This window comes from Neofelis nebulosa, chromosome 14 (genome assembly GCF_028018385.1).
Source record: "Neofelis nebulosa isolate mNeoNeb1 chromosome 14, mNeoNeb1.pri, whole genome shotgun sequence".
NCBI classification, from domain to species: Eukaryota; Metazoa; Chordata; class Mammalia; order Carnivora; family Felidae; genus Neofelis; species Neofelis nebulosa.
The window spans coordinates 44216642-44492226 of NC_080795.1; the positions used below are offsets into that span (position 1 = coordinate 44216642).

General features: G+C 44.3%; 5 protein-coding genes, 2 long non-coding RNA genes, 2 other non-coding genes and 1 pseudogene across 13 annotated transcripts; 6 read left to right on the forward strand and 4 right to left on the reverse strand.

Moving 5' to 3' along the window:
* The first annotated feature begins 10689 nt into the window (after positions 1 to 10689).
* MATN2 (matrilin 2) lies at positions 10690 to 146968 on the forward strand. 3 transcript variants are annotated; one of them, XM_058698671.1, is made up of 19 exons: positions 10690 to 10946; positions 24876 to 25046; positions 58108 to 58677; positions 67774 to 67896; positions 85099 to 85221; positions 98498 to 98620; positions 107871 to 107993; positions 114427 to 114549; positions 118095 to 118217; positions 118472 to 118594; positions 130307 to 130429; positions 131883 to 132005; positions 134971 to 135093; positions 138533 to 138946; positions 142059 to 142211; positions 143466 to 143537; positions 143940 to 144017; positions 144398 to 144496; positions 146413 to 146968. In XM_058698671.1, the coding sequence occupies exons 2-19, from the start codon at positions 24902 to 24904 to the stop codon at positions 146466 to 146468; spliced, it is 2817 nt and encodes a 938-aa protein (XP_058554654.1). In that variant the 5' UTR covers positions 10690 to 10946; positions 24876 to 24901; the 3' UTR covers positions 146469 to 146968. The 3 variants fall into 3 exon arrangements, with proteins under 3 accessions (XP_058554654.1, XP_058554656.1, XP_058554653.1); XM_058698670.1 differs by having other exon boundaries at positions 10691 to 10946; positions 143883 to 144017; XM_058698673.1 differs by lacking the exon at positions 85099 to 85221 and having other exon boundaries at positions 143883 to 144017.
* LOC131494355 (uncharacterized) lies at positions 17414 to 24956 on the reverse strand. The gene is made up of 3 exons (XR_009253341.1): positions 24844 to 24956; positions 22765 to 22852; positions 17414 to 17526 (listed from the first exon to the last, which is right to left on the reverse strand). It is a non-coding gene; the product is annotated as an uncharacterized LOC131494355 (long non-coding RNA).
* TRNAR-UCG (transfer RNA arginine (anticodon UCG)) lies at positions 48812 to 48896 on the forward strand. The gene has a single exon. It is a non-coding gene; the product is annotated as a tRNA-Arg (tRNA).
* Positions 67916 to 72781, forward strand: LOC131494353 (NADH dehydrogenase [ubiquinone] 1 alpha subcomplex subunit 1-like; annotated as a pseudogene).
* A 4839-nt stretch (positions 146969 to 151807) lies between the features above and the next one.
* On the reverse strand, positions 151808 to 155981 carry RPL30 (ribosomal protein L30). 2 transcript variants are annotated; one of them, XM_058698674.1, is made up of 5 exons: positions 155880 to 155963; positions 155721 to 155772; positions 155313 to 155458; positions 152646 to 152776; positions 151808 to 151912 (listed from the first exon to the last, which is right to left on the reverse strand). In XM_058698674.1, exons 2-5 carry the CDS (start codon positions 155739 to 155741, stop codon positions 151863 to 151865), a joined length of 348 nt encoding a protein of 115 aa, XP_058554657.1. In that variant the 5' UTR covers positions 155742 to 155772; positions 155880 to 155963; the 3' UTR covers positions 151808 to 151862. The 2 variants fall into 2 exon arrangements, with proteins under 2 accessions (XP_058554657.1, XP_058554658.1); XM_058698675.1 differs by lacking the exons at positions 151808 to 151912; positions 152646 to 152776 and adding an exon at positions 155023 to 155185 and having other exon boundaries at positions 155880 to 155981.
* On the reverse strand, positions 152088 to 152219 carry LOC131495164 (small nucleolar RNA SNORA72). Its single transcript, XR_009253804.1, has one exon. It is a non-coding gene; the product is annotated as a small nucleolar RNA SNORA72 (small nucleolar RNA).
* Positions 155982 to 156086: 105 nt separating the features above from the next.
* On the forward strand, positions 156087 to 160902 carry LOC131494354 (uncharacterized). Of its 2 annotated transcripts, none has more exons than XR_009253340.1 (2): positions 156087 to 156610; positions 156779 to 160902. It is a non-coding gene; the product is annotated as an uncharacterized LOC131494354 (long non-coding RNA). The 2 variants fall into 2 exon arrangements; XR_009253339.1 differs by having other exon boundaries at positions 156087 to 156445.
* Positions 160903 to 164588: 3686 nt separating this feature from the next.
* On the forward strand, positions 164589 to 191453 carry ERICH5 (glutamate rich 5). Its single transcript, XM_058698678.1, has 3 exons — positions 164589 to 165049; positions 185974 to 186999; positions 189680 to 191453. The coding sequence occupies exons 1-3, from the start codon at positions 164992 to 164994 to the stop codon at positions 189790 to 189792; spliced, it is 1197 nt and encodes a 398-aa protein (XP_058554661.1). The 5' UTR covers positions 164589 to 164991; the 3' UTR covers positions 189793 to 191453.
* Positions 191454 to 198983: 7530 nt separating this feature from the next.
* On the reverse strand, positions 198984 to 213117 carry RIDA (reactive intermediate imine deaminase A homolog). The gene is made up of 6 exons (XM_058698680.1): positions 212936 to 213117; positions 204598 to 204703; positions 201986 to 202040; positions 201667 to 201735; positions 200858 to 200913; positions 198984 to 199558 (listed from the first exon to the last, which is right to left on the reverse strand). The coding sequence occupies exons 1-6, from the start codon at positions 212998 to 213000 to the stop codon at positions 199496 to 199498; spliced, it is 414 nt and encodes a 137-aa protein (XP_058554663.1). The 5' UTR covers positions 213001 to 213117; the 3' UTR covers positions 198984 to 199495.
* A 70-nt stretch (positions 213118 to 213187) lies between these two features.
* Positions 213188 to 246039, forward strand: POP1 (POP1 homolog, ribonuclease P/MRP subunit). Its single transcript, XM_058698679.1, has 16 exons — positions 213188 to 213305; positions 214257 to 214400; positions 216087 to 216254; positions 217711 to 217886; positions 219185 to 219433; positions 223768 to 223855; positions 224281 to 224468; positions 225349 to 225605; positions 225729 to 225822; positions 228125 to 228236; positions 228809 to 228928; positions 234657 to 234772; positions 236862 to 237053; positions 238472 to 238626; positions 243748 to 244089; positions 245241 to 246039. Exons 2-16 carry the CDS (start codon positions 214259 to 214261, stop codon positions 245893 to 245895), a joined length of 3054 nt encoding a protein of 1017 aa, XP_058554662.1. The 5' UTR covers positions 213188 to 213305; positions 214257 to 214258; the 3' UTR covers positions 245896 to 246039.
* Positions 246040 to 275585: the final 29546 nt, after the last annotated feature.

A 275585-nucleotide genomic window follows, 5' to 3' on the forward strand; every position in this document is an offset into this window, starting at 1 on the left:
TATGCAGAAACACTGCCAGCATAAAGTACAAGCTAGGCCACTGTAGCACTCCCCACCTTCACATCTAACATGCACCAAACAGTGTGCCTGTAGCTGTGTAAAATGGGTTTTTTGGCAGCTCAGACACATGTACTAAAAGGGAAGGAAAAAGGAGACATTGCAAGGATGTCTCCACACCCATGGAATTCGCTTAAAAGTGTCTCTGCTCACTGGCCAAGTTTTCTGCCAAATGACTCTGGACTATGGAAGCCAGCCAGATCTGTGACCTGCCCAGAAGCCCAAGCATGCCTTTTGCTGACTGGAGTACCCAGACATCAGAAGAGAGAAGCTGCCGTTGGCCAACCCAGAAAAAATTACATCAAGGCAAGAGTCTTAGCACTATCCACCCATCAATGTGATCCCAATTAGCAGGAACAGCTGCTGCTTCAGGATGAGGAGTTGGGCTCAAAACAGTGTAATGGACTCCAGTTTGGTTTGTTTTATCCTGTCTAAAACTTACACATGCTTTTTAAAAGTCATTTACGGTACACACACGGTTTTTGTGTATTAAGTAAGCTTATTATGGGAACCTCTTTAACTCAGCAAATGCAAGCGTAACATCTATTCCTTGCTGTGTGCCAGGACGTCCAAGGGCATTGCTGCAACAGAGCAAAGAGAGCTTGGAAGAGAACTGTGTGAGCCCGGGGGATTGGGCGTGATTAGCCAGCATTGAAGGTTTGAGCCACATTTCTCTCAGGAAAGGTTCAGATTGAATGGGTCTTCATCTTGTCTGCTACTCACTGCTCCCACCTCCGATGCTGTGAAATCTCAACTCCCACTCTGCCTGCTCAGACCTGGAGAAGTCCTAAGTTCCCAGATTCTGGGATCCTAGATTTGGGACATCCAGCCTAAAGAGCTGCTTTCCTCTGTGGTGTCCACCTGAAGAAGACAAGGGAACAATGGCTCTGCCCTCTGGGCCACCAGCAACAGTACGAAGGACCCTGTGTCCTGTGTGGCGGAGATGCCCCTCTGACCTGTGTGGTGGCCTTTGTGTGATGTCACTTTTCACCCGATACTCATTTTGGCTAAAGGAATGTGTTTGTAATGATGCTTTGTCATTAATATACTTTCACAGGATGTTCCTTTAGTTCTTTTTAACTTCAGGCTTTTTAAAATTACGTAGATCTGGGGCGCCTGGGTGGCTCAGTCGGTGGAGTGTCCGACTTCAGCTCAGGTCACGATCTCACGGTCTGTGAGTTCGAGCTCCGCGTCGGGCTCTGGGCTGATGGCCCAGAGCCTGGAGCCTGCTTCCGATTCTGTGTCTCCCTCTCTCTGCTCCTCCCCCGTTCATGCTCTGTCTCTCTCTGTCTCAAAAATAAATAAACGTTAAAAAAAAAATTACGTAGATCTTCTGGGGGCGCCTGGGTGGCTCAGTGGGTTAAAAGTGATCGGCTCTTGATATCGGCTGAGGTCATGACCTCGCTGTCATGAGATTGAGCCCCATGTCAGGCTCTGAGCGCTGAGTGCACAGCCTGCTTGGGATTCTCTCTCTCCCTCTCTTTCTGCCCCTCCCCTGCTAACACACACACACTCATGCTCTCTCAAAGTAAATAAACATTTTAAAAAATGACACTTTTCTACATAGAGCTCCCTTCCATAGCAGCTCTAACCCTGCTTTTATCAATGCTCAGTCTTCTCTATCTTGATGACTTATTTCATATTCACTGTGCCCCAAGTGGAAAACTGGCCTCCATTTCCTCAGATCTGCGTCTGTTGACTCGTGTGTCAGCTGGTGGCCTCCCCATCCCAGTCTTCCTTCCCTCCTTGAGATGTAGGTCCTCTGCTTTGTCCCTCTTTGTTTCCTCATATCCGATCAGTCTCCAGCCCTGTGGCTTCTATCTTTTGATCAGGTGGAATGACATTTACCATTTACTGAGCCCTTCCTATGTGCCAGCCAGTCTGCTAAGCACTTTACGTATCCTAACTCTTCATCTTTTTTGTACGGATGTGGAAATGAGACTTTTCTTTTAAAGGAAAAGGACTGGGGCACTGGATGGCTCAGTCGGTTAAGCATCCGACTTCGGCTCAGGTCGTGATCTCGCAGTTTGTGGGTTCGAGCTCCACGTCGGGCTCTGCTGACAGCTCAGAGCCTGGAGCCTGCTTCGGATTCTGTGTCTTCCTTTTTTTTATTTCTGCCCCTCCCCCTGCTCATGCTCTGTTTTTCTCTGCCTCTCAAAAATAAATGTTAAAAAATAAAGGAAAACTGATCCCAGGTTAGTGTTAGCTGCAGAGACAGGATTTAAGTGCCAGTTGAGTCCATGTATGTGGGTGCTGTGTACCTTTGAGACCTCTAGAAGCTCAGAATTCTGTAATACCTTTCACTTACAACAGTTGATTTCCACAAACTGAAATGAATACGTCCCAAGAAGGAAAGCACATCATGCAAAGCCATGTGAACGCTGTAAACTTGGGTGGATCTTTTAACCTTGAGGTTTGCATTACACAAGGAAAGCTGTCAATTTCCTATTTAGTTAGGCTGGAAGATGTTCTGCAAATATCAGCTTTTAATTCTTATTTTAAAGAATGTATTCAGGCAGGAAGAAAGATCAAATGCAGTGGGCCTTTCAGAGTGGATAATTGTCTTAAGTGAGCAATTGCTTTTGAGGAAATTAGGCACCATTTTAAACTGCACGGATTTATCCTTGTTGAGGAAAATATGCATATTAAGATTTCAGGCATCGTAACTCAGACTAGTATGTAAGTAAAACAGTGGTGTAATTGGTTTGTACTATCTTGGAGGAATAGTTGGAGGCCTTGAGACTCACCTTCCTTCCCTGCCCCTGCCCCAGGAAGCTTGTGTCCGTGTGTCTATTTTCACGCCTATCGAAGGAGACAGAAGAGAGCAGTCCTTTCCCTTGGGGGGCTGTCGGCTTTCTTCTGCCCCGTGAAGTTAATGCACTCTATCACCTGCATCCCCGAGAGCCTCCTTCCTTAGACATCTCTATAGTGAATCCAGGTATGATTTGGGCACCGGGGAACATTGTAAACTTGTGGGTTTTTAAGAAAGTAATGTAAGTAATGTAAGGGAAAAAAAGAAGCCAATAATTCAGTAATTTGGATTCAATAATTTGGATCTCACCTTGAAAATCACTTTCTTGTGGAAGCCTTTATGACCCACTGGTCTGGAAGGTATTATTCCGTAGCATATCCAGTGACCCAGTCAAGGCACATCTTACACTCCATGGTTCCTGGCGCTTTTCTTGTCTGTAATCCTCCAGTATATAAGAAGCTCATAGAGAGTTTGTGTCTGTCCTCCTTAGTGTTCTGTCTTCACTGCCTGGCACTTGTCTGGCAGATAGAAGGAACAAGTAGCTGTTAGAACAAGAATAAGATAAGCATACCAGAGAGGTGAAAACCACCTGTAATCCCACCCATGTCTGTTGTGGCAAATTCTGAAGAACAACTCAGTGGGGCTGAAGCATCACACAGATCAATTCTCACAGAGGAGCCCATTGGGAAAAAATCATTCCTATCGACTGTGCAAGGAGAGAGACAGTCACTCCTCCAGAAAACCCTACCAACATGCCAGCTGTTGTAATGTGTAATTTTGGGGGGTGGGCATCCTGACTTCTAGAAAAAAAGTTGTAAAGGTGATAGGTAAAAAACAGCAACACGGTAATGAAAGGATTGATTTCTGAAGAAAGATTAAAGAGCAGCTAAGATGAGAGGCTAGCTAATCCTCTGCTTCAATTTGAAATCCAAAGAAAAATGGCATTCTTAGCTCGTACTATTCTTGTGATCAAGTTCCTTTTATGTGAGCTTAATTCACTAGGGCTGTGAATGAAAAGTGAAATTACTATGTCTCCCCCTCGGAACTTTCTTGTCCCTTCCCAGTAGATCAGTGTACTGTTAAAGCACTCAGTGACCAAATCTGGGGCCCCACAGAATTTTGACACCTTGGGTATAGGGGGCAGAATTCTGAACAGCCACCGTGACCCCAAAGGGCAGTTGTGCTCGCCCACTTCTGGGGCACTTTAGATTGAAAAAGGCCCCCGGAAAGACTGTGTGATGAAGCATGTTTGCCTTTCATCCTTTACAAGAATATCACAAGACTCTTGACAGTAAAGCCGTGTGAATTTCCCTGTGGCAGGGACCACAGACACTAGTACAGAAGTACCACCAGCAGGAGTCCTACAGTGTAGAACAATAACTAGAGAATAATCAGAAAAGGTATGGGAACGCACAGGCAAGGACGGTGAAGAGGGGCAAGAAGCCGTTCCTGCCTACGTGTGAGAGACCTGGTTCCAGGAAAAAGCGTTCAAAACAGAGTGCAGAGGAGGAAACGCAGCAGTCTGGTTCACAAAGAGACCAACATGTTTGCATGAGGACTCAGAATTTAAATGTACCCTCTGGGTGGCTCAGTCGGTTGAGCACCTGACTCAGGGTTTCAGCTGAGGTCATGATCTCGCGGTTTGTGGGTTCAAGCCCCGCTGTTAGCAGGGCCTGCTTGGGATTCTCTCTCTCTTGCTCTCTCTCTGCCCTTCCCCAGCTCATTCTCCCTCTCTCTTAAAAACGAAAACACAAAAACTCTTTAAAATGTGCCCTCTTCCCATAAACCAAAACTTTATTAATATGTAATTTCACATGCCATACAATTCACCAATCTAACGTCTGCAACTTGGGGTGCCTGGGTATCTCGGTTGTGCTTCTGACTTCAGCTCAGGTCATGATCTCATGGTTTGGGGTTCGAGCCCTCTGTTGGGCTCACTGCTGTCAGCCTATCAGCACACAGCCCACTTGGGATCCTCTGGCCCCCTCTCTCTGCCCCTCCCCTGCTTATAAATTAAAAAAAAAACATTAAAAAATGTTTTAAATAAAGTCTGCAATATTATGGTGGTTAATATTATTCAGAGGTGTACAACCTTCTCCACAATCAATTTTAGAACACTTTCATTGCCCCGAAAAGAAACTCCACCCCCAGAAAAGGTCACTCTCTGTCTCCATCCCCAACCTCCCCAGCTCAAGGCGACCACTAACTATGAACATTCGTGTGTAAGATTTTGTGTGGCAGAAGTTCAGTGATTGTATTCTGCTGCTGTATGACTTCGGTTTGGTACTTTCTTATACTTTCTCTTTGCTGAAGTTCTCACTGTGTTCATCCAGCCTTCTCCCAAGCTTGGTGAGCATGTTTATGACCATTACTTTGAACTCTTTGAATCAGGTAAATTACTTATTTCTGTTTCATTAAGGTTTCTTCCTGAAGTTGTATCTTGTTCTTTCGTTTGGAACACATTCCTGTTTCCTCATTGTGCTTGACTCTTGTGTTTGTTTTTGTGTATTAGATGAACCGGCCACCTCTCTATCTTGAAGGAGTGGTCTTGTGTAGATGAAACTTATTGTTGAAACTTGCCCTAGCTTTTGGTTGTCTCTTGAACCTTTGTGATTGTCTAAGCAGCCTGATTTGTTCTTGATGGGTCCCAGTTGGTGAGCAAATGCCAAGACCTGTGTGTTCCCCAGGGAGGGACCTCTGTCAGCACCTAGTTTCAGATTGATTGGGAGCTGGTCCCTCAGGCAGCAGCTTTTAAGGTATGCAAATGTATACAGACTTACAAGACCACAACTGTAAATCCTACTGGCCTCCAGACCAGGTGATCTGGAGGTGCCCTCTTGGTGACATTGCAAAAACTGGGGTTCCAGACAAGTGTATAAGCTGTTTGCTGGATGGTACTACCAAGCCGTAGTAAGGCCAAGGGAGAGTGCATATATGGCATCCCCCAAGCCCACATTGCTTGAGAGCACTTCCATAGCCTCTGGATGCGTAGTAAACCTGAAGCCTGTCCCTTGGAGCAGTTCCAGGACAAGTAAATAGGCCTTTTTCACAGGAAGAATGGGGTGTGTTTCAGTCTGCTGTCTGTGCAGTGCCCTGGGAGCGGTCGCCTGCCAGGAACCATCTCTCCCATTGTTTCATGGCAGGGCCATGGGAACGGGGTGGGTGCAGGGGCGGGTGCTGGCCCGCAGGTTTTGGTACAACCGCTGGCCAGTCTTTTTTATTGCAGTCATTCTAGTGGGTGCGAAGTGATGTCTTGTGGCTTTGATTTGCATTTCTCTAATGGCAAACTATGTTGAGCATCTCCTCACTTGCATATTGACCATTTGAATATCTTCTTTGCAGAAATGTTTATTCAGAAACTTTGATCATTTATTAACTGGGCTGCATTTTTATTATTCTAAGAATTCTTCACATATTCTAGATACAAATCTCTTATCAGTCGATGATTTGTGAAAGGTTTTCTCCATTCAGTGGGTTGTCTTTTCTTGATGGTGTCCGTTGAAGCACAAAAGCTTTTGATTTCTATGAATTCCAATTTATCTATGTTTCCTGTGTCATTTGTGCTTTTGGAGTCCTGTGGTCAGTGATTACAACTCACTGAAAGTTCAGATGATGTTAGCAGTTTTTAGTAATAAAATCTTTTTAAGTTAAGGCATGTACATTTTTTAGACATAGTGCTTTGCACACCTAATAGACTCTGGTATAGTGTGAACATAATTTTTTACATGCACTGGGAAACCAAAACATTCACTTGACTCACTTTACTGTGATACTTGCTTTATTGGGGTGATCTGGAATCAAACCCACATATTTCTGAGGTATGCCTGTCATTGATTTTCAGAAATGGTTCTGACCTACTGTTCTGCCCCCAAGCGTAGGCTGGAGCTGAAGGTGAAACAGTGCTGGTCAGCGCTGTCTCATTCGGCCTGGCCAGGGACGCTGAGCGGTCTTAGACATTTTGCTCTAACTAAAATTAAAGACATTTTCAACTCTTTAAAACTTTGGTTATTGCATCCTCTTCTGAACTTCTTTTTGTTCACATGTAGTACAACATGCAGCCAGTAATGTTCTGGAGCTTTCTGTGCTTGGGAATTGCTTTGTCAGTTCTCGTTTTAAATGCATCGAGACATTTGCCGTTGCTTCTTTTCAGAGACTGCTCTCCCAACAAAATTGTTCTCTGTACTGCACTGCCTCCTATTTTTCTCCATCATATGATTTATTGTGGCTCTCAGCAGCGTGTCTGTTGCCTTATTCTTTCCACTGGGCTGTCTGTAGTGTTTCCCCTCCTGTTGAACCCCAGTTCTAACCGTGCCCCAGTTATTTTCTTCAGCAAGAGAGAACATGGAAAAGTCCCGATTTCTGATATTTTTGTTGTATTTGTCACTCTTGAGTCGCCATTTTTGAGCCCTGCCAGCATCCTGGAGGGTTTTGTAGGATAGATACACACAGCCATTGCTCAAGTATCTTGTAATCTGATTCAACACCGGGCGGCCAGTGTAGACATAGACTTATTAATGGCATTGACAGAAGGTAGGTAGTTGAGTGTCACAGGGATGAGGCTGTTGGCTTCTAACAGCAGACCACTTTGTGCCAATTCCTGGGTTTAGGGATGAAAGAGGCAGCAGTCTGTGTTGCTGAGTGATGCTTTCACGCCTAGGGGTCCATCCTCCACTCAAAAGGGGAGACTAGTCTCCAGTGTTTTAGCCTTGCCAATATCCAAGAAAACAAGTCAGATTTTAACTCACTCTTGCCTAGCCATTAAAACTCCTCACTCCATGCTATAATCTCATTTTTGAAAGGTAGCCTCATCAACCCGATTTCACAGACATTACAAGGCTCTAAACTCCAGGTTAAGGCCATAGAAGCCCAGTCCCTTCCACTGCATGGCATAGGGCAATATCAGGAAACAAGCAGAATGCCAGGTTCAAGTTCAAGATCACATGAAAACATTTGCGTCCTCTTTGAAATGTGTGTTGTTTTCTTAAATAAAATTTTGACTTGCTATAGTTTTTTTTTTTTTTTCCTTTTCAGTTTCATCTTATTTTTCCAAGGTGGGATAGTATGTCTTTTTAGAAATCATTTCATCTGGGACAACAGTACCTTCAGCCAGCCTGTCCTCAAGGAAGATCCTCTGGACATGGAACTGGTTGTCCGTGTTGATGGGGCATCCAGAAGGAAGCACTGCCCGGGGCTGGAGTTCAAACCCAGCCCCTGCCTCGCAATGCTCCCCTTTTAACCCCCCATCCCAACCAATTGGCAGCTGGCCCAAAGAGGCAATGTCTCTTCTCCCAGATGAGACATCTTGCCCTTCTCCTTGATGAGAGAATGGGGACCTCCAACAGTTTACATGGGACTCAAACGTCATCGACCACCTTGAGAGACACAGTGTAAGTGAGGTAACACTGCAGTTTTACATTTCTCCTCACCCATTCGGTACAAGATTAATTTTAGGCTATGGGTCTGTGAACCAACCTGTCTGCTCTTTGGTTTCTGGTCCCCTTCCATTTAATAGTCCCATTTCAATCTGCCCTCTAGGAAGCAAAACAAAACAAAACAGTAAGTTTTAATGTTTACAAGGAACAAATGAATTCGTATGTCAAAAGTCTATATGTGAGGTTAGTCATGATCGGGAGGTCTGGGTCAAACGACGCCCCTCCCCACCTCAATCCTTACTCCACAATAGACCACATGTGCAGAGAGAACCGATTTGAACCTGATATAGCTTCCAGGTATAAGGAGTTTAAAGTTATCCATTACAACTAACTCTTTAAAAAAAATTTTTTTTAACATTTATTCGTTTTTAAGAGACAGAAAGAAACAGAGCATGAGTGGGGGAAGTGCAGAGAGAGGAAGACAGAATTTGAAGCAGGCTCCAGGCTCTGAGCTACCAGTACAGAGCCCAACGCGGGATACGAACCCACAGACCGCCGAAGTCAGACTCTTAACCAACTGAGCCACCCAGGCACCCTGATTCCAACTGGCTCTTGAGCTTTCAGATACTATATGCCCTCATTCTGTCCACTTGTACGATTGCCCGTGTGAGAACTGAAAATCTTAACCTCACACTTCTGAATAAGATTCTCTGTACACTAAGCTGGTAGCTAGGCCTCTGGCAGAAAAGGCAAATTTGGGCTTTCCCCCAAAGCCTCTATTGTTATCAACTTGCATTCACCTCCAAGGTAACTGGGAAATAAAGGCATTGTTTTTTTCTGACTTGATATTTCAGGATGTTGAGCTCACTTTTGCTTCATTTTTTCTGGCAGACCTGAAGATCATTCCACAAGGTAGAACAACTCATTGGCCTGTTTGACTTGGCCCCAGGAGTGCTTCATACAGAGATTTCCTGTGTGGAAGAATTCTGATAGAACTCCCTGGAGAAAACACCCATTTGAGTTGGCATATACTAGAGTCCCTGGAATCAGTTACTTAGTTACAATCCCTTAAAATTTGGAGGGATTTTGGAATTGCTGTTGTTTTCTTGGTAAATTACTGGATCATACTGGTGTCTTGGAATAAGGCAACACATTTTAAATGCAATTTTCCATAAACTGCAACTCAACTTCCCCAGCTCCTAGGGGATTTTCACTGGCCCAGACTCAGGAAGAATTTTCTTCTGTGGGATCCAAGACTTAAGAGACCAAACATTTCCTGAAGACTCTCCTCTGCTTTCTGACCTCTACCTACCTCCTTCCAAAGACATACAAAGAAACGATTTCTTATCTGTGCAGGCATCCAGGAGTGCCCAGTGGGCCTAAGGTGCAGGGTAGGGGAATAGGGAACACGAACCCAGGATTCTTTCTCTGCATTATGGCACCACGGAGTTGCCTGATAGCTTGAATATGTTAACCCCTTGCTTTATGACTGGAATTTTTACTTCCCACTCCTGGAGCTTTTTGAAGGAATTGATTTTGTACATGGTGTTCATTAATATTCTGGAAACTAACTCTATCATAAAATAGGAGTGATGGTTTAGGAGTAAAGGCAGCCAAGATCACTTAAATTATCAGACTCTGGCACCTCCAAAGGTTTTGAAACTGGTTAGTTCTGCTGCCTCTGCTCCACAGCTTGTTACAACCTGACCTGGGTGTGTTGGGTTAGTGGTTTGGGGATAGAATTTTGGATCCATTATTAGGAGATGGTGCTGGTGGGCACTCCCACTCACCCCTGCTGGTGGGCATGTAGCCTGTGGAGTGGCATACCAGGCCCTTTCCCTGCCACTGACCAATCCAGAACCTCCAAAGTTCTGCAGGGACCTGGAAGGTCATGTTCTCCCACTTCACAAAGTTGCAAACGTCTTCGCCCATAATTGCAAAAGTCTTGTTTGAACTAGACTCTCTCTGCTCCTCCAGGGTAGGATCTTTGTTCCTCTCTGTCCTGGCGTCCTTACTGCCCTCTCCACCCCCCGGCCTGGTCTGGCCCCTGGCCAGTGGACGCTCTGTTAATATGAACTGGCACTGGTGGGGTGTTCCGGGCACTGCCAAGACAGGTCCTGGCACTTGTCACCAATTATCCCAATTCTCACCATCTTTTCTTCATCCCTGTCATCGGTGGACGCCTCTTGGAGATCATGACCCCAAGTTCAGGATACGGTCCCCCTGCCATGCCTGCCTTCCCTCGGGAGATGCTCTCCCCCCAATCCCACCCCGCCAAGCCCCTTCAAAGGGTGTGGTCCAGACCCCTGGAGTCCGAATCCCATCTGGGCTTGCGGAGGCACGGAGCGGAGCCGGGTGGCAGCGAGCAGGGCGTCCGGCCAGGGTGCCCAGCGCCGGGGCTGCCTGCAGGGTGGGGCCGCGCTCGCGGCCGCTCCCTGTCCGCGCCTTCCCCATCCCCAAAGACGACACCCCTCCTTCCGCCCGGCCCGCTCCCCACCCTCGCCGCGGCGCCGCCTCCCGCCGCCCTCCCGCGCTGGCCCCGAGCCTCGCAGGCAGCCAGCGAGCGAGGGGAGCGCTCTGGGATGGGACTTGGAGCAAGCGGCGAAGGAGGAGACAGCGGCCGCGGCTCCGGCTTCTTCCGCGGCTCCCACGAGCGACCCCCGAGGAGAACCGCGCCTCTCCGAGCGGCGAGGGGGCCGACGCCGAAGACCCGGGGGGCTGCACCCGTCTCGCTGCCCAGGCGTCCGAGGCGGCAGCGGCTGCAGGTGAGCGGGGCGCGCTTTCCCCGGGGCTCTGCACGGCCCCGCCGCCCCGAGGCGCAGACACGCCGACCGCAGACCGCCGACCCGCAGAGCTCGGGCGCACGGGCGCTCACGGGCGCACGCGGGTGCTGCCCCCAGGCCTGCGCGCCCGCCTCGCCCCGGGCCCCTGCGGCTCCGCGCGGCCCCTCCGGCCAGGCGCCCCCTCCGGCCCGGGGCCCGTCGCCCCGACCCCGCTGGGCGGGCGCGAGCGGAGGGCGGCGCTGCCCGGACCCCCGGCGCGGGGAGAAGTCCGGCCACCTCCGGGCGAGCGGGACTCGCTCCCCGCGCGGGGCGCACCGCGCGGCCGCCAGTCCGCAGTGCCCCGTGGGGGCGCTGTCAGCCGCCGCGGGGACTCCGGACTTGGGCTCCAGCGACCTGGGGAAAGGGAGACTTGTTGAGCGGGCATCGGTGTGGTTCGTGTAATACTGGCAGGCCAGATGCAGTCGGATTCCTCCCCTCGGTCGGCTGGTATTTTAATGCCCTTCATCTGGATTTTGTTCTTGGTCCTCCCTCTTGTGTCTCTCCATTGTGGAGAAAGGAGGGAAAGGGGAGGGCATTTTGTGGTAGTTGCTAGAAACCCCGAGGACAATTTGGGGAGGGGGGACCCTCTCTCTTTAAGATCTCCAGGGCTGGATGCGCAGGAAGGTACCTCCTCGGGAACAGACCCTCACCCTGAACTAACCCAATTGACAAAGTTCCAAATTGTCAGAAAGCAGGGAGCCGGGTGCTTCTGCACCAAGTGCATTGAACCTGCCTTCCAGGAGATGGGAGGCTGTAGGGCTTACCACCAAGGGCATGGAGTCTGGGATTAGCCTGCCTAAGTTCACATTATGGCTGTGAGGCTCACAGGTTAGTAACCTTAGACTTACCCAGCTATGCTATGCCTCAGTTTCCTCATCTGTCTAATGGGGATGATAATACCTACAGGGCTGTGAGGATTAAAGTCCTTAGAACAGTTCCAGGCACAACCTAAAGTGAGTTTCACCACCTCTCTTTCCAGAAAGAGCAAGGCGTTCCTATGACCAGTCACCTCCTCCTCAACTCAGGAAGATAGCCTCTCCACAGATACATGAAGGTGGCAGATAATCCACATGTATTTAACCGGAGTTTTCCATTCAGGAGTCACTCCAACATAGTTCTCCCTGCCTGCTTTCCAAGGGACAGGTTCATAAAACCATGTCAAGATCCCAAAATGGGCTTATGGCCTGCCCCAAACAGTCCAGCATGGCTCAATAACCCCCCAAGGGCTTCTGAGCACAGCAGGGTGATTGATGTTCTCAAGGATGACCCTCAGACCTGAGTTCCTTGCTGTGGTAATGGCCTCTCCATCCACTGGGCTGCCTGAGCCAGGAAAATCAGCCCCGTCCTCAGCATCTGCTTTTCTCTTTTCTCCTCGATCTGCTCAGGCACCAAGTCCTATGAATTCCCTCTCAGCCCCTGAAGCTTGGTCCCTTAGAATCCCCTGTTGAGAATGCGGGTATCTGTGGCTCTTCACTACCTGTCCAAACTTTTATTCCTGACGGTAGGATTCAGCCCCAGGCCCCCCAGTTGCCAGGACTCTTATAAACCAGAGCTCCTAGGTTCCTTGCTCCTAGCATCCAGGCCCAGGCAAGCCGGAGCCACTGTGGCCTGGGCTCACGCGCTGGGGGTGCCATAGCAGGATCTACCTCTGAGATCTCCTGAGCTGGTTGTCATGCCCTAAGCTCTTACCAGCAAACACCATGTATCTCTCTGTTCCGCAAGAGGTATTTGGAGGGAAGCCCAAGATTTACAGAAAAGGAAATGGATGATTGAGCCTTGAAAAATCCAAAAGAAATAAGAGGGTCTTTGGAGGTTCTAGAAGGAAATCCCACAGTTTCCTAGAAACAGCTCTGGCTGGTGCCTAAGAGAAGGCAAGGGATGAGGCAGAGGTGTGTCTGGAGAAAGAGGCAGAGACAGGCTCAGGCCTCAGGAAAAGCAGACCAAAGAGGGTGTGATGGATGTAAACGCCGGCGGGCACCGGTGTTGGGCGTGCAGCTGGGCAGGCAGTGACAGAAGACATGCTAAGACTCGGGGATGAGTGGTTGGGTTTAAGACCAGTCAAGGGGGTGAGGGAGCCTCTGGTGCTTTCCCCAGGACTCGCTGTCCTCTGGCCTGCAGCACCCGTGTTCAAGAGAGCCCTTACCTGGGACTCCCCACCTTTAGGGAAGCTCAGGAGGGCTGCCCTGTTTAGCATTCATGTGAGAATAGGTCAGGAGGGTCAGGGGAAGAGGGAGGCTGAAGCCCCATACAGAGCGGAGCCTGTCATCACTGTTGCTAGTAAATAGTGCCAGACAGGCCTTTCCAAGGAACCAGTTGCCACTTGGAGCTCCAGACTGTGAGGTCATCTTTGAAGCCTGCCATGTGGCTCGGCAGACAGCCACGACTGCCTTACCTGGCAGGACCCTGAGACTCAGGACTCGGGACTCGGGACTCTCAGGACTCAGAGGGAAAGGCAGGGCTGGGCTTGATTCCGGAGGTTTCAGCTGTTGTCAGAAATGGGTTGTCGTGACGATGACAGTGATGACAGGTAGTGCGGGTACAACCCACAGCACATCGATCTTGGCACCTGAAGGAGCTGAGTTCCAGTCTCAGCCCCATGTGTGTGTTTGTATATGTGTTGGGGCGGGGCGGGGGGAGATGCTTGGAGTTGTTGAGGTTGGCACTGTAACACAGAGCCGGGTCATGGGGCTTTGAGTGCCACAAAAGAGGGAGGCAGCACAATTATTTTTTCGTGAATGTGTAACCAGCATTCTGCTTAATCAGTAGAACGTTTTCAGCACTCCAGAACCCCCCCACATGCCTCCTTCTGTGCACTGACGCCTATCCTGATTCCTATGATAGAGATTAGTTTTGTCCTTTTTGAATTCTGTCTTGTTCAGTATTATGTTTGTAAATTTACTATGTTAATGCATGAAGTGGGAATTCATTCTTTTCTCTTGCTGTGTAATATCCACACTCCGCCACAGTGTGTCTGTTCTACTGTTAAGGGTCATTCGCGTTCTTTCCATTCACAGTTCCTTTTGAAAGGGAGCGACCACCTACCCATGTATCAGTTGTCATAAACTCAATCCAACCAGCAAAGAGACATTGTATGAGGTTATGGGACTGGATGAAGGGTTAATGAGAGAGAGAAAGAGAGAAAGAAAGAGTGTGTGTGTGTGTGTGTGTGTGTGTGTGTGTGTGTACTGGTGGGGTAGGTGGGGGGAGTAGTTGAGGTTAGCATTTACAACATAGGGCCAGATAACAGGGCTTTGAATGCTAAGCTAAGAAATCTAGATTTTATCCTATTGGTATGTGGAAATCTCAGGCAGTTTTTTAGCAAGAGCATGATAAGCATGATATTGTGTTGGGAAGATTGAATTCAGCAGTGGCGCTAGATGGATTCAATAGGAGAGGCTTGGAAACAGTTTGTTAATTAGGAGTATGATCAATTCCAAGTTACAGAAAAAACTGAAATAACAGTGGCTTAAAGGAGGAAGTTTATTTCTGTCTTGCGTTCTAGAAGCCTGGAGGCGGTGAGTTCAAAGTGAGAGTAAAGTCAGGGACCCACACTCCTGCGCTTCGTTATTTTTACCACGCAGCACGGCTTCCGTTTCCGTGGTGGGTCAGGGTTCAAAATGAGTGCTAGGTATCTAGCCGGGATGTTCTCATTCCAGCCAGCAGGAAGGAAAAAGGAAAGGAGGTCATTCCCTCATCCCTCCTTAAGGAGTCCTTTCAGAAGTTGTACGTACCATATCCACTGGAATCCACTGGCCAGCAGGCAGTCACGTAGGCAAGAAGCAAGGACTAGGAGCTGTGGTCTTTGTTCCAGCCAATCACGTGTCCACTTAAAAGTGGGGTTTCTATTACTAAGGAAGGAGAGGAAGGAAGGTATTGGGGGTTAATTGGCAGTGTCTGCCAAGACCTTTGTGGTCTCTCTGATGGGAATAAGGTCTGCGACCTTGGTATGGACTGGGGAGGAAAGAAGACATGAGGGACATCACTGAGAAAAAATGGCAGGACTTGGTGCTTGAGTGCATGAAAGGGAAAAAAGATATGGAAGGAATATATATATATATATATATATATATATATATATATATATATGACCATATATACCATAAGATGAAGAGAGTTCCCCCCCCAAAAAAATGATTCCTTGCTTAAAAATGTTTAGTTTTGAGGGGGAGGGGTAGCGAGAGAGAGGGGGGACAGAGGATCTGAAGCAGGCTCCATGCTGACAGCAGAGAGCCTGATGTGGGGCTCAAACCCATGAGTCATGAGATCATGACCTGAGCTGAAGTTGGACGCTCAACCGATTGAGCCATCCAGGCACCCCCCCAAAAATTTTTCCTCAGAAAAGAAGAACTTGCCCTATATTTGAGTCCCTGCAAAGTGTCTCAAAGTACAAGGAATCTATCAAATATTTTGAACAAACCGTTGTTTGGGGAATACACATAAGTTCAAAATGTCTTCAGTCAATGTGCTGGTTTGGGTTCATGTAGAAGTCAATTGACCAAAACAATAAAAAAAGCAACTCAGATTTTGTAATTATTATTGAGAGCACAATTTCACAATTGCAAGGATTGGATGATGCTGGATATAATCCATTAAACAGCAACACAATGAATGAGCAAGTTGCAGAGATGGTGAATTTATGCCTCTGGAACATACACGGTCCTCATGGTATATGAGTGGGAATTGCTGGCCTGAGGTAAAACTTCCAGTGACAGCATCCTATATGGATTTGGAAAGTGCTGAATCTCAGACAACTTAGACACAAGTGAAGATGTTAGAAGACTCAAAAAGTATCTTTAGTGGTGACAAAATATTGACGTTAGGCAAGCATTTGAAAACATTGTCTTAGGAAACAAGACAAAACATTGTTCTATGAAACATTTTTTAATGTTTTATCTTTATTTTTGAGAAAGAGAGAGAGAGAGAGAGAGAGAGAGACAGAGCAGGGGAGGGGCAGAGGGAGAGGGAGACACAGAATCCGAAGCAGGCTCCAGGCTCTGAGCTGTCAGTCTAGAGCCCGACGCGGGGCTCAAGCTCACAAACTTCAAGATCCTGACCTGAGCCAAAGTTGGATGCTTAACTGACTGAGCCACCCAGGTGCCTCTATGAAACATTTTTAATGAAAAGAGCATTATTTGTAAAGTGATGTATTATTTTGTAATTTAAAATGTTTTGAATATGCGTTTGTGACTAAATTGATACATGAGTTGTTATAACTAGATATTTGATATTTTATCTATATCTTTTAAAAATTATATATTTAACTTTTCTCACCCAGACTCTTCCCGGAGCTTCGGAACTGCACTTTCTGCCTGGCGTCCTTCACCCAGGCAGAGAAACTTGGCTGAGAAATTTGAGGGAGGGGATCCTCCCATCATAAGAGATAGCCATTGGAGTCACCTGTAGTTAGGCAAATGTAGTATGTATACCAAGACATGAGTTAGGGCATGGCACTTGTCAGCTACAGAACTAGGGCCAGTTTGAGTCAACATTTATCGATCTTTCATTCGTCGACAAATGTGCTTATTCAACATTTGTCTATTTTCTAAAAATGTTATCTATAAAATTCAGCACCCAGCATGTGAGTGATACAGCGATGACGATGTATGGTCCCAGGGAACAGCTCACAGACTAGGCTGGGAGACAGATATGGCAGCAAGAAAACTCAAGTGCTGGAGCAGACAACAAACCCATTGTCAGGGGTGTATAGGAAAGTCGATCCTCATTGGGAAAATTGAGAACGTGTTAGAGAGTGGGTGACACAATGAGCTGAGCCTCGAGGAATGAATGCACTTTTGACTAACGTAGAGCTTCCAGGCCAAGGGACCAGCATGGATGGAGGCACTCAGCTATGACAAGAATCTCAGTTCTTCAGGCCCCAGTGGGAGGTCCGGGGTGGCTGTGGGATTGCCATTGTTGGAGGGGTGGGCAGCGGTCAGTCAAGGAGAGCCTTGACCACTAATGTGATGTAGTAAGGCCATAGATGGGTTCTGAACAGAGGAGGGCCAGAACCAGTGGGTGAAGGACGCCAGGCAGAAAGAGCAGTTCTGAAGCTCCGGGAAGAGTCTGGGCAAGAAAAGGAGAGCACAGAGCCTTGCTGTGGCAATAGGACAGTCAGTAGGGTGGGACGGGGAGAGGTGGGAAACCAGGGTTTGCCCACTTGTGAATGTGATGGTGATACGAGGAAGACATGGAGGCTGGCTGCAAGTTTCCTGGCTGGTGGCTGAGCACATGGGCTACCCTGACCGTGAAAGGGCTTGAGTGGAAGAAGATGAGCTTGAACTTTGGAAAGGCTGAGCTGACAAGCAGGCCTTTTGCACTGGGTGAAAAAAATCACAGACAGGCAATGTCAGGGCGACTTGAATGCAAAGGGCAGTCTAACATTTAAAGCCACGTGCAAGCCATGGCCTTGAGTCTGAGCAGTGGTTGGGTTCCGATGGCCAGACAGGCAGGAAGGAGGTGGGGATTCCGGTCTCAGGTGGAAGATGAGCCTCGGATCTTGCTGTGGCTCCAGTCCTGGGGGACTCTGTGAACACAGAGAGTTGTTAGCGTGCTGACAGGGGAGGTCTTTGAGGAGCAAAACAATAGAATCTGAGGTCCAAGAATTTTCAACATTAGGGAGGCTATTCCAGATCTTTTTTCTAACAAGTAGGCTGCCTGCGAGATGGCAGGGATAGGCTTTGTCACTTAGCTAAGCTCTCAGGCCTTGAAGCGTATCTTCCCATCTGTGAATCCTAGTGTCCCATTCATAAAATTGGAAACTCATCCACCTCGCAGAATGATTGTAGGGGTTAAATGAGATGACAATATACAAAATGGCCAGTTCACGGTGTGGCCCTCCCCCCTTTCTCTTCTTGTCCAGAAGGCAGAGTTTCCCACGTTGGTAGGAGGTCATATCAGCCTTAGGATCGCAGGGTTGTACTGGCCTGTGGTCCCGTTTAGGTTGAGAAACACTGTTTCCAGGTCACGCCTCTCATTTTACGGCTAATTAATTAAAGCCCAGAAAGGTGAGTCACCTAACTGAGGTCACACAGGGTATTGTAATAGGGCCAGGCCTCTCCTTTTAAGGCCCATAGTACATCCTATTGGCTCTGATGCGATTCTACTCGCCTGACCATTTACTTGGAATGGTGTTGCCTAGAAGAACCCAGAGTTAGAACAATCTCCTCTCTCTCTTCCCCATCCCCTTGCTAAAGCTAAATGAAAAGATTCATTGTCCCACGGAGAGGAGAAAAATTGTTCAAACAAAAGTCAAAGCTGATGTATTTTTTAAAAAAATATTCTTTCCATGACCCTAAATGCTTCATGGAATCTGTTCAGATTGAATTAACCTCTGTTTCCCAGCACAACAATCCTCCTATGCCCATACATGAAGGGACTGTTTCTCAAGCATCAGTCCATTTTCCAGCTAGAACTGGCTCCTGTTCTTCAAATACTAGCAGCTGTAAGTGTCCAACTGAGAAACATTATGAATATGGATTCCATGCACTCATTTATTTTTGCTTGTTTCAAAATGCTTGTTCCATTGCATTTATTTATTTATTTTTTTACGTTTTATTTATTTTTTGATAAAGAGAGACAGCGTGAGTGGGGGAGGGGCAGAGAGAGAGGGAGACACAGAATCCCAAGCAGGCTCCAGGCTCTAAGCTGTCAGCACAGAGCCCGACAGCGGGCTCGAGCTCACAAACTGTGAGATCATGACCTGAGCTGAAGCCGGATGCTCAACCAACTGAGCCACCCAGGTGCCCCCACTGCCATTGCATTTCTTTTTTAACTTGAGAGTGAGAGAGAGAGAGAGAGAAAGAGAGAGAATCCCAAGCAGGCTCCATGCTCAGCATGGAGCCCAACACAGGGCTCGATCCCACAACCCTTGGATTGTGACCTGAGCTAAAATCAAGAGTCAGATGCTCAACCGACTGAGCCACCCAGGCACCCCTCACTGCCATTGCATTTTTAAAAAAATCTGTCTTGCCTATATTGTCATTACTGGTTTTATGTCGACATGCATCCAGTATTCTTTCCCCTATTCACTTTAGTTTCTTATAAACAGCTTTTTTGAAATATAACTTCATGCGATAAAATTCATCACTTTTAAGTGGACAGTTTGATGAATCTGACAAATGCATAAAGCCATGTAACCTCCACCATAATCATGCTATTAACCACTCTGTCACCCCCCCCAAACTTCCCTCATGCCCCTTTGTAGCTGATCTTTTGCCACCCACAGGCCCTTGGAACCACCGATCTGCTGTCATACAATGTTGCTCTTTATTGAATGTTACATAAATAGAACCATTCAGTATATAATTTTTTTGTATCTGCCTGCTTTCACTCAGCATAATTATTTTAAGATTCATCCAGTACCTCATCACTTTAATTGCCAAGTAGTATTCCACTGTATGGAGACACCACAATTTATTTATCCATTTGCTATTATGTGGACATTTGGGTTGTCTCCAATTTTTAGCATTTATAAATAAAGTTTCTGGGAGCATCTGAGTAGAAGTCTTTATGTAGCTGTGTTTTCGTATCTTTTTGGTGAATTCCAAGGATTGGGGCTGCTGGTAGGGAGGTGAAACATCTCAGTCTCTCCAGGACTGAGGAGTTTTCTGGGATGCAGGACTTTCAGTGCTAAACCATGGACAATTATGGGCAAACCAAGACAATTGGTCATCCTGTGCTATGTCATTTGGCAAGTGTGTTTTAAACTTTAAGAGAAACTGGAAATTTGATTTCCAAAGTGGCTGCACCATTTTGTATTCTTACCAGCAATATATTAGGGTTTTAGTGTCTTCATATCTTCACCAGTATTTGGTTATATCAGTCTTTTTAATTTTAGTTTTTCTAGTGGACTTGTCATGGAATCTCACTCTGTTTTTGTTTTTGTTTTTGTTTTTTAATGTTTAATTATTTTTTGAGATAGAGAGAGACAGAGCACATGTGGGGGAGAGGCAGAGAGAGGGAGACACAGAATCCCAAACAGGCTCCAGGCTCTGAGCTGTCTGCACAGAGCCTGATGTGGGGCTCAAACCCACAAACCGTGAGATTATGACCTGAGCCGAAGTTGGACCCTTAACTGACTGAGCCACCCAGGTGCTCCGTCAGTCTGGTTTTTTTTCTTCTGTTTTATTTATCTTTTATCATTTATTATTCATGTTTTACTTATTTTTTAAACTTATATCCAAGTTAGTTAGCATATAGTGCAACAATGATTTCAGGAGTAGATTCCTTAGTGCCCCTTCCCCATTTAGCCCATCCCCCCTCCCCCCTCCTCCAGTAACCCTATTTGTTCTCCATATTTAAGAGTCTTATGTTTTGTCTCCCTCCCTGTTTTCATATTATTTTTGCTTCCCTTCCCTTATGTTCATCTGTTTTGTATCTTAAAGTCCTCATATGAGTGAAGTCAGATGATATTTGTCTTTCTCTGACTGACTAATTTCGCTTAGCACAATACCTCTAGTTCCATCCACGTAGTTGTGAGTGGTCGTCAGTCTGGTTTTAATTTGCATTTTTCTAATGACTAAGAATGTTGAACATCTTTTCATACAGTTATTTGTCATTAGACAACCATCTTTGCTGATGTGACCACTCAAATATTTCACATATTTGCAGGTGGGTTGTTTGTCTTCTTCTTACTGAGTTATTAGAATTTCTTATTGAGTTATAAGAGCTTATATAGTCTGGCTATCAGTAATAGATCAGATATGTTGTGCAAATCTTTTCTACCAGCCTGTGACTTGCCATGCCATTGCATAGTAAGAATGGAAAGGTTTAAATTCTTTCAGATACTAGCGTGTATTTTTAAGTTATATATTTTTGTGTCATTTTATTATAATAGTCATAAAAAAGCACAGAGGTTAATTTCATGTTCATTAAATGGCTTAATATGACAACATGAATAACTTGTACTTTATATTAATTGTTTTGATTGCATAATGATAACAAGTAGCTAACCTTACTGAGCACTGACTGTGTGCCACTCAGTGTTCTGTGTGCTTTATATATATGGACTGATTTGATCAATGTAGCAACCAGCTCTATTTGTTATCTCCAGTTTAAAGATGAGGAAACTGAGGCACAGTGTTGTCTGCTCAGTGTTAGACAGCTAGAAGTACTTAGTGCTGTTTATTTTATTTTGTTATTATTATTTTTTTAATGTTTATTTATTTTTGAGAGAGAGAGTGTGAGCAGGGGAGGGATAGAGAGAGAGGGAGACACAGAATCCAAAGCAGGTTCCAGGCTCTGAGCTGTCAGCACAGAGCCTGACACGGGGCTTGAGCCCACGGACCATGATCAGATCATGACCTGAGCTGAAGTCGGACGCTTATCCGACTGAGCCACCCAGGTGCCCCTTGTGCTGTTTATTTTATTTCCTTTTTAATTTTTTTTTTTTTTTAATGTAGGCTCCATGCACAACTTGGGGCTTGAACTCATGACTCTGAGATCAAGAGTCATATGCTCTACTGACTGAGCCAGCCGGGCACCCCAAGTTCTACTGATTTTTAACTCCCTACCCTTCACCTACTCTTAGTGCCTTTGGTTAATAATGGGGACCTGAAAACACAAACACTTCTTGAAATCAGCAGTAAACTCGACCACGTGAAATGGTATTGTTTTCTTGAAAATGATAATTATTCATCACATCTTGGATGTGTGCAAATGTTTGGATTTGAGAACAAATATGTCAGGTTGGAAGTGGGCTTTGAGAACTTGTTGTATATATTTTGAAATAAATGAAGGTGGACTTTGTATTTGGTCAGTTTGGAGGAAGGAAAGAACATTAAAATAACAAATCACATATAAATAACATAACACACTAATAATGTCATATAAAATATGATAAGTATCCAGGAACCTTGAAAGTAAATAGTAGGTTTAAGACCAGAGAAAGAGGCAAAATCTAGGTTTTCTTCTTTTTCTCAGAAGGAATCTCACAGTTAAAGTTATGAAAAGGGAGGGGCACCTGGGTGGCTCAGTCGGTTGAGTGTCCGAATTTGGCTCAGGTCATGATCTCACAATTTGTGGGTCTGAGCCCTGCATCGGGCTCTGTGCAGACAGCTCAGAGCCTGGAGCCTGGAGCCTGCTTTGAATTCTGTGTCTCCCTCTCTCTCTGCCCCTTCCCTACTCATGCTCTCTCTCTGTCTCTCAAAAATAAATAAACATTGAAAAAAAATGTTTTTTTTTTAAGTTATGAAAAGGGACCAATCTAGTAAAGAGTTTAATTTATTTAAAAAGTTGGGGGTAGTAGTTATCAGTAATGAGCCAGTATTCTCTGAAGCTTCACTGCTTTATCAGCTGTATAACCTTGGGCAAATTACTTAACTTCTCTGAGTTACTGTAAGGATTAATGACTTAATACATTTAAAGCATTTGGCCCAGTGCCTGGCAAATAGTAAGCACTGAATAAACATTTGCTATTTTTAAAATAAATTTAATGCGTAGTGAAAAGTGAGCTAGCTCTATACAGCAAGTGTGAAAAACTGTGGATTTTGAAGGTTCACAGGCTTGGGTTTATCTCCAGGTCAGTTCCTGAAAGCAATTCACTAAATTACTGGGTATTTTTTTTTTTTTTTTTTTTAAGTTTTGGGAAATGGTCCTTGCCCTGGCCCTGCCCTCTTCCTGCCTCTGACGAGAAGATAGCTATGCCCTTTCATGAATTGACTTCTGGGGACTTGACTTGCAGCAGCTAATTGAGTTTTCTGTTAATCAGAGAATTGGTAATTGGCCTTCTTACCCTGGGTTTGAATCTCTGCTTGCCACTTACTTTAGCTGCATGACCTTGATCAAATTGCTGAGCTTCTCTGAGCCTCAGTTTCCTCATCTCCAAAAAGCAGAAGTAATAATCCTGATTTCTGCAAGACAGGTGTGAGAATTAAATGAAGTCAGTTGGGTGAAATCGCCAAGCACAAGATGAGGACTTAGTAAAGATTTTACATGCAGATGATATTACTGAATTATTGTTCCTCCTTAAATATTCCCTCCTCCCCACCTAATTTATATAAATTAATAAATTGCTATGATACTTACTCTACACATAGAAAATGGGAGGATAAATTTAAACATAGTTCCAGGACACTGCCTTCTCCATGAGGTTTTTCCAGGCTGAACAGTCTTGACATCATTCACCATGTGGCCAAGTACCTTTCTCATCTCATGTGAAGCACTGAGATTGGCCATCCTGTGAAAACCTGGTTGTGACCCTCTCACTGTCCTGCTTAGAATCCTTCTAAGCCTTTATACCAGCTGGCCTCCGGCACCAATACAGAAAATGGGTAAAGGCAGTGCTATTTTGGTAGAGACAGTGCCCCTCTGGTTTGAAGGACCCCTTGCTCCTGTGGCTACCTGAAACTCAACTCAGGGTTAAAATTCCTTATGCATCTGAGAGATTCATGATCAAATTGGGTTTGATCCTATTTTTCTCTGGTCCCCCAGCCCCTTTGCTCCTTTGCTTGTCCGCACCTCTCCATGGGTGCCAGGCACTATTCTCAGTGCTTTAGTTATGTGTATCAACTCACTCAGTTAACTAGTATTACCGCATCTTCGCATAAAGCTTGGGAGGTTAAGTAGCTTGCCCAAGGTCATACACAGTTAGTGAGCGTCAGAGTCAAGGCATAAAGCCAGGAAGTTCTATGCCAGAGTCCAAGCCTTTAAGCACTACACCATGCTGCCTCTTAATAGATGTGTGTGGGAGGCAGGGAGGCTAGGAAGCTCACTCTGCAGTGCTATGTGAGGCCAGCCATATATGATTTCCTTGGGAAATTTATATATATTAATTTGTGCCATCCACTGTTATTAGACTGAAGGAATAATGTTACTTGTAATGTTCAGATATAATTTTTCCTTTTTCTTAAAACTTTTTTTAGTTTATTTGAGAGAGAGAGAAAGAGAGAAAGTGTGTGTGTGCCCATGGGAGTGAGGGAGGGACAGAGAGAGAAGGAGAGAGAGAATCCCAAGCAGACTCTGAGCTGCCCAGTGTCTGACGTGGGGCTCAGTCCCATGAACCATGAGATCGTGACCTGAGCTGCAACCGAGAGGTGGATGCCTAACAGACTAAGCCACTCAGGCACCCCTAGTTTTTCCTTTTTCAAATCCAAGATATAGAATGTGATTATAAATAATTGATAATAAACTTAATTGAGGAGAAACTTCAGTAGATATATGTATTTTTCCCCTCAAGTTTTCCATTCGGTCTTACAGATACAAAAGTGATGAAAAATTTTAGTATGCATGCCATCAGAGTATCCAAGGACCTACTAATGGAAGTTGCTAGAGTTCTTAAGGATCAAACACATAAATGGCATTGTTAAAATTTATTTATTTATTTTGAAAGAGCAAGAGCGGGGGAGGGACAGAGAGAGAGGGAGAGAGAGAGAATCCCAAGCAGGCTCCACACTGTCAGCGCAGAGCCCGACTCGGGGCTCAGTCTTACAAACCATGAGATCATGACCTAAGCTGAAATCAAGAGTCGGATGCTTAACTGACTGAGCCACCCAGGTGCCCCACAAATGGCATTTTATTTTTTTAATTTTTTTATTTTTTAAATTTTTAATGCTTATTTATTTTTGAGACAGAGAAGAGCACAAGGGGTAGGGTCAGAGAGAGAGAGGGAGACACAGACTCTGAAACAGGCTCCAGGCTCTGAGCTGTCAGCATAGAGCATGACGCGGGGCTCGAACTCACAGACCGTGAGATCATGACCTGAGCTGAAGTCGGAAGCTCAACCGACTGAGCCACCCAGGCGCCCCACAAATGGCATTTTAAAGACAAGTGGCATGTCTGACACTGAAAAGGTGAAACAGCGGGTCTATAGCACCTAGAATTCAAGGATTTCTGGAAATCTCACCCTGCTCTCTCCTCTTCTTGTATTTGTCACAGCCTTGCCCCTCTTCCTCTTCTTGAAGATGGAGAAGATGCTGGTGGGCTGCTTTCTGCTGGTCCTCGGACAGATCCTCCTTCTCCTCCCTGTTGAGGCCAGGGAGTGGCCTCCCTCGAGGTCCATGTCCAGAGGGAGACACGCTCGGACTCACCCCCAGACGGCCCTCCTGGGTGAGTGTCGATGCCTCTGTCGCTGAAGCAGGAGGGAAGAGGTGGTTGAGGGCAGACGTCCAGGCTAGGAGGTGGACACACGTCAGTCGGGAAGCTCCTCCCTGGGACTCCTGTTGGGTGTGTGGGGAGGGGTGGGGAGCAGATCTCATAGGCAACGGGTGCATGGGGTTTTCCAAATGAAATCACACCCTTCTATTTCAAGGCCTTCCGTTTAATCTGAGGTTCACGACTTTTCTCCAATACACAAGGAAAAGATCTGAAAAGGTCCTGGTGTACTTATCTGGACAGGGCTGTGATAGGAGTTTTTTATTGGATCTGTTCAGCTTATCTGCATGGCAGCATGGGGAAAAGAGCAGGCCGGCTTGTGGGAGGTGGGAGCGGCCACAGAAGAGAGGTGAGGGCACTGTGAGCCAGATCAAGATATTAGGAATAGAAAATGTCGGGCTTCTGTTGCAAACACGTTTTCTTCAGGTGAATCTTCCTCTTTCTCCAAGAGAAGGAAAAGGTCATGAAAACACATAGATATGGATAAATGAATCTGGTTGTAAACATGGGCTCTGGGAAGCCCAGGGTGTGGAAGCAATAGGAAGGTTGGCCGGTGGAAAGGGAGTGGGTTTTGGCATAGACTTGGGTTCAAGTCCTGGCTCTGGTACTTACCAGATGTGTATACTTAGCCAGTGTTGTCTCTCTGAGGTTCAGTTTCCTCATCCATAGAATGGGAATATTAATGCTGACCTCGGAATATTTTTGTGAGGAGAAAATAAGGTAATACATGTAAATTGTAGGTATGCCATGAATGGTAGTTTAACCACAACTGTCATTTTATGAAGTCGTTCTCTGAAACTGTGTTTTATAGCTTGTGGGCCAGCTGACAGAATCAGACTCCCTACGAAGTCCATTGAGAGAACTACCCTATTGACTGGTAGCCTCAGCATTCAAAATTATAATCAGAGACCAGGGGGAACCCAAAAAAACTTTGTTTTGAGAGGTTGGAATCCTCACTCATGTTAACTGAATGATGGCTCCCTGATTCTGGGCCTTCCATGTCTTTAGTCTTCTGAGAATCTCCATCTCCATAGTGACTTAAACGTAAGACTTTTGCAAAAATGGCAAGGACTGGAGGATGTTTACTACACTGAAGGGCTTTTTAAAAACAATTTCAAGATGACAAATATACCTGTCCATCTGTCTATCTATATAGATATCTGTATCTAGATATCCATATATCCATATATATACACACACTCACACACACACACATGGAGGAAGAGAGAGAGAGAGAGTGGAAAATGCCTGACCCCTAGATCACCAGCAGTTAGGTTTCTGACGGGGCTTTCAGTATGAGCCACCACACACTTAGCTGGAAAAGCATCTTCCTCTCAGCCCTAAATACCTCCTCCCCCTCCCCAGCCACACACACACTGGGTCTTCCCTAGTTGTCAGCACTCACTGTCCTCTCCTTCACCCCAAGTTCAGGCTCTGACGTAGAAACCCCTTGTCTTCTGACACAAGAGACGGCGTCCTGTTTTGCCAAAGGCATCAACCCCACATCCAGTTTTGCCTCCTGTTTCTCATTTTGCCGGAGACTGTGCCAGGGACACGGAGGAGGATGGAGCATGGCACATGTCCCCACCCCAGAGAGTGGCCAGTGGCTACTCCCAGACGCTCCAGAGGGCTGCTTGACTCGTGAACGTGGTTCAGTGAGAGTCATGAAGCCGGAAGGGCAAACACCACAACTTTGGCCTGCGTCCTCGTGTGTCACCTGCTTTTGGTCTCCTTTGACAGGGAACGAAGATACAGAAGCCACATTCGTTGTAGTCCTTGCCCTGGTCATGTGACCTTCTCTTCATTCTTAAAATATGATGTCTGACATTTAAAAAAAATTTTTTTTGATTTTATTTATTTATTTTTGGGAGAGAGAGAGAGCATGAGCAAGGGAGGGGCAGAGAGGGAGACAAAGAACCCGAAACAGGCTCCAGGCCCTGAGCTGTCAGCACAGAACCCGACGCGGGGCTCAAACCCACAAACGGTGAGATCATGACCTGAGCCGAAGTCGGTCGCTTATCCAACTGAGCCACCCAGGCACCCCATATGGTGTCTGACATTTTATGGGCGTTTGCTTTTCTCGATTTTTTGTTTTTTATGTTCTAAACATTGCCCAGGCACATTTCACTTCTGTGGCAAATCATTTTGGCTGTAGTTATGGTATGCACTATGTGCTGTATTTCACTAGCTGCTTACTTGCAAGGGTGGTCCGTGCAAGTTTAACAGAGAAACAGAATTGTTTCTTAGGGTAAATTCTTCATTTGGGCTTTCTGATTTTTTTAAAGAGAAGTTTATATTTTATGGCTAAATTCAAGTCAGGGTTCCAGTAACAGCTTGAGCCAATTAAAAAAAATAATAATGCAGTATTTATCTGCCCCTCCTGTGCATGTTTCCAGGCTGCTCAGGTGGTAATCAGTGGTGATGTGTGTCCATGTAGGCTCCTCCCGTACTTCATTCATCCATCTGGAGTTTCTGCTGCTTGGCAGATGTGGGGGCTTTAGAAAGAACAACTGCCATTAAGAAGTAGTGGGGCAGACAGACATGTAATAAACACTTAAAAATAAACACTTAAAAAATATTTTACTTAGTTAATTCATTAATTAAAAAAAAAATAAACCCCCAACATAAGCCATAACATAAAATACTAGTATAAAAAAATGACATTTTCTAAATTAAAAAAAATAGTGAGAAGAACAGCACTGTTCTACATTTTTATAAACCAATTCAATGTCTGGCTTTTAAAAAAAAAATTTAATGTTTATTTATTTTTGAGAGAGAGAGAAAAAGCATGAGCAGGGGAGGGGCAGAGAGAGAGAGGGAGACACAGAATCTGAAGCAGGCTCCAGGCTCTGAGCTGTCAGCACAGAGCCCAATGCGGGGCTTGAACCCACGAGCAGTGAGATCATGACCTGGGCCGAAGTTGGATGCTTAACTGACTGAGCCACCCAAGCACCCCTAATGTCTGGCTTAATCAAAGGCAGCTGGATTCTCACCTCATCTAGTCTGTCATGAAATGTTGTCTTGGTTGGACTACATGAAGAAAATATGGCCTCACACAGATATGTAGTCTGACAAAGGAAAAGCATTCTTTTTTTTTTTTTAATATAATTTATTGTCAAATTGGCTAACATACAGTGTGTAAAGTGTGCTCTTGGTTTCTAGGGTAGACTCCCATGGTTCATCGCCTACATACAACACTCAGTGCTCATCCCAACCATCCCTTCTCAATGCCCATCACCCATTTTCCCCTCTCTTCCGTTCCCCCACCAACCCTCAGATTGTTCTCTGTGTTCAAGAGTCTCTTATGGTTTGCCTCCCTATTTTTCCCCCTTCCCTTTCCCCCTGGTCTTCTGTTAAGTTTCTCAAGATCCACACATGAGTGAAAACATGATACCTGTCTTTCTCCGACTGACTTATTTCACTCAGCACAATACCTTCTAGTTTTGTCCATGTTAGGAAAAGCATTCTAATAGCCTTTTCAGATAATCGTGGATATTCTTCTTTGATATGACACCAAAACTTGACAAATGATGGTTTCTTAAAGGTTAGTTGCAGAACCTAAAACCACATCAGTAAACTTTTTGCACTCTATATAATCATGAGAGAATAAGAATATAAAAGGCAAACATTAGTGCTATTATGGATATAGTTCTGACCTCATGGACCCTTTGAAGTGCTCTCAGGGACCCTTACGGGTCCCCAGACCACACTTTGCAAACAGCTGGTTCAGGGCTGCATTCCTAGTGAAGGTGGAGATCCTCCCTGAGGATCTGAGCGGGCAGTGGGGAGGAGTGAGGCTGGAGCGTGGAGGTGGGACCTGGTCAGGCACTGGAGACCGCCATGCTTGTGAGGTGGGTGGTCTGAGCTGGAGACAGCCTGGGGGAGGGAACCAAATCACTTAGGGCAGGGGTGGGAATGCCTGGGAGACTTTAACCAGGCAACAGTGGTGATCACTGCTGACTCCCTGTCCGTTCACTGTGCCATCTGGACAGTCTCAGTCCTCATGGGCTGTGGCAAAGGGCAGGGAGAGCCTATACTTGCCGAGGCCACCAGAAAATGACAGAATGCATTCTCTAGCCCCAAGTCCCCTCCAGGCAACAAATGCTAGCAGGTGGAATTGGAGCTGCAGGATGGGCCGTACCCAGAGAATAAGCCGGCGGAAGCCTCCAGAATCTTCCCCTCTGTACTCCTCCTTTATCAGTGGCCCACATCCCCTCCCAAACTCCCCACCTCCTCCTTAGGCCCCCTTCAAGGAGGGGCTAACCAGAGGTCATGTTGCCTCCACCCGAACTACCTCTGTCTTGCATGTGCACATTTTTTCTCTTTATTACTTGGGGGAGGGGGGTGGACCTGTTGCCAGGACAACCACTGGATTCATATCAGCCTTTTTGGAAACCTTAACCCACTGTACTCTTGACTCTCCTTACTCCTAGAGCAAGAGTACACAAACTGTCTACACTTCCGCCAGCTGGCTCTCCCTCTTTTGTCTTTTACAAGGTCTTGTTGACACGTGCATTCTTTTCTCAGTTTACCAATGTAGCCCATTTTATTTCTGCTAACTAACCTCGAAACCTTTTCCTTTCCTTGTGATAGATTCCCCTTCACGTCAGTAGTACACACGGAATTCACGTTTATGTTTTAAGAGACAAGTGGGAGGCAGAGCCTCTAAAGGAGGCTAGCCCCATAGTACGGTTAACAGGTGGTGGGAGCTGAACCACCACTCCCCCAGCGAATGCACACACGTGCACACACATGCACACGCTCTGCTAGGGAAAATTCCAGGGGTCAGAGGTGTTCAGGGGTACAGGCTACAGAATTCAGTGAAATTTAACAACAGTTACCTTACCAGTTAAAAATAAAGCTAATGAAGACAGTCTAAGAACTCATAGCATACAGCCCCAAGTTCTGTTCCTTGGCAATCACAGTACTTATAAGGGACTTACTTCCATCTTTGCACACATTTCCAATTAAATCTGACATCAAAATATTAGTAAAAATGCAATGTGTTTCATATAAGGACCCGAAACCTCCTAAATTAGCCGCATGACCGAAGGAATTGGCTGGCCAAGAGAATTAAGTGTAAGAATGTCCTACTCTCTGTTGCCAATGGCAGTTTTTGCCTACGTTGATAATTATTCACATTTTCAAGTGTTGGCTGCCAGTAAATGAATTTCCACATCCTAAAACAATCCTCCTAATTGACAAGTGTTGGCACTCTCAGTGAGGGAGGAAAAGCACATGCCAGAGGCCATCAGAGCTTTTGGCTCCTCAAGTGACAGACCCATTGAGGCCACAAATCCTACATGCCCTGAAGCCACCTTATCGCGATTTGAACTTGTGTCTCATTCCCTGTGCTTTCAGGGGCTTTGTACACTCTCTTTCTTCTACCTGGAATATCTTCCCTTAGCGGAGGCCTGTGCATCATCCAGGGCCAGCTCTTCCCTCTCCCAACCAGGTGGGACCCTCTTGGCCTCGGCCACAGACACCGCAGGTCCTCTCCCAAGGTGTCAACCCCATCTGCCTTGTATTTCCGGGGGTAATAGTGGCACCCACTCAAGATGGATTCCTATTCTAGTTATTTTTGTACTTGTTTTTACCGCTAGACTACAAACCTTTGAAGATAAAGACTGTTTCTCACGTCTCACAGCACCTCTGGAGGCTACTCTCATTTACTGAGCCCCTGCTGTGAGTTGGGACCTGCTAGCTCATTTAATCCGAGAGAAAAGAGATAAAACACTGCAAGGTGGTTACTGGCTTATCTCATTTGCAGAAGAGGAAGCCCAGGCTCAGAGAAGTTAAGCGATTTGGCAAACTTGTCAAGGCTTCTGCAAACCCAGAAAGAAAAGGTGCCCACTGCCACCCCTCTTAGGGAGAAGATGCGCGGCTCAGGGGAAGATATGTGTTTGAACAAAGAAGAGGGCACCTCACCCTCGAGCTTGCTCACTGACCAGGAGTTTTTGAGCAGGCCATGAAATGCCCATCTGCATTTGGAGGTGCTGCTGCTTCTCCCAGTTACCCCGAGGTCTGCGGACCTCAAGGCCTGGCACTGGTCCGTCCTGTCCTCGGGAAAGCTCAGTGCTTGTTGAACGACTGAGAGGATGAGATGCACAGATGGCTGATTTCATCCCCATTTGGATGCTTCTGGTCTTGGTTCCACTTCTACTTAGCAAGTGACACTGGGCAAGTCGCTCTGTCCTGCAGTCTGTTCATCTACAAAGGGAGGTGGTTGAAGTCTGTGATCTTCATGTCTCATCTAAGGTGTGGTGACATCACTGATTCTGGGCCTCCCAGACGCTCCTTCTCTGGCTCTTGTGGTGAACCGCCCACTTCGATCCTTGGCTTTCTTCCACTTTCTCCAGGGGGGAGAGCCAAGGCGGAGCCATATTCTGGAGACTGAGGGGGCAGAAGTTTGGAGACAGAAGAGGTGGGGCAGTAGAATCAGGTAGGGGGGTGGGAGAGGGGATGAAACAGCAGTATTAGGCAGAGGGGTGGGATAGAGTAGTAGGGTCAGGCAGAGAGGTAGAGGGGACAGTAGGATTGAGCTGGGAGCAGAGATGGGGAGGTAGGATCAGGCAGGGGTGTTGGGGGCAATAGGAGCAGGCAAGGGGGTCGGGTGAGGCAATGAGATCAGGCAGGGGGTGGGGGGTGGGGGCAGTGAGATCAGGCAGTAGGATCAGGCAAGGGGGTAAGGGGGCACTGGGATCAGGCAGCAGAACAGTGGTTCTCAAACTTCATTGCGCATCAGAAGCTCCTGAAAGGCTTGTTAGAACACAGACTACTGGTCCCTGAGCCCAGAGTATTTGATTCAGTAGGTCTGAGTTGGGCGCATTTCTGGAGATCTCCATTTGAGAACCACTGTAGAACAGAAATCTAGAAGGTGGGGTGGGGTGGGGGGATGGGCAGGAGGCAAAGATCTTAAGGAGGAGATGCTGTGGGGCATGAGCCAGAAACATTGCAGGATGAGTAACCTCTGCTAAGAAACTGCAGTTGGAGAGAATAAACTGTGGGCTGGGCCCACCCCTTCTGAAGCTTTGAAAATAAGCTGCTGGCGATTTTCTACCCCGGGGTGGGGAGTTGGCAAAGGTGGGCCCCCAGCCTGCATTGGGAGCCGGCCTCTTACAGCAGAGTGATTAGCACACATCTGAACCATCAAGTGGCTGGTGTGTGTCTTTGTCATCAGAACTAATTATACTGAAGGTTAATGCATAGAGCTAATCAAATTGTTTTAACTATAGCAAAGGCTTTTCAAAAATAAAATCCTTTGAAGTAAAATCACACCCCCCTCTTCAGCCCTCCACAGCATCCTCTGCTTTACAACTGCAGCTGGAATCAAGGACTCAGTGGAGGGGCTGTCATGGCTGCTGCTCAGCCCAGAGGCATAAAATGCATCGCTTGGGGCGCCTGGGTGATTCAGCATCCGACTTTGGCTCAGGTCACGATCTCACGGTTCGTGAGTTCCAGCCCCACATCAGGCTCCGTGCTGACAGCTCAGAGCCCAGAGCCTGCTTCAGATTCTGTGTCTCCCTCGCTCTCTGCCCCTCCTCCTCTAGCACTCTGTCTCTCTCTACCAAAAATGAATAAACGTTTAAAAAAAGATCTTTAAATGCATCTCTTCATGCCTCTGCTCTGTTTTATATATAAACTAATGTCTCTGTTATCACTCGTGTTTAATAAACTGCATAAACTGAATTCCTCATTCCTATCTTGTAATTAACATTGGAAGAATTTTTTTTTTAATTTTTTTTTTTAACGTTTATTTATTTTTGAGACAGAGAGAGACAGAGCATGAACAGGGGAGGGGCAGAGAGAGGGAGACACGGAATCTGAAACGGGCTCCAGGCTCTGAGCTGTCAGCACAGAGCCTGACGCGGGGCTTGAACTCACAGACCGTGAGATCATGACCTGAGCCGAAGTCGGACGCTCAACCGACTGAGCCACCCAGGCGCCCCAGAATTTTTTTTTTTTAAGCATAGTATGTGACTTCCAATAAGCTACAAAGTTAAAAGCTTTCCTAGCCAATGGGGAAAACAATGATTTTTTTTTTTCTCCTACAGATTCTCTCTCTCTCCTTCTTTCTTCCTTTCTCTTCACTTAGATTCTTTATCCCCTTCTTCTTCCGTAACTCTCCTTTATCTCTCCCTCTTAAATCTTTCCCACCCTCCCTCATTTCCTTCTTCAGTTCCAGGATGTTCTATCCTCAGCTTGCCCATCTGTTTGGCAGCTGCAGTGTGCGCGCATGGGGATCACGGCGGGGAACATCCCTCTCTGTGACTGACATAGCCACTCTTCTTTTCTCTTTGATGGCTTGTCCTCTTGGAAAGGCAAGCCATACAGTCTTACCCCTCTGGCCAATCACGTCCCAGGTCTCCCTCACTGACGATAATAAAGTAATGATAATGAGGTCTATCTTTTTTTGGGTGGGGGGGTCATCTACTATGTGTCAGGCACTGTACTAGGTAGTTCCCAGTTTATTCTGCATGGTATTATTATTCCCATTTTACAGATGAAGACACTGAAGCTTACAGAGGCTAAATGGCTTGCTCAAAGTCATGTAACCATTGAGCGGCAGAGGTAGAATATGAGAATACAATTTACCTTTTCCTCTGCTCAAACCCTTTTCTGCAACCCTGCCTCTTCTCTTTTATCCAACCGAATTGGACTCATCTTTCAGGACTCACTGGAAGCATTCCCAGTCTTTTAGGTTGGCATTTAATACCCCAACAATGCATTCCCCCAGCATCCCATATGTCTCAGCACAGCACTTAGTACAGCGATTGCCTGCTTCATTGTCTATGTTGTATTGGCAGTGATTAGTAACGTGCCAGGAACACAACAGGCACTCGGTAGATACCTAGAGAAGAGTAAATGAACTAACAAATGAGCAAAGAGGCATTTTTAGAGAGGAGCCACAGGGCTGGTGAAGGTTTCTGAAGCTAGGGCATGTGGAAAACATTTGAAAGACTGGAGAAAGTTTAGCTTGAACAAATAGAAGATGCAGAAGGGCTCTCTGAAGGCTGTTATGGATGAGTCCAGACTTGTTATTAAGACCTTGAAGAGGAGATGCAGAACCAAACACTTGTGCTTTCAAGGACACGGATTTTTCTTTCATATGAAGTTTTGTAGCCACCAGATTGTTCCAGGAAGGAAACAACTTGCCTCCTCAGGCTTCAGGGATGTTGGAAGCCTTGGGTGTAGAAGCTTAAATAAACCTCTCCTCGGCAAACCCTCACATTCCAAGATTCTATGGAGTTGCCTGTGGAATTAGGAAATGAACTGGAAGATAAGGACTTTCTTCCCTATTTAAAAAAAAAAAAAAAAAGCTAAATATTTGCTTTCCAAGAACAATCTGCCTTAGGAGCCTTTCCAAGCACATAGTTTAAACAAGGGAGAAACTGAGAAATTTTTAGTGACTGGCAACATATAATTTGTTGAATCCCTGAGTTTCACTTCTGGCAATGGTAACTGAATGAATGAAAAGAATGATTACAGGTTAATATTGTTCGCTTTTTTGGTTAATTCACGGAGGGCTTGTAGTCAGTTATTAGGACTAGACCTTTAGTACACTTGGCTTAGTAGCTGACATATAGCAGGTGTTTTTAACATAAGTGGGATACTTCGCTTTTTTTGTGCTAAATTTTATCTTCTTCATTTCAGTTCCTCATTTTTGAGTCATATCTTTTTCTTTCTTAACGTAGCAATTTAGAGTCATTTGCATATTTGATAACATGCTTTATATATCTTCCTGTCCCCACTGAAAATATTAAAAGAATGTTTTATATTCTTTTGAATGATTATAAACAATAATCATCTTTACTTAAAAAAATTCACACTTAAATATTTAATGACCACTAGGTACTGAAAATAGCAAGAGGAGCTGTTTCAAAAAGTTGCCTTGAATGATCAACCTATAAACATTTCATTTATTCTGGAGAGGAAATATTATGGAGACTTGAGTTGTGTATTAGTTTGTTAGGTCTGCCATAACAAAGTCCCATACACTGGGTGGCTTAAATGCCAGACATTTATTTTCTCACCTTTCTGGAGGCTAGAAGTCCAAGATCAAGGTTGGCAAGGTGTCGGTTTTTTCTAAGGCTTCCTTCCTAGGCTTGCAGCTAGCTGCCATTTCCTGGTGTCCTCACCTGCTCTTCCCTCTGTACCTGTCTACACCTACATTTCCTCTTCTTTTTTTTTCATTTTTATTTTTTATTTTAGAGAGAGAGAGAACAGGCACACTCGAGCAGGGAAGAAGGGCGGAGGGGGAGAGAATCCCAAGTAGCCTCCATGCTCCGCGCCAAGCCTGACTTGGGGTTCAATTCTGCAAACTGCGAGATCATAAGCCAAAATCAAGAGTCAGATGCTTAATTGACTGAGCCACCCAGGTGCCCCCAAATCTCCTCTTCTTATAAGGATGCCAGTCGTATTAGATTAGAGCCCAGCCTAAGACCTCACTTTAATTACCTCTTTAAAGATCCCATCTCCAAATACAGTGACATTCTGAGGTACTAGGGTTAAGACTTCAACTAGTGAATTGTGGGGGGATGCAGTTCAGCTCACAGCCAGTTGCTTTGCTTTTCACTTTCATTTGTGGAGGACAGCATGTCTTCTCTGACATGTTCCTGTGATAAAACTGTTGCTGAGTTACACCGGAGAAGCACACTCAAAGACTTCAGAGATGTGGATATTTCTGAGTCCTTAAAGCGGGTTGGACAAACATGGTGGGTTGGACAGCCAACGTCCTAGGGCTGCAGATGGGAAATGAATGCAGCATAGCCAGGATGGGAAGCCAAGTCCGAATAAGATTTTTCAAAAGCCAAGAATTAGAACCACTAGCTCAGAAAAGCCTTCTTTCAATATATCCAGAATAGGCTGATTTACAGGGGAAGATGAAAGGAGGGCAACATGTGTATTTTGGCTGCTCGGAGGATGGTGGGGCTGGGAAGGGAGGAGGAGGGAGAAGTTATCATAAGGCTGCAGCCAGCCAAGGAGGGAGAACATCAAAGAGGAAGCTGATGGCCAGATGTACAAAGAGCTGATGCAGGGGAAGGGTCTGGGGGGAGAAACCAGAGGAATGTAGGCATCTGACGACATGGGTTCAGAGCCAGGAGGGGCCTTCAGAAAGGCACGATGGGTGACGTACACTGTGGGGCGTTTGGCTTTGAGAAACCTAGGGAGAATGAGCCTCAGGGGCCTTTAAAGTCAGGTTGGACCATAACGTAAACTGGAGGAATCTCGTCCAGAGGGCTCAGACCTGGCAAAGGCTGCTAGAAGCTGCTTTCCATCTCTAGCTCTTAATTCCCCAGCCTGACATCAGGACTTGTTCCAGTCTACGGGATCCATTGACTGAATGAATATGTCCTGAGAATCCCCACATTACAAGCTATGTTGGGCCAAGTGAAAGATGCAGAATCCTTAAAAGTTTGGGACTCATTGCTGGGGTAGCCAGGGAAGTGTTCCCTTCTCCTAGAGGTACCATTTGTCCATACTGTGCTCAGATGCCTGTCTCCCTGTGGCTGTCCTGTGTGATTGTCCCATCTACTGAAGGAAGCAGGCTCCTCCACTCCCCTAGTCCAGTCAAACTTGAATTTGTCTCCAAAATGCAGAGGAATAGGAAAGCCATTGATTTTACCTAGTTATGTTTCTGTACCCAAATCATTTAGTTCTACTATGTTATTTTTTGTTTCATGATTTGCCTCAGTTTTATCACCTATTCCATTTGTTAAACAGGTGTGCATTGAGTATCTATAGTGTGCCAGGATGGCGTGGTTTTGGATGCCGATGATACTGCAGAGTCAAGAGGGTCTACCTGTCGTGCTTTAGGGTCGCATGGGTCTTTGGGAAGGAATTCATATAGGATCCATGAGAGAAGAAGTCCTCAAGAGCTAGTAGAATGTACTCGTAAGCCATCCGGGGTGGTGCCTTCTGTAGAGAGGATATATTTTGCAACAAATTCAATTTCTTTAACAGTCACTAGTCTGTTTGGGCTTTCTATTTCTTCTTGAGTCTATTTTGATAATTGGTGTTTTCCTTAGTTCATCTCTATTTTCAAATCTATTGGCATACATTATAGGTCATAACACTATCTTTTAATATGGAGCATGGTACTCTTTAACAAAAGTGCTCAGTGTTTTGTTCCCATAGTTCACAAAGCTCATACCAAAATTCTGAAGGAATATTGAGACTGGAGGATGGTGTGCAGGGGGTGGGGTCGGGGGGAAGATGTCTCTATTGACTCTTAGGTTTCCCTGATAACACCTAGAACTTATAAGAGGGCTTTACAGTTTTGGAAAGCACCTTTTGCTTGCCTTCTCTCTCTTTCCCTCGCATAGCCCTTGAGAGGTAGACTTTACCACAGTTCCCAGCTACAGATAAGGACAAATCTGGTCAGAGATATTAACTTATTTATGACATGTAGATGAAGCTGAAGTCACTCGTAGATCATGCCAGTTTACCTAGGAGAGAGTTTAGAGATCATGTAGTTGACAGGTGTTTAATGGGTGGGCAGGTGGGGCATGGACCACCACAGAGCCTTTGGATAGACTTCAATGGGTCCCTACTTTGGATGGGGAAAAAAATTACATGCTTTCTCACTAACCTCTTAACTGCAGTTGAGCATTTCCTTCTATTATGATTGTAAAACCACAAACCACAGGAATAGTAGCATTACTGTATCACCAACAGAGACCACAGATATTTTCATGACACATTATAGTTGTCAGAGATAATTCAAAATATGGTTGATATGAATTGCTACTTTGAGATATATGAGTTAGTGGGCCCACCTTTTGTCCTTGTTATTTAATTGTTTTAAAGTACATTTGTATGGTAAAGGACCTGAATGTGAGACAGGAAACCATCAAAACCCTAGAGGAGAAAGCAGGAAAAGACCTCTCTGACCTCAGCCGTAGCAATTTCTTACTCGACACATCCCCAAAGGCAAGGGAATTAAAAGCAAAAATGAACTACTGGGACCTTATGAAGATAAAAAGCTTCTGCACAGCAAAGGAAACAACCAACAAAACTAAAAGGCAACCAACGGAATGGGAAAAGATATTTGCAAATGACATATCGGACAAAGGGCTAGTATCCAAAATCTATAAAGAGCTCACCAAACTCCACACCCGAAAAACAAATAACCCAGTGAAGAAATGGGCAGAAAACATGAATAGACACTTCTCCAAAGAAGACAACCAGATGGCCAACAGGCACATGAAAAGATGCTCAACGTCGCTCCTCATCAGGGAAATACAAATCAAAACCACACTCAGCTATCACCTCACGCCAGTCAGAGTGGCCAAAGTGAACAAATCAGGAGACTATAGATGCTGGAGAGGATGTGGAGAAACGGGAACCCTCTTGCACTGTTGGTGGGAATGCAAATTGGTGCAGCTGCTCTGGAAAACAGTGTGGAGGTTCCTCAGAAAATTAAAAATAGACCTACCCTATGACCCAGCAATAGCACTGCTAGGAATTTACCCAAGGGATACAGGAGTACTGATGCATAGGGGCACTTGTACCCCAATGTTTATAGCAGCACTCTCAACAATAGCCAAATTATGGAAAGAGCCTAAATGTCCATCAACTGATGAATGGATAAAGAAATTGTGGTTTATATACACAATGGAGTACTACGTGGCAATGAGAAAGAATGAAATATGGCCCTTTGTAGCAACGTGGATGGAGCTGGAGAGTGTGATGCTAAGTGAAATAAGCCATACAGAGAAAGACAGATACCATATGTGTTCACTCTTAGGTGGATCCTGAGAAACTTAACAGAAACCCATGGGGGAGGGGAAGGAAGAAAAAAAAAAAGGAGGTTAGAGTGGGAGAGAGCCAAAGCATAAGAGACTCTTAAAAACTGAGAACAAACTGAGGGGTGATGGGGGGCGGGAGGGAGGGGAGGGTGGGTGATGGGTACTGAGAGGGGCACCTTTTGGGATGAGCACTGGGTGTTGTATGGAAACCAATTTGACAATAAACTTCATATATTGGGAAAAAAAAGAAAAAGAAATGTCAATAGCAATAGTACCCTATTAAGTGCACCATATAAATAAATAAATATTTCTGATTTTAAAAAAAAGTACATTTGTTACTATATCTCCAGCTTTTAAAATATCTTGATAACTGTAGTTCAAATACTTGACCTCTTTCTTAGCCGTTACATTTATTCATCCGTTTGTTTATTGTGGTAATAGGTATATATAAGATTAAACATCTTAAACCATTTTGAAGTGTACAATTCAGTGAGTATATTCCCCTTGTTATGCAACCAGCATCACTGTCCAGAACTTTTCATCATCCCAATCAGAAAGTACCCATTAAGAAGTGACTCCCTTTCCCAAGTGACTTCTTTTTTACTTCCTGTCTCTATGAACTTGCTTATTCTAGATACCTCATAGAAGTGGAGTGATATAATTTTCATGCTTTTGTGTCTGACTTTTTTCACTAAGTATAATGTTTTTAAGTTCATCCGTGTTGTAGCGTGTATCCGAACATTTTTATGGCTCAATAGTATTCCGTTATATATATAGATAGATAGATATCCATTATATAGATATAGATATAGATATAGATATAGATATAGATATAGATATAGATATAGATACCTATTTTGTTTATCCATTCGTCTGTTGATGGACGTGGGTTGTTTCTACCTTTTGGTTACTATGAGTAATGCTGCTATGATCATTGGCATGTGAGTATCCATTTGAGCCTCTGCTTTCAATTTTTCTTGGATATATACCAAGGATGACATTGCTGAGAAATATGGTAATTCTCTGTTTAACTTTTTGAAGAACTGCCAAACTGTATTCCACAGTGGCTGCACCATTTTACGTTCCCACCAGCAATGCACAAGGGTTCCAAGTTTTCTGTATTTTTACCAACGCTTGGTATACTGCGTTTTTAAAATAGTAGCCATCCTAGTGGGTGTTGCATTTTATGTTAGGCATTTAACAAGTTTATTCTGAGAAGGGATCATGGGCTTCACCAGACTGCCATGGAAGTTCTTGGTACAAATAAAGGTTAAGAACTAGGATGAGGGAACCAAAGCCCAGAGATGAAGTGATTCACCGGCAGCACCTATGACTTAAGACCAAGTCTCCCAGGGCTCAGGGGAGCTCTTTTCTCCTCCTGCCACATGGTCTCTTCTCATGTAGACATTTGCCCCAGCCAGTGGTCAGACTGAGTCAGGGCTGGAACCAAGCCATAAACCAACCAGCCACTGAAGCTGAGGCCAGCCCCAGGCACAGACGAGACAGACATAATCCCTGAATGCGAACCGCTGTAACCTAAAACTACCACACACAACCACAGCAACTAACTTTTTATTCACTCAACAAACATTGAGTACCTTGTGTGAGATCAAATTCCATGTTCAGTTGGAGTGTCTAAGGGGCATCCAAAGGGACATCCCTTGGAGATGCTCAACTGCTAGTTTGGTTTACAGGTTAAAGCTCAGGAGGGAGAAATAACCCTGCCTATGTTTCCTTTAAATACAGAATGGTGTCCTGAACTGTCACTCCTGGATCAGGAGCCTCTAGCTCTGCAGAGACAGCTTAAGATGGCTTCCTTTTTCCTGATAATCTCCTTGTGCCATTTTCTTATGAGCTTGCAGTCAACTGTGGCTCTTGAATCTTCCCACACCTGCCACCACGCTTGTCAGTTGGTGTTAAAAATAACAGTAGCTAACTTTTATTAAATGTGAATTCTGGCTTTCCACTGTGTGACCATGAATAAGTAACAAACCCACCCTAACCTCCAGTTGTCTCACTTGTTTTTTTTTTTTTTTTTTTTTTTTTAATTTTTTTTTTCAACGTTTTTTATTTATTTTTGGGACAGAGAGAGACAGAGCATGAATGGGGGAGGGGCAGAGAGAGAGGGAGACACAGAATCGGAAACAGGCTCCAGGCTCCGAGCCATCAGCCCAGAGCCTGACGCGGGGCTCGAACTCACGGACCGCGAGATCGTGACCTGGCTGAAGTCGGACGCTTAACCGACTGCGCCACCCAGGCGCCCCCAGTTGTCTCACTTGTAAAATGGGGATGATAAGGAGTGGGAATGACCATGCAGACAAAGGGCTAGCACGGAGACTGGCACAGAGGAAACATTCAGTAAATGCTCGTTGCTGTTATTGTCAATTTTAAAATTTATTATTAAAAAACACTTTGTGCATTGCAAAATGGAATTAACAGATCCCACTCTATGGTCACATCTTTAAATCTAGGAATTAGGTCTTTTCATCTCTGGGTCTAAGGCATCTGGCCTAGTAGCCTCCCACTAAACGTGTACTGAATGAATGAATGTATGAATGAGAGATGACATTTATTAATATTATTAGCATTGCTAATTTCTATTTATTTACTTGAGCATCTACTGACATATAAAATAGCATTTTTAACCATTTTAAACCTTAAATCAGATATTGGTCTTAGAGAAGAATCTCTATTGAATTGACTACATGAGTATTTTAGAAAATATGCATACTTAGCAAAATAGTCTAATAAATTTATTTTTTCAAATGGCAAAATCTGTACCATCAGATCCATCCCTTCATACATAGAATACATTTTTATTGAGCAGCTATTCTGTAGCAGGCTCGGTATCAGTAGTGAATTCTCTGGGTAGTAGGTAAATTGCAGTTGGCTTAAGCTAACAGTGGTTTTATGAAAAGAGATTTAAATATCTCACAAGAAGTTTGGAGGTCAGTGATTCCCAGCTGGTGGCAGCAGCTGGTGGCAGCTGTTTTGTCATTGAGGCCAGAGTTCTTTCTAGCTTTTAGATGTGTTGTCCCAGGAGATTGGCTTTCCTTCCTTGGGCTTTTGCCTTGTAGTCACAAGGTGATTGCCGTAGCTCCAAACATCACTTTTTTCCATGATCATGGTCAAGTCAGGAAGAGAATAAAGAGGACTTTTACATTCCTCGGTTCATGCCTTTTGTCAGAGACTAGAACCTTTTCTGGAAATTTCAGTAGAGTTTCCCTTACTCCTCACTGGCTCAAACTGGATTGAATGCCCACTCCAACGACCTAGTCTGGAGAGTAAGATAACCATGACTGACTTGGTTCAGTAAGGAATCCTTCCTGGTGGGGTGGGATCTGCCCTCATGGAGCTCATGGGCACCTCTTTTCTGCTTGAAATCTTAGGCAAGGGAGTAGGAAGGGGTCAAGGAGAGGAATGAATTTTAAGTCGTCAACCTCTAGTGTTGTCTACTCTATTGTGGTAAGCCATTTTCTTGAAAGCACACAAAATGGAAGGAAGGAAGGAATAATTAAGGTGACAGATGAGAGAGAGCACAAGAAAAAAAATTACCCAAATGGTTGGTGCATGTTAAAAAAAAACTAAAAAAGAATGTCAAAGCCTTAAATATTATTACTGGTTTTTTTTTGCAAATTTAAGGCTTGTATGATAAATGGAAATGTATTAAATGCAATTTAAATGTGTTTAATGCAATTTAAAACTTGTATAGTAAATGCTTTATGAATTTTTCTAGGAATCTTGAAACATAGCTGGCTGAAATCCATACATATTGTCCGTATCCTATAGCATGCCGAGATTGATCCTATAACTTCCATTCTCTGGTACTGGTTTTGCCTCAAGAGCTAGAGTAAATGTGCATCTCCAACCTTTAAACACTTTTTAAAACATTTTTTGTTATGGAAGTAATATGTGCTTATTTTTGCCCTTGTTATCTATTGGATTCTTAGAGGTTCTCTCATGCAAGAGTAGATTTAATCTTGTTTCTGTAGAAGTTTAGAAATGTAAATGTCCAGGCATGCTGCTTCGAGTCTTTTTTTCCAGGACTAACCTTTGAGAGGTGAGAAGAAAGTTATAAGAAACCTTCTTCAAGTCACGGTCTGATGCTGTTTTCTCGTGTCACAGGACCCCAGATATGTGCCTGTTCCTTCATTCATCTAACAAATAGCTATTGAGTCACTTAGTGATGGGGGTGTTGGGAACACTGCTGGGAACAAAATAGGCAAAAATCCTTGATCTCATGGATCATGCATTCTAATAGAAGAAACAGACAATCAAAAATAAATAAGTAAAATATATTTGAGAGAAGTTGATAAATGCTATGGAGGAAAATAAAGCCAGAAAGAGGGTTAGGAGTGCTGGCTGGGATGGGGGTGGGGAATTTTAGATCATGAAAGGGAAGGCTTCACTGAGAGGGGGCGCTTTCTACACTCCCCCAAAGGTGGTGGGGGGGTGGCAAGTCACTGAATCCAGAATGTTCAGACTGAGGGAACAGCAGGTAAAAGCATGCCTGAAGTGTTTAGAATAGCAATGCCAGTGTAGTGTGGCTTAGAGAAGTAACATGTGGGCCTTTGGGAGCCATGGTTAGACTTTGGCTTTTCTCTCAAAAAGATGGGAACCGTAGAAGGGTTTTAAACAAAGGAGTGAGGTGATTTCCCTTGTGTTTAAAGGATCACTCTGGCTGCTGGATTGAGAACAGTCTGTAGAGGGGCAAAGGGAAATGCCAGTTGGGAAGTTAATGCCATCATCCAGGTGAGGGATGTTGGTGGAGGTGATCATCTCTGGAGTGTAATGAAGAATGAAGAATTATTTTATTTTGTGGCAAGTTTCCCAAAACCTTCTTGAACAGTGCCAGTTGCTGGGAATTTATGGATACAGCCCTACAGTTACAACTAGGGAACATTCATGTAATATAAAGTCATGCAGATCGCACCCTTGTCTAGCTGTGTGTGGAAGTTTGTCGTTTCTTGTAGGTTAATCCTGAAGAGTATGAGTTGTAGACTCAGTTTCCCGGATTTGAATCCTGGCTTGACCACTTACTACCAGTGTGACCTTACTCTAAACTCTCTGTGTCTCAGTTTCCCACCTGTTAAATGCGGACAACAGGTTGTTGCAAAAAGTGAGGAGTTAATACATGTACACCATTTAGCATTGTGTTGATATATAACCATTGCTCAGTAAACATTAGCTATCATTGTAGATATGGATATAACCATTTATAAAGGTCAAGGAACAGCCCTACCTAACTTAATTTCTTTCACACTGTGGTGTACTAGAACTGGAAAGGAACTGAGACATCATTTAGTCCAACCCTAGCAATCAAAGTGACATGCCCCACCCCCCTCCCCAAAAGAAGGAGGTTATGTAGCTAATGTGGCAGAGTAGGGATCAGAACATGGACCACTGGACTCCCAGTCTGCTGTTTTTTGTGCTATGCCATATTGCCTCCCTATAGCCTTCAATATAATACCAGGTGGGGATAATAATAATCGTAATAACCACAATAAGTGATTTTTTTTGACTCTCACTTTGTGCCAGGCACCATTCTACATGTTTTACACACATTCACTTACTTAATCCTCATGACAACCCTATGAGGTAGGTAAAGTCATTGTCCCCATCTTATAGAAGAGGAGACTGAAGTTAGAGCAACTTGCCCAGGATGGGGAATGTGTGTTAGGTGGGGCACATGGGTGGCCTGAGAGTCAGGAGGCTGCCCTACCATTACACCGCATGATCTACATTCGCTGCTTGTAAAATAGGGACAGTGAATCCTGTCTTGAAGGTCCCTTTCGGTTTTAAAGTTTGCACATCCTAAGTACTTTGTGATTATCAGGTCGGTAACAAATACCACGTTAGTTCATTAAACGTGCTGTCTTATTAGCTGATCTTCATTTTAATGATCAGCTGCAAGAAAGACTATTTGTAGAACAGCCTAGAAACCAAAGTCACCAAGGCTGTGAGGGATGCTTGAAATGTTATTTCTGGCTTCCATGGCAACCCCAACATAGGGCGTTAAGCTTAATGGAGTCAAGTACAGCAGCTGGAGCCGAGCACTCGCCCAAGCGTTATGAGTGACGAGGAAGCAAATAGCAGGCTCAGTAGTTGTCCTTTTGTGTAACCCACGGTCTCGGTATATTTTAGGGAGCGGAGACCTACGCCAAGATGAGTAAGGATGGAGGAAATGAAGCATCGTATCAAAGTGGAGAGAGGACAGTTTCCAAATGAGTTGGAGAATGAGAACGACCTAAGTGCCTGGGGAAGTCACTGTGGAGAGAAGGGTGGGGGAGGCGTGCAGAGGTTTCAGGGAGGGGAGGAGAGTTGGCCCCACTTTCACCAAGCTTGGAGGCACTAGGCCTTCAGGTGAGCTTTGTGAAGAGGACTGAACATGCCCAGTAGTATTTTTGTTTGTTTGTTTCAGTGTGTTTGGAGCTCTCAGTAGGAACCCACTGCGGATGAGCGTGGTGGCAAAATGCAGATACGTTGAGGAGTTGAGGGGACCACCAGGGCCAGTGCGGGAAACAAAGCTCTCTAGGTATTGTAAGCAGAAAGGGATTTCAGGGGCGCCTGGGTGGCTCAGTCGGTTAAGCATCCGACTCTAGGTTTTGCCTCAGGTCACGATGTCACGGTTTCATGAGTCCAAGCACCACATCGGGCTGTGCGCTGATGGTGTGAAGCCTGCTTGGGATTCTCTCTCTCTCTCTCTCTCTCTCTCTCTCTCTCTCTCTGTGTGTGTGTGTGTGTGTGTGTGTGTGTGTCTGCCCCTCCCCTACTCACGCTGTCTCTGTCTCTCTCAAAATAAATAAATAAACTTAAAAAAAATAAAGGGATTTCATACTGGGAATGAGGTACTTACATAATTGTTGGAAAGACTGGAGAAGTGGGAATTGGGTCTGTCACACAAGAATTCATTGCTGGGATCAGAATGCTCCTGTCACCATAACTGCATCCAAGAAGCTGGTGAGCAGATACTAGAACACCAAGCCTGTCTTTCTACAACCTTTCTTGCCAGCAGAAACAGACTCCACCTTGTTTCCTCCTTTGTGAGGATATCTAATTGGTGGTACCTGTTACCCAGAGCCCTAGCTGCCCCGGGGTCTGGGAAGTATGGTTCTTGTTGTTCTCGCTTCTGCACTATTGGAAGACTCCTGAAAGAGGTAGCACTTCGTGCTGAGTGCCAACTGACGTTCCATCAGTGGTGATTTCAGGTGACATCTGAACTAACTGGGGCGAGCAACAGAGGTACAGGAGTGGGACACGGAAGAGAGAGGCGTTGGGAGGGTCCCGTTGCCGACCTAAGCTGTCTGCTCCACCCCTGAAAGTCCTTCAGGCAGACTCGCTCCAGGGTTAGATACCAACGGGGCAGAAACTCAACTCCTAAAGATGAGAGAACTGTCTTAAAATTCTCTCTGGTGCCTTCTCCATTAGTTTATACATAGAAGATATTAATTTACATCTGACACCAGGCTGGGGTCTTGAAGGGAAAGCAAGGGGTGGGAGGGTGGGCTTGGAGAGACTGGTTCTGGGTTGGGCCAGGGATGGAGAAGAGTGATGTCTGGGCTGAGTCAGGAGCCCCTAGAATGTCCCCTAAAGGAGGATGGCACACAGTGGTTCCCCATTGGCTCTTTAGCGAAGTCCAAACTTCTTCTTCTTTTTTTTTTAAGCAACTCGATGCCCGATGTGGGACTTAAACTCATGACCCTGAGATCAAGAGTCATATGCTGTGCTGACTGAGCCAGCCAGGCACCCCGTAAAGTCCAAACTTCTTAATAGGAGGTGCACGCAGCCCTCCCTACCTGGCCCTGTCATCCCCCATGGTGCCCTTCAAGACCCAGCCATACCACACCCCCTGTGGTTACCCATGCACGTGAGCCCCCTACCCTGTTCCGACCTCCAGGCCTTTGCTCACACTGACCCTTTGCCTAAAGTGCCCACCCCAACTCTGCCTGACCAACACCTGCTCGTCCTCTACTAATAGAATAATATAACAAAATAATGTAGTACCCATCAGCTTCTCCAGCATCTCCCTTTCCGCCATCTTGGGATCAGTGCTCTCCTCCAGGCTCCAGTTGCTTGTGTTTTTCATAAATCTTATGAATCTGTCTTTCTTTAAAAGGTTGTCAGCTCCTCCCAGGCTGAGATTGGTTCTCATACTGTATCTCCAACGCCTAGCACAAAGAGGGGGGTTCTATAATGTTTGCATAACTCAGCCAAACCAGAATGATGAGAGAAGTGTCTCCAAAGACCCATTTTGCCTTTGCCGGCAAAGGGCTGTGGAAACCGCTCTCCCTTCCCTCTGTGTGTGCCTGCGCCCTCCCCTTGCAGGGAAAGGGGTGCAAGACTCCGTCAGAGTCAGAGTCAGAGTCAGAGTCAGGGCCTCTATCCCCTTCCTCCTGGCTGTTATCTGTTCGGCCTAACCCTGCACGGCTATTCCCGGGCCTCTCTGCTCTGCTCCCGAGTTCCATTTGCCAAACTCCCAGAAAGCAGATGAGGCAATTGCTCAATTTATTAAGTTAAAACGCTCCTGTGGGTTAAATGCCCACTGCTTTTTTAAAGCTGCCTACGCTGTTTTTCACTTTGCAGAGAGAAGAAATCACCTAACTGTTTCCCAGTACTTTCTGTGCTATCTCGTGGGGGGACGGGCCCCGGGTTTTGAGGGTGTGTGTGTGTGTGTGTGTGTGTGTGTAGGTTACGATGTTAAGATATGAGTCATTTCTCAATTTGGGAAAGGAAGAAAGACAGCGAGAGGGATTTTGATAGAGAATACCAAACTCACTCTGCACCTATTCAGTCACCTCGGTGAGTTTTAAAACCATCGATTATTTTAGGACTTCTTTATATTTTTCTTTATCGATTGGGAGAAAGCCTGTTTGTAAGACAAACTCTGAGAGAAGATGTGAGGGGCATTTTTTTTTTTTTTTTTTAGTGAAACTTTAACAAACTGCTTTACCTTGCAAGGAAATTCATTCAGTTCATTGGAAACTGTTTTCTCCAGGGCTAAACCGGGGCAGCTTTCTCTTTGGCTCCTTTGCAAAGAAAATTGTCCAGGGTTCTGGAAACCACAGTTGTTGAACCTCATATGATGTCTTTTCTTTCAGCTCATGTAACAGCTACTAGAGAAGACTGGTGTGATGTGGCATGTTTTTTCTTTCTTTCTTTTCCTTTTTTTTTTTTTTCTTTTCCATTTTGCTGGCTCATTGGTACACACTCCCTGAGGGCCTGAGAGAGCTGTGTTCCTAAAGGAATTTATGACAATCATCAGGGACGACTGAAATTTGAGCTGGTGTCGGTCCAGAATCCCTCACTGCTACCCAAAGATGCAAGTTCATTCACTAGAACCTTCTTTTTTTTTTTTTTTTTTTTTTTTTTTTTTTTTTTTTTAATTTTTGGGACAGAGAGAGACAGAGCATGAACGGGGGAGGGGCAGAGAGAGAGGGAGACACAGAATCGGAAACAGGCTCCAGGCTCCGAGCCATCAGCCCGGAGCCCGACGCGGGGCTCAAACTCACGGACCGCGAGATCGTGACCTGGCTGAAGTCAGACGCTTAACCGACTGCGCCACCCAGGCGCCCCTAGAACCTTCTTTAAAAAAGAACAACAGCAGCAAAATCTCGTTGTGACATTGGAGAGTATATTTTGCACAAAAGCTTCCCAGTGTGCGTCTCCACAGCCAGATAGCACCCATCACCCATCCCTCCCAGTGCACTTGTCTCCGTCTGCTCTGCAGACGTTCTCCCTGGTAACAGCCGGGGAAGGTAGAAGCGGAGCAGACGTGGCCGTAGTGAAATTCCAGCTGCTGCCCGGGACCTTTGGTTCAGCTTGTGGGTGTTGGAAAGACCTTAATAGAATAAGGATTGACGTTCTGACCGTATCTCCTGTGTCCTTGAGAGAAGCACTTGGTATGTGGTGGCTCGACTTTTTACCCAGCTCATTGGAACAAGCAGGTCTGTGATAAAGAACACAAGGGGCGCCTGGGTGGCTCAGTCGGTTAAGCGTCTGACTTCGGCTCAGGTCATGATCTCGTGGTTCGTGGGTTCGAGCCCCACGTTGGGCTCTGTGCCGACAGCTCAGAGCCTGGAGCCTGCTTCGGATTCTGTGTCTCCCTCTCTCTCTGCCCCTCTCCTGCTCTCTCTCTCTCTCTCTCTCTCTCTCAAAAATAAATACACATTTAAAAAAAGGAGAAGAAGAACACACAGAGCAGAGAAAAAAACTGGAGGGGCTCTGGCAGGATGGGGGCCTGGCCAGCCACAACATCCCTTCCCTCAGCCCTCTTCCATCTTCTTTCTTCCCCAAGCAGGCATTCAAAGCAGGACAAATGGGAGCCAAGGGGGAGTCCGTGGAAATCAACTCCATCTGGCTGTACTTGTTACTCTTCTCTTCAGTAGTTGGCCAAGAGGTAGAGCACGTATTTGCTCTGTATTTTTGCTGTTTGTGGCTCCTTGTTCAGAATTACAGTCTCTAGCGACTCTTCTTTATGGTCAAGGGTCGGGCTGTTCTGGCTGAGCCTATGCCATAATTAGGATGACCAGATAATGATTCACCTTACCCTGCATCATTCCACAGGCTTCTGTATGCTTGTCTCACCGAACCCCTGGACTGTAAGCCCCCAGAGGCCAGGGACTGCATCTTCTACCCGTCAACACCAACAACTGCAGCACTGTAGTTTGCCCATAGTGCCTTCAGTTCTCTCCCCTCTGTCTACCAGCCCTGAGCCAGGGGGTGGTGAAATACAGATGAATAAAGCCCAGTGGTGACTCCAGAGGTCTGTCCTGCTGTTTTGTGGGTTTGCAGGCCAGTAAGTCTGGTATTTGTGGGATGACATCATGGCACATTGTCACGAATGGTGCTTAGTGTCGGCACTGCCTGGTGAGGCACAAGGCACTTTTGGACGTGGATGCGTGCAGCAGGTGAATCCCTGGGGCTAAGGCACAGTGGTGCCCCCACCGCAAGGCACTGGCCCAGGGTAGAGAGTGAAGAAGACATGTGCCCTGGGGGAGTGTGTCTTGAGTTGAGCTTTAACTCCCGGGGCTCATCCAGTCTCTGCTTCCAGTCCTCCCCAGATTTCATCGAGGGAAAAATGTGTTAATTGGCAACCAGGAGTTGCAGTTAGGTAAGGCTCTTCTCTGGGACATTTTCCTGCTCATAGGAGACTCTTTACATCACATCACATACTGGGAAGTAGGGGCTAACAGTGCAGGTCCTAGCACCAGACTGGCGTGGGTTTGAAATCCTTATCCCACCACCACTCTTTTGCCCCATGCCAGTGGACTTGCTATTCAGACTCTAAGGGTCAGCACTGGGGGCAATAATGGTGCCTGCCTTATTTATTTTCTGAACCTAGTTGAAAGCCAGGACATAGCTGACACGTACATGATCCAACATCAGAAGAGAACATGGGAAAATCCAGGATGTATGGTTGCCATACTTACAAGGTCTCTCTTGGTCTTGGAAAGGGCTCCCTTGATACTGTCTTCTCCTCTGGACTCTTGGCTCAGTGGTACATGATCTTTCTGGCTCACATACCCCTTGGGATGGAGCTCTCAGATTTGTCTCAAGAATCAATGGAAAGAATTACAAGTGCAGATTCCCAGGCACTAGCCCCAGAGAGTCAGATTCACTGCCTAGGGTGAATTCACTGACTAGGTCTAGGGTGCTGCCTGGAGCTCGGCATTTTAAATACACACCCCAGGTGTTTATTCTTTTTTAAGTTTATTTATTTTTAGGGGAGAGAGAGAGAGAGAGAGAGAGAGAGAGAGAGAGAGAGAGAGAGAGAGAGAGAATAGCAAGTAGGCTCCACCTTGTCAATGCAGAGCCTGAAGCAGGGCTAGAACCCCTGAACCATGAGATCATGACCTGAGCCGAAGTCTGGAGTCAGATGCTTAACTGACTGAGCCACCCAGAGGCCCCCACACCCCAGGTGTTTCTGATGTCATCAAGACATTGAGGTTACTGCTGTGGGGGTTCTTTCTTATATCTCCACTGACCAGTGCTCCCAGTTCCTGGAGGAGTATCTGCACCTTCTCTCTTCCCTGTCCTTCCACCCCTCCCAGTCATACATGTACATCAAAAAGATGATGGAGCATCATACCTGGAACTATGTGGATACCAGGGATTCGTAGAAGATACCGCATGTGGCTGGGTAGCTCCATGCGTGAGATGCTGGTGGGAACACGTCCAAGCAGAGGTAATTGGGGGAGGTACCCGAGGACTCAGAGGAAGGCCTAATTTAGGCTGGTGGGGTGGGGGCATCAAAAAAAGGTTTTCAGAAATAGGTGCCCACAGGGTTGAGTCCTAAGCTGAGGAGGCAGCCTAGAGAGGATGTAGGAAACTACAGACTAATATTGTCAGGGGATAAGGTATAGGGTAGGGAGGGCTGGGCCAAAGCCTTTATTAGTTCATTCTCCCATGAACATGATTATTTTTTAAAGTTTATTTGTTTATTTTGAGAGAGAGAGAGAGCAGGGGAGGGACAGAGAGAGAGAGAGAAGGAGAGAAAGAATCCCAAGCAGGCTCCGTGCTGTCAGTGTGGAGCCTGATGTGGGGCTTGACCCCACAGACTGTGAGATTATGACCTGAACTGAAATCAAGACTCAGACGCTCAACCGACTGAACCATCCAGGCACCTCTCCCATGAACATGATTGATCATGCTGTCAGTGACCCTTAGGTGGTGGCTTTGGAAGAAATTGCTTTGATGAAAGAGTATCCTGAGAATTTACAGCTGCCAGGTTTAGCTATTGTGATTCTGATCAATGAAACTCACCAAAATATTCGTTTATAGGAAAGTTCTGCTGTAAAGAGAAGAGTAAGTTCCATTTGTGGGAGAGTCTCTCTATTCTCTCAGACCAGGAATGCCATTGATGAGAAGGTTGGGGCGGTGGGGAGTGGGGGGTGGCGCCTGGGTGGCTCAGTTGTTTAGGCGTCCGACTTCAGCTCAGGTCATGATCTTGCAGTTCGTGAGTTCAAGCCCTGCGTTGGGCTCTGTGCTGACAGCTCAGAGCCTGGAGCCTGCTTTGGATTCTGTGTCTTCCTGTCTCTCTGCCCCTCCCCTACTTGCATTCTGTCTCCCTCTCTCTCTCAGAAATAAATAAACATTAAAAAAAAAAAAAGAAGAAGGTTGGGGCATTATGGTTGGGTGGGATCTAAGGGCCCAGTTGCAAAGGGTCTGGTTGGCAAATCGGTTTCATTCCCCAAGCCCCCTCCAGACACCAGGTGGAGGGAACTCAGGGTGCCAAGCCGGGAGCTGTGCTGTGGCAGAGCTTTGATTCTGAGCCTGCGATTGATTAGGGGTCTCACAGGTGCCAGGTCGGGAAGCCGGGGGGATGGCGTGCAAAGCTTGGGATTTGCCATCCTGGCTTGAGATTTTATCACGTGACTGGCTGACAGGCAGATGTTCTTTCCCTATGGTTTATACCCTTGGGTTTTTGAGCCCTATGTGCAGGGCTTACCATTTATGCCAATTAGATTTCATCTTGTTAGTTTTGACTCATCATTCCAGCACTCAGAAGTCCCTTCTGGTCCTGACTCCGTAGTTTGGCTTATTCGCAGTTGCTCCCGGCATCATGTGTGGTGGTGTTGAGAGACCCGTGAGTGCCCCAGCATTTGGAAAAATGTTTGGAAAATCTTACCAAGTGGGGAATGATTTGCTAATGAGTCCAAAGTATGTTTTAGATGCCATCAAGAAGCCCAGGGTGTTTCCCTAATAGAATATAATCAAGTTTTCAGGATGTTCCCCAGGGATTCTTTAGGAGGTTGTGAGTAGACCATAATGGATTCACAGAGGGCCGTAGCTCATCAACATTTACTGTCAGATGTCTGGCAGGGGTTATACAGCAGCTGGCGACTGACTAATAAGGGAAGTGGAGACGGAGGGACTTGACCGTGGTCTTTGCAGCCCTAGCCAAGGATCACGTGCCCCAATCAAGTGCCCTAAGTACAGGGGAGTTGCAGGTTAAGTCACTTTGGGGGCATAGGATAAAAAATAGTCTAAACTGCCTCTGAAATATCCATGAAATCACCTGTAAGTCCCAAGAACTAGTCACAGTCTGGAGGAGGCACAAGGTGACAGAGCCACACAAGGTGGCCTCAGGGGCCATGTCTCAGGCATCTGTGGACATGTACTCATTGAGCATGACACTGGGTAGGGTTGTGGTGCTGTGTTACATGGTAGTCTTTTTTTTTTTTTTTTAATTAATATTTGAGAGAGAGAGAATCCCAAGCAGGCTCCGCTTTGTTAGTGCGGAGCCCGATGCGAGGCTTGAACTCACTAACCGTGAGATCATGACCTGAGCCGAAGTCGGACACTCAACTGACTGAGACACCCAGGCACCCCACATGGTAGTCTTTTCTCTTGGTCTGTCTGTCTCTCCAGCTGTCTTTCTTTGACCAACCCATATACCACAATTCACATAAACCAAACGCTTATGGGATGCAGTTTCCCTCGGCCCTCCATCACCCACATCCATCCTGCAGTTTCCCCAGGCCTTGCTCCTACTGATCTCTCAACAAGCACTTGTCAGATGAATGAGAATGGAAATGACCAGCAGCCGGATTTACTGGGCTACTGCTATTCAGGGAGGCAAGCATCTGTTTTATCATTTTATTCAATTTTTAAAAAGACAAATAGGCATGGAGCAGAGAGAAGCCCTTGGCAGGAGGCAGGCAAGTTTGAGCCATAGCTTCCAGGCTGTGATTCCAGGGAAGGAAGGGCCAGTGCAGTCCTGGTGTATCTTGAGTATGCTGAGGGTGACAGGTCTAAAAGAATAAAATCCTTCCTGAGTATTGCTTGGCGGTTAAGAGCGTGGGGTACAGAGGCAGACAAAATGGGTTCAGATCCTGGCTCCCCTCCTTCCTAAATACGAGGCCCTGAGCTAGTTATCTGGCCGTTCTAGGCTCATTGTCATCACCTGTAAAATGGGATAGTAACAGCACCTACTCCCTAAGGTGTTCATGAAGAACAAAGAAGCCAACAACTGGAAAGTATTCAGAACAAGGCCCAGTACTCATTAAGTGCTCAATAAACAGTAGCTATAAATTATTACTATATTCTTCTGAGTTTCACAACATCCCTGGCAGGTATTATTGTCACCATTTCACAGAAGAAGAGAGTGAGGGTCAGAGAGGGTAAGGAGAGGCACGAGACCACATGGACAGAAGGTGGCAGAGGCTGGACTTACACTCAGGTCATAGGACTGTCTGTTGTATCACTAAGCATTTCAGAGTTCCTTTTCAGTCTCCGGATGAAATTACTTTACCCTTATTATAGATACATATTTTCCTTCCTCAAACATGCTTTGATCTTCCCAGGCAGATGGCACCAAATATTTACTGTACAATTACATGGCCGTGATTGAATTTAGCCAGAGCAAGGGAGGCTGATTAGTCAGGGCTCTGCAACCCTGAGGAGAGGAAATCCTTCCAAGGTTGCAACTGTAATCCCGCTGGGGTAGAAATGTTGCTTAACATTGTCCTGGCTCAGGTTCAAGGGTAAGAGGCACTTGTTTCCCCAACTTTGGGGGCTTTGAAGACAAGCTGACTGTACTGAAGTGCTGGTGACAAGGTCCAGACTGTCACTTTGTGGTTCAAGGGATGACATTTTATGATGTGCCCAAAGACCCTCATCCAGTGCTGTTGAAAGTCTGTCATGAGGGGCCAGAAGGAAGATTGCACGCTCTTCTCCCAGGCTAGGGACACAGGGATGCCATTTATCAGAACCTGTATGTGAAGGGAACACACAGAGGAGAGTCTAGAAACACCTCTGAGCAGTCCCCACGTGGAAAAGCTGTGGGGTTCTTCACAGCAAATATTTCAGAATGTCCCCAGCATCTACAAAGCCCATATTGTAATGCCAGCTGTATTGAGAATTTCCAAGGTGTCCACCATGAGGTAGAGGAAGAGCCATTAGTATAGTTCCAGGTCTGACCCTAACTAGCCATAAGGCCTCACAGAGGTGGAATCACATTTCTAAGCCTCAGTTTCCCCTTCTGTAAAGTGAGTGACTTGGACTTTATTTCGATCCCTCCAGCTCTTAGAGTTTATTGGTCTATGAGTCTATGAACCAAAGTTCCAAAGTGGCTATGCTTCCTCACAAAATGGCAAGATTTGGGTCCAGAATCTATGTCTCTATTAGCAGAATCTACACCTGCTCTAGACCTTCCCGACTTTGTGGTTTTCATCCACCTCCTTGAACTGACTGCTGTGGCTCAATCCCTTTCACCTGAAGCCTTGCTCCACCACCCAGAATTCCATTTAACTCTGCAAATGTTGACCAAAGACTTACTCGGTTCCCACCTGCATGGTTAGGCAGATGAATGCGACTGTCTCCCACTTGGGGGAATTCACAGTGAGATGGTGAGGTCCAGACTTGCCAGAACTTCGTTTCTCCAGAGATCCCTCTAGTACCTAAACTAGGGGTTCTCAAAGTGTGGTCCCTGGGCCAGCAGCATCAATTTTGCCTGGGAACTATCTAGAAATGCAGATTTTCAGGTGTCACTCTAGATCTACAGAATCAGAAATTCTGGAGGTGTGGCCCACCGATCTTAGTTTTGAACAATCCTTGAGGCGATTGGGAGGCACCTCAAGTTTGAGAACCACCGGACTGGCCTTCTCAGAGACAAGCTGAAAGAGAGTGGTCCTGAGCTCCTAAGAGACCTGAGGAGTTCTCCTGAGGAGCACTTGGTCACTCGGGCTGCCAGGACTGGCTTTCAGCTCACAGCCACAGCTCCCTTGGCACCTCCCACAATATTTCGAACCTTTGTGGTGTTTTTGTAAATGCCCAGGCGTTGTGGAAACTGCACATTTGTTTTGACGGGAGCTAATCCAGTTTATCACATAATTCCCCATGGAACTTCCAGGCTTCCCTTTAAATTGACTGTGATGCTTGATGGGATGTTGACACCATGACTAAGACCCACAGCAAAGATCCCAACCCCAGAGGACCTCCTGCTTCCAAAAATCTCCCGAGGAAGAGTTCTCAGGAAGCCAGTCTGCTGTCTCCTCTCTCCCTCCCAAGAAGGCTTTCCTTAATATCTTCCTCCATGGCAGGGTCTGAGCCTGGTTGCAGTTCTCCTCAGCAGGCGGAGGTCACTGGGTCACATTCTCCCTGCAGTGAGTTCTGACATCAAGGGTGGGGTGCGGGTGGCTCCTGGAGAGGGGCCAGCCTGGGTCCTGGCCCTTGTCTTCTGTCCTGGAACCTGCGGGTCTGTCGTCCACGGCTCCAACCCAGGGCTGTATGCTAGACCATCGGCACCTTTGTGAAAATTACAAGAGGCACCCCTTCCAGCTGCTTCTCGGGGTGGACACAGCCCCTGGGGTTCAAGATTTCAGCCCCTTGCCTCATAGGGCAGGTGCCTGTGTGCAGGAACAGCGGCCTTCTCCCCAGCCTGGGCCCGGCAGGAGACAAATGGGGGGCGGTGTGGGCAGATAAGGGGGTTCCCACACACAGGACCCAAGGCTACGCTCTTCACCAGCGTCAGTTCCTTGAGTTCTAGCTACCACCTAATGCTGTGGGTGTTGGTATTGTCTCCGTATAGGTTTTTTTTCTGTATTAAAAGGGATTTTCAAACTTTCAGTGCCTCCATTTTCTTGTGTATCCAAATGGATATGACACTAGTCTTTCCCCTTAAGAGCTTGTTCTGAAAATCAAATGAGACCATAGAGAAGAATGCACTCTGGAAAATAGATTTTAAAACATCCCACAAACGTCAGGTTTTATATTGATCTTTCTCCCAGAGTCCTTGAAGGCAGTTTCTGGGGCCTCTGGTTTGAGAAACACATTTTGAATTCACACAGCCCCGGCTTTATGTGTGGGTGCAGCACAAGGTTGCTCTCCTGCCAGGAGGCTGTGGTTTGGGGGTGCTTCCTCGCCCCCAGATCGGAAGACCTGTGAGGCCACGCGGTGGACGAGGTGTGTGTGCAGGCGCTCGGGGCCAGTCACAGCCTGGCAAGCCGGCCTGGACAGGATGACCTCATGGGCCTTTCCCACTTTTCATCTGGATGACTGGGTTCACTGTTTCATATTTGGCTTCCTCTCTCTTTCTTGCAGCTGTGGTGATTGGGATTTAGGGCAAGCATTTGGGATCCCTTTTCTAATCCCTGTCAAATCTGGATTTAGCTACAGAGTCTGGGAAGGGGAGGAGGCACCCCCCCTTTGGCTGGAGAAGGTAGCTCAGAACATCGGAGAAATTCCTCCACCCTCTGAGGGAGGAGGCCTCTCATCTCATCCCCTATCAGCCTCTTCCCAGGATGTGATGAGTTTCGCCCACAGACTCAAACCTCTTCTAGCCTCCTTGTTTGAGGGTTTCTGGAACAAGTATGGTGGGGGTGAGGGAGAGACTTAACATTTGCCTTTTTCCTGTTAACTGTGTCCTTTGTCTCTCGGTCAGTCCCTTCTCCAGCTTCAGCACCTGCTCCCCTCGTTGAGGTGGAGGCCCCCTCTCAACCAGTGCGGCAATGGTCAGCATCAACCACTTGCAAACCACTGCCACCCTCATTGGCTTGTTGTTATGTAACCTCCCTACAGGTGAGCTGAGTTACATGGTGTGATGCTAATATACTGTGCTCATCACCGGTGGCATCAGGTGCACATTTCCCAGGCCTTTTGTAGCTGGCTTGGGGTTACCCTCCAACTCCGTTCCTCTCTGCACCTCCTAGCAGCCCTTCGCCGCTCACTCCATTTCCACCACCCTCGTGCCATCGTAGGCTTCTGTTCACGTGTCTGCCTCCATGTGTTCCTTCTCTGGATGCGAACGCCGCGTGAGACCAGTTCACGTCCTGTCTCCTTGACCCCAGCCCACTAACATCCCCGTTCTCTGAACATCTAGTGTCGGCACCGCGCTAATTATTCTTTCATTTGTTCCGTTAGTTAAGTTCCCAAGGTGGATCGTAAGCTCCTTGACGGTGGTCCCATCCTAGGCTTATTGCATATTCCCTGCAGTATCCAGCCAGGCTTATGTGGCATGCAGTAAATAATAAAATCATTTTGGCCCCGCTCAGGTGCGTGCCCACCTAAAAACTGTATTGATGGCTTTCTAGAAACTGAAGTGTCCGTTTATCTTGCAAAAATAAATAGTATCTTTGTAGCCAATACTCACGATCACACAGTCATGCACATTTTTTTACCCTTACAGCTTCCCCGGGCGGGGAAGAAAAGCCCGTGGAGATTGGAGGTCTGGAAGGTGACCCCCAGCCCTAGGATTTCCAACAACAGCCAGGCTGCCCTGGGCCATAGCACTCTTCTAATGGATCTGACCTCTCCTCTTTCCCCAGAGAGCTCCTGTGAGAATAAACGGGCAGACCTGGTCTTCATCATCGACAGCTCCCGCAGCGTCAACACCCACGACTATGCAAAAGTCAAGGAGTTCATCGTGGACATCTTGCAATTCTTGGACATTGGCCCTGATGTCACCCGAGTGGGCTTGCTGCAGTATGGCAGCACCGTCAAGAACGAGTTCTCCCTCAAGACCTTCAAGAGGAAGTCTGAAGTGGAGCGTGCGGTCAAGAGGATGAGGCACCTGTCAACGGGCACCATGACGGGGCTGGCCATCCAGTATGCCCTGAATATCGCATTCTCAGAAGCAGAGGGGGCCCGGCCTCTGAGGGAGAATGTGCTGCGGGTCATAATGATCGTGACCGACGGGAGGCCGCAGGACTCCGTGGCCGAGGTGGCTGCAAAGGCACGGGACACGGGCATCCTGATCTTTGCCATTGGTGTGGGCCAGGTGGACCTCAACACACTGAAGGCCATCGGGAGCGAGCCCCATGAGGACCATGTCTTTCTGGTGGCCAACTTCAGCCAGATGGAGTCACTGACCTCGGTGTTCCAGAACAAGTTGTGCAGTAAGTCCTGCTCCTCTGGGGCTCTTCCAGGGGGAATCATGAGGATTCCTTTTTTCATCTCCCCGTGTTGTTTCTGTGCTACCTTGTCCCAGGTACTGTGTTGGCAAGGGGTGTTCAGCAAAGGCCAGGATAGACATGGTATTCTCCTGGGGTTGCACTCTGGCCAAGGAGACAGATAGTGAGGATGTAATGATGCAGATAAGTAAGTAACTGCAGTTGTAACAATATCATAGAGGAAGAATTCAGGGCAGGACCCAACCTAGACCAGGGTGCCCAGGGAGAATCCTCTGGGGAAGGGACGTTTGAACTCAGACAGCAGAATGAGTACAAGTAGATGGGCAAAGCTTTTCTCCAACACATTGGACTGCCCTGGCATTCCTTAAGCTAGAATTCATGAGTTGGAGTAGACATGGGGACGGGAGGGCAAAAAAATTCCATGATGTCTCCTTGGATGGGGCCGAATACCAAGCATTATTGCCCCATGGTGGTGCTAGTGGTGGAGATTTTCTCTTCGAAGAGGCCCAGTGCACGGGGAGGGCTGAGATTTGGTCCCCTCCTTCTGTAAGGGGGATACCTGTCCACATCCTTGAGCTGCCTTCTGCTTCAGGGGTCCTCTGCCCTCTCTTGCTTTCTGATCCTCCTCTCCACAAGGCTTCTCTCTCCCTTCCTTGCCAGCCTGCGCTCAGTTACCTGAGCCCAGGGCTCCTGCCTCAGCTTTCCGCAGCAGGTCCGCTTGCCCTCTCCCCAGTTTCCTGCTTCTGCAGCTGGCTGCTTGTCCTTTCTTCCTCCAGGAGGGCAGGGGCTCAGGGGGCCACCCAGCCTCCTCTCTAGTCCTTGGAAACTGGAGACGTGCCTCCTGACCTGGTAAACAGTGTCCGGTGTTACCTTGCCCCTATCCATCTGTCCCTGTCCCCTCCAACTGTCATGCTTTTTTGATGGGAAAGCAAAAGGAAAAACCTATTTGGAAATAACTAGTGTTCCAAAGTATGAGTATGTGTGGAGAATGAGCTTAGGACCAGACTCATCTCCAGCTCCCCAAGAGCGGGGGGGCTCTGAGGACTCTTTTCTCAGACTCTTACACAGCCTTGGGACCCCCACTCCTCCCGCTGAAGCCTCAGGGAGGAAAGATGGTGTGTTTTTGATGTGTTGTTGTTTTTTTGAATCCCCTGCTGAGAACTAACCTCAAAAAGCAGAGACTCCATTGTTTCTTAACTCTCAAGTCAAAAGATGTACTTAAAAAAATCAATGCCATGAAGGAAAAAAGAACCTTTTTCTCTGCAATGTCTCTTGGAGAGTTTTCAAAAGTGCCGTTTGGCCTGGCACGCAGAAGGGCCGTGTCAATGGGGTGCCATGGCCCAGGTTGCCCGGGAAAACTTCAACCAGTAGAATGCGCTGCAAACATTTTAAGGTTTATGACTTTAAATGACTTCTGCAGAATTTATGTTCCCATTTTCCTGGAAATATTAAAAAAGAAATTGGTTCCGTGACAGTATTGATGGGTTTATTCATTTGTCTTGGAAAATGTCAATGGAGTTCTTTTATAAGCGCTCTGGATTTATCAGGAAATGGAAAGGCGATATGAGGCTAAGGATGTGGACTTGTGTGAATAAGGACCTTTTCTGTGTGCTTTATGGTCAGGCAGCAAAATTAAAAGGCAGTTTGGATCCTCCGCCCCGCACTTTGTTGTAATCTGGAAGCTTTTAAGAAAATATTGGGATTATGCCATTCGTTCGTTGGCGTGGCCCAAGAACCCAGGCCCCCTGCCTCCCCGGAGGAGACCAGTTTCTCTCCCACCACGTGGCAGGGTTCTGCTGAGCAGACCTGTCAACCGTCTTGACAGGTTGAGGAGGTCCTGAGGCCTCTTTATCAACTGTGCAGTAAAGATTTCAATAACTAATATTTATAAAGCACTTACTCTTCTGTTTTTATATTTGATCCTCACAAAAATCTGGGGGAGGCAACACAATACCATCCCTCCCCCCTTCTCACCCTAGTAACTGCTTATGTGAATTCCCCGAGAACATATAGCCAGCAGGTAGTGGGTTCTCCTTCCGAAGCTCTTGCTCATTTTACTCCTCTGCACGCCAGGGGTTATAAATTCCTCTTTTAAGGTAAACCATTTTCTGGTGGCCACCTCCACAGTCCAGCCATGCTGAGTAAACCAACTTTGAGGTTGACATTCACCCCAGAATTTATAGGAAGCTTTGTAGGGTAGGGGAAGAGCAGACTTGAGTCTCAATGTCCCCACCTGCCACCTATATGATACTTAGCAAATCCGCTTGTCCTGGGCTAGGTACTTTCCATATGTTCTTCATTTAATACTTATAACAAGCTTATGAGGCAGATGCTATTATTATTCTCATTTTACAGAAGTGGAAACTGAGGCTTAGAAAGGATAAGCAACTTCAGATAGCAGGATTGGAGATTCAGTTTGCAGTTTCTCTGGCCCAAGCTCTTACCCTACCCTTCACGTGCCAGGCCTGAGGGTTCCAGGCTGGTAGAAAGATGCTCTCATCACAGAGAAGTGGGATGTTGGCTATCCAAAATGTGCACCTCAGAGGCCTTGGAGAGTCACCAGGGAATGAGGGAACTCTGGTCAGAGAATACCTGGGTCTCCCTAGGAGCTTCTAGAGAGCTTTAAAAAGGAAATAATAATAATCATCATTGCCATTTATTTATTTATGTACTTATTTAAAAATTTTTAACTGTTTTATTTATTTGGGGGGGGGGGAGAATACGTGGGGGAGGGGCAGAGAAAGAGGGAGACAGAATCCAAAGCAGACTCCAGGCTCTAAGCTGTCAGCACAGAGCCCGATGCGGGGCTGGAACTTATGAACCATGAGATCATGACCTGAGTCAAAGTCAGACGCTTAACCAACTGAACCACCCAGGTGCCCCTAATCATTACCATTTATTGACATTAATATGTTCATGCACTGTTTTGAGCTATTAGCCTACATTAATTCATTTTATTCATACAAGAAACCTGTGAAGTAGGTACTTTTACAATTCTCATTTTACAGAAGGGAAAACTAAGACCCAGAGAGGTTCAATGACTTATCCAAGGTCACACAGCACTGTGGTAGCATTGAGATGTGAGCCCAGGCATTCTGGCTCAGTGTCCACATCTTGACCATTCGGTGCTACAAAAACTTGAAAGATGAATAGGAGTTTCCTGGCTAACTGAGGGGAGTGCGGTGGGCGACAGCAGTAAGCCAGGAAAGGAAAGATATTTTCACTTGATTTTTCCATTTCATTAAAACAACAGTAACAGCAGCAGCAGCAGCAGCAGCAGCAGCAGCAAAGAACTAGTCCAGATTCTCTCTTAGTTTTATAACCTGCTAAAGAGACATGACCCACGTTTGAAAAATGCTGACGAAGGGGAGGCAGGAAAGTGGAGGCCATGATGCAACTAGGGACAAGATTTCAGAGGGAAGAAGGGCTGGGGCTCCTGTGCTTCGAGCAGAGCTGACAAGCTCTGCTTATCTGCGGATCGGGTCAGAGGAGACAGGCAGTCTTCCTGTGTGGTCAGAGCCGGTCCTTCATTGTCAAACTAGGAAGAGATTAGGCTCTGGAGCCAGACTGCCCTTGAGCGGGAGACCTGGCCCTGGCTGTCACTGCCTGTGTGGACATGAACTTGGGCACAGCAGCGGCTTTTATCTGCGGGCGGTGAATTCCCACACCAGCCACAGCAAGGCGGAGGCTGCTGAGGTTCCATTCTCAGGCCACCCCTGAGGGCACCAGAGAAACTTGGAGACCAGGTAGCCTGTGAATTGAGGCCCTGTCTACAAGACGACCAAAACCTACACATCCTGGGCTGTGCCATTTTTGCCACCCAGGGAGAAAGGACACTGAATTTAGGCGCTGAAAAATGCAGGTCTATCCTGAGCTTTCTGATGACTCATTGTAACCTGGGCGGGGCTGATTTTAAGTAACCTCTTGCTACCTGTTGTATCAGCCAAGCCCGGTATTTGGAGCCTAGAGGCTGGCAGTTCCTACCCTAACAGCCCCACCCCGCCCAGGCCAGGCACAAATTAAGGCTCTAATAGTGTTCCTAAGACACACCTTTCATCCACCAGCCTGGGCGAAGTCTACACTTTTTATTACAGCCCTTTGGGGCTCTGGTGTTAAGCGGGAGGCCAGATGGATTTCAACAAACGCTGACTCTACGTACCCAGTAATTGTTTCTTTCTAGACCCCCAGTCAGCCCTACCATTCCTTCGATCATTTATGCATCTGTTAATAGGCATTTATGCACATTCATATTTCCTAGTTAAAAAAAAAAAAAATCCAGTCCTGGGTGGCTCAGTCGGTTAAGCGTCCAACTTTGGCTCAGGTCATGATCTCATGGTCTGTGGGTTTGAGCCCTGCGTTGGACTTTGTGCTGACAGCTCAGAGCCTGGAGCCTGCTTTGGATTCTGTGTCTCCCTCTCTCTCTGCCCTCCCCCACTCACGCTCTGTCTCTCTCTCTGCCTCTCAAAAATAAACATTAAAAAAAATTTTTTTTAAATCCAGTCTTGCCAGTGACCTAGTCTGCTGATGAGTGATTACTTCCCCAGAATACAAGGCCTTGACCCAGTTACAACCTACCAGGCCTTCTGAGAAATGCGTCCACCGCTGGCTAGTGGAGGAGGCAGGACAGTCACCTCCCCTTCAGCACACCACAGAGGCCGGTCCCACGGGATGGCAGGGGTGTGAGGACCCCATTGCTTTTGGGAACACCAATCACTCATCCGTAAAATTTTACAGACGGAAAATTTTTACTTTATCTTAGTAAAAAGATTTGAGATTCTTTTGCTTGAAAGTAACCGAAATTCAGTTTGAACTAGCTTTTAAGGGGGAGGGGTCGTATCATATTACCCCGTGGAAATAAGTGGAAGAGTAACGAATGACAGTCCCACTTTCTCTCCACCTTCTCCTTCTGCCTCCCGTTCCTCTCTGTTCCTTGGGCAGAAAGCATGTACCCTGTCAGCCCCCGACAGGTACCTGCCCTTGGTTTAAGCCTCTCTTCCCTCAGTTCTAGCTCCTGGATGCCAGGAAAGGACTCTGATGGTCACATCCTGTGCTGGTCAGTGGCATCCAGGAGCGGGGCTGCCTCATACCAACACATGGGCAGCTCCTACAGGTCCCACACATTCGAAGTGAGAAGGAAGGGCAGTTTGTTGAAAAGGTGGCATGGGGGGTGGTGCTACCCAGACAAAATAAGTGTCTGTACTAAGGGTCCCTAGACACCATTCATGACTTTATTCTACAGGTAAAGAAACAGGTCTAAAAGGGCTACCCAACTTACCTGAACTTCCCTCCCTTGCTCAAGGCAGAGCAGAACCGGAATCCAAGTCTTCTGGCTTCTTATCTGGTACGCTTTCCATTATACCAAATCACAGTCTCCTGGTTCTAATTCTTTTACGGCACATGGCCAAAACAAGCCTCTTTTAATTTCCCCATTTGACAGCTGAAGGAAGAAGTGGAGTTTAAGGAAATTAAGTAATTCCTACAAAGTCATACTAAGTTGTGAAGCTGAGCATTCAGGCAGTCTGCTTCTAGAAGCCGCCCTCTTCAACACTGTGCTGCCTGATGCCCAACAGATATTTCCTCTGTCTCACATCTCCTGCCCCCTTGTATTGTCTGCCAGGGTCCAGATGAGAAGATGGGCACCGGTCATCACGTGGGCCTCACACCAGTGGATAACTGGTGTGTGGCTGGTTTCCAAACTTGAGACTTCCTTCATTACAGAGAGGGACACACTGAAAGTTCTTCAGGAATGCCCCCCGCCCCCTGCCATGCCTGTGGGTAGTTGGGCTCCAGCAGTCTAGGAAAGAAAGAGAACAGTGCACAGCAAATGCATTTTAAAAACAGGATAATGATTTTCCACTCATAAGGCTGTCAAAACTTAACTATTTTGATAATCCCGAGCACTGAGGTTTTTTACTCTCATGCATTGCTGGTGTGAACCAGCTTGCAAGGCAATTAGGCCACGTCTCTTCAAACTAGGATCCAGTCCTAGCAAAACCACCGCACTTGTGCTCAAGGAGATGTATCTGAGAATATGCATCCCAGTGTCAATGCAAGTGAAAATCTGGGAACTGTGCAAATGACGGCTGATGGGGAAATGACTAAATACAATGAGGAAGAATCATAGGACCGATAGATAAAGCAATTGAAGGGAATAAAACAGATCTAACATATTTGATCAGATCTGAGATATACAGTCAATTCTCATTATTCTCAGTGATTATGTTCTATAAAGTCCTGGTGAATGCTGAATTTGCAAATACTGAACCACGACTCCTGGGGGAGATAGGGAGTTAGGTTCCTACAAGCCTCTAGTCTCCACATTTTTGTTAACTGATCAATACATAAACTGTTCTATGTGTCTAGAGGCACCTTATGTGATACACATGTTGATTCATTAACACTGAGCTGCTCACAGCTAGCAGCACTGTTGTTGAAGCCAGAGCCCAAAACGTACCCAGCGCACCTTTCACCTGTAAGGCGCCTGCTGCCTGCTTGCACCCAGAAGCACTAGACGCACATCACTAAGCGCTTCACATCAGCAAACGCTAGCACTTCGGCATTCTGCTCGGGGCCGTGTTAAACAGCAAAATCACCCACAGAAACAAGCCCAAAAATCAAAAAACGAGGCACCAAATAGACCTCAAAAAGGACAGTTGTGTACTGTCTGAGAACTGAAACAAGGAGGCCACCTCAGCTGGCAGTGCGCACATCAGGCGACTCAAATTTTTCATGACTGAGCCTGTCTGTGTTGATTTCACTGTGAGTATCGATTTCAGGGTTACAAATACATTTTAGTGAGTAGGCGAGTTCACAAATATGGAATCTGTGAATAATGGGGATCACCTGTTTGCAGCTTCACATCTTAACGTCTTTCACATTGGGGTGCATCTTAGATTCCCTGTAGATAGTATATACATCAGTACAGATAGAATCTGCAGTTAGTGTTGAGTGAAAATCCAAGGTGACGACCACTACGTGTAGGATGAGCTCCCACATATAAAATAAGACAATAAACCACCACACTTCCCAATGCTACCTGCAGCTGTGTATGGAGCAGTCCCTAGGACACGGTTCTAAGTATTTTACCATCTTAATTATTTTAATCCTCACAAGGCTCTTATGAAGTAGGAGCTATTTTTATCCCCATTTTTTGAGGGGGCTGCAAAGGGAGAGGGGGAGAGAGAATCTTAAGCAGGCTCCATATTCAGTGTGGAGCCCCACGTGGGGCTCGACGTGGGGCTCGATCTCATGACCATGAGATAGTGACCTGAGCCAAAATCAAGAGTCAAACGCTCAACTGACTCGGCCACCCAGGTGCCTCTTATCCCCATTTTATATAAAATGGTTAAGAAAATTGTCCATGGTCACAGAAACATATTTTTTCACACCAAAGTAAACCTGATTGATAGGATTTAACTACTAACTTTCCAAACATTGTTTGTATCTTTTTTAAAAGTTTATTTATTTATTTATTTTTATTCTTTAAGTGTAATTTATTGTCACATTGCCTTACATACAACACCCAGTGCTCATCCCAACAAGTGCCCTCCTCAATGCCCATCACCCACTTTCCCCTCTCCCCCAACCCCCATCAACCCTTAGTTTGTCCTCCTATGGTTTGGCTCCCTCCCTCTCTGTTTGTAACTATTTTTTCCCCTTTCCCTTCCCCCACCATCTTCTGTTAAGTTTCTCGAGATCCACATACAAGTGAAAACATACGATATCTGTCTTTCTCTGACCGACTTATTTCACTTAGCATAATACCCTCCAGTTCCATCAACTAATGAATGGATAAGTTTATTTATTTTGGGAGAAAGAGAGAGAGCACGTGCGTGTGTGTGCGAGCAAGGGAGGGGCAGAGAGAGAGGGAGAGAAAGAAAATCTCAAGCAGGCTCTGAACTATCAGTGCAGAGCCCGACAGAACCCGTCTCAAGGTTCATACCCCCAAAACCCTGAGATCATGACCTGAGCCGACATCAAGGGTGGGGCGCTTAACCGACTGAGCCACCCAAGTGTCCCCATTATTTGTATCTTAACAGGAGTTAAAACACAGACTATCATAAACTCACAACAATCAATCTTAATTGTATTGTTAAAAATTTTTAAAGTTTTACTGCCCTACTTTATTTATTTCCTACTGTATTTCTTACTTAGAAGTAACCAGACATATATGTTAAGATACACCATCAGTTTCACCAGTAGCTCCGTTTTCCTAAGCACGGGATTAATGAGATTGTTCTTAGCTTTTGAAAGCCTCTTTTATTTGGGCTTCATAAAAATGTATTTCTACATATGGACATCTTTTTTGTTTATGAGAACACTTGCATAACTTGTACTCTGTTTATAATGATGCTTGTTAATTTTAAATATGTTCAAGTTGAATTATATTGAATAAAATAATAAATTAAGATGTAAAAAAAAAAAAAAGAGAGAGAATTTTTATGAGCTCCAGACAGACTTATGCAAGAATTGATATATCTGAAAGCTGAGGTACTTCAGATAGTAAATTCAGTAATATTTTAAATTGACAGAAAGATTAAGGAAACATGAAACTTAGGAATGAATTTTTTACTCCAAAATATTGTGTATAACACTTTCGCATATTAAAAGATTGCTCTTGGGATTTACGGCCCCAAAAAATTGTTGACTCTTACCATATCCTCATTTAATAACTTTTCCTACAACCCCATTGCTGCCTACTGAAAATCCACATGTTAGCCAAAGCCCCCTCTGGTATCAGCAAACTTTCTGATTCCGCAATTGAGTATTATTAATTGAACCATGAAATTTCTCTTTTTTGTAGATCATTTTTGACCTATTTTAGTGGATATCGGCAATTTCATATGGCACCTTAGCGTCATTTCCCTTTAACCTTCTGTGGCCCGTTATAGATTCCTGGTGGCATTTATCTAGAACTGACTAGTCCAACGAGAGGCTCTGAATCCCCTGGAGGGTAGGGACTGCAACTTGTTTTCCTTTGGGTCCTGCTTTCTCCTTCACAGAAGGTTCTGGGTGAATGTGGGTGGATGAAGTCAGAGAAGGCGTCATCATTGCCTTAACTTGCTGTGTCTTCCCTTACAGTGGTCCACATGTGCAGCATCCTGGAGCATAACTGTGCCCACTTCTGCATCAATACCCCGGGCTCGTACGTCTGCAGATGCAGACAAGGATACATCCTCAACTCGGACCAGACTACTTGCAGAAGTAAGATGGCTTTGCTGGTGTATCTGCCCTGTCCTCCTCTGCCCTCTGCTCTCTCCTAGGGCCTATTTAATTCATATGTGGCTCCTCGCTTAACCTAGTCATCATCTCCTCAAGGAAAGAAAGGAGGTTTTATAACTCGTGTATTTTGTGTCGACCTCCATCCTCCACCCCGCCATTGTAGTGCTTGGACCAGAGCCAGCACAGCACATAGTAGGCCAGCAGGAGGAGTTTGGAAGATTGTTGGAGGCATCTCCTTAGAAACAGCCTTTTTGAATTCATGAGCTGGTGTCTTTTTCTTCCAAACTGTTCTTTAGGGGGAACCACTGGAGAGCCTTTTCATCCACTGTCTCTATTAACTATACCCTGAGGAATTGTTTCTGTATTTTATTCTCTTCTCTGAAGCATTGACTTAGGATGAGTTATTAACATTGGCTGGGAATGATTATTCCAGTTCCGTTTTAGAGGTGTGCAGTGATCTCGTAGCAGGGATCTAGTAGACCCATAAAGTCTCCTAAATGAAAAAGAAAAAAAAAAAAAAAGGTCAAACAGATTAAAAGTGCAGATAGAACTCAGATTCTCTTTTTTTTTTGGCCAAGCTCCCAAACTAGACAACATACTGACATTTGAACCAGCAAGAGGTAATCTGCCTCTTAGAGGAGAGAATTCCCTATACACTGAGTGTGGTGCCTACATATGTATGTTTTTAAGTTGTAAGTAAAGCCACTGTGTTAGCCCATAGACAGCCAGGCTACCAAACCAGGCTTACTCAAGATGTGAGGAAGGCCAGCGGGGAGACCTTGCTCCTGGCAGCCGAGGCGCAATGTGGTTCGAGATTCTGCCCGGGATCGGTGTCATGGCCGTGTGCTTGGTCATTCCCGGCATAGCCACTGCGCACATCCACAGGTTCTGTAATGGGGGCAAGGAAAAAGGGGTTGCCATTATTATCCATATCATTGGAGTTTGATGCAAAGAGATAAGCGCATCTCTGGAGTTAATCGTTACCGTGTGTCAAAGGGTTTGGAGAATATTGATTAAAGAAGCCTTTTCCCGACTGATGAAGAATAACTCAGTTATGCTCATCTGCCCTTTCTGGAAGGTTATGCAGTGTATCAATGTAGTACATAATAAAAACAAAACAAGACAAAACAACAACAACAACAACAACAACAAGATGTGAGGAAGACCGGCCCACACGGAGGCAAATAAAACTCAGCTAATCTGACACGCAGTTCATGCAACACATAATTGTTATTATACCTCATGGTAAGCAATTAAGCATTAATGGAAAGCATCTGCACAAATGGCTGTAATTAGTATCGCATATATAGAGCCAAACCACATTTTCCTGTTTTCTTCCCACTTCATTTTCGGGGTTGTAAATAGCTGGATAGAAGCCTCCTGCCCCCCAAGGTTAGGGAACATCTGCTTGACTCCTCCAGTTCTGTGGCCTCTGGAAACACAAAGCTTCCCAGTGCTATGTGTTCCTGGGCTCCTCCCAGACCTCAGGGTCCCAGATTTTTGAGTGCAGCCTGAATCATCCTGATCTTCTGCTTGAACCTCTGACCCTTCTTGAGTTTCCACAACAAAAATTGCTCACACCCACCGCTCATGGGTTTAATAGAATTCGCTGGGAAAATGGGGGAGCCCTGGCAAGGTCACCTCACACACTGCTCGGCAAACAACCTAAACATCTTTTTTAGACATCCCCCGACCCTCTTCAAGAGCTCCGCCCGCCCCCTCTCCCAGCCTCTTCGGGAGCTCCCCTCTGCAAGGTGTTGCTCTGAAGAATGCTCAGCCTTTCGCCACCTTGCTTACTCCCATCATGCCCTTCCCTTCTTAGGAACACAAGAAAGTCCTCCCCTTGTCTTCTGCCTCAATGGCCTGCTGCAATCCGGGCATCTGCTGACATCCATTTTCCATGGGCTGGCTTAGTCAAGTCAGAGGAATTTGGGGACTAGCAAATAAAGAATAAAAAGTCCTCCCCCTAGTGTCATGAGCCAGGCCTTCCCCACACCACGTTTTGTCAACCCCTGCCTGGTCCCACCTCAAGCCTGGAGACCCCTAGGCTCTCCCCAGTGTTGATCTGTCCTGGGATCCCCACTATAGGAGGAGGGCTGTGGGTGCAAAGAGCATGAAGCAGAAACTGCCTGGGCTTCAGACAGACAGGAGCAAGGCGGCCCGGGTCAGAGGTTCTCAGGTTCCAGTAACTAAGAGCCACTCAGGAAGCTGACCCCCGGGGTCTCACCCCCAGAGATTCAGAGTCAACAGGTTTAGGGTGGGGCGCAGGAGAATGCATTTTCAGTGAACTTCTGACATGGATTGCTGCCACGCTCTTGAGATCCACTGGCATCAGCAACGGGGGGACCGGAGGAAAGGGCTTCAAGTTAAGGGAGAAGAGAAGGAGCTGGAGCCAGGGGTCTGCTGTCCCATCTGACCCAGCCCTCCGGTCACCCGGAATCAGTTAACCTCCCTTCACTGTCAGCACCAGACTTAGCTGAGTAGGTACAGTCATAAAGAGCAGTTATCTCTCTCCCCGCCCCCCCTTTCTTTCTCTTTCTCAAAGATAATCACTCTTGTTTGCATGTCTGAAATTCTATCTGGGCCAGTGGTATAGTCCACAGACTTCAATTTCAATCTTGACTTTCAGGCTGTGCCTGTCTCACGCCGAGCTGATTATTTAAATTCCTTGACTCCACTTCCACAGCCATAAAATGGGAAGGGTGGTGACAAATTCATACCTGTCTCATCAATAAATCCCTGTCAGCCTGTGGTTTGGGTCTGCTGGACAGTTGAAAGTTGTGCCAAGGGAAGGCAGGGCCATACCCCGACTTCTGTTTATGAACGGCTGGCGGGGACCTTCCCCCACCAACATTGAAAGAAGCCAGTGGGCATGGAGAAGAATAAGACACAGTTCTTTCCATTTTTGAGCATGTAAGATGTGCCAGGGAGCATGCAAACTATTGGGGAAAAAAATAGTGAATAAAACAGCAGTGTTCCTGCTCACTTTCTTGCATGGGAGTAATTCAAATAAACAACCAAGGTAATTGCAACCAAAAGCAATTGTGTCCCACTCCCAGCTCAGTGTGAGAGGTCAGGCCTAACTATAGCCACTGCACTTATTAAGTGCTCACCATGTTCCAGGAGCTCTCCTGGTGCTTTATATATGTTACCTCATTTAATTCTGACAATAAGCTCTTAAAGTAGGTTTGGTCATTCTCATTTTACAGAGAAGGAAAATAAGGTACTCCCCTCAAAACTTTAGACAGTTTACTCAAGGTCATATGGCTAGTACTATGACCAAAGCAGAATCGAAACCCTGTTATGTAGGAGTCCATATTATTAGCTCTTAACCACCATTTGATACTGTCCCATGATCCTTGAGGGCCCCCAGATGGCAGTAGGGCAATCCTGCAACCAGAGAAATTCCTCCAGACCCAGGTTCACAGGCTCGCTGATCCCCAGGGAGACTCAGAACTAATTCAACAGGACTAACAATCAAATGATTGTCATTCCCCAAGTCCACTGCTGTGACACTGTCACTATACAGAATGATTTGAGAGGACCTCTTAGGCAATTGCCTTCGGACGCGCGCGCGCGCACACACACACACACACACACACACACACACACGCCCCCATAGCCACCATTTTCTATTCGTACCTGTTTGTGTGAAGAGAGGAGGCAGACACAACTAATTCGGAGATCCTTCCGGTGGAAATGGGTCCTGGATGTCAGACTTTGAGCTCCCTCTCCCACATAACCCAAGAATTCTGTTCCCTCCTGGTGATGGCACATGTTCACCCACTACCTGGGATACCAGGTTGTTGCAAAGCACCTCCATCCCACCTCCAGACAGTGTGGACTAATGCTTGAGCTAAAATCCTACTCTCTGTGATTCCCACCTTTGATCCTATTCTGCCAGCTAAAGCTATATACCAGAAAGTATATTTCCTTTTCTAAATAAAGAGAAAACCCTTTGATTATTGAAGAGTGTCATCCCCCCCACCTCTCATTAATTTTCTCTTTTTCAGGGGAAGCATAAACACATCTTTAAGTAACTGGGTTTGGAATCTCTTTGTGGTCCAAATTATCCTCTTCCGGACACTACTTGGTCAGTGTCTCAAAATATGCTCTTCCATTAAAAGACTAGACCAAGCATATTAAATAAATATTGCCTTCAAAGTTCTGCCCATCTGAGCAATTTGGAAGGTACTGGAAGTCAATGTTGTGGATTCTTCTGTCCTCCAAAATGTCTTTCCCATCTAATACCTCTGTATGAGATATATGGAAAAGTGCTTAGCAGAGTGCATAGCCATAAGGCTCAAGAGAAGTTTATGTCCTTTGCTTTCCCCATTTAAAAAAAAATGGGGGAAAAACCCTCATGAAGTATGCCTGTCTTCACGTGTCTGTTTCCCACCATTCCCCTCCTCTTGAATTCCTTTCCCACTAGTAGGAAAGAACTTTATCTTCTTTCCTTTTCTTTATTTATGTTTTTAAATAAGGAATTTCCCCTCCCTTCTCGAATATTTAATCTATCTGGAAAAATATTGAAAACACAACATTTAGAAATTTTCACTTGGCCAAAAAATGTAAACTGTCTTATCCAGCATTTTTTTTTCTCTCTCTCTCAAGAACCATATCAAATGCATTTTATTGCTTTCAGTCTTCAGATATGTTCCTGACATTATTTTTTCCAAGCTATGCAAGTGACTTAATAGCATTTATTTTAGAGTTTAATCAAGGGGCATGATCCAGAAAAACAATCATATTATTGAAAAGAGAAAAGAAAATTATAACCAACATCCTTCGTGGATTCAGATGCAAAGATTCTTGAAGACTTAGCAAATGGAATCCATATTTATATACTGTAATCAAGACCAAATGAGGTTTATCCGAAGAATGCAAGTTTGCTTTAACATTCAAAAAGCAATCAATATAATTCATCATATTTAAAAATGAAAACGTTTAAAAATGAAAATATTTAAAAATGAAAACATATATAATCATTTCAGTAGATGCAGACAAAGTGTTGGACAATATCCAACACTCATTCATGATAAAAACTCTCAGCAAACTAGCAATAAAAGGGAAATTTCTCAACCTGATAAAGGGTATCTATGAAAAAACCTATCATAAATATATCATACTCAAGAGTGAAAGACTAAATGCTTTCCTCCTGAGAGAAGGAGTAAGAGTATGTTCATTCTCACCACTTCTCCTCAACACTGTACTGGGGGTCCTAACTGATATCATAATGAAATAAAAAGAAATTAGAAAGTCATACAGAAAAAAGTAAAACTGTCTTTATTCACAGACTATGTGCTTGCTTATGTAGAGAGCTGGTGGAATCTTCAAAAAGCTACTAAAATTAACAAATGAACTTAGCAAGGTTGCAAGACACAAGTCAAGATACAAAATTATTTGATTTTGTTTTTACATACTGGCAACAAAAGTCAGAAACTGGAAATATGTAAATTAGGGATAAAGTTTACAAAATTCTGCATGATCTGTACACTGAAAAGTACAAAAGATTTCCACAATAAATTGAAGAAGACATAAATAAATGGAGAGATATACTGTATGATGGAATGGAAGACTTAATATGGCTCAGATGTCAATTCTATTGATCTATAGATTCAAAGCAATCCTTATCAAAATCCTAGCAGACTTTTTAAGGTGGAAACTGACTATCTGATTCATATATATATATATATATATATATATATATATATATGAACATGCAAAAGAACTATCATAGTCAAATACAGTCGATTCTTACTATTCATAATTATGTTTTATAAGTCTCTGTGAACATTGAACTAATGATTACTAGATCATTGTTCCTAGAAGAAATACAGGGTTAGGTTCTTGTGAGCTTCTGGTCACAGCATTTCATCAGTGAATACATAACCTTGTTTTGTGTGTGCCTCTATTTATTTTATTATTATTTTTGGAAATGTTTTATTTGTGTGTGTGTGTGTGTGTGTGTGAGAGAGAGAGAGAGAGAGAGAGAGAGAGAGAGAGAACAAGTGGGGGAGGGGCAGAGAGAGAAGGGACAAAGGATCTGAAGCAGGCTCTGTGGTGACAGCAGTTAGCCTGATGTGGGGTCAAACCTCAAGAACCTCAAGATCATGACCTGAGCTGAAGTTCGATGCTTAACCCACTGAGCCACCCAGGTGCCCCTGTGTGCCTCTTTTGAAGACTCCTTATTGAGTATATATTACTGATTGGTTAACATTGAACTCACAGCTGACAGCACTATTACTCATGCCTTAGTGGAGATCATCTAATATACATGTTTTCTTCACAAGGCATATCACAGCTTTCTTGCATTTAGGAACACTGGACAGCATTTCAGCACTATACCTGAGGGCCATTTTAAACAGTGAAATCACCAACAAAAAGCACAAAAGGCAAAAAACATGGCACTAAATAGAACACAAAAAGAAAGCTTGTGTGTAGTATGAGGGCTAAAACAAGAAGGCAGAGCATTGCCTTTTTTGACCTTAACTGGGAACATATGCATCAGATAGCTAGAATTTTTACCATTCTGTGTACATACATCAATGGTCATGAAAATGCTGCAAATATTGATTTGTATTACAAGTAAATTTTAGAAAGTATATTAATTAGCAAATATGGAATCTGCAAATAATGGGATCAATGAAAACTCTAAAAAAAAAAATAAAGTTGGGGGCTTAAATTACCTGATTTCAAGACTAATTATAAAGTAATAATAAACAAAACAGTATGTATAGGTGACATCAATGGACCAGAATATAGTTCAAGAATAGACCCATACACATATGGTGAAATGATTTTTTATAAAAGTGCCAAAGCAATTCATGAGGAAAGAATAATGTCATCAACAAATAATGCTATAACAATTGGATTGTCATGTGTGAAAAAATGGACCTCATCCCTTACCTCACATCATATATAAAAATTAATTCAAAATTGATTTTAAATTAAATGTAAGAATGGAAGCAATTAAATGTCTACATGAAAACGTAGGAAAAAGTTTTTTGATGACCCAGGGTTTGGCAAGGATCTTTTAAATAGGATATAACACGAAAAAACTCAATAAATTGCACTTCATCAAAATCAAAACATTTACTTTTCAAAATACGCTACTACCAAAATGAAAAGGTGAACGAACCATAGACTGAGATAAAATATTTGCAAAACGTATATCCAACAAAAGACCTTAGAATATATAAAGAATTCTTAGAACTCAATATTAGGGAAATAACCCAGTCAAAATGGGCAAAAGATTTGAACAGACACTAAACCAGAGAAGATAGATGGATGGCAAAGAAGCCTGTGAAGACATATTCAACATTATCAGTCATTAGAGAAATGCAAATTAAACCCACAGTGACACGCCACCATGCTTCCACTAGATTGGATAAATTTTGAAATATTGGCCCTAAAGTACGTGTTGGCAAAGTTGGCAACAGGAACCGTCATTGTTCCTGGCAGGAATGTAAAATGGTTCATCCACTTTGGAAAACAGTTTGTTTTCTACAAAGCTGAATATGTACCTACAATATGACCCAGGCATTCAATTCTTAGGTATTTACTGAGAATAAATTAAAGTTTATGTCTAAACAAAGATTTGAACACAAATGGTCACAGCAGCTTTATTTGTAAGAGTCCCAAACTGGAAACAACCCAAATGTCCATCAGTAGGTGAATGGATAACAAATTGTGATATATGCATACAATGTAATGCGACTAGGCAATGAACAGAGTGACTATTGACACATGCAGCAAGCTAGATGAATTTCAAAATAACCATGTTGCATGAAATAAACCAAACAAAAAAAGAGTACACACTGTATGATTCCATTTATAGAAAATTTTAGAAAATGGCAACTAATCTATGTGACAGAGAGTAGATTAGTGCTTGCCTGGGACCAGGGGCAGGGGGGCAGGGAGCAGGTAGAGGGATTACCAAGGGGCATGAGGAAACTTTGGGGATCTGGGGGTAATGGATATGTTCATTATCTTGATTATGATGATGATATGTTGACATGTCAAATTTATCAAATTGCATACTCTAAATTTATGCAGTTTATTGTATGTCATTTGATTCAATGAAGCTAATATATAGAGAGAAAGTCAGAACAAGGTGGTTTTGGAAGGTGAGTGGTGCTGAGACAAAGCCTGCAAGATAAGAGATTGGAGAGAGAATCATGGAACAATCAGGGGAGGCGTTTGGAGGAGGGGGTTTTTCTAACAATGCAGGGCTTGTTGTCTTTGAGGGTTCTAACTAGACCAGACGGCCTGTCTGGAAGGGTTTGTTTGGGGCATTGGTGGCGAATGAGGGAAGGAATGTAAGCTGGAACCAATTATGGAGCAATTCGATTCCCAGCAGCGGTCTTTGGTGGGTAGGGGCACTGAGCTCAGGGTGTCAGGGGTAAAACTACCTTGTAGTAAATTGAGTCTAGCAGTAATATATGCGTGGGATTCAAATTAGGTACCGAGTGGGTGGGGAAGTACCATCCATCCATCCATCCACCCTATGTCCATTCACTCATTCATTTATTCATCCAATACTTATTGGTTCCTTCTAGGGGCCAGGCACTCTTACGCGGTGGTGGGAGGAAAATGAGTGTTTCTCTTATATGTCTGAGACCCAAGAAACACTCAGATCTTGCTTTCCCTTGTGCTCCACACGTGTGGAGAAGGTGAAAGATGCCATCAGTTTACAATTCTAATCAGCTTGGTCAGTTCAGTGCACGCTTCCTTATGCCCACAGAATTAATTAGGAGACCATAGCAATAATTCCCACACCAGGGAGGAGTTTATGACATAGCGAGAGGATAAGGGGTGTGGGATGGTCGCACGATTTAGAATGACAGATCACTTCAGGGAAGAAACCTGGCTTTGAGGGAAAACTAGTGAATCTGGGAAGGAGCCCACACAAGTGGTTGGATGCAGCTGGAGAGAGGGGTTAGAGTTCAAGGAAAAAGCCCTGGCTGGATGTGCTTGGTGGTAGCAACTGACCCTGAGAATGGATAAAATCTTGGAGGGAGAGAGAGAGAGCGTGGAAAGGGAAGGTCAGGGTCTGAGCTTCGGGGCAGCCCACAAGGAGAGCAAGGAGCCAGAGTGGAGGAGCAAGCAGGCTGCGCCCACAAACAGCCAGCCCGCAGCTTCTGAACAAATGGCCTGCCTGGCCCCAGGCTCTGCTAGGACCGCCCTGAGCAGAGGAGGAGGACTGCTGAGCAGAGGGCGTGCAGTCACGGAGCTTCCTCTCCGCCCTGGCTGCTGGGCCCCGGAACTCGGGTTCCGTGCAGTCTGCTCGCCCTCTGGCTGGGCCAGGCTACAGGGTTAAAAAACAAAGAAGAAGAAAAGAAAGGAATCTGGGGTGAGTAGCGTTCTCATGGGAGAATTGAGTTGACTGCATGTGAGCAGAGAGCCGGCCATTGGGAAAGGATGACCACACGTCAGGGGAAAGCGAGTTTGAAGCTCATAGAGCTGCTTTTCTGCTTTCCTCTTTTCACAAGCACCTAGAAAAGTGGTTCTCAGAGTGGCCCCCCAGACAGCAGCTCAGCTTTGCAGGGAAACTGGTTAGAAATGCAAACTCCCAGGCCTGACCCTAGCGCTACCAGATCAGGGATTCTGGGGTGGGACCTAGGAATGTGTGTTTCGGGAGCACCTAGGTGGCTCAGTCCATTCATCGTCCGACTCTTGATTTCGGCTCAGGTCATGATCTCATGGTTCGTGGGTTCGAGCCCCGCATTGGGCTCCCTGCTGACAGTGCAGAGCCTGCTTGGGATTCTCTCTCTCTCAAAATAAATAAATAAACTTAAAACACACATTCCTTTTTTTTTTTTTTTTTAACAAGCCCTCCGGGAAATTCTGATGTAAGCTCAAGTTTAAAAACCACTGACCTACGCACTTTGAACTAAATCTCTGAGAGGCTCCACTCAGTAAGGAATTTATATTAAGAACATGATGATGTGACAGCCGTTTGGAAATTGCAAAGTGCTCTATAAGAATAGGGCATTACTTGTGCATGTTTATTTATTTTGATCAACCTCATTCGGTCAGATTTACTTACGTGTTAAGGCTTTATTTGGGGGGATATCCCTTTAAGAGAATGAAAATTCTGTGAGTGAATAGGAGGACTGATTGAAAAATAATTCAGCTCTTGGGGAGAGAAGGATTCGAGGCACAGCTGGGGTTTGCCCAAAAGGACAGGTTTGTTTTTCTCAGTGACATTGGGTTTGTTTTGTTTCTTCCAGCGTAGAAGCACAAGGCTGATGACTCACATTTACTGTTGAAAGTCTTAAAATCCGAACTGCAGCTGTCAAAATAAGATTAGTGCTTTCAGGCACCATGAAAGAAGGGGGATGGTCCTTGAAACACAGGCTTCGGTTTGTGGAGTCTTAACTCTGGAAGGGCTTCAGATTGGTGCAGGCAGAACCCCATTGTTTCCCACTTGAGTGAAGTAACAGCCCTAATAATACATTTCTCTTCTCTCTTGCTGCGAAAGGTAACTTCTGATTTCTACATCTCAGGGTAAATAACAGCAGGAGCTGTTTGAAAAGTGGAACGTGTCTTTAAAGGTGTTCATTTTGCTTTAGCTCCAAACTAGCTTAAACTGTCGTTGGTGTGAACAGCATGCAGTGTGGCTTGTCTCAAACTCTGAAAAGCCAGTAAAAACCCTTTGATTTCACCTGGCATGATGTCAGCCACAGTCTTTGTCCCGTGCTTCTCGTCCAGTGTAACGAGATGGGAGGTTTTCCAAGTTCTCCAGCCAAGGCACAGCACCAGGGTTTCGAGAGCACAAACTAAGGAAGGCACTTAAATCTAGGGTGCGTGCGTGCCTCGGGGCAAACACTAGGGTTGGATTTGAGCACAACTGTGGGGCTCTTACTTATCAAACCCTCAGTGATTTATCTCACCTGGGAAGACTGAGCAGCTGAAGTTAGCATCGCTCCCTGTAATTCACAAGGAACTAAAAGAAGCAAGTAAATTCTGTCAGCTCTGTGCTAATGATCGCCTTCTGGTAAGGCATTGCTTGCGTTTGGTGAGATCTTTTGTTACAAAACTCACAATTGTCTACTTTGCCGTATCAGATCAATTCAGCAGAGAGTTCACAAACCACAGCTTAGTCAAAGATACGTTGACATTATTTAAAGAAATCTGAATCTATGTCTGAGTGTGGAATTTTCACAGGCACCCATAAAGTGACACCATATTGCAGTTGTGATGTAGGCAAAATTCTCAGTGAGACCACCTTCTGGCCACACAATATAAAACAGAAGTTCCCTTCTTTCCACACGCCCTACTCCTTTTTCCTGCTAATTTTGTTTGGCAGCACTTAAGAGATCTAACATACGGTTTTACCTGTTTATTTTATGTCTGGCCCCTATCAGTGGTGTGCTGGCAGATGTTTAACAACCAGATCTGCAGGGGGAAAATGCTCTGGTTTCTAATGTTCACTGACTCCTGTGGTGTAAATACTGACACTGTGGCCGATTTCAAGCCACCTGCCTGGCCTTGCTGACTACAGAGTAGGGGAGAGGTTGGCACTATCTGTCATGGGGGCTAGTGGGAGCTGGCCCCATACACACCACTGGCTCCCCATTTGAATATTGGCTCTGTGGGCACAGAGATCAACTGATAGATTTTTTACCTCTTTCATTCACTGTTATTTTCCCAGTACTTTGAACAGTTTGACAAATGGATGAATCAATGCAATCCTTCAGATATTTTTTTAGTTTGTATTTATTTTTAAATTTGTTTAATGTTTATTTATTTTTGAGAGAGACAGATCTTTAACAGGGGAGAGACAGAGAGAGAGGGAGACACGGAATCCAAAGCAGGCTCCAGGCTCTGAGCTGTCAGCACAGCCCAGTGCAGGGTTCGAACCCATGAACAGTGAGATCGTGACCTGAGCTGAAGTCTGACGCTCAACCGACTGAGCCACCCAGGCACCCCTCAAATATATTTTTAAAAACTGACCATCTGCCTGACACCGTGCTAGATATTTGAGCTGGAGGGCTGAGCAAAGTAAGCCCTGCCCTCAGATGGTAGGGAAAATAGGATTCAATAATCATTGTAAGTGGAGTGTTAAATTGTGGTTGTGGAGATCATGAGGAAGAACTTGACCTCTAATGGGGAGCAGTCAAATAAGAGCCACTTGAGTACTCCAGGCTGGTGGCGGTCAAGTCCAATCAACAGATGTCCACTATGCACCTGCTGTGTGAAATGCATGGTATTATACAGACATCCGGAGGAACTCCCAGGCTAATCCTGTCCTTCTCAGAGTTTTCAGCTGAGGTAAGATTGATGAGGGAGAAAAACCTGACAACCCCATGCTTATGTAGCATGGACATGGGTTCATTCTCTCATTCGTAAGTCTTTACCGAGCCAGGCACCGTGCTAGGTACAGGGATGCAGCAGATAACAAGGCCGCCAGTACCTTAGCTGTCATGACCATACTGGCATCTGCAGGCTGGGGGCTGGCTCCCAGATGTCACTGCACTCTGGGCCCCCTTCTGGTATGGGAACACCTCTTTCTGAGGACAGGGAGAGGTAGAGGCTCAGGAGGAATTTTGTTCCCATGATACTCATCCTGCCAGGATCTGTTTCTGATGGAAGAGAGTAGGACTCTAGGAGCATCCCTGTTGGGAGGCAGGGAATGTGGGCCCTTGTCACTCTTCTTTCAGCAGATGAACACTTACGGAGCACCAAGCACACGCGCTAGGACAGTGGGCAAGGCTCTGGGAAATCAGTGAGTCAGATCAGCTCACATTCCAGCGGGGCAGGCCGACGTGATCAGGTCCTTCCAATACCATTGGATAAATGCGTACGCGCTGGAGTGGCTCCCAGAGGAAGGAGCCTTTAAGCCCAGCCAACCTGGAGAAGGCTTCTTAGAGGAGGCAACATTTGACTGAAGTCATGAGCCATGATGGGGGTCGCCAGGTAGAGAAGGCTTGGAAGGATCATGGGAACTCTGAATTCAGTGCTTCTCCCATCCCTCATGGTTTTATTACCCTTCAGTGAAACCCTCCGGCTGTGAGAAAAAGAAGCGCTGTTTTTCAAAAGCATAAGGAGTCATTCAAAGATGTCTGTGTTTGTTTCAAATGGAAGTGACCACTGCCAGAAAAACAATGTTGTTTTGTCAGAGCCTAGTCTGCATGTATTCCTTTGTCTTTGTTGAATTAAGTTAATCCCTCAAAGATTTCCCTGGGGACGGTGCAGATCACCAGTGGCCATAAATCCCCAACATTATAAAAACATTATGAAAGTACAATACACACGAAGCCAACTGGCAAGCTTGCTCTTTGTGGGGCCGGACTTCTGGAATGTGAGTGATAAGCCTCCTGTTCCTACCACACTCCGTGCCCTCACGTAGTGTCTGCGATTCCGTCAGCCACTTTGGAGAGGGAACCAAGGACAGCGGTAATTCTGAGATTGGTTTAAAAGAGGAAACTCAGCCTCACAGTCTCCGTTAATAAAGGGGGGAGACTGGCCCCTGGGTCTGGGCACCTTCCACTCGGATGATTGTAAGGGACTTTTTATCCAGTTCGATGACACTCAACCCGGCTGCACGCTGCAGTTATTTGGGGAGCTTTCGCCAACCCTGCTGCCTGCATTCCACTCTGGCCAGTCTGGTTTAAGGAGCGGGGTGCCCTGGGCATCAGGGTTTTCTTTTTTTTTTTTTCTTTTTAAAAAAAAAATTTTTTTTTTAACATTTATTTATTTTTGAGACAGAGAGAGACAGAGCATGAACGGGGGAGGGTCAGAGAGAGGGAGACACAGAATCTGAAACAGGCTCCAGGCTCTGAGCCGTCAGCACAGAGCCCGACGCGGGGCTCGAACCCACGGACAGTGAGATTGTGACCTGAGCTGAAGTCGGACGCTTAGCCGACTGAGCCACCCAGGTGCCCCAGGGTTTTCTAAAGGTCCCCAGGTGGTTCTGATGGGTAGCCAAGGTCGGACGCTGCCGCTCCTGTAGACTGGATCTTGCAGTTATTCCCAGGCCATTCTGTGGGTGTCCCAGCCCTGTCCCAAAAGGAATATGCATTGCCTCTCTACCTACCCTCTGGGGAGAGGTCTTTTGGAAAAAAAAGATGGTTGCTTCAAGCTCCTGGTTCCTTGCTTTCAAAATGCTGCTTTCAGAGGGGTTCTTTTGTAGCATGTTGGGGGTTTTTTTTTCATTATTATAAAAGCTCCTGTTAGAAACTCTTGTTAGAAAACTTGAAAGCAGATCATTATAAGAGCCTAAAAATCACCTGTACTCCCACTATTCCTTTGTAACCGCTATTAGGCGGGGTTCCTGCTAGACACCAAAGGAGGCAAAGCAGCAGCTAGAGCAGAGAAGGGAGACCCAGGTGAAGAAGCTCATGCCCCTCACTTGAGAGAGGGACTTGGGATTTGGGAGGTAGGTTGTTCCAGTGTGTTGGGGTGACATTTTCCAGTCATGAGGCTTTTGTGCAGGCACTGTCTCATCCGCACTAGGGAGCTCAGAGTCTAGCAAGGGCAACAGTAAATACATGGCTACTTAAATGCCTACGCAATTGGGGCGCCTGGGTGGCTCAGTGGTTAAGCGTCCGACTTCGGCTCAGGTCATGATCTCGCGGTCTGTGAGTTCAAGCCCCACGTCGGGCTCTGTGCTGACAGCTCAGAGCCTGGAGCCTGTTTCAGATTCTGTGTCTCCCTCTCTCTCTCTGACCCTCCCCCCTTCATGCTCTGTCTCTCTCTGTCTCAAAAATAAATAAACGTTAAAAAAAAATTTACAAAAACAAAAAACATAAATAAATAAATGCCTACGCAATTAACATTGTGATACATGCCAAGGGGAAGAGTGCAGGCCTGCACTGACAGCCGATAGGGGAGGCGGAAAACTCTGGCCCTGAAGAACAAGCGAAGGTCCTCATATCAGGAGGTTAATTTTTCCATCCGTGTGCAGACAGACCAGAGCTATTTCGGCATGGAATTAAAAAACAAACAAACAAGCAAACAAAAAAAACCTACTGCTGTTCCCAAACAAAGCAGTGATTTTATTTAACAGCTAGAAGTCCTCTAAGTTTCCCAGAGCCGAAGAAGCTGCCAGATCCCTCCTTCTAAAGGACAACCCAGGTGGCATTGCCCTCTCTCTCTTTTGATGGATTTTACCCTGACTGGTCCCCATCACCTGCTTAATCAATCACCTGCTTAACCTGAGACTTCTCAGCCTACCTTCCAGCCCTCTGCCATCTGGTGTCAGTTGTCCTTCTGATCCCCCCTCCTGCTACTTCCCTTGGAATGCTCAGCATGGGATTTAGCTACCACAACTGTCCTACTTTCCTCATTTCTGCACATTCACTCACACTGCTCCCTCGGCCCATAGTACCTTTCCCGTTTTCCATTCTCTCGCCTGTACCTGCCAGCCTTTTCCAGTCTACCCTTGACTATGGGGCTAGTTTGTTCTACCTCAGGACCTTTGCATCTGCCGTTCTTTCAGTCAGAAATGCTCTTCCCAGAGCTTCATGTTACCCTTAGAATACAAGCTGGGTGAGAGCAGGAACTCCTTCCTCTGTTTGGTTCACCACTGTATCCCCAGGGCCTGGGACACTGTAGGTGCTTCATTTATTGATAAATGAAGAGTATCCTGTGATTCAGATTTTTCTTAGGTCTCTAGCTTAGGCTTGTAACTTAACTGTAGGTTTTATCATTCTTTAATGATTCACTATGATTTTTACATGAGCTGAAGTTTTTTTCTGGTTATTGGTGTTTTCCTTCTATCTAAATCCAATGGAACTCTCGATTGGAGTTCCCAATTGGAAATCTAAGGTAAAATATACTGGTAATAGAAGAATTTGCATCTATAATTTTCTTCTTCTACTTTATTGATTTGAGAATGAAAATACTTCTTTTTAGCACTTGAAAGCCTGAGTCCTTATTTGTGGAATATTAGGCATAAGCCTTTTTTTTAATGTTAAGAAGCAGATTTTATTTTAAAAAATTACTTAATGCATTTAATAGAGGTGATGAATCAATCAGATTTTATCTTTTTATCAATTTTATATATTTATCTAAAAGCATAATAAATAATAAAACTCAGTGACACAGGTGATTACATTGAAGTGTAGCCATTGGATTGATTCAGGGATCAATCAGGCTTTCTAGTTAATTGAGTTTTTATTGTAGCTTTCATAGTGATAACTTTTAACCAGAGAAAACTCTTTTTAATATATTCAATTTCTTTAATGCTCTTTGATTTTCTTCAACTTTAATGGTAAAGTCACTGGAAGAGCTAGTTAAGAGACCAAGGCATTCTCCTAGCTGAGAAGTAATGTTTATCGGGTCAGCCTGTTTGTGCAAAGGAGAGACTGAGTCAGCGATGGATTGAAAATGCCTTGAACCTTTTCATCCTCTGATATACTTTTAGTTTCATTGCAGCAAATGCATTCCTGTGAGTGCATTCTTACATTGCATTTGTGTGAAACCCCAGGGCTCAGCACTCTGTGGACACATAATAAATACTTGACTGATGTAGGCCCACTAATAACCATACATCCATTTATCCCTAGTAATCTTTGTTACCTCTACCTAACCTCCTTTGGCTTCGCCTTTTCCTCGTGTGTTGCTGGCATGAATAAGTAAAGCTCAAGGAGGATTTCCAAAGATTGTTCTGGTAGACAAATGGAATGAGGAGAAGTACATCCAAAAAGACAGATATTGAATTGGGACCTGCCATTTTTTGGGTGGAGTGACAGGTCTTCCCACTGTGCTCTCTCTCAGCTTCCCCATCTGCAAAATGTCAAAGACAGTGCAGATTATCTCCTGTAAACCGGTGAGACTGTGATTACAAAGCATTTTCGTTCTCGAAGAACCCGAGTGGTACTTGGTGCTGACCGGTGCAGATGCCTGCTCATGATAACTTCTAGTTCTCGGGAACCATCTGAATGCTTCAGAGCACTTTCATGAACATGAGGAAAAGACAGACCTGATGTTAATTCGAAATTATTCAATGCATTTAATAGAGGCGAATGATTCCAACTTTGAAAGATCTGTTTTTATTTACACATAAAAATCCACCAAAATGTTAATCGTGGTTGCCTCTGGATGGTAGGATTACAGTTATTCAATACGTTAAAGGTTATTCCGAAGGTTATTTTAGCAAGTGCTTGTTGTCTGGCCACGCGCGGAGGGCAGAGGGTCACGGACGTGTGTTCTGATGGTGTGACTTTGCCCCAGTCCAGGATCTCTGTGCGGCAGAGGACCACGGCTGTGAGCAGCTCTGCGTGAATGTGCTGGGCTCCTTTGTCTGCCAGTGTTACAGCGGCTTCATGCTGGCCGAGGATGGGAAGAGATGTGTGGGTGAGTATTCATCTGCCTCGTTTCATGAGGAAGGGCAAGTTGAGCACCGTGAGGAGGGAAGGGGAGCCCCCCAGGGACCCAGCTGCTTTCTTTTGAGTTTCAACAAAGTGCTCAGGTGTCTGGCCCAGTTGTTGGTCAGAATGCAAACTCTGAAGACTTCATTTAGGGCTGCAGCTGGCATTTTCTCCTACTGGGTCCTCAGCAAAAGGCATATTTATGGTAATCTACGTAAATAGAATTGTCCCTTTATATACTACATCGCTTGAAAAAGACTGTGCTGGTCTTCAGCCAATGCGGAGGCTGTTTGAGATGGCCTGACTTCAGGACAGCTCATGTGTTGCACACTCACTTGCCGGTGGGCAAGCTTGCTGAGTGGCCCCTCAGGGACGTAGGCAGCCTTCCTCCTAAGTATAGATCTGCAGTTCGGTGACAGTCCCAAGTGGCTGCCAGGTGTAAAGCCCAGCTGTATGCAGGAAGACACCATTGTCAGAGGCAAGGAACAGTGGCCTCAAATGCGGACCCCAGGGAAGAAGTTTCAGGGGCAGTGCTTAGAATTTCAGGCACCAACTTGCCATCGGGTGAGTGACTTCCCACTTGAGCAACTCCACATTGTGTGACCTGGTGGGAGGTAGGAAAGGTGGGGTGGCATCTGATTTCTGCAGTGAAGGATGATGGTTCTCCTCAGCACCTGGAGAGCGGGCCAGCACATCCCTTACGCCCCCGACCAGTGGGTCTGCAAAACACCTAAAACTTGCATGGTCTCTTTCATCCTTCCTCCAACAAACAGTGCCCAGCAAACAGTAGGTGTTCCATTAACTGAACTCAGTACTTAGAAGGCAAAAAATCTGGAGGCAAAGGAAGGGAAAGGGCTCGACTCACACCAGACCTGGAACCTGCATTTTTCTGACTCTAAATCCTGTGTTTTCTCTTCTGCCCACACCCCATGGTTTTCAGGGGCCTTGTATGTCTTCCTTCCCATAGTGAATGATTATTATTTTGCACATAGAATTGACATTTTCCAGCACACTTTGATACTTAGCTAAGGATGTGGAAGGAAAAAGCAACAAAGCAAAAGCATGGGTGTCCTGCTCATCGCAGGTGAGGATAGAATGGGTTTGCTTGCTTGTTTGTACACACTGATGGGAATGAAAACTCCACTTGTCACAAATGGAATTGGTCTCCAAAGCGGTTCTGTTTATTTTTTTCTTTTTTCTTTTCATTTTTTTTTAAATGTTTATTTATTTTTGACAGAGAGACAGAGCATGAGCAAGGGAGGTACAGAGAGAGAGGGAGACACAGAATCCGAAGCAGGCTTCAGGCTCTGAGCTGTCAGCACAGAGCCCGATGCAGGGCTCGAACTCATAGACCGCAAGATCATGACCTGAGCCAAAGTCGGATGCTCAACCGACTGAGCCACCCAGGCGCCCCTGTTTATTTTTTTCTTAATCTGCTAGTGGTGACAGCGATAGGTGGCAAGTCACCACATCCGCTAGCACGGGCAACAAAGAAGCCGACATATAAACACCAACTCTTACTATTTTTGCTTCATTCATTTGTATTCTGCAAGCAACATACTTTCGTTGAGGATGAGGATTAAACACATGAGAAAATCCCTATTAATCGTTTGTTATATTATCTGCTGGACTTTCCCCCATACAAATATCTAATTCAAAACATTTTGTTAATGTTTAACAAAATGAAGTCATACTATTTATTTTGTTTAACCTATATTTTTTCCCTCACCAGTTGTTAAATGGGTAGAACTTTGGGTGCTATTGGGTCAGAAGGAAATCAGGCCATTGGGAATAAGGCCAGGGGATAAGCTTCAGGAAAAGGGGTGAGGGTGACTGCTTAATTGGGTGAGGGAAGGAGCAGGGAAGGCCCAGAACATGTGTGGGTGACAGGGGGTGGAAGCGGGGGATGGGGGCGGGCAGTAGGGGCCATGGCTGGGGCAGGAGGCCTGCCCTGGCCCTTGGGAAACTGGAGGGTGGTGAGGAACCCAGTTTTCTGAGTATTGCCAAATAATTGCCTAATCATCCCTGTGTATTAGAGGACCTTTGTGTCTCTAAGGGTTTTGCTGTAACTTTGGGGGTTTGACATTTGCTGAAGAGCAACAAGCCTGAGAGTAGATTCTATGGTTGCCAGGGAGCTGTTGTGGACTGTGTTTATCAGAGAAGGGCATTTCTCTGCTGCTGAGTGTATGTAGAATGCCTTTCCTTGGGGGGGCATCAAGGCAGAAGAATGGGAAAATGGGGAGAGACTGTGTGTGACCCAGGTGTCATCCACCAGATATTCCTGTCATCCTCCTCCCCAACCAAGCACCTGTTGGAGGCTGGGAGTGAGATGATTACGTGCTGGTGGACCATTGTTGCCAGTTTCCTTGGTTAGGGATACATTACAAATTTTCAGAAGGTCAAGTGCTTTTGATGGGTTTATGCTGAGTGCATAACAAGTGGTGATGGTTAATAGGCTACAGAAGGTCAGAGAAGAGGGTCGTTATGACGGCTAGCGTGGGGGGACATCTGGGCAATGCAGGAAGGGTAGCCATTGGACAAGTGTCCAGGGCAAGGGGAGATATTGAGGGCAGTAATGGTGTGGGGACAGCAGTGGTCATTGGGAGGGGCAGGCCTTGCTCCTGGGAGCTGGTGGAGGAGGGGGAGACTGTCACAGGAATGCCACACTGAAAACTTAACAGGAAACCTGACCTGAAGATATCAGTCTGAAGGGGCTTGTCAAAGATGAAGACCCCGGGTGTCAGACATAGACAGGAAATTTAGAGAAGCAAAGGCTGGTAAGGACTATGGAAGCATTCCATCAGGTGCTAGTTTGGGTGGCCCGTATATAGATGGGAACGTTTAAGAATATGGGGACCATAAATCCCAGTTAATCCAGGACGATCCCAGTTTATGCCTTGTTGGCTCAATTCTCAATAGCCCTCCCTTTCGCTTTCAAAGGGGTTCTATTTTGGGTGATAAATGATAGGATCACCCTGGTTAAAACCTGTCTGACTTAAACAATGGAAGAGACCAGCTCTGCGGAAGCAGAGAATTCCTATAGGTGTGAAGTAGAAGACGGAGATACCAGGTGGAACCATAGTGTTCAGGGCTTTGAAAATCAGGCTGAAGAGTCTGGGCTTCATCTCTGGAAAGGAGACACTGACGGGTTTCTAATTGGGAATGGCAAATGCAAAGCCTCATTTTAGGAAACTTAATCTCCTTGTGGTGCACTGCAGGATAGATTCCAGAAGGAAGATGGTGAGGGATGGAAAGACCAGTTAGGAGACTCTGGCAGCCTTCAGGGGAGAGGTGACAAGGGCCAGAGTTTGAGTGGTGACTGAAGAAATGGAGAGGGAAGGAGTAGAGATGAAGAGAGGCTGTAAATAAAGGGGAGGAGGAAAAGTCAAAAGTGCTTTCACTTGAGTTTGAGCTTCCATGACTCTGAAAGAGAATGAGTAGTTTTAGACCAGGTGAGTATGAAGTTGTGGTGGGACCCCGACAAGGATGTGTCAAGAGGGAGGAGAAAGGAGCACCATGTGAAGAGAGATGGGTAGAGCCATCGATGTAGCCGGGAAGCAGCTCAGTCCATTTCTTTCTGAATTTTAATTTCTACTTATTTTTTACTTTAAACATTTATTTGTGTGTGTGTGTTTGTTTTGTCTGTCAATACAGTAAGACCTGGGCTCAAACCCCAGTTCTGCTGCTGGCTGGGCATGGGTCATTGCATTTCTGAGCCTCGGTTTTCTCACCCATATCGTAGAGTAATAATACCTACATCATAGTGTTTTGCGGGATTAAATAAGGTAATGAGTAAAGTCTCTCATACACGCGAGACAGTTATTACTATGATAGCATATATCATCATCATCATCATTTCCTGGCCGTCACGAAGTATGGAATGAGGAGAGAATGAAGGCCTGAACTTTGCTGGCCTGAGCCACATGTAGGGAGCAGGGGGGACAAGTAGGGCAGGAAAAATATCCCTGAAGGAACAGCCTAAGGTTGGGGGCAGGGGTGGGAGTGGGAGAGGTGGGTAAGAAAATCAAAAGTCATGGGATAAGATGAGAAAGAGAATTTCTAGGCCACGGCAATATTAATGTCATGCTCCAGCGAGGCCAAAGGGAACAGAACTTAGGGGAAAAGCCGTTGAGTTGAGTCACTGATTCATCTCAGCAAATATTTCCTAACTCTCTGCCAGGCCTTCTTCTGGGCGTTAGGGACACAAAGATGACCAGGAGCCCACTGATGATGATCAAGAGGGGCGGGATAAAGGGCAGATTTCAGGAGAAGGGGTAGGTGGTAAGACAGTGGGGGCAGTAAGCCTAAACTATTTATTTAAAGATGTGCTAGAAATTCACCACATCCAGCTATGGGTGAATGGATGCAATTGTTTTCGGTTTCAGCATCTTCAAAGCTGAGGTTCTAGTACTTTGACTCATCCCAGAAGTATGACTATGACCTGCATGAAAATTCAATTCGTAGCCAGACTCAGGACTTTTTAGGCAGCATTTCCACACTTTGGAGTTAGTAGAACATTAAATTCCAGTGTCGAAGTCCCATTTCCCTAACTGCTCATTTCACTCTGGACAGGACTGAATTTATTTCCACATTCAGGTGATTGAGAGTAGATTCCCAACTAAGGTCCTTTTTTGTATTGAGTTCCCTGTATTTGTAATCCATCAGCTACCACTAAAGCTGTGTTAATTTCCACCCAAAACAGCATTTTTCAGAGACCATTTATCTCTATCTTTAAGGGTGAATTTCCTGCTGTGCTTGTTTACCTCTGGTGTTTACCCACTGCCTTGTCTTTGGGGATAACTTTGGTCCTGTTTGCATCTTATCTGCCTAAACAGATTGTAAACCCTTGGGGATAGAAGTCAATGATCGTACTTTTCATCTTTCAGAGTAGACTTGTGGTATGTCTCAGTGCATTGACTGAGGCTGAGTGATTGATCACAATCTCAAGCACTCGTGTATTTTAAAAAAAAATCTTGTCCCCTTGATTGATTTTTAAATTACAAAATCAATTTTTGCGTATTAAAAAAATTGTCAGAGTATAGATGTGTGTAAAGTCAAAACCTGAAAGTCATTCCTCCCCACTTTTACTTTCTGGAAGTAATCACTGCTAAAAGCTTGGCTTCTCCTTTCTGCCTTCCTTCTAAGATGTCTTATGTAGAGTATTTGCTTGTCGTCACCATCCAGGGTTTAGCGTAATGCCTGATTGTATAGTAATTAATAAATGGTTGTGGAACAAATGAATGGCATTAAAGTATCCTATAACCCCCAAATTCAATGGTATCTGAATAAAGATGCAGGGCAATAAAAATATAATCTACATTTATTGAATGTTACTAAGTCATTGAAATACTTTATGTAGAATTGCAACAACCCTATGAAGTAGGTACTGTTGTTACCACATTTTATAAATCTCTTAAGACCTGTCTCTGACTTTATCTGTAAATTGAGGATAACAATAATACCTATTTCAAAGGATTGTTGTGAGGGCTGAGTTAATATGTGTAAGGCATTGGGACAGTGCTGTGTTTGTTAATATTATTACTATCATTATATTGTCTGCTACGTGGGCAACTGATAAACATTAGCTAAGTCTGAATTTCTATATCCTTTATAAATTTTTGTCTTATGAATGCTTGCATTTAATAGTACATCAGGTGTATGCCATTTGCAATGACACGAACAGAACTAGAGTGTATCATGCTAAGCGAAGTAAGTCAGAGAAAGACAAATACCATATGATTTCACTAATATGTGGAATTTAAGAAACAAAACAGGTGAACATAGGGGAAGGGAAAGAAAAATAAAACAAGATAAAAACAGAGAGGGAAGCAAACCATAAGAAACTCTCTCTCTCTTTTTTTAAAGAATTTGTGCTTTTTAATTTATTTTTAATGTTTATTTATTTTGGAGAGAGAGAGAGAGACAGGGTGTGAGCGGGGGAGGGGCAGAGAGAGACACACACACACACACAGAATCTGAAGCAGGCTCCAGGCTCTGACCTGTCAGCACAGAGCCCGATGCGGGGCTCGAACTCATGAACCATGACAAGATTGTGACCTAAGCCTAAGTCTGACGCTTAACCTACTGAGCCACCCAGGCGCCCCAAGAGACTCTAGAGGACAAACTGAGGGGCGATGGAGGGGTGTTGGGTAGGGGGATGAGCTAAATGGGTGATGGACATTAAGGAGGCCACTCGTTGGGATGAGCCCTGGGTGATATATGTAAGTGATGAACCACTGAATTCTACTCCTAAAACCAATACTACACTATGTGTTAACTAACTTGAATGAAAATAAAATCTTGTAAGAAAAAGAAATCATACTGAGGCCCATACTCAGAACTATGGTGGCACATAGCTTGGGGATTTAGCACGGCGTTACTGCTGCCTTCAGAGATATTTTTTTCCACTAGATTCTCCTCTACCAATTGCCCTCAGTAGGAGGGGATTGTTGATAATTAAGTGGGGGACAAGTGTGGGAGGATCCATCTTTATATTGAAATGTCAGGTTTTCAGTTCATCAGATAACTGCTCATGTTTGGAGCTTGACCTCCCCCATTTCAAGACATTAAGTATTGGATTTGTCCCTATACTGGCTTCCTAAGGCTTTTGTAACAAAACCGCAGACCGAGTGGCTTTAACATTAGAGATTTCTTTTCTCACAGTTCTGGAGGCTAAGGTTCCAAAGTCAAGGTGTCAGCAGGCTTGTCTTTCTCCTTGGCTTGTAGAAGGCCACTCCCTTGCTGTCTCTGTGTGTGGTCTTTCCTCTGTGAATATGCATACCTGGGTCCTCTGTGTGTCCATATCTCCTCCTCTTATAAGGACATCAGTCAGATTGGATTAGGGCCCACCCAAATGGCCTCATCCTAGAATCACTTCTTTAAAGATCCTATCTCCAAATACAGCCACAGCCTGACTGGGAACAGGACTTAAACGTACAAATTTAGGGTGGAGAAGACAATTCAGCTCAGAATATTTCCCTGTTGTTATCAAAATGGATAAGAAACTTTCTCCAGGTTTCGAGATCCTGCATAGAGAAATCCAGTTGTGTCCTGGTGGGAGAGGTTTTGTGAATCTGACTCTATATGTGTTATCTTCTGTATACTCAGCAAGTCAACTGCTTCTCCAATTTCTCTAATGATGAATTTGGTTTTTCTTACTCTGTCATCAACAAGCTTTAAAGCCCAAACGCTCCTCTTTGAAATATCCTGTTTCTACTAATGCCATCCCCTTGCAGACTGATCCCCACTGAGGCAACTTTGGATTGTGACCACATTGTAAATCAGAGACCATTGATCTTAGGCTTCATTACCTTGCACCAAAGTATCGTTTATCCTTGGACACAGCTGAGTGATTTTGCACATATTAGGCAGAGACTGAATGTGGCATGACTGGCTTCTAACCCTGAGATTTTAACACTTTGTGATCTGGAGGGTCCAATTCCCTACAGCCAGGGAATTACCCTTTCTGCTTATAAATGAGAGCATAGATATGTCAGGCAAATAACTGAGAAAGGATTTTATTGAAGGAGATGAGGACTTGGAACAACAGAAGCATTTCTGAGTTACACACATAGAGCACATCCATACATCTGCTCCCTAAACTTGGCCTCTCTTGTTACAAGTACAGTTTTGCAACCAAGAAAGTTATGCAAAGAACCCAAAATGTGTGGCAAAGGATGTCAGAGTTGAATGGACTGGATCTCTCTTGGTCTTAAAAAGCTTTTAGGGGCGCCTGGGTGGCTCAGTCGGTTAAGCGCCCGACTTCAGCTCAGGTCACGATCTCGCGGTCCGTGAGTTCGAGCCCCGCATCAGGCTCTGGGCTGATGGCTCAGAGCCTGGAGCCCGCTTCTGATTCTGTGTCTCCCTCTCTCTCTGCCCCTCCCCCGTTCATGCTGTGTCTCTCTCTGTCTCAAAAATAAATAAACGTTAAAATAAATTTAAAAAAAAAAAAAAAAAAAAAAGCTTTTAGGTTCACGTGCCTGGAAGCAGGCTCCCCAACATGTAATGTTGTACTGATGCCCTCTGCTGCTGTGCCCAGCAGCCTGGCAGTAAGCTAGAGAGTGGCCCTCAAATCAAGGTGGGATTTGACACCTTGGGGTTTTACAGTCCAGGGTCTTAAGACCCAGGAATGCTTAAATCCTGCCCTGCCAATCTCTCCTCACCCCTTCAGTTACTGAGCACATAAAAAACAAAACCAGCAACAGAATCAAAGTCCAGGAGAAGCCTTCTTACTCTGTGAGATTGGGCCTGTGGTTGGCTGAGAGACGGAAGGTATCTTTCAAAGAGTGGAATCATTAAAAACTGCATATCCAAACTTATCTTAACCTTTTTATTTTTATTTAAAACATATGAATGTACTTTTAATAATAATCACCTTTACTTACACCTTTAAAAATTACTAATTTAAGTTCATTTGTTGAACGCATGATTTAAAATTTTTTTCTTGCATAAAACATCCCCATAATGTATGCTCCATGATTTTCAATTTTGCTTTCTTTAAATTGGAGCAAGGATTTGAAGACTTCTATAAAGCAATCTAAGAGCAGAATCCTTATACATTTTTTTAAGGTTTTTTTTTTAAGTTTATTTATTTTTGAGAGAGAAAGAGAGAGCACACATGCACATTTAGTGTGCTCTGGGCATCAGGTGCTATATTTTCAGAAGGAATGAAAAGCATTGATGGATTAGGGATTGGTTAAGTGGAGGTCAGTTAAAACAGCTCATCTGCAACTTTATTAACCCCTGACCCATCCCTGGATGTTCTAGAGCATTCTGGAAAAAGGCAAGTTTGGAGTATAAGGCTCAGATTTTAGGCCTAAGCAAAACCTCCAACCTGTCCTCAGTCTAATATGGGGCCAGCATACTCAGGAGTTCTTCTGAGGGACATAGATGGCTGGACTCAGAAATTACACCCGCATGGTACATAAAGAGGAAGTTTCAAGAGAGAGAGAGAATCTGAGCTCCTGCCTTTAGGTACAGAGACCAGCTCACTCCTCATTGTAGTATTGTCAATTTCCTGGAATTTGGAAGTCAGAACTTGGAAGTCAGATCAACATCTCTTCTCTTTGGGGGGAACACTAAAATGTAGGTGGCCTGAGATGGCATGGGCTGACTGATGGCAGATACTCATATCAGGGGTTGGGAGATTCTTAAGATGAGGCCCAACATGTGGAGGCTGGAGGTGGGAAGTGCCTACTGCCAACACAGGTCAGTACGGGCCACTGCATGGCCCGCTTCTGTGACACAGACTCGGGCACGTGCCAGGGCTTGGTGTCCTTGATGTCTGTGTCCTCCGTTTCTGCAATTCTTTGCTTAATATGACAATGGTTCTTGAATGATGAGCTATTAACTTTTAGAAGGATTTGGTGCTACGGCAGTGTTTATGCTTTGACTCAACTCCAGCCACTGGCTAACATCCCATGACATGCAGATCCTGTAACTATGTGAATGTCCTGTTCCCACAATGACTTGTGTATTAAACCCTCCATTATTAGGCGCTGTTAGAACTCTTTGGGGAGGTGAAGTCACAAAAATGATACTTTAGACAGAGAGTTAATGAAGCCTGGAAGCAAAGGAATAAACAAAACGCAGGTTATTACCCTTTAAAACTGTAGACTTTGGGGCGCCTGGGTGGCTCAGTCGGTTAAGCGTCTGACTTCAGTTCAGGTCCTGGTCTCACACTCCGTGAGTTCAAGCCCTGCGTCGGGCTCTGTGCTGACAGCTCAGAGCCTGGAGCCTGCTTCCGATTCTGTGTCTCCCTGTCTCTCTGCCCCTCCCCTGCTCATGCTCTATCTCTCTCTGTCTCAAAAATAAATAAAAACATTAAAAAAAAAAAACTGTAGATTTTCCCTTTGCATCTTTAAAAAATTTTTTAAGTTATTTATTTATTTTTAATATAATTTATTGTCAAATTGGTTTCCATAACATTTATTTATTTTTGAGAGACCGAGCATGAGCAGGGGAGGGGCAGAGAGAGAAGGAGTCACAGAATTCAAAGCAGGCTCCAGGCTCTGAGGTGTCAGCACAGAGCCCGACGTGGGGCTCGAACCCACAAACCGTGAGATCATGACCTGAACTGATGTCAGATACTCAACCCACTGAGCCACCCAGGTGCCCCTACCCTTTGCATCTTTTGATTGTTGGGTTAAGTATGTCCTTGCCCTAGCAGCGCAGGGTTTTGTTTTTCAAGGCACACATGTGTATTAATTGCAGGTTCCATTTCCTTTTTATTATTTCCAAGTTTCTGACGTCAGAATATCCTAAAAGTGATAGAGGGAAATGTTTTTTAAAGGAGAAACAAATCATCCGTAATCCCACCACCTTGACACAGCAAGAATTTTTATTTCTTTTTCTTTTTTTTTTTTTTTTTTTTTTTTTTTTTTTTTTTTTTTTTTTTCAACGTTTATTTATTTTTGGGACAGAGAGAGACAGAGCATGAACGGGGGAGGGACAGAGAGAGGGAGACACAGAATCGGAAACAGGCTCCAGGCTCCGAGCCATCAGCCCAGAGCCTGACGCGGGGCTCGAACTCACGGACCGTGAGATCGTGACCTGGCTGAAGCCGGACGCTTAACCGACTGCGCCACCCAGGCGCCCCAAGAATTTTTATTTCTAATTCCCAGGCTTCAGGCATGCCTTTAGAGCTCTGTTTTACCTGGGTGTCACCTCTGTAAATATTCAGTTTTGAGATCTACTTTTTTCACCACATTTTGTCTGTCTTCCTATTTACAATTATGTTAGGATTATAATGTTAACAACTGCCTAATGCCCGAATCTCCTCCCACAAAACCCAGTGCACCTGTGCCCCTGACCCCCCCACCCCGGCCCCGCCGTCAGTTTACAGCCACTCCGCCCTCATGCCAGATCCCCCAAGTCAGCCTCAATCCTTCTTTCTTCCTCCTGGCTCGCCTCTATTCCGGCAGGACCCCCACTGGCCCCACCTCAACTCATACCTGGTGTATTAGCTTCCTAGGGCTGCCATCACAACGACCACAAACTGGGTGACTTACGCCAACAGAAATATGGTACCTCCTAGTTCTGGGGCTAGAAGTTCAAAATTGAGGTGCTGGCAGGGCCATGTTCCCACTGGAACTTGTAGGGGAGACTCCTTCCTTGTTTCTGGAGGTGGCTGTTGACCCTTGGTGTTCCTCAGCCCGCAGCCACATCCCTCCAGCCTCTGTCCTCACCTGGTGGTCTCCCTGTATGTCTGTGTCTTCACGTGGCATTCTCCTCTTCCTATAAGGACACCAGCTGTATTGGATTAGGGCCCACCCATATGACCTCATCGCAACTTGATTGTATCAGCAAAGACCCTATTTCTAAATAAGATCACATTCACAGGTACTGGGGGTAGGACTCCTGCATTCTTTTGGGGGACACGTTTAACCAGAACACCCAGAACACCGCTCCCCTACCTTCCCCCCACCCCGCCCCCACCTCCGTCCTGCACCGCCGTGGTTGAACCCTCCACCATTCCCCACTGGGATTATTGTGCTAGGCTTCTAACTGGTTTTCTACTGTCACATTTACCCTTAATCATCTAGTCTCGATTCCTTTGTTCAGAAACTTCCAATGACTCCCTCCTCAATGAGAGTGAAAGCCAAAGTCCTTGTAGTGGCCTCAGTCCCTCCTGACGTGCACTCATTCTCCTCTCCCACCTGTCTCTGCTCCAGCCACCCTGGCCTCCCTGCTTGTCCTGCAGCATACCAGGCATATTCCCACCTGGCAGCCTTTGCATTTGCTGTTTCTTTTGCTCAGATGCTTACTCCCCATTATCTGCTTGGCTCAACCCTCAGACCCTCATTTAGGACTCTGCCTAACGGCCGCCTTCTTATGATGCCTTTCCTGACCACTTCGGCCACCCTCTATCATCCTTCTAGCCTCCCCATGGTAGCTATGGCTTTTCCCCGCTTTATTTTTCCCCAGGATACTCTCTCCACCTTCTGCAAGCCTATCTTATTTACTTATTGTATTTTTTGTCCACCACCACCACTATCCAAATGTAAGTTCCTTGAGACCCGGAATTTTTATTTGTTTTGTTATTTGCTCTATCCTTAGCACCTAAAACAGGGCCAGGCCGGCAGTAAGGTGTTCAGTAAACATTTGTAGATTTTTTTTTTTAATTTGTTAGTAATTTTTTTTTTCAATATATGAAGTTTATTGTCAAATTGGTTTCAACATTTGTAGATTTAATGACAAATAGAACAAGGCATTTTCTTATAAATTACTAAGCCATTTACCATTATTAAGTGTCCATCTTATTTTCCAGATTTTTTTGTCACTGTAAATAATGCTGCTATAAATAGCTTATTTCATATGCTTAATTTCTCCCTTTTATCAGTTACTTCTTTGGGTCACATTTCCACAGTGAACACTGTCAAACGTCCTTCCAAGAGGATTTTTTGTCAATTTATAATGTCACCAGCCCTGACTCTGTTTCCTTGTTGCCTTGCCACCATCGGGCTTTATCCCTTCTTTATTTTTGCAGTTTGATAGTTATTAGTGTCGTAGGCTTTGTGATTGTTTTGATTTGCATTTCTTAAACTTTAAGAATTTTTTTTAAATCTTTATGTATTTTTGAGAGAGACAGAGCATGAGCGGGGTAGGGGCAGAGAGAGAGAGAGACACACACAGAATCCGAAACAGGCTCCAGGCTCCGAGCTGTCAGCACAGAGCCTGACTCAGGGCTCGAACTCATGAACTGTGAGATCATGACCTGAGCTGAAGTCGGATGCTCAACCGACTGAGCCACCCAGGCACCCTGCATTTCTTTAACTTTTAAATACAATTGGTCATGTGTTCTTTAGTTTATCTTCTTTATACCTTCATTTTTAAAAATTTTTTAATGTTTATTTATTTTTGAGAGAGAGACAGAGCTCGAGTGAGGGAGGAGCAGAGAGAGAGGGAGACACAGAAGCAGAAGCAGGTTTCAGGCTTTGAGCTGTCAGCACAGAGCCCGACGCAGGGCTCGAATTCACCAACCGTGAGATCACGGCCTGAGCCGAAGTCGGACGCTCAACCGACTGAGCCACCCAGGCGCCCCTCTTTAGTTTATCTTCTGAAGTAAATTGCCAATCTGATTATGTTTTGGGTGATCGCGGGGGAAGTGCCTTGGAATCATATTTATTCATCCGCACTTTTTTGGGACAACCATCTTAATCCTCGTTGATATTTGTTATAAGTATGCTGTTATTTCCATTCCATACTATTATTCCCTTTCCTGTCTGTGTGGCTCCTTCAACTCTGTGTTTTCATATTTACAGCCGTGGACTACTGTGCCTCGGAAAACCACGGATGCGAACACGAGTGTGTGAATGCTGATGGCTCCTACTTTTGCCGGTGCCCTAAAGGATTTGCTCTTAACCCAGATAAAAAAACATGTGCAAGTAAGTTACCTACAAAAAGAGTTTGTGTGTGTGTTTGACAGTTTTTGGCTCGCACATTTTATTTACTTACTTATTGACTTACTTTTAATTCCCGTGTAGTTAACATAGTGTTACATTAGTTTCAGGTGCATAGCACAGTGATTCAACAACAAAAACTTTCTTTGCTGCTATTGCTGTGGGCACCGTGGCCGGGGAATTCTCCCAAGCATATCGTGGCACAAGATGATGTGCTGCGGAGTCTGATGACTTCTGCCCCATTCTTCCTCTGTCAGGCCTTTCGTCACTTGTCCTAGGACCGTAGCCCACCCTGTCTCAATATCACCCTTCAAGGCATTTGACAGAGGTGTCTTTCATTGGAGACCACACGTGGGAATGGTCTTCCAGCATCTGTTGAACGTGCTGCTGATCAGACCATCTGACTTCATGCTGGCTCAGCCGGGCTGTGCCCATCAGTATTAACAGAGCTTAAAAAATACTTTCACTGAAGCTCTGTGGCTTGTGGGCTTCAGCTCTGCCTCCACGCGAGCATAAGAAGATCGCTGAGCCTGAAGGAGTTGAATGTGGTTGCTTCGGGGTGGGGGAGGGGCGGGTGGAGGGTGGTTTGCAGAGAACGGCTCCTTCTTTTGTTTGATATATTTAGTTCTATTTGATTTTAACTACACGCATACAGGTCAGAATTCACTTGAGCTCCCAACATCTGACCATAAGAACTTACAAACTAAAGATGTTTTGCGAAAGGATTCCAAAAGCATTCTTTTACATGTAAAGGTATGTCAGGGCACTTAAGGGATTGTGTGTGGGCGATCATCCTGTTGAGGGGTTCACTTGAGAGAAGGTTGTTTTTAAAGGATTAGGGCCCAGCATTTTTAAAAAGTGCAGCTGAATACCAGGTCAGTGTACGTTATCTCTGAAACATACATCAAGGAGAAAATAGGATTTCAATTCGTAAAAAGTTCATGTACCCACCGCCTTTCTAAAACACATTGATTATGGAAAGCAGGATATACGTGGACAGTTTTTTAAAAAGCACCCCCACAAAACTCCTGAAACCTAAGCTTCCTCTTCAACCCTAAATATCAATAGCTTATAAACACCGGAGCTGGAGACAAGGGTGGAGCCTGGAATTGCAAGGAACACGGCCAGTCAAAATATGCATTTCTAGAGCCCTAACCATGTGCCAGTAACAATGGACAAGGTGAGGGCCTTCCTGGAGGAGGTGATATTTTGGCTGAATCTTGAAGGCAGAGCTGTCATTTATTCACCGGGCAAAGAAGGCTGAGACCAGGGTGGCCGGGAGGAGGAAAGGTGTGCCAAGATATAAGCCAGACAGGCTCAGGCCCACACCTGGCACACGACTGGCATGTGGCTTATTGAGAGAAGAAGCGGGTGATGAGTGGCCTCCTCTGGTCCTGGTCTCCCTTCCCTTCTGAACATTCTGAACCGTAAATCAGCAACTCGGGCTGTGGTAACAGCTGGGAAGGTGGTTGCCAGGTTGACGGGTTGGTCTGTTCCTCAGAGAGGAGGCCATGTGCTGCCAAGGGCAGTCTCGGCCTCAGAGCAAATTCTAGCTCTTCTGCTTTTTCACTGGCTGGCCTTGGGCAATTGATTTTTGCTTCAGTTCCCTCAACTGTAATAGGGGATCATAATACTGCCTGTTTCATAGCGTTGTCTTGAAAACTAAATGGGGTAATCCATATAAACCATTTAGCAAATTGTCTGGTGCTGAGCAAGTTCTTTTCAGGGATGATACTGCCTTCAACGACTTTAAATTGGTATTTATTGAGCATATACCACATGCCCGAGCTAAGTTTAATAGTGCATAAAAAATTCAAGACTTGGCCCCAGGCTTCCACTCGGATGAGACCTGGAGGAAAACACGCGTCCTATCCAGTCTGCCTCCTGCCTCCTCAAAACTCCTTCCCTGCCTGAGACCCCCCGATTCCCACCCCTAGTTCCCAGAGGCTCGCCATCACCCCCATCCTGTGGCTCAGTATGTCTCCTATCCCAGAATCCCTGGGGACACGGAGAATTACAGGCCCCAGGATGATGCAGGCAAGGAGACCCTCCAGTCAACACGGAAGCTCAGGCACGCTGGGAGAAGAGGTCTGGCTGGGAGGCAGGGGAGGACTGGTCCAGCTCGGGGGCCTTGCCAGTGAGGCACAGAGCCCAGCAATTTCAGCATGTCTCTGGACCCTGTCGGAGTTGAGACTCAGAAGTAGGCAGGGCTGGGTACTCAGAGGGGTCTGGGTGGGCAGCATCCAGGAGGTGTGTCCCCTAGAAAAAGGACCCCCTTCCTATCATGCTTGGGGGCAGAGTGAGAACCAGACCTGGAAAGGCTACTGCCAGGAGGAAGGAGACCCCCCCCCGCCCGGCTTTCTTGGAAAGCTGCAAGAGTGGGAAATAAAGTGAAGCCCAGCAGTAAGAATGGAGACGCTTGGGAGCACCCCACATCTGTGAGGGACAAGAACAAGAACTGTGAAATAGGGGCCAGTTAAAAAGACAGAAACAGGATGGAGGTGGAAACTCAGAATCAAGACAGTCATCCTGTTAGTAATTAATGAGGCATCACATCAGCTTCCAGCCAAGTCGGCCTGGCTGCTGCTGTGGTGTTGAGAGGTTTTTTTAAAAAATTTTTTCCACTTCTCGTAAACTTGCAAAAAAAATGAAATAAAACAAAAGATACTCAGTTCCTTAAATTTCATCTCTATTTTTAACCAAAAGTATATTTGAAGGCTAACCCAATTAGTAAGTGTAATTATTGTCTGAAAATGTAGACTGTCAATGTAATATACCAAATGTGATTAATTTATGATTAAACCAAAGTATATATAATAGAGCCTTATGTTCCTGAACAAAGAGTATGATTTAAAATACATAAGTATTCAAAAAGCACCACTTAAAAAAATTTTTTTTTAATGTTTATTTATTTTTGAGAGAGGGTGAGCAGAGGAGGGGCAGAGAGAGAGGGAGACACAGAATCCGAAGCAGGCTCCAGGCCCTGAGCTGTCAGCACAGAGCCCGACGTGGGGCTCGAACTCACGGCCCGTGAGATCATGACCTGAGCCGAAGTCAGACGCTTAACTGACTGAGACACCCAGGCGCCCCCAAAAAGCACCACTTTTTATATCAATTCTTTCCCCTAAAGCAACCTATCCAAGTCTATCTGAATATTCTGTAGAGGGGAGAAGAGTGGAAATATGCAGGTATGGTAACTTTGCAAAATATTGCCAAGACTTTTTTTCACTGTGGGAAAATAGACGTAATATAAAATTTACCACTGTAACCATTTTATTTATTTTTTTTTTTAATTTTTTTTTTCAACGTTTTTTATTTAGTTTTTGGGACAGAGAGAGACAGAGCATGAATGGGGGAGGGTCAGAGAGAGAGGGAGACACAGAATCGGAAACAGGCTCCAGGCTCCGAGCCGTCAGCCCAGAGCCCGACGCGGGGCTCGAACTCACGGACCGCGAGATCGTGACCTGGCTGAAGTCGGACGCTTAACCGACTGCGCCACCCAGGCGCCCCCCACTGTAACCATTTTAAAGTGTACAGTTCAGTGACATTAAGAACATTCGTGTTGTTATGCAACCATCACTGCCATCACTGTCAGAATTTCCTTCTTCTTTAAGGCTGAATAATATTCCATTGTATGTATACATCACATTTTGTTTACCCATTCATCTGTCAGTAGACACGTGGGTGGTTTCCACCTTTTGGCCCTAGTGAGTAATGATGCTATGAACATGAACGTACAAGTATCTGTTCAAATCCCTGCTTCCAAATTGCTAGATCATATTATGGCAAGACTTTTTAAGGTCTGATCTGAAACCACTACTACTGAGCCAGGCACGAGAACATTCTCAGATGTTCAGGGTCTTTTCCTGAGAAAGATAGAAGACTTCAGTCCACTGGACAGGGATTCATGTCTTTGGTATCAAGGAGACTGCGGGTTTCAAGTCTAATGCTTAATCATCTAATACCTGTTCTAGTGAGTAAAGGTAATTGTAGACATTCATAACATATAATAGCATGTTGCTATTTATTATTTACTGACTTTGAGATCATTATAGTCATTATTTTTTAGACTCCATTGATAACTTGGTTGGCATTTCCATCCTTTTTCAAGTAGGAATGCTTTGCATAGAGGAAAGTACTACATGAATATTTATACTTGCTTTAAAAGTGAAACCTGGAGGAAGGAAATAATTTTATACTGAATCCAAGGCATAAAATATAGAATGTATAGAATTTAGGTTCCATAGCCAACTTATGGTTAACCTACTGTAATATGCTACTTAGTTTTGTGAGATGAATTTTTGTACATGAATCAAAGATTCTCGATTGGAGGGGACCTGAAAGTTCAAACTAGTTCTAGCCCAACCACCCATCTCACAATATTCCCATCATGCTATCATCCATCCTGCACTTAAATACTCCTACTGACAGGACACTCACTACACCCCATGCAGTGCATTCCATTTTGTGCAGCTCTGACTCTTAGAAAGTGGTTCATTAAACTGAGCTGAGAATGACTTCCTTGTACTTTGAAACTAAGAACAAATTAGGCTTCTTGTATTTTCTTGGTCATTAGGACTAAGTCATATCAGAATAACTTTATTTCGCTTAGTAGACTAGCTAGGCCTGGAAAACGTGGTAGGGACTATCTGTACTTTCACAGACATTGGACCGATTTGCTGATGAAGGCCCTATGCCTCATAGACCAGATGGAGGAACGTGTGCTGGATGAAAGAATAATTAATTGTTTGCATCTATAACTGGCTGAATGTCTGTACCCAGAAGATGTTAATTGCTGAGCTGAGATCCTCACGGAGGGAGGTTTTTTAAGCAGCCTGCCAAAAGAAGCCTGAAGAACTATATAAGAGCTGTCTTATATCCTTAGTGATCCCTTGTTGGTTCCTAGTGGGTGGTGTTTACATCTAAACCCTCCAAAACACTCCATTGAGAGTAGTACTGATACTTGAGGCACCTGGGTGGCTCAGTCAGTTGAGCATCCGACTTAAGCTCAGGTCATAATCTCACAGTTCATGAGTTCAAGCTCTGCATTGGGCTCGCTACTGTCAGCATAGAGCCCACTTCAGATCCTCTGTACCGTGCCCCCATCTTCTCTGCTCCTCCCCCACTCACACACGCTCTCTCTCTTTGTGTCTCTGTCTCTCTGTCTCTCTCTCTCAAAAATGAATAAATATTTATAGGTAAAGAAGAGTGGTACTGATAACCGTTTATTCATTCAACAAATATTTGTCAAGCACCTACTATGTGCCAGATGCCATTGGAGACACTAAGCATGCAATGCTAAGTAAAACAAACCAAAAGACTTCTGTTTTTTTGGGCAATAGCTTACATTCTGTTGGAGCAGAGTAGATGAGAATACAGGGCTCACGAGAAAGTGGAATCTGAACAAACACTTGAAAGAGGTGAGGGAAGGAGGAGACTTTTGAAGCAGGGGAAATACAACACCAGTGCAAAGGCCCTGAGGCAAGAACTGTGAGACTTGGCAATGATGAGGGACAATAAGGAAGTCCATATGACTAGAACAGAGTGAGACATAGTAATGTAGTATGGTCCACAGAGCATACAGCCTGTCCTGTCTATAGTCATAGGTTTGCTCCCCCAAATTCCAGTGATACCTGTGAGCTCATGGCCACTTCCCTATACTGAAATCCTAAAATGGCTTTGTTTGTTGGCTGTATTTTATGTTTGGGTGTAGACATAAGAAGCTATACACGTTGTCCCCAGCAATTTTCCCTGATTATTTTCTTCTCCATTACTGGGCACTTCCCACACTGTTCTTTTTTCTATTTTTTAATGCTATTTTCCATGGCAACTAGTTTCACAATTATGAATGTACATACTTGTTTTTAATACCTTTCCCGACTACAAAAGTAACATATACTTACTGTAGAAAACTAGATCATATAGAAATGAAGTTGTATAAAATGAAACGATCTGTCATCACCCAGATATAACCATTAATACTGACTTGCTACATTTCCCTCCAGCCTTTTTATGCATATGAATATATTTTTATAGAGTTGAGATCATACAGTATAACATTAAATCATGAGTATTTTCACATGCCATTTTAAACTTTATCAAAAACATTTTAATGTCTTCATGATAATCTATCATACCTATGTATCACAAAGTGTTCAATAATTTTTTTGGCTACTCTGATTGTATTGTGATAAATGTCCTCATATGTAAGTCTTTGCATTTTCTGATCATTTTCTTAGGAACAAAACACAAAAGGAAACTTACTGAGTCAAAGTCTGTTAACAGTTTTAAGGCTTTTGATGTATATTGAAAGTTATTTCCAAAAAGTTTTACCAATGTATACTCTACTGTAAGAGTTTTGAGGAGGCGATTGAAAAAATTTTTGCTAACTTAAGAGAAAATTTTTTCTCATTGCTTTATTTATTATCATGTCTAATTACCTTTCTTCATAAAATTAGGTAGTAATATATAGAGATAATTGACAAATATATGTTTTTTGGTGTTATTTGATTGATGAATAGTCTGTTCTAATTAAAATTGACTGAAGAAGAATTAGATCATATGAATAAAGGCCTCTGTTTATTAAAATAAATTGAACTTGTTCTTATAAACCTTCCCACAAAGAAAACACCAGGACTAGTTGGCTTAACTGGTGAATATAGGAGGAAGAGCTAATATCAATACACAGATTCTTCCAGAAAACTGAAGAGGGAACATTTTTCAACTAATTCTATGAAGCCAGCATTCCCCTGATACAAAACCCAGGAAAATACATTACAAGAAAAGAAAACCACACACAAATATCCCTCATAAAATTCATGTAAAAGTTGTTTAAATATTTTTAGCAATCAAATCCCACAATATGTAAAAAGGATAATGCATCATGACCAAGAAAGATTTATCCCAGGAATTCAGAGTTGATTTAACATTCAAAACGTGATCAATATGGGGCGCCTGGGTGGCTCGGTCGGTTAAGCGTCTGACTTCGGCTCAGGTCATGATCTCACGGTCCGTGAGTTCGAGCCCCGCGTCGGGCTCTGTGCTGACAGCTCAGAGTCTGGAGCCTGTTTCAGATGCTGTGTCTCCCTCTCTCTCTGCTCCTCCCCTGTTCATTCTCTGTCTCTCTCTGTCTCAAAAATAAATAAACATTAAAAAAAAAAAAATTAAAAAAAAAAAACGTGATCAATGTAACTCACAATATTAACATACTAAAGAGCAGAAACCATAAAATCCAACTCAAAAGATAAAGAGCATTGGACAAGACCTGACATTCAATTTTGATTAAAAAAATTTTTTTAATCTTTATTTATTTTTGAGAGAGAGAGAGAGAGAGAGAGTGGGGGAGGAACAGAGAGAGAGGGAGACACAGAATCCAAAGCAGGCTCCAGGCTCTGAGCTGTCTGCACAGAGCGCCATGCAGGGCTCGAACTCACGAACTGCAAGATCATGACCTGAGCTGAAGTCGGACACTTAACCGATTGAGCCACCTAGGCACCCCTCAATTATGATTTTTAAAAGAAAAAAAAAACCTTTCTGCAAATTAGGAATGATAAGAATTGCCTCCATCTGATGAGGTGCATCAGTGGAGAAATCATCAGGCAACACCATACTCAATGATGAAAGACTGAATGCTTTCTTTATAGGATCAGAAACAAAACAGGATGCCCACTTTCACCACCTCCTTTTAGTATTGTACTATAGGTTCTAGCCATTGTATTAGGAGTAAAAAAAGAAGGGCAGGGGGAGAAATGAAATCTAGGTTGGAAAGGAAGAATTAAAGCATATTTATTAACAGACAACAGGGTCATCTATGTAGAAAATTCAGTGGAGTCTACAAAAAGGGGCTATTAAGTGAGTTTAGCAAAATTGCAGGATACAAGGTCTATATACAAAAAAACAACTATTTTTTACATTTTTTCAATGGAGAATCAAAAATTAAGATTAAAAAAACCATTTACCATAGCATCAAAAATATGTACTACCTATGGACAAATTTGACAAAAGATGTGAAAGACTTATACAACAAAAACTACAAAACATTGCTAAGGGAAATTAAAGAAGACTTAAATAAATAGTTATATCACATTCATGGATCAGAAGGCTTAATACTGTTAAGCTGTCTGTCCTTTCCAAATCTATGCATCAAAGCAATATCTATCATGACCCTAGTATGCTTTTTTGCAGAAACTGACAAGCTGATTCTAAAATATGTGTGAAACGCAAAGGATTAAAACATTCAAATGGATTTTGAAAAAGATGCCCAAAGTTGGAGGACTTAAACTACTTGATTTTAAAAACTACGTGTTTTTCCTTTTAAGGATATCGTGTGCCTTTCTCTTACTCATTTTGTTTCCTCTGTTACAGGCTAGGAAATTCTTCATTATTAAAATTCTTCATTCTTAAAATGATATCCATAGGTCACATATTCTGTAATATAGTAAAATCCTCATCAAAACAAAAATATTTCTTTTATGACCCCATCAGCTGCTAATTATTTCAGGCAGTTTTAAACAGTGTGTTTAATTCCATTATAGCAAAATAATCAGACCCTTCAATAGAAGTCTCTTTCCCTATCTAAAAATACTCATATTAAGTAAAATCCCATTATAAAAAATTCCATGTAACCTTTCTTTTCTCTTGGTGTTTTGATTTAAATTAACATGCACCTAGAGATCACAATCTCTGACTGTGCAACCTTGAGAAAATCTAAGTGCAAATGAGTCCCGTGATGTAACGAGGGCAGTACTTTATGCTGAGAATATCTCTGTCATTTATTCCTTCTTTTTCCCAGGATCTGACTTTGTGTCCCATTGTTTGGCTCAGTGTCTAAGGGGTTTAAGTGGTCTGGAGTTCGACTTGGGGAAGATTTCCATTGTTTTAATTGCATAAATTCCATAAAACTTTGAGCTAAGCTCTCTCTTCCCAGCTTGCGAGACAACAAACAACACTCAACCACGCTTTTATTTTAGTGGCTTTTAACGTGAACCCAGACAAGGAAAGCATCTTCACAGATTCACTTGCTGCATAAACATTTTGTAACATGTTGAGAAAGTTCTCTCTGGGAGGCCGTATCCCTAAACGTGGAGATAGCTTCACTGAGAGATCCCTTCATAGCAGGACTGTTTGAAGTTACAGGAATTTATTATTTAGGGAAAATTAAGAATGAAATCCCCTTGGTTTTTCTCTGTGATATTTATTATTTTGTTCACCATTCTTACAATTTTTCTCTTTCCAGAGATAGACTACTGTGCCTCACCTAATCATGGATGCCAGCACGAGTGTGTTAACACAGATCACTCCTATTCCTGCCGCTGCCTAAAAGGTTTTATCCTGAATCCAGATAAGAAAACCTGCAGAAGTAAGTTGCACTGGCTGTAGAAGGGCTTGTTCTGATAAATGCTCTGCTAATTTTCCTTTTCCTTGCAAAACTTCAGCAAGTATACGTGTACTCAGCATTTGTGCTCACTGATACTATTCTGCCCTTTATTTTACCTTTTGTCACTCCCAGTTCTGTGATGGAGATGATTTTTAGAGATTGACTAGACTGAGTCTGCCTATGGGATCCACTGAGCAAAGTTGAGGCCCAAACCGAAGCCCTAACCTACATGAAATGAGGGCGCACACCCTCCCTCCTCCTTAGCCCCACAGCATGTATTTGGGACCTTGTGAAAGAAAAGCCTGGGCCCGGAGACAGGAGGTAAAAGGGATTCGTTTCTTCCGGTCCTACCAGATGAGACACTTCCTGGCTGCTAAGAGGGGAAAATTGCTGCTCTATCCTCTTTGACATAAAGGAAGGAAAAAAACAGGACTCTGGGGTATTTCCGCAGCGTTCGAGAGGTACATGGCGTCAGCAGGATGAAATTAATGATGTGCTGAGTGACTCAAATGCCTGTCGGCTGGCACATCAAGGGGGATCTAGAGCATGAACCCCAAATGGGATCTCTTTACACTAGACTGTCCCTGAGAAACCACTAGAATGGGAAGTCCACAAGGACAAAGATTCTCCTGTTTTTCTCACTCTTGAATCCTCAACACCTCAAGGGTTTGGCACGTGAAAGTGCGACACAAGACGAATGAATGATTGAACGAGTGAGTAAATGGATCTCTCTGAGATTTATCATCCTGGAGAAATTGCAACTCTTATTTGAATTGCTCAATCTTGTTAGAAAGTTGGCCCTTTTGGGGTGCCTGGGTGACTCCGTTGGTTAAGTGTCTGACTTCGGCTCAGGTCACGATCTCGTGGTTCATGAGTTTGAGCCCCACATCGGGCTGTCTGCTGTCAGCACAGAGCCCACTTTGGATCCTCTGTCCCCCTCTGTCTCTGCTCCCTGCCCCCACCCCCACCGTCTCGTGTGCTCTCTCTCTCTTTCAAAAATAAACAAACATTAAAAAATAATTAAGAAAGATGGCCCTTTTAAGCCATACAGGTTGTGAACTTTTTAAAAGTATTTCCATAGTCAGTCCACACTTATGTACGCTGAATTGTTTGTGTTCTTCTGGCAGTGGTGTTTGCAGAACTTTCTGGAGCCTCCATTTAGGGGTGTATTTTCTTATGCGCTTCTTCACCACCTCTTCTTGGTGATATGTATGGCAGTGCTCTGCCTCAAAGCAGGACTGAATTTTCAAAAGTTTGACCATGTATTTCTTTTGAAAAAGCACTGTGGGCTATGTCACTGAATCCAGACAAGCCACATTCTGCTCCCAGCACGTGTGGACTTACCAACTCACTCTAACAAGTGTTTGACCTTGGATGGTGGTAGATGGTTGTAGACACCACGTTTCGAAACTGGTGCCTTACAAAAGGTAATCCCTGCTGCCTAGCCTCGATGCAAACCCTGGAACCATTTGAGCATGAAATGGGAATTTTAACCGATGGCACCATTCAACACACGAAAACAATGAAGTGGAATATTTTTCATTAGACCACACATGCATAACTATGGTGGAAAACCAACTTTTCTGGACTGGCCACGCCTCTCTGTGCTATTTACACCTTCTTCTAGGTCTAAGTGTGTTAGTGGCTGACTACACCCAGGGAAAATCAGTCGCAGGTGGACTCGTTTGTGGACCGAAAGCTCTTATGTGGGGAATAATTAGATCCGGTTCAACTCAGACACACACATTGTGGAGGAAAAGGGGAACAAGTTAGGCATGTGGCCATCAGGGCAGGAGAATATGCTTGAAAGTCTTCATCTCTTACCAGTCATCTAGGATTCCCTCGACCTCTGCCTCACATCCTGCCAGGAGAGGCACATGCACTAAGAGAAGGGTCCAAGGTGGTACATGCATGCATTGTTATCAAGAGGGGAGGGAAGTGGGGAACAGAAGGGCAAGTGGAGAACGGAAGGGCCAGTGGAGAGGCAGTGACCATTGGGAGCAGTTTGACCACCACACATGGGCCTGTTCGCAGGTCGTGGCCCTCTCCACAGTCCCCAATGCTCCTTCATATATGTTGAGCGATTATAGCTCCATTTCCTCTTTAGCCAGGTGCCCTACTTTTTCATCCAAGAAAAATGGAATTTGTGTCTAAAACCCGATGTCCTCATCAGCCCTTCTCCCAACATCCTGCCTCATCGTTACATTTTCCATTGTCTGCTGCAAACCCAGCCCTGGGCTCCTGAGGTCAGCCTCCTAGAGCTGCCCCTGACTTCATGTTTGCACTCAGTCGATTATGGCAGACAGCTGTTCACGGCAACGAGCACTCACTGTCTCTCTAGAGCATTACATGGAAGAGGGAAGCAAGAAATTAGATTTAAATCTGGAGGTTGTTATTAGGAGTTTGAGGATCTCAAGAGCATTACAGATCTCAAGCTCAGGGTACAGCCATTTACGTTTAATAGACAGTTGATGGATGTGGGCTATTTTCAAATCTAATAAGACATCTATTTTTCAGAGGAATTTGACGTTATCCAATTAAGGTAGAAAACACAGTTCAAGGCAGAATTCTACTGAAGAAAAGTCTCTCGGCCGGGATTTATTCTTCCTCCTCATCTGGGCACAATTTCTTTCTCTGGAAAGTAGTGTCATTGATTTAAGGCATAAATTATTAAGGCGGTGGTGCAAAGCACAGAAGCCAGGACTGGCCTGGCTGTCGAGGGGGGGCCCGAGGGTGGAATCATATGTGGGTGTGAGCCGGGGAGCTGGGCTCCAGGATTGCTCATGCTGGGCACCACAGCTGGCGTTCCCTGGAGCTGGAGGCATCACACTCTGAAGAGACAGGATGGAGATGGGAGGGCTGGTCTTAGCAGTGTCACTCATACTGGCTGTGTGGCCTTGAACAGGCTGCTTTTCTTCTCTGGACCTGGGTTTGCTAAACCAAAGGAACACGACGTCCCGCTTTAACGTTTTGTAGCCTAACCAATTTTTCTGAGACCTGCTAACTGTGCCACTCCATTGGCATTATAATTTACTGTCCAGGGTCACTAATCTTACATGTTTTGATGTCTTACCTTCTCAGTGAAGTCTCCAGCTTTTTACGAGTTGGCACGCATGAGCTCTGTTTAAATTGTGTTGTCGGAGGGGCAGTTGGGTGGCTCAGTCAGCTAAGCCTCCAACTTCGGCTCAGGTCATAATTTCACAATTCATGGGTTTGAGCCCCACATCGGACTCTCTGCTGTCAGATCCTCTGTCTCTCTCTCTCTCTCTCTCTCTCTCTGCCCCTACCCCATGATTCTCTCCCTCTCTCTCAAAATAAATAAATAAACTTAAGAAAAATAAAATACAATTTTTTGTCTGACCGTTCTGCCAACTGACCTCTCATGGGGCTCACTGGACACTCTGGGCTTCACCAGATAAAGCTACCTGCAAGCCTGCCCCATATGTAGTACCATACATTTAGTGAGGAGACCAGAACAGACACGGGGCACATTGTAGGTACTCCGTAAATACTAATTAAGTAACACACGCATAAAGAAATGTAACTCAAGCATGTAAAGAAAGCAGAGATCTGCAGTTACTTTGCCATAAGTAACCATTTGGAGTCAGTGCTGAATTGCTGTTTGCCAGATAGCTGAGCGAGAACATCTTTAAGAATCCAAATGTTTTTGGGGTGCCTGGGTGGCTTGGTCGGTTAGGCATCTGACTTCGGCTCAGGTCATGATCTCGCGGTTCCTGAGTTCAAGCCCTGCGTTGGGCTCTGTGCTGACAGCTCAGAGCCTGGAGCCTGTTTCAGATTCTGTGTCTCCCTCTCTCTCTGCCCCTCCCCTGTTCATGCTCTGTCTCTCTCTGTCTCAAAAATAAATAAACGTTAAAAAAAAAAATTAAAAAAAAAAAAGATTCTAAATGTTTTTCAGTTTAGGTATTTTGTAATATAAATCTTTCTTAAAGACAATGCTGGCTTTTAAAAAATTGTGAGAAAATATATATAATATAAAAATGGCCATTCTGACCATTTTTAAAAAATGCTTATTTATTTAGTTTTGAGAGTGTGAGTGCCAGTGGGGGAGGGGCAGAGAGAAAGGGAGAGAGAACCCCAAGGAGGCTCCACACTGTCAGCACAGAGCCCAGAGTGGGGTTCCATCTCACGAACCGTGAGATCAGGACCTGAGCCGAAATCAAGAGCCGGTTGCCTAACCGACTGAGCCACCCAGGCACCTCTGACTATTCTAATACACTTCAGTGACATTAAGTACGTTCACATTCTCTTTTTTTTGTTTGTTTAATGTGTATTTATTTTTGACAGAGAGAGAGAGAGAGAGAGAGAGACAGAGAGACAGAGCATGAGTGGGGGAGGGGCAGAGAGAGAGGGAGACACAGAATCCGAAGCAGGCTCCAGGCCCTGAGCTGTCAGCACAGAGCCCGACCTGGGGCTTGAACTCACTGACCGTGAGGTCATGACCTGGGCTGAAGTCGGACGCTCAACCGACTGAGCCACGCAGGCGCCCCAGTACATTCACATTCTTATTCAACCATCATTCTTATACAACCATCATCCCCTTAAACTCCAGAACTTTTGGATCTCCCCAAACTCAAACTCTGTACCCATGAAACGACAACTCCCTGTTCCTGTCTCCCCCCCAGCTCTTGGCAACCACCATTCTATTTTCTGTCTCTCTAAATTTGCCTGTTCTAGTTACCTCATATAAGTGGAATCATACAATATTTGTCCTTTTGTGTCTGACTTATTGCACTTAACATAATGTCTTCAGGCCTCCTCCATGATGTAGCATATGTCAGAATTTCCTTCCTTTTTAAGGCTGAATTCAAGTCCCTGCTTTTGATTCTTTTCGGTAAATAGCCAGAGGTGGAATTGCTGGATCATATGGTAATTCTGTATTTAATTTTTTGAGGAAACTCCGTACTGTTTTACATAGTGGCTGAATGCTGCCTTTTTAAAACTGTGTTTACTGAAAGTAACTTCACTCCTCTCTAAGGTGTTAACAAAAGGATTCCTGCAGACCCTCCCCTATGTGGCTCCAGACTGTAGCACCCTTTGTACTCTGTCTCTCTGTCTCTGTTTCTGTCTCTCTTTTTTTTTTGTCTGTTGGTATGTGGCCAGTGTTCTATTGACAGGCCCCTTTTCCTTCACTGAAGCCCCTAGTTTTGTGGCATTGTATTCTGTTCCACACAGGTAAGGTTGTTGATGAGTTCGGGGCTGATGAACTGAAACCACACACAGCTAACGATTTTCTGGCCCCCCTCATGCGGAAGGGATGAGTTACAGAAAGTTCCCAGGGGGTCGATGACCATTGTGGTGGCATCTCTTCTCCCAGGCCATTCCCTGTGTGTGGTGAGAGTTCTCTCCGTGTGCTCAGTCTGCATCCACTTCTGCTCAAACTCTGTGCACGTGGCAAGTTCCATCCGCCGGTCGCCTGGGAGGGCACATGACGGACCCTTGAAGGGATGATTGCCAGGCTGGCTGAGATCAGTCACGATTCTGGCTGTGGGGTCAGGGCGCTAGTCCCAAGAAGACAGGGTAACGGTTGTTGGCAAGGCAACCCACAGGGTCTGCCACGTCCCTACAAGAAAGAACGCAGTTAAACAGATCCGGCTCAGCCACAAGAGGGACGATCTCCTGCAGCACCAGTCTCCTAAAGGCCCCCCACAAGCTCATTTTATTTCCTTTTACAGTTCTCCGTCTCCCCCATAACCTGCTCTTTGGGGGGGGGGGGGTCTTGTGGTTTTAGCATTTTCTACCAGCAAATGAAATGCTAATTGGCTCCTGCTTATGATGACGCTCCCACCTGCTGGCAGAAACACAGCCCGGACGGGGGTGAATGTCGCCATAGGACGCAACTGCAGCAATCTGGGGGGCATCAGATGTGTCTTCAGCTGCTTGATATGGAGGCTGTCATGATCTCACCCTGAGCGAGGCTGAGCATTTGGACCCTTCTTAATGTAACTGCCGTGTCCTGCCTCTCCTAGAGAGTTAGATATCTTACACCATCAGGTTTTGTTTACTCTGCCTTGCGCTGTCCCATGTCATTGTCAGATATCGTTGAAGACAGCGGTTCCCTACATGCTTTGAGCCCTAGTGATGAGGTTAACTCGAAGGAAAGCCCAATTGGATTTTCCCAGCTTTTCCATCTTTCTCGGGAAGCGATGGGCTGGGATTTGGGGTCCTCAACCCATTTCACCAGCTCTTGGCCATCATAGGGGAAGAAGACCCATGCTGGAGAATCTAGACTTCTGATCCCAGGTTCTCCTTCCAGCCAGCTCCCTGAGAGCAGGAGCTCTCTTCTCCATCCAATAGAACACCTTATTTACTGAATATTTGCTGCAAGGGGCTAACCCCACAGCCCTGGGGGAGGTCCAGAGCCTGCAGGAGGTCTGCCCTTTCTCTCTCTCCTCAGGAATCAACTATTGTGCACTGAACAAACCGGGCTGTGAGCATGAATGCATCAACACAGAGGAAGGCTACTCCTGCCGCTGCCGTCGGGGCTACAGCCTGGACCCCAACGGCAAGACTTGCAGCCGTGAGTGTGCCGTGGCGGGGGTTCCAACGGGAGGGTGCGGTTCACACGCAGGCTCACTTCTGAAGCTGCTGGGTTTCCTGTGAGCCTGACGGTCCAACAGGCTTCGCCTTCCTCACCTCAGTTTCATCATCCATAAAATGGGACTGTTCATGCCACCTACCTCATAGGTTTGTTTGTGGGGATTAAAAGAATCAATACGTATAAAACACTTAGAAAAGTGCTGCTACGGGGCGCCTGGGTGGCTCAGTCGGTGAAGCATCCGACTTCGGCTCCGGTCATGATCTCGTGGCCCATGAGTTCGAGCCCCGCGTTGGGCTCTGTGCTGACCGCTCAGAGCGTGGAGGCTGCTTCTGTGTCTCCCCCTCTCTCTGCCCCCTCCTCGCTCATGCTCTCTCTCTGTCTCTCAAAATAAATAAATGTTAAAAAATTTAAAAAAGAAATAAAAAAAGAGAAGTGCTGCTGAATATTAATAAGCATTCAGTGAATATTAGCTAATGTTATTATTCGCTGTTGAGACACTGATTAAGTCAGACCCACCGGAATCTAAATCCAAGCTCTACTACATACTAGATGTGTGGCCCTGGGCAAGTTATTTAACTTTGCCAAGCTTTGATTTTCCCATCTGTTTTATTTATGTATTCATGTATTTATTTATATATTTAATATCATGTTTTTTTAATGCTTATTTATTTTGAGAGAGAGCGCTAGTGCAGGGGAGGGGCAGAGAGAGAGGGAGAGGGAGAGAATTCCAAGTAGGTTCTGCATATCAGTGCAGAGCCCAATTTGGGGCTCAAACTCATGAACCGCGAGTTCGTGACCTGAGCTGAAACCAAGAGTCGGATGCTTAACTAACTGAGCCACCCAGGCGCCCCGATCTGCGAGGGTTTTTAAGGGGAATAGTCAGGACCGATTTAGGCTCTTAGCCTGTGCCTGGGCCAAGGAAAGCACAATGAAAGATAACCGTTCATTATTCCCACGGAGCCTGGGAGAGTGACCAGAGAGGCTCCGGGCTGGGACAAGAGGCCAAAAGAGACAGACTTCAGAAAGTACATGGGCTACCACAGGGCTGATCTGAGGGCGGAGCTGGGAAATATGGGACTTTTTGTGAAGCCTTTCTTAACTGTCTTGTGTAAGAGGCACAGCAAACCCCCATTCGGTGATGTAAACGCACGGAAACTTGCAGGCTTTGCCAGCTGGCGGCTTCTGTCCTGTTTTATGAGGCACAGTCTCCACTGGTCCAGGCCAGCGGGGGCGGGGGCACACGAGCACTGCGGTCGATGCCTGGGACCCTGGTCTGCTGGGAGAGGGGCTCCGTGACATGGCCAGCGCAGAAGGGGCCCTTTGTGTGTGTGGCTTTCCACACGGCAGGCTTCACATCTGCTCCAGCTTTGGGGACAGAGATAGATTGTGAATGAGAACAGTGCAGCTGTTCAGCATTTGGACCTCAAACTGCCAGAAGGGGAAGTTTCACAGATGAAGTATTAGGGGCAGAGCAGTCCTCAGGAAAACTGGTTCCCTTTCAGTCGTTAGGGGGAACAAAGTACCTCGATTAGGCTTTCTAAGGACTGATCCCAGAGGTCAACTTTTGAACTAGAAAGTTGGCACTGCTATGCATTTGCCTCTGGAAGTCTCTGAGGTCTTATGAGAAGTGAGTGGGGAGCCGGAAGTCTTCCATTTGACAAGGACACACCCTGGTCAAGGTGGATCTGGGTACAGTCTGCCTTCTTTCGGGGGTACGGGGTCTGCCAGCTGACAGCCCTGGCAAGCATCCCAGGACAGGCTGGGCATGACCTGGTTGAGCCCACATAGAGCCCCGGAGGCCATAGCCTCTCCTCCCTCCCAGCATGCCTTGAAGGAGCCTAGAGGAGCTCAGGGGGAGGGGGCCAGAAGTGATTGGGCTATACTTTCTCTCTGGGGATCTCATAAGAAAGACCACCTGGGGGCGCCTGGGTGGCTCAGTCCATTCAGCATCAGACTCTTGGTTTCAGCTCAGGTCACGATCTCACCATTCGTGGGTTTGAGCCCTGCATCAGGCTCTGTGCTGACAGCTTGGAGCCTGCTTGGGGTTCTCTCTCTCTGCCTCTCTCTCTGCACCTCCCCTGCTGTCTCACTCTCTCTCTCAAAATAAATAAACAATAATAAAAAAAAAAGTTAAAGGAAAAAAGACCACCTAGTCAGCTTCAAGAAAGTGTAAACCAAGTGATCTCTTCCTAGGAGTTCCCAGAGAACCATGGTATCCTGTTCCCCTTAAGGACTCAGGGAGCCCCAGGCCATAATGACAGCCAGCCCTTATGAGGTGCACACTCTGTGAGCACTTCCCAGGCACTCACTCACTTTATCCTCACAATAGACTTTTGAGGCATCTACATTCTTGTCCCTATTTAAAGACGGGGAAACTGTGGCACAAAAAGATTAAGTCACTTTCCCACAGTCACACGACTGGTTAACGGTGGAACCAAGATGTGAATATGGGCTTCTGGCTCCTGAGGTCCTGCAAGCGTTTGCAGTAGGCACATCCACCAATGGAATGTTCCAGAAGGCACTAGCCCCAGGCCCTTCAGGAGTCCAAGAGGCCTACTTGATGGCCCTGCACAAGGTCCTCAGTGTCTCTCCAGTCCTTGGGTGTGCTTTTTCTCCATCAAGGAAATCTGGGAGGCAGCCTGCAGGGCCGTCTGTGGGAGCGGTTTGCCACAGCTGTGTGTTCACTGTCCCTCAGTGCTCGCTGCCCAGAGGGGCCAGCTGCACAGCGTTCAGGTGCCAGGATCGGCCACACATGCAGGCTGTGGCTTTGGTTTGTTTTCAGAATCTGGGTGTCCTGGGTATGGGGGATAAGAACACTTTTTCTGTGTCACTTCCAGAGAAAAATGAAACTATACAATGAGTTCTTTCCCAGCGATACTTAATAAGCATCCAGTCGGTGATTACTGTGTGCCAGCTACAGTTCTGAGGGCCTTATGTGTATCAACTCCTCTCCTTCTCGCCACGTTCCTCTAAGAAAGCGCCCATCGTCATCCCCCTTCCTCCAGCCAGGAAATGGTGACCCGGAGGCCAAGCGACTGACTACCCAGCATCTCTTGGCGAGGAAGGGGTTGGTGCAGGTGGGATTTGAGCCCAGCTGCTTCAATGCCACAGCCTTCAGTCTTAAGCACCATCAGCTGTGTGGCTTTGGGCAAGCAGCTCAGCCTTCCTGAGCCTCGCTTTCCTCCCCGAGATGGGGCTCACGCCTGCCCTTAGCCCTGAGGACTGCAGATTATGGTGCCAAGGCCCTGGCACAAAGTGCTGCTGGCATTCACACCAGCACAGAAGTCACGCACACTTTACTCTCTAAACCCAGACACGGGAAGGAAAACAAGCAAACAAGGCTGATTTTCCGGAGACCAGCTGCACCTGGTTGCACAAAACCCTCCAGCACTGCTCTTTGTGATGCCCGTGAAGTGAAAGGCCCCTTTCGGCTCCCCTCTCCAGGGAGGTTTGTGTTAATGCCCCGGTGCTGGTGAGTGTTGTTCCATCAGGTTATTTTGTGTTTTCCCGTGTGGCAAACGCAGGAGTGGATCACTGCGCAGAGCAGGACCATGGCTGTGAGCAGCTGTGTCTAAACACCGAGGAGTCCTTCGTCTGCCAGTGCTCAGAAGGCTTCCTCATCAATGAGGACCTCAAGACCTGTTCCAGTGAGTCCCCCTCTATGCTTCTCTTACATGGAAAAGGTTTGCAACACGAGTGGAAAATCTGACCGTTGCAGAGGAGGGCGCCTCGTGGTCCTCTCCTTCTCTGCTCTGGGGAGATTGTAGGGAATGTCCCCTGGGGACCGCATGCCTTGGTGGAGTGGGTGGGGGGCGGATAAGCAAGACTGTAGTCACTTGACTCCCCTCATCAGTAGCTCAGAGGCTTACTGACCACCTCAGCTGGCTGTCCGGTTTTGCAGGGGCGGATTACTGCTTGCTGAGCAACCATGGCTGCGAATACTCCTGCGTCAACACGGACACATCCTTTGCCTGTCAGTGTCCCGAGGGACACGTGCTCCGCAGTGACGGGAAGACCTGTGCCAGTGAGTGCTCTGGGTCCAGTGACCAGCGGGACTTGCCACCGGCGGTCTGTGGGTGGAGCATGTGCCAGGCTGGGCTTCGCGGGCACTGAGTGTGGGTTAAAGGCCGCTCTCAGTGATTTGAGCCCCGGTGCCGCTCCCCCTGCCTGGGAGCTTCCTCGCCCTATGCCCCAGCACAGCTTTTTCCTACTTCTGCCGTCTGCCGCGGGGCCATTTCGAAGCTGGACAGGGCCCTATGTCTTGGCCTTGTCTTCTCTACCACAATCTGGCAGAAAGTGGTAGCTGGCCTGCAATGAGCAATGATGGTGATGTGGACCCCTTGTTCAAGGCTGATTTCATGCCGGGCACTGTGCTAAGCACACACAACCCCGAGTTCCAGCAATACTGTGGGATCCCCATCATGCGGTGAAAATGCAGCTCGGGTTAAGGAAGGAGCCTAAGGTCACCCCTTTTAGAGTGGTGGGTTCCACTCTGGTCTTTGTAACTCCAGAGTCAGTTCTGGGAGAAGGGGAGACTCCTGGGAAACCTTCCCTCTCCCATCCTCATAACCTAGCAGCAGATGGAGAAGTTGGCAATGATGTTTCCTGGGTACATGTTTCCTTGCAGCTGGCCCCAACTCCTGCTCCATTAATTTAAAAAAAAAAAAAAAAGCCCTTGGACCTCCCTCTCTCCTCACTCAAGAATCTTGTGCTTTCTGCCCTCCAATCCAAGCAGACTAAGGTAAAAATTTTAAAAATGGACACTTTGACAGAAGGTGTCAGCAATGGAGGAAAAGGACTATCATTTTCTTTCCCCGTCCTGCTGGTCTTTCTGGTTACAGGGCTGGCCTCCCTAACTACTGATACAATTATGGCCACAACCTGATGTATCTACCTTTTTCTATTGTCCATTCACATGGGCAGGTGGACTGATGCAGAGCTGGGTGTGCCCCTCCATGCAGACTGTGAGAAAACATTTCCCTAGTATGAGGCAGATTCTTGAGTCTCGACAAATGGATTATCCATTTATGGCTAACTTGTGGCTGCCTGCCTGCCAGCTGCCTCCTGGACCGCTGCTGCAGCCAGCACAGAGAGGGTGTGGGCACTGGGGTGCAGAAGGAGGGTGGGTGCGTGGAATTGCATCGACATTTGACTGCATGCCGGAGCCAGCTGCGTGGGTTTTTTTATTGGTTTGCTTTAATTTTCCATCATCTTAGATTATCCATGCCCTTCCTTTGTCCCCTCCGCTCACTGTGATCGTCACGGGCTCACTATAAACTGGCTGCAGGACTTCTAAGAAATTCTCACGGCCCTTCCCAACAAGCGCTGTCCCTTTTCCTTACAATCACATGCCCCCTTCCCCTCCTTACCCGGGTCCACCGCTGATTTATGGCACTGACCCTTTTAAATGTTGCGCATTTTCCCTTTAATTGAAGTACAATCAGAAGTGAGTTTTGATGTGTATATATCTATGTACTGTTGTGACTGTATGAAAACTTGTGAGATCCTCAGATGGGTTAGAATTATCCTTTGGGAATGGTGGTACCTAAGAGACGGTGGTACCAGCAGCTGATACATAGGCGTTGAGCTATTCCCCTAATTGAAGGCTGTCTGTCTGCCCCGGGATGATTCAGTCTGGCTGCCGGGTCCTGTAATAATGGGCTCTGTTTTCAGTGTGGCCATAGTTAACTGGGGGCTACGTTTCCCAGCTCTGTGCCAGATGACAAAGAGCCTGATGACATGACTCCAACTTTTTGGAAAAGCCTGCTGAGCTGTGGAGCAGGGGGGCCTGCTGGGGGCCCACCAGGCCTGGCTCACTGTATAAGGGTGTCCTTCGCCCTTCAGAAAGGCAGCCTCCACTTAGAGCCTTGATAGCAGATGGCCTGAAGAACCCAGAGCAGACCCAGGGTCCCGGGGCCCTGGAACTAAGTGGGCATTGTTAGCCCCACACCCCTGGGCTCTCTGGCCTCTGGGATGAAACCTGTCCTCCCTTCATCCTGAACTTGGCCTCCAAGCTGTGATTGCCTAGATTCTCCCCAGGAGCCTTCCTTGCCTTGAGAGGTTGATGCACATACTAGGGGGTCAGATGGGGAGGGTAATGGGGCAATGAGGTAGTGTCTTCTGTGAGCTGCAACTGAGAGGCCTCTCCCACCCTCTAGCTCCTGGTGATTTCCCTGCAGTAGACCATTGGCAAGGGCATCCCAGCCTCAGGCAAGTCCACAGTCTGGATGTGCTCAGAGCACCCAGCCCACTGCACCTCCAGCTGCCCTGTCTCCACGCAGCACAGCCTTCCCTTCCCACTCTTGCGGGTGGAAACCAGCCTGCGGATGATGTTCCCCACGGGAACTTTCTGCTGCCAGGCCCCACCGGGAGCTCCTCTTCTGCACCCCCTGCCGGCACAGCTGGCCCTCTCCTACCCAGGATTCACCCTGTGGTATGGGACTCTTTGTACACATCTGAGAACTGATGTGGCAGAGTAGAAAGGATGCTCAACTGAAGAGCCCAAAAGCTGGGTTTGAACCTTGTTGCTTCCACCCTGGGCAAGAGAGTTGACCCTTTCTGGATCTGATCACCCAACTGTCAACTTGGAATGATTATTCCTGTTGCCAAGTGACACAGGGAGAGACAAAAACTGACGTGCTTTGGGAACTTGTAAATTGACATAAACCCCTAAGGTACCCTTGCTGTGGTCTTACCTCTCACTCTCACGGTTACGCTGCCCTGTACTGAGGACAAGACTGAGGCAGCGCCTTGCCCTGCGGCGTGGAGGTCTGCTTCCTAGGGCTGGGCCTGCTTCTGTGGGAGGGGTCCTAGAGATGGGCCACTCTGGGGAAGGTCAGACTCAGGAGCCCAAGGGCTGCCCTAGGACGGCCCTTGCTTCCTTGTGGTGAGGGGAGGGTGCTGGTCCAAAAGCTGCAGAGCGCTGGGAATTCTAGTCCAGCCACCACAGGTAGGTCTGTGGAGGCCTTGTCAAGACCTGATACTCCCCGGCTTGACTTTGAAGGGAAGCAGCTCCGAGCAAAGGTAAATGGGGTGTTGTAATCTGCTCAGGCTGCCATAGCAAAGTACCATGGGTTGGGATTTTCTCACAGTTCAGGAGGCTGTAGGTCCAAGGTCAAGGTGCCAGCGTGGTCAGGTTCTGGTAAGAACCCTCTTCTGGGCTTGTGGATGGCCGCCTTCTTGCTGTGTCTTCACATGGTGGTGGGTGAGGAGAGAATAAGCTCAAAGGGCACTAATCCCATCATGGGGTCTCCACCTCTTCTAAACATAACTACTTCCCCAAAACCCCACCTCAAATGACACCACACTGGGGGAGTAGGGCTTCAACATATGAATTTGGCAGGGAGGGTGGGGGAGGGGGCACAATTCAGTCCATAGCAGGGAATGAGGGGAGAAGACCACCCTCACCCTCAATGTATTGTAAGTTTGATGGAGCAGAAGGAAGCTTAGAGGTCTTGCATTTCTTTTGTGGTAAAGAAGCAGAGGAAGAAAACTGGTGCCTCCAAGCTGGCCCTGAGGTTCGGTGGAAGAGTCAGGAATAGAACCTGGGTCCCCTGATTCAGGACCTCTTGCCCAGATTGAGATGCCCTGTAAAAGTAGGTCTCACTTCAGCTGTTTTTTTGGTTTGTCTCAGCAAAAGCCATTGCAGAGTCAGCAAATGATTGGCTGCTCCTAGTTTTATTATAAAAAAATGCCAGAAAATGGTGTAATTCTATCTCCCGGGCCTCGTTACCCTCTTGGCAGGCCCCTGTGGCTCTCCTCCCTCTGGGGTGGGGTTGGTTCAACAACCTCCTACGTGGAACCGCAGACACAGGATTGCCATCTGTCATCACTGCAGAGGTGCGAGTCCCCGGAACACGTGACCTTATGATCGCTGTACCACAGACATCCGTGACTCATCGGATGTGGGATCCAGATGTGAGCGCTCAGCCCACATCCGGACACAGGGCTGCTAGATGTGGGTCCTAAAAACCTAAAAACCTGTGCTTTGTCCCGAAATGTGTCATCATCCTGATCACAAATTGTAGATCTCATTCACGCTGAGGGTTTAATTACACATGTGGACCTGCCTCCTGAATGTTGAAAGGTAGAGGAGGCTGCTGTTGGAGGGAAAACATTTTCTTCCCACATCCTGAGATTTCTCGAATGTCATCTCGTCCATTTCCTGTAAGTGATGGTTCCCAATAGTTTGTCCTCGCTCTCGTCTCTGGATTTGAGTCTGGGTACTTCTGTAAGCTCTTGATCCGTTTGTTCCCGTTCTCCACGGGTGTTTACCCTGTACCGTCAGTGGGCTGGGTGCATCACGCTGGGCGCTGGGCTTCTCTGGGGTTGATGCCGGTTCAGTTTCTGCCCTGACAGAGTTTAAAGTTTTTTAGGGAAGAAAGATATTAAAAACCTCTCTCGTGATGTGGAAAGAAGAGATACCACAGAAGGGTGTGCCGGGGCGGGGGGGGGGGGGGGGGCTCAGCTAGTCTAGAGAAAGTTTCTGCAGAAAGAGATGTTTGATGTGACAGCTGGAGATTGAAGGAGAGAGCAAGCCAGAGATGGGGGGTGTTATGGACCGAATGTTTGCATCCTCCTAAATTCATATGTTGAAATCTTAACCGCCAAAGGTGATGATATTAGAAGGCAGGGCTTTGGGGGTGATGAGGTCCTAAGCACGGGAGGACCTTCATGAATGGGATTAGCGCCCTAATAAACCAGATCTCACAGAGCCCCCCCAGCCCCTCCCGTTATGTGAGGATACTAGGGGAAGTCTACAGCCTGGGAGAGAGTCCTCACGCAACCACACTGGGACCCTGATCTCAGGCTTACAGCCTCCAGAACTGTGAGCTATAGATTTCTGCTGTTTCCCAGCCACCCAGTCTGTGGTGTTTTGGTTTAGCAGCTGGAACAGCCGAAGACAGAGGAGGAAGAGCATCCCAGGCACAGGAAACAGCGTGTAGAGGGCCCAGGTGCAGAGAGTGAACTGGAGGAAGTTGAGTGTTCAGAGTACTGAGTACCGAGCATTGAGTGCCAGAGGGTGGCGGGTGAGAACCGGACCTGGAAGGATAGGAGGGGACAGATCACCGGCAGCATTTAGACTTCCACTAAACTGTTTGGAGGCCTGGCCTCCCTTGAGAAAACTATTTTCTTTTGTCTTCTGCAAACCTCCCAGTCTGAGTAGACTCCACCGAGCCGGGATGACCACTGCATGTGCCACTGGAAACGCGGGGGTGGTGGATTTGTGGTCTAATCACACCTTTGCCCCCAGCCCAGCTGACACGATTCACCTCTGCAGAGGGACCCTAGGAGAGTCACTTCCCCTCTCTGGTCATCGGCTTCCTCAACTGTAAAATAAAAGGCTGGACCTGTTTATCGCCCAGGCCCCTTCCAGCCCAAAGATGAGGATAGTGCTCCAGAAACACCTGCTGAATGAATGATCTCCTTGCTGGGGTACCCACCGTTCTCCCGGGGCTGAAGGCACCCCGTGGTCATGAGTCAGGGATGGTGGCTCGCTTTGCCTGTTGCAGAACCACTGGAGTCCTTTCCTATAGGGGAGTGTCCGGCTCTGGGCAGAAGCTGACTCCAAGCTGGTTTCCAGACTTGGTTGAATAGGAAGCAGCTAGAACCCGAGCTCAGGAAGGTGACTACAGCACAACTTCGGCATTTTCTTTTTCTTTTTTAAAGTTTTATTCATTTAGGTAATCTCTACACCCAACGTGGGGCTCCAACACCAGACCCCAAGGTCAAGAGTTGGATGCTCCTCTGACAGAACCAGCCGGGTGCCCCCCACATTTGGCGTTTTCTAATTTACCACAGGTGGTTCCTTAATTTACGAGTGACCCAGAACATCCCTGACATGCAGAAACTGGACGTCTTGTTGAGGAAATGTGAAGGGTACACTTTGCAAGGCTGGTGTAGGGGAGAGAGTGAGGCCCACCAGCATCCACCCTCCGCAGGGTTCTCGTTTAAAACATCTACACCCGGGGCTCCTGGAGGGCTCAGTCAGTTGGCCTTGGACTTCGGCTCAAGTCATAATCTCACGGTTGGTGAGTTCGAACCCCACATCCGGCTCTGTGCTGACAGTGTGAAGCCCGGAGTCCACTTAGAGTTCTGTGTCTCCCTCGCTCTCTGCCCTCCCCCACTCACACTCTGTCTCTCTCTCTGTCTCTGTCTCTCAAAAATAAGTAAACATTTAAAAAATTAAAATAAAATAAAATAAAACAAAATAAAATAAAATAAAATAAAACATCTACACTAAACCCCTGGGAGGAGGGTCTGGTTACCCTTGATTTTCAGAGTAGAAAACTGAGAAAATGTCTCCTGTTACTCACCAGGTAATAACAGGGCCTGTTGTGCGTCAGGCCTTGCGCTGGGTGCTGGGAGATGGAGGGAAGGGCAGGTACAGTCTGTGGTCCCTTGATCAGAGCCCATGGGAACACAGTCCGATGAGGAGGCGGGCGAAAACCTAAACCAACATATGACTACCTGTTCAGTGACACTGGTGACGTTACCAGAGAGGCAGATGCCTGCTGCTTGGAGGCCCTGTGTGGGGAGGTCTGGGAAGACCTCCAGAGATGGTGGGGGAGGAAGGAGAGGCAGATGGCCGTGCAGACCACAGTGGTGGGAGGGCCCTGGCTTGGTACTGAGGTACGCACTGAAAGACGGCGCTCAGAGCTGGGGAGGGCGGGCAAGATGAAGCTGAAGGGAAGGTCCTGGGAACCTTGCCAAGGATCCTGTGTCTTTTCTGAAGATCCTCAGGGTCTCAGGCAGAAGGAGGGAGTGATGGGAGAAGATGTGCCTTTTAGAAAGAGGACTCAGGACGAGACCGGAGGGTGTAAAAGGTGTGTGGGAACAAGTTAGTAGATGATGCAGCAGCCCAAGAGGAAGACAGTGGTGCTTGGTTCGTGGTGGTCGAGGCGCAGAGTAATCTAGACACTTGAGAGGGTCTCTGAGCATAAGGTCTGAGTCTGCTGCCACATCCCACCCCTGGTAGTTCATTGGCATCATCTGTGGGGCTTTTAAAACAGCCAGACATCCAGGAAGCACCCTAGCCTCCCTGAAGCAGAGAGCGTCTTACGCTGATGTAACGTCATTAGAAGACAATTTGGAAATGCTCTTACCTTTTAACTAGACATTTCTGCTTCTGGATATTTATCTTTCAGATATACCTTCACATTGCATGTAAAACCATGTGCACAAGAATATCCACTGCAGTGATGTTCATAATACTAGAAGACTAGGCACCACCTAAATGCCCCTCCAATAAAACATTGATTAAATGAATTATGGTACGTGCTTTAAAAGTAATGAGGTAGGGGCACCTGAGTGAGCATCCGGCTCTTGATTTTGGTTCAGGTCATGATCCCAGGGTGGTGGGATCAAGCCCCACATCAGGCTCCACACTAGGTGTGGAGCCTGCTTAGAATTCTCTCTCTCTCTCTCTCTCTCTCTCTCTCTCTCTCTCTCTCCCCACCACCTCCTGCCCCTCTCCCCCACTTACACTCTCTCTCTCAAAAATTTTTTTGTAATTTATTTTTTATTTTTTTATTTTTAAATATTTATTTTTGAGACAGAGACAGAGCATGAGCAGTGGACGGGTAGAGAGAGAGGGAAACACAGAATCTGAGACAGTTCCAGGCTCCTTGCTGTCAACACAGAGCCCAATGCAGGGCTTGAACTCACAAACTGTGAGATCATGACCTGAGCTAAAGTAGGACCTACTGAGCCACCCGGGTGTCCCCCCACCCCCGCCCCAAGAATTTTTTTTAAAAAAGTAATGATGTAGACTATCAAGGGTGAGAGAAAGGCATGCTTTTCATTGTAAACACTTTGTTTCCCATAAGAATTTTTATTTAAATTTTAACTTATTTTTAGAATAGATCAGTGGTTTACATGGTTGAAAAGCCAAAACAATACAAAAAGACATACACTAAGAAGGTTTGCTCCCCCTCTTGCCTTTCCATCCCATTCCCTATCTCCAGTTCCTATCCATAAGTGGTGGTAGCCAGCCTCCAAGATGGCAGCCGGAGATCCCCATCTCCTGGGATTCACACACTTGTGTAGTCCCCTCCCTCACTGTTGGTCTGTGTGACCAACAGCATATGAAAAGAATGATGGCTTGTCACTTCTCAAATTAAGTTATAAAAGACACTGTGACTGCTATAGTGAGTGTTCTCTCGTTTATTGGATCATTCAGTTTGAGGGAAGCCTTGTTGTAAGCTGCCCCATGGAGAGGTCCACGTGCTGAGGAACTGAAGCCTCCAGCTAATAGCCAGTGAGAAACCTAATCCTGACAATAAAGACGTGAGTGTGCTCAGAAGCATGTCCTGTAGCTTCACTAGAGCCTTGAGATCACTGCAGCCCCAGCCAACAGCTTGACTGCAGGCTCATGAGAGGCCCTGAGTCAGAACTGCCCCGATAAGCCGCTCCTGGATTCTAGACCCCCAGGAACTATGTGAGATAAGAAATGTTATTTATTTTAAGCTGCTAGGTTTTGGGTAACTTGTTCCATAGCGACAGATAGCTAATACACCATTTTCGTTCATTTGTTCTTTATGAAGATGTTTCTTTATGTGAGTAAAAGCCAATATATTATTATTTCCTCCCTTTTCTTACACACAAAAAAAAATGGTATACTGTATATACCCCATTCTATGACTTTTTTTTTCTTCTTCACTCAACGATATATTGGACATTTCATACCATTACATAGAGAACGTTCTCATTCTTTTTGCAGCTGCTTACTAAATATTTACTCAGCTAGTCCCATATTGCTGGGTGCTTGGGTTGCTTCCCACTTGTCATTATTGCAAACAGTGCTGCCTCAAACAACTTGAAAGTATATCCCTTCATATGGTACAAGGGTATCTGCAGGAGAGAATTCCAGAAGCAAAGTTGCTAGGTCAGAGGTACATTTTGTAACTTTGACAGATATTGCCAGACACCCCTCCTTAGGGGAAGTGTGCCCTTTAATACATTTGCATTCTGAATCGTGTGTCTGTTTTGCCTTTAAAAAAAATCTCTGCCGGTGATTCTGATGGTCATGTGAGATGGAGAACTCACCACTGCTCTACGCTTAACTGATCAGATGCTCTGAAGGGGCAACTGATCAGATGCTCTGAAGGGGCACGGAGGGAAAAGGTTAAAAACCCAAACTCTGCACATGCTTTAAAAGCATGCACCCAATAAGGTTTCAAACAGCTGCTAATAGGAATACCCAGGAGAACTCAGAAGCTGGGCCGGGAGCTCCTGTGATAGTCTATAGCCAAGGGTGACGTAGACAGTGGCTTTGGGCTCAGCAGGCTCCTGATAAAGGAAAGCAGCTCCCATCTGCCGGGGGCAGGTGCAGACCACCATGGCTCAGGGGGTGTGTGGGAAGACTCAGCCACTCTTCTCAATGGCAGCCTGACATGGAGCTGAGAGGACAGGACAGGGCATGCGGGGGGGGAAGCTCCAGAAAGAAGAGGTGTGGTGGGTTGAGGGGGTATTTGTCTGGATTATGGCTTGACAAGGCTGGACTGAAAGAGTTATAACTATTTTATTATGTTGGAAGATGGAGTATTCTTGATATAAATTTACGGTGGAAAAAAATGCTCACCTCCACAGCCAGCCAGCTGTCTGTATTATGGATCACTCAATTATATTTCCACTCAACACTATGTGAGGAACTACCCCAAGCCATCGGGGAGTGTTCTGCATTAATCAAGAGTCTAGATTGTGCTCAGAGAAGTAAGTCATTTTCAGAGCAAACTGGACAGCCCAGCTCTGCTTCGACTCTCTTCTGCAGTTATCATTTTAGTTACTGTAACATTTTCCCATCGGTCAAAGGTTCTGGCAGCACTTCCGCCCAAAGGAAGACACAGGCAAATTTCCCTCCGTGTTTGAAAGCTCACTTTAGGAGACAGCAATGCAGTGTCGTTGGGGAAAACGTGCAATTTATTATCAGAAGATTACATTTTGAGTCTTGGCGGTATCACTTAGTAGCAATTGACCTTGGCAAGCCATTAACCTTCCCAAACTTCGGCTCCCAGCTGGTAAGTGAGAATAACAACAGCTGCCTTCACTACCCCACAGGGTGCTTCTCAGGACTCCCCTCCGAAAAAGAAATACTGCAAAAATGGCTTAGAAATAAATGTGTGGTCCGTGACTGATTATAGCAGTGATTATGTACTTCGGAGCCTTTATTTAACGACGTCAGTAAAATTCTTCTCGATCTGAAATGATTGGCGTCGACTCTCGGAACTGGGTGTCGTTCTTATAAAAAGTCACTTCCCACATGTCCTCAGTGTCAGACTTCTCCAGCGTCAGCTTGGTTTGCACAGATGCACTAACAGAAGCCACGCCAGCCCTGTGGACGGCAAAGCCATTCGTTCTGCTGTGTCCCACAAGCTCAGTGATCCGTGACTCTTCCGTCACATCCATATGAAGGTGGCCCCTTCATATCATCCCATCAGCAAAGCGTGTGGGCTCTACCTTCAGTAATCAGCCAACAGTCTGACCACGTGCCACCATCCTGGTCGGGGCCACCAGGCATATTGTGGGAGGTTTCTTCCAGCTTTCCGTCCTCCATCTTCGCCCACGCCGAGGGCTCCTTTTTTTTTTTTTTTTTTTTTTTTTTTAATGTTTATTTTTGAGACAGAGGGACACAGAGCGCAAGTGGGGGAGGGGCAGAGAGAGAGGGAGACACAGAATCCAAAGCGGGCTCCAGGCTCCGAGCTGTCAGCACAGAGCCCAATGCAGTGCTCGAACTCACAGACCACGAGATCATGACCCGAGCTGAAGTCGGGCGCTTCACCGACTGAGCCACCCAGGTGCCCCGGCTCCTTTTATAACAAAGCCACTCGTGTCCCTGCACTGCTTAAAATCCGCCAGCGTCCCTTTCTCACTCAGATCCCCCTGCTGCCTGCAAATCCCACATGGTCTGCCGCTTCTGGCCTCACTGGCCTTGTCCCCTGCCAGGCTTGCATTGCTGGGGTCACGCTAGTCTCTTTGCCTTTCTTAAAACATGCCACACACACTCCTACCTCTGCAGTTTGCAAATGCTGTTCTTTGCTGAGGGTGCCGTTCTCTCCAGGTACCACACACTCACTGGTCTCGTCAGGGCTCTGCTGAGTGTCACTGTATCTGACTGCAGCGGGACTTCCAGCCCGGGCATGTTCTCACTCCCTTATCCTGCTTTTCTCCATGGCGCTTTGCCCATCTGATACATAGATTTGTCTATTTGTCTCCCCCCTTCCCTTCCCACGCCTGCTGTCCAATGTAAGCTTCTCAACAGCAGGAACTTTGTTTTATTCCTTGTTAAATCCCCAGAGCCTAGGAGGGTGCCTGACTGGGACTAGGGGCTCGGGAAGTAGTTGATGACTGAATGGACAAGTGAAGAGTGGATTACCTAAGGGTGACACATACGTGCATACATGAGTAGATATGTAGATAAGTTATTGTTACAGTCATATATGATAGCCAGTGAAGTTTAACTTATTTTCTAGTATTTATAAGCCATTTATATCTCTCCTGTTATGAATGGTATTTCATGTCTTTTGTTCATTTTTCCTATGGAGACGATTTTGTCTTATTCACTATATATGAACAATTTTTGTTCGTAGACACGTTTTCTGTTTTGAAACGTGCATTGTGGGATAAGACACTGCTTTAATTTAAGGTGTCTAAAATGTCTTTTAAGATTGAATAAGTCACTGATGTATGTATGAATCATTTCCTTCTTCTGTTTTTCTTATTCCAACTGGATTCTCAGAATTGGACCCCTGTGCTCTGGGCGACCATGGTTGTGAACATTCGTGTGTGAGCAGGGGAGACTCTTTTGTGTGCCAGTGCTTTGAAGGCTATATACTCCGGGAAGATGGGAAAACCTGCAAAAGTAAGTTTCTGCTGGAGTTGCCTCACATTCCTGTGTCTGCTCTCTGCATGAATTCCGCCTTCCTGATCTCTGTTTAAATCAGTTATCCCCCGGAGCCAATGCCACACGACTACTAAATGTAATGTGGGGCCCTGGATGGAATCAGAAAAAAGGTAAAAACTAAGGATGTAAACCAACCAGGGACTTTAGTTGGTATTCATGTATCAGTATTGGTCCGTTTATTGTAACAAATGTATCACACTAATGTAAGATGCCCACACTAGTGGAACTGGATATGGAGTCTGTAGGAACTCTCTGGGTTATCTTCCCAGGTTCTCTAAATCTAAAACTGTTCTAAAAAATGAAGTCCGTTGAAAGAAAACAAACAAACACATGGACAAATGAAAAAAGTCAGTGTTAGAGCTACAAGTGAAGTTGCTTATTTATACCCTGTGGCAAAAAGCAGTGATTTAGCGGTTATGCTCTAATAGAAAGACAGTCTGAAATCCAAGAAATCCCAAGATCATTTATTAGCTGGACAAGTTGCTTAACTTCTCTGAACTTCTCTTTGCTTATCTTTTTTTTTTTTTTTAAGTTTCTGTATTTATTTTTGAGAGAGAGACAGAGAGACAGAGAATCCCAAATGGACTCCACACTGTTAACACAGAGCTGGATGAAGGGCTCAAACTCATGAACTGTGAGATCCTGACCTGAGCCAAAATCAAGATTGGATGCCTGACTGACTGAGCCACCCAAGCGCCCCTATTCATCTTTAATAATATTGTTATTGCTGGTAGCACGAATCTCTCACAGAGACTACCTTATGATGAGTCTATTCTTACATCCCAGAAAGCAAAGTCTCTTCGAGGGGCCATGATACGCCTCTGTTTAATCCAAAGGGGAGCGTGTAACTCTGAGCAAATGATTTTCATCCCTATCGGTCATTTTCTCCACAAGCTTCTCAAAGCACTTTACAAAGAGCAACTCGTGTTGATAGATTTGAAGAAAACATAGGTAACTGGAATTATTACAGGAAACATAAGGCTCCAAGAGGTTAAGTGATTCTCTAAAGTCATGTGTCAGGGACAAAGCCAAAATTAGATTTCAGTGGCACTAATCTAAATTGAGGTTTAATCTTCTAAGTAATCATGACATACCAAAGGTGTTTCCTTTTGATATCAGAAACTGCATCTGCAGAAAGCTGATGATTGAATGAATTTAATGAGACACCGAAGTAGGTGCTGGTGTATGTGTGTGTGTGTGTGTGTGGGGGGGGGGGGGTGATACTGAGGAAGTTGGAAGAAGCCAAATTAGAGCCACTGAACTTCATCCTCAATTTTATCTTCCTCCCATGGACCACTGAGCTCGAGGAGCCCCGGAGTATGTGGTGGCCGAGGTGGATGGATCCTCCAAGGTGAAGCCTGGGGGAGATTTCTGTTGGCGAAATTGTTGTAACTTGCTGTGCTGTCCCCAGGGAAAGATGTCTGCCAAGCCGTAGACCATGGCTGCGAGCACGTTTGCGTGAACAGTGATGAGTCGTACATCTGCAAGTGCCGGGAGGGGTTCCGGCTTGCCGAGGACGGGAAACGCTGCAGAAGTAAGTGGCCTCAAGGTAGAGATGAACTTTTCCATCTGTGGGACTTGGACAGTTACATAGCTTCATTTAATATTTAAAATCTTCCTTTATAATCAATGTTACAATGACAAGTTCCTGCCTTGGGTGCTCTGAAAGTGTTTGTTGGGGAGCAGACTTAATTCTTTAGGAATTTCTCGGTCAAGGTCCTGAGCTGTCAGGCTCTTGGCTTCTGTCCGTTTTCTCCCAGTTGCTGGCCCTTCCACAACCATTATGTGGATGCCCAGAGCCTCCCACAGAACCTGGCTAATCATTGGACAGTTAGAATCTCTGCCAGCAATCACTACGAGGATCCAAGGATAATTACAGTGCTTTTTCTTCTTGGAAGACCTTATAAGTAAGGGTAGAGGGTGAGAGAGGGACTAAGGGATTTTCTGTGGGTTTTAGATATTTTTTTAATGTTTATTCATTTTTGAGGTACAGAGAGAGACAGAGCATGAGCGGGGGAGGGGCAGAGAGAGAGGGAGACACAGAATCCGAAGCAGGCTCTAGGCTCTGAGCTGTCAGCACAGAGCCTGACGTGAGGCTTGAACTCACGGACCGTGAGATCATGACCTGAGCCGAAGTCAGATGCTCAACCAACTGAGCCACCCAGGCGCCCCTCTGTGGGTTTTATTTATCCATTTTCCTCTACCATTTTCTTCTGTATGTCACTCGGTACAGGTTGTGAGAGTTTACTTAGAAGGTGTATTAGGGCTTCCCCAAAGAAACAGAACCAATAGGATGTGTGTGTGTGTGTGTGTGTGTGTGTGTGTGTGTGTGTGTGTACGCATATTTACAGAGATAGAGGCAGATGGAGAGAGAGAGAGAGAAAATCTGATATCAGGGCAGGGTAGCAGACTGGAGACCTAGGAAGAACTGATGTTGCAGCTTTTATCTACAGGCAGTCTGGAAGCAGAATTCCTTCTTCCTTGGGGTACAGGTGACAGGGATTCAGTCTTCTTTCTCTCTCTCTTTTTTGTTAAAAATTATTTATTTTGAGAGAGAGAGTGTGTGAGAGAGCTGGGGAGGGGCAGACAGAGAGAGAGAGAGAGAGAGAGAGAGAGAGAGAGAGAGAGAGATTCCCAAGTAGGCTCCATGCTGTCAACACAAAGCCTGATGCGGGGCTCAAACTCACGAACCATGAGGTCATGACCTGAGCTGAAACCAAGAGTTGGATGCTTAACCGACTGAGTCACCCAGGCTCCCCCAGTCTTCTGTCTTTTAAAGCCTCCAAATGGTTGCATGAGGCCAGCTCTATGGACCGTATTCTGCTTTACTCAAAGTCTAATGATTGACATGTTAATCTCATCTAAAAAATACCTTCACAGCAACATCTAGACTGGTGTTCGACCAAATAGCTGGGCACCATAGCCTAGACAAGGGGACAAATAAAATGAGCCATCACAGCATCCAGAGAGAGACAGATGGAGACACATGCACCCAGTGGAGTGGGCATTATTAGGAGAGCACAGGGCAGGGATCTTTCTCCACTGTGAGATTCTGAGCTGCTAATCCCTATTTGGGGGACTTTTGAAGCCATCTTGCTTTTATGACACTCTGCTTCAGTGGGCAGGATGGCTCTGTTTTAGTTAAGACAAAATCAGTGCATTTGCTTTTGAAGTTGATTTGGGGGAATCTCCTCCCAGACTCCCCTTGAGACAACTGGGGGCGTCCCACATGTCAGCAAAGCCGGGTTGAGTGGAGCCCACGTTCCTCATTCCTCCACTGGGAAGAGGGGCTTCTACCTTTAGCAAGAGTTCTGTTGGAACGGCAGAGTCCAGGGATGCCCGTGGGACCCTGGCAGAAGTCTGCAGGCCTCCCTGCGCCCTCCTGTCTTGCCTTCACTCTGCACTGTGGGGGCCACGTCCACGGCTCTGCTCCTTGTGTCTGCCCGAGCTGTCGGCTCATGATTTTATTTCTGTAAACGCAGGCGTCCACACGGACACCATTTGTTCCTGCAGCGTGTTTTTTGCTTGGTAAGTTGAGCGGTTATACACTTGTACACCGGGCACGACGCCTACTTCTTGGAATTTGGTCACTAGGTCAGACACCCCCATTCCCACTTCTGGGGGGATCTGGAGTGACTAACCCCGTTCTACCAGAAGCTTTCTTTCTAGGGAGCTAACGACAGAAAAGAGCCACAGGCTTTCATGTGATGGGGGAGGAGTGCACAGGGGACAGCCGTCTCAGCCGTGCTCTCAACTTGCCGTGTTGACCTCGGGCAACTCCACGACATTTTCTGAGTTTCTTCATATATACACAGCTCTAATTGTGCCTACTTTCCTCTCCTCACAGGACGTTGTGAAGCTTGAAGGGTGTGACTACTCTGAAATGTTTCAAGTACCTCACACATTAGAAATGTTCATTAATTAAGGCTGGGGTGTTTGGGGTATCTACGGGGGAAAAATCAGTAGCTTGGGAAAATCAAAACCCAAAGCAACTTCATATGATTCTAAAAATTAATAAGAAACACAGGACACCCGCTCACCCATCTTACCATTCAGGCTTGTGGGGGCTGGGGCTTTCTGAGAGGAAACTCCTCCCTTTCCACTCCCTGTCCTGAGTATTAAAACGAAGAAGGTCTAGGAATGCCTGGGTGGCTCAGTCGGTTAAGTGTCCGACTTCGGCTCAGGTCATGATCTCACGGCTCGTGGGTTCGAGCCCCACGTCGGGCTCTGTGCTGACAGCTCAGGGCCTGGAGCCTGCTTGGGATTCTGTGTCTCCCTCTCTCTGTGCCCCTCCCCTGCTCATGCTCTCTCTCTATCTCTCTCAAAAATAAATAATAAACACTAAAAAAAATTCTTAATAAAAAAGGCTTAATTCTCCTTTATAATAAGGATGGGTTTTTTTAAAAATGGATTCCTTCTGTGACCTGTCCTGACTTGACCATTCAGTCCGGCTCATTCCTGCACGGATGGGGTTTCTCAACTCTCTGCATTTCCCTCAGGGAAGGATATCTGCAAATCGACCTACCACGGCTGTGAACACATTTGTGTTAATCGTGGCAACTCCTACATCTGCAAATGCTCAGAGGGATTTGTTCTAGCTGAGGATGGAAGACGGTGCAAGAGTAAGTGATCTGAACTTGGATTTCTGCTTTAATTTGGTTTGGGAGCAATTGCTCTTTGGAGTATTTTCAGGAAACAAATCCCTCACCTCTCTGCTTGTCTCATAATGGAGCTTAACTAAAGCACCTGTGGAAAAACTTTTGGTTTTAGTTGACAGCAAGTTCACTATCAGCCAAAAGGCTAGAGTAATCTTAGGGTGAATAAGAATATCTGGAAACAAAGAGGTAAGACTTGTCTTCTGCTCTGTGCCAGGGAATGACATTCAGTTCTGAGCATTGCATTTTAGGAAGAGAGAGATAGAGCAAAGTTTAAACATTAAAAAACAAACAAACAAAAAACCAATAAAACAAAAATCAAAAAAACCCCTCCAAGGTAGCAGAAAAAAAATCTTAAGAAAATTATTTTATGATCTCAGAATAGAGAAGACCTTTCTAAACACAACATAAAGCATAAAAACCATTTTTAAAAAAGAGCTGATGTATAGTGATAGATTAAAGCTGTGATACCTTTTTTTTTTCTTACCTATTACAGAGATCAGAAAGGTTGATGAGTCTTTATGTTGACAAAGGTCTAGTGTAATAGGCAGTCGTAAAGTTATCAACTGGGTGTCTGAATTGGTACCAACATTTAGGAGGGCAGTTGGGCAATATTTTATTTTAATTTAAAGTTAGACAGTACAAGTTGGGGAGGGCCAGAGAGAGAGGGAGAGAGAGACTCCCAAGAAGGCTCCACACTGTTAGTGCAGAGCCCACAAAGCTGTGAGATCATGACCTGAGCTGAAACCAAGAGTCGGACACTTAACCGACTGAGCCACCCAGAGGCCTCTGGCAATATTTTAAAGGCAATTCCACTTCTATTTGTATTATGTAAATATAGAGAGATATAGATATACACACACATACATATATACATATACGTATACATATACCCTTTTGTAATGTTCGACTTCAGTTCCAGTATATGTATTATTTTTTAGGAAAACATATTTAAAGAAAAAGGATAGTGACAAGCAAGATTTAGAAACCATCACAGTGACAATGTTCATTCAGTATGATGTGAAGTGAAAAATAAAGGAAGAAATGGGATCTTTATAGAAAAAGACCTAAGAGGTACCGTTCAAATGCCAAAGTGACAGTTACTTCATTCATGACCTATAACATAGCCCCAGGGAAAGGAAGAACAGTGAAGAGAAACTACAGCCCAGAAGCAGGACAGAGACACTTTCAGGGAAGCTGTGTGATTAATTAGTTAAGATCATGAGCTTTGAGTCAGGCAGACCTGGACTTCGACCCTATTCCTAGTACTCGTGTGACCTTGGACAAATTATTTAACTTCTCTGAGTGTCTGTTTCTTCAGCTATAATATGAGGATAATACCTCACAGAAATGTCATGAGAAATCAATGAGATCAGGTATTCGAAGGTTCTTAGCCCAGTGCTGGCACATACTAATTGCTTGACAAGTGGCAGCTCTTGTAATCATCAACCGCAGAGATGTCCAGAGATGGGGCTTCAATGGTGAAGTGATGACTTCTCCATCAGGAAAGGTGTTCAGGTCCGGGCTGAACTGGCTGCTGGGTAGGGATATTGTAAAGATGCAAGCAACAGGAGGGCTGCACGAGTGACTTTAACGGTCTTGTCCGACCCTGAAATTCTGGAACTCTGTGAAAATTACGTTCTGAAAGCAAATCACAGCTCCATTGCAGTCTCCGTGACTTAACTACCAAAAGAAAATGCTCAGCTGCAGTTGGAGTGACCGTCCTGCAAATGAGTAGCCAGCAAGGGAGCTATCATTCTTCCCAGGTCTGAAAGCAAAAATCTAGCACTTCTTGCCCTTGTGCTCTTCCACTCTACCTAGTGTTCTTATTTCCTGGAGAAGCCTTCTGTGCCTCTGTGCATGGAGGCTGCAGGTACTGATTTTGTTCCGTTAAGAAGAGTGTGTGGGGGAGGGGAGAAAACAGACCTACTGCTGGAAAATTATTCCAGTCTTTTTGCAATCTGCTAGAGAGCCCTGTGCATGCCTCCTGAGAGTCTTTCTTCCTTCCTTCCTTTCTTTTTTCTTCCTTCCTTCCTTCCCTTTCCTTTCCTTCCCTTCCTTTCTTTTCTTTCTTTTTTTCTTCCTTCCTTTCGATTCAAGAATAGGCTGTGAATGTAAATGAAGCTCTGAACTGACCTTTCTTCTTTTACTAATAAGCAATCAATAAGTTAAATAATAGGGACAAGAACTTAATGGGAAAGGAGAACTCAATCCCCCAACACGCACACGCGCACACACACACACGCACGCACACACTGCATATTATTTGGGCCTATGCCCAGAAATAATTTAGCTTTTGTGTGTCCGTGTTTATATTGTTTATATTGTTGTGCTCTACTTTCAAATATTAGACAACTGCTTGATATATAAAAGAGAATGTTATATCGCATACTGTAGACCGTTTGAAATGAGATCATTCATTCAGGATCTGCAAATTTGTTTTATGCGGCCCTAAATAACAAAGTCTGTCCATGGCCAGATTGCTTAAGTAGTCACGTAGAGCTTTCCTGCCAACCATCTGAGTTGCCTGAATAGCTTCCATATAGATCAAGAATTCACAGTCATGATTCATTTTTCAGCTTGAATAGGTCAGGAGGCTACTTGTAGGTGTGCTCCCCAATGGGCACCACCTCTTTCATTTAATCTGCCAACAAGCATTTATTGAACAACTGCTGCGTGCCAGGTATGGGGGTACAGAAGTGAGACCAGAGGAGGAACTTGCAGACCAGAGAGATTGACACATCCTCGGGTAGCTAGTGTGCCGTGTGGACTACTGTACCATCTACCCTGGACTGTAAGCATTTTCATGTGGGGGATTTTGCCCTGGTCCCTCTTGCAATCCTGCCTGCTGCCTTGCGTGAAGCAGGTGCTCAAGAAGCCAATTTTCGTTGAATACATTAGCCGTTATTAGGGGTACACAGAGAGAGAGTAATACAAGCTGGGTTCCTAGGGAAAACTCCCTGGAAGAGATGATGGCTGAGCTGAATTTAAGGATTTCCTTCTCTGTCGTCTGTCAGAATGCCAGCACTGGGGTGATGTCACCCTCCTGGAGGGAAGTTATAGGAATCTTTTGGAAGCTGTCAGGCCCTACAATACTCTAGACACAGTCCCTGCCAGACTTGGCTGTCAGTGACCCAGAGCATGGTGTGGACCTGATTCCTCTGATGATTTGTGCCTCTGTTGTGTGATTTTGCTTACGAAAAACACTCTTTTTATCAATTTAACAAGCCACATGGGAAGGCAAATGTGAAAATTATCGTGGCTCCTGACTCCCACACCTTCCGCCTGCCCCGTGTATTATCTGAAGAACAAAGGTAGTTCTCCAAAGTGGCTCGGCCTCCAACTGAAGCGTAGTTTTCTTCTATGTGACCCTTTAACTACCTCACCTTTCCTCTCCTTCCTGCAGGATGCACTGAAGGCCCAGTTGACCTGGTCTTCGTGATCGATGGATCCAAGAGCCTCGGAGAAGAGAATTTTGAGATTGTGAAGCAGTTTGTCACTGGCATTATAGATTCCTTGGCGATTTCCCCCAAAGCTGCTCGCGTGGGACTTCTCCAGTATTCCACGCAGGTCCGCACAGAGTTTACCCTGAGAAACTTCAGCTCGACCAAAGACATGAAGAAAGCCGTGGCCCACATAAAATACATGGGCAAGGGCTCTATGACCGGGCTGGCCCTGAAACACATGTTTGAGAGAAGTTTTACCCAAGCAGAAGGGGCCAGACCTCTCTCCGCACGGGTGCCCAGAGTGGCCATCGTGTTCACAGACGGACGGGCTCAGGATGACGTCTCAGAGTGGGCCAGTAAAGCCCAGGCCAACGGTAATAAGGGATGGAGATGTGGCTTACATCACTTCAGGTTCGGGTTTCTTAAACTCACAGGGTGGTCAAAGGGTGGTGGGTGACAGGAGTGAGAGCCTCTGAGCACTGGGAGAGGCTTCGCAGCAAGTGCTCATTCACCTGTGCTGCACTGCCACCTAGAGGCTGTAAAGGGAGCCCGCGGGGATCCAGGACTTGGGAGGTGGGCATCTTGCGAGCTTGTGCTGTTAGTCTAGACACCAAACCCACCTGAGTAGTCACCAACTGGGATTTCCCAGTGTGTGACCTCCAGGGGAGAGAAGCGAGTCTGCACGTGCTGTTTAACCACAGATAGATATATGACCGTTTCCAAACGCTGGTCTGGTGGCTTTAGAATCACCTCAAGAGTTCGGTAAAAATAGATTCCTGGTGGGAGGAACTTTTGCTGATACTTTTTTTTTTTTTTAAACCAGTGCTTCAGGTGAACTCTGAAAGCACAATAGCCTTCTGATAGCGAACATTCTTGTGTTTGTAGGAGGCAAAAGTTAGCTTCTGAGAAAATCAAAACGTTGGAAGAGATTACCACTCTAGGCTCTTATTCAGGCAAGCACAGCCGTACGAGCACAGTGCCTAAGGTGGGGGAGACAGGGGCTTGAGCTCACGTGAGCTGTGCAGAGATGTGAAGTATGGCAGAGGAATACGGCCTTCCGAAAAGGAAACCCGAAAGCTAGGATGGTCGGGAGAGGTAGTGTAAGGTGAAGTGACTGGATTCCTTGGGGAGATGAGGAAACTTGAGACTTTGCAGCAGTTTGCTTGAAAGCCACTTTCTTTAAGAACTTGTTGAGGGTGCATTGCTTTAACAAGTCCTATAAGGGGGGAAAGGGTGTACAGACCAGGCCTTCGCCCAAGACTTTATGGAGCCATTCCCTGACCAGGCACGGCATATAGGACGTGTGTGACTAATCTGAGTCAATGAACAAGGAGAGAAAGTACTAGCAATCCCGTTAGTGAACTCCATTCCTCCCCACAGAGAGGCTGGCTCACACTGACATTCAACGACACTTTGTGAAGGAGGCCATTTTATTGGTATTGTACCTCCTCTTTCTATTGTCCAAGAATAGAACATTGACTCCTTTTCCTCTAGCCCAATAGAATAGTAGCCACAAAAAGTGTCCTGTTCTGAATCATCTGAGTGGACTGTGAAACTGGCTGCTCATACACAGTTCCTCTGCTTCCAGACTAGCTTGCTAGAGCTCATGTCAAACCCATGAACCCCACTAGCCTGCATTTTTTAAGTTTATTTCTTTATTTTGAGAGAGAGAACAAGTGGGGGAAGGGGCAGAGAAAGGAGAGATAAAATCCCAAACAGTCTCTGTGCCATCAGCACAGAGCCTGATGCAGGGCTCGAACTCACGAACTGTGAGATCCTGACGCCAGCTGAGATCAAGAGTTGGATGCTGAATCTGCTGTGCGACCCAGGTGCCCCACCTCTACCTGCATTTTTACTTTTTTTTATTTTTATTTTTTTAAATGTTTATTTATTTTTGAGACAGAGAGAGACAGAGCATGAGCAGGGGAGGGGCAGAGAGAGAGGGAGACACAGAATCTGAAACAGGCTCCAGGCTCTGAACTGTCAGCACAGAGCCCGACGTGGGGCTCGAACTCACGAACTGTGAGATCATGACCTGAGCCAAAGTCGGACACTTAACCGACTGAGCCACCCAGGCGCCCCTACCCTGCATTTTTAAAGCGCACACGGGGAAGCATCTTGTTTCCAAAGACAGTGGTTAGCCCTCTTATTTGTCCCATTAAGACCCATCTACCTTACTCTTTCCCCTACTTAAATTTCCACAAATCACCCAAAGACAGGTAAGTGGTAGGTGAAATTTGGTTTTAAAATCAACAAGATATGGGGCGCCTAGGTGGCTCAGTCAGTTAAGCATCAGACTTCATCTCAGGTCCTGATTTCATGGTTCGTGGGTTTGAGCCCCGCATCGGGCTCTGTGCTGACAGCTCAGAGCCTGGAGCCTGCTTCAGATTCTGCGTCTCCCTTTCTCTCTGCCCCTCCCCAGATCACGCTATGTCTCTCTCTCTCAAAAATAAACATTAAAAAAACTTTTTAATCAACAAGATTTACCTGAAGTGACATCCTCTGATGACTTTAATTATTCCTATGCATAGCTAATATAATCTTAAAATAGTAGTTCTCCTTTTTAGGGAGTTTGATCAGGTCACTGGGCTCCTGGACAAATATCTTGAACTCGCCTGTTGACCTTATACAGACTTAGAACAAGACATAACTCTTTCCCCTTGGCTTAAAGAGCCATTTTTATGTGTATTTAAAATTAAAAAAAAAAAAAAAATCTAGCCTGATGAATTAGCCAGAGCAAGATATCAGTGCTAAAAAAATGTTGAAAATCAGGCAGAATTTAAGTTCTTACCATGTTTTACTTTCAAGTGAAGCACCTATGGAGGAAGGCAGTCTAGTGATTTCTGTTGTTTAGAAAAGCTTTTGGAGCAATTTCATGTCCCTGTTGAAATCTAAGGTTGGTACTTGGGTTTGTTCTTTCTTTCACACTTTGGGGATTTCCACTGGTCTGCAGATTTCCCTTTTCAGTTTAGCACCCCTCATAAGGCTTTGTCCTTCCAAGAGATGTGAGTGGAGAGCAGCTTCCCCTGCCCCGCCCTCCCAGCCCCTCCTTTAAGGATCCTGTCCTGTACCTTGGAGAAGTAGAATCTAGGTTAGAAGGTCATGAATTGACCTGTTTCTTAGAATTCTCCCCGAAGAGATTCCCATTTAGTAAGCCATAAGATAGTGCTCTTTTCTACTTTATCCCTAAGGCTAATTCAGGCAGAAGCTGAAGGTTTGTTAAATGACCTTGCCCTGAGCTGAGCAACAGGTTGGTGGTCTAGCTCCCAACTTCCCCCAGAGGTTTCACCTTCCTCCCTCTTGGAAACCCCTCTTTGTTTTCCGTAGGGCCAAAACAGAAATGGTGGAGAAATAAAGGGAGGGGGACATGGACCCCTCAAGTCGCACCACTTAATCCCCACCTGGCTCTGGGTGCCGTACAGACAACTTCCAGACCCCGGGAGCACAGCTCTAACTACCTTGTTCTTAATTTGCTCTGCAATTTAGGTATAACTATGTATGCTGTCGGGGTAGGAAAAGCTATTGAGGAAGAACTACAAGAGATTGCCTCTGAGCCCACGGACAAGCATCTATTCTATGCCGAAGACTTCAGTACGATGGGAGAGATAAGTGAAAAACTAAAGAAAGGCATATGTGAAGGTACTATCGCTTACCTATAAGAGAGGTCCTCACATCACACAGGACGGCATGGACCCCTGAATGAGAAATTCTCAACCTCTTCCTTCAAAGTGCTTAAAAAAGTGCCTCCCTGGTGTTCAGGGCCAGTAATGCCTGGAAACACTAAGCACAAAAAGGGGAACGGGAGAGAGAGAGGACAAAAGGAACAGCTAGAATTGATGAGTGCTTGCTGCGTGCTGAGCAGTATGATAAATCTTTTGACACACCAGTATACTTAATCCCCAGAAAACCCCCACAGAAATCATCATTTAACTAAGAAACAACCATTATACACATCAGAGAGCTGATGCGCAATTTCAGGATATGCCTATGATGGAATGGAAAGGGATTCGTATTTCAAATTTAAAGAATGCCTTCCTGCACGGAGCACTCCTATTTACAGAATGTAGATTCTGTTATGTCCAAGAGCTCCCTCTGCTTATCTCCACTGCACTCCTGGGCCAGGAAGCTTCTCTATAGCAGCTCTGCCCAGCTCCCCTACTTATGTCCCAGGTTCAGTCACCAGTAAAATCCCAAGTGAAATCATGTGTTTCACTCCTCTAAAGGAAAGAACAACGAGATGAAGGGGGACCCAGGGAGGGAAGGCCTTTCAAATTTCTTCTTTTTTAAAAAAATTTTTTTAGATGTTTATTTATTTTTGAGAGAGAGAAAGAGTGTGAGTGGGGGAGGGGCAGAGAGAGAGGCAGACATAGAATCCGAAGCAGGCTCCAGGCTCTGAGCCGTCAGCACAGAGCCCGACACAGGGCTCGAACCCACGAACCATGAGTTCATGATCTGAGCCAAAGTCGGACGCTTAACCGACTGAGCCACTCAGGCACCCCAGGCCTTTCCAATTTCTGATGCGAGTAGATTTGATTTCACCTCTAGGCTGTTTAGTTCAAACTGGAATGTCCAGTGGAGCCTTTGCCACTAGAGCTTAGTCCTTGGACAACTTTAAGTTTCTTCCCCACCCACCTTGTAGACATGACATTTTTGGAGGCATTCTTAAGGAAGATGCACTTGAGGAGTCCAGGTTTCTCTTACTAGAGAACACCCCCAGAGTGATCTTGGATTACCCTGGGAACCAATTGCTTCTTGAAACTGGCGTCACCAAATAAAACCAAAATCCCCTGGGTTACAGCTGGTAGGTAAGGAGCTGGTCTGGGACCAGTTTCCTAAAGAGCACACATGCATGCAGACAGCTGTCACTCCTGTTGGTCATCTTTTTCCTCTCAGCTCTGGAAGACTCTGACGGAAGTCAGGACTCCCCAGCAGGGGAACTGCCAAAGAAGGCCCACCAGCCAACAGGTAAAATCCTAAAAAGCCAATAGGTAAATTTTAAAAAGCAGTGTTTCTAGAACCTTTGGTGGATGCTTCCACCCTCAGACAAAAGTTGTAAAGGAGTGAAAGTAAGATTTGAATTACGTTAACTATGGCTTTTTTCCCTTGGTCAGATAGGAAACATTTACTCTCCACTTTAAGCCCTATTTGGTAATAGCCTCTCTGCTGAGTCTTTTGCCACAGTATGTCCCCAAAGTAAAGCCGTGTACTACATGCTAGGAACATCAAGTACCTTACTGAGACAGCTGATGGCTGTCTTAGAACCACAACCGTGGTAAGCAGGTTTGACTTCAGTTTTCTTTCTCTTTACAGAATCTGAGCCAGTCACCATAAATATCCGAGACCTACTTTCCTGTTCTAATTTTGCAGTGCAACACCGATATCTGTTTGAAGAAGACAGTGTTTCACGGTCCACACAAAAGCTTTTCCATTCAACAAAATCTTCAGGTAATTCCAAATACAGTATTACTAGAAGGGAACGTGAGACCAGCCTCTTAGCTTGCCAACAATCTCAGCTGAGAGGAGGAAAAGTAAGGAGGGAGGAGGAACCAGGATAGAGGATAAGAGAACAGCTTAAGTAAAATGAGAACTCAAAAAAAATTAACTGAAAAGAAACTGGGGCAGCCTTCCCTGCAATCCACATGAAAGGCAGTGTTGGAAGTGTACGCGGCCCTTTCCTGGTATTTACTGGATCTGGCTGTGCGGAAAAAGTTGAACAGTTCCTTCATTTTGGTTTCTTCCGTATGCTGATTCAGTTCTATTATTATGCATCTGGGAAGCCTGGTGGGTTATAGAGGTGAGTGAACACTTTCCGTGTGCTTTCTCAGGAAGCCCTTTGGAAGAAAAACACGATCAGTGCAAATGTGAAAACCTAATAATGTTCCAGAACCTTGCAAATGAAGAAGTGAGAAAGTTAACACAACGCTATATCCTTTTCTAGTATTATGCTTCTATGTGCAATGCAAAGAATCTTAACCAAACTTCACAAATACTATTTGTGGGTGTATATCAAATGAAACTATTTCCATGAAGTCAAGAGTAGTGAACTCCCAGAAAGGCTTTTTTACTTAAGCAACCTGATAGGTGTTTGAGAGCCAAGGGCAAGCCAAGCTTCGTGGCCAGGGTCAAGCACGTAGTTGCTATCTGCTGTTCTAGGGGTTTAGCAGGAAGGCCAGTCTGCCAGCAAAGTAAAAGTCTGCAAAGTAAAGAGAAAACAGACTGAAAATTTAACTGCCTCTCTGCTGGGAGGAAAAGGAAATGTACTGGGTCTGATGTGCATCAAAGGTACAGTAAGTACAGGCAAAGAATGTGGACTGAAGAGGTTTCAAACTCCATCTAAACTCCAGACCTTTCCTTTGGCCCCAAGCCATACTGCAGCCACAGTTGGTCAGTGTGTAGTTTCTAGAAGACTAGGGTTTTTTGTTTGTTTGTTTGGCAGCAGAGATCTTTTATATCAGCACTCTAAGATGAAACATGCTATCAAGGGAACAGCAGGGTCCAATGATTCATTAAACCAATTATTACAAATAAAAGGAATGCTTTGAGATAATGGAGAAATGAGGATTCAGTGTTTTTATACTGCCAGCTGCTCTGAACTTCAAATTACAGTAAGCTTACTAAAGCTGGCTGATGTCTATCTCCACATGCATCAATTAGCCTATAGGGAAATGGTTGAATCCTGAACTATCTCTGTGCCAATGGGTTGATATAATAAGGAACAGATGTAGCAATTCCCTTTCTGAAAGCTGGAAATATGCTCCCTCAAGTAAAACAACCTGACAGTGGTTAACGTGGGTGATGAATCCAGGCTCTCACTCTGTCACCAAGGGGACGGGTGGAGGGGATTAAGGAGCTTACGTGAAGACAAATGCTTGTTCTAATGCCCCTCTCCTCTGCCTTTTCCCACCCCACTTCTGAGGGTGTTTCAGAAGTGACTAAGGAAGTTACATATAAAAGAGCATAGGGGCCCCTGAGTGGCACAGTCGGTTAAGTGTCCATTTTGGCTCAGGTCATGATCTCGCTGTGCTTGAGCCCCACATTGGGCTCTGTGCTGACAGCTCAGAGCCTGGAGCCTGCTTCCGATTGTGTCTCCTTCTCTCTCTGCCCCTCCCCTGTTCACATTCTCTCTCTCAAAAATAAACATTAGATTAAAAAAAAAAAAAAGAGCATAGGTCTTAAGACTTCAAGGCTGCTACCTTTTCACTGTATCTGGCATCATGGGTGAAAACTCCCCAATCTCTTTTCTTTCCTGACATTATTTACTAAGGCCTCATCCTTCTCTTCACATTCCCAACATTATCACTCTGGCTCCCAAAGGTGTGCTATGGCAAACTACTTTACAAGCACACAGATGTGAGTAGAATTAAACATTTTTCTGAAAGAATTTTAACTGAACTCTCTGGCTTTGATGTTAAAGAAACATTAACCTGAAAGAGATTTATAGTGTTGATAGCATGTGTTAAATGAAAACCTTCAAGTCAGAGTTTAAAAATTCTTAACAGAGGGGCACCTGGGTGGCTCAGTTGATTAAGCATCTGACATTGGCTCAGGTCATGATCTCACGGTCCATGGGTTTGAGCCCCATGTTGGGCTCTGTGCTGTCAGTTAGAGCCTTGGAGCCTGCTTCGGATTCTGTGTCTCCCTCTCTCTTTGCCCCTCCCCCACTCATGCTCTGTCGCTCTCTAAAAATGAATGAACTTTAAAAAAATTTAAAAAAAAACTTAACAGAAGTGGAAAAATTTTTATTTTCCAGGACAAATTTTTATGTAGATAAATCAAGTTTGTATTTGAATGTAAATAAAAACAGGCAATTCAGATTCCTCTTCCTTAATTTGAGATTTACTAGAAGAAATGACACAGAGGATGGAAGCCCTGGAAAATCGCCTGAGATACAGATGAGGATTTGAAATGCTCTACATGTTTGTACATCATATCAAGGCTGACAGTGAAAGCAGTTCGGAGCCCCAAAGCTCAGGCTGTTACTTCTAGGTTGTCAAGTAAAACATAAGTAGTACTGAGAGAGCTGGTTTGCTATAGAACAAAGACAAAAAGTATACACTAACTTGTATAAATTTATTGAGAAAGAAAAATCCTTCAGAATCCTAAAATGCGATTATCAAGTGAGAACAAGTAAGCTATGCAAGATATTCTGTAACATACTGTGGACCTGATTTGCTTTTGCCTTGTCCTGCCTTAGTGTGTTGCAATCTCATTTGACTACAAAATAGTTTGCAGTCTGAATTCTGTAGAACACTGGCCATAGGAAAAGCTATTTTTTTGTATTGGACTTTTACCTTGATATATGTATATGGATGTATGCATAAAATCGTAGAACGTATGTACTTGTATTAACAAGTTGGGATTTTTTTTTTTATACAGTATTAAAGTTCACCACTTCAGAGGATGGTATTCTGTGTAAATATTCCTAGTTTAACTTTAAACACAAGGTATGTGTATATGGGAAATGGTCAATATGCATTTGAAAAAAAGTATTTGGGGCACCTGGGTGACTCAGTTGGTTAAGGGTCCGACTCTGGATTTCAGCTCAGATCATGATCCCAGGGTCGTGGGATCAAGCCCCACCTCAGGCTCTGTGCTGCATGGACCCTGCTTAGGATTCTGTCTCCGCCCCCCTCCTCCACACACTCTCCCTCTCTCTCAAAAAATATTTAAACTTGCTGACAATCAGGAAAATGCAAGTTAAAACAATCAGCTTGGCAAAAATTAGTATGTATGACAAGGATGTAAAAAATGGAGCTCTTGTACACTAGCAAGAATGCAAACGGGCATGCTCGTGCAAATGGACATTTTAGTGAAACTAAAAATGCCCACAACCCTGCACTCTAGCAACTGCACTTACCAGCATCTAACTAGAGGACTTTAGCACATACAGGCAAGGAAACCTATACAGAATGTTACTCGAATTTACAAATTAGAAATAACCTAATCATCATCACAAAGAGAACTGTCAAATTGTAGCACAGTCCATACCTCAGAACTATCCATTTAAAAGGAATGTACTAAAAAAAATAAAAATAATTTAAAATAAAAGGAGTGTACTAGGGGCACCTGGGTGGCTTATGAGGCTAAGCATCTGACTCTTGATCTCAGCTCAAGTCTTGATCTCAGGGTCATAAGTTGGAGCCCTGAATTGGGCTCCCACTGGGTGTGAAGCCTACTAAAAGAAAAAAATAAATCAGGGAACCCGGTGGCTCAGTCTGTTGAGCATCTGGCTCTTGGTTTCTGGTCATGATTGCATGATCTCACATCCCTGAGAAAATAAGAAAGTTGGAATATATGGGTCAAAGGAGACATCAAGTCTTTCAAAGCACTTAGAGCAGCAGGAAACAATACAGGTAACAACTTCATGAAGAAATGAAGACCCCCAACGTGACATCCTTCCCATGGAAGCTAGTGTATTTGAGGCCAAATGATGCTTTTTAAATGAAACACCTTTAGTATGCTTGTTTAAATATTTTAAAATGAGTGTTTTCATCAGAATGTCCTCCCAAAAGGCAGTGTGATAGAGTGAGAACATCTAAGCTTCAATCCTATCTGAAAATCACTGGAATTTAAGTATAAAAGTTGTGTGGTTCAAAGTATCAAACCTCAGTTTATATTTGTATTTGAGTCATCCAGTTGACCCTGAAAACAGGTTTTCATGAGGAAGTATTGATTTGGGTTGGCCTTACCTTCTGAGATACACTTCTAGTTCAGGCATTGCTTCCTTGGCACAGTTGTACTTCACTTTTTGTTGAGTCCCTGCTCCCCCTAGTGGCTCTAGACTGTACCTCCCCCCACTTCATTTTTAGCTATTGAATACATTTCATCATAAGGTTTTCAACTTTCTTCATATTGGGAAGGAAAATGCCTTCATAAGAAAAAAAGGTCTCCAACCAATTTATCACATATACATATTAATCCAAGATATTTAAGATTACCTAGAATCTGAAATACTTCCCTATTTTCCTTATTTTGTTATTTGTACATGTCTCAGGTGTTAAAAAGTTTTGCATTCAGGTTTCATTATTTGTGTGACTTTTCCAGGCCTTGCTTTCTTCATCTGTCAAATGGGACTAACGGTACTATCTCAATGGATTGTCAAGAGGATTAAATGGCTTAACATGTACACTACTTATGTTTTTATTCTTCAGCCTCCTAGAATTATCTGACACAAAGAAGGTAATTTAAGTATATGTTGAGCAAATGAATGCTTTGCTTACCTTACCCTGAGGAAAGTACTTTGGAAGATTCCTACTCCTAAATTACCTTTTGAAGCAAAGAGATAGGAATAGTAAATTATAGTAAATGTACAAGATGTTCAAGACCTACTATAAACAAGACAAAGATGAAATTCTGGCCTAGAAAGCCACAAGCGTATCAATGAGAATTCAATGTTTAAACCCTAAAGTCATTATTCACCCTGTTTGAACTCCTAAGTGATAACAGAGTTGAAAATGCGGAGTCTCTGTCCTCTAGGATCTTAGTTTAGTGAGAAACAAATGTGACTAATGCTATAAAAAAAGGTTCTATGGTAACTCAGAGGCACCCCATCTAGACTGGAGAGGATGTTGGAGTAGGCCTGGAAAAGGAGGGGAAGGAAACCAGATGCCTCTGCACACAGGGGGAGCACACATCTAAGGGGCAGCTGGAAGTTAAGATTTGCAACAAAGCAAAGAGAATTTTCCATGAACCAGATCTTCCAGAAGGCCCAACTCATTGCATTCATGGCCACCAGCCTTGTTTTCTTCTCTACGTACCTTTTGCCCCTGCCACCATACCACACGGATTACAATTAATACACTCCACAATGACCAACCTCTTCTTTCGGACATTTTTATCTCCAGACGTAACAACTCAGTACAAGTATGGAATAAATCCATTTGGCTGGAATTTCCCACAATCCCCTGCATAAGAGAGCTTCCTAGCAAAACACATTACTTTGATTATAATCGGAAAATTACATTTAAAAATGCCAACTAAGACCTTCCCAGATCTTCCTGACCAGTGGTATTTTCTCCAATTCTGGCAGCATTTTAATGGCACTTCATCACAGCTGTCCCAGGCCAGAATGGGTGAGATACGTTTATCTACTAGCTTTAAGCTCGTTTTCTCTGAACTGTAAATTCCTTTCTTGCTTAAAACAAGGAGTGCACGAAAAGCACATATAAAGAAAAGGCAAAAGCCGAATGACCTTAGAGCATATTATCACTACCTAGAAGCCCCTAAAAATCACCAATTATTTTCTAAAAGCCATCGCTCCAAAATGCTTGCAGCCACAAGTCCTGCAACAGAATCCTTACAAAGACATGGTACCCTGGTATTGGCAACAATGTATTCTTTTAAGTACACCCCTTAACTAAATTGTAACTGGTCAAACTGGAGGGAAAAATAATCCAAAAATAACCCAAGTAGCTGGAAGCTCAATTTGAAAGGCAAGATTTATCAAGTAGAAAATAAGCACCACAGACTTCCTTAACCAAGGGCAACCATTTTTAACTAAGGAACAGACTAATGGCATTAGAGACCAGCAGTAGTCTGACCAAGCAAGTCTTATCTGACAGATTTCAAACATTTTAAACCACCTTGGGGATACCAGTCTCTGGATGTGAAGATAGGAGCACTTAAGAACATTTACAGGGGTGCCTGGGTGTCTCAATCAGTTAAGGGTCCAACTTCAGCTCAGGTCATGATCTCACAGTTCATGAGTTTGAGCCCTGCATCAGGCTCTGTCCTGGCAGCTCAGAGCCTGGAGCCTGCTTCAGATCCTGTGTCTCCCTCACTCTCTGCCCCTCCCCCACTCACTCTCAAAAATAAAACATTAAAAAAACATTAAAAATTTTTAGATTTTCATATCTCTGTGGCTGTTGACCAGAAGATGCTACTTTGAAAACATGGGTAACATTTGGGGGTGTCATCACAATATGGAAGAAACATGAATAAGAAATATCCTGCAGTATTCAGCCCTCCACAACAAAGAATTATCCCGCTGAAATATGTCAGTAGTGCTCCCAAATTGAGAAATACTGAGTAACTGACGAACCAGTAAAACTAGTTGGTAACAGCTACTCTTCACATGGTATCCATAACATCAAATTCCAGACATAAACTAAAATTATGTAATGTTATCTTGAAAGAAACCTATTCCCCTTTCAATGAAACTGGGAATGTGACCCACCCATGGTTACCATAGCAATTAAAGCCTCAGGGGTGCCCGGTAGTTCAGTGGGTGAAATGTCAGGCTGCTCTGGTCACAATCTTGCAGTTCCTGAGATGGGAGCCCCAAGGCGCTGGATTTCAGGCAGGTGGTGTGGCGCCTGCATAAGATTCTCTGCCCCTCCCCCGCTGGCATGCTCAGCTCCCAAAAGAAACAAACAAAAAAAAGTCTTGTGACATTCCAGAGCATATTGATGGCCTCATCAAGGTCTCACTCATCTACCACCCGGTTTTGGGTAGTACGAGAGTTGGATCATCTGAAGTCCAAACGATATGATGTGGTTATTTCTGACACTTTTGCAGCCTTAGAGCACAGCATTGCATACAGTATACCCCACCAGCAACATTTGACTCTGTAAATCAAGATAAATCTACAGTATTTTTCCCTAAATTAACTGAGAATGTTCCAAGGGAAATGTGGGAAAAGGGTTCCAATGGACATACATGGAAGATGTAGTATGCAGCTTCCTAAAAATCTGAACACCAAACACTTCACGGTGCTATCTTCCAGGAATAAAATTATATAAAACAAATGTTGGGCAACCGGATTTAGCACTTATTGAAGACCTGGGATTATTCTGAGGGGCTCTAAGTACATTTCTTCTACCTGAACCACTACACACCCTTTGGAAAAATCCTTCTTCATTAAAGTTCAATAGAACTTTTCTCAGACTGAAAACATTTCGGGTGAGGATATTTCATTTAATCCTGTCTGCTACTCATTTGTAGATATAAGCTGCGTTATGAATTGCAATTCTGGTTAAATTCTGGGTATTGATCTTTGCTGCCTCTCAAACATATTCAAATAAAAAATGCCAACAATATTCCAAGATTGGAATCTCTTAAAAATCTAGTATAGGAAAGGAACTCTGCACTCCCTTTATAAAAAGGAAAATGGCAACTGGGATGTACAGCTATTAACCCAAGTCTTGCCACCATATCTAAGTGCCTCATCCTCTCAAATTCTATCTTCAGGAAAATGTATGGGAACAGAAAGATACAAAGAAAATAACAGAAATGAATATAGTTTTTAAAACAAGCTCTAGCCAATTTTATTAACGAAAAATTTTACGTGATTTACTTTTCCCCAGTCTGTTCTGGCATGCTTCGAATGATATCAGAATCACCTAGAAAATAAGACATAACAGTTTTACAATTTGTTTAATGGCAACTGGTAATCATCAAATTGGCAATGGTTATCTTCAAAAGTTGTTACACTAGCTTTGCTGTCATTTCTCAAGGATGATCAGATACCTAGAGTCACAGACATTTTCCACAGATGCATCATGTAAGTCAGAGTTGGTTTATCACCAGCATTGATAAAACCAGACCTAGGGAAAGAACTAAGTCTGGGGACACATGCATGGTCTTAATATAGCGAATGTTTAGCCTGCCCTGATTATTACAAAATCAGAACAGCGAGAATATTCGCAGTCTTTTATGAATTAATTAAAGACTCTTAATTTCTAAAATATAACATGATCTGTATTTGTAGCCACTTCTTTTTCTCAACTGAATCTTTACCCATCTGTCCTTAGGCAGCCAGTAAGGATTCCTTTCTACTATTTCATTTGATCCCTCCTTCCCCCTTTATAATTTCACCTTTACCAAGGTCCTAAATTTTAAGGGCTTCAAACAATTTTCATAATCTCAAAGTAAAAAAACTTCATTTACACCAAGACCTATCATAACGTACTTATATCCATTATCAATTTTCTGTGAAATAAAACTACAGGATATCCCTTGCTATATATCCATATTCTGAATATCTGAACCTAGTTAGCAAAGATATTTGTATACCAAAGAGTACTTGTAATTACATTATAAAGGGAAAATTCTTTTATGACTTAAAAAACATACCTGGATCAATAATAGCCAGGGTGCACACTCTGTAGTATTTCCCACACGCTGTGCCCAATTCAATATTATTGCCGCTGTAGTGATGGACACCAGTTTTGGCCAACATGGCATAGTATTCTATTTCAGATTTCCTTTGGTAAACAAAAGACAAATAAATAAATGCCATACCAAATGACTGACAGATTACATGTTACTATTTCCCTCTTAAGTTTTAACTTCCAACGGTCATCAAATCAATAATCACCCTAAAAAAAGTATCATATCCATTAGCCAATACAAACCATCCTTTCCTTTGGTCTTTCTAAGAAATGGGACACCCAGCAAATAAATATCTTCTGAATACCTATGTTTAAGACCATAACTATGCTTATGGAAAAGAGGGTAGGATGTGAAATAAAAATATTTACTTAGCATTTACTACACATCAGACACTTTACATTATATAATCCCACAATAACCTCTTAAGTAAAACATACTCATTTTTTTTTTAACTAATAAAGACATCCAGGCACAGATCAGTAAGTGGAGGTTCCAGAATCCAAACCTGTGTTATGTTTCAAAGATAAACTATTTCTGGAGGTGCCCAGGTGGCTCAGTCAGTTAAGCGTTGGACTCTTGGTTTCAGCTCAGGTCATGACCTCAAGGTTTGTGAGTTCAAGCCCTGTATTGGGCTCTGTGCTAACATCGCGGAGCCTGTTTCGGAGTCTCCCTCTCTTTGCTCCTCCCCCGCTAGTGCTCTCTCAAAAATAAATAAACTTTAAAAAATGATAAAAAAAAAAAGATAAACCACTTTTATCACTCTCTGGTGCTCTGAATCCTAGATGGGGAATGATATTACTTACATAAAGTTAACATTTCTGCGTCAATTGAGTAGACAAACATTAATGGTTTTACAAATTAGAAGAGTCCTAACGGAACCTTGCCACTACTCAAAATATGGATCCACAGGCCAGCAGTAGTGTGGGTGCTTGTTAAAACCGCCTAATGTCAGAGGCACCTGGGTGGCTCAAATGGTTAAGTGTCCACTGACTCTATTTCAGCTCAGGTCACGATCGATCTCATGGTTTCATGGTTCATGGCCCCTGGTAGGGCTCTACGCTGACAGTGGGGAGCCCGCTTGGGATTCTTGCTCTCCCTCTCTCTAGCCCATTTCCTGCTCCTGGGCACTCTCTCTCTCTCCAAATAAACATTTAAAAAATTTCAGGGGCACCTGGGTGGCTCAATCCATTAAGCGGCTGACTTTGGCTCAGGTCACAATCTCTCAGTTTGTGAGTTTGAGCCCCGCTTCGGGCTGTGCTGACAACTCAGAGCCTGGAGCCTGCTTCAGATTGTGTGTGTGTGTGTGTGTGTGTGTGTGTGTGTGTGTGTGTGTGTGTGTCTCTCTGCCCCTCCCCCATTCTCACTTGGTCTCTCAAAAATAAACATTAAAAAAAAATTAACAAAAAATGCATAATGTCAGGTCCCATCCCAAACCCATCAAATCAGAACCTGCATTTAACAAGATTACCAGTAATTGTGTGCACATTCACATTTGAGAAGCACTGATATAGAAGGTAAGCCTGAAGACCAAACCATGGGATGGGATGGAGGACAGAGCACTCCAGGCAAGCCAATTATGTACAGACACCCTATATAAAATGCCACGAGAAGGTTATGCATTACCACAGAAAAAACTCAATGCAGTGTAGCAGACTGATACATGGCTTATATTCTGTACAGTCCAAGTCTCTTTAACTTATTTTCCATGCTAAGTTCAATTTCAAAACAGTGAAGTCAAGCAAAAACTTGGGGAACTAGGAACCTGTAGCTCCACAGCCAGCCTGAGCTTTTCTTACCTTAGTTTTACTATACTGTAACAAGTTCAAAAAATAGGAGTACTTTTTTAAAAAACTTATTTATTTTTGAGAGAGAGTGAGAGAGCAGGGGAGGGGCAGAGAGAAAGGGAAAAAAATCCCAACCTGGCTCCAAACTGTCAGCACAGAGCCCTATGCTGGGCTGGAAACCACTAACCCACTAACCCTGAGACCATGACCTGAGCGAAATCAAGAGTGGACACTTAACTGATTGAACCACCCAGGCAGCCCCCAAAACGGAGTACTTAAAAAAAATTTTAATGTTTATTTATTTTTGACAGAGAGAGAGAGAGAGACAGAGCATGAGCAGGGGAGGGGCAGAGAGAGAGACACAGAATCCGAAGCAGCTCCAGGCTCTGAGCTGTCAGCACAGAGCCCGATGCGGAGCTTGAACTCACGAACCGCGAGATCGTGACCTGAGCCGAAGTCGGACGCTCAACCGACTGAGCCACCCAGGTGCCCCAAAACGGAGTACTTTTCAAGAATGACCAAAAAGGCACGACACAAAATACATGGAAAAACAAATTTCTGTGCCTCCCTCAAAGTTTGACGTTCCATGGTTTTTCCCTTTCTTGCCACACTTCTCCAAAATATAAGCTTACAAAGAGAAAACATGATTGGGGGGAGAGGGGGTTCAAGACCCAAACACCACAGAAGCATCCGTAAATTTTCTGCAGGTGCTCGCTCCTAAAACAAATTTTACATAAAGCCGAGTTAGTGCTACCCCGATTGCCCAAGCTTACACTCCTGGATATTCACTTCGATGAATATGCAGTGGACGATACACACACTCAAGGTTCCTTGGATTGATTACCTCAAGGCCGGGCAGTTGTTGGCGAGGATGACCAGTTTCGCTTTGCCATGTCTGATCATTTTCAGAGTCTGCTTGTACCCCAACACGTACTTCCCACTTTTCATAACGAGTTGGAGCCTAGAGTTGATGGACTCCAGCGACTTTTTCTACAAAGCAAACATTTAACACGGACCTGAAGGCCTTGTTTTTAACCATCTCAAAACAGAATCCAGCTTTTTGGAAGCTGACCCCTTTAAGAAAAACCTCCTAAGTCTAGGGTCCCAAGTCACTGAGAGGACCGCTCGGTTTCCTCTCGGGTCCCTCCAAGCCAGTGAGCATGCTGTCTCCCCGGTGTGCTCAGATCGGCCCACCCCGGCCTAGACATTCCTCCACGTGAATCGGCTTCCGGCCCTGCCCCGCTTCACTCACCGTCTTCTTTGCGGCCACCATCTTCCTGCCTTAGGTGCGGGGCGGACCCAACCTAGAACATACAAAGGACAGGACAGGTCGTTTAGGATCGGAACTCCAAAGAGCAACTCACTGCGCTGCCAGTACGGCCCGCACCTCGGCCCCGCAGAGCCCACTCACCAGAAGCAACCGCCAAAATGGCCGGGAGAGAGAAAGGAAAGAGTTCCCACAATGCAAAGCTCTTCACTGCAAAGCCGGGACGCCGGAACCGGAAGTAAGCCGCAAGCGGAAGGGGCAGGGCAAGAAGAGGAGGACTGCTGCAGGTCGCTGTTAGTACAGGCAGTTAGAGTGACGGTGGGGTTCTGTGCCTTCTCTTGCTGCGGGACTTAAAGCTGTGTCAGTGTGTTGCTCACAGCTGCAGACTCGAGGAACGTCGAACGGGGCGGGAGTTAGAGAAGCCGACTGAGGGTGAGGCGGGAGGGGCGGTGAGAAGAGGCGGCTGGATTCACGGGCTTGCTGCCGCTGAACTCGTCTGTACCGAAGCCGCGGCTCGTGGGGAGGCTCGAGGAAGACTTCGGTGCGCCTCGGCTCCCGGGTCTACCTTCCCGCGTCAGTTCCGCGTGGGCCGAAGCAGCTGTGTGCCCTCCCCTGTCTTCGCCCAAGTTGCCGGCCTCTCGGAGAACGGTGGCGCCCCCGCGCTGGCTTCCCCAAACTCACCTCTTAAGTGGCGGTGTTAGTGCGACCTTGTAAGCTCAATTTGCAACAGAGAGCAATAAACAGTTCTAATTTAGAAATCTTTTTGTTGTGAACGTTGGACCTTGATATAAATGTCCAGTGAAGGATTATTCAAAATAGGAAGCACAGAGCTTCCAAAATGTACCAGCACCAAAAATGTAAAATCGGACCAATAGGTAAGCTGTCATTATGTGTCAACTTTTAGGAATCAGAAACAGTCACAGTTGCTCGAAGACATGTGAACAAGGATATTTATTTTGGTATTATTTTTGATAGCAAAGGAAATCAGAAACATGCTCATCATTTTTTTTTTGTTATTTTTTTCTTTAATGTTTATTTTTGAGAGAGAGAGACCGAGACCGAACACGAGCGGGGAAGGGGCAGAGAGAGAGGAAGACACAGAATCTGAAGCAGGCTCCAGGCTCTGAGCTGTCAGCACAGAGCCTGACTCTAGGCTCGAACCCACGGACTGCAAGATCATGACCTGAGCCGAAGTGGGATGCTTAACCGATTGAGCCCCCCGGGCGCCCCAAATGCTCATCATTCTGTATGTATGTATATATGTATAATATATAATGCATATATATAAACAAACCAATACATGTGTTTGTATATGCATATAAAATTCAAGTCTGGAAAGCTAATCATCAAAACTTACCACTGGGTAAGATATGAGAAAAGTGGGTGATGAGAGGACATTTTTTACCTTAAATATTTCAGTACTACTTGAATTATTTCACAGCATGCATTATGTAAAGTTCCTTATTAATCATAAAGTGGTGATTTAAATAGATCTTGTGAAACATCAGTTATATCTGAAAAGAATATTTCTCAAAGAATGGCTCCCAGATCACGTAATTCAGAATCACCTTGAATTCTGACTCTTGGACCCCACCCAGGTATGTGGAAGAAGTGTTTGGTGGGGCTTGGGAATCGTTTTAATAAGCAGCCTCAGTGATTCTTATAAATCTAGAATTTGAGGAGTAAGGACCTAAAGAATGAGGGGCGCCGGACTGGCTCAGTAGGTAGAGCATATGACTCCTCTTGATCTTAGTGTCATGAGTTTGAGCCCCATGTTGTGGGTAAAGGTTACTTTTAAACACCCACACACAACTGAAGAATGAGATAGGCAAGTTGTTTTTGAGGCATGCCTGCTTAGGTAAAGACATAAACTAAATAATGAAGCCTTACACTTTTATACTGAGCCCTATATTTTCAAAGCTTTTTAATACTTTCTCCCAAAGTAATCAGGATAGAGATCACCCCCATTTTAGAGATTAAATGATTAAAGTACTTGATATGACTTTCCTGGGGTACTTTTCATTCTATGTTACCAAGTTTCTGGTCCTTACTATATATGTCCTCTCTATACTTTAAAGAAAGGCCTTAGTTGCTTTCTCCCAGGGATCTTATTATTATTTTGAATTGGAAGACAAGCCCAAAACACTTATTTTATGTATGAAACATGACCACAAAATATTTGAGAATTCTTCCTAGGGGATCTTAATGGATTTTGCTGTATCTCTATGGAGACAGATTTAGGTTCTTGGTTTTTGTTTTTCTTTTCCTTTTTTTTGGTTTATTTTTGAGATAGAGTGCAAGTGGGGGAGGGACAGAGAGAGAGGGAGACACAATCGGAAGTAGGCTCCAGGCTCTGAGCTGTCAGCACAGAGCAGAACAAGGGTATTGAACCCACGGACCATGAGATCATGACCTGAAGCCAAGTTGGACACTTAACCGACTGAGCCACCCAGGCACCCCAGGTTCTAGGTTATTCTATTTAATATCTGCATGACTTGGGGCAAATTGTCTAAAGGTTCTAAGCCTCAGTTTCTTCATCAGAAAAGTAGAATAATATGTCTACTTCATAGTAGTGTTGTGAGGATCACAATAAATGTAATGGTGTATAAAACATCTAGCATAGCCCATAGTACAGAATAAATGGGCAGTGAATATTAGTTCTCTTCCTCAATCCAACTCCTACCTCCCTAACCTCCCCAACCTCCCCAGCACAGCCACCCCCCCCCCCCATACCTAAAGTCATTCACAACATCATAAAACCTACACACTAGGGGAAGAAACACTTGCAATACAAAAATGACAGTCAAATCTTTTGGCTCAAGAAGATTTTATAAAATTGTGGCGCCTGGGTGGCTTAGTTGGTTATATATCCAACTCTTGATGTCAGCTCAGTTCTTGATATCAGCTAGGTCTTGATCCCAGGGTCATGGGATCCAACCCCACATTGGGGTCTGTGCTGATGGTGCGGAGTCTGCTTAAGATTCTCTCTGTCGGGGCACCTGGGTGGCTTAGTTGGTTAAGCATCCAGCTTCCGCTCAGGTCATGATCTCAAAGTTTGTGGGTTCAAGCCCTGCATCGGGCTCTGTGCTGACAGTCTGGAGCCTGCTTGGGCTTCTCTCTCTCTCCTCTCTCTGCTCCTGCCCTGTTTGTACTCTCTCTTTCTCTCAAAGAAATGAATTTAAAAAGATTCTCTCTCTCTTTCCCTCTGTCCCTCTCACCTGCTCACTTGGTCTTTCTAAAATTAAAAAAATTTTTAATTAAATTTCCCACCTTTGTATTTTATTAGAGCAGAAATTGGCAAACTTTTTCTATGGAGTCAAATAATAAATATTTTAGGACTTTGAGGCCATATGTTCTACGAGGCAACTACTCAGCTCTGCTGTTGTTTCACAAAAGCAGCCATAAGCAATATATAATGGCTGTGTTCCAGTAAAACTTTATTTACAGAATCAGGCAGCCGGCCAAATTTGGCCTGCAGGCCATACTTTGCTGACCCTTGTGTTAAAATATTACTCTTACTATTATTAAAAATGGGTGCTTTAAGTCATGTCCTCATTCTAAAGAGATGTATGTTGAAGTATTTACAGATGAAGTGTCATGATTATCTGCAACTTATTTTTGAATTGCTAAAATAAATGTAAATAAAGTCCTAAAATAAATGAAGGTAGACAGTTGGGTAGAGCAAATGCAGCAAAGTGTTAACAATTGTTGAATTTAAAGTGGAGGGTATTTAGGTATTGGGTGTATTATTCAACTTTCTTGAGTTTGAAAATCATCATACTAAAAAGTTGAGAAATATATATGCCTTAAGAAAGGACTTTGCCATCTAGATATTATTTTGTTTTTTTCTGGATGCCCATCTGTAGCATTTCAGAGTGATTTTGAAAAAATACCAACAGGTAAATGTGATAGAATAGAATTAACACAAGGCTTTGGATTTCCATTCACCAAAATCGCTGCTCCAAGATTCTGAGAACTCTGCAGGCACGTGCATTCATTGTGCTTTTGGTTTATACTTGCTATGGGAATTAAAAGTGACAGGCTGCATTCCCGGTTAGAGCAAATACTAACAAGTTCATGTGATATTCATTGGTTCAGTACACTGGCCCATCCCCTTAAGCAGTTAAAACTATCATATTCATTATCATCGCTATTACTTAGTGTCCAGATTAGGAAGTGGCCCATTAATACAGGTGACCCTTGAACAACTCAGAGGTCAGAGGCACCGACCCCCCACATTTTCAAAAGCCCATTGTATAACTTTTGACTCCTAAAAAACTTAACTACTAATAGCCTCCTGTTGACCAGAAGAGCCTTATCAATAACATAAACAGTCAGATAATGTATTTTTTATATTCTATGTATTATATACTATATACTTACAATAAAGTAAATGAGAAAAGAATATGTTCCTAAGAAAATCATAAGAGTAAATACATCACAGTTCTGTATTGGAAAAAAAAAATCCACATATAAGTGGACCCTTCCGGTTCAAATCAGTGTTGTTCAAGGGTCAGCTGTAATTTGGAACTCTATTTGTCTAACTCACCCTTCACATTCTTAAGTCACCCGGACATTAAACATGCTCAGAAATCTGGTGAGGGAGGGACAATGAATCCAAGTGAAAAGATCCTGTAAACTGAATGAATGTTGGTGACCTTTTGACTAACTAAACACACATAGACCAATATAAGAATTCTGAACCATTAGAGGACAAAGGGGAATGAATGCTACCAATTCCTCTGCACCCTTTCTGCCTCCACAATAATAAGGAATCCAGAATATTTCTTCTGTTCCCCTCTCTGTTCAGACTAGGAATGCTCCAGACTGCACTGGATTAAAAATAAGCCAGGGAAATGCTTTCTCCTTTTTTTTTTTTTTTTAAACCATTTTTCCATCCAAGGAGCATAGGTTTTTTATATTCTTGGATACAAAGAACCCAGAATACTTCACTATTTTACTATAGAGGGGTGACATTTTGGGAAAGTAGTGTCTATAAATGTCTTTGGATTATTTTATATTTCTTAGAGTCCATTTTTGAAATTTTAGTATAAGTGGGGTTACTATGTTTCTAAGTGTCCATAATAACATTTTACATATTCAGTAATTTGAAAAGCCTGCCATGTACATGTACTTTTATCCTTAATAAAGCTGTAATACACAGATTAAGACACTGATGTTTTTTGCTTTTAACTGAAACTTAATTAACTTAATACTATACATGATGTAACTATGTCATGCTGATCAGAAAATGTCACTGATTAGCTAATGGAGAAATAATAAATGCAAATTTGTGACATCAAAATATGAGTATGTCGAAGAAAAATGATAAAGGGACTCCTTGGAGGTGAAAAGACTTATGAACTATGCTTTCAAGATACAACTCAATCAAGGTACTATTAGCATTTAAAATCGCAGTATCAGGTATGTTCAGGTATTATCAAGAATAAGACAGGACAGGTAATTGCTAAGAAGGAGAATAGTCATGGAGGGGGAGGTAGGGTAATCATTGTATGTTAGTCTAGATACTTAAGTTGTGAGCAACAGAAACAAACTAGCTCAGTTAAGCATAAAAGGAAAATTATGTTGTAGTTTACCAAGTGAACAGGAAGCTTGGAGAGTAAGACCCAGATCTGTGCATACTGGTCATGGGAGAAGCAGTACCATTTATTAGTCACTGGTTCAGAACACTCTGCAAACCACAGGATAGCACTCCAACCTTCAAAGGGGTTTTATCTTGGTTGGTGCCATAAGGGAGTGTTTACTGTGCCCTTCCATCATCCTACGGGTTTAGCTGCTTCTGGCTATTGAGGTAGAAGAGAAGACCAGTAAATCACATAGAAATTAACCTATTACGTTACTTGTCTCATAGTAAAGCGAGTTATTTAATAAGATACACCGAATGTAATGTCTTGGTATGTAATGTCTTGATGATACCATCCACTAATGGATGGTGCTGCCAGGGGCCTGAAGTGCAGGAAAAGCAAACATAATCCACTGTCTATTAAAATAAAGATTTTCTAGTGCTTCAAAAGAGGTCTGATCACTCTTTCACAAGGTGGCTGATAGGTCCCCTCAAATTAGAGGTGCCATTTTGGAGGCTTACGCTTGGTTACTCTTACTGCTGCTGGCAAACTGGGCACTTACCCAGGGAAACCATGTTAAGTGGAGGAACATGGTATTGAGCGTATATATGGCTTCTCTCCCTGTTCTTAGAGCCATTTTATTCCTGAGTTCATTGAGCAAGACTTGAGGTGGCTCATGAGAAAGACTTTCTAACATCCACAGGACACCTGATTAGTATTACTCACCTGATTATAAAATGCTTCCTCTGAAGAAAAATGGAAGAGACCACGGCTTGGCTGACAAATTATCTTCAAGGAAAAGTAAGATACCCCAGCCAAAAAATAATTGATGGGGAAAAGAGGAAACTTAACTGGGCTCAGTAAGCATGAAAACATTAGGACTCAGAGAATTTCAAGTTAGTGTTCATATTTAACCAATCTTGGGGCACCTGGGTGGCTCAGTCGGTTGAGCATCCGACTCTCGAAGTCAGGTCAGGTTATGATCTCCTGGTTCATGGGATCGAGCCCCGCATCAGACTCTGTGCTGACAGCACGGAGCCTGCTTGGGATTCTCTCTCTGCCCCTCCTCCCCCTCTTTCAAAATAAATAAATAAACTCAAAACAAAATCTGTAAGTTATTGCAGCTCTTTTGAGGAAGAATGGAGTTTTGAAAAATTTCACTAGCTAAATAAAATTAAATGTGACTTTAACTTACAAAAGCGTCGGCTGAAGTGGGAACGTGCTCTGGACTGACTTGTGTCCCCTCCCTCCCCCATTCATATGTGGAACCCCTTGCCCTCAATGTGACTCAATGGGGAGGTAGGGTTTAGGAGGTAGTTAAGGTTAAATGAGGTCATAAGGGTGGGGCCCTAATCTGTTAGGGCTGTGGCCTTATAGGAGGAAGAAGATTCCACCCCATCCCCTATGTGAGGACACAGCGAGAAGGTTGCCACCTGCAAGCCAAAAAGAGTTCTCACCAGAAACCAAATTGGCCGGTACCTTGATCTTAGACTTCCCAGGCTCCAGAACCGTGAGAAATAAGTATGTTATTTAAGCCACCCAGTTTATGGCATTTTGTTAGGACAGCCCAACCTAACAGCCTTTTGATAGCATTTATATAAGACATAAATATTCCCCCAAATTTTGGTCTATTCTGCCAGGTCCATTCACATACCTCTCCCCCTAAACTTCCTTTCACTAATCCTGTCAATTTACTCAGGGACTTGGAATCCAGCCAAATCCTTAGCCAACTCGCAAAGTACTTCTCTTGGGACATGATAACCCTGGATAGAAGGCTAGAAGAGTCATAATATGTATTTGTAATATTGTAAAGTGTACTTCCTCAAAGACACCCAGTCTTCTCCTCACTGGAAGGGATTTGTGAATTGATTGCTGGGGTGGCCTAGGCTTTGTTGGGCCTGCACTGCAGGAAGGAAAGAAAGAGGGGAAAAGTGAGAAGAGAAGGGAGCAGGAAGGGGAGGAGAAGGGAGGGAGACCTCTAAATACACTGTAAAGACCATAGCTGTGTACCCCTATGGCCCGTGTAAGGAAATATGCCAAATTTCAGGCAATTTGAGCATCCAAATCAGTAATGATGGTGTTATGGTCTGAATCGTGATCCCTCATTCATATGTTGAATTCCTAAACTTTATAATATGGCTCTTTTGGCGACAGGCCCTTTAAAGAGGTAATTAAGGCAAAATGAGGTCATATGGGTGGGCCCTAATCCAACATGACTGGTATCCTTATAAGAAGAGGCAATTATAGGGTGCCTGGGTGGCTCAGTCGGTTAAGCGTCCGACTTCGGCTCAGGTCATGATCTTACAGTTGGTAAGTTCAAGCCCTGCATCGGGCTCTGTGCTGACAGCCCAGAGCCTGGAGCCTGTTTCAGATTCTGTGCCTCCCTCTCTCTCTGCCCCTCCCCCATTCATGCTCTGTCTCTCTGTCTCAAAAATAAATAAACGTTAAAAAAAGAAAATCACCATCTGATAGCCATCATAGTAATAACTGATCCCAGCAGGAATGTTAATGTATGCTAACAGTAGCAGATAAAAGTTTGATGAGATACAGGGTATGAGTCTTAAAGTCTTTCCCCATAAATTATGAAGAGTAAAATCGTAACTTTTTGGCGGCAAACCTGGCAAACACTACCCTAACTAATCAAAGTTAACATCACCAGCAAGGGGACATCATGTGCCTATGTTACGACATAACATCTTGTATTCCAGCCCAAACTGCATTGCCTGAAAACAGTCATAAGGAAACATCAGACAAATCCAAATTGAGAAATATTCTACAAAATAAATGGCCTGTTCTCTTAAAAAATGTCAAGGTCATGAAAGACAAAGACTGGGGAACTACATCAGATTAAAGCAAACTAGGGGCACCTGGGTGACTCAGCCCGTTAAGCATCTGACTTCAGCTCAGTTCATGATCTCACGGTTCATGGGTTCGAGCCCCACGTAGGCTCTGTGCTGACAGCTCAGGGCCTGGAGCCTGCTTCAGATTCTGTGTCTCCCTCTCTCCCTGCCCTTCCCCTGCTCACACTCCGTCTCTCTCTCTCAGAAGTAAATAAACATTAAAGCAAACTAAAGAGGCATGACAACTAAATGTAACGTGTGGTCCTGGATTGGACAATTGGCCAACGTTGAATATGAGGTGGATTAAATAGTATTAACAGCAAACTTCCTTGTGGTAACACAACTGCTGTTATGTAAGAACAGATCTGCCATCCAAAGCTGGTCTACCAATCAATAGCCACGGGCCACAATCGCCTCCTCCCCCCGCCCCAGCTATTTAGTGATGATTCAGATGAGCCCTCCCAGTCCTTCGTTCTTTCTCCGGGGCATCCTCCCTATGCCTCTCTGAGTCTTTTTTCCTCTCCTCCTTGACCCCACCCTCCACCTCCTGCCAACCGGGCTCCCTGTTCCTGTCTTCTGCTTCCTCGTTCCCGCCTGTCCGGCCCCCTGGCCCCTTCCACCTCCCGGCGGCAACCTTCCCTCGCAGGTGCGCCCGGCACCCCGGCGCTCCGCTGTGCGCTTGCGCTCTGCCCCCGCCAGAGCCGGGGCAGCCGCCGGAGAAGCTTCTGCGTCGCCGGTGCAGTTTGCGCGGGATCCGAGCTCCTGGCCGACGCTCGCGCCAGGCTGGGACAGGTGGCTGCGCTCACCCACAAGGCCGCCCTTCTGCCCGCAATGGGCTGCTCCAGCAGCGCCGTCAACAAGGCCGGCGACGGCAACAGGCTCCGCAGCGGTGAGCAGGGGACCCGGCTCCACCCTCGCCCGGGCCTCGGGGTCGCCTTGCTCCCTAGGGTTCCGAAAGGTGCGACCCGCCCGGCAGGGGGCGGGCTGCTCGCTGAGGACGGGAGTGGAACCCAGGGCAGAGCGCCCCTCCCTCCCGAACCCCGGAGCGCGGGTGCTGGAGCTGCGGCGTGGAGGTCCCGGTGCGCCCCAGCCGCGCGCGCTGCCGGACGCGGAAGGCCGAGGGCCGGGCCCGGGGTTATCCGCGGGGCGAGCGGGGAGGTGGCGTTAAACCCCTACTGCGCTTGGCCGGGGGTTCCCTTAAACAGATGAGTAATTTCCTGCCCTTACAAGAAGTGCTATTTAATCTCCTAAAAGTACGAACTTTCAGATCATATAAAGCTGCAAATTCCCTGGGAACCATTAGTTTCTGGTCCTAAGGAGAAACGTGATCCCCGTTTTTCTACCAAGACCTTGCCCTTCCGTCAGCATTTCAGCATCAGAGATGGTAACGGATGCGGAGAGCACAGATGGACATTCACTCCATCAAGTAGGATCCTGCACTTTTGAAGAGGTCAGATACACTTCCCCTGCCCTTCGCTTCAGTGTTTCTTGACGAATATGCGTGCCATATAAAGCGGTCATCACCGAAATTCAACAAATATATTTTGAGCGTCTATTATGTGATAGCCAGGTGCCTGGCTAGATGCTGGAGATACAAGTGACCCTACTTTTGAGGGTCAGGGATAGAAGAGACAGGCAATAAACAAGTTAAACGAATGATTAAGATACGTTTCTGACCGTGGTAAATCCTGTGAAAAGAGTAAGCAGATTAATGAACTAGAGAATGGGTTTTATAAACACTTCTTAGATTTTGAATGGCTGACATTTTGGATAAAGCTTCGAAGGTTAAGTAAATTCCTTCAAATTAGTTTGCAGTCATATTCAAGGCTAACTGTAGGGGAAATTTTGCACTCAAGTTCATTCTTTTCCACAGGTCTTCTTTTAGCATCTTGTGTTATTCCAATAACACAGAAATGTCTTTCTCCCTGATTTTGTAGTAGCACAGGGTTTTCGTGAATGCTGTTTCAGAGTTGAGACACCGTGTCCTAGTTAGAAGTATGTTGCGTTGAATTCATTTTCGTGGTATGTGATAATTTATTTTTAATTTCAGTAGATAACAGAAAGCAATAAAAAGTTTAGAAATAAGCAAAGTAATTAAAGCCATGTTTAAGTGTGATTCCAAACCCTTTGTCTCTGACAATGCAAAGTGAAGAAATATCCATTCCTTGTGTACAATAGTTGCTGACCTTTCTCCTAAAGAAAAGAAAGCCTCTGTACCCCAAATATGCTCTCAAGAGGCCAGTGCAAAAAGTTAGTTAATTGATTAATTAGAGGCTAGTACAAGGAGCAATTTCTTTAACGTTTCATTTTATTTTATGAAGTCAGGTGGATTTTGCATCCTGCTCCATGATAAATCCTTGTTGGTTTCAATATGAAAAATTGAGGAAAATTGATGCTTCAGGAAAGGTACACCATATTTGGTTTTTCTCATCCCCCTCCATGGTCCCAGATATCCTAGGAGTAACATACTGATTTAAAAAGCAGAGAACTAAATCGTCATAGATTTTTTTTTTTGATAAAAACATTACTGAGGGGAATGTTACTCTTAGGGAAGGGCAAAAGTATCCAATAGGGGGAAAGGGTTTTTAATCCTCTCAAAAAATAATGAACAAAGTTTAAAAAAAAAAAAACTTTATCACCAGTATTAATAACTGTCTACATAAGTCACACCTTTTCATTTTTTATTCATGCTTTCATCGTTCTAAGTTTTCACAGATGTTGTTCTGAAAGAAATATTTAAACGCCTGACAACCAGTTTCAGTGCATTGAAAATTAATTAATACGCTACATAAACTGCTCAATGCACGTATTAAATCAGTCAACAGGTGCATTTTGCTTTTGATGCCCAATCACACAATACTCTCTTGTAATTGGATACTATTGTGTGTTCATCAGCATTTCAGTGCTGATCCATGATCTTGGAGGCTCAATAAATAATTCATTCCTGTTTCTGCAGCTCAAAACTTCTTTAAATCCTATATATAATCCTAAGTCTGTGGGTATGAGCTTTTAGATGAAAAAATCTAAGTATATTAAATGTCCTGTATATGCATTTACTCACTGTACCCCTGGTGCCTAACAATATTTGGCGCATAGTTGTTGAATGAATTACTTCATTTAATCTTTTTTTTTTAATTTTTTTTTAATGTTTATTTATTTTTGAGACAGAGAGAGACAGAGCATGAACAGGTGAGGGTCAGAGAGAGAGGGAGACACAGAATCTGAAACAGGCTCCAGGCTCTAAGCCATCAGCACAGAGCCCGACGCGGGGCTCGAACTCATGGACTGTGAGATCATGACCTGAGCCGAAGCTGGACGCTTAACCGACTGAGCCACCCAGGCGCCATTTAATCTTTAAGACAATACTATGACTAAGTATTATGATCATCTCCATTTCACACATAAGGAGCCCTGTGACCTTGGGCAAATTATCTACTCTTAAAAGTCAGAGCTAGGCTTTGAATTCAGGTACTCTGATTCCAGAGCTTGACTTCTTTCTCTTTAAACCACCTGTGATAACTAGATTTAAATCTGATTTATTTTATTTATTTTATTTTTTTTAATGTTTATTTATTTTTGAGAGAGAGAGAGACAGACAGACAGACAGACAGCGTGTGAGCAGGGAAGGGGCAGAGAGAGAGGGAGACACAGAATCCAAAGCAGGCTCCAGGCTCCAGGCTCCTAGCTTTCCTCACAGAGCCTGAAATGGGGCTTGAACTCACCAACAGTGAGATCATGACCTGACGGAAGTCAGATACTTAACTGACTGACCCACCCGGGCACCCCGATTTAAATCTGATTTAAATTTCAGATCACCCTGGATCCCCATTAGAGGTGTGTTCATCCACTATGCAAACAACAAAAGAAATACAATAAAATGTAATAGAGCATTATAATTTAATAAATTTAATAATATAATCACAATATTATAATCCCTAAATAAGATATGTATTGTAATATATTATACAGATGTGATATATAACTTATAAATTTATTGGATATTAATATATAATATACGTATTTTAATACATATTTGTTTACCCCTAGATAAGTTGGTAAAATATGAAGCTTATATATATTACTTCCAACTATAAACTATAAATATTTGGGGGACATTTGTTTAACCCTAGAGGTTTTTTTTTTTAATGTTTATGTATTTATTTTGAGAGAGAGAGAGAGCAGGGAAGGGGCAGAGAGAGAGGGAGGAAGAGAGAATCCCAAGCAGGCTCCGTACTGCCAGCGCAGAGCCCAATGTGGGACTCAAACCCATGAACCATGAGATCATGACCTGAGCTGAACCTAAGAGCTGGACTCAGTCAGTGGACTGAGCCACCCAGGTGCCCCTAACCTTAGATGTACATAGACGTAGAGAAACTACCAGTGTCCTCCCATAGAGATACAGATAATCTTCCTATCATGCCAGAGATTCTTTAAATTTACAGTATCAACCTTTAAAAAATTTTTTTTAATGTTTATTTACTTTTTGAGAGAGAGAGAGAAGGCATGCGGGAGGAGTAGACGGGGGAAGACAGAGGATCCAAAGTGGGCTCTGCGTGGACAGCAAATAGCCAGATGTAGCGCTTGAACTCATGAACCAGGAGATCATGACCTGTGCCAAAGTCGGATGCTTAATCAACTAAGCCACCCAGGCACCCATCACAATATCAACCTTAAAACCCTATGGGTTGATGTTAAAATATATGAACTAGCCTGTAAACTGGATTTGTGTTGACAGTTCTGCCCAACTTAATTTTCTGTAACTGGCTTAAGAACTGTTGTACATGATGCAGTGTTAGCCTATAAGCAAAAGAATCATTAAATAATGGGTTGGCGTAGGTTACCTCTGAGATCTCTTATAGCTCTAAAATCCTATAGCATTAAAATATGAAGCTGTTTATTTTCTGGGCTTAAGTTTATTTTTTTTTTTTAATTTTTTTTTCAACGTTTTTTATTTATTTTTGGGACAGAGAGAGACAGAGCATGAACGGGGGAGGGGCAGAGAGAGAGGGAGACACAGAATCGGAAACAGGCTCCAGGCTCTGAGCCGTCAGCCCAGAGCCTGACGCGGGGCTCGAACTCACGGACCGCGAGATCATGACCTGGCTGAAGTCAGACGCTTAACCGACTGCGCCACCCAGGCGCCCCTGGGCTTAAGTTTAAATCAGGTAGCAGCTACTTGGTTAGGTTGCTGTTAGGCTGAATAGGAAAATCCATTCTACCGATCACACAGATGCATTTGTTCTGACCCAACAGACACCAGATGACTGACTAGGGAAAGAGGTGTGGAGGGATCAGGACAAAGGTGGATAGTCAACTAACTACCCAGTGCTACTCAAAGTGTAGAGCAGGGCCTGGTACATGGTACGCATAGATTTTTACTCAATGCCTTAAAATGTGCGAGGAAAGAGGCTTTTCTTTCCAGAAGGACTATTAGACAGATTGAGTGGAATTTCTTATGTTTGTGGAAGTAAATTCTAATTATTAGGGCAATATTCTATTCATAATTGCTGTTCTTTTCAGAGCCCCACGGATCTGATGGAGTCTGAACACAAAGGTTTTGTTGATTTTACAGACTAATGGACCCACAGGTGTCTAGGTCTTTGTATCCGAACCTTCCTCCCTGCCAGCCTTCTGTGTACATGCACAATTATTGCTTTTCTCTTTCCTAATATAAATCGCCACCCGTTTCTGGCAGACTTTCTTCCTGAGATCTTATAGCTTAAGCACCAGCATTGACAAAGTAAATAGATGGTAATTATTGACAAATTCATTGCTAGGTTAATGTGTACATTTTCACCGACAGCTATAATCATTTGTTTATTCTCACCTGAACTCTTGTTAGCTGCTTGGAGTCCATGATACCTAGGCAATAGAATGAGGCTTGAATTTCATGCTGTTATGTGAATTGTTCTTTGTTCTGTGGAGATACCTTCAGCCTTCAACCAATATTTTCACATAGTGACATTTCAGTCCTAAGCAGACATTTTTTCTTTGTAATTGAAGAATAAACATCAAGATTAAAACTCATTAAAAAATTTTTTTTAATGTTTATCTTTGAGAGAGAGAGAGAGACAGAGTGTGAGTGGGCAAGGGGTAGAAAGAGAGGGAGACACAGAATCCGAAGCAGGCTCCAGGCTCCGAGCTATCAGCACAGAGCCAGAAGCGTGGCTCGAACTCACGAACCGTGAGATCATGACCTGAGCTGAAGTCAGACGCTTAACCAACTGAGCCACTCAGGTGCCCCAAAACTCATTTTAATGGACTTTCCTTGCATGCAGATGTTATATAAATGGGGTTTCTTTCTTGAAAATGCTAGAAGTAGGAACCGAGTCTTGTATGTCTTTGTGTCCCCTCTAGAGCCTGGCATACAGAGGATGTTTGGCAAGTTTTTGTTGTAGGGTGGTTATTACATACAGCTAATTAAAATGGAACATAAGAATTGCATACATGGGGGCGCCTGGGTGGCTCAAAGGATTGGGCGTCCAGGCCTAGATTTCGGCTTAGGTCTGGATCTCACAGTTTATGGGTTCAAGCCCCATGTCAGGCTCTGCGCTGACAGTGCAGAGCCTCCTTGGGATTCCGTCTCTCTCTGCTCTGCTCTTTCTCTCTCAAAAATAAATAAATAAACTTTTTAACAAAGAGGGAATTGCTTGAGTGGTTCAAAAATTTGCAAACAGTTGAAAAATGCATGCTGTGAAAAGTATACCTCCGGTCCTGTTTGCACCAGCTACTTAGTTCCAATCACACCCATGGGTAAATACTTTTATTAGGTGGGGTTTTTTAAATTTTTCTAAAGTTTCCTTATACATTGTAAATATTGTTTCCCTCTCTAATCTTCATTATAAAATGTATCATACCCACCGTTCTTCACCTTGTTCTTTTCACCTAACAAGACGGACATCTTTCTATCTTGATATATAGAGAACGTCTTTCTCCTTTTTTATCCTTGCTTAATAATCCATCGTGTGATTTGTTTAACCAGTCCCCTATTGATAGGCTTTTGGTTTGCTTCCAATTTTTTCTAGTGCAAACAAGGCTGCAACGAATTCCTTTATATATGCATCATTTTGAATGTGTTCAAGCACAGCTGTAGAACAATTTCCCAGAAGTGGCATTATTGGATTAAAGGGTATGTGCATTTATGATTTTGACGGATATCTGCCTAAATGCCTTCCATAAGACTTGTACCAGTTTACACTCTCCTCAACAGTATAGTTCTCTCTCTCTCTCTCTCTGCCCCTCCCTTGCGCACACACACACACACACACACACACACACACACACACACACTCTGTCTCTCAAAAATAAATAAACATTTAAAGAAAACTAAAAAATAAAAGGGGCGCCTGGGTAGCTTAGTCGGTTGAGCCTCCAATTTCGGCTCAGGTCATGATCTAGCTGTTCGTGAGTCTGAGCCCCACATCAGGCTCTGTGCTGACGTCTCAGAGCCTGGAGCCTGCTTTGGATTCTGTGTCTCCTTCTCTGTCTCTGCCCCTCCCCTGCTCACACTCTTCTCTGTCTCTCTCTCTCAAAGATAACATTACAAAAAAACAATTTTTTTTGAAACATTTCAGTAAGTTTCTTATAAAATTGAAGGACTTTCGAGATTAGTGCAGCCACATCAAAACATGGGTGTGAAGAAGTCAGGAGACAAAGCAGGAGCTCCCCTTGGTTCCAGATACTTTGGACTGTGATCTCATTTAATCTCCACAAGAGCCTTCTGAAGCAAACATCTGTATCACCAAATGCAGCTAGGAAACTACAGCTTCATGGGGATAAATAGCTTGTCCGAGATCTCAGAGCTAGCAAGTGATAGGGCTGAAGCCCAGTGTGTGTGACTCAGAAGCTGCTACTCTTTTCACAGTCCAGTTCCATCTGGAGTCTAGTCCACTTCTGCGATAACTCATTGTATGGCCTTCCCTGTAGGAAAAACACAATCCATATTTGTTTGGTGGGTGGATGGGAGAATGGGTGGATTGACAGAGATGGGGACTCAGGGGAGTGAGAAGTCCTATTTAGAAAAGCACAGGGATTTCAACAACAGGCAAATGATGGAAAGAACCCAAATGTCCATCAACTGATGAATAGATAAAGAAGATGTGGTTTGTAGATACAATGGAATCCTGCTCAGCAATGAGAAAGAATTAAATCTTGCCATTTTCAACACTGTGGATGGAACTGGAGGGTATTATGTGAAGTGAAATAAGTCAGTCAGAGAAAGACCGATATCGTATGTTTTCACTCATATGTGGATCTTGAGAAACTGAACAGAAGACGTTGGGGAAAGGGAAAGGAAAAAATAGTTTCAAACAGAGAGGGAGGCAAACTATAAGAGACTCTTAAATACAGAGAACAACTGAGGGTTGATGGCAGGGGTGGGGGAGAAGGGAAAATGGGTGATGGGCATTGAGGAGGGCACTTGCTAGGATGAGCACTGGCTGTTGTGTGTAAGCGATGAATCATGGGAATCTACTCTCAAAGCCAAGGGCACACTGTATACGCTGTGTGGTTAGCTAACTTGACAGTAAATGATTTAAAAAAAAAAAGGCAGAGGGAGAGTAGGAATCAGGACCCAGGTAATAACAGAAACTGGAAGGAAACATTGGTTGAGGTGGGCTTGGGAAGAGAATAGGTTGTGAAGAGGGTCTCCTAATCAGGCAGGAGAAGGTCAACACAGCAAAACAAAGCTTTATTGTGTTCTTTTAATTCATGTTCCTGTAAGGTTGCCACATGTCCCAGGTATTATCCACAGTTTCACTTCTGTGTTAATGTTTTATAACATCAAGTTTAAAATAAAAACCTAACACTTGTGGGGGGTTACTGAAAGGCTCACCAAAACTGATAAAAGCATCAAACTTGGCCAGGCTTCAAAAGCTGGTGTGTTTAACTGCATGTAGTTCTAGGTAATTTTTTTAAGCAAAATACCAGAATATAGCTCTCCAGGTGAGTGTTAATGTCTGGGAAGTATCAAAATGACCTCAGAAGCTTCTTTACAGCCTGGGTGGCTCAGTCAGTTAACCGTCCAACTTCAGCTCAGGTCATGGTCTCGGGGTTCATGGGTTCAAGCCCTGTATACCACTCATTCATTTTCTCTCTCTCTCTCTCAAAAATAAATAAACGTTAAAAACAAAAAGAAGCTTCTTTACATTCCCAGGGATGTTGCTGTTGTTCATGTTCTTTGAACCCCTCCTTGGGAGTTTACATCAGGTTCTGGAGTTCATTCTTTTGTATATATTCAAGGGTGTCAGAGGTTTGCCCTTTAAAGATTAAGATTGAAAAGAAAAACCACATTGTGTTAAACAGCTAAACACCCATGGGAATTACTTTATGAAGGTAAACGAAATAGGCCAGGCGATGCCAGTGTGCTCAGAAACAAGGAGTGGTCATTGGAAAAAGGCAAGGAAAAGAAAGGGCAGCCTGTGTTGTAGGGGCAACTTCAGCTGACATCACTTTCTTCCCCATGGAAGGACCCAAGGATCTGTGGGTCCCCAGGATAACTGGGCTGGGCTGTGGTGACTGGGTGGCTGGAGTCCCACACCTAGGAGGGATGACCCTCTTTTCTCAAGACTACATACTCAACAGTTCCTTATGGCTGCTCCTCTGTCCTGGCTTCTCTAATGAGACAAAAGAACTCAAGACCCAATAACATGTTCTTCATTCATACTGAACACTGCTTGACATTCAAATCTGTATGGCTCTGAAAACTTGCTTGAGATGAGCACATTATATCAGGCTAGTTTAGATAAATGGAGTGTCCAAATGTACATTAAGTAGAAAAGTCAAGATGCAAGAAGATCAAGAAGCATCCGTAGACAGCAAAATGGCACCCCTGCCCTATCGATCTACTGTAGGGTCACCAAAACTCACATTTCATTTATAAACAATGTACTCTGTAGCCATGACAGTGTAGAACAGTGTAGAACATGACAAAGCAGACATCAAAACAGCACGAATTAACACCATCCAAGATAGATATAAAATGAACATGACCTCATAAGCCAAAGATGGAAATGACTCATGTTCAAGAGGCCACTCAACAAGCCTTCTCTATGACCTGAACCCCTAGTATTTCCTGGCTTCTTTGTAGCTGTTCCTTTTGCCTCGCCCCTAGGTACCCCCTTTCCCAGACCCCCTCTCTCAGTGACGGACCTGTCTCCTCTCCACTAAAAGAAGTGTCCTTGACATCCACTTCCTTGGATGTAGCATCAAACCAAGGTTTTTTTGTTTGTTTGTTTGTTTTTGACTATCAATTAATAGTCTGTTCCCCTCATCAGGATTTTCCCGTGTGGTGACAATACTTTCTCAAGCCTGTAATATATTTTTCCTTACACTGAGTGAAAATGTTTTCTTCAGAGGCTTGCCTTTAAAACTTCCTCTTAAAGGGTCCCTGCAAGATGAGAACATTCCACGCTTTGCAGACAGCCCTGATTGATCTGTCGTTGTTACGTTCTCAGCCTTGCCCACCTAAATACTCCTCTAGTTCTGTTGATGGTGACAGCAATATATTTGTCCCTGTGTTGCATGTATCAGAGTCCCCCAGCCTGTGAGAATGAGTTTCAGTGTGCCAGCATTTCTTCCAGCCCTTAAGGCAGCTGGGCAGGGAGGGACCTTGCTGTTATTGATAGTGATAAGGAACTCTTTCTCCTTTTCCCTTTAGTTGATTTTGGGGAGGGGAGCTATTCTTACCATTTCCATTTTCCTAAGACTGATAGGAACAACATAGTTTCTTTTGGCTAATTTCCTTTTCCTTTGCAGTGGAGTAGTAGCCTCTATAGACTAGATGGTTATGAGAGGATTTGAACATGAGTGTGTTTGTGTGTGTGTGTGTGTGTGTGTGTGTGTGTGTGTAAATTTCAGCATATGGGAGACCGTATAGAGTGCTGATTAAGAATGTGGGTCTGGAGTTAGACTGGCTTCAAATCCTGGTTCATGATAACTTATTAGTGGTATATATTATTAGTGGTATAACTTTGAGCCACTCAATCTCCTTGTGCCTCAATGACTTCATCTGTAAAATGGAATTAACAATAGTACCTATTTCATAGACTTGTTCTAAGGAATAAAATCAGTTAATACATACAAAGCACTTAGAGGTAGCCTAAATAGTACTTAGAATAAGGATTGACAAACTTGCCTGCTGGCCAAATCCAGCCCACCACTTGTTTTCGTAAATGAAGTTTTATAGGAACACAATTATGTCTATTCATTTACATGTCATTTGACTGCTTTCTTACCATGGTGACAGAGTTGAGTAGTTGCAATAATGACCCCAATCCAGCAAAGCTGAAAACATTTACTGTCTGTCCCTTTACAGAAAAAAAAAATTGCTGACCCCTACCTAGAATATTGCCTAGTAAGTCCTCAATAAAAATTGCCTGTCATTAACATCAATTTTAGTAAATCTCAATTTTTTTTGTATTGCTTTTCCAAGATCAAGTTTTGTTTTTTTTCCTCAAGATCAAGTTCTAAATCCTGGAGTTTGTTGATTTCCTGACATTTTCGTTTTGGTAAATTTGTAAAAGGAAAGGAACTGTTAAAAATATTAAGTTAGTAATAAGGGCACCTGGTGGCTCAGTCGGTTAAGTGTACGACTTCAGTTCAGGTCATGATCTCGCGGTTTGTGGGTTCGAGCCCTGCGTCAGGCTCTGTGCTGACAGCTCAGAGCCTGGAGCCTGCTTCAGATTCTCCCTCTCTCTCTGCCCCTCCTCGGCTCATTCTCTATCTCTTTCTCTCTCTCAAAAATAAATAAACATTTGAAAAAATCTTTAAAAAATTGTCTTTAAAAAAACTATTAAGTTAGTAGTAGCACAAGTGGTACAAAAATAGCAAAAAATCATAAAAGTGGAATGGGAATGATCCAAGTTTATGAAACGGTTTTTCTAAAGCTAGCAGATGTTATATTGCTAGGTTACATGCTCTTGTACTTTTGCTGCTATATTAAAAAAAAACTTTTATTTTAGAAAAGTTTTAGATTTACAGAAAATTCATGAAAGTAGTGCAGAGAGTTCTCATGTCCCCCCATACCCACTTTCCCTTATTACTAACATCTTGCATGAGTAGGGCAGGCTTGTCACAATGGATGAACCAATGCTGATACATTATTATTTTAAAAAATTGTTTTAAGGTTTTTATTTATTTTTGAGACAGAGAAACAGAGCACGAGTGGGGGAGGGGCAAAGAGAGAGAGAGAGACAGAATTTGAAACAGGCTTCAGGCTCTGAGCTGTCAGCACAGAACCCGATGCAGGGCTCGAACTCACAAACCATGAGATGGTGACCTGAGCTGAAGTTGGACACTTAACCGACTGAGCCACCCAGGCGCCCCACTGATACATTATTATTTACCTAAGTCCATGCTTTATTCAGATTTCCTCAGTTTTTCTCTAATGTCCTATTTCTGTTCTAGAGTCCCATTCAGGATTCCACACTACAGTTAGTTGTTGTGTTTCCTTAGACCCCTCTTGACTATGACAGTTTTTCAGACTTGTTTTCGATGACCTTGACAGTTTTGAGTACTGGTCAGGTATTTTGTAGACCATCCCTCAATTGGGATTTATCTATTGCTTTTCTTATGATGCTCCTAGGCTTGTGGGTTTTGGGAGGAAGACCACAGAGGTAAAGTGCCCTTCACATCACATCATATCAAGGGTACAAGTTCTCAGTGTGACTTATTACTGCCTTGTAAGCTTTTCTAAGATTCTGAAGCTTGAAGAAGGGCGAACGTAGATTTTTGTTTTATACTCTAGTCTTACTGAAATCTTAGAGTTAAAAATTTTTTTAATTTTTTTTTAATGTTTATTTATCTTTGAGAGAGAGAGAGGGAGAGAGCAGGGGAGGAGCAGGAAGAGAGACACAGAATCTGAAGCAGGATCCATCCAAACTCTGAGTTGTCAGCACAGAGCCTGACCTGGGGCTCGAATCCATGAACTGTGAGATCATGACCTGTGCTGAAGTCGGATGCTTAACCGACTTACCTTGTGGAGTTTTTAGGAAGATTGAGCGAGATAATCCACAAAAAGCTCTAGGCAAGATGCCTCAATAAACATCAGCCACAAGGCCTGTTCAGGTTGGTGAAGTGTCGCAACTTATGCCTGTTAGAGACATGATCTTCACTTTCTCCCTCCTCGTCCTTGCTCATCGAGAGGCCTTTGATTTCGTAGACTCGATTTCTGCCCAAATGTTGGATCCCCGTGTGCCAGTAATGACCATCAGTCAATGAAGCTGTCTTTTTTTAGTGGTGAATACTGTTGATAATTTCAAAAGTGATGTTTTCTGCAACAGCTTCTTTGAAGTAAGAGTCTATTTTCTAGGAGTCTAAAAGAAATAAAATGAAATTGGAAAATCTTTTCTGAAGGAGGTAACTATTTGTCATTACTTGGCTCTGTAGCTTTTAGATATCAGCCTTCCCCCTCTTCAGGCCCTACATCTCCATGTATGCTCATCAAGTGTTCCAGAAGTGTCTCTCCAACTACATGTTCTTGTTTCTTTATAGTTAAATTTCCACATTAGGTTTACCTTCATATTTTATCAAATTTACTTTGTGATGGTCAAAACTAAGTTTAAATGTATCAAACCAGGTAGTTCTATTAAAAAAGATGGCTTGTGGGCGCCTGGGTGGCGCAGTCGGTTAAGCGTCCGACTTCAGCCAGGTCACGATCTCGCGGTCCGTGAGTTCGAGCCCCGCGTCAGGCTCTGGGCTGATGGCTCGGAGCCTGGAGCCTGTTTCCGATTCTGTGTCTCCCTCTCTCTCTGCCCCTCCCCCGTTCATGCTCTGTCTCTCTCTGTCCCAAAAATAAATAAAAAACGTTGAAAAAAAAAAAAAAAAAAGATGGCTTGTTCAGGGTGCCTGGTGGCTCAGTCAGTTAAACATCAGACTTTAGCTCAGGTCACGATCTCACTGTTCATGGGTTCGAGCCCTGCATCAGGCTGTGTTGACAAATTCTCTGTCTCCCTCTCCCTCTGTCCCTCTGTTGCTCACGTGCTCTCTCCCTCTCTCTCTCTCTCAAATATAAATAAACATTAAAAAAAAAAAAAAGAAGCTTCATGGGTGCCTGGGTGGGGCTCAGTTGGTTAGGCATCCAACTCTTGATTTTGGCTCAGGTCATGATCTCATGGTTCGTGAGTTCGAGCCCCACGTTGGGCTCTGCACTGACAGTGCTGAGCCTGCTTGGGATTCTCTCTGCCCCTTCCCTGCCCATGCTCTTTCTCTCAAAATAAATAGATAAATAAATAACATTTAAAAAATTATTTTAAAAAAATATGGCTTTTCCGATTTTTATTTACCATCTCTAGGATTTTTTTTTGCCTGATGGTTTCACACTTCAGTTACATGGGGTATTGCTTAAGTTCATCTCTCTTCAACATGAATGCCCTGCCAACATCTACTGACTGACAGAACGCGCCCTTGGGGCTTAGCATTTGTGCCACGGCCCGTGAGGAAAGTGTTTTTACATACTTTAGTGAGGGAAGAGCACAGACACATCTAGAATAGCTCCACAAATGTTTGTTGGATAAATGATACGATGAAAGTGAGGAGAAAATGGGAAAGAAGATGAGTAGACTCTTCCCTTGGGGCTGACTCATGTGGCATCTGGGTTCCCAAAGCCCAAAAGCTGCAGGAACCTAGAAATGGTGGCAGCAAGGGAAAATACCAGGGAACCACCCCCCCCCCCCCCGCCCCCGCCATTCTCATTGATTCTCTAGAAAACCCAGCAGACAAACCAGTGAGGTCTCTGGGATGCCTGATGGGTCATAGCCATGGGATAGGAAATATTGACCTCAAGTTTTTCTCCTCGCTGGGTAGAAACTTTTCATTTCTGATTAGGGTAATGAACGGAGTTGAAAAGCTTCCATTGTAATGTGAATTTCAGGTATGTTAGCTCTAGTTCTAATCCCTTCTGTAATGTTGCCTAGTATTTAACTTCTTTGTGTGCCTATCACAACGGTGCTTACAACCAGGGTTCTGTTAGTTCAGCTGTCACAACAAATTTGTGCATGGATCAACTTACAACAGAATCAAGAGAGATAATGAGCACCAAAGGATTAGGCCCAGAGCAGTGTATGATTTGATAAAATGTAGGGTTCAGAAAACAGACACATCTTTAAACAACTTTGGATGTGGAAACAATGCATCTCTCCACAATATTTATTATATAGTAATACAGATTAGGCACAGAATGTCTTCTGTGTGTGGACCAAAAAAATCTCACTGCTTCAAGTTAGAGTGCTAGAAGAAATGATGTAGTACCTTCTTCTACCTCAAGGAGGTATATCTGGGATTCACAAAACCACACAGACAGAGCATGTGGAGATTCTTGGGTGAGAGGTAAGGCATAGGTACCAAGTCGTACTTAGTGAGGGAAGTAGCCATTATTTTAATTTCCATGCAGACAGTAAACTTTTTTTTTTCTGACAATAAACTTAAGGATGGAAGGGACCAGATCTTCCTTGTCAACTGCTGTAAACTGCTCAGCTCAGAAGAGGCATATTAGGCACTCGAATACTTGAATTCAGTGAATAAGTGAAATCAAAGCCAACAAACAGAATGAAAGAGATTTATTTATAAAAAGCTGCCGGTGGACTTTATTAATGCCAGGCAAGTCCTGCCTGACATTATGAATACTATCACATTATTGATCAATAATCACATTAAAAAAATTTTTTTTAATGTTTTTATCTTATTTTTGAGACAGAGACAGAGCATGAGCAGGGGAGGGGCAGAGAGGGAGACACAGAATCCAAAGCAGGCTCCACGCTCTGAGCTCTCAGCACAGAGCCTGACGCGGGGCTTGAACTCATGACCTGAGCTGAAGTCGGACGCCCAACCGACTGAGCCACCCAGACACCCCAATCAGTAATCACATTTTAAAACTTACCATGGTAACAACACAATTCTGTAGGTCAACATTGACAGTTTTATAGTGTTTAGGGGACTATTTATCCAAGCTCTTTAATGTTGACGTTCATTCTTTCTGTTGCTCAGTTAGCTGTAATTTATTTGACAGGGGCCACCGCTAGACCACACAGGACCTTTGTGAAATTAGAAAAAGATGCCCTCCCCACCCCTGACACATGCAGCCTTGCAGCCTGCAGGTGTACAGAGGCTGGAGTTGAGCTCTCTCTCTCTCTCTCTTTCTCTCCCTCTCAGCAGAATGCCCTGTGCAGTGAGAAACCCGTACCTGCCTAGCTGTATGCTGCTCCCCCCAGTTTACTGAGTACCTTCTCACATTACACAGTACATTGGGGAATACGCATATTATCACCTCAGTCAATTCTCCAAAGAGGCCTGAAAGGCAGCTCTCATATTCCCATTTTACAGATAAGGAAACTGAGGTCTAGAGAGGTTAGGAGCTTGTCTAGATTGTACAGTTGAATAAACGGTGAAATCAAGATTCACATCCAACATCAGAACAGTCTGGAATGCACTGTTCCAGCTGAAGAGGAGGAAGGTCAAACAGATCCAAAAATCCTACTTCCCTCAGCGGCTGGGGATAAAAACATTCTGAAGGATATGCAGTCTGGTGCCTGAGAGGAAGTGTTTGTGGCAACTGTAGACTTCATTGCTGTATTCCCTGAGAGGTGGTTTGAAATTACCATTTATTTTCCAACCTTTTCAGTTTTTTACTTCGATCTCTTTTTTTCTGAATAAGCTTACAGAAAGGTACCGATACTAGAATGAATGAAATTACCTTACGTGTCTGTTTGCCCACCATAATGTCTTCCTTTCTAGGGCCATCAAGTGAGGTATGATACCGGTGACGGCTAGCATGGACTGTCACTCAGTGGTGCTGGTCACTGTGCCGGTGCTTTCCACTAGCAATGTGATGCATGGAGTCCTCACAACGACTCTGCTGATACTGTTCCCATTTTACAGGTGGTGAAACTGAGGCACAAAAAAGGCTTAATCAGGCTAGTGAGTACAGGAATCAGGACTCGAACCCGCCACATTATGGGTGTTGTCTTCAAGGTCATACGATCTCTGCCCTGCCTTTCAAAACAGATTGTGCTCTTCTCTTGCATAGGAAAAAAGAACTTTGGGGCTATTAGGTAAGAACTATTACCTCCAGGAGCACCTGGGTGGCTCATTTGGTTAAGCATCCAACTTCACCTCAGGTCATGATCTCACAGTTCATGGGTTCAAGCCCCATGTCAGGCTCTGGCTGACAGGTCAGAGCCTGGAGCCTGCTTTGGATTCTAACTCTTTCCCTCTCTCTGCCCCTCCCTTATTCTCTCTCTCTCTCAAAAATAAGTAAATAAACATTAAAAAACAAAGGAGAAATAAAAAAAAAAAACTATTACCTCCAAAAGCATTCCTTTCAAAATTCAAGCAGAATGCAGTTAATTAATATAAATACAAAATGAATGTGGTGTCACTAAACTTTTCTCTCTTTTTTTTTTGTGATTATTTTATTTATTTTTGATTTTTTTCCTCAAGTTTTTATTTAAATTCCAGTTAGTTAACACAGAGTGCAATATTATAGTTTCAGGTGTAGAACTGAGTGATTCATCACTTTCTTTTTTTTTTTTAATTTTTTTTCAACGTTTTAAATTTATTTTTGGGACAGAGAGAGACAGAGCATGAACGGGGGAGGGGCAGAGAGAGAGGGAGACACAGAATCGGAAACAGGCTCCAGGCTCCGAGCCATCAGCCCAGAGCCTGACGCGGGGCTCGAACTCACGGACTGCGAGATCATGACCTGGCTGAAGTCGGACGCTTAACCGACTGCGCCACCCAGGCGCCCCAATTTTTTTTTTTTTTTTAATTTTTTTGATTCATCACTTTCATACAACACCCAGTGCTCATCACAAAACTGCCCTCCTTAGTACCCATCACCCATCTAGCCCATCCCCCATCCACCTCCCCTCCAGTAATCCTCAGTTTTGTTCTCTATAGTTAAGATTTGGTGATTAAAAAAAAAAAAAGTTTTGGTGATCATTTTATTTATTTATTTGTAAAAGTTTATTGACTTATTTTGAGAGAGAGCAGGGGAGGGGCAGATAGAGAATCACAAGCAGCCTCTGTGCTGCCAGCATGGAGCCTGACGCAGAGCTCGAACTCACGAACCGCGAGATCATGACCTGAACCAAAACCAAGAGTCAGATGGCTTAACCAACTGAGCCACCCAGGTGCCCCAAGATTTGGTGATCATTTTTAAGATGTTTTATCTCCTTTGAGCTACCTTAGAAATATTAGAGACAGTGACATTCTTCTGTAATATTTCCCAGTTTGGCTGACTATTTTCAGGTTATATTATAAAAATATTACACGTCAAGGACATTTGCCTACTTCAAGTATATCAATAAGATTAGGAAAAGTACCTAAGAATGAAAATTGATACTGTGATCATGGGCATAAATGTTCTAGTTATGGCAAAAATTGATAGAACACTTGAGTATTTGTGACACTATTCATGGAAAATAACTTTTTATAAAACTTTTGTTTTTGGAGAAGAAAACTTGATTTAGTCTGATAGCATAATATGTTTTTCAAAATATAGAATTGAGTGACTTTGGTTTGGGTGTGTTGACACATTCCCCCCCATGGCTTTCTGCTCTAGAAGAATGATGCCTTTAGAATGCACCCACAGCTGGCACAGTTGGATGAAAGTCGTTCATGTCATTTAACTGACAGTACTAATCACCGTAATAACTATTTTACCAGAAAATATAATTTGGCAGACATTTGTGATTAGTATACTAACACATTTCCTTGTTAATTTCCTTAGACAGTCCTCACCAGAACATCCTTCGTGTGATCTGAATGAATCATCTTGTCATAATGAATTATTTTGTAGGCCTGAGAAATCACTTTTATTAAGTTGCCTTAAGTGCTGTTAATTTGAAAACCTTCTTCATGATGAGGCCTGAGGGAGAGGCATAGGATAGCCCTTCTCCCTATTCTGACATATGACCCCTGGGGGGCCCACAGCCAGGGCCCGGAATTTCCCCACATCCTTCCCAAACTGCTTCTCCAAGCCTCAGCTTGAATTACTCTCCACCCAGGGCTTCCCACCCAACCCCAGAGGCCGGGTGGGAAATGATTTAGTGTGAACACATGTATTAAGAAGAGAAACAATTGGCAGTGAGTTGAATTAATGACAACACATAAACTGAGGAAGTGAAGACAATGACAATTATTATTTCAGGGAAATACAAAAAGAAATTTACGCAAAGTAAGAGCTTACTGTTTGGCTCAGTTCTTCCTAGCAGACATACTCATTCTATGGACATGCACTTGAATGTTGATTTACCCAAATTACAACATGATTACTATGTTAAATGATTGCTAATATATAGTTGGTGAATTGAAAGGAAATGTTAGTGTGTAATGGGAGAGGATGTGGTAATAGAGGTAGGAGGAGAAGGAACCGAAGCCTTTATTTTCCAGAGTGGGAGTTCATTAAAAACCCCAAACCGAAAAATCGTGAAGTAGCAATTTGCTTAGAGATATAGAGGAAAAATATCCCTTCAGACAGCTAAAAGAATTAAAATATTTGCCCCTAGGGAAGGGGAAATGGGAGAGGAGATCTAAGTATTGGTTGTGCATTTTACATTAGATAAGCGATATTCAGTATAAATGTATGCATATGTAACTGGGGTGAGGAGTAACTTAGGGAAAAAATATTAAAACAATTTTTTTTACATTTATTTATTTTTGAGAGACAGAGAGAGACAGAGCACAAGTGGGGGAGGGGCAGAGAAAGAATGAGACAGAATCTGAAACAGGCTCCAGGCTCTGAGCTCTCGGCACAGACCAGACATGGGGCTCGAACCCACAAATCGTGAGATCATGACCTGAACTGAAGTTCATGCTGAACGAGCAGAGCCACCCACGTGCCCCAGGGAAAAAAGATTTAAAAAAAGAAGAAAAGAAAAACAATCTTTGGGGGGAGAAAAAGGGTAGACGTATATCACCTAGAGGTCCATTTTAACATGTTGGTTTATTTTCTCTCAGTGTTTTCACCATCCATTTGTGATTTACTTTTTCTTCCTCCCCCTTTCCCTTCCAATCATTGACATTGCTATACTCATACTATATGTGAAATTGGTAGCTAACTTACTGAGCACTTAAGTGCACGCAAGACCTTGTGCCAATACACATTTTATATGCATCATTTCGTTTGATTAACCCAACTGTGCGTGCCAATATTTTAACTTATTATATCATAAATATATTTTTTAAGTTTTATATATTTATTTTGAGAGAAACAGACATAGTGTGAGAAGGGGAGGGGCAGAGAGAGAGAGAGAGAGAGGGAGAGAGAGAATCCAAGCAGGCTCCATGCTGTCAGCGCTGAGCCAGACGTGGGGCTCGAACCCACGAAACCACGAGATCGTGACCTGAGGTGAAACCAACAATTGGATGCTCAACTGACTGAGCCACCCAGGTGCCCCATAAATATTTTCTTATATTAACATATCATCTTCATAACCATCTTTTTTCATGGTGCAGTAATATTCCATCCAGCAGAATATTTATCTTTTCCCCAACTTATTAGACTTTTAAGTTGTTTTTAATTTTTGCTATTGTGAAGAATACTGAGATGATATATATATCAAAAAATATATATTTTCCTGACATTTGTGCTTTTAGGATAAATTTCCAGAAGGAGGATTACTGGGTCAAAGAGTATAATCATGTTGCCAAGTTGCTTAGCTGTCTAGGGCACTTTTGTGTTCCTCCTTTAATGTTGATGCCTCGTGCAGCCTTGAGATGGGGGGAGAGAGAGATTCACTGCTATTTTACAGATGTGACAATTAGGAGCTAAGTCCCCAAGGTCACACAGCTGGGGGAAGAGCCAGAATTACAATGCATGGTTCCCAACTCTTTCTTGATTTCTGCCCCCCAGATGAAATGAAACGCAGGTTGAACTGCCCCTGCCACTTTCCTTCCCAGACATCTTGATCTTTATCGAGTGGAGCTTCTCCGTCATGGGGCCTTTTCCTTCCACTGAGGCCCATTCTGCTTTGGGAAAAAGTAAGACCTCTGTAGCAGCCCAACACTACACACTGAAATCTTCTAAGGCTAAGGGTGAGAAGGAGAAAGACCATGAGAAAAAGCAAAGTGAAATGTGCTTATTGAGAATGTGGGAAGGTGTCTAAGGAGCAAACAAGAAAATATTGTAGTTTTGGAGGACATGTTAGAGCTGAACACAGTAAAGAAGTTTGACTTGGGGAATGTTTAGGTCATGGTATGGCCTGTCTTTACTCAACTATACACAGGACTCTCTCTTTTAAGTTTGTTTATTTATTTTGGGGGAGGGGGGAGAAGGGCAGAGAGAGAGAGAGGGAAGGAGAGAGAGAATCCAAAGCAGGCTCCACACTGTCAGTGCAGAGCCAAATGCAGGACTCAGTCTCACGCACCCTGAGACCATGACCTGAGCAGAAATCAAGAGTCGGACTCTTCAAGAGTCGGACGCTTAACCGATAGAGCTACCCAGGCGTCCCACCACCGGACTCTCTTAAATCTACTTCTTTTTTTTTTTTTTATGTTTATTTATTTTTGAGAGAGAGAGAGAGACAGAGCTCGAGCAGGGGAGGGTCAGAGAGCGAGGGAGACCCAGAATCCGAAGCAGGCTCCAGGCTCTGAGCTGTCAGCACAGAGCCCAATGTGGGGCTCAAACTCATGAATGGTGAGATCATGACCTGAGCCGAAGTGGGATGCTTAACCGACTGAGCCACCCTGGCGCCCCTTAAATCTACTACTTGATTGTGATATATTTTCTGAGGATAGAAACTAACCAAAAATTTGTATTTTTTCTTTTTCAAGTGAATATTCAAAAAGTAACTTTGCATATCTATTTTTCAACCATAGAAGAAAGTGAGTCCTGTTTTGCCCAACCCAAACCACATACTCCGGGAAAAGAATCATCTACTCTTTATGGCAAGGTACAAAAGGAAAGTCCTCCTCCATTAGAGAAGCTCAAGATTTCAGCAGCGTCTACAGCTAATGGTGTTAAATCCCTCTGGGAACAGCCCCTGGCAGATGATACTACAGACCCACCAGGACCTACAGAAGACACTCAGCCTTTAGAAGGACCCAGGGAATCTGAGCCACTTCAGCCACATGTCAAAGATGATACTCCCAGAGCAGGAGAGAAGAATGACACGGAAGCAGTGACAGAGGCTCAGTCTTTAAAAGGAAATGCTGAGACTGAATCTGTAGGAAGAGATACCAAGTATCAGCCGTCGAGGATCACAGGAGAGAGGGACTCTCCTGGAGCAGTGGAAGGTACTGAGAATCCACAAACTGCCAGAGAGATGAAACCTCTAGGAACAGCGGAGAAAGTTCCTCCTCTGGAAGCAGCTAGAGAGCCACAACCTCAAGAAGCAGTGGGAAAGGGTGAACAGACCCAGCTCCCAAAAACAGTTCCCAAGGTGAATGAATCTCCAGAAGGATTGGAAGGGGGTCAGTTTGTGGAAATGGCTGGAGAGCAGAAACTTCAAGAAACATTGGGAAAAGATGAGCAATCCCAACTTCTAGAAACAATTCCCAAAGAGAGTGAATCTCCAGAAACATTGGAAGGAAGCCAGTTTGTGGAAACAGCTGGAGAGCGGCAACTTCAAGAAACAGTGATAAAAGATGAGCAATCCCAACTTCTAGAAACAATTCCCAAGGAGAATGAAACACCAGAAGTATTGGAGGAAAGTCAGTTTGTGGAAACAGCTGTAAACAATGATTTGCTCCATAAAACTCCTGAAGGTCTAGGAAACATGGAGCAGATTCAACCTGAAGGAATAGTTGGAAGCCTGGAGCATCCAGTGGGAATTCTAGAAACAGGAGCTAATATGGAAACGGTCAGGAAAATTCACACTAATGAAGAGGACCAACACATTGAAGGTAAAAGTGATGTTGTCCAAAATTCAGGGTTGTTTAGATGTGCTACATAAGAGATCATCCCTGGGGATCTCTATTTCAGGGGTTTGAACTTCATTTTACCCAAATCAAAAAGACTTCCATACCTGAAAAACAAGCTCTTAGCTTTCTAGCAAAAATTTTCTAAACCATAGTCTGTGTCTGAAATTTTTAACCTGGAGTTTCATTGTTGAATACACTTGGATGTTGAAGGCAACATGTTAAAATTTCTGAGTTTTTCCGAGTTCGCTTTTCATCAGGCCCCATGGAGGGTACGAGGATCCAAAGTAAAGACGAATAGGTGGTTAGTGGGGGAATTAAGCTTCTAATGAAAGAATACCCACATAATGGATCTTAGACTATAGTTTTCATCTTTGCCAATCTTATCCTTAGAAAATTATGGTCAGTCTGCTTGTGTCCTCATATAGTCCTCTTGTCTTTCTGGGAAGACTGGAGAAAATGTATTATGTCTTGGTAAAATGTGTTTTTAAAATGTACCTCACCAGCATAAAACAAACGGTATCCATACTGTTCTTTATTAGAATTATAATTTAAAAATAACATTTCTTCTGGGACATGATTTACATTTTGGTAAATTTTAGCTTCATACTACAGCATAATTAAATAAAGCACACATCTGTCTGTTTCTTGATTCATTTATTATTACCCCAGCAGTTTTTTGTTTTTTTTTTTTAATTTTTTTTTCAACGTTTTTTATTTATTTTTGGGACAGAGAGAGACAGAGCATGAACGGGGGAGGGGCAGAGAGAGAGGGAGACACAGAATCGGAAACAGGCTCCAGGCTCCGAGCCATCAGCCCAGAGCCTGACGCGGGGCTCGAACTCACGGACCGCGAGATCGTGACCTGGCTGAAGTCGGACGCTTAACCGACTGCGCCACCCAGGCGCCCCTATTACCCCAGCAGTTTTTGAGTGCTAATCATATGCCAAGTTCTAGGGGTACAGGAGATAGGCCCTGTCCTCACAGTGGTCATAGGCTAGCGGGAAGAAGGCAGAATGGAAACAAGTTACCACAATCTATCGAGGTAAGTGCTTTAATGAAGGTGTAGAAAAGTGCTCCAGGAAAAACAGGGGAGATGTACTTGTTGCACTAGGGTTAGCAAACTCAAGTCATTAGGGCCTAGGATAATGACCGTGAGTGAAGCGAGGGGCACATGTTATGGCATGGGGAGCCCTGGGGACCGTGGTGAACAGGAGCACTGTTCTAGCAAAAGAGACACCGCTTCTTGGCTCCATCCATGAGCATGGGGGTCAGTGTGGCCCATTCTGATTTCTTAGGGAGACAGATTTGTATCTACAACGTCCAGACTTTTAAATATTTGCAATCTTTTTTTTTTTTAATCTCTCTTTTTTAATGTTTGTTTTTGAGAGAGAGAGAAAAAGAGAGTGCCAGCAAGGGAGAGGCAGAGAGAGAGAGGGAGACACAGAATCCGAAGCAGGCTCCAGGCTCTAAGCTGTCAGCACAGAGCCCGACGTGGGGCTCGAACTCATGAACCATAAGATCATGACCTGAGCCAAAGTTAGATGCTTACCCGACTGAACCACCTAAATGTTTGCAGTCTTTAAATGTTTAACAATTGTTTTCTTTTTTTTTTTTTTTTAATTTTTTTTTAACGTTTTTTAATTTATTTTTGGGACAGAGAGAGACATAGCATGAATGGGGGGAGGGGCAGAGAGAGAGGGAGACACAGAATCGGAAACAGGCTCCAGGCTCCGAGCCATCAGCCCAGAGCCTGACGCGGGGCTCGAACTCACGGACCGCGAGATCGTGACCTGGCTGAAGTCGGACGCTTAACCGACTGCGCCACCCAGGCGCCCCAACAATTGTTTTCTTTAAACACCATAATGGCCCTAGGTTTCTGGGCATGCCTAGACCACCTTTTCATTTAGATATAAATGGAATGTTTTTAAAACACTTTTTAAAAATGTTTATTTTTATTTGAGAGAGTGTGAGAACATGCACACAGAGGGGCAGAGAGAGAGAGACAGAGACAGAGACAGAATCTGAAGCAGGTTCCAGGCTCTGAGCTGTCAGCACAGAGCCCGACGTGGGGCTCCAACTCATGAGCCACTGAGATCATGACCTGAGCCGAAGTTGGACGCTTAACCAACTGAGCTACCCAGGCGCCCCTAAATGGAACTTTTTATTTATAGTATGTTCTGCTGTCATTTCTTGGGTAATTCTGTAGCCTGATTTTATGTAGGAGGATGCCAAGATAGGAGATGTTAAGTGACATCAGCCATTCAGAGGATCTGAGAGAATCAGGGCAATTTCCTTTCCTTTTTTTTTTTTTCTTTTTTCAAGGGTTACATTTTTAAAGATGTTTTATTTATTTTTGAGATAGAGAGAGAGAGAGAGAGAGAGCAAGGGAGGGGCAGAGAGAGAGGGAGACACAGAATCTGAAGTAGGCTCCAGGCTCAGAGCTGTCAGCACAGAGCCCGACGCAGGGCTCAAAGTCATGAACCGTGAGATCATGACCTGAGCTGAAGGTGCCCCAGGGCAGTTGCCTTTCTAGATACCATCAGAGAAATTTATTAATTTGACCTAAAGAGCAGAAACTGCCCCACTGGAAGTCAGCTGTGAGGTGCTTTATTGTCAATGATAAATGAGAGTATCTTAATATCTCCTTTGGTTACTTTTCCAGGTGAGACAGGAGAAAAAGTTGAAACAGAGATGGAGGATGAGAAAGTAAGTGAAGGGACTGGAACAAAAGAAGAAGAAACAGGGGAAGCTGTGGACCTTTCAGCAGCCATGTAGATGGATGTGGTAGCAGAAGGATGAATAGGCACAGGTGTTGTGATAGAAAATGTAGTGAAGTGTGTGACTTCGGATCTGATTGTGTCTATAAATGTCTATGTGTTTTATACAAGGAGTATGGTTATCATGTTCTTGATTACATTGTTCCATAAAACTGCTAAGCTGTAAACAGTTTTCTCAGGCACTTAGAATAGTTATACATTTAGAACTACAGTAGCCACGGCCAGTAAGGACTGGGGTATAGGATCACTGAAGAGTGTGAGGGTGTTTTCTTCACTGTGGCAACACGTCCATTCGGTTCAGAAAATGACACCCTAAAAAGAAAGTATAAACCTTAGGTGTAGGTGGCTGGAGAAAGGAGTTAAATTTTAGGGAGCATATGATAATCAAGTAACACAGTTATAATTACAATGGGATAAGAATGAACGACAACATCAGGGCAAACTATATCTAGTGGTTTTTTTTTTTTTATTTCGTTTTTTTTTTTTTTTTTTTTTTTCTGTTGCAGAATTTAAAGCTGGTAGGAACCTACTCACCTTAAGTCTGTCTACTACCATAGACTCTTATTTATGTCAAAGGAGTGCAGTCTCTGGTGCTGTTGCAAGATCAGGCATTTCCACACTGAAAGGCTACACGTTTTTCCAGGTGCCATTTTAAATCAGTTGTTGATTTTACACTTATGTGAAGGGTTTCATTGGTGTTATCCTTTTAACTGACATTAAAGGCGTTTTAAACTTATTGACTTTTAAACGTATTTCAGAGACAACAGACAGCAAGAATTAAAACCTAGATTTGCTGCCTATGTGGAATTTATTCCCTGGGTCGTGTTTTGTTTTGTTTTTCAGATTGCTGTGGCTTAATGTTAGGCTTTAGAGGTAGAAAGGAGCTAAGAAATCAAGATTTAGAAACCATTTATAATATTGCATTAATGTTAAAATGATGCACCATTGAAAGTTACTTTTCACAAATTCTTCCTAAGTTGCCAAGGGATTTTGGTAAAAGATTATACATGAATATAGTAATGACAATAGCAATCTTGTCTACCATTGGGGACCTGTGTTTATGTATACCAGGATAGAATTATATTCTGGAAACATTTTGTTTCCCTTTCTTATTTGTAAATGTGTATTTTTAAGATAACTGCTCAGATGAATTAACTAGACTCTTTTATTTTTAATTTTTTTTTAATTTAGTTAACATATCATGCAATATTGGTTTTAGGTTTAGAATTCAGTGATTCATCACTTACATACAGCACCCAGTGCTCATCACAAGTGACCTACTTACTACCCATCACCCACAGCCCATCTGCCACCCACCTCCCTCCATCAACCCTCAGTTTGTTGTTAAGGTCTCTTGTGGTTTGTTTCCCTCTCTTCTTTCTCACCCCCCCGCCCCCGTTCATCTGTTTTGTTTCTTAAATTTCACATATGGGTGGAATCATATGGCATTTGTCTTTCTTGGATTTGACTTATTTCACTTAGCAAAATACATTCTAGCTCCATCCACATCATTGCAAATGGCAAGATTTCATTCTTTTTGACGGCCGAGTAATATTCCATTGTATATAAATAATCTCTTCTTTATCCATTCATCAGTAGACTCTTACTTTGGCTTTTATATTAAAATGACTACTAAGATGACTTGTAATTAATTTCAAGAATATATTGGGGCGCCTGGGTGGCGCAGTCGGTTAAGCGTCCGACTTCAGCCAGGTCACGATCTCGCGGTCCGTGAGTTCGAGCCCCGCGTCAGGCTCTGGGCTGATGGCTCGGAGCCTGGAGCCTGTTTCCGATTCTGTGTCTCCCTCTCTCTCTGCCCCTCACCCGTTCATGCTCTGTCTCTCTCTGTCCCAAAAATAAATAATAAAAAACGTTGAAAAAAAAAAATTAAAAAAAAAAAAAAAAAGAATATAGCATACAGGGAAGAATTATCTTTATTCTGATTTTAATATTAGTTTATGTTTCTGACTTTAAAGAGTTGAAGTAGACAACAAGAGGGGGTACTTGAGTAGATGATGTCCCCCTTTCTGCAAAGTAGCTCGATTGTGATTTTATTGAGACCAAGGACTGTTTTGTGTATCTTTGCTTCAGGCATTTATCTCCTTTCATGGAACATTATAGGCACTTGATAAATATTTGTCAAATCAATACATGAATAATAAATACCCATTTATGTTTAATTCATTAGAAAAGAATATATTTAAGATATCAATTTGTGTAGCACTAACATTTTCTTGAGGGCTGCTCAAACTCAGCAATGTGCTATATATTTGGTGTAGTTTTCTGAAAACAGCAAAATTTTGAGGTCAGGAAGTGTATAAATCAGAACTGATGTAACATCTCTCAAGCTGACTTTTGTAATCCAAAGGTGTTTTTCCTGACCAAAAGGTATTTTTATACAGATATCTAGTAAGTAGGGAATGACAGAGCTCAGTGTAAAATATATCTGATCACCTTAAAAGGTGGAATTGTACTTTGTATCAAGTACTAAAATAGCAAGATTCATTTACTTAATAGACATGAAGGTCCATTCTCCGTTGTGTGAATTTTTTTTTTAATCATTAACATGTGTTAAAGAGACCTATTCAGAACTGATTCTTGAGAGAACTCGTTCTCAAAGGCATTATTATATAGTTGTAATATAAAAGTTTTCAAATTGTTTATTAATCCTACTTTTTCCACGAATTACTAAAATAATTTATTCTTAGAAAATTTTGGAAATTTGTATAAATTTCTGGTGCTTTTTACACTTTTGTCTTTCGCCTTTAGTGTGGTTATTAAGACATTTTTAGAAACCGTTCTTATTCTCTTAGATAATATTAGTAAATTTTTATTCAAAACCTATAAAGAAAATTAAAATGTTCCATATTTGAATATTCTAACATTGAAATATTTCTTCTAAATAATTATTTATTTTTAAAAATAAAATGAAAGTAATAAGTGCCTGTAGTAAAATTCAAATAATACAGAAAGCTATAAAATGGGCAGCGAAGTTCTTCCTCCCATATCTTTTAGTCCTTCTATGAAAAGATAATAAGGTTTCTTGCATATAGTTCCACAAAAAGGTAATGTACATGCCATGCTATATGCATAAACCAAAACATGAATGTATATTTTCATATCCACATTGTAAAACACAAATGAGAATTTACATAGGCTTTGTATTACGCAAAGTGCACGTGAAACCACAATTCTGTTCTTTCCCGTGTTTAAATGTTTCCCTTTTGCCTAAGACTGGTAGACAGCACAGCCAAGTGCTCTCTGCTTCTTAGTGCTCAGACTCTGAGAGATTATTAATTTTGCCCCAGATTCAAAATGCACAAGTTGGACAAAAGGCTTGAACTATTCGTGATGAATTAATAGAGAAACTACCTTTGGGGCTGGATTCTCTCATCCTGGGGGACTGTCTGGCCCCAGGATTGTAGCCCCGTTTGTGTTCTACTAAGATAATCTCAGTATTTTCTATACCTAACTGGGAGGGAAATGGTGAACAAATGATTTATCTGCTAGCATTCCCAATAGGGAGTGAACGTTTGCATTTACCAACAGAGGGTGCCAGTAGCAAAGCTAGGAAGTTCCCGGTCTGACTCAGGAACACTGGGCCAGAAGTGCTCTGTATCCAGAGTCTCCCGGGGAACCACAAGATAGGAGTGTGTGGTCAACCTGTGACCTTATTGCCTTTTCCATTTCGACTTTGGAGTAAGAGCTCCTAGCATAGCCTTGCGCAGTCAGAACACCCACCTGCCTCCTAACAAATGCTTTGTCCCACACTTCGCCTTGAATTAAGAATGGCTTTAAAAGGAAAATGTTTTTCCCACATTTAACTAATCTGATAGTGTTGGGGAGTCATCACCAAATAACCTTGATAGGGTTTACATCTGTGCTCTCTTGGAAAATACAAAAGCTTGTTAGAGCACCTAATATCACAAACATCTCATTTTTTTTTTTAACATTTATTTATTTTTGAGGGAGAGAAACAGAGCACAAGTGGGGGAGGAGCAGAGAGAGAAGGAGACACAAAATCTGAAGCAGGTTCCAGGCTCTGAGCTGTCAGCACAGAGCCCGACACAGGGCTCGAACCCACAAACCATGAGATCATGACCTGAACCAGAGCCGGACGCTCAACCGACTGAGCCACCCAGGCGCCCCACAAACATCTCATTTTTATAAAGATAATTTGGCGACCTACCTGTGAATTGTTTCACAAATGTCAGCAGTGCGAACATCATAAAGCCACCCACATTTGGAAGGGAGGAGAGAATGACCCTCTTCTTTTTCTCTCCCCACACTGCACCAAACAGCAGGGCAGAGGTGTGTCTGAGAAGTTAAAAGTATTCGTTTACAAGATATCCTTTAATCTGAAACTTTGTCAGCTCTCCTCTTTCTCAGAGTTTATAAAGTTAACGAACATTTGGTTATAATACAAGGTTTTAATTGCAGGAACAGATTCCGTGTAATTCCAGAGAGCAGATGGCAGGTATGGAATTTCTGTGTTCAGTTCTTGTTACGGTCAACAAAAGCTAGGGGAATCCCCAGCATTACTAACCCATGTAGAATCAAATCGGAGGCCATTATTAGCTTTATTCAGTAATGCCACTCAGCGCATTTATTGGGCAATATTTGAGATACTGCAAACCCGCAACCGTATTGTTATTTTTGTGCCTAATGAAAGAAGTCTCCAGACATCAAAGCCAGCCTTTTACCCCTTTGGTTTCATAATGTGCTCTTATTGACATGAATAAACATGTTACTCCTACCCATTACTGGGGACGGAGATCAGTAAGACTTACCAGTTTCCGGAAAGAGTTCTGAGAAACCAGTTAGGGATACTAATTCTTTTTTTGACACTGAAGTATACTTGACAAACATTGGTTTGAAATCTGCCTCAGTTTTTTTCCTTGTAGAACATAAATGGCTTTCAAATTTTTCTTAATAAAAGTAACTGTAGCAAAATATCATTCGTCTGATTATATCAATTGACGAAAAAAGTAATGCATATTATATTGATTTATTATTCCAAATACCTTTAAAAAATTTTTTTAACGTTTATTTTTGAGAGAGAGAGAGAGAGAGCGAGCGTCAGCGGGGGAGGGGCAGAGAGAGAGGGAGACACAGAATCCGAAGCAGGTTCCAGGCTCTGAGCTGTCATTACAGAGCCCGATGTGGGGCTCGAACTCACAAACTGGGAGATCATGATCTGAGTGGAAGGCAGAGGCGCAACCGACTGAGCCACCCAGGCACCCCCAAATACTTTTTAAAAAATTACCCGGGGCACCTGGGTGGCTCAGTCAGGTGAGCGTCTGACTTTCGCTCAGGTCATGATCTCGTGGTTCATGAGTTCAAGCCCCACATGGGACTCATTCCTGTGAGTGCAGAGCCTGCTTCAGATCCTCTGTCCCACTTCCTCTCTGCCCCTCCCCCGCTTGTGCTCTCTCAAAAATAAATAAACCATCTAAAAAATTACTCAATGACAAGAGCAGAGGCTTTCTATGGCAGCTGTACTGTGGTAGGGTGACTTTGGGTTGGCAAGAGTTCAGCCCCAGCACCAACTAGGAAGTCACAAGGTCCACAGGTGACTTTCTAACCATCACCACACTCATAGCAGTTCTGTGAGGGGACAGACAAGTAGTTTATTTCAATTACAGATATTTCTTCTTTAGTGGGTCAGTACGGATTTATTTCATGTTTTCCGGGTATCAGAGTTTTGTTTAAAAAGTGTTTTTGGCAAAAGTAACACTGGTAGTGCCTAAGTATTTGAATGTGACACAATGATTATTTAGGTAATAATTGCAAGGAAAGATTTACTATGAAATAATCACTTTTTTCTTAGTGTGAAATGAGTACATGTTCATGGTAGAAACTTCAGATAATATAAACCTTAAAAGATGAAATCTAAATATTACACATAATTGGTCAAAACTCACGTTGATGTATATGAGGGGTTCTTCTTTTTCTTCAGTATTGGAATACAAAGTTAGCTAAGCTCAGCTATGGATAGAACTTTAAGTCTATTGAAGGGTTGAGTGCAGCATTTCCAGATTTTCCTCATTGGAATCTACTGGGGATAATAGGTTTTAGAGAATGTTCCAATAATAAATATGTGCTATGTTAGTAAATACTAATTAGTGCTATATAGAGAGAAGCTATGCCCCAGTATGTTAGCACTTAGCTGGCCACAATTTATGATAAATACTTTTTTTGATATCTTAGGGAAAAACACTGAAACTTAATATTTTATTTAGAATCATTTTTAATACTAACTGCTAACCAAATGTTAAAGACTAAGCTCTTCAGAGGGCAGGGATGGTGCCCTACTGAGCCTAGTATAAATTTGGCACTCAAATATTTTTTGATGATCAATGCTCTTTAATTTTATATAATCTTGATGGTTTCCTCAGAACTGAATATAACTGGCTGTAGGGGAAAATGTGGCCAATTTTTTTAATAATTATTTTGTACCGCTGGTTCAATATTTACAATTTTGATTGAATATGTTATTAGAACTAATAAAGTGTTTGAAAATGTTTTGTGGTGTATTTTTTATCTGAAACAATTTTTTATTACAGAAACATACAAAATTACCTTTGGCTCTTTGTGTCCTTCAGAAAGAAAAGTATTCTTTAAATTACACCCTCTGTGAAAGGTAAGGAATTTGACAATAGCAGGGAAATATCTTTTTAGACATCTCATGATCATTTAGTGGTTGCACATTTCAAAAAGATTGCTATTTCTGTATGTTTAAAAGATGAACTTGAAATAAATGTTCCTTTTCACCTTTAACAAAATCTAGTGATTCTCTTTCAGTATGAAAAGAAGACTCAAAATCCCAACCCAGCCACTAACAAGTTAATTAACTTGGGTAGCAGCATTTTATTTCCAGCCTTTTCATTCTAGGGTTTGAATTGAAGCCATGACCTATTTATAATTATGCCCCTTAGACCCAGTCTGGCTTGTGTCTCTAATTTCCTGGCTACAGTGATTGGTTTAAGAATGGGCCCCTAATCTGAGCTGGACCAATCAGAGGCTTCTCTGGGACACTTGCCAGAGATACCAGGAAATGATGCCTTAATGCTGGAGTTAGGACCTTGGTGGTCTGTGTGTCTGGGCCTGCAGCTACTTCCTCTAAGAGATAGGTGGAGCCAGGAAGTTTTTGGTGTGTAGATGGGTAAATAAAACCAGCTGTACTCTGGACTTCTCTGCTACACGAGTCTAAGAATTTCTTTTTTTCCACTTATACTAGTTTGAGTTGCGTTTCTGTCATTTACCAAGAAGAGTCTTGACATTAAAAGTAGAAAGAGATGTTTTATAAAAGAGCTGGAGAAAATATTAAATATAAGAGCAGAAATTAATTATAATAAAAAGATACAATAGAAAGGATCAAGAAAGCCCCCAAAATGATTCTGTAAAAAGGTTAGGAAAGTTGATAAACTCCTGGGCAAGACTGATCTAAAAAAAAAAAAAAAAAAAAAAAAGAAGGGGTGCCTAGTTTCGCCTTTTCTAGAATGTCCTATATTTGGGATCGTGCTACGTACAGCCTCTTCAGATGGACTTCTTTCACTTAGCAACATGCATTTAAGTAAATGCTTATGCCTTTTAATGGCTTGACAGCTCATTTCTTTTTATTGCCAAATAATGGGAAGGCTTCTAGGATTATCATCATCATCATAGCTATGTGCCAGGCATTATTCTAAATGCTTTATACATATTAATTTATTTAATCCTTATAACTTTATAAGGTAGGTCCTGCTAATATCCCCATTTTATAGATGAATCAGCGCCATTTTACAGAATAGACCAGAGATCTTAAATGACTTGCCCAAAGTTACAAAGCTTATAAATGGTGGACCAGGATTTGAACTCAGGTAGTTTGGCTCTAGAGTACATGTCTTTAACCACTAAACTATACTGCTTCATGTAAAAGTGTCTAAAATAATTTTCAGTGCCTAATCTCATCAATTTACTCTGCCATACTCCCAAACTTGCCTACTTGAAGAGTTGTCATACTTATCTTTTGTTAATAAATTTAGTCATTTAAATTGCAGAAACTTTTGCATCTAGCATGTTATTCCATACGATTAATAATTGTTAAATACTGGTAAATAGAGGTGGCCTTTTTGAGCCTTTGTTGTGTGTTAAACTCTGCAAAGTAATTTTTCATATTCATTATTTTATTTCATCCTAATGACATCCCTTTGAGAGGTGCAATTATGTCTCAGGAGACTGAGGCTTTAAGAGGTTAAATAACTAGCTGAAGGTCGTGTGACTGGTAGATGTGGGCCTAGAACCCCAATGGAATTACTCCAAAGTCTGTGCTCTTGTTAGATGCTCTAACAAGATTTTGTATACTTAAGAATGGTATGTGTACGTTTAAGAATGTTATGGCAGCCTTGCTGTAATATGATCATCTGGAAAACACAGAACTGTTTGGAGGAGGGGTTAAATCACCTAAGGCATGTTCTCACAAAAGAACACTCTCTGACAGTTTAAAAAATGAGGTAGACATATACCTATGTATACGGAAGATCTTCAAGACAGAAGACAGCAACCTGAGAATAACACATAAAGTGCCACTTACATAAACAAGTGGAAACCAAACTGGATGATCAAGTATGTGAAGAAAATGGTCTGCTGGTTATAGTGAAAACTCTTAGCAGTGGTTCTCTTTGGGGAGGTAAGTGGGATAGACAGTGAGTGAAGGGTACTTTTACTTTTTTAAAAAGTTTATTTACTTATTTTGAGAGAGAGAACGCGTGCATGTTCGTGAGCAGGGGTGGGGCAGAGAGAGAGGGAAAGAGAGAATCTCAAGCAGGCTCTGTGCTGGTGGCTCAATCCCATGAACTGTGGGATCATGACCTGAGCCAAAATCCAGAGTCAGACACTTAATCAACTGAGCCGCCCAGGTGCCCCTGGGTACTTCTTTTTAATCTATACACTTCTGTGTTGGAATTTATTCTACAGCAAGGAAGTATTCATGTAGTCCTCATCTAAATTAAAAGACTTTAATGAATCAAACACAAAATAGTTATACACAGCCTGACTACAACAGTGTAAACACGCAGAAAGTCAGAAATAAGTTTTGAGAAAAAAATAGTTGGGAGTTTTAACTTCATGGTTCCCCCACCTTTAGATAAGTGCTGCTTTAATGTATAAATTAAACTGTTAAAAAATAAGTGAACAGATCACACCAAGGAAAATCTGCATGTCTGTTTATTTCCATTAGAAAAATATTATCTATGAAAATTGTGGTCCACTCTCTTCCCCTTCACCTCTATCATTCAAACTTCAGTACTTTAATTTTACTCAAGTGAAAGCAGAGTTATACAGCTGACACGAGAATTCAATATTTCACATCATTAAATTAATAGGCTTTAATTGAATTAGGTGTGCTTTTATTATTTATCAGGAATAGCAACCTCTCTCTCCTACATGTTATTTCCCTTTACTTTCATTTATTTGAGGAAGTACGGAATGCACGTTTTTTTTCCCACATCCAGTCATGAGTATGCGTGTGATTTATAACACCAGTAACGGGAGTTGTCATCCAATCTTCAGTTCACACTCAATTCCCCTTATTATATGGTATTTCCATAGTGACTTCCAATGTTTTAGCCAATCATACACTTTCCAACGTCAGCTGTAAAAATTAAGATGTTAATTTAAAAACATTATTGAGATTCCAGACTGAATAATGCCGGCCCCGCTTATAGCGACGCCGTTGTGAGAGGTCCTTGGACAGCCACTGCTTCAATCTCCACATGGCTTCCCTGCAGGGAAAATAAGGAAGCAACGTTTAGGTAATTTTTTACAAATTAAGAGAGCTGTGCAATACCTACTAAAAACGTATGCAACTAACAGCAATAGGGCGTTTTTAACATTAAATTTCTCAAAGAAAGAAAGGACGAGAAGGCGTTCCCTGGGAACCTACCACAGGCCAGGCTCCCGTGCCGAACACGTCCATAAGCATTAGCACATAGGATTCTCACTGCAGCTATATCAGACAGTGTTCTCTCCTCAGTCCAGAGAATGATATGCTGAAGCCTGGAGAGGTTATTCAACCTGTCCCAGGACACAGAGCTAAGTGGCAGAACTTCAAACCCATGTCTTCTGATTCCAAGTTCAGAGCTCATTCTACTATACCCAATACCTTAATTAAGTTTGATGATACTGAGCATTCTGATAACAGCCAATCAAAACAATAAAAAATACCACTCACAATTACAAGTGGAAGCCAGTAGGGGCTGCTTCTTTGTAGGCAGGAATACCGTGCTACTAAGAGCTTCTGATTAGGCTCGAATACCAAATTAGGAATGGTGAGAAAATATGTGAGCTACTGGTTTTGAGATTCTTTTTCTAATAGAAGGTCTATGTGTGGCCTTAATTTTTAATTTTCTTAATTTTTAAGACAACTTTTAAAAATTTCTTAAGTTTCTTGGGGCATCTAGGTGGCTTAGTCTGTTAAGTGTCAGATTCTTGATTTCAGCTCAGCTCATGATCTTGAAGTTTGTGAGTCTAAGCCCTGCATCAGGCTCTGTGCTGACAGCCTGGAGCCTGCTTGGGATTCCCTGTCTCCTCTCTCTCTCTGCCCCTCCCTGGCTTGTGCTCCCCCTCTCTCTCTCAAAAATTAATAAATTAAAAAAAAATTCTTAAGTTTCTTAATTTTTTTCCTTGTACATATAATATTGGGTATTTCCTTTTAGTCTTTAAGATCCTGGAAACCAGAGGGGTGCCTGGATGGCTCAGTTGGTTGGGCATCTGACTTTGGCTCAAGTCATGATGTCACTACTCATGAGTTTAAGCCCTGCGTTGGGCTCTATGCTGACAGCTCAGAGCCTGGAGCCTGCTTTGGATTCTGTGTCTCCCTCTCTCTCTACCCCTCCCCGGCTTGTGCTCTGTCTCTCTCTCTCTAAGGTAAATAAACAAACAAACAAACAAACAGATCCTGGAAAACAGAGATTCTTTTTTTTCTTTTAAAAATTTCCTGCAACAGTGCTTAGTTTGTTATATTCAGAAAACAATGTAGGCATTTAAAATTGTGTACATTAGTCATTTTAAAGTGTACTTACTTTGGGCAAAGCAGCAACCTGGTAAGCAGCTCTTGCAGGAAAACTGCTCTTAAAATCTAAATTTAAAAGAATTTCATTTTAGTTTTCAGACACTGTATTGTGACTGCACAATCAAGAATCTGGTAAGTGCTTCATAGATCTATCAGTGCTTAGATACAAGCAACACTGAAAAAAAAGAAGCTAACATTCATATTAGTTTGATAAAATATTTTGCCATAGGATTCCTATGACAGTGAATACTTTTAAAAATGTCTTTGCTTTCTGGGAAAAAGGAAAATATTCACATGCTTTGAGACTTTGATCTTGTTTGATATGAATAGGGTTTTATTTTTAAAGTGATACTTATGTGATATGAACTCATTTAAGCATTCAAACAACCCTATAAAGTTTTATCCCCATTTTGCATATGCAGAAACCAAGGCATAAAACCATTAACTAATTAACCAGCTAAGGATTCTGAGAGCCAGAACAGAGATGGTGGTGAGGTCATATCACAGCACTAAAAAATACAATCTATGTGTTATTATTAGGAGGGCTTAAAAGCCTGAGAAGAGTGTATCAATATTAAGCTTTTGGAAAATGAATTTGTAAGACTGTAGTATATTATTCTAGGGAATCCCATAGAAGTATCTTGGATCTTTTTCATGGGGGCACACTGTATGTTTCCAATCAGACAATTCTTTTAGGACAGGATCTATGGCCATTTCTTTAGCATCTCCTATCACTCTTAATTCATAATGGACAATCATTAAGGTTAATACACTCATTTCTCTTAAAACAGAATACAGTAATGAAGCCAAATTACTCACACTGTTTGTAGACTTCATTGACAGTATTGAAGTCATTTATGTCAGCCAGCAAAACAGTTGTTTTTACCACTAAAAGATACATACATCGTTATTAGGTTTAGCTATTTGGTCTCACTCAAAATATTACTTAGAAAAACATATGGTTCTGCGACTGAATTGATTAAAATGGGACTGAAATTAAAACAACTTTCAAAAGCAACCAAGATATGGCATGGCATATTACTGGATGCTCCATATTCTTCAAAAAGAGTTATCAAACAGAAATGTGAAGGAATCAAACAGGTATCAAACAAATGTGAAGGAATATCGAGTTGCTCACCGTTAGTGAAGTCACAGCCTGCAGCTTTCAGAATTTCACCCATGTTTGTAAGAGCCTATGAAGCAAGGCAAGAAAGACCTAAGGCACTGGATGGATGTTACATTAAAGCTTTATTCCAATTCAATTAATCAACTTTTACTAATATCTCCTTAAATAGCTTATGTTGCAGAAAAATCCTCCCATTCTAGGAAATTCTACTCCTTCTAGGCCACCTCTATACAAGGGAATTGCTTCTTGGCTTTCCTGTAATGGAATGAATCTTTCTGAAATATAGTGAGACCTTGTCTCCTTTTGTGAGTAGAAAGACTGGACTCAAGTCTCTTCTTCAGTGCTAGAGGGTGCAAAGTTCTCAGCCAGTGTCCACTACGCTGAGAGAGACAGCTTCTGGAGTTCTGAACTCTGTATTGCTTTGAGGGTAAATAAGAGCTAGTGAGCATTAAAACATGTTTCCTTTTAAAGCAATAATTGATTTTAAAGAGTTCTATCTTTTTCTCAAAAAACAGTATTAGTAAATTATGCATATGCTTGACACTCTGGCCTTTGGAAAAACATCAGTTTTTCACTCATTCCTTAATGTACAATTTTTTCAATTCATTATTCCTCTTTATTTTACTGGGCACATTATAATATTTGATATTTTTATTTTTTTCTTCTTTTTTTTGAATTGAGAGAGAGTATACACATGCATGTGGGGGAGGAGCAGAGGGAGGAGGAAGAGAGAGAGATAGAAAGAGAATTTTAACCAGGCTCCACGCTCAGTGTGGAGTCCGACGCAGGGCTCAATCTCACAATTGTAAGATCAAGACCTGAGCTGAAACCAAGAGTCAGGTGCTTAACCGACTGAGACACCCGGGCACCCTGATATTTTTATTTTAAAAAAAAAAAAAGTCTTCTAAATAGGTAATACATATTTATGGCAAAAAAATTCAACAGCTATAAAAAAGCCATATACAGTGAAAAGATGTCTCCTACCCTTACTTCCTTCTTCCCCAGCTTCTTGTATATCCTTGAAGAGACAGTCAATGCTTACACCAGCATAAATGCACACCACTCCCACCCCCACACACCCTCACACACACACACACACACACACACACACACACACACACACATGGTAGCATATTGTGCAAAGCTGTTTTGCATCTGTGTTTTATTCTATCACCTAACAATTTATGTTGGGAGATTTTTCCACATTAATTTAGTTGTATGGAACTAGCATGATTTATTTCATTAGTTCCTTACAGATGGACATTTAGATTGTTTTCTACCTTTGGATATTATAAATGACTCAGTGAATGCATAAAATTATAATTTAATTCTATTTATTGGGTTAGAATTATACTCCTCATTCTTATTTAAAAAAAAATTTTTTTTTAAACGTTTATTTTTGAGACAGAGAGAGACAGAGCATGAACAGGGGAGGGGCAGAGAGAGAGGGAGACACAGAATCTGAAACAGGCTCCAGGCTCTGAGCTGTCAGCACTGAACCCGACGTGGGGCTCGAACTCACGGCCCGTGAGATCATGACCTGAGCCAAAGTCGGTCGCTTAACCGACCAAGCCACCCAGGCGCCCCTCCTCATTCTTATTTTAATTTTTTTTTTTTTAATGTTTTTTATTTATTTTTGGGACAGAGAGAGACAGAGCATGAACGGGGGAGGGGCAGAGAGAGAGGGAGACACAGAATCGGAAACAGGCTCCAGGCTCCGAGCCATCAGCCCAGAGCCTGACGTGGGGCTCGAACTCACGGACCGCGAGATCGTGACCTGGCTGAAGTCGGACGCTTAACCGACTGCGCCACCCAGGCGCCCCTCCTCATTCTTATTTTAAAAGACACATATTGCACATAATCTTTTTTTTTTTTAATTTATTTTTTTTTAACGTTTATTTATTTTTGAGACAGAGAGAGACAGAGCATGAAAGGGGGAGGGTCAGAGAGAGGGAGACACAGAATCTGAAACAGGCTCCAGTCTCTGAGCTGTCAGCACAGAGCCCGACACGGGGCTCGAACTCACAGACCGCGAGATCATGACCTGAGCCGAAGTCGGCCGCTTAACCGACTGAGCCACCCAGGCGACCCTGCACATAATCTTTGATAGTTCTCTCTTACTAACAAATGTTGACTGTTACTTCTGTGGGTTTTTGGGGGTTTTTTTGTTTTTCTTTTTTTTTTTTTTTTTGCAGCTAAGTGGCCCTGATAAGAAATTTCCCAATCCGTGTGGAAAATGGCAAGATGCTTTCTGATTTCAATAATTTAATTGAGATTTAAGTAATTTTATTGAGAGAGCTGACATATAATATTGCATCAATTTTAGGTATGTAATATGATGATTTGATATATGTATATACTATAAAATAATTACTGCAGTTTAGTGATTATCCAAACATTCAGGTTTGAAGTCACCCTTGGAAGGTAGACTTTTTTGTTGTTGTTAAATGATTCCTCAAAGTTTGGACTTTCTGCTGATATAAAACTGTCTTAAATCAATCAGTAAGTAACTTTAAAAGCATTTATCTGATAACCTCTATAAAAAATCAGCCAAATGGATTCTTAATACTTTCAGTATTAAAAAGCAATAAAGAAGGGAACTTCAAGTGTGAAAAATGACTTACTTGTTTGGCTTCCTCTGCCACCCCTCCTGGCACGAGCTGTCCACTTGCAGGGTCCATGCCTATCTGTCCTGAAATGTAAATGGTCCTGTCGACTAACACAGCCTGACTGCAATAAACGGAAATACAGTATGTATATAAAATATAAAACACAAAATTCAATGCTAAAAGATTTCTTTGCTAGGACACAAAAAGCACAAAATGTAAAATAAAAGAATAATAGGACTTCATTAAAATGAAAACCTTTTGCTTTTTGAAAGAGATCTTTAAGAAAATGGAAACACAAGTCACAGATCGGGAGAAACTATTTGCAAAACATATATCTAACAAAGCACTTGTCCCCAAAATATATAAAGAACTCGTATAGCTCAGTAACATAAACAACCCAATAAAATATGGGCAAGTGATTTGAGCAGATATTTCATAAAAGAAGACATATGAGAGCTAGAGAGTACATAAAAGATGCTCAACATTATTACTGATTAGAAAAATGTAAAGCAAAACCTCACTAGATACCATTACACCCAATAAGGTGTCACTGATAACAGTAAGGATTGGTGAGGATGTGGAGCGACCAGAATCCTGTAATATGTACCCCATTGGCGGGAGTGCAAAAATAGTCCAGATGCTTTGGAAAATAGTTTGGCAAGTTTCTTAAAAACTTAAACATATACTGGGGCGCCTGGGTGGCGCAGTCGGTTAAGCGTCCGACTTCAGCCAGGTCACGATCTCGCGGTCTGTGAGTTCGAGCCCCGCGTCAGGCTCTGGGCTGATGGCTCGGAGCCTGGAGCCTGTTTCTGATTCTGTGTCTCCCTCTCTCTCTGCCCCTCCCCCGTTCATGCTCTGTCTCTCTCTGTCCCAAAAATAAATTTAAAAAATGTTAAAAAAAAAAAAAAAAAAAAAAAAAACTTAAACATATACTTAATATACAACCCAGCAATTTCTTTCTTAGGCAGCTATACCAAAAAGAAAGGAAAATATATGTCCAAAGACTTCACATGACTGTTCAGAACAGCATTATTTATGATAGCAAAAAAGAAAAACAAAAAATAAACATCCACTGATAGATCCAACTAAAGACTACATATTATTTGATTCCACTTATATGAAATTCTAGAAGAGAAAGTATAAGAGCAGAAAGTAGATTAGTGACTTCCTGGGGACAGTGGGGACTGACCACAAATGGGTATGAGGGAATTTTTGGGGGGTGATGGAAATGTGCTAAAACTTGACTGTGGTAGCAAATGCATGGCTCTAAGAATTTACCAAAACTCATGGAACTCTAAACTTAAAATGGGTGAACTTTAATGTAACTTACACCTCAACAGAACTGCAAGACAGTAACAACAAAAATGCAATGCCAAGAGCACTGCTAGAAAAGAAGTAGTTATTCTCGGACAAGATTCATTACTGCTTCTTGAAGTGTCAATTAAGGATCCACCTATGATGGGAACACTTTATTTCTATAAAGTGCTTGTTTTTGGAAAAGGCTTGTTTTGTAATGAGGATACTAAATTTCAGAATTAGGGTACAATCACAAGAAACAGAATAAGCCATGCTGAGACCTGAAAAAGAGTCAAACAAACCAACTTAAAAAAATGTATTAGTTTTTGGATAAAGAAAACACCTCTGTTGTTTCTCTTTTTAATTGTGGTAAAATATATATATACATATATATATATATATATGTATATATATACATATATAAGATAAAATTTATCATTTTAACCATTTTTAGGTACACAATTCAGTGGCATTAAGTACCACCATTTTTAAAATCCTGATAAAGAAAACTTAGTATCAATTTAAATTTAGAAGTAAAATTGTTTTATCATTTCCATGTTTATTTAGAAAGAGCATCTTCTCATTTCCAATGTTACATTTCTAATATTACATTCTCATTTCTAATCTTCATTTCCCCTGATTTTCCCTGACCATAATTTTTCTCTTTATGATTTAAAATATAGTATGTATGTATATACTTATTTATGTATGTATGTATGTATGTATGTATGTATGTAAGTTCTACACCAAATGTGGTATTGAATTCATAATCCTGAGATCAAGAGTCGCATGCTCTACTGACTGAGCCAGCCAGGCACCCCTATAATTGTTTTCTTAATTTTTTGAATAAGAGAACATTCACATGGATCAAAAATCTAGAAATACAAATAATCTCAGTGAAAAATCTCCTCCTTTCTCTCCTTATCCTCCTCCTGCCCAGTTTCCAGCCCCTACAGATAACGAATGCTCTCCTTTACATATTCTTCCAAAGTTTCTGCATGCATATATGAGTAAAAATGAAATATATCTTCTCCCTGTTTATATAACATATGGTATACTAAATGCTCTTCTACATTTTGCTTTTTTCACTCAATGGTATATCGCAATCTTTCTGTAACTATATGCAGAATGCATCCTTATTCTTTTGACAGCTGCATAGTATTTTATTGTTTGGACGTACTTTACTAGTTACCATCGATTCCAATATATTTTAAAAATGTATTTATTTATTTATTTAGAGACACAGAGAAAGATCGCAAGCAGGGATAGGACAGCGAGAGAGAAGGAGAGAGAATCCCAAGCAGGTTCCGCACTGGTAGTATGGAGCATGATGAGGGGCTCGATCTAACCAACGGTGACATCATGACCTGAGCTGAAATCAAGAGTCCAACACTCAATCGACTGAACCACCTGGGCACCCCTTGATTCCAATATTTTGCTACTGTAAACAAAACTACACTGAAAACCGTATCACTCACACACACACACACACACACACACACACACACACACACACACACTTTCCCTGGGCAAGTACTAAGCCTTTCTTTCATCTGAACCTCAGAGGAGCCATTCTTATACCATGAGCAGGATCTTGTGTTATAGTATAACTAGTTCTGTTCTTATCCTATTTCTGGGGTATGCCAGACTGACTGTAAACCCCTTGAAGGCAGGAGCTGTGTCTTACTGTCTCCAGCTGTGCAGGGCCTAGGTGATTCCTTGCACTAGTGGGCACACAATAACTTCTTGTTCATGTTTTGCTCTCTAACCACTTACTAGCTTAAATGACTTTGGCTGTCAGTAAAGTAGCTTTTTAGCAGGACCCACTGGCTTATTGTGTGGGCTTGGAGAGCGAAAGAGGGTAGATTTAAACTTGGTTAATAGGATTTAGAAAGTCTAGAAATTCTTCTCAACTATCTGGGCCATAATAGATAGCTATTCACCCTGGCCCAGAAACAGGTAACTATGGAGTTTGTTAATGTGTAAGCTTTCTTCAGGTTGAAAAGTATCATCAACTAACAAGGTTTCTATTAACTGTCCTATGTAGAATTAGGCTACCTTAGGCCCTTTGCAAAGTCATTTTAACTTTCCCTATATTTGAAATACAGTTTAAGCCCATTTGCATTACCATTGGTCAAAAAATTTATTGGGGCACCTGGGTGGCTCAGTCAGTTGGGCGTCTGACTTGGCCTCATGTCATGATCTCACAGTTTGTGAGTTCAAGCCCTGCGTCGAGCTCTGTGTGGTGAGAGCCCAGAGTCTGGAGCCTGCTTCAGATTCTGTATTTCCCTCTCTCTCTGTCCCTCCCCACCACTTGTGCTCTGTGTGTGTCTCTCTCAAAAATAAACATAAAGCAAACAAAAAAAGTAAAAATTTATGATAGTAAAAAGGAATTCATTTATTCTCAGAAAACTAACAGACCTCTAAGACTATCTGAGCTATGTGATTTATCGCTTATAGATTAGTGAAGAGATGTTCACAAAAATAATTAGCTAGTTAGCTCTTCCTGAGAATAAGAAACCTACTATCCACAGACAAGTCATTAGGTTTCCAGAACATTTAAGTGTACTGTTCTACTGCCAGCTCAAAGGATAATAACACTTTCAAAAGAATCTTAGTAAGAATTCTCATTGTAATTGTAATGTATTGTAATCTATGCCACATGGACTATCGCTTCCAAATGTCATGACTATTTGGATAGTGCGCTAACAAAATGGAAAGCAATGCAATGTGATGTTGAAATCTCTCAAGGTTCTGTCCTGGGGTACTCCTGAAATGTGCTCAGCTGATTAGTGAATTGGTGACAACACCCCATCCATCACAATGCCAAGGATTGAAAGTTCAACACATTTGAATTCTTCCTAGAGAAGACCTGGAATTTTCAACAACTGTGCTGATAAAAACTCTGTGCACAAAAATTTGTTTTCAAATGGTTCTTAAAACATGTCTAATTAACTTTATCAGGATATAACTAGTTACTTGGGAGTGTGGTTTTCTTCAAGATAAAATATTGAAAATTAGCACCATTTTTAGTGGCCTTGTATGATCTCTGGATACAAAACAGCATTAAGGGCACTATGTCCTGGGAAGTCTCCACACAGTGACCTGGTTGATGTTTTTTCTCTCATCATACTGGTATATTAAATTTCCCTTCTTTTTTCTTGCAGCTCTATAAAGTCAACCAGCATATTACTGCCCTGCTTGCTTTCTTAAACAACGTACACACTTGAGGAAGGTGTATGCTCCAGGCTCTATAATCACTTTGTCTGGTTAAGTGTTGATTTTGTTCTGAAGTAAAACCACTGGGTGATTGAGGAAGAACGATCAGAGCAGAGGAGGAAAAAGATTGCTGATTTTTACTTTTATTCGAATACCCCCATAACTATCTTTAATGTCTTCTCCAAATAATTTTTCCTCTTAAAAGAAATCTGACCAGGGGCGCCTGGGTGGCTCAGTCAGTTAAGCGTCTGACTCTTGATTTTAGCTCAGGTCATGATCTCATGGTTTGTGTGTTCAAGCCCCACGTTGGGCTCTGCGCTGACAATCTGGAGCCTGCTTGGGATTCTCTCTACCCTCCTACTCTCTGCCCCTCCCCCACTAGCGTGTGTTCTCTTTCTCTCAAAATACATAGAAACATTAAAAAAAAAAAAAATCTGATCATGTCATTTCCTCTACAAAAACATTTGAATGCTCCTCAACGCATACAAAATAAAGTTTATACTCTTCAGTTTAGCACTGAAAATGATCATAGTCCAGACCTTGCTAAAAGCTAATTTTTAGCAAGAAGCAAAACAAAAATTTAGATTCAAAGTCCAACTCTGAACCTGTGTTTCCCAAAGTGTAGGTCATATACAAACACTGAATCACAGTAAGAAAATGATTCCCTTTTCAATTTTCTTTCAGTAATTCCATAGCAGGAGATAGCAAACTAAATGATGAAGATTGAGCTCTAGAGCTTGACTAAGTTCAAATTCTGTCATATCCCATCCTAGTGGTCGACCTTGGGCATATTATTTAACCAGAAGTAGATCAATTTCTTCACCCAAAAAACGAGTACTGTAATAATAACTGTGCACCTAAAGCACCTAGAAGAGTGCTTTGTGCTGAGTGAACATCATTAAATGTTAGCGATTATGACACCAATCCTCTAATTATATGAAAGAAAAAATACCATTTTTAGGGGGAAAAAATCTTATCACTTTTTTTCCTCTTTTTTTAAAGTAGGCTTCATGCCCAGTGTAAAGCCCAATGTGGGGCTTGATCTCATGATCCTGAGATCAAGACCTGAGCTGAGACTAAGACTCAGATGCTTGGGGCACCTGGGTGACTCAGCTGATTGAGCACTGGATGCTTGTTTTTGGCTTAGGTCATGATCTCAAGGTCAAAGGATCAAGCCCGTGTCAGGCTGGGTGTGGAGCCTGCTTAAAGATTCTCTCCCCCTCTGCCCTCTCTGCATTGCCCCCATCCAGCTTGAGCTCTCCCTCTCTAAAAAAAAAAAAAAAAAAAAGCCCAACACTTAATCTACTGAGCTACCCAGGTGCCCTGAAATTTATCACTTTTTTTTTAAGTTTATTTATTTTTGAGAGAGAGAAAGAGAGAGAGAGAGCATGAGCAGGGGAAGGGCAGATAGAGAAGGAGACAGAGAACCAAAGCGGGCTCTGAGCTGTCAGCCCAGAGCCCAGCACGGTGCTTGAACCCACAGACCTCGAGATCATGACCTGACCTGAAGTCTGCCACTTAACCAACTGAGCCACCCACGCGCCCCTGAAATTTATCACTTTTAACAGAGAGAGCAGTCTTAGGTTCTGAGCCAACTGTGGCAGCTTCCCAGAATTACGCTTTTTACTTATTTGAGCTTATTTTTTTTTTTTTACTGTTACCTTCCTCAGGTTGTTTTCTATTTAGAGTACTGTTGTAAAGTTTCCTTTTTAAAGGTGTTAAAGTGAGCCCTCTTAAATAAAAGTGTTAAGTAAATTATGATATAGGTGGTACACAGATTTGGCAAATGGAAAAGAAAAAGAGTAAAAGTCGTAGTTGGATTACTAAAACTTCCTCCAAAAAATATGCCATGTATTCTTCCACCACTATGCCTCAAGTCATTCCCTCGATCTGGAATGAACTTCGCCCAATGACTTTCTGCTGAAGTTCTTAATAAAGTAATTTAAAAATCACTTTACAACAGTACTATACAAATGGCAAACCTAAACCTTCAAAACCCAGCTCAAGGACCACCTGTCGCAGGAGTCCTCTTAAATCTTTCTCTTCCTCTGTCCCCAGTTACCAGCAATTTCTTTCTTCTCTTTTTTTTTTGCCATCCCTGCCCCCATGACTCCTTATTCCCACTGCACTTATTTCTAACCCTGCTATCGTTAATTATTGTTCTGCCACCTAGGAGTGCTATTTCTCATGGCAGTGTGGTTTAGAGGATGGAGCTAGGGCTTGTTCAAATCCAGTTCTGCCACTTACGGACTGTCTGACCTCAGACACAGGTTTGTTTTTTTTTTATAAAATGAGGATGGGACTCAGAGAAGAAGGTGGTTGTCACAGTGGCCGCCATGCAGCATGCACTAAATGAAAATGTTTCCTTTTCTCTCCTCTACGTGTGTGAATGTCTTTCACACTGGATTGATTCTTATACATTTTTTGCATCCTCTGCTGTGCTTGACATAGGGTAGGTACTCAGTACATGTATTATATCATAGTCCAAGTGGTTCAGTTGTAGAAGTTTTCCATCTGTGATTCTTTTAACCGTGATCAGATACTACATTTTTAAAAGGAAAAATGGGGAAAGGGTTACATGGTATACTTTATGAAGTATTTAAAGTAACAAAAATTATATTAGAGAAAAAAGTCTCCAAGAATGCATAGGATGAGATTTACTAGTTTTAAAGCTGAGACATTTTAAGAAAATACAGTTTTTTTAAAAAAAGTAATTTAGAAACTTCTGGGTGGCTCAGTCAATTAAGCATCAGACTCTTGATTTCGGCTCAGGTCATAATCTTGAGGTTTGTGGGAATGAGCCCCACGTCAGGCTCTGCGCTGTCAGCCTGGGATTCTCTCTTCTCTTTCTCTCAAAATAAATAAACTTAAAAAAGAAAGCAATTAACTTTTTTATATTAACAGCACTGCTGACAAGTGGGAGTACATGTACACAGTGTAGACTTTCTGGCCAGTATATACACATTTAGCTAGAGCATGTCAGGGAAATCTTAGCAAATGATTTTCGTTGTGATCTGTTTTTTATTTTATTAGTGGGAAATAAGCATGGGCAACTAATTTATACACATCCCACTGCATTTCCCTTTGGGTTGTAAATATCAGTGTCTTAGGTAGATGAGCAGCGATTTTCTAAGCGTCTCTGTCAAAAAAATTCAGCTCTCCAGACAGACACTCACATCTGTTCATGGGATTTATTCCTTTGAATTAAGAGAGGGTTAGACCAAACATTATACGAAGTGAAAGAAGTCAGTCACAAAGGACCACATATCGTAGGATTCCATTTACAGAAGTCCAGAACAGGCAAATCCACAGAAACTGAAAGTAAATTAGTGGTTGCCAGGGGTTAGCAGGAAAGAATGGGGAGTCACTGCTAATGGGTATGCGGTTTCTTTTGGAGGTGATTAACATATTCTGAAATTATGTAGTAGTGAGTATTTTGTGAGTATAATAAAAACAATAATGACGACAACAACACTGACTTGTACACTTTAAGGGGGTGAATTTTATGGGCATGTGAAGTATATCTGGATAAAATGGTTACAAACAAAAAAAAAGTCCAAAAATTTAAAAAAACGGACTACTTGGCAGGCAGAACTCTGTGGCCTCCAGGTCCGGGCAGAGTCCCAGGGAACACAAGCTCCTGTTGCCAGTGGGGCTCCCACTGGGAAGGGTATGTTAACCCCTTTCCCGGGTTCAGTTTCCCGGGTTCAGCGTGTTCGAGGAGGTTGGACCCGATGAAGGTCGAAGCCCGCTCCAGGTCTGACCCAGAGTTATTCCAACCTCGGATCCCCGACCCCACAAGCCCAGAGTCCATCCGCGCACCCGCCCGCGTCGTTACCTGTACGGACCGATGGCCCCTGGAGCTTTCGCAGTGCTGATCACCTTTCTGATTAAAGATGCCATAGCTAACCCTTTTACTTGCTGCCCCTCCAAGAGAGAAATGCTGCACACCACCCCGGCTTGCGTCTCACGGGACTGACCAACCCAGGGCAGAATCCCTGTGGTAACTTGTTTCCCGGGCGGGGGGAGGGGGTTCGCTCCGCATTCTGGGAGTTGTAGTCTGTGCGGGGCTCCCGGCCACGTGGAGGCCACGGCCGCGCTGGCGCATGCGCCCTGCAGATCGCTTGCCACACACGTCTCCACGGAGGGGAGTGTTGCAGAGCCTTGTCGTTCTGACCCGAGGAGCCCTGCCTCAGAGCCTTTGGCAGGTAGGTCGTGACGGGCTGGTGTCCCCCAGGGTCCGCGAGTTTGGGGGGAGTGTGTGTGGCGGTCCCCCGCCCGGCGCCCGCGCACCGGGCCGGCTTTCCTCCCGGTTTTCTTCCGCTCAGACCCCGCTGACCTCCTCTTCGTCCCTTGCAGCCTGCGCCTGGGCCCCGCTTTGCGGCCCCGCGCCTCCTACGGCCCCTGTGCTCGAGCCCCCTGCGTTGGTCATTTCCTCGCATTGTCCCGCCCGACGGACGCCGTTCTGGGAATGGGCTTGCACCCCTATCCTGCTGACCACTCTAGGGAATGAGTTGGGTCATTCAGGGGACCACGCTGAGATCTGGGCGTCGTCGTCCACCTAACGCCCCTCCCATGTTCCCATTCACGGGTGCCTCTTCTAGCTTTACAGGTCTCCACGCATCCCCCTCACATCTGAAGTGAGAGCCCTGGTGACTGGGATCTGCTTTCAAAAAGGAAGATAGGCTGGTCTCTTGGCAGATAGTCATGCTGTGTCAGAAGGCGTGGTACTTGGCCAAATATTTCTTATTCTGTTCATAAATGTATTATAGGCACACTTCACTCCATTTATGCATGCACGTGTACACTGAGCAAATTTATGTTGAGCCCCACTTTGTGCAAGGCACTCTGCTAGGTGTGATCTGGAATATACTAATAATGGTCTCTTCCATCAATAGACTTTTTTTTTTTTTCTTTTAAATTGGGTTTGTGGTGTTAATACCATTCATGGCTCCCCTAGAGATGCCCTGGTGATGAATCTCTGCTGTAGGTCAGGATCGTGATAGCATTTTGATATCATCAATCCACCTATAATAAATGAAGATTTATTTTACCGAAGAATCAAATTTTGAGTTACATGAATATTTATTTACTAAATGTTTTTTATTTTTGCATGGAAGTTCCCTTTCCCTATACCAAATTTATTATTTTCTTTCCAGAAATGTCTAATGCAAAAGAAAGAAAACATGCTAAGAAAATGAGAAATCAGCCCACCAACGTGACTTTATCCTCTGGCTTCGTGGCGGATAGAGCCACAAAGCACTATAATGGAGGTGGGAAATCTTTCCAAGCTCAAAAACAAGGTAAGATACACAAGGTACTCCCTCCACTCTGTTTGGATCAAAATGCTTATGTCAGCTCTTTTTGATAGTTATTATTTAAATGGTTAAATGACCTGCACTTTTTAAAAACAGATCAGTTGACCTTCATTATTCGCACATTTTGTTTTGCCCATTCACTTAGTTGTTAAGTTTATTTGTAACCCCCAAATTAATACTCATGGTACTTTGGTGGTTATTCGTGGATTTGCGAGGAGAGGGAAAAAATTTGAGTCACTCCATGTGGGCATTCTCAGCTGAGGTTCCCAGCTGCCTTGGTTCAGCTTTCTTACAGAGATGGCCAGAGGGTGGAGACTCTGATGGGCCAGTGCGGCATAATTCGGGAAGCCCCTGCTCTAGCTGGGGATTGAGTTCTAGTTGTGGGTGGCCTCAGACAGATCACTTAACACTTCTGAGCCTCTTTTTTCTAGTTGTAAAATAAGGGAAACAGAATCTACTAGGATGAGTTGTTTTTATGATTTGAGATCGCAATCCATGTGATGCGTATGTATATATATATGTATGTATGTGTGTATATATGTGTATATATGTATGTATATGTGTATGTATACTTGTGTACGTATATACATATATATATTTCTTGGAACAGTGGTTCATTATTTGCTAATTCAGCGTTCATTGTGACTTTATAGAGCGTAACTATTGGGAATGACAAGAATTGGCTGTATGTATCTTAGAACAGATATATTTCTACCTTAACAGTTATTATTAAATTACACTTCTTTATTTTCTAAAAGAAATAGTGTGTTTTGTATACATTTAACTTGTGTGCTGATTTTAGAACCTTATAAAGTGATATCAAGGTGTTAGTTGTTCATTGGGTAGCAATAGAAAATGCCAGTTTGGGAAGATAGCAAGCAGGTGAGCAAGAACTTTTGGGGGACACTTTAAAGAATAGTGTGCATTGGGTCTGGTGAAGTAAGTTTTAGACTCTTCTATTTGTAAGATTTAGATTTCAGATCCAACAGTTGATGCCTATCATGCCACATAAGCCTTAATGGGTCTTACCTCATTTAAATCTCCCAGTGACAAACCTTGTAACATGTTTCATGGTTTATAGGGGCTTAATAATTAACAGTATAATGGGAATAAGAGGAACACTGTAAAGTTCTCTGCTAGTCTCTCCCTCCCTTTGCAGACCGTGATTTGATGTCTTAAAGTCAGTGGTTTCAATGCACAGACATTTGTATAGACTTTGCTTTTATTTCTTTTCTTTAATTTAACACAGGCTCCCAACTTGAGTGTGGCAGAGAATTACGACAAAAGACTGAATATACAAAATCATGTAAATTGTAATATTGAAGGGAGCTTAGATTTAAAATTTATGTTGTACTCATAATTTATTGGAGAAAAGTTCAGAGAAAAGTTCCCTCATAATTTATATGCAAGGTTTATTTGTCATGCTGACAAGATGAGCCAGTATGCTGCCTGCTAGCTTTATCACCTTGGTCAAATTAATTCACCTCCCTATTGTAGGTAGATTTCCTCCTCTTTAAGGAAAGATAGTAATAGCCACCTTACTGGGTAGTTGTAGGATTAAAAACCTAATTAGCATTGATTGCCACCCAGCAAATGATGTTCTCCACTGTAATCTGTATTCCTCGTAAGGCTGACATATTTCTTTTTGTTTTCTTTTTGAAAACTAACTAGAGCTTCTTCCTGGAACTTCACGACCGCGGCATACCAAAATGATCCACCATTCCCCAGTTGATCCTGATGTGAATGAACAGTCTTCCTCCAAAATAATGTTTAAACAAAAGGGAGGATGGAAAGCAGGTCCTGAGGGCACCTCTCAGGAGATTCCCAAGTATATAACTGGTAGGTGTTTGTGAAGAAGTGAAGTTTGATTATACGATGAGCCCTTTGCTTCAGTGCTCTCCACCTTGGCCCTGCCTCCCCGTCTCTCTCCTCTCCTCCTTCCACTGAGGGTTCTTCTCGCCTCTAGTCTGGACTGTGGCTGTAGTTTCCTTGGGCCTGATTGCTCTCCATTCTTCAGTTTCTTCTTTTTTCCTCTTCTTGTTCTTGTAAGTCCTTATCTGTGAACTATTCTACTTTGTCCTAAAAACTTTTCCCTCGCCCCACTCCTTTTTAAAATATAAAATGGCATCTACATGCATTCTCCAAGGATGAAACCGAATTTAACACACTCCGAGGGCAACCAAAACCTTTATTATTTTTTTTTTTATTAAAAAAAATTTTTTTTTAATGTTTGTTTATTTTTGAGACAGAGAGAGACAGGGCTTGAACGGGGGAGGGTCAGAGAGAGAGGGAGACACAGAATCTGAAACAGCCTCCAGGCTCAGAGCCATCAGCACAGAGCCTGACGCGGGGCAGGAACTCACAGAATGTGAGATCATGACCTGAGCCGAAGTCGGACGCTCAACCGACTGAGCACCCAGGCGCCCCAACCAAGACCTTTAAATACCTGTCTCCAGGCCCCTTCAGATCTCTTCTCCTGTTACTCCCTCCCCCCATCACCTGCACCCCTGGTATGCACAACTCTGTATTCATTAGGTATGCCTTCTGGTCTCTGTGCCTGGTGGGAAAAATGCACTTAAATGTCCCCAGCACTCTGTTTACTTCAAAAAAAGGTCTGCTTTTCAATGAGGAAAACTAGTAAAGTTATGATTATATATTTAGAAAAAGCAAAAAATATTAAAGAAAACAAACTTTTGAAGTCACAACCTTTGTGACTTTAATTTTACTTTTTCTTTGTTTTCGTATGTGATTATTGCACTTGAAAATGGTTGTGGTTGGGGTGCTTGGGTGGCTCAGTTGGTTGAGCATCTGATTCTTGATTTTGGCTCAGGTCATGATCCCATGGTTTGTGAGATCAAGTCCCACGTTGTGCTCTGTGATGACAGTGCACAGCCTGCTTGGGGTTCTCTCTCTCTCTCTCTCTCTCTCTGCCCCTTCCCTGCTTACATGCTCTCTCTTCCTCAAAATAAATAAATAACTTTATATAAAAAAAATGGTTGTGATTTATATGGCATGTAGCCCTCTGTTTTAAGGAATTGTTTGTAAACATGCTTTTAAACTATTTTTATGGTTAAAAAAGTAACACTGAATCCTTATAGAGAACTTGAAAAAAAGTAGAAACAGAATGGCTTTATATATAATACAGATATAGCCACCATCTGTATTAATCTAATTAAGGGTTTGGGTGGTGGGTGAATTTTAAGTTCATATACGTCAAATCTGTCTTCCTTCTGAGATTGACCAGAAGTATTGATTCTAGACTTGTCTTTAATTATCATGCTATTTTTGTCTACAGCTTCTACTTTTGCTCAAGCCCGAGCTGCTGAAATCAGTGCTATGTTGAAAGCAGTGACCCAGAAATCTTCTAATTCACTGGTTTTCCAGACGCTGCCCCGGCACATGAGACGGAGAGCCATGAGCCACAATGTCAAACGCCTTCCCAGGCGGTTGCAGGAAATCGCCCAGAAAGAGGTATATGTTTCACTTAGTGTAAGTGTTCAAGTTAGTAGTTCCTAAAAGAAATTGAGAAATGTTAACCTAATAGAATTAAAGTGAAAACCAAAAGCAATGTACTCTTTTGCATTATTTTTGGATTTAATCATTATCCCCCCACCTTCCTCCTTGCTATCTAATTGGCAAGCAGTTGGATATTACATATAGCATTTGGAAACCCTTTCTTTCTTCTTTCTTTCTTTCTTTCTTTCTTTCTTTCTTTCTTTCTTTCATTTCTCTCTTTCTTCCTTCCTTCCTTCCTTCAATTTTTTTTTTTCATTAATTTCAGGTCCCTTTTTTTTTTTTTTTTAATGGTGTTAAATAGTTGATGTTCTGCTGTCAGATTAAAAATAAAATCCTGACCTTCTTACTACATAAGCAATTTTAGCTCTACGTTTTGGGGGTGTGGCCAGCTTAAAGTTGGAAAATCAAGAGAAAAAGCGGCAACAATGCCTAGTACTTGCCTTTTGACTTTTTCAACGTTGAAAACTTGAAACTTGGATTTAATTTTTCCTCAAGTCTAGTTGTTTTTGGCTTTATCAAAATTCTTCGCTTGGACATTTTTAGGTTGTCTCAGCTACCCATGTCTTTTACTAGTTGATTCAAAAGTTCCTCATGGAGTGCCTTCTGTGTGTGGTACTATACTGGTGTTGGGGTGAGAGGAGTTCAGCAAACTAACGGAGAAGAGTTTTGGGTTTTTTTCCCCCATAAAAGTTTAGCTCAGCTATGGAGGAGAGTAAGAGTGAAAACTGAACAGGAATTTTGTGCTTTCTAGATTTAGATTGTAAGGTTTGTCTCCCATGGCATTTGTCTATCAGTACCTAACTGACATTGAAATGTATAGGTTTTCCTCACTTCACGTTTTTCATCCTGTTTTGGGTTTAGTTCCAATCCCAGAGGTTTACAAAACAATAAAACCAATAACAAAAGAGCTGGCATCTTCTTCTCTTGCTCTCTAACATGAATAGCTACAATAAGCTTGCGTTATTGTGTGGAGCATTTTATAAAGACTCTAATCCTCATAGTCCACAAACTTGCCGGTTAGTAAGTGATAGAACTGTGCTTCCTCTCTGAGTTTGCCCGTTTCTGAAACCTTCACGCTTGCCTTCTGTCTGCTCTTTCACTGGAGAAATTGCCAAGTCAAAAAATTAAGCACACTGATGGAGTCTGAAAGGTACTCCCACCTAATCTAAAGTTAGTTGTTTGAATTCCTCACATGTAACTTTTATTTTGAGATAGTTACCAACTAGGACCCGCCTCTCTTCTTGAAATCGCAGGCAGAGAAAGCAGTGCACCAGAAAAAAGAACATTCAAAAAATAAATGCCATAAAGCTCGAAGATGTCACAAAAACCGGGTGCTAGAATTTAACCGTAGACAAAAGAAGAACATATGGTTAGAGACTCACATCTGGCACGCCAAACGGTTTCACATGGTCAAGAAGTGGGGCTACTGTCTCGGGGAGAGGCCGACAGTCAAGAGCCACAGAGCCTGCTACCGAGCCATGACAAACCGTTGCCTTCTCCAGGTATGCTTCTCTAGTTGGTTTTCTTTTTATGTTTGTTTAGACGAAATGGAAGTGATGTTTGGGCTCAGCTCTAAAGGATCAGGAAAGGAGAGAGTTGACGTGGCAGAGGAAGTCAGGTAAGAGGGAAGAATTGAAGTAAATTCGGTGTGATAAAGATGAAGAGAGTGAGACCATTAAGAGAGGATAACATTGGGGCGCCTGGGTGGCTCAGTCGGTTGAGCGGCCGACTTCGGCTCAGGTCACGATCTCGCGGTCCGTGAGTTCGAGCCCCGCGTCGGGCTCTGTGCTGATGGCTCAGAGCCTGGAGCCTGTTTCGGATTCTGTGTCTCCCTCTCTCTGACCCTCCCCCGTTCATGCTCTGTCTCTCTCTGTCTCAAAAATAAATAAACGTTAAAAAAAAATTAAAAAAAAAAAAAGAGAGGATAACATTAAGGGGAGATTAGTTCAGGAAAAATAGGTAGGAACCAGGTCCTGCAGGGTCTTGGTGGTCATGTTTGAAATTTATTCAGCATTGATTCATTTGGAAGTCATTCATCAACAACAAATATTTGTGTGCCCTTAGCAGTGTTCAGAATGCTGTTGTAGATGTTTAGGATTCAGTGGGATGCTAGGAAGTTTGTTTTAAATTCTCTGAGAGGACAGTTTGTTTTATGCCTGGTAATAGTATTTACCTGGTCGTCCCTCTCCCCTTCCCCAATTGGTAAATCAATGGCTTTCATTCTTCCAGGACATATTTAGACATTTACTCTTGGAAGATTCTGTCTTCAATGGCAGGATGGCCTTGACCAGGTTTTATTGTTTTTTAAGATTTTTTTATCTGCGTGTAGTTGACAAACAGTTACATTAGTTGCAGGTGTACAAAATAGTGATTCAACTTCTCTGTATTTTATGCTGTGCTCACCACAATGTAGCTACCTACCATCTGTCACCATCCAGCACTATTGCAGTATCATTGGCTGTATTCCCTGTGCCTGACCCTTTATCCCCCTGACCGATTCATTCCATAACTAGAAGCCTTGGCCAAGTTTTGAAAACCATTGGTGTTAGGAGTCTCTGATGCCTCTTGAAAGCAGTAGAGGAGAATAATCAATATAAAAACCTTTAAAAAAAAGTTGTGGTAAACTATACATAACATCAAATTTTACCGGTTTAATTACTTATTTAAGATTTTATTATTTATTTTTTAAAGTTTATTTATGTATAAAACATTAAAAAACTTAATTAAAAAAGGGGAACCTGGGTGGCTCAGTTGGTTAAGCATCTTACTTCGTTCAGGTCATGATCTCATGGTTTTGAGTTTGAGCCCCACATGGGGCTCTCGGTTATCAGCACAGAGTCTGCTTGGGATCCTCTGTCCCCCTCTCTCTCTGCCCCTCTCCCGCTTGTTCTTGTTCTCTCTCTCAAAAATAAATAAAACATTAAAAAAGTAATTAAATAAAGTGTATTTATTTTTAGACACAGAACAAGTGGGGGAGGGGCAGAGAGAGAGAGAGACAAAGAATCCCAAGCAGGCTCCATGCTGCCAGTGCAGAGCCCAATGGGAGGCTCAAACTCACGAAACTGAGAGATCATGACCTGAGCTGAAACCAAGAGTTGGACACTTAACCGACACCCATGTGCCCAAGGTTTTATTTTTGAATAATCTGTACACCCAGTGTGAGGCTCGAACTTGCAGCCCTGAGATCAAGAGCCACATGCTCCACTGACTGAGCCAGCCAGGCACCTCTTATTATTATTTTTTAAGGTTTATTTATTTTGAGAGAGAGAGAAAGAGAACAAGCCGGGACGGGGGAGAGAGAGGGGAACAGAGAACCTGAAGCAGGCTCCATGCTGACCGCAGAGAGCCCAATGTGGGGCTCAAACGCACAAACTGTGAGATCATGACCTGAGCTAATGTCGGATGCTTAGCTGACTGAGCCACCCAGGCACCCTACCCTTTAATTATTTTAAGTGCACAGTTCTGTGTCATTAACTATAGTCATATTGTTGTCTAAGTGTTATCACCATTCATCCCCAGGTCTTTTTCATCTTCCCCGTTGCTCACTCACCTACTCCCAGCAACCACCATTCTACTTTCTGTCTTTAGGAATTTGCCTATTCTAGATACCTCATATAAGGAGAATCACACAATATTTATCCTTTTGAGACTGGCTTACATCACTTAACATAACGTCTTCAAGGTTCAGCCATGTTGTGTCGTGTGTTGGAATTTCCCTTCTTTTTAAAGCTGAATAGTACTCCATTGTATGTACATACCACATCTTGTTTGTCTGTTTATCCAGCAATGGACATTTGGATTGCTTCCACCTTTTGGCTGTTGTGAATGATGCTGCTATGAAATGAACTTGCAAATATCTTTTCCAAGTCTCTGTTTTCAGTTCTTTGGGTATATACTTAGAAGTGGAATTGCTGTTTCACATGGTAATACCGTGTTTAATTTTTTGAGGAACTGCTCTACTGTTTTCCATAGAGGCTATGATATTTTTCATTCCAACCTGCAATGTGCCAGTGTTCAATTTCTCCATGTCCTCACTGATACTTACTATTTTTAGTTTATTTGATAATAGCCATCCTAATGGGTGTGAAATAATGCAAGAACCTTTTAAGGGCTTTTGATTTGAAGATTCAGCAGCAGAAATCATTGATTATAGTAAAATCCTTTATCTATATTGTGGAAACTGGGATCCAGAGAGATAAAGTGACTTGTCCAGGGTCATGCACCTTGTTGGTGGCTAGATAGCCTTTGGGCAGCTGATTTCCCTGGCCTGTGCTTTTTCTGTCATACACTGCCATTTCTCAAATTTTAAGACAGATGGGTAAGTTACTTCTTATTTGAGGCAAGATTTTTGCTGACGTTATCAGATATTTTCTTTACATTTGATCAGCCCTAAGTAACACAAATAATAGCTAATAGTAACAGACATTTTTGAGTACTTAATCTTATGCCAGGCCTGGTTTTAATGGTTTATATACATTTACTCTTTTAGTCCTTACAATACCACAACAGACGTAGTTAGCATTATTTCTACTTTACAGATGAGGAAACTAAGGAACAGAGAAGTTATGTAATTTACCCACGGCTATACAACCAGTGAGTGGTGACGTTGAGATTTCAGCCCAGGTCTGATGCCACGACTTCCAGGCTATTAACCGTTGTTTGGTGCTGACACTCAGTTGTACAGATTTGGGTGTGGTTCACCTGCACACTGATAGCTGATGGTGGGTCCCTGCTGCTGGGAAGATTTCTGTGTGTGTGATAGCCCTGATTTCTGTGAGTTTGTCAGAAGCTTAGCTATAGTTTCCCTTTTAGTCTCAGGTGCTGAGTGTACTGAAATTGCTTAAATGTGATGTGGCAGACGGACTGGTTTGGGGGTCAGTGAGCCCAACTCGAATGCTGGCTTCTCCACTTGCTGATATATAGCTTTGTTCAGGGACAGTCTCTGTGTCGGTATCCTCGTCTGTCATACGGCAGCAGAAAGTACCTGGCTCGTCACGTGTTGGTATGTGTACCATGTAGTAGATGACGCCCAGGCCCTGGCACTCAGCATCCGTTCAGTGACTGTTACTGTTGTTTTGGTTCTTTAACATACTTGTTTTACTAGCTCAGTTGATCTCTTGCCATCTCATTTAAGTCGGTAAGGTCTTGCTCTCATTACTTTCATTTTTCCTTGAACATTGTTTAGTCAGAGTTGAATATCCTAGTCAAGATTAAGCATGGGAGGAATACAGGATAAATTAATTACGACATGTCTCTAGGTTCAGTGTTAAATAATCTTGGAGTCCTGAATTAGCTAACCAAAGTGAACTTTAGCATAACTTTGCAGAATATATTGGTATTGTGGTATTCTACTCTGATTTCTTAGATAGATTTGGGGGAGGAATAACCCTTTACTTAGAGGCAGCAGTTTTTATACTCTACTTAAAACTTGTTTGTAAAAATGGCATAAAATGCAGATTAAAAAAAAATGTTTTATTTATTTAAGTAATCTCTGCACCCCATGTGGGGCTCGAATTCATAGCCCCAAGATCAAGAGTCTCATGCTCCTCTTACTGAGCCAGCCAGGTACCCCCACAGATTTTCTTTCTAGAAATGACACAGTAACTTAAATTTTAAATGAAAATTCATTTTGATTTTGCTTTAGATTGGTTTAAAAATATTTGCTAATGTCCTAAGAATAGACAGGGTTCAGGTTTTGTCTTAAAGAAATGATAGTTTTGGCAATTTGTTCTGAGTCTTGGACTGGTAGAAGTTTTTCTGACGTGGCTTTTGGCGTGTTACAATTTTCCCCCATGACCCATTCTAAGTATTTGATTACGTCTCTTCCTTTGTGCAGGATCTATCCTACTACTGTTGTTTGGAGCTGAAGGGCAAAGAGGAAGAAATACTGAAGGCACTTTCTCCGATGTGTAGTATAGACGCAGGTAAACTGGTTTTAAAGCTGAATGCTCTTTTAGTCTTTGTGCATTTGTTCATTTCATGAGCAAGTAAGTGTTTTGGAATTTAAATATATATAAAATGCGTAAGACAGTTCTTGTTCTCAATGAGAATGTTAATGTAAGAAAGGTGGGGTGGTTTCAAATTATTTGTAGCATTGTTAAGTGGAAGGTGAGAGAACCTTTATTTTGGTGTAGTGAATTCAGTGGGGCAAAAACTCAGTCCCCATTCATTCATTCATTCATTCATTCAATGTTTATTGAGAATTTACTGTGTGCCAGGCTTTGATCTATGCAGTGGTCAACACCAGCACCTCATCCCTCATAGAGATAGACAGCAGGTAACAGGATGGCAATCAGGAAATATTATCTCAGCACTGGAAATCAGAGAATTTTGTTTTTGTTTGTGTCAGGACTGACTTTTGCAGCAGTTCACTACTTGTCTGGAAAACGCCAAGGTAGTATCATACTTCACCGGGCAAATAAATACCCTAGAGAGATGCTGGGGCCTGTTACATTTATTTGGAAGCCTGAGTGGACCCCTGGTCACACTTCTGAGAGCAGGCAGTTATGGATCTGGCTTCATCCAACTCTGAAACAGGTATAATCCTTGAGTTATTTCCTCATGACTCTGTTACTGCATTCTTAATTCCTGTTGAAATCAATGCTCTGGAAATTTAAATAGTATAAAAGTTTCGCTGAGAACTTGGTATTAGAATATAGGGAAGAACGTTACGTGAATATGAAATGAAGCAAATCTTGACCTTTCACTTTTTAGTAAATCCTAAGTGGAAGTAGAGACAAAACCCACCATATTATGTACGCAGTGGCTTGAAATGCTGCATTTGGTCTAATGGTCCTACCAGGTCTGAATTGCTTCGTTGGTATCCAGGTCCTTGTAAGAACCTCTTTGATGATAAGAAGCTATTTTGAGTAATTCAGATGATTTCTTTTTTTTTTTTTTTAAGTTTATTTATTTTGAGAGAGAGAGAGAGCATGTGTGTGTGTGTGAGGGAGGGACAGAGAGAGAGAGACAATCCCAAGCAGGTTCTGTGCTGCCAGTGCAGAGCCTGATGTGGGGCTCGAACACACCAACCTGAGATCATGACCTGAGCCAAAATCAAGAGTTGGGCGCTTAACCGACTGAGACACCCAGGCGCCCCAAATTCTGATGATTTCTAATCTCTCTTTTTTTTTCTTGGCGTAGTCACCGCTTTTTTCTGGTAGACTATAAATTTTCTCTTTAATCTGATTTTGGAAAATGTTAATTGTTCAGAGTAGTCACATTATTTTCATTAATCTTTGACACTTTGAAGTTTTTTTGTTTCAAGTGTTGTGCACTGTTCGGCAGCACCAAAAAAGCTTTTTGATAAATCATGATGAATTTCGTTTAATTTGTAAAGGGATAAAAATGTATATTTTTAAAGGAAGAAAAAAATAATACGAACTGAACTGCCTGAAGTTTTTAAATATTTCCTTAGGATATTTTAGAGGAAATAAAAGCAGCGTGCCAGTGTATGGAACCCATCAAATCAACTGTCTGTACCCCAGAGCCCCTGCTGACACCATCGCAGGAAAAAAGCCAAACGGAACTACCTGATGAGAGAATTGGCAAGAAAAGAAAACGGAAAGATGATGGAGAAAATGCTAAACCGGTTAAAAAAGTCATCGGTGATGGAACTAGAGATCCACATCAACCATATTCTTGGGTCTCTCCAGCCACGGGCGTTATAATCAGGTACAGGTGAATTCTCTCTGAATCCTCCGAACAATTTTAGTGAAGACTTGTTCTGTTTTTGCCAGTGGCTCAGACACTGTGTATGATGAAGGTTTCCATCTTAAGATCTTTTCTCTCTTTCAGTGATTTGACGATGGAGATGAACAGGCTCCGGTTGATCGGTCCACTTTCCCACTCCATCCTAACTGAGGCACTAAAAGCTGCTTCTGTCCATACCGTAAGAGTAAATGTGACTGTAGTGGTTTAATCCAGTTATGTCCTTCCTAGCAAATTTGAAACCTAACATATTTCAGTAGCATTTTGGGCCACGCCCTATAAATGTTTATTTCTCTACTTATGTTTAGTATCAAATACTTTGTCATCTTTCACTTCTAGAGGAACAAATCTAGGGAAATCTAGTAAGTAAGCTAACTTGTTCTTGTTTAAGTGCATACTCTCCTTGCAAGTTTGTGAGTTTTGTGGGTAACAGAGAACCCCTAAAATCACTGAAAGTGTGTACCGGGTTTTATTTGTTTGTTTGTACTTGTGTGGTGCGTATTTTCTGGGGCTTAAGGGTCTGTGATCCCTAAAAGGTTAAGAGCAATATGTCTAGTGCAGCAGTGTCTAGTAGAATTTTCTGCAAGGATGATAGTCTTCTGTGGCATCCATATGGTAGCCATTAGCCACATGTAGTTCTTGAGCACTTGAAGTGTGGCTAGTGTGACTGAGGAACTGATTTTGTACCTTTGATTAATTTTAATTAAATAAAGATAGCTCTCTGTGGCTGGTGGCTACCAAGTGGACCACGCAGATATAGAGAGGAGAGATTAAGTTAGGAATCAGACACTCGGATTCAGATCCTATTTGTTTCCTCTGTATTAGTGCAACTCACCCTTCGTTGACTGTGCCTCTCACAGATTTGACATGGCCAAATAAGATGTTAAGCCTGAATAGGTTTTGAGCTTTTAATGAAGAAAGATACTTTAAAAAACAAAGGCAGCTTCTCCTTCCCTCCCTCTCTCTCTCTCTTTCTCTCTCTTCCCCTCTCCATCGCTTCCACACCTGCCTCAACCTCTGTGTCTCTTGCCTGAATACTGAAGCAGCTTTTTCGCTTCCTCTACTGTTCCTTCTTTTCACTCCATTCTCCATGCAGGCAATGGAATGATCTTTTAACAATTTATTCACATCATGTTACTTTCCAATTAAAAGCTTTTGAATAGTTTCTTATTGTATTTATGGTAAAATCCAAAGCCTTTAATGTGACTTCATACTCTTGTGCCTTCCTGCGTCTGCCCTCATCTCTCCTCACCTGCATCTCAGTCACACTGGCCTTCTTTCAGGTCCCAGAATATGTCAAATCTCCTCTCCTTTAGAGCCTTCATACCCTCTTTCCCCACCGGGCTGAACTTTCTGCCCCCCACCTCCTCCTCCGGCCCCTGCCTTTTCTTAGCTAAACCCTCCTTGTTCTTCACATTTCAGCCTCTATTATCATTTCCCTCTAGAATCCTTTCCTGACCCCCAAGTTAACTTATATAAGTTATATTTCATCATATTTTGCACATTTCCTCAATTTATATGTCTAGATCTGCTTAGGTACTTATGCGATGTTCACATGGAGCTTTGATGGCAAAGATTCTGTCTCCAGTGCTTAGCACAGTGCCTGGCACAGAGTAGGGGCTCCACTCTAGCTAATAAGTTGCTCAGTGAGGATCTGAACCTAAGAAGTTAGGTTCCAGAGCCTGTACTTTAAACCTGTAAGCTAGTCTGAGTTTCTGTGAGGTAAATAGCCCATATGTTAACACGGTGCTTCTTTAGAATCTGTTGGAGCACATCCTACTTCAGTGAACTTCAGTATGAATCAGGGCTATAGGTTCTCTTCCTTGGTGTGTAACTGGTGCTTGAGGTGCTCTTTGGTTTTTTGTTTTAAGGGTTTTTGTGTTTTGTTTTGTTTTGTTTTGTTTTGTTTTGTTTTGTTTTCAGTAATCTCTGTACCCAGCATGGGGCTTGTGACCCCATCGAGAGTCATACTCCTCTCTGCCAACTGAGCCAGCCAGGTACCCCTGAGGTGCTTTTTGAAACCTTGCTCGATTCCTGTTTCTGTCTGAGAAAAATATAAGTAAAGCATTTGTGTGTCTTATTTGAAGTTTTTTGGAATAATGTGATTATAAGATATCTTTTTGCTTTTTCAAACAGAAGGTTTCGTTTTCCTTTGGTGGGGAACGTTTTGTTACTTAATTGGTATGAAGTTGGTGGTAGTAGGAGAGGAGCAAGGAGCAGGCCTCTTTTGTCAATAGTGTGCTGACAGAAGAATGCAGCTATGGAGTAGCTTGGGTGGTCTCTCTGAAAACCATGGATATTGTTGTTAGTGTGTGAAATCTCGAGAGAACTGTAACACTATGTCCTTGCCTCCAGTGAGAAGAGTAGTCAGTCTGGTGTTAATTACTGTGTTAAATATAATGGCAGTTTCTCACATATCACAGCCATAATAAAATTATCAAGTCCGATTCATTATTTGGTGAATAGGAATTGTTATTTTTCAGGAGGGAGAGGACACAGAGAAGACACCTCACCATTGGTGGATTGAAACCTGTAAGAATCCTGATAGCGTTTCCCTTCATCACAAACAAGAAGCCATTTTTGAATTGTTGGGAGGTATTCAGAGGGAATGCTGACTGGGTGGTTTGGGGAAGAAGGGAGGAGTGGGAAGTGGGTTCAAAGAGTGTTTTACAGTTGGGCTGCCTACATGGAGTGGTACTTTTTAACTTGTTACTGCTTGTCATAATATAGCAAGAAAACATGTCGGAGAGGTACCTGACTCAGTGAGCGTGGGAAACGCTATTTGAGTATATGTTAGTATTCCAAATAGCTCCCATTCTGTTATGATAGGTAAACACATAGACCAGGTACTAAACCAAGGACTAAACTTACTTGTATGTAATTGCGTTTGTGTATAAAGCTACTGTAGTTATCAGTGATGGCAATATACATGTTCGTGTTGTAAAATAATGTTTTGTTAATTTAATGTTTTTGGTAAGAAACGTCATTCTTTATGAATGTTAATCTACTCCCTAAAAGTATTAATAGGAAAAAAGAGGAATACATGTTTTTTAATAGCCCAAGAAGAAATTTTTATTAAAAAAACTGAAAATATAAGCATATGTATATATATTGTGAGTGACTTTGTGTAAACTTGGTTTTTTTGTTTGTTTTTATTTTTGTTAAAGGAATAACATCACCAGCAGAAATTCCAGCCGGTACTATTTTGGGACTGACAGTTGGGGATCCTCGAATAAATTTGCCTCAAAAGAGGTCCAGAGTTTTGCCCAACCCAGAAAAATGCCAAGGTAAAGTTTCTAGAACACTCTTGGTTTTTCTTACAGTTTTGAGTAGTTTAGTCCCATTGGAAGACTTCTGTCTGACACCTCTGCATTAACTTCACTTATGAAAAGTTGAGATGATCTTTACCTGCCTCCTTTTCAAGGTGATTATGACCAAAGGAGATGGTGTGTTTGGAAGTGTCTTTTAGCTTTGAGACATGTAGCCTGATCCTTACGTTCATTTTTTCCCCCTTGAGTTCTTTATTTTTAGTATCTGGTAAAAACTGTCTTTCTGGAAACTGGGTTCTCTGAAAATGGCTGGCATTTCAGAATTTTAATTGTGAGGAAGGGATCCGCACCCGCAGCTGGTCTTGTGCTCATTGGAAGCCTCTGTCTGACCATACAGATGATCCAGGTTCGAATCCTGGCAAGGCCATCCCAGGTGCTGAAGGGTAAGATGTCTTGGTTTAGACTCAGTGGAGTGGCTCACGGGAGTTGTTTGGTGGGGGTGGCCTAGGGCAGGAGCTGGCTAAAATTTTAGTCTAGTCTCACGTTTGCCACACTGGTGCTAATATCTCATTGTATTTACTGTCATTTAAACACTCTTCATTGGAGGAATCATAAAATTTCTGTTGTGAATTTTGAGAGGAAAAATACAGGTATGTGTAGTAACAACTTCAGTTTTGTTTGTTTTTTCGTTTGTTGTTTTTTTTTCACCTCCACATGTAGTTAATAGCTTATTAAGGGAGCAATAAATTACTGTCTCAGGACCTTACATGAAAGGTGGATTGGATGAGAGAGGTGTAGAGGTGTTTGAAGATATATAGGCAACTTAGTTAATTGCCTTAGACTTTTCTCAATGAGTTGTTGCCTCTTTCTTTTCTTTTTTAATGGCATTATGGTGTGGTGCAACCATGAAAATTGTAGTGTTCACTATGCCATTAAATGTTGACTACAATAATCGCCTTAAAGCCATAGTTAAACTCTATTTAGTTTCCTTGGCTGCCTGCAATCCTTTTTTGGAATGAGGCAGTTATATATTAAACACTTTAAAAAAAATATTTATTTATTTTAGAGAGTGAGTGAGTGGGGGAGTGCAGAGAGAGAGGGAGACAGAGGATCTGAAGCAGGCTCTGTGCTAATAGCAGAGAGCCTCGTTTGGGGCTTGAACTCAACGAACTGTGAGATCATGAACTGAGCTGAAGTCAGAAGCTACTGAGCCACCCCTGTATTAAATACTTTTTAAGGCTTTTATCTTAATATAAATCAGTTCCAGGAAAATTAAAGTTCATCTTGAAAAACATGATTTAATTTCTATAAAAGCTTACTGTATTATCGGTCATTGTATTTTATTAAAACCGTTTTAAGTAATTTCTTTGAAGACATAGTCATATGTGAGTCACATAAAGCAGTAAACTTTTTAAAGCAGTATTATATCAATATTACTAACAAATGTGACATATCATCTAGGATTATAATTCAAAATTAAAGTTAGAAATAAACTTTGATGAGCTGGGTCAATTGATGGAAGACTAATCCTTGGAAGAATCTCAATGTCACGATCTAAAACTTAATTCTCTGATATAGAACTTCCAGTTTCTCTTTCTATATCTGAAGTCATTCGCTGCCTTTTTGACTTAGGAAATTACAAGGGTTTAAGGAGCTATATGCCAGGAAAGGGGCATTTGCCCCAAAACCTAAATACATATTTTCTTAATTAAAAAAAATTTTTTTAATGTTCATTTTGAGAGAGGGAGGGAGGGAGGGTAGGGACAGAGAGAGAGGGAGAGACAGTATCTGTAGCAGCTCCAGGCTCTGAGCTGTCAGCACAGAGCCCGACATGGGGCTCAAACTCATGAACTGGGAGACCATGACCTGAGCCGAAGTTGGAAGCTTAACTGACTGAGCCACCCAGGGGCCCCATATTTTCTTCTTATATCACAGTATCCGAATGATATATACCCTCTCTTTTCAGAGTTCTCTAATTCCTAGTACACATGAGAAGATAGTTTGTTATCCACATAAGTCAAACCCTTCTTTATGGTTTAAGTAGCACCAAAATTGGTCCATTTTGTCTGTTAACAGCCTTAAAACCTTAAAGGCTAAAGGAGTGTCTTTTCTTACTCATTAAAGCCCCTTTTGGTCACAATTTTTATGTTAATGAGGTGGAAAGCCTCTAAGGATGGTGGGCTGGTGACCAGGGGAACCAACCACAAGGTAAGAAGGTTGGAATTTTCAGCCCTTTTACCCCTGCCCCATCCAGACCTGCTTGTGGAAAGGGGCAGGGGTTAGGGATTGAGTTTCATTGTCAACAGCAATGATTTAATCAGACTTGCCTACTTGATTAAGCCTCCATAAAAATCTTACACTGTTGGGGTTCGGAGAACTTCCGGTTTTTTAAACACATGGAGGTTTTGGGAAGGTGGTTAAGTCCAAAGAGGTCAAGGGCATCCCTTCCCTCATACCTTACCCTATGCATCTCTTCCATCTGGCTGTTTCTGAGTTAAATCTTTTTATTTAAAAACAGAAAAGAACATTACATTAGTAGTAAGTAAACTGTTTTCTTGAGTTCTGGGAGCCATTCTAGCAAATTATTGAATTTGAGGAGGGGGTCATGGGTGAGACCAATTTATAGCCAGCTGGTCAGAAGTACAGGAAACCAGGGACTTTGAATTGGCATTGGCATCTGAGGAAGGGGCAGTCTTGTGGGACTGAGCCCTGAAACTGTGGGATCTGACACCATCTCCAGGTGGATAGTGTCAGAATTGATTTGGATTGTAGAACATCAGCCGGTGTTGCAGAATTGCTTGCTCTGGGGAAAATGGCTACACATTTGCGTGTCAGAAGTATTGAGAATAGAACAGCAAGAGTGCAGAGAAGGAAACAGTTTCTTTCAGTGAAGAACCTGAAGTAACGATGCATATTGATGCTTTGAGGGGGGCCTGGGTGGCTCAGTCAGTTGAGTGTCCAACTCTTGATTTCAGCTCAGGTCATGATTCCAGGGTCATGGGATTGAGCCTCTTGTTGGGCTCCATGCTCAGCATGGAGCCTGCTTAAGATTCTCTCTCTTTCCCCACCCTGCTCTCTCCCACACTCACGCGTGCACGCTCTCTCAAAATAAAAAATAAAAATGAAGAAAAAGTTTACTTGATCATTTGATTCTTGAATTTGATTTAAATGTTAATAGTGTGTTTTTGCAAATCTTTTCAACGTAACACAGTATTTTACCATGTAAATAAAATCGAATTTCTCTTGTACTGTTATTTTAGTATGTGTTCTCTTTCGCATCTGCTGATTTGCCCTGTTTTAACTAGTCTTTGTCTTCCAGAGATGGATTTGCTTTAGACAATGCTTTACGTTGTGCTCATGGAATTTTTATAATCTTTCTCTTTACCCACTCTTTGGTAGTGTGTACCCAAACCACGGGAAGAGTCAAGTTGCCTTTAGAGTGATAGGTGAGAGATTGTCCCTTTTTACAGCTTTTCCAAGCACCTTCAGAGCACTGATCTATAGTTGACTCTCAAAGTGTCCAATTATTGGTCATTTTGTCCCAACTTCTCTGTTTCTGCTCTTGGGAGAAAAATCCCTCAGCTTCAGCTGTGCCCCTTAAACTGTTCTGCATATTTAATTTAGAGTGAATCTAAAGATTATAAATTTGGTTTACTTGATTCCCAAATGAGAAAAGCATTTATTAATTTCCTTTGCTTCTGTAAGGAAACTTATTAAGAAAGTTTTAATTTAAAATTTGGTCATCCTCAAATCTACTTAAGAAAAGAGGAAACAAGCTATTTCCTTCAACCTTTAAGTTATTCTGGAGTTATGTAGTTAATTAGAAGGGTTTTGCCTGTGTATGAAAGAAAATATGCTTAATATGAGCTTTGGGCAAAGGACTTAGAATTACATTCAGAATTGATAAGTCATTCGAGGCCCACTGACGTGCATGCTGACTCAGCTGGTAATACTCTCTTTCTCTCAACTACTGAAGACTGTTGACCTAAAAGGGCCTTCCCTTTTGCCTTCAGACATATTCTGTTTTGTTTTAAATAGATGTTACATTTTAGAACAGCTTTAGGTTCATAGCAAAATTGAGTGGAAGGAATAGAACGTTCCTGCTCCCACATATGCACAGCCCCCATGAAACTGCATTGACACATGGTTGTGCAGAGTCCATCGTTTATATTACGTTCACTCTTGGTGTTTTATGTGGGATTTGACACATTTATAACAACACGAGTCCACCATTGTAGTATCATAAAATAGTCTCACTGCTCTAAAAATTTGTGCTCTCCCGATTCATCTCTCATTCCCTCTCTCAGCCTTCATCTTTTTACTGTCTTCATAATTTTCTTTTCCAGAATGTCGTATAGGTGGAATCATACAGTATGTATCCTTTTCAGATGATCTTCTTTCACTTTGTAATATGCATCGGAGCTTCTTCCATGTCTTTTCATGGCTTGGTAGCTCATTTCTTTTTAATTCTGAATAAAATTCCATTGTCTGGATATACTACCTACTTTGTTTCATCTATTTGTTTACTATTATTTTTTTAGACTATTTAGAGGTGAGGTCGTGCTTTCCTGTGCCATGTCTTTTGTCTGCAGCCAGCTCTGAATAGAATCTCAGTTCTGTCACTCAAAATCTATGGCGGGACCCCACAGGAAGGCATTCTGGGTAGATAGGGGCTGTTTGAAATGGAGCCCGTTTGCTCCTAGACAGGCTGTGTGAACTTCACGGCACACAGCACTGTTACTCGGGATGCTGTTGGTTATTATCTCTATGAGGAACCGCAGCAACTAGAGGCAGTTTCTGCTTTAAGGAGCTTTTATCTCCAATCTTTTCATCAATTTAATATTCTCTATCTTTGTTCTCCCCTGAAATCTGTCACACTGTGGCTCAGTCACTTCCAACTTATTTTTTTCTGGCCATCAGACCCATGCAGGTACGTGCCTTTGAGTGACCTTTCTTTATAGGCAGTTTAGACCTTAGCCCAAACTCAGGAATTGTCTTTCTTTCCTTCTTTTTTTTTTTTTTCTTTTAATTTTTCAGTCCAAAAAAATAAGATCTGGAAGATTTTTTACCCTTAGTGGACTGCATGTGGGAAATCTCATCTATCAATATATATGTTTATAAATGAAAAAGTTTCTCCTTTTTTTCCCACTAGAGTACTTTTTGGCACGGTGTAGCTTATTTAAAGGGAAGAAGCGATAGATTTCACAGAAAATACGCTCATCTTAAAGGAGTGGGAAAAACATGTTTTACAGAAGGAATAAATACTCCGTGAGAAAGGGTTTTAAGAGACTTGAAATAATAGGGCAGAAGAGAAGGCTGGTATCTGTTGGCTCACCACCATTGGGCCAAGAATGATATTAAGAACCCTGAAACCAATAGTTAAAATGTGGCTTGTACTGTCATAGCACATTATAAAGAAATTATTCACCTGTGCAGTAGTTCCTAGAATTTGGTTATCTTAAATGTGGAATTAGACAATTATTTAGAGGCAGTTGAATATGATGTTTATATCTTATACATTAAAAATAAACATCGGAAATAATAAGTTTAGGAGGCTTTGCTATTTCACAGACTAGTATGAAGCCAGCTATAGGGGTAACATAATTTCTAGTCAAGTAAATTTTTCTAGAGAAGTTGAGTGCCTACAGAACATTTTCTTGTAACAGAAGGTCAGCCGGCAATGTTTATAGTTTGACTTCATTGATCTAAAGGATGTAGTTTGAAGGCTATTTCTTTTCCCTCTTAGATAATGAGAAAGTTAGACAGCTGCTTCTGGAGGGTGTGCCTGTGGACTGTGCGCATAGCTTTATTTGGAACCAAGCTATCTGTAAGAATGTCACAGAGAATAAAATCTCGGATCAGGTAACTAATGGTGTAAGGATTATTGGTAAAGTCCTGAAGACAGGTTGAAATTCCTCACTCTAGATGCTGTAAAAGTTATTTCATCCTTTATAGAATCTCGTAGACTTCTTTTATTTTTAATCTATTGATCCCTTATTTATGATTTTTTTTCTATTCTTAGAGAAGAATAATCTCTCTAAAAAGTTAACACAGAGAATTTTTCTTAAAATGATAATCCCATGGTTTAAATACATTTTTCTTTTATTGTTTTTTTTCCCCCTTATAAATGTTCTATCTTTAATTTCACAATGATTGAGCTCCTACCAGGACCAGGAATCATAGTAGATGATGGGATAGATGGCTAGGGTATGTTCGAAAAAGTATAGGGTCAAGGGAAGCCGGAAGCCCAGGTGAGGGAAATTGGGGAAGCTTCTTGGACGGAGGAGCTGGAATTTGAGCTCTTAGATGGGTGGTCAGAATTAGCAAGACTCCTTGGGGCCAGGAGCCAAGGCTGCAGTGAAGAAAGGATTGCTGGAAGTAAGACCAGCATGCGTGAGGGCCCAGGCTAAAAACAGGATGATGTGTTCAAGAGTATCCAAGTAGATTGGTGGCTTGGAGTTGAGGGTGAGGCAGGAGATGAAGAAGTGAATAGGGGCGAGAGCATAAAAGACCTTGAGGCATTTTAAGGATTTGAACAGAAGATATCAGGTGCCATGGGAAGGTTTTAAGTCGGCCACATGATCAGACATGGCAGCACTGTGGAAGATGCATTAGACTAGGTAGGAATGGGGCTGGAGGCGGAGGAGCTGGAGAGAGGACGTGTGGTTGGATGGCCTTAAAAGAGACCTTGGAAATAGTCCTTAATTGAGGATGTGATGGGGGCCTGAACTGGGGCAGGGTGGCTGGAGTGGAGGGCCTGGGGTTGAATACAGACTCCTGAAGGTAAATCTGACAAGACGCAGTGGTTGCTTGGATGGTGGGAAGTGGGAAAAGAGGAGCCTGGTAGATTAGTTCCTGACAGTCTAGCTTAGATTCCGCACCTCAGGTAAAAGAGAGCCAGAGCCTGATTTGTCACAGCTGCATTCCCAAGTTCTAGAAGAGCGTTTGGCACAAAAATGGTGCTCAGTAAACATTCGAATGGATGAGTAAATGAATGGGCAGTAAATAAATATGAGAATGGATGAATGAATGAGTGACTGAACAATTGTGGCATCATTCAGCTAGGTGGGGAACATGGGAGGAGAGCAGATGCAGTGGGGACAACTTCAGTCTGGGGTAAGCTGAATGTGAAGGTCCTCAGGACTTTCCAGAGCAGATGCCCAGAGGACAAGTTTTGATCCCAGGAGGCAAAGTCCCGGCTAAGGAGATAGATATTTTGGAATTAACAACATGTAGAGATGGTAGTGAAAACTCAGCCAGAAGTAAAAATAAGGGAGAATCAGGGCTTGGTCAGGCTTGAGGGAGCAGTTAGACTTGGCAACACGGAGGCAGTCTCTTGCATAGTTTCTCCGGTGAGTGCTAGGCTTCTCTCCTACCTGCTCATCTCTTTTTACAGCTGGCAAGAAAGTCTAAGACGGTGTTGTTCACTGCTCCCTTCAGTACACGTAACAAATAATTTATAGCATCTTCTCTTTTTAATCTTTAAGACCTGGTGAGAAAACCTGGTGAGAGCGTTTTCCCACTTGCCCCTCCTTGAAAAAGTTGTTGATTGTTTGTACCTCTTTCACCTCATGACAACAGATCTTAACCAAAGTAAATGTAGGGACTGAGAATCAGAAGATAAGATTAATCCTGATAGAAGAGATTAGTAGAATGGATGTATATTATTTTATAGCTTTGAGTCATCTGGTATATTGTAGCTCAAATTTAAGATAATTTGGCATTTTCTAACAAAGCTCTTGTATAGAGGAAAATCGTCGTAGGAGGAATACCATGTATTTCAAATGGCTCACATTTATTTATTGATTATTATTTATTGATTGATCATTATTTATTTTTTTCTTGTTTTTTAAAAGAGTATTTAACTTTCTAAAGCTGCTTATAGGGAGAACCAGTAGAATCTCCCAGAAAATTAGGGTTGTTTGTCTTGAATTATTTTCTTCCACTTTAGGATTTAAACCGGAAGAGAAGTGAATTGTTGGTGCCCGGGTCACAGCTTGTTTTAGGTCCCCGTGAATCCAAGATACCTATACTTTTGATTCAACAGCCAGGAAGGGTGACTGGTGACGACCGACGAGGCTGGGGAAGTGGCTGGGATGTCCTGCTCCCAAAGGGCTGGGGCATGGCTTTCTGGATTCCATTTGTAAGTTCCTTTTCGATTCTGACTTTACAGTGTGTAAAATACATTCCCAGTAAATACCAAGAGCTGAAAGTGTTCCAGACATCACGCACAACTTAGAATTTGAGTTCTATTTTTCTACCCTTTGAGCTATGATTCTGATATGAGATACTTCATAAAGTCCCTGGAGCCAGATTTTCATTAATAAGAGTTGGGCTGACATAATGTGGATTTCTGAAATTTTAAAAGTGTCCTGATTTTTGAATAGTAGTGGTAACAAAATGTTGAAGTTTTTTTTTTTTTTTTTTTATTGAAGAAATTTGGTTACATTTTAAAAGAATTTTGGGGGCACCTGGGTGGCTGAGTCATTTGGGTATCTGACTTCGCCTCAGGTTCAAGCCCCACATTGGGCTCTGTGCTGACAGCTCAGAGCCTGGAGCCTCCTTCAGATTCTGTATCTCCCTCTCTCATTGCCCCTCTCCTGCACACACTCAGTCTCTCTCTCTCCTTCAAAAATAAACATTAAAAAAAGAATTTTTATAATTTTCTAATGTTTACAGATATATAGAATACATTTTTCATTTTTAAGTGCTGACCATATATTCCTAAGTGCAGCTAAAATTTTTATTAAAATCCAGTGTGTTTTTTTCTTCCAAATAGTTTAAATATTATTTTAAGAGAGTAGAAAAGACATGTACAACTGTTAATTCACACAGGTGATTAATTTTAGCAATTATGCCTAGTACAAGAGATACTCAGTTAATCATTTAAGGATGGGAATATTTCTTGGGCGCCTGACTGGCTCAGTCAGTAGAGCATGCAACTCTTGATTTCAGGGTTGTGAGTTCGAGCCCCATGTTGGGCATGGAGCTTATTTAAAAAAAAAAAAAAAAAAAGAATGGGAATATTTTTAAATAATTTTAATTTTTAAATTATGAAGTGTTTCAAGCATACAAAAAAGTATAAATCCTGATATAGTGAATACCTGTGTATCCTTCACCCACCATCCAACTTACAGATTTATTGGAAGCACTTTCTCTCTTTTCTCTCCAGTTCCATTTCCCACCCTCCTTCTAAAAGAATCACTATTCCTATTTCCAGTGTTTGTCACTACCTTGCCTATTTTTATAGCTTATTAAGCATGCTTGTATCCCAAAATAAAGTAACTATATTTGACATGTTTTTAAACTTTATATATCTCACCATATATATGCTTTTACAACTTAACCATATTCACTCAACATTGAGAGTTTTCCATATTGATGGGTGACGCTCTGTGTCATCATTTTTACTATTGTATAACCCCTTGTAGTATTATCCCACACTTACCCATTCCCTTTTGATGGGCATTTAGGTTGTTTCCCACTTCCCCAAACAAACATTAAGCACTAATTTTACTGTAAGTTGGTACGTTGTTAAGATCTTTTTGACATTTCTTTTAGATCTATCGAGGTGCAAGAGTTGGTGGGTTAAAAGAGGCTGTGGTGCATTCTCAGTATAAAAGATCGCCTGACGTCCCTGGTGATTTCCCAGACTGCCCTGCTGGGGTTCTTTTTGCTGAAGAGCAAGCCAAGGGTCTCCTTGAAAAGTACAAAAGGTAAGAAACCGGCTTCTTTGGTTCCTAATGTCTTAAGAGGAAGGGAAGGGCCTCCTCACTTTGGCCAGTGACATTTGGAATAGCTTCAGTAACTCTTACACTACGTGGAGTTTTCATAGACTTCCTTTAGTTCTTAGTTCACATGACCAAGACGTAATTAAGTTAGGATTGTCTCACATCTGGCCCTCCCAGGCTACAGACCCCTTCCTTTGGTCATTTGCTGACATTGATGATGGTGCATGCCTAAAACTATGGGCCTGAGTCTCAGACACTTGTTCAAGATTTCTACTACCAGCCCCTGCCCCCTCAAGATAGAATTTGTGTTTTTTTATAACTGGTTATTGAGGTAATAACATATTTATGAAATTAAAAAAAATTTTTTAATGTTTTTCTTTTTTTTTTTTTTAATTTTTTTTTTTTTTAACGTTTATTTATTTTTGAGACAGAGAGAGACAGAGCATGAACGGGGGAGGGTCAGAGAGAGAGGGAGACACAGAATCCGAAACAGGCTCCAGGCTCTGAGCAGTCAGCACAGAGCCTGACGTGGGGCTTGAACTCACGGACCGCGAGATCATGACCTGAGCCGAAGTCGGACGCTTAACTGACTGAGCCACCCAGGCGCCCCTGTTTTTCTTTATTTTTGAGAGAGAGAGAGACAGATTGTGAGCAGAAGAGGGTCAGAGAGAGAAGGAGACACAGAATCTGAAATAGGCTCCAGGCTCTGAGCTGTCAGCACAGAGCCCAATGTGAGGCTTGAACTCATGAACAGCGAGAGCATGGCCTGAGCCGAGATCATGACCTGGGTCCGATGTCAGATGCTTAACTGACTGAGCGCCCAGGCGCCCCCCATATTTTAAAATTTTATTGAAACTATGGTAATATGCAAAAATGCTTTGTAAAGTGGTGTAGTCCTTCCTTCCAAAGAGATAAGCACTATTTTTGCATTTTGGTATCTATCCATCTAGACTGAGTTTTCTTTTTTCTCACTGGGGGAGTGGCCAGTGAGGGGCTTCACCAACCCTTATACTATGAAGTGCATGCTAACTTTGAGAACCTGTATCCTACGACTCTGTGGGCTCCCGGAAACAGAAACTCTCTTGTTTGTTGTGGAATCTGCGACGTCTAGCCAGTGCCTGGTGCACAGTGTCCTTAATAGCTTGTATTAGTTGATTGATGAAGGAGTAGAAAGTGGGATGTCGTAGTTCCTTAACCGTGAGCTCAATTATCGTGCTTTCCTGTTCACGCAGCCACAGAGGCAGGCAGTGCCTGGTTTTCAGACTTTGTCAGGGGATAGGTGAATGAGTGAGTGAGTGAAAGCACAGAGACACTTTCCTGGATTGCTGGCTTACAGGCTCTTAGAGGGCAGTAATCATGTAATCTGTGCCTCCTATAATACGTAGCTCTGGACTTCGATGTGTTTGTTAAGTAATCGACAGTAATACTTATTTCTCATCCTTTAGATTTTTTTTCATGCATACAAATTTTTCTTAAGTACAAATACTTTTTTTCTAGAATGTTTAACTTCCTTATTTAGAGAGCACGTGCAGGCTCGAATTGGGGAGGGGCAGAGAGGGATAGAGAGAGAGAGAGAGGGAGAATCTTAAATAGGTTCCATGCTCAGCACAGAGCCCAACTCAGGGCTTGAGCTCATGACCCTGGGATCATGACCTGAGCTGAAATCAAGAGTTCAGTGCTCAACTGACTGAGCCGCTGAGGTGCCTTTGAGGTACAATTAAAACTTTTTTTTGATCTGTATTATTTTTGAGAGAGAGAGAGAGAGAGAGACACAGAGTGCGAGCAGGGGAGGGTTAGAGACAGCGGGAGACACAGAATCTGAAGCAGGCTCCAGGCTCTGAGCTGTCAGCACAGAGCCTGATGCAGGACTCGAACTCACAAACTGCAAGATCATGACCTGAGCCGAAGTCAGATGCTTGACTCACTGAGCCACCCAGATGCCCCTAGGTATAATTTTTTTTGAAAAGGGATTATAGTATGAATACTATTTGAAAACCTGCTTTTTTAATTTAGTAATGTATTACGGATGGTTTTCCCATATCAATAAATGTGACTCTAAACCAAGTGTTGGCAAACTTTTTTCACAAAAGGCCAGATGATAAATATTTTTGGCTTTGTGGGCCTTTTGGTTTCTATGGCAGCCGCTCAGCTCAGCCCTGCATTGTGTTACAAAGGCAACCACACATGATGATGCATAAATGAATGAGCATGGCTGTGTGCCAGTCTCACTCTGTTTACGGACACTCAAGTTTGAATTTCGTGTAATTTCATGTGCCATAAAATACCCTTTTTTTTAAACCATTTCAGAATGTATAAGCTTCTTAGCTCATGGGTCATTTAAAAGCAGACAGCAGCCCAGGTTTGATGTGTGAGTCATAATCTGCCAACCCTTGCTCAAAATACATCTGAACAGTTGCACAGGACTCCAGTGTGGGTGTACTGTAATTTATCAGTGGCCCTTCGGGTTATTTCTGATTTTGTGCTATGTGCTTTTATAAATAGCTTTCCATATACATCTTTACACCTTTGTCCGATTTATTCATTCATTTAATATATGTTTATTTAGAACCTGCTATGTGTCAAACACCTTGTAGGCACTGGGGCTACAGCAGGGGAAGGCAGGCAAGGTCTGTTCCTGCCTCCTGGAGCTTATACTCTTTTTGTTTGTTTTTTTGTTTTAGAGTGAGAGAGAGAACATGCATGCGAGAGCTGGGGAGGGGCAGAGGGCAAAAGAGAGAGAATCTGAAGCAGGCTCCACACTCAGCACAGAGCCCGATGTGGGGCTCGACCCTGGGATCATGACCTGAGCTGAAATTAAGAGTCAGAAGGTCAACCGGACACTCAACTGACTGAGCCACCTAGGCGCCACCCAGACGCCACCCACTGAGCTTATATTCTTTTATTTAAAAAAAAAAAAAAAAAATTTTTTTTTAACCTTTATTTATTTTTGAGACAGAGACAGAGCATGAATGGGGGAGGGTCAGAGAGAGGGAGACATAGAATCGGAAACAGGCTCCAGGCTCCGAGCTGTCAGCACAGAGCCCGACGCGGGGCTCGAACTCACGGACCGTGAGATCACGACCTGAGCGGAAGTCGGCCGCTTAACCGACTGAGCCACCCAGGTGCCCCACTTATATTCTTGATGAAAGCACATGTTTCCCTGCTGGTGGGAGGGACCCAGGAGAGCGGAGGGAGGCTAACTTTGCAAGAGCAAAGCTCTTGAGTGGGGAAGAGGGGATGGTGTTCTATAGGGTCAGGCTCAGATCTCATTTTAGCAGGCCTGAAGTCTGGCTCTGAGTGAGACGTGAATACAGATTTAGGTAGACTAGGGCAGACGCTAGTGCAGATTACGTGCTACTCTTCTGATCGTGACCGTCCTCTCAGTGAACAGAGAGGCAAGGGTATCAGCTAGGAATAAGAAGGGACCAGAGGCTGCTGGAGATCTGAGGAGAAAAGAATTGACGTGGACAGTTTTCCAGGAGCATGGAACATAGAACTGGCTGGAGAAGTGTAAGGTAGTCCACTTGAGTTTTGTGTTTACGACAGGACTGTTCAGCACTGCTGTGTCTTCTTCCCCAGTTGTGTTCTGCCCATCAGGGGCTGGTGTGGGGTGGGCGGAGGGTTGGATGTAACCGGATGGGCTTTGCCAGCTGGGGTGGGTGGAGGGTCCACGAACAGGAGAGTTTGAGCTTTATAAGGAGAGGTGCAGCGCGGTGGTTTACAGTGAGGGGATGTAAATGTACAGTAAACTCTAGTGCTTGACTCGTGGTGGGGAGGGGTAGGTGGGCTGGACTAGGAGTGGGTGTGTGGGCAGCTGATGGGGGACCTGGCTGAGGAGGGAGAGCCAGTGGTTTATCTGATGTCACGTGCTTCAGGGGGCTGGGGTCTTGGGGGGAGGAAGGAGAGAAAAGATGGTCTGTGGGCATCAGGAGGACATCTTCCCCACTCAGGCCCGTGGATGTAAAAACCAAACAGCTGCCTCTGGAGAGGAGCTGGAAGGGAAGAAAGCACTGACCTTAGGCTAAATCCCATGAATAAGATCTCTGGTTTAAAAAAAAAGATACACATCTCAAGGATTTGTTGTACTATTGACAATTGCTGTTTGTGTTAATTTAGGATTTCATCTGTAGTTAGGAGAGTGCCTGCTTCCCCTTACTCCCAGTAACATAGGATATCACCAACTTTATTTATTTTTAAAGTTTATTTATGATTTTGAGAGAGAGAGAGTACAAGTGGGGGAGGGACAGAGAGAAAGGGAGAGAGAATTCAAAGCAGGCTCTGCACCCTCAAACTCAGGAACTGTGAGATCATGACCTGACATTTGTGTAAAATGGGTACAAAAAGGAAAGAAATATGTACGTATCTGCACATATGTACAGAAAATGTCTCCAGAAGGGTATGTTAAGAAATGGTACTATCTCTTGTAGGGCAGCTAGTTCATTAATTTCCTTTTAAAGGTCTTCGAGTGAGGCAGGTACCCCAGGAACATTTTTCACCAGCCACAGGTCAAGAGTGAGGGAGAAACTTCACCATCCTTTCTGTTCCTTTAGAACGTAGAATGTTGTAATGTGCAGGGACATCAACTGCACAACTCCAGGGACACCATTCACTTGTAGTCTTTCAAGAACAGCACTCCCTGGAGTTGTGCAGAGGCCACATGGGGCCACTTTGTGGATGCATTACCTTTTGAAATTAAAACTAAAGAGGGATGCCTGGGAGGCTCAGTTGTTTGAGTGTCTGACTCTTGATTTCAGCTCAGGTCATGACCTCACGGTCATGGGATCGAGCTCCACTTCGGGCTCCGTGCTGAGTGTGGAGCCTCCTTAAGATTCTTTCTCTCCCTCTGCTCCTGTCCCCTGCTTGTGTGCTCTCTCCCTCTAAAATAAAAAAAATAAATAAATAAAAATAAATAAAATCAAATTAAAACTGAAGAAAACATAAGCTTGGCCAGTAGAGTTGGTGGTTATTCTTTATTGTATTTCTTGGAAAACATTTTTTTTTGTATGTTTGTGTTTTAAATAGAGATGTAGTACAAGTGGCCATAATTATTTTAATGGTCCAATCCTAAATTGTTCAAAATTGGTTCTCCACCTTGATTTTCACCAGGCGCCCTCCTGCAAAACGGCCCAACTATGTTAAGCTTGGCACTCTGGCACCTTTCTGCTATCCCTGGGAGCAGTTAACTCAAGAGTGGGAATCAAGAGTACAGACCCAAGAGAAATCACCTGTAGCTTCCTCTCCACGTGGCAAGGAGAGTAACTTGAAAAGAGAGAAGGTGCCTTGTACCCCCACGCCTGAAAAATCCGATCAGCTGTCTGATGAAGTGGGCATGTCTCTGAGCAGCCCCAGCGAGCCCAGAGAAGTGATGGACACAGAGTGTCCAGCCCAGATGGGGACTGAGTGGGTAACAGGACCAGCTGCCACCAGCAGTCTCCTCTGCGTTCTTAGGTAAGTGCACACGACTTCCGGATGTGTTCTAGATTGTCTGTTTTAATACTGACCGGGTTACAGGATGTAAACGTTATCTTTGTTCCTTTATGCAAAGCCCAAGGGAATGCATGGACTTTCTGGAGGGGAAAGCCAGTCCTCCAGTGTCCATAGAGGGCTCAGGGAAATAGCTGAGTCACATTTGATTTGGGGCATGATACTAACTGACCAAATGATTTAAAGTATTGTCATCCATAGACATAAACCAAGGCAGTTGTTCCCTGTGACCTGTTTCATTGGTTTTTGCTTAGAAAGCAGTACCCTCGTGACTGTGACCTTCAGTAATGAGGAACCTCTCGAAGCTCTGAGCAAGTGTTCTTTTCTTAAATCACTGAATTAGATTTTTTCTAGTTCCTTTTCAGTGATCTGAATTTATGAGCGATTAAGTGCCCATTCATTGGACCATCATCACGTTGAAGAGGCTACCGTACAAGACATGTTCCTGCTGTAGCCTATTAGACTGTGCTTAAGTTACCTTCTAGTCTGTGCTCATATTTTTAATAAGTGCCCACCTCTCTTGCCTTATATTTATTTTTTATACAGTAACCTTAGATTTCATATCCTTCATTCCCTGTAACTATCTCTCTCAGCCTTAGGTTCTGTCTTTCTGTCTTATTTTTTTTCTGCCTTCATCTTCTTAAACCTTTAATCTTTCAGTGTCTAAGAATAGTAGTCACATAAAAACAAAAATATCATTACAGAAGTGTATTAATGTCTGTTTTTAATTTTTTAAAAATTAGTTTTGATCCTTTCCCATGTAGAGTATTTTTTTTTTTTTAATTTTTTTTTTTTCAACGTTTTTTATTTTTCTTTTTGGGACAGAGAGAGACAGAGCATGAACAGGGGAGGGGCAGAGAGAGAGGGAGACACAGAATCGGAAACAGGCCCCAGGCTCCGAGCCATCAGCCCAGAGCCTGACGCGGGGCTCGAACTCACGGACTGCGAGATCGTGACCTGGCTGAAGTCGGACGCCCAACCGACTACGCCACCCAGGCGCCCCCCCATGTAGAGTATTAAAAAAGTCAAATTAACTCTAGCAGTGCCCAATCTTCTAATTGCATGTTTTCTCCTCAAATAAAATATCCTCAAACGTGTGTCTCTAATTCATATAGGAGTAGAAAATCACTGAAGCAGCTGTCAGCCTGGTGTGGGCCCAGTTCTGGACCCCGTTGGGCAGCCCAGCGAGCTCCCAGCAGCGGGCAGCAAGCATTGACCAGAGAGGCCTGCCTGTCCATCTTGGACCGTTTCCCCAGGGCCCTGGTATGGGTCAGCCTGTCCCTGCTGGGGAAGGGCAGCCCCGAGCCGCACACCATGATCTGTGTTCCAGCCAAGGAGGATTTCCTCCAGCTCAGTCAGGATCGGCTGTACTGTGGGCCCCACGAATCCAAGCACAGTGACCCATTCAAGAGCAAGATCCGGAAACAGAAAGAGAAGAAGAAAATAGAGAAGAGGCAGAACCGAGGGTGCACTGTGTCTGAGGGTCCGGCCGGGGCATACCCTGCGGCTGGGCACCACACTCTGACCCTGGGCTTGTGGTCAGGCCCTCTCCCGGATGTGACTTCTCATTGCTCCAGAGTTCTCCTTGGCTTTGTCACCCAGGGAGATTTCTCCATGGCTGTGGGCTGTGGAGAAGCCCTGGGGTTTGTTAGCTTGACGGGTCTGCTGGATATGCTGTCCGGCCAGCCAGCCGCAGAGAGGGGCCTAGTGTTGCTGAGGGCCCCTGCCTCTTTGCAGTATCGGTTTGCGAGAATTGCCGTGGAGGTGTGAATGCTGGTTTACGTCCTTGCAGGGCGTAGATGTTAACTGTTTGCCAAGTCCCACCACTGGAGAGCTTTGTTTTTGCCATGTTCTGTTTTAAAATACCACGTGAAATGCCTTGGAGACCAGAATAAAAGAATTCTGTATTATGCATGTGATGAAATACTGACATCATTCCATTATTCCAAGATCATTGGTCTCCATCTTTCCCTGCCCTTGCTCAACACTTTAAAATTATTTGCCACGTAGCTTTTATATTTTGGTTTCTTGGTCTGCGTAATTCTTGCTGAAAATAATCAGAAGCTCTCCGTTTTCTTGTTCCTTTTTTATAAGGAACAAAGGGCTGTCAAGTCTGTTTGAAAAGCCTTATAGATGTGTGATAAGCAACAGTGGTTGTTTAATGACTTGATTGCTGCAGAAGAGGAAAAGGCTCTGAACATCTGGCCTCTGTGCATGAAATAGGGTTCCCTCGTCTGGACCATGTTCAATTCCATACCGGAACCCACATGCCTAACGCTTTACACCATGCAGACGGAAATTGTGGAAAATTTATTGCTGCCCATTTTCAGGCAGGCTCGGTGTATGGCAGAGGTGTTGGGGTGGAATCTGAATGGGGTGCTGATCTTTAGGACCCTTTGTCCTCTTTGCTGTTGAACAACGCATGATTCTAGGAGTTTCTGGATTTTTCTGTGCTTTTTGTTTTTGCAAAGAATTTCTCAAAAACACCGTAAAGGATGGTTTCTCAAAATATGTTCTATGAAATGTGTTATCTAAAAAAAAAAAAAAAAAGATTCCGAGGTCAGATTGATTTGGGAAACTCTGGATTAAACCCAGTTAAGCAATTTCTTTTTAAAGGATTTCTAGAACCTTCCATGTGATAATGCACATTGTGCCTCTCCAGGAAGTGGATAACAGCTTACAATATTTTCTAAATCTCTTTGATGCCAAACTTCGTTTTGCAAGGAGCACTTTGTAGGACCAGTGTTTTTAGGAACACACTTTGGGGAATGTGGCTGTATACTGCAGCACTCTGCAAGGTAATGACTTTTCTTTTTGATGTTTATTTATTTTTGTGAGAGAGACAGAGTGCAAGTGGGGGAGGGGCAGAGAGAGAGGCAGACACAGAATCTGAAGCGGGCTCCAAGCTCCGAGCTGCCAGCACAGAGCCCGACGTGGGGCTCGAACCCACGAACCACGAGATCGTGACCTGAGCTGAAGTTGGATGCTTAACTGACTGAGCCACCCAGGCGTCCCTGCAAGGTGATGATTAAAATAACAAGCTGCTTTTAGACACTCATGCAGTCATGATGTCCACCGGACATTTGAGCAGGGTGTGAAGGTCTCATCTTGTCCCACAGGAAGAGTAGAGTCATTGCTTTTTTCACTTGTGGAGAAAGTAGGTGCTCATTCACTTTTAGTATCCACGTGTATGTCACACCGTCAGACCCTTGTCTTCCGACCACGCATTTCTAGCAGAGTTTGAGTGTGGTTTGTTTTTTTAACTTAAATGTACAGTTAAGCATTATTTCATGTAAATGCGTTGGGTTTTTGCAGTAGCATTTGGTATAAATGCCTTTGGGGGTGATGAGTTGGGGAGAGAGACAGCAAGTGTTACAGTAGCTAATGAAATGTCTGATGTTTCTCCTCTCGCCATGCCTCTGGATGTATTTGTATCCAACCCAAATGAGACTGAAAATAGTGTAACTTAGGGGTGTCTGTAAACAGAATAAAGTGTCACCTGATGTTCCGTTGTGAACGTTTATTGGACCATTCCTCAATTTGTTTTCTAGGCTCTGAGCCACTTCATCTGTGGCTTAGCTCTCTGGATGACAGAAGTCTTGAGTGTGCTGTGAATCACCTGACCTCATTCCGTGCAGCGCCCTGCCTGGGGCCTGCTGCCTGCATCATGAACAGGGCAGTTAACTCTGTTTTGTGGTAGAAGGTCAAAGAACTAGGTGCTGAAAGGATAGACTAGCATTTCCCAAAATCTGTTCGTGGGAGCTCTGGCCCCTGGAGATGTTTCCTGGAAAAATGTGATGGCTAAATAAATTGGGGAAAAGCTGTATTCCGTATTCTCCTATTGAAGATTCACAATGAATGAGTGTACTCAAGGCCCTGCAGATACCTGCAGGAAGGAAACTCTTTCACAGACCCGCCCCCCCCCTTTTTTTTTTTTATACCTATTGTCCAGAGAAGACTAGTTTCATAGATTATAGTTTGCAAAACACTGAAAATATGCACATATTCAGTGAAGGATGCATTTCTTCTATGAAAAAGACATAGGAATGATCTTATTCTCTACAACAGTAGAATGAATAAACATGTTTATTTTGATCCTACGAGTGCTACAGAGCTACCAAAAAAGTAGTGTGGCTCCTGGCCTCTTGTCATGGGGGCAGAGTCTTCAGAGTTTGCAAAATCAGGAAGTGTCCTAAAAAGCAGAGTTGTGAGCTGAACGCCTGGAGACCAGCTACTCACTTCCTGAGTTGTGTGAGAAACAACTGATTCTGTAGGATCATGCTCAGCTTTTACATAAGTAATATTTTTACATTAATACATATTCATCATTGAAAACTTAGGAAAAAAAAAAAGAAAACTTAGAACATGCAGATAAGCAACAACAACAAACTTAAAATCACCTGGATTTTCACCACCCAGATGTAACCACTGTTACCTTTCTGGTACATATCCTTCCAGGCCTTGAGGCGTGTGTCTGTAGTTTTCGGTAAAATAAAAGAGCTTCATGGGGTACTTGGATGTCTCAGTTGGCTAAGCGTGTCCTGATTTTGGCTCAGGTCGTGATCTCACAGTTCGTGAGTTCGACCCTTGCATTGGGCTCTGTGCTGACAGTGCAGAGCCTGCTTTGGATTCTCTCTCCCCCTCTGCCCCTCCCCTGCTCGTACACACCTTTCTCTCAAAAAAAAAAAAAAGCTTTGGTAATTGCTCATCTGAAATCCTACGTGGTACCTGTGCAGGTTAAGTGCATATTGCCAGTTCCTTATGGAGCTTGTTTAGTGTGACCCTGAATGTTCATACCTTTATTGTAGGTAACTGACCCATCATGCACTCATTGTATTGCTGACTTGGCTGCTGCAAGCCTGGGGGTGGGGGCGGGATCCTTTCTTCCCAGCCAGGGGGAAGTGAGGTGGGCAGTTGACAGCTGGGTGGACTCTGCTGTGGTTTTAACTGGTCGGGACTGGGCTGCTTAGCAGGTAATAGAAGATAAAGACCAGCAACTGCGGGTTACTCAGAACGCCACCCCCAGTTACACAGCGGTTCTGGCCACTGCCAGTCTCTCCAGAAGTCAGTAGCACGGGTCTCTTTGACAACCGTGGCTTTCAGTCCTGGCTGCACGTTAGAATCACCGGACAGCTCAGGCCTCTTCCTCCAGAAAGTAGTCTCGGGTTGGGCCCAAGCAGTGGTATTTCTTTAAAGCCCCAAGGCTGTTCTGATGTGACTTGGGCTGAGGCTGTGGTGGTAGGACGTCTGGCTCTTTGGAGCCCCTGCACCTTCGGAAGGTGTGAATGAACCTCACCACTCTTGTGCCTTTAGCAGGCCCAGCTCACAGGTCTGTCGACTGCACTGTGAAGCAGCTAGGTGGGAACTTAATGAGAGGGCCAGGTGGCCCTGAGTGGGGACTTCCACCTGGGGAGAAGGCCTGGTTTTGAAAGAGAAAACAACCTGGCTCATTACATGTATAACCTTCACTATTTGGGAGTATAAAATGTTTTCTCTGGGTGAGTATCCTTCCAGATCATCAGTTCTCAAACTTGGCTGCACCTGGAATCACTTGGGGAGCTTTCCAAGCCCTGGGGCCTGGGGCCCACCTCCCAAAGATGCTGATTTAACTGGTGAGGGCTGTGACCCATTGTCTGGGATTCTTAAGAGCTCCCAGAGGTGACTTGGCAGCCAGGGTTGAGAACCAGTTCTAGACTTTTAATATGAGGTTCCAGTGTAATTAGGCAAGGACACAGAAGCCTGTCAGTAACGCGGAACCGTGCAGGGTGGGAGCAGATGTAGGCTGTCTTGAGTGGGGGGCACAGCTAACACTGATGGCCCTGGGTAGGATCCTGCTGGACCTGAGGAAACAGCCAAGTTCACGTAATGGCATCTTCCCTTTCCCGCTTCTTTAAAGTTAAAATTTAACCAGGTACGGTTCTGGAAGAACCGTGCTGACCATCTGCGTGCTTTCACCAAGGAAATGTTTATAAACATAGAACTTTCCTTGTTCTTCCCTCCAATGGCTTGTTTTTTGGTTCCTTGAATAACCAAGCTCTTGGTGACTCCAGGACTTGGATGCCCTGTGCTCTGTGTTCATGGAACGTTCCTTCCCCTCTCCTCCCAGTTTCTGCACCCCTGTCCCCTTTTATCCATCCTTCCAAATTGATTTCATATTTCTCAGAGAGGCTTCCCCCTGCCTACATTATTTTCTATCACAGAAGGGGTTTATTTCTTGATGACACCACAACATTCTTTGGTTGTTTACTTGTTTATTACGCTGTGAGCCTCACGAGGGGGAGACCATGTGTTATTTGATCACTCTTGCACCCCAGGCTCTAGCTGAGCCCCTAACCCGTGCCTTGTATTTAGTATATTTTTGTTGAGTTGCTGCGTTAATCAAAGCATGTTGATAGTAAATTGTAAGATACTGTTTTATCCGAGGCATATGTTGCAATGGACTAAAGAGCCACTAGGTGGTGCCAAGACCTCATGAGAAAGCAGCCTGCTGGGCAAAAACAACTAAAATACAATTCAGTCGTGTATGTCATTGTGTAAAGGGGGGCGGGGGGTAATGAAGTTACAGATCAATCAATATTCTTTCTTTTGGGGCAGATCCATACTCTTAAAATCCTATTTTGAAAAGTCTCTGCGATTTTTAAAGAGGGTCCTAGATAAACAATTTGCATATCTCAAAAATGAATCCCTTCCACGTTATCCCTGGGAAGTACCTCCCCCCCCCCCCCCCCGCCCCATCACAAGCCGAATGCCTCCAATGACAGGGAGCTCATTCCTTCAAGGATGCTCCCTTGGCACCATAAGGTGGTTGAACTGCCCCTTCAGCCCCAGCTTAAGCCTATCTCCCCTCCTCCTGACTTATGTCCGCTGATATTGAGAGCCAGACCTTCTAGGAAGGGAGTTTTGCTTTCTCTTCTCCAGGCTAAACAAGCCTCATTTCTTTAGCTTTCCTTCTTGTTTCCAGCATCTCACGGAGGATCTTAAATTTATTTTTTGGACACAACATAATTTGTTCTATGCACAATCCTGCACAGCTGGGTGATCCTCAGGCAGGGCCGCTGGCTTCAGGGAGTCTCAAATGTTCTGGGTCACCGTGGGCCCTCTCTGAAGTCTCCGGCTTCCTCTTCCCTTGCTCTGCAGGATTCAGCCGCTACTACTTGAGGCATGCGTGAACTTGGTGTTTCTCAAAAGCAGAGCCTGGAACAGCTTACCTGCGGGGTGTTTATTTTAGGAAGTGACCTAAGGGGACAGAAATGTGGAGACTGGCAGAGTGCAGGAGGAAGGAGTGGAAGCTGATCCAAGCGTGCATCGTTTAGCCGGTTGCCCGTGGGCTTACGCGCCTCTGAATTGTCCGCGCGAGAGAAGGCAGTCTTCAGTTCCCAGCTTTCAGTCCTGCTGGTCAAGGGTTGTCCCGGGGAGCGTTCCTTTCCTTGCCCCTCCAGGTTTGTACAGGTGCTAGAATAGCTGAGTCTGCTCTGTGGGCATCCCATGGAAGGCCAGCAAGAAGCCCCTAGGACAGAAACAAGAGGTGCAGCTAAGACAAGGTGCTGTTGGGCCACACCTGTGCCCCGCAGGTTGCTGCAGCTAGAGCTGGACAAGAAGTGTGCCGAAGGAATGTGAGCCGGGACAAAAGATGTCTAGCCCAGAGCTCTCAGGAGGTGGGGTGACTATTTCCCGTTGTGACTTGTGAGGAGCCAAGAGGTGTGTGTGTGTGTGTGTGTGTGTGTGTGTGCGCGTGCGCGCGGCGCGTGCGCATGCATGGGGGGCGTGGGAGGAAATGTCAGGGGTGCCTGATGAGCACTCTGGAATAAGTACCAGCAGTTGGCATATAGATGTAAAGTTGATCTTGCCAAAGCGGGGCGGGGGAGGGACAGTTACGGTCGGGCTTCTGCGAGCCCTCAGACTGGATCTGGGCAAGGAGCTTGATTCTCCTGTTTGCGGGCACTACCCGGCATGGTTCTGAATATTTGCCACTGTGTGCCTGCAACAGTCATTAGGGCACAAGCCCTGACACTGTTGTCGGGAAATCTTCTGTGGGCTCCTCCAGGGCTGGCTTTCCCAGCATTCTTGCCCAGCGAGGCCTGCAACTTCCTTCTGCTCACCCCCTGCCCACTTCATCACCCCCACTCCCAGCCCTCACCCCCTCATGTTGATCGGTTTCCTCAGTAAAGTGGAGGAGGTTGGGGAACAGTCCTGCCTCTTACAGGGCGGTCCTGAGACCCGCAGCATTAGAAGGGCAGGATCTCAGGCTGCACCCCAGACCTGAAACAGGTCTGCACTTGAATAAGACTGCTAACAGGGATTCGTGGTCACAGAAAAGTTGCAGGAGCAGTGGACTGAGTCAGTGGCTTCCGGACCTGGTGATCATCAAAAGCATCTGGGGAGCTTGCTGAAAGAAATTTCTGAGCGTCTGCGGTATGGCCCCCAAGTCTGTCATTTTTATTAAGCACCCTGCATGATTCCAACACAGACCATTCATGGGATCGGGCTTGAGAATCACCAGGATGGGCATCTTTGGGTTTTTGCCAATCCTGAGATTCTGGTATTTTTGATGCTGACTTTTCACAAATGTGAATGTCACTCTTTCTGGGTGTTAGGCATTCGTAAGGCCTAAATGTTTGCTTGTTTGCTTGTTTTAATAGTGAGGCCTAGTTTCTGGTTGCTAAATATTCTGGTTGGGAGCTTGTGTTTCTTCCAGCATTTAAGTAATGTCCGGGTACTTTGCCAGGCCCCGCGAGCTCCCACGACCTCACACTTTGTGGATGCTCCGGTGGCGTCTGGGACGGCCCCTCAGCCATTAGGCTCTGGATGGATTTGTCTGAGATGCCAAGACCTGACTCCCTGTTGAGAGATGGAGCCTGAAGCGTCACAGAGAGAGGTCAGAGCGTCTGTTTGCATTTGGTCTCATCCGGCATCTTGGATGGCCCCGAGTCATTCCTGTCCCCCTACATCATGCCCACACAAGCCTGAGTGGTCTCGAGGAAGCACTCCAAGCCTTTGCCCGGGGAGCTGTGGCTCGGGCGTCTGTGGTGGTGCCCCCTCTCACAAGAGGAGAAGAGCCGAGTGGGCTTGGCACTAACTGGCCCTCAGAGCGCCCAGCACTGGGAGGTGAGAGGAGGGAGGTCGAAGCCCTCAGGGCACCCCACCAGGCTGAGAGGCTACAAGAGTCTCCAGACTGAAAGAAAGATTTCCTCAGAAGGTCTTCCTGGAACTTGGGCTCTCATGCAAAATAATACCTCATGTCATAAAATTCCATGATGCATCATTGTTTTCTGCCTGTCACTAGCCTATAGGGCTGTCCCTTTGGAAAAGTAGGAACTGCTTCTTACCAAGGGCAGAGCTTGGCTCCCCACACAGCTTGGCACTCTTACAAGTGACCATACCTGGGCTGGGTACTCCCTGTCGGGAAGGAAGTGGTGGCCAAAGAGAAGCAGGCCTTCAGTACGGGGACAATGACGGTTGGAATTTGGGGTTTTGTTTTTCCTGGGCAGGCATCATCACAGAGGGCTCTCCCCCTCCCCGGCCTTCCCAGAGGCCAGAGATGAGGCTAGCTGTGGGCTGGGTGTCCGCCGTGTTCCCAGTCTAAATCTGTAGATTCTTCCCTAAGTCAAAGGGGAAGGGACGGTGGGAGGTGGGGGGTGTGGTAACCAAGAGTCAGGCCAAGAGCAGGGATGGCTAAGGGAGCCCCCAAACCCCAGCATGACACCTCCCTCATCATAGTCATCCATGGTTCCTTAGCCTTTATCTCCCTGAGGTGTGAAAAAAATTGGTTCTACCAGTTTGGCCTGTGGAATGGAGTTTTAGTTCCCAGTTATTTCATACAGCCATTAGTAATGCTAAAGAGGGAACACTAAGAACCCACCATACACTAGGCTTCATGTGCAGTATTCCATTTAGTATTTGCAACCACACTTTTATCATTATCACCATTTTTGCAGACAAGGAAACTGAGGTTTAGAGAGGCTTGATAATTTGCTGGAAAGACACAGAGTCGGGGTTTGGGCATAGATCAGCTGACTTCAAGTGTGAGTTCACAACAGCATGCCATGCGGTCCTTCCACCCATCCCCCATCCATTTGGGCACAACGTGTCTCCTGTTCTGTGCCGGGCACCGGAGGGGTTAGATGCAAACATGAATCAGGCGTGGACTTGTCCTTAAGCACTTCAAGGTCAATGACGTGTTGCTGTGGTGCCATGTGAAGGGTGTTGGGGATTTTGGCTCTTGGTCTGGCATAGGAATCAAGCTTTCTCATCCTGATGTTTTCCTAGGAAAAGATGGTCCTGAGTCCCAGGAGATTTATTTCATTCGCTTTTCTTGCTGTTTAATTTTGCCCTGATATGCTGCTGTTATTTATGACTCCAGCACCACCCAAACCATTCATCTTGCCATCGTTAGGCAGTTATGAAAGGCCTGTGATTACATCTCCCAGTTGGCCTGCTCGTATTTAAAACATCAGCCAAAAGCAAAACATGAAAACACACATACACACACACACACACACACAGCCACCCCTTCACCTAGAAAGAAGTGGGTACACTATGCAGCATTCTTTTTCTGAATCCAGAGAGGTCGTCACCAAGCACTGGCCTCTCCTCCCGCTCTGCCCCGTGTTGGTCTCCAAAGCCTCTGCTCATTTAACTTTTTGAATGCTGCCCATAAATCAGCGGGCCTGGCTCCCCAGCCTGCATCACTCTGAGCCTGCTGCTCCCTCGGCGGCTCGTGTGGGCCTCCTTGGGCAGTTACTCAGTCCCGGCAAGGATTAATGTTAATCTCCCGTTCATGTGATTGAGTCAAGAGTTATTCTTTCCATCTGTCACCCCCTAGGCCAGAGTTCTATGTCCTTGCTTCCTCCTTCCCGGAGGTTTCTGAAGGCAAATGGTGGCACCCTGCCCATGGATGTCGCAGGGTGAACGTTGGGCAGCTTTCCTACAGGGCGCTTGGATGAGGCACAGACTTGAGTGATGCGGTGAGAGCTGAGGGGCCCTGAGCAGGCAGGTGCCTTCTTCGATGCCCCCCCACCCCCCAATGCTGCTGAGAAGGAAGATCCCCTAGTCACACAGCTGCCCCGTAGCAGAGCTGGGACCAAGAACCCAGGTCTCCTGACGGGGCCAGGTGCTTTCAAGACCAACTTTTGAATACGGATTTTTTTCCGGAAGAGTCTCAAATCCCTGAAGGAAGAGAGCACGTTGCCATGCTGGATTCAAGTTCTGCATCTCCTCTTTCTTCCTTGCAGCCATCCCAACTTTTCTTCAGTGGTTCTGCCCTGCGCGTTTCTCCTCTCGAGGTGCCACCTAGAATGCTTCCTTCAACTCCCGTCACTTCTTGGCTGAAAGGCAACGGGCAGGTCCTTAAGCAAACTCAGTGTTCTTGTCAATAAAAATGGAAATAAAATTGTTACCTACCTTGCTCTCTTTTTTTAGAGTTTATTTATTTATTTTGAGAGAGAGTGAGAGAGCATGTGAGTGGGAGAGAGAGAGGGAGAGAGAGAGAATCCCAAGCAGGCTTTGCCAGCACGGGACTCGAATTCACAAACCGTGAGATCATGACCTGAGCTGAAACCAAGAATCATGCGTAACTGATTGAGCCACCCAGGTGCCCCTCTACCTCGTTATCTTGAAGTGAGACTCAGAGGAGCCATAGAAGCCCAAGTGTCTTGTTGAGCACTTGCTGTATACCTCTCACAGAGCCTTGGCTTATTTGGCATGGATTATATCTTTAGATCCTCGTGGCGATTCTATGAGTTTTATCAACCTCAGAGGGAGACTGAGGTTCAGTGGGGTGAGGGAACTGCCAGGGTCACGCCACTCGTTGGGATCAAACCCACATCTGTCAGCGTCCTTACCCAACATGCTCTTTGGTGAGGGTTTGCCACACCCTGTCTTTGTCCCTGTGTCTCACATGCCATTTGGGTTCTCACAGCGACTCCTTCTTCAGTGTCTTGGAAAACAGGGCTTAAGCTATCAAGATCAAAATAACCGTGGTCAAAGCAGTGCCTGTCCAATTTCAGGGACTTCACAGGGGAAGAGAGTGGGCCTGAGGATGACCGGCCCAGGACCCGGGTTTTCCTAACTGTGGGCAGGAGAGGATGACGCAGCGACAGGGACCCGGGGCGCTTCTCCGTCCGTGCAGTTCCCAGGCATGGCCGCGGGGTGGCGCCGTGGACCGACACAGGCCCCCATAGGTCTCAGAGAGGAGCCTCCGTTCAGTGCCAGGACTGCTTGGGATGGAGGGACTTTGGGGGACCCAAAAAAGCACCAAGGGAGAGGCGTTCGGTTTTGTTGCTCAGTGCTGCAGCCCGAGAACTGGCCGAGCTCTATGTTCCTTTGGATTCAACGGGTGCTTGTGGAGTTCTATATGCAGACCGGGTCCCCGGCCTTGGGGACCCCAGGGACATGCATGACCAGGTCTATCTTTGTCCCCTCGGAGCACGCGGTCTCTTTGGGAAGGCAGAGGAGGACAATGTCGCTCCCTTCAGAATGAATACAAAGAAAGGACCGTTTGTCATGGCCTTAAAGAAGAATGAAAACTTGTATTTTCTTTTCCAAGACCAAAAAAACTTCATTCTCTCCCTCATCCACCCCTGGCTGCTCACTGAGGGTGGGTCATCCCCAGTCGAAAGTGGAGTCTGAGGATCTTAGGACTGAGATGAATGTTCTAGAGACCAGAAAAGGGTCCTTCTTACTAACACAGTTCACCATTTATACCCAACACCCTATCTCACCTGGGGCAGAGCCCTGCCTCACTGAACCCGGCAAGCTCTATTTCTTTCTCAAAACACTGCTCATTCTAACCCTTTTCGTGTCACTTTTCCTGACTCCTCCAGAATTAACTACTCTCTCCTCTGTTGTGTCCCCTCCTATAACTGGGCATCTAATCACATTGTGAAAAAGCTGTTTGCACATCTGTCCTGTGAGACTGAAATGTCCCCCGGGGGGCAGAGCTCCTGGACTTGGATCCCCGGCACCTCGTGCAGTCCCAGACAAGCAAGATGCTCATTAGGTACTCGTTCAATTTAATTGAGTTACTTGAGAGAGAAGGCACACAGGCTTCTTAACACTTATTATCTAATTCAATCCACACAACAGCACTGTTTCCTTGGTATTATCTGCACTATTTTATTTTTTTATGATTTAATTCTTAATTTTCATTTTTTAATGTTTATATTGAGAGAGAGAGAGAGAGAGCAAGCAGGGGAGGAGTAGAGAGAGAGAGGGAATCTGAAGCAGGTTCCAGGCTCTGAGCTGTCAGCACAGAGCCCAAGGCGGGGCTTGAACTCACAAACCGCGAGATTGTGACCTAAGCTGAAGTCCGATGCTCAACTGCCTGAGCCACCCAGGCGCCCCAATAATTATCTGCACTGTTTTATAGATGAGATGATGCTTGCTGCAGCAAGAGATGAACCTTGAAATCTCAACGGCTAAGCACACTCAGCAGTTATACCTTGCTTCACAGTCTGGTGTGAGTTTGACAGCCTTTTCCCCCTTGAAGCTACTTCATTTAGAATACACTCTCCAAGACCTGGTTTAGTCGGCTCCTGCTCCTATAACAAAGTACCACAGGCGGAGGGAGGAGGGGGGCTTAAACAATAGACGCGCTTTTTTTCACGGTTCTAGAGGATGGGAAGTCCAAGATCAAGGTGCCAACATATTCCGTCCCTGGTGAGGGCGCTCTTCCTGGCTTGCAGATAGTTGTCTTCTGGCTGTGTCCGCCCATGGAAGAGAGCGAGTGAGCAGGACAGTTCTGGTCTCTCATTCTCTTCTTATAAATACACGAATCCCATCTTGTCTCCTCACTTCCCCCTCCAAGACCTCACCTAACCCGTATCACCATCCAAAGGCCCCACCTGCAAATACCATCGCATTAGGGGTTAGGGCTTCAACATAGGAATTTGGAGGGGGGACACAAACGTTCAGTTCATAACGGCTGCCACCACACAAGCACATGGATTGTCCTGGCCCCCAAGTTAACCTCTGTTCACGATTCAGTGGCCAAAACTAGCCATGTTGTCCCAACATAAAAGCAGGGCTGGCTGAGAAACTTAACACGCATATTGGGTCAAACACTGCTGCAAAACCACACACACGTGTGCTTATATACACATACATCTACACAAATGCACACGCATCCACGTAAAGATACACATACGTGAGTGCACACACCTATGAGTCATGCTCCAACACAAGTACTAAAAATGAAACGCCACCATAGACGCAGAGAGCTTGCACCATACCACGTGTCCAAAAACTAGAGAGAAAGGACGTGTGTAAAACAAATCCGCAGGCTGGGAAATTAAAAGGGCTGTGTTTCTTAAAAAAGATTTTTTCCCCGCACCATTATTTAGCAAAGTATTATGCTTAGGGCTGAAAGCAAAATGCTGCTGCGGAGGAAAGCTCGAAGAGCAGCAGGCAAAAGCAAGGATGACGTGGAGAGATGCTAATGTTCTTTCTGTTTCTGAGGGTAGTAGTTCTGGAGACAAGCAGTTCTCGGGCGGTTTATAGAGAGCAGCAAGACATAATCTTTGCAAGATTTAGCTTGAGCACCAGAGACAGTTGTTTTATTTCTCAGAACGAGTTTGCATATATATAGAAGCGGGAGAAGCAGGTGGGGGAATACACCTACGGCCTCACCCTCACCGGGCTTTGTGCTGCGCCCTCCTGGGGGAGTTGGCTGACACGGAGGTTCAAAGGAACTTTAGGGAGGTTACTCGATGACATTTTGACATTGCCGAGATTGGAGGTGACACATCTTTGTGGGAATTAAAATATTTGGGCCAATTATAACAATAAACATGCCCTAAAAGGGAAAAGAGAAAAAAAAGCAGAGGTTTTAAGCCCTCGGTGTTGACTGATCTCTCCCACCCTCTTGGGGGAGGCCTGGAGCGAGTGGGACACAAAGACTTTCTTTCACGCGGGCATTTCTGGCCCGGCTCAGCAGATAATGAGATTCCCTGGGAGCTTTGGATTTCACTCTGACAGTTCGCTCCAGTTTGATCAGCATTCTTGGAGAGACGGCTGGGGTTTGGCACCTGTCTGGGCACTCAGAACACGGAGTCCTCTTGGTTTCTGCCTGCAGGGAGCTTGCAGTTTGGCAAGAAAGACAACACATGCATTTTAATAACTGTAAGACAAAGTGGAAGGTGGGAGACAGTGCTGAAGGGTGTGTGTGTGTGTGTGTGTGTGTGTATGCACATGTGCGTGTGTGTGCGTGGGGAGAGGGGGAAAGCGAAGCGATTCCGGGAGGCTTCAGACCAGGCTCAGGAGCAGGGGTACAACTCAACCCTCTGACGTGGGAAGAGCACAGACCCCTGCACACGGTAGCTCCCGCAAGCACCGCAGGGTGCAGCTGGCTCTCGAAGGCAAGTCCACGGGAAGGGCGGGAAGGAGCTGGAGCCACGCCACGCGGCTCTGCGTGCTGTGACATTTGACTTCCCGTGACCGTCAGAAGCCCCCACATCAGCACCAGTGCAGTATGGGAAGCCGCATCTTGCAGTTGGGCCGTGGCTAACGGGAGTGGGGAAGGATCAGAGGCCGAGACAACAGTGTGGAGAGGTGGGTGTGGCCTCGGGGACAGGTGCTTGTCCCTCTGGGGTCTGCCCTCCACACCCAGGCAACCGCGGCCAGGACAGCTTCCTGAACTAGAAGGAGACATCATGATTGTCATCAGTGGCCAGTACCTCCGTCACTGAGTAGTTACCTTGCACCAGGAAGCATACGAAGTGCCTTCCACAGGGAGCCTGGAGTCAGGCAGCCTGGATCCGTGGCCCAGCTCCCCACCTCTGCCAACTTCTTAGGCTCAGTTTCCTTGTCTGCAAAGTAGAGCAAGTAATGGGAAGTACTGGTTGAGCGCTTACCCTTTGTCCGGCGGTTGGTTTCTGAGCCTGTGCGGTTAGCAGCAAAAGTCTCCTGCCTTGGGCAGCCCTGCTGGGCAGTGATGAGGGCAGTGTGAGATAATGGGGGTGAAGCACTCAGCACTGGGCCTGGCACACAGGGACACTTCCTTGTAAGATGCTGTTATGGATGGAATACATGTTGCCCCACCCCCCAATTCCTATGTCAAAGCTCTTAACTCCCCCACTCCCCCAACCCCAGTGTGGACATGGGGCCTTTGGGAGGTGGTTAGGTTTAGATGAGGTCATGTGGGTGGGGCCCCCAACATGGGGTTAGTATCCTTCTAAGAAGAAACCTCAGAGAGCCTGCACTCTCTCCAAGCTTGCACAGAGAAGAGGTCATGTGAGCGCATGGTGAGATGGCAGCCACCTATGAGCCAAGAGGACAGGCCTCAGAATGACAACTCCCTTACTGACACCTTGATTTGGGACGTCTCGTCTCCAGAACCATACGAAATACATTTCTGTTGTTTAAGTCACCCCGTCTATGGCATTTTGTTATGGCAGTCAGAGCAGACTAAGACAGTCACCTCACTTAATCCTTAAATCCCCAGGTCAGTGCCATTAGACCCATTTTCTAGATGAAAAACTGAGGCAAAGAGCATTTCGGGGGCATGACCTGGGCAATACAGCTGCACAAGCTCCAGTTCTAACCCCGGCTCGGAACCACACCTCCCTGAGGCAGATGGGAGCGTGGCTGCCAGGGTTCAAGTCTCTTGAGTCCTGACTCTTTGTTGCCCATGACAAGTTCCCTTTCCTCAGCTCAACTCAGGAGTCTCATCTGTGAGAGGAGCACAGTTTGGAAAGGTTAATTATGACAGCGACATTGAGTACAAGCAAGTGCAGGTTCTCTGTCGGGATCTGAGCCCAGATCCATGAGTTACATGAGAAAGACGTGTGGGTGCTGACAGGGCTTTGCAGGGTGGTTGCTTTCGCTAATCCTTCTACTGCTATTAGCTGTTACATAATAACTGGTTCAGAAAATGGTATGGTGCCTTCTCACAAAAGTAAAAATAGAATTGGGGCGCCTGGGTGGCGCAGTCGGTTAAGCGTCCGACTTCAGCCAGGTCACGATCTCGCGGTCCGTGAGTTCGAGCCCCGCGTCGGGCTCTGGGCTGAAGGCTCGGAGCCTGGAGCCTGTTTCCGATTCTGTGTCTCCCTCTCTCTGACCCTCCCCCGTTCATGCTCTGTCTCTCTCTGTCCCAAAAAATAAATGAAAAACGTTGAAAAAAAAAAATTTAAAAAAAAAAAAAAAAAGTAAAAATAGAATTACCACATGAGGGGCGCCTGGGTGTCTCAGTCAGGCAAGCGTCTGAGTCTTGATTTCAGCTCAGGTCATGATCTCGAGGTTTGTGAGTTCGAGCCCCACATCGTGCTCTGTGCTGACAGCATGGAACTTGCTGGGGATTCTGTCTGTCTCTCACTCTCTCTCAGAATAAGTAAATAAACGTAAAAAAAAAAAAAAGAGAATTATCATATGATTCAGCAATGTTATACTTCTGATATAAATCTGAAAGAATTGAAAGCAGATACTTCACTAAGAAGGACTCGTATATTCATGTTCACAGCAGCCTTATTGACAACAGCCAAGACGGAGAAGCAATTCATGGATCAATCAACAGGTGAATGGATAAACAAAATGCGGTATATGCATACAATGAGATATTACTCAGCCTTAAAAAAGAAGGAAATTCTGACTCACTGCACCATGAATGAACCCCGAGGCCATTTTGCTAAGTGAAATAGTCAGCGCAAAAAGGCAAACACCGTGCAGTGACTGTGACAATTCTCACGATAAGAACTAGCGTAAACATCCAGCCAGAGAGGCTGGCACTGGGCCTTTGGAAGACTGTCTCCTGGGCAAGGGCGGTTTGCCCAGATGGGACTGGGTGAAGATGCCTACCGAGGTTTGCCTCCCCGGTTCTGGAGGTGACAGGACGGAAAGCCGCCAGCCTGTGGTCCCGCCTGGGCTTCATGTTGGTAAGCGGCAGTGGTGTCTCTTCCTGCTCCCGGCCATCTGCCAGCCCTGTGGTTCCAGGGTCCCCTCCCCGCGACGGCCAGAGAGCCGTGTCCTGCGTGAGTCGGCCAATGTGCTGTTTGGTGGCTGGAGGTTAGAAAACTTGGCTGTGACTTCCTTTGACAGTGCATGAGATGCTCAGCCTTTTCTGCTTATTTCTCCAACTGTACAGGGACTGGGAAAGCTCACTTTGATGCCTCCTCTATGAAGCCCTCCTGGTCTCCCCCACCCCAGACTCCATGCAGCTCTTCCTCTGTGCTCCTGTTGGACCTTGATACCCACATGGGAACAGAAGTCACCTGGAACTCTAAACTTGGATGGGAGGGCTGGGTCACTGCAGGGCCCCTAGCACACCATGGTGCAATCCCTGTTTGTTCTAGAGGCGAATGAATGAGCAGGGGAGCCCTGGGCATGCAGGAGAGAAGACCCTTGTTCAGCTTTTCCCTCTTTCCTTTGGATCTCACTTCCTTTCCCACGTTTCACCCCCCCCCGCATTCACTGTCATGTTCGTTTAGCCTCCCCTTAGACTTTCCCTCATGCCTGGGGAAATAAAACCCAGTTAGAAGTCAGTTTCAATAGGGTAAGAATTGGGTTGACGTGATTTAATTACTGCCTTTCCCAGAGGCCCTTGTGGGCAATGACTGGATGTCACAGAAGACAGGGTGGTGGGGCACCTGGTGACTCGGTTATGCGTCCGACTCTCGTTTTCAGCTCAGGTTATGATCTCACAGTTTGTCAGTTCAAGCCCTGCGTCTGTCAGCACAGAGCCTGCGTGAGATTATCTCTCCCTCTCCCTCTCTGCTCCTCCCTACTTCTCTCAAAAAAAAAAAAAAAAAAAAAAAGACAGGTCGTAACTGGCTTCCAAGGGAGCTCCCAGGGCACTCACCTCTGGGTATCCCTCTCATTGAATTGGGACTGGCCTGCATGATGAATAGACTATGGTAGAAGTGATGGGGGGTGACTTCCAAGATCAGGTCAAAAAGGCACCGCAGCCTTGGTCCTCGGATCACTTGCTCTGGAGGGATCCAGCCGCCATGACATGGGGAGACTCAAGCCGTCAGTCCTGGGGAGAGCCGCATGTGGGCAGGAGCACAGGCCCCACGTCCACAGCCAGCAGCAATTTGCCAGTCACATGTAAGCTATTTTATTTTTTTTTTTAATTTTTTTTTTAACATTTATTTTTATTTTTGGGACAGAGAGAGACAGAGCATGAACGGGGGAGGGTCAGAGAGAGAGGGAGACACAGAATCTGAAACGGGCTCCAGGCTCTGAGCAGTCAGCACAGAGCCCGACGCGGGGCTCGAACTCACATACCGCGAGATCGTGACCTGAGCCGAAGTCGGACGCTTAACCGACTGAGCCACCCAGGCGCCCCACATGTAAGCTATTTTAGAAGTGCATCCTCCAGCCCCGCCACGTCTTCAAATGATGGCTGCCTTCCCTGGTATCCACCTGCAACTTCATGACAGTCCCCTGAGCCAGAAATGCCCACCCAAGCTGTTCTTGAATTCCCGACCCACAGAAATGATTAGAGATAATCAATGGGTATTGGTGGTTATGTCTCTTAAGTTTTGGAAGGACTTATGCAGCATTAGCTAATTAATACACATAGGACTCAAAGGGTAGAATTTCAGACATGAAGACCCTTCCTGTAATTGAACTGCCCACTTCCGCAGTGCAGTCTGGAAGTGTTTTATTTTGTATTTTTAAAAATCTTTTTAGTGTTTATTTATTTTTGACAGAGAGAGAGAGACAGAGCATGAGCATGGGAGGGGCAGAGAGAGAGAGGGAGACACAGAATCTGAAACAGGCTCCAGGCTCTGAGCTGTCAGCACAGAGCCTGACGCGGGGCTCGAACCCACAGACCGTGATATCATGACCTGAGCTGAAGTCGGACGCTCAACCGACTGAGCCACCCAGGCACCCCTGGGAGTGTTTTAAAGTCACAAGTTCCACGTTGTGGCCCCACCACCAGGCGTCCCGTTCAGCAGCCATGGATTCCCACCCTCATCTGCTGACCTTCAACCCTTCCCTCCTAAGGGGGCCCCAGGAGTATTACACGTGAAGCCCTTGGCTAGGGTTGCAGGGACACAGGGACACAGGGGCTCCCCCGCTCCCATCCCGGACACACGCTCTCCCAGGAGCCATGAGGAGCCTCGCTATTGCTTGTCCACTGGAGCCCCACGTGTGAGCACCAGGCTGGATGCACCATGGACTCTGGGAGCTGGTGAAGTGCAGGTTCTGTGCAGGAGCAGAGAAGAGGCCATCTTCCCCTGCCTGTGTCTCCTAGGGGAACTGCACAGACACACCCTTGGGGGCTCCAGGGACCTTAGTCTCCCCACCAAGCAGCATCTACGGCTTGCCTCTCAGCTATCTGAAAGCTCACACGCAGAACCTCAGACCTTTCTCTGCTCAGTTTGGCATTCTTTTGCCCAATAGGAACTCTGCCCTACTCCTTCTGACACCAAACGGCCAGATTCTGGCAGGGACTGGAGGTGATGGAGTGCCGTCAACACCAGCAGTGTCTGAGGGCCCGGGCCAGCCAGCCAAATGCCCTGGGATGCTCATGCAGAGCCGCTGGCATTACTGCCCTGAGATCCTGTCCACTCTCCTCTATGCTCGTCACACTCCATTTCCCGTGACCGCCTTGCAGCTCCTGGAAGGTGGCTGCGGGCTCCTATTCTGCCCTGCAGACCCTTCTTGTTTCTTCAGCACCTACCAGGTTTTGCTGGTGGCGGACTTTCATCGTACTACTTAACATCTGACTCACGGAATCGGTGCTCGAGACCAACTTTGCTTGATAACCCTGGACACATTAGGTGTTCTCTCTGTGTGCTTCTGATTCCCACACTTTGCATGCTGTGTGTGTGCCCACAGCACAGCGTCCTTGTCCCTTTGCTGAGCAGCATTCAAGCCGGGCTGTTATCCTTGCTGCTCCAACACGGTCTCCTTGCCATTGTTTTCTTCTTCATTCCTCAGACCTCATCTGAGATAAATCTTCAAGCCCTCCACTCCTCCCCGAGCTGGTCTATGACTCACGAAGCCCCATACTTCAGAACAAACAGGCCGTCCCCAGCCTCCCCGCTCTGCCCTCCCTGACCCAGTGCTCTCTCTCCAGCGATGATGGACTTTATTGCAGCGCCCGGTTAGGGTTTGGTCCTGGATTGGTGATGTTATTAAAAACAGATTTAGTAATGCTCCAAGCAGTCAGTCCGCCTGTCCAGTAATGGTTCATCATTGTCATAAAGCTGAGGGGTCAGCTCATCTCTGCTTTTAGGCACGACCACACATACGTCATACCAGAGAGAAGGGCTGATCTTTTATTTGTTGTTAGTTTTCAAAGACCTCCGGAGAGAGTTCGGCCTCCCTCGGAAACCTACTCCGGTGAGAGCCAGGGGCCCCCAGGCCGTGCCGCTGCGCTGTGTGTGTGCATGTGTGCGATGTGCACGCTCCAGGGGTGCTGCAGAGACAGGGGCCTTCTGCCCCCACTGCTTGCCCCCTGCCCCCTTCTGCAGGTGCAGGGTGGGAGACAGCTGCAGCAGAGGGGAGCAAGCAAGGAGGGTGGGAGCAGTGCGCCGAGGACTGCGCCGTGCCTTGGGTCCCCACACCACTGAACTCTGTGACCTAAGGCATGCTGATCAGTTTCCTTGCGCCTTAGGCCCTCAACTGTGGTGGGGGAATGATAATGGTTATTTGCAGTGTTCTGAGGCTTGCAGATGATACACGCAAAGTGCCTTGTCCTTAGAAAGTGCATCATAAATGTCTGCTATTATTGGGAATAGAGTAAAAAAAAATGATGCCTGGGGGAGGCAATGGGAACTTTTGGACTTGAGAATCTCCTGAGAACAGAATGTGTGGTCTGTGTGGGCAGACGTCAGCCGGGGGTGAATCCTCCAGGGAGGCTCCTCTGCTCGCTGCACCGGGTCACGGAGAAAGCCTGAGGCCGCTCCAGCTGGTAGAGGGGCCCGTCCCTCTCTTGTTTGCATCCTGGATACTTCCAGCTGACTGGCCATGGCATCATGTCCTCAGGCCGTGGGGGGGCATGGGCACACTGCTGTGTGTTCTGTAGGGGGGGGCAGTGGGGGGCGATACACATTGCCTGACTTGATGAGAAGCAACTTGTCCCTGGGCTGTTGGTTTCCATGGCAGCACCAGGAAGAGCAGCCAAGCAACCAGGCAGTTATGCTTGAAAAAAAAAAAAAGTAGTATGATTTGGGAACCTAGTGACTGTCATAGCCCTGTGTATGCAGAATACAGAAATTCATTTATGTAACAAATATTTGATGAGCATCTGCCACATTCGAGGCATCGGAGGGCATAACAAAGATCCCTGTTCTGGGGCGCCTGGGTGGCGCAGTCGGTTAAGCGTCCGACTTCAGCCAGGTCACGATCTCGCGGTCCGTGAGTTCGAGCCCCGCGTCAGGCTCTGGGCTGATGGCTCGGAGCCTGGAGCCTGTTTCCGATTCTGTGTCTCCCTCTCTCTCTGCCCCTCCCCCGTTCATGCTCTGTCTCTCTCTGTCCCAAAAATAAAAAAATAAAAAACGTTGAAAAAAAAAATTAAAAAAAAAAAAAAAAAAAGATCCCTGTTCTTGGGGAGTTCCCACTGTGGCAGGCGAGGGTGGAGAGGCAGACAGCAAACAATAAACATAATAAAGACACAAATTATACAGTATTTTAGGGGGTAAGTGATGCTATGGAGAAAAAGAGGAGGAAGAGAAAAAGGTCATGGGAACTAAGAGTGCTGGGTGAAGGTGGGATGGGTTGCAGCATTAAATACGGTGGTCAGTGACATTTGAGCAAAGATTTAGACAACTTTCAGGGTTAGCATGGTTGTGAGAACAGCATGTGCAGAGGCCCTGAGGCAGAAGTAGGTGTGGTATGTTCAAGGACCAGGGAGAAGGCAGTGAGGCTGGAGGGGAATTGGAGAAGGAGGTAGGAGGGGGCCTTCAGGGCAGAGAGGTCATGGAGGTCAGATCACATAAGGTCTTTGGACTTGGGCCTTTCTACATGAATGACCAGTCAGAGGCTATAGCAATAATCCAGTGGGAGATGATAGTTATGACAGTGGAGGTGGTGACAAGTCCAGGGCAAATCTTATTCCACAAAGAGTTATAATTAGATACCAGGAATCAGATGAGCTTGTAGATGACTAACTCTAAGTGGAATAACCTAAGAGTTGCACCAAAACAACAGCAAAAGAAAGTAGAAGGGATTCTCAAGAGGGAAGGAGCACATCTGGGTGATAAAATCATTAAATCTTCAAGTGTTAGAGATGGGCTTTGAAGGGTGGAGGGTTCCAACGGGGAACAGATGTGGGAAGTCAGTTAGGGCAGGAGTTGCAGCCTGGGAAAAGCAGGAAGGGCAGAGAGGCCGCGACAGGCTGAGGCCTTTCTCTCTCCATCTCTACTCTCCTGCCTCAGCCTGAATCTGAGGGAACAGATTGGGGCAAACTGGTGGGGGAACTGGGGAGCTGTTTCAGGTAGGAGGCCAGGAGGACCTAAAATGAGGGCAGCAGCTAGGGGTCTAGGAAGAAGGGGAAGCATGGGCAGGATGCTTGGGAGAGAGGTCTAATGTGATCTGTGCGGTGATTGGCTGGCAGACAAGGGAGAAGTCAGAGATGGCCCTGAGGCCCAGCTTGGGCCTAGGGAGCATAGGGGTGCCCCTAAAAGAAGTAGCTGGGTGGCAGGGGTGCAGAAAAGAGGAGAGGTGGTTGGGTGATGACTTTGCTTTTGGACATACCGACACCAAGATGTCCAGGGGGCCGTGGTCAAGCAGGGGTTGGGAATGCTGGTCAAAGCTCCACGGCCACACTCCGCTCTCTGCTGATCTGCGCCGATTTGTTTGTTGAGGAGATCACAGAAGCGGCGGGAAGTCTGCAGGACTAGGCTGGGAAAAGGGGCAGGAGCCAGGTGAAACCAACTGGCTGGCTTCGGCAAGCACTGAGTGGTGTCACCCGTACGGGCGCACTGGCGTGACAACTGAACGTCGGATGCTGACCCCTGCCGGTGACAAATGAATACAATCTTACCCGTCTCGTGCTTCAGACTCCGTGTTCCCGGAGGGAGCGTGAACTTCCGGGGGTTGGGGACAGGGGTGTTGCCTTACGGCTTTCACAGTGGGAGGAGGGGGGAGTTTCCGCTTCCCAGCAAGGTCTGTGCCATGGAGGTTCCCCAAACAGGGGGGGTCACGTGTTGGATGCCACAGGAGACACGAGCCCCTAGGTTACTTGGTTAGTTCTGTTGTAACCACAGATTGGGGGTGCATAAATACAGAAGTGTATTAGCTCATAGTTCTGGGGTCTGGAAGTCCAAGACTAAGGTGCGAGCAGGATCGGTCGCTTCAGAGGGCGGTAGGGCAGAATCTTTCTATGCCTCCCTCCTAGCTTCTGGGAGCCTCAGGTGTTCTTGGGGTCATAGATGGCTGTCTCCTCCCTGCATCTTCACATTGTTTTCCCTCTGTGGACCTCTGTGTCTAAATTTCCCAGTTTTTTCCACAAGGACACCAGCGGTAACTGGATCAGGGCCTGCCCTCTCATTTTTAACTTGATCACCTCTGTAAAGACCCTTTTTCCATATAAAGCCACATTCTGAGGTAGTGGGGGTTAGGACTTCAGCGCCTACTTTGAGTGGGGGGTGGGGGGTGGGGGACACAAGTCAGCCCATAACCGTCCCCTACAGTGGCACGTTGGTTTGGCTCTGTTTTGTCACTTCATTTCTCTTCCTCTCAAGAACAGGATGGTTTTCATCCTGATGACTTTAGAAAGCTACTTATGTAATTGTCAATTGCTAAATTATGGAAATGAAATAAATCTGCTTTGCTGCTTCAATCATTCATAAAAATCAGTTAATAAGCTTTGGTTTGCTCTCAGCAACTTCTGTTGATAGAGTGTGGATCCAACACTCTGGTAGTGGAGAGTGTCCCTAGCCACGGGATAAATGTTTTTTCCATTATTAACTTTATTGTTGTCGTGCAAAAGTCAGTCGGCAAAGTGAGGCTGTTCTCATTGCTTTTGGACAGGAAAACACGTTCGGCACGTGGGCCATGCACAGGGGCCATATACCAATTTGCAGTGAGGACCCGTCACCCCCAGCCCACCCAGGCACTGGTGGTCTGGTTCGCCACTCAGACCTTTTCTCCAAACCTGTTTGACGTCCCCACGGTTGTCAGAAAGGACTTAAAGTCACACATGTGTCCTTAGGCCCGATATATTCGGCGCCTCTGCTTAGTCCTTTTGAATAAACTTTTTCTGTCTTGTCACCTTGGGCCTTTGCTGGGGACCCCGGGCTCTGCCTGCATTATTCTGAAGGAGGACGTGAGGTCTTTGTTCCATCCCTCAAGCCCCCTCTTTCTAGCAGTCACCCAGTCCCTCCTGTATTTTCTCTGAGGTCCAGCAGGCCAGAAATAATGAGCTCTGCTGTATAAGTGGGGAAACGGGGTCACCAGAGGCAGACAGGCACCCAGAAATCTGTTTCCTTCTAAATGGAGCTAGAAAAAGGAGATTTGGGGATTCATCCAGCAGACCTCCCATGATAAACCTACAAGCAACCAAAGAAAAGGAAGTGGGAACACGGAAGAGAAGAAATCATCACTTTTATGTTCTTTGGAGGGGGTGTTCTCTCCAGATGTCCAGAGAAGCCCCTGGCCTACAGAGAGCAGCGGCGCTGAGTAAACAGGAAACGCCAGGAATCTATTTTTATTTGGTGCTGTCTTTACTTTCCCTTGTTTCAGTGGAAAATGAGTCTGGATTCCACAAAACTCCTTAGTGAACAGCAAATATAAGCGGAGGCAATGCCAAGGCTCTCGATCCTCAGCGGTGGTTTGGATCAGTTTCTTCTTTGCGGAGACCTTGGAGGCTGGGGCTGGCTGTGCAGGAAGCAGGTGGCTTGCTTTAGAGGAGGCCCGTGGAAAGGCAATCGAGGGGAGCACTTGGGCCCCTGTAGCAGATTTCGGTCCTCCTCCTCAGAAGCCTGCCCTCCCCACCCCGCTCCACGGCAGCAGCGGAGAAGGGGGGCGCTCCTGCTCATGTCCCCTCCTGATCACGTCCCCATCAGAGTCAGCCCCTGGGGCTGGAGGCTAGAGACCTCTGCGCCACGGGGAGAGCGTGGCCATGGCTCTGCGGTCTTCAGGGATGTCCGACTGGTCCCGAAGCAGGGCAAACTCCGCAGGAGGAACTCCTTGTTTGGCCAAAGGGCTGCATTGCTTGGAGATGCCTTCCTCCACCCCTGCCCTGTTCATTTCTCTGGTGTTGCCGTAGGGCCACCCGTAGGGAGCTGGTTGATAGTCAAGGAATGAGGTGATCATAAGCCTCTTTTGCTACTGAACTCGGGACTGTTTCTTGTTTGTATGTTTAGGTGCGACTGATGTTTCCCTTCTACATTGGGAAGGTTTCCCATTATGTCTGCTGCTCCCCTCGGAACACCTGTCTTCATCCCGCTGCCCTCCTCCAGCACCGCCCCCCCTCCCCCCCAAGCAGATGCCTTGGCTATTCTTAAATTACCATATATCAGGTTTACTACACTTTAAAAAAAGAACAAGGATATGATGTTCATTAAGATTAAGCCTAGGAGCCACCAGAAACTTGTGGTCATTTTCTTGGGCCCACCTTCTCTTGTCTCCTATCTGAAGACCGCCCCCTACTGGTTACGGACTGTCATTGAACAGTGCTGCCCTGTAATTTGAATGCTGGGAAGAGCTTCCTCCTGAATTTCATGAAGCGATTCTCAAATGGGCTTATCCTTTCCCCTTATGTATTAGCAGCAGCCACATCTAACTAATGTTTTCTGTTAACCCCATGAGTGTTGGGAAAAATCAAATCCTTCCCGTGGCCAGGAACTCAGTCTCTCCAGCCAGCTGGAGAAGGGGTTGGCTGTTATTTTTTTTAATGCTTATTTATTTTGAGACGGCAAGTGCAGGAGGAGCAGAGAGATGGAGAAAGAGAGAGAGAATCCCAAGCAGGCCCCGTGCTGTCAGAGAAGAGCCCAATGTGGGGTTCGATCCCACGAACTGTGAGATCATGACCTGAGCCGAAATGAAGAGTGGCACGCTAAACCCACTGAGCCCCCCAGGGCGCCCTGGCGGTTGGCTGTTTATTGTAAACATGCCTCTGAGTGGAAGGAGGTGAGCTTCACTCACCTGGACCTTCCCATGTTGGGCCTGGGCCTTGGCTATCTGTCACCAAAACTCGCTGGTCAACCCCACTCTGCATCTACTTCTTGTATAGTATTGCTTACTGCCTCTCTTGCTTCGCCAACAGATTTGGTTCTTCTATGCTCACAATTCCTTCTTCTCTATAACTTCAGTCTCCTACTGACCGTGGCTTGCTATGGCCCTTGCTGTCCCTTCTGCCTTCACACCTCCCCAGGAGGGCTCCCAGCCTCAGCTCCCCGCCTAACCCCTTGACACTCTCCACATCTCCCAATTCAGGTTCTGGGGAGTGCAGTTCTGGCTGGCCCAGCACATCCTTCTCTGGGCCCAGCTTTTCTGCCCAAGGCCATCTCAGGGGTCACCACCCAGCCTTTAAGGCCTGGCTACACTGGTCATTTCTGGTAGGATGTGATGTGCCACAAATGCAAAGCCTGAATTCAGTCCTTGCTTCTTGAATGTTTATTATGCCATCTAATATCGATGGTGAATGACTAAGAAAGATAAAGGGGAATGTCATGAAATTCTGAGAGGCGAGTTTCTTATTATGTCCTTAGGTCCACCCTGCACCCCCAGAACTGAAGTTAATGCCATCATTTCCTTCCTAAATCAAACCCAAGCCCTTAATTCTGTGTCAGAGCTGGCCACTCAAGGCCTTCTAACCTGCCTTTCTCGTCCTATCAATTGCCTTCCTCTTCGCGTGACTCCATGTTGCAGATGTTTCCAAGCTTACTCTGAGCTATTCAGCTTCTCTTTCGCTCACGGGCTTCCATCTAGGTCTAAATTCTATATGGACTTTGAAGACCAGCTCAATACCTGCGTTAGTTTCCTAGGGCTCCCGCAGCAAAGTACCACAGACTGGGCTGCTTTAAATAATAGAAAGGTATCCTCTAATCAGTCAAGGTGTTGGCAGGCTGTGCTCCTTCCCAGGGATCTAGGAGAGAATCTTTCCTTGCCTCTTCTCATTTCCGGTGGCTCCTGGCATTCCTTGGCTTATGGCTTCGTGACTCCAATCTCTGTCTCTATCTTCATGTGGCTTTTCCCCCAGTGTGTCTGTTATCTTTTCCTGTTCCATCTCTTATAAGGACCCTATTATTGGATTGAGTAGTCCAGAATGTAATCTAGGATGACATTGTCTCAAGATCCTTAATTTAATTACATCTATAACCCTTTGGCCAAAGAGGTCATACTCATACGTTCTGGGTGTTAGGAGGTAGACAAGTCTTTGTGGGGGGGCACCATTTAACCCACCACAATCCCCAATTTCTTTTTGAAGATTGCCTCCTAGTAAAAAATGACCGCTTTCCCCTCTGGGCTCCCATAGCCTTTATTCAAGTCTTTTAAGGAACTGTTGATGTTGTCTTGTGCAGTGTAGGTATAGCGATACTAGTGATGAGTGTGGATTGCAGAGTTAGATGTCCTGGGTTCAAATCCCAGCTCTGCCAGTCACCAGCTGAATGACACTGGTTGAACCACTTCACTTTTTTTGCTAGAGCTAGGATGCAAGGAGGTGCTTAGGGCACAGCATTTAAGGAGCAACTCACTCTCAGGGCCCCGCAGGTGCTGGGTCAGCCCTGTCACCATACTGAGAGTAAGATTTCCATGATCTTTCTTCAATTTCATGCCCCAGGTGCCTCTCTTGACTTACCCTGGTCTCTGCCCTGCCTCTTGCCCTGTTTTTTTTTAATCTCTAAGATAGGGATAATGACTTCCCTGGTACAGAAATTATAAGGGTTAAGTGAGTAGCACAAGTGAAAGACTTAGCACAGCACCTGGCACATCATAGGGGCTCAAGAAATGAAAGCTGTTGTTTACCAGACAGTACATTCCTGCAGAGCTGGTCTTCATGTTGAATTCATTTTTATACTAAGAACCTTAAACACACTACATCGAAAATAGTATGTGATCAATTATGTTTAAGCGAATTAATCAGTCTTTGGGAAGTTTGAGGCATGTGGTGATTGGGTCTATAATCAGGCAAACAACTCAAACTTCAAGTCCCTGGATCAAGAGTGCTTGAGTTGGGTCATTTCCTTGTTCGTGTTTAGCGTTTTAGAAGGTTTAGGTGAGGAACTTTGGATGGAAGGAGTAGAGCCCAAACCTCAGAAAATTGCTGAGGTTGGTTTTCAAATTAGAACCATGAAGGAAAAGTCTCCCAAAGTGGGATGTGTGCACACTGGAAGGATTAGCTTGAGTCTGGGTAGCAGCAGCTCAAATGTGCAAAGTGGCTTTGGTTCACGCGTGCTGGTCACGTCAGGAGTGGAGGGGCTCCTTCTCTGGCACTTGCCAGCTCCCTGGGAAGGAGATTCTTTCCTGGAACATGGGGGCTATCTTGCACCTTGCCTGGAACTCTGTGAAACTGCTGGCAACATCTGGCTCAGCTGGGTGCACCCCAAAACACATTTATTTGATACTGGAGTTGATATGCCTCTCTTACATTGTGGTTGGGACTCATTAACTCTCAATAAGGACCAACACTGAGGGAGGAGTTTCCTCTCTTTCTTGCAAAAAATGTTTCCTTGGACGGGTCATAGCTCCTGTAACTGATTTGCTCTCCTGGCACAGGGCTGCATGTTGTGTGGTACCCTGAGGCTGGTAAGAAAGGGGACAGACTCAAGAATTCCTGGGTGGGAAGGCTTTTCCCTGCACTTACCACAACTGCTAAAAACGCGACGTTTAATAGCCCAAGATTGGTCTGTATTTGCATGGAAACCATGTTTGTGTGGATTTTTTTCTTTTTAATTTCAAGACAGCCATAATAAGAGCCAGACTGTTGATGAGTCCAACGATTAGAAGCAGCTCCTAAATTTCCCACACAATCACGTTAGGTTCAATTCTGAGATCTTCTTCTAAAAGTTCAACACGTGTGGTGTTTATCTAGCAACTTCACTAAAGCACTCAGATTCACTAGCGCCAGACATGTGAATTAGGTAGGCAGTGGCCAGTGCAAGGATTATCTCCATAACCAGCCCTGGAATTTAAGTAAAGCAGTCTGGCGGGGGGGTGGGGGGCTGGGAAGGTTCATTTTAATTACTGCTATATTTATGTCCATAACATCACTATTAAATTGGCAAGTATGAAGCAGCCTTTAGCGTGGCCGAGCGCAGACGGTTACCATCCCTGGATGAGCTGTGCGCTTGGAAACAAGGAGCATAGAGAGGGTTCTTGGCTTCCAGGAACTTGGCTCAGTGTTTCAATCCATTTAAGTCATACCCACCATTTACACCTGCTTCTTTTGGAGCCAAACTTGCACATTATCACCATTACTCTTCACTAGCACTAACATTGCAATAATCTACGAAATCTGCCTTTTCCTGTTCTTTCTTTGCCACAAAATAGAATTTCCAGGAGCTTGTGGGGGTGGGATGGGGGTGTTGAAAAATACATTCTGAGTCACTGCTTGAGAAGTTTTTATTGTATTTTTTTCCCAAGTGATTCTGGTAGTGAAAGTATTATGGTCATAGACTAAGCGAACACTTAAAGTGAAAACAATCAGATGGTAAAGTCCTCTGCTTTGATGAAAGGTAGCTCGTACTCACTTCTGAGGCTATTATCAACTTGGACGATGGGACTGGAAAGGCTCTTCCAGTTCAGGTAGTGGTGCTCACAAAAGAACCACTGCTTTCAAGAGAAACTTGGGCACCCATAATGAACTCACCGCTTCCATCTGTATCTTCTATAAGCAACAAGATCCTAATGTAAATATCAAGACATGGCTCCACCATGCCGCAGTATCCTAGTTTGTCATGGACCATGAAGTGCCACTTTTTCAACTCCTGAATGTCCAAGGAACAAGAAAGACACTGCATAGCAAGGGCAAGGGAGTCTGGATTAGGGCTTGGCAAACTACAGGCCTAGGGCTGACCACCTGTTTTGTAAATAAAGTTTTACTGGCATACAGCCGTGCTCATTCATTACGCATCATCTATGATTGCTTTCATGCTATCATGGCTGAGTTGAGTGGCTGCGACAAGCAACATTGGCCAACAGACCCAAAAATATTTACTCTCTGCGTCTTTACAGGAAAATTTTGCAGGCCCCTCGTCTAGACAAACAGTCAAATGAGTCAAGTATTGGCTAAAGGTCCCCGATTCACAATGCCAAGAGAAGGACTGGGTTGGCTTTGGTTGTTGTCATGCACTTTGTAATTTAAAAAAAATCTTATGAGCCAGTACAACTAAAACTCCTATTCACCTGGCTTTGAAGAAGCAATGTGGAAAGTAAAATTAGGTCTCGATATATTTTGTATGTTGCCTGGACTTCTAAAGCGTTGCTGGATTGCTCAGATGTGCATAAGTCAATGTCATCTCACAGAATTTTTAAAAGATGCGAATGTTGGCAACTACTAAAGCATTGGCATCATGCTTGTGTCTGTGCAAAATTCTGCAGTGCTCAAAACCACGTGCTGTAGCTATAAA

What these genes read in the sequence shown, in the direction of transcription:
- MATN2 (XM_058698670.1), top strand. Translation starts at nt 24,902, where the DNA reads ATGGAGAAGATGCTGGTGGGCTGCTTTCTGCTGGTCCTCGGACAGATC. An exon ending in CAGTAAAGCCCAGGCCAACG is followed by an intron (nt 138,947 to 142,058) that starts GTAATAAGGGAT and finishes TCTGCAATTTAG; the next exon opens with GTATAACTATGTATGCTGTC. An exon ending in AAAGAAAGGCATATGTGAAG is followed by an intron (nt 142,212 to 143,465) that starts GTACTATCGCTT and finishes TTTTCCTCTCAG; the next exon opens with CTCTGGAAGACTCTGACGGA.
- RPL30 (XM_058698674.1), bottom strand. Translation starts at nt 155,741, where the DNA reads ATGGTGGCCGCAAAGAAGACG. An exon ending in TGGTGGCCGCAAAGAAGACG is followed by an intron (nt 155,459 to 155,720) that starts GTGAGTGAAGCG and finishes TTTGCTTTGTAG; the next exon opens with AAAAAGTCGCTGGAGTCCAT. An exon ending in AACAACTGCCCGGCCTTGAG is followed by an intron (nt 152,777 to 155,312) that starts GTAATCAATCCA and finishes TGTTTACCAAAG; the next exon opens with GAAATCTGAAATAGAATACT.
- ERICH5 (XM_058698678.1), top strand. Translation starts at nt 164,992, where the DNA reads ATGGGCTGCTCCAGCAGCGCCGTCAACAAGGCCGGCGACGGCAACAGG. An exon ending in CGGCAACAGGCTCCGCAGCG is followed by an intron (nt 165,050 to 185,973) that starts GTGAGCAGGGGA and finishes TTTCAACCATAG; the next exon opens with AAGAAAGTGAGTCCTGTTTT. An exon ending in AGAGGACCAACACATTGAAG is followed by an intron (nt 187,000 to 189,679) that starts GTAAAAGTGATG and finishes TTACTTTTCCAG; the next exon opens with GTGAGACAGGAGAAAAAGTT.
- RIDA (XM_058698680.1), bottom strand. Translation starts at nt 213,000, where the DNA reads ATGGCATCTTTAATCAGAAAGGTGATCAGCACTGCGAAAGCTCCAGGG. An exon ending in TGGCAGAGGAAGCCAAACAA is followed by an intron (nt 202,041 to 204,597) that starts GTAAGTCATTTT and finishes CTTGCTTCATAG; the next exon opens with GCTCTTACAAACATGGGTGA. An exon ending in AGGCTGTGACTTCACTAACG is followed by an intron (nt 201,736 to 201,985) that starts GTGAGCAACTCG and finishes TGTATCTTTTAG; the next exon opens with TGGTAAAAACAACTGTTTTG.
- POP1 (XM_058698679.1), top strand. Translation starts at nt 214,259, where the DNA reads ATGTCTAATGCAAAAGAAAGAAAACATGCTAAGAAAATGAGAAATCAG. An exon ending in GCCACGGGCGTTATAATCAG is followed by an intron (nt 225,606 to 225,728) that starts GTACAGGTGAAT and finishes TCTCTCTTTCAG; the next exon opens with TGATTTGACGATGGAGATGA. An exon ending in CTCCTTGAAAAGTACAAAAG is followed by an intron (nt 238,627 to 243,747) that starts GTAAGAAACCGG and finishes GATTTTCACCAG; the next exon opens with GCGCCCTCCTGCAAAACGGC.